The 287,500-nt window shown below is 31.2% G+C and overlaps 33 protein-coding genes and 1 pseudogene across 48 annotated transcripts; 18 read left to right on the top strand and 16 right to left on the bottom strand.

Annotated features, from left to right (window-relative positions):
* The first annotated feature begins 5,935 nt into the window (after positions 1 to 5,935).
* Positions 5,936 to 10,000, top strand: LOC115700934 (homeobox-leucine zipper protein HAT5). Its single transcript, XM_030628613.2, has 4 exons — positions 5,936 to 6,531; positions 7,339 to 7,484; positions 7,942 to 8,181; positions 9,270 to 10,000. Exons 1-4 carry the CDS (start codon positions 6,441 to 6,443, stop codon positions 9,777 to 9,779), a joined length of 987 nt encoding a protein of 328 aa, XP_030484473.1. The 5' UTR covers positions 5,936 to 6,440; the 3' UTR covers positions 9,780 to 10,000.
* A 2,035-nt stretch (positions 10,001 to 12,035) lies between these two features.
* Positions 12,036 to 25,239, bottom strand: LOC115700835 (methyl-CpG-binding domain-containing protein 9). 3 transcript variants are annotated; one of them, XR_009683927.1, is made up of 11 exons: positions 24,522 to 25,237; positions 22,082 to 22,802; positions 20,829 to 21,941; positions 20,070 to 20,714; positions 18,864 to 19,169; positions 18,319 to 18,660; positions 18,032 to 18,130; positions 16,791 to 17,222; positions 14,102 to 16,339; positions 13,197 to 13,695; positions 12,036 to 12,371 (listed from the first exon to the last, which is right to left on the bottom strand). XR_009683927.1 is itself a non-coding variant. In XM_030628499.2 (10 exons), exons 1-10 carry the CDS (start codon positions 25,034 to 25,036, stop codon positions 13,393 to 13,395), a joined length of 6,714 nt encoding a protein of 2,237 aa, XP_030484359.2. In that variant the 5' UTR covers positions 25,037 to 25,239; the 3' UTR covers positions 12,492 to 13,392. The 3 variants fall into 3 exon arrangements, 2 of the variants coding, with proteins under 2 accessions (XP_030484359.2, XP_060958152.1); XM_030628499.2 differs by lacking the exon at positions 12,036 to 12,371 and having other exon boundaries at positions 12,492 to 13,695; positions 24,522 to 25,239; XM_061102169.1 differs by lacking the exon at positions 12,036 to 12,371 and having other exon boundaries at positions 12,492 to 13,695; positions 22,082 to 22,525; positions 24,522 to 24,658.
* Positions 25,240 to 47,870: 22,631 nt separating this feature from the next.
* On the top strand, positions 47,871 to 51,809 carry LOC115700496 (uncharacterized). Its single transcript, XM_030628039.2, has 6 exons — positions 47,871 to 48,122; positions 49,452 to 49,799; positions 49,927 to 50,033; positions 50,160 to 50,292; positions 50,405 to 50,599; positions 51,125 to 51,809. The coding sequence occupies exons 2-6, from the start codon at positions 49,470 to 49,472 to the stop codon at positions 51,410 to 51,412; spliced, it is 1,053 nt and encodes a 350-aa protein (XP_030483899.2). The 5' UTR covers positions 47,871 to 48,122; positions 49,452 to 49,469; the 3' UTR covers positions 51,413 to 51,809.
* Positions 51,810 to 55,276: 3,467 nt separating this feature from the next.
* Positions 55,277 to 56,606, top strand: LOC115720775 (putative RING-H2 finger protein ATL50). Of its 2 annotated transcripts, XM_030649956.2 has the most exons (2): positions 55,277 to 55,812; positions 55,892 to 56,606. In XM_030649956.2, the coding sequence occupies exon 2, from the start codon at positions 55,978 to 55,980 to the stop codon at positions 56,500 to 56,502; it is 525 nt and encodes a 174-aa protein (XP_030505816.2). In that variant the 5' UTR covers positions 55,277 to 55,812; positions 55,892 to 55,977; the 3' UTR covers positions 56,503 to 56,606. The 2 variants fall into 2 exon arrangements, with proteins under 2 accessions (XP_030505816.2, XP_030505815.2); XM_030649955.2 differs by having other exon boundaries at positions 55,277 to 56,606.
* Positions 56,607 to 58,612: 2,006 nt separating this feature from the next.
* LOC133030660 (UDP-glycosyltransferase 90A1-like) lies at positions 58,613 to 60,273 on the top strand (annotated as a pseudogene).
* Positions 60,274 to 61,901: 1,628 nt separating this feature from the next.
* Positions 61,902 to 63,909, top strand: LOC133030006 (UDP-glycosyltransferase 90A1-like). The gene has a single exon (XM_061102167.1). The coding sequence runs from the start codon at positions 62,096 to 62,098 to the stop codon at positions 63,590 to 63,592; it is 1,497 nt and encodes a 498-aa protein (XP_060958150.1). The 5' UTR covers positions 61,902 to 62,095; the 3' UTR covers positions 63,593 to 63,909.
* Positions 63,910 to 65,371: 1,462 nt separating this feature from the next.
* On the bottom strand, positions 65,372 to 66,911 carry LOC133030007 (transcription termination factor MTEF1, chloroplastic). The gene has a single exon (XM_061102168.1). The coding sequence runs from the start codon at positions 66,338 to 66,340 to the stop codon at positions 65,489 to 65,491; it is 852 nt and encodes a 283-aa protein (XP_060958151.1). The 5' UTR covers positions 66,341 to 66,911; the 3' UTR covers positions 65,372 to 65,488.
* Positions 66,912 to 69,347: 2,436 nt separating this feature from the next.
* Positions 69,348 to 71,305, top strand: LOC133030005 (UDP-glycosyltransferase 90A1-like). The gene has a single exon (XM_061102166.1). It carries the CDS (start codon positions 69,685 to 69,687, stop codon positions 71,140 to 71,142), a length of 1,458 nt encoding a protein of 485 aa, XP_060958149.1. The 5' UTR covers positions 69,348 to 69,684; the 3' UTR covers positions 71,143 to 71,305.
* A 2,039-nt stretch (positions 71,306 to 73,344) lies between these two features.
* On the top strand, positions 73,345 to 75,401 carry LOC133030004 (UDP-glycosyltransferase 90A1-like). Its single transcript, XM_061102165.1, has one exon. It carries the CDS (start codon positions 73,618 to 73,620, stop codon positions 75,088 to 75,090), a length of 1,473 nt encoding a protein of 490 aa, XP_060958148.1. The 5' UTR covers positions 73,345 to 73,617; the 3' UTR covers positions 75,091 to 75,401.
* Positions 75,402 to 83,772: 8,371 nt separating this feature from the next.
* LOC115701005 (protein DSS1 HOMOLOG ON CHROMOSOME V) lies at positions 83,773 to 85,557 on the bottom strand. 2 transcript variants are annotated; one of them, XM_030628688.2, is made up of 3 exons: positions 85,425 to 85,557; positions 85,217 to 85,343; positions 83,773 to 84,135 (listed from the first exon to the last, which is right to left on the bottom strand). In XM_030628688.2, exons 2-3 carry the CDS (start codon positions 85,305 to 85,307, stop codon positions 84,005 to 84,007), a joined length of 222 nt encoding a protein of 73 aa, XP_030484548.1. In that variant the 5' UTR covers positions 85,308 to 85,343; positions 85,425 to 85,557; the 3' UTR covers positions 83,773 to 84,004. The 2 variants fall into 2 exon arrangements, with proteins under 2 accessions (XP_030484548.1, XP_030484549.1); XM_030628689.2 differs by having other exon boundaries at positions 85,217 to 85,319; positions 85,425 to 85,551.
* Positions 85,558 to 87,368: 1,811 nt separating this feature from the next.
* On the bottom strand, positions 87,369 to 92,554 carry LOC115700870 (cyclic nucleotide-gated ion channel 18). Its single transcript, XM_030628534.2, has 6 exons — positions 91,856 to 92,554; positions 90,627 to 90,839; positions 90,210 to 90,520; positions 89,502 to 89,613; positions 89,173 to 89,409; positions 87,369 to 88,392 (listed from the first exon to the last, which is right to left on the bottom strand). Exons 1-6 carry the CDS (start codon positions 92,330 to 92,332, stop codon positions 87,604 to 87,606), a joined length of 2,139 nt encoding a protein of 712 aa, XP_030484394.1. The 5' UTR covers positions 92,333 to 92,554; the 3' UTR covers positions 87,369 to 87,603.
* A 13,252-nt stretch (positions 92,555 to 105,806) lies between these two features.
* Positions 105,807 to 111,232, top strand: LOC115699908 (potassium transporter 8). The gene is made up of 8 exons (XM_030627452.2): positions 105,807 to 106,503; positions 106,593 to 107,088; positions 107,187 to 107,240; positions 108,892 to 109,152; positions 109,240 to 109,292; positions 109,413 to 109,536; positions 109,632 to 109,886; positions 109,981 to 111,232. The coding sequence occupies exons 1-8, from the start codon at positions 106,465 to 106,467 to the stop codon at positions 111,033 to 111,035; spliced, it is 2,337 nt and encodes a 778-aa protein (XP_030483312.1). The 5' UTR covers positions 105,807 to 106,464; the 3' UTR covers positions 111,036 to 111,232.
* Positions 111,233 to 113,348: 2,116 nt separating this feature from the next.
* LOC133030659 (uncharacterized) lies at positions 113,349 to 114,140 on the bottom strand. The gene has a single exon (XM_061103471.1). It carries the CDS (start codon positions 114,138 to 114,140, stop codon positions 113,349 to 113,351), a length of 792 nt encoding a protein of 263 aa, XP_060959454.1.
* An 808-nt stretch (positions 114,141 to 114,948) lies between these two features.
* Positions 114,949 to 118,531, top strand: LOC115699909 (uncharacterized). Of its 2 annotated transcripts, none has more exons than XM_030627454.2 (7): positions 114,949 to 115,477; positions 115,594 to 115,674; positions 115,768 to 115,944; positions 116,666 to 116,836; positions 116,937 to 117,149; positions 117,248 to 117,336; positions 117,521 to 118,531. In XM_030627454.2, exons 1-7 carry the CDS (start codon positions 115,393 to 115,395, stop codon positions 118,232 to 118,234), a joined length of 1,530 nt encoding a protein of 509 aa, XP_030483314.2. In that variant the 5' UTR covers positions 114,949 to 115,392; the 3' UTR covers positions 118,235 to 118,531. The 2 variants fall into 2 exon arrangements, with proteins under 2 accessions (XP_030483314.2, XP_030483313.2); XM_030627453.2 differs by having other exon boundaries at positions 117,248 to 117,417.
* Positions 118,532 to 125,044: 6,513 nt separating this feature from the next.
* On the top strand, positions 125,045 to 126,188 carry LOC115699910 (uncharacterized). The gene has a single exon (XM_030627455.2). The coding sequence runs from the start codon at positions 125,316 to 125,318 to the stop codon at positions 125,817 to 125,819; it is 504 nt and encodes a 167-aa protein (XP_030483315.2). The 5' UTR covers positions 125,045 to 125,315; the 3' UTR covers positions 125,820 to 126,188.
* A 5,244-nt stretch (positions 126,189 to 131,432) lies between these two features.
* Positions 131,433 to 134,784, top strand: LOC115699705 (uncharacterized). Its single transcript, XM_030627232.2, has 7 exons — positions 131,433 to 131,970; positions 133,234 to 133,371; positions 133,516 to 133,629; positions 133,743 to 133,953; positions 134,040 to 134,154; positions 134,246 to 134,413; positions 134,554 to 134,784. The coding sequence occupies exons 1-7, from the start codon at positions 131,872 to 131,874 to the stop codon at positions 134,588 to 134,590; spliced, it is 882 nt and encodes a 293-aa protein (XP_030483092.2). The 5' UTR covers positions 131,433 to 131,871; the 3' UTR covers positions 134,591 to 134,784.
* Positions 134,785 to 140,057: 5,273 nt separating this feature from the next.
* LOC115699540 (protein trichome birefringence-like 43) lies at positions 140,058 to 146,569 on the top strand. Its single transcript, XM_030627007.2, has 5 exons — positions 140,058 to 140,668; positions 143,964 to 144,135; positions 145,214 to 145,389; positions 145,478 to 145,636; positions 146,073 to 146,569. Exons 1-5 carry the CDS (start codon positions 140,310 to 140,312, stop codon positions 146,371 to 146,373), a joined length of 1,167 nt encoding a protein of 388 aa, XP_030482867.2. The 5' UTR covers positions 140,058 to 140,309; the 3' UTR covers positions 146,374 to 146,569.
* A 2,092-nt stretch (positions 146,570 to 148,661) lies between these two features.
* On the bottom strand, positions 148,662 to 149,423 carry LOC133030658 (uncharacterized). Its single transcript, XM_061103469.1, has one exon. It carries the CDS (start codon positions 149,421 to 149,423, stop codon positions 148,662 to 148,664), a length of 762 nt encoding a protein of 253 aa, XP_060959452.1.
* Positions 149,424 to 162,319: 12,896 nt separating this feature from the next.
* On the top strand, positions 162,320 to 172,894 carry LOC115699402 (probable LRR receptor-like serine/threonine-protein kinase At1g07650). The gene is made up of 24 exons (XM_061102159.1): positions 162,320 to 162,686; positions 162,927 to 163,101; positions 163,961 to 164,032; positions 164,169 to 164,237; positions 164,327 to 164,398; positions 164,778 to 164,849; positions 164,945 to 165,016; positions 165,139 to 165,210; positions 165,298 to 165,369; positions 165,458 to 165,529; positions 165,632 to 165,703; positions 165,848 to 165,919; positions 166,005 to 166,070; positions 166,290 to 166,355; positions 166,436 to 166,474; positions 166,598 to 166,650; positions 166,906 to 167,285; positions 167,384 to 167,579; positions 167,680 to 167,835; positions 168,089 to 168,207; positions 168,549 to 168,759; positions 168,845 to 169,085; positions 169,179 to 169,326; positions 169,428 to 172,894. The coding sequence occupies exons 1-24, from the start codon at positions 162,572 to 162,574 to the stop codon at positions 169,839 to 169,841; spliced, it is 3,096 nt and encodes a 1,031-aa protein (XP_060958142.1). The 5' UTR covers positions 162,320 to 162,571; the 3' UTR covers positions 169,842 to 172,894.
* LOC115699401 (pentatricopeptide repeat-containing protein At3g57430, chloroplastic) lies at positions 169,961 to 172,868 on the bottom strand. The gene has a single exon (XM_030626789.2). The coding sequence runs from the start codon at positions 172,866 to 172,868 to the stop codon at positions 170,214 to 170,216; it is 2,655 nt and encodes an 884-aa protein (XP_030482649.2). The 3' UTR covers positions 169,961 to 170,213.
* A 1,319-nt stretch (positions 172,895 to 174,213) lies between the features above and the next one.
* LOC115701146 (glutamyl-tRNA(Gln) amidotransferase subunit A, chloroplastic/mitochondrial) lies at positions 174,214 to 236,994 on the top strand. 3 transcript variants are annotated; one of them, XM_061102160.1, is made up of 12 exons: positions 174,318 to 174,679; positions 175,085 to 175,645; positions 175,893 to 176,204; positions 176,587 to 176,766; positions 176,932 to 177,026; positions 177,715 to 177,790; positions 177,933 to 178,010; positions 178,428 to 178,521; positions 178,608 to 178,657; positions 178,803 to 178,916; positions 179,007 to 179,100; positions 236,984 to 236,994. In XM_061102160.1, exons 2-11 carry the CDS (start codon positions 175,094 to 175,096, stop codon positions 179,088 to 179,090), a joined length of 1,635 nt encoding a protein of 544 aa, XP_060958143.1. In that variant the 5' UTR covers positions 174,318 to 174,679; positions 175,085 to 175,093; the 3' UTR covers positions 179,091 to 179,100; positions 236,984 to 236,994. The 3 variants fall into 3 exon arrangements, with proteins under 3 accessions (XP_060958145.1, XP_060958143.1, XP_060958144.1); XM_061102161.1 differs by lacking the exon at positions 236,984 to 236,994 and adding an exon at positions 193,868 to 193,877; XM_061102162.1 differs by lacking the exon at positions 236,984 to 236,994 and having other exon boundaries at positions 174,214 to 174,679; positions 179,007 to 179,289.
* LOC115701135 (uncharacterized) lies at positions 180,777 to 184,084 on the top strand. 2 transcript variants are annotated; one of them, XM_030628840.2, is made up of 8 exons: positions 180,777 to 181,042; positions 181,414 to 181,638; positions 181,741 to 181,878; positions 182,097 to 182,175; positions 182,998 to 183,066; positions 183,227 to 183,302; positions 183,583 to 183,639; positions 183,726 to 184,084. In XM_030628840.2, the coding sequence occupies exons 2-8, from the start codon at positions 181,468 to 181,470 to the stop codon at positions 183,805 to 183,807; spliced, it is 672 nt and encodes a 223-aa protein (XP_030484700.2). In that variant the 5' UTR covers positions 180,777 to 181,042; positions 181,414 to 181,467; the 3' UTR covers positions 183,808 to 184,084. The 2 variants fall into 2 exon arrangements, with proteins under 2 accessions (XP_030484700.2, XP_060958147.1); XM_061102164.1 differs by having other exon boundaries at positions 183,583 to 184,084.
* LOC115700349 (pectinesterase-like) lies at positions 187,244 to 190,016 on the bottom strand. Its single transcript, XM_030627917.2, has 2 exons — positions 188,988 to 190,016; positions 187,244 to 188,240 (listed from the first exon to the last, which is right to left on the bottom strand). The coding sequence occupies exons 1-2, from the start codon at positions 190,009 to 190,011 to the stop codon at positions 187,528 to 187,530; spliced, it is 1,737 nt and encodes a 578-aa protein (XP_030483777.2). The 5' UTR covers positions 190,012 to 190,016; the 3' UTR covers positions 187,244 to 187,527.
* Positions 193,935 to 195,942, bottom strand: LOC115698859 (mannose/glucose-specific lectin-like). The gene is made up of 6 exons (XM_030626067.2): positions 195,596 to 195,942; positions 195,258 to 195,482; positions 194,919 to 195,167; positions 194,607 to 194,816; positions 194,296 to 194,535; positions 193,935 to 194,174 (listed from the first exon to the last, which is right to left on the bottom strand). Exons 1-6 carry the CDS (start codon positions 195,596 to 195,598, stop codon positions 194,160 to 194,162), a joined length of 942 nt encoding a protein of 313 aa, XP_030481927.2. The 5' UTR covers positions 195,599 to 195,942; the 3' UTR covers positions 193,935 to 194,159.
* On the top strand, positions 199,830 to 201,485 carry LOC115700348 (uncharacterized). Its single transcript, XM_030627916.2, has one exon. It carries the CDS (start codon positions 199,830 to 199,832, stop codon positions 201,483 to 201,485), a length of 1,656 nt encoding a protein of 551 aa, XP_030483776.2.
* On the top strand, positions 203,959 to 206,454 carry LOC115701171 (putative pentatricopeptide repeat-containing protein At1g09680). 3 transcript variants are annotated; one of them, XM_030628883.2, is made up of 2 exons: positions 203,959 to 206,146; positions 206,248 to 206,454. In XM_030628883.2, exon 1 carries the CDS (start codon positions 204,067 to 204,069, stop codon positions 205,924 to 205,926), a length of 1,860 nt encoding a protein of 619 aa, XP_030484743.2. In that variant the 5' UTR covers positions 203,959 to 204,066; the 3' UTR covers positions 205,927 to 206,146; positions 206,248 to 206,454. The 3 variants fall into 3 exon arrangements, with proteins under 3 accessions (XP_030484743.2, XP_030484744.2, XP_030484745.2); XM_030628884.2 differs by having other exon boundaries at positions 203,971 to 206,150; XM_030628885.2 differs by having other exon boundaries at positions 204,065 to 204,619; positions 204,692 to 206,454.
* On the bottom strand, positions 206,710 to 209,700 carry LOC115699436 (V-type proton ATPase subunit D). 2 transcript variants are annotated; one of them, XM_030626846.2, is made up of 2 exons: positions 209,530 to 209,700; positions 206,710 to 207,889 (listed from the first exon to the last, which is right to left on the bottom strand). In XM_030626846.2, exon 2 carries the CDS (start codon positions 207,875 to 207,877, stop codon positions 207,098 to 207,100), a length of 780 nt encoding a protein of 259 aa, XP_030482706.1. In that variant the 5' UTR covers positions 207,878 to 207,889; positions 209,530 to 209,700; the 3' UTR covers positions 206,710 to 207,097. The 2 variants fall into 2 exon arrangements, with proteins under 2 accessions (XP_030482706.1, XP_030482707.1); XM_030626847.2 differs by having other exon boundaries at positions 209,410 to 209,684.
* On the bottom strand, positions 210,651 to 215,363 carry LOC115699414 (citrate synthase, glyoxysomal). Its single transcript, XM_030626806.2, has 13 exons — positions 214,916 to 215,363; positions 214,558 to 214,738; positions 213,417 to 213,502; positions 213,103 to 213,207; positions 212,885 to 212,947; positions 212,626 to 212,735; positions 212,262 to 212,381; positions 212,101 to 212,176; positions 211,884 to 211,957; positions 211,631 to 211,751; positions 211,440 to 211,537; positions 211,211 to 211,334; positions 210,651 to 211,079 (listed from the first exon to the last, which is right to left on the bottom strand). The coding sequence occupies exons 1-13, from the start codon at positions 215,171 to 215,173 to the stop codon at positions 210,945 to 210,947; spliced, it is 1,551 nt and encodes a 516-aa protein (XP_030482666.2). The 5' UTR covers positions 215,174 to 215,363; the 3' UTR covers positions 210,651 to 210,944.
* On the bottom strand, positions 218,071 to 222,042 carry LOC115698611 (ubiquinone biosynthesis O-methyltransferase, mitochondrial). Its single transcript, XM_061102163.1, has 10 exons — positions 221,863 to 222,042; positions 220,537 to 220,902; positions 220,313 to 220,402; positions 220,152 to 220,230; positions 219,852 to 219,929; positions 219,619 to 219,667; positions 219,238 to 219,287; positions 218,917 to 219,066; positions 218,545 to 218,625; positions 218,071 to 218,332 (listed from the first exon to the last, which is right to left on the bottom strand). Exons 2-10 carry the CDS (start codon positions 220,869 to 220,871, stop codon positions 218,222 to 218,224), a joined length of 1,023 nt encoding a protein of 340 aa, XP_060958146.1. The 5' UTR covers positions 220,872 to 220,902; positions 221,863 to 222,042; the 3' UTR covers positions 218,071 to 218,221.
* Positions 224,690 to 226,789, bottom strand: LOC115698765 (receptor like protein 29). The gene has a single exon (XM_030625938.2). The coding sequence runs from the start codon at positions 226,337 to 226,339 to the stop codon at positions 224,972 to 224,974; it is 1,368 nt and encodes a 455-aa protein (XP_030481798.2). The 5' UTR covers positions 226,340 to 226,789; the 3' UTR covers positions 224,690 to 224,971.
* Positions 230,773 to 234,925, bottom strand: LOC115700946 (protein MAIN-LIKE 2-like). Its single transcript, XM_030628626.2, has 6 exons — positions 234,476 to 234,925; positions 233,766 to 233,881; positions 233,023 to 233,667; positions 232,725 to 232,892; positions 232,247 to 232,636; positions 230,773 to 232,142 (listed from the first exon to the last, which is right to left on the bottom strand). Exons 2-6 carry the CDS (start codon positions 233,871 to 233,873, stop codon positions 231,102 to 231,104), a joined length of 2,352 nt encoding a protein of 783 aa, XP_030484486.2. The 5' UTR covers positions 233,874 to 233,881; positions 234,476 to 234,925; the 3' UTR covers positions 230,773 to 231,101.
* Positions 236,995 to 240,569: 3,575 nt separating the features above from the next.
* LOC115699450 (serine/threonine-protein phosphatase 5) lies at positions 240,570 to 249,128 on the bottom strand. 5 transcript variants are annotated; one of them, XM_061102157.1, is made up of 15 exons: positions 248,912 to 249,028; positions 248,188 to 248,268; positions 247,878 to 247,969; positions 247,293 to 247,462; positions 247,136 to 247,207; positions 246,602 to 246,752; positions 245,121 to 245,330; positions 243,796 to 243,904; positions 243,596 to 243,713; positions 242,960 to 243,107; positions 242,406 to 242,654; positions 242,149 to 242,274; positions 241,977 to 242,077; positions 241,136 to 241,210; positions 240,570 to 240,999 (listed from the first exon to the last, which is right to left on the bottom strand). In XM_061102157.1, exons 3-15 carry the CDS (start codon positions 247,945 to 247,947, stop codon positions 240,940 to 240,942), a joined length of 1,659 nt encoding a protein of 552 aa, XP_060958140.1. In that variant the 5' UTR covers positions 247,948 to 247,969; positions 248,188 to 248,268; positions 248,912 to 249,028; the 3' UTR covers positions 240,570 to 240,939. The 5 variants fall into 5 exon arrangements, with proteins under 5 accessions (XP_060958140.1, XP_060958139.1, XP_030482729.2 ...); XM_061102156.1 differs by lacking the exon at positions 248,188 to 248,268 and having other exon boundaries at positions 248,912 to 249,068; XM_030626869.2 differs by lacking the exon at positions 245,121 to 245,330 and having other exon boundaries at positions 248,912 to 249,024.
* A 4,420-nt stretch (positions 249,129 to 253,548) lies between these two features.
* Positions 253,549 to 259,019, top strand: LOC115700984 (integrin-linked protein kinase 1). Its single transcript, XM_030628666.2, has 12 exons — positions 253,549 to 254,221; positions 254,500 to 254,574; positions 254,657 to 254,752; positions 255,184 to 255,269; positions 255,386 to 255,506; positions 255,716 to 255,795; positions 256,829 to 256,891; positions 257,333 to 257,451; positions 257,849 to 257,934; positions 258,017 to 258,138; positions 258,336 to 258,447; positions 258,624 to 259,019. The coding sequence occupies exons 1-12, from the start codon at positions 253,877 to 253,879 to the stop codon at positions 258,723 to 258,725; spliced, it is 1,407 nt and encodes a 468-aa protein (XP_030484526.2). The 5' UTR covers positions 253,549 to 253,876; the 3' UTR covers positions 258,726 to 259,019.
* Positions 259,020 to 259,152: 133 nt separating this feature from the next.
* Positions 259,153 to 261,229, bottom strand: LOC115700982 (ATP-dependent DNA helicase pfh1). The gene is made up of 2 exons (XM_030628664.2): positions 261,040 to 261,229; positions 259,153 to 260,914 (listed from the first exon to the last, which is right to left on the bottom strand). The coding sequence occupies exon 2, from the start codon at positions 260,872 to 260,874 to the stop codon at positions 259,273 to 259,275; it is 1,602 nt and encodes a 533-aa protein (XP_030484524.2). The 5' UTR covers positions 260,875 to 260,914; positions 261,040 to 261,229; the 3' UTR covers positions 259,153 to 259,272.
* Between the last annotated feature and the right edge of the window lie 26,271 nt (positions 261,230 to 287,500).

Below are 287,500 nucleotides of genomic sequence, written 5' to 3'. Positions count from 1 at the left end.
AAATTTAAATTTACAACACATATTTTTCTCATTTTTCATGTTATTTTAAATATATATGGCTATATAATATAATATACTTTTTTAACATTACAATTTACAATTATTTTACATATATTTAAAAAATATATATATATTTCTATTATCATTTTTTTTACACCATTCACATAAAAAATGTCTTTCTAATATTTTTTTCTTTTTAAACACTATTGTGACGCTGTTATACCTAATGTAGTTACCGAACAAAATATTTTTATTATTAATTAAAAAATAAAAAAGTAAATAGTATTTCTAAAAAAAAATTAAATATTATTATATTTTTTTATAAATAGCAATTAAATTAAATATTTTTTATTAAAAAATGATATTGTACAACTTCAAAAAAAAAAAAAAATTAAACAACTAAAATATATACTAAATAAAAATTAAAATATATAATATATTTATGAGGAAGATTGCTTAATTGAATATAGTATTGTGATAAGGGTTTTGTTTTTCATGGTTAGCTCTCTTGCATTTTTTTTTAGAATTGTAAACTTCAAGAGGATTCATGATAAGCTATATATATGAGTGTGATAATGCCTTAAATAAAATGATGTAATTTTGAGTTGTTTCATAATTATTGTTGATCAATAATCTGATTTTAGATTTCATATATATGAAATTATTAACACAACAATGTTCGTCCGTGCGCATAATGTTTAGTAATTATTTATAGATAATACTCATTGAAAATTGTTATATATATATATATATGATGATGATGATGATGATGAGTTTTTGAAAGAAAAAATGAATGGTTGTGTAATGACCTAAAAAGGAAAAATAAGTAGAGAGTGAATAAGTAGTGTATGTATTGGTATAGTTTGTTTGTGCTACATTAGTGGGTGCATGGCACTAGCATTAGTATTAGTGGCATACACACCACACAATCTGAATCTCAAATCTATATATGCTTTGGTTGGAGCTTCCATCAGTCACCTATCATCACATAATATTAATTATATATTATTATTAAGTCAAAAATTATATATATATTGTGTCACAATAAGATAACAACACTAGTTCTCAAATTAAATTTTTGCCATACTATAACAAAAATCGACTAATTAATTAATTTATTTTTCTTATTAATTACATTACGTACGTGTATATAGAAATTAAACTGTTATATTAATTAATTAGTGCATGCGAATATATTCTTATTTTACGTATCTAATAAATTTGTGAGGTGAATATATATAAAAATATAATAAATATAGTTAAGATGGAAAAGGTATAAAGAGATGGGGATGAGGCTAGGGTTTTTGTTTTTGGGAAGAAAACAAATTAGAATATAATAAGATAAGATAATAATCTTTTTTATATAATATATACTAAAATAAAATTAATTGATATATATATATAGGGTAAATCTATAGTAGGTACGTTTGTTTTTACCCTATGCTATAGGGAACTAAATTTAACCAATAAAAATTTAAAAAAATAGGTTGCATTGATGTTATGTTAGAGCTAGGTTGTATGAGATTATTTATTACTTTATTAATTTAATTAATACTTTACTCATTTTTCTTTTATTTTTTTTTAACAAAATAATATTTTACTGTTGAGAATTTTTTTTTTGAAAATTTATTTGTTGAGTATTTCTTATTATTGAATATATGCAAATATACACAGTATGTTAAAGTTTTATTATTATTATTTATTTTTTATACCAAAGTTATTTTTAAATAATAAATTTGATGAGCACTGTGAACTGTTATAATTTCTAAAATTTTATTTTAACAAAAACATTGTGTTGAATGAAGCAAAAGTTTCACAACATTATCCCCTTACTAATACTGTAAACTAAACTAGTTAAGCTTCGTATATTAAAAAATCAAGCAAATGAGTATGTATCATGAAAACCTACACCATAATCGAAGCTTTTTTTTTTTTTTTGAGACCACTCACAATTTAGTTTCATACCCACTCTCTTGGGAAATGGCTGCCATGGCGAAATATACCACGAGGCAAATAGAAAAATTATTAACGAGATAGAGTTGTGAAATTTATGCTTCATTTACACAATATTTTTGTTAAAAATAAAATTTCAAAATTTATTCTTATGGGTTAGAAATGTATAAAAATTTAGACAATTAATTTATTTTTATATATATTGTCATATTTTAACCGGCATCAAAGATTTTTTGGAGACTTAGTAAAAATAATAACTATTTATGTAGGAGATAAAAAAAAATTGAGATCTTTACATAGCTAAAAAAAATTAATAGACAGTACCTATATAAAAATAATTTAAATGAACTCTTCTAATAAATAATAATAATTCAAATTAAAAATTAATAAAATTTTTAATTTTTAATTATTAATATTATTTTATTTTTTAAATAAATATAATTAAATATTATTATAATATGTATAAAGTTTTAATTGTATACATACAGTTCTATCATAAAAATATAAGCCTTACATCTTAATAACCACATGATCTAAAATCAATGGTCAAAAAAAGTTCCCTACCGGTAGGGAACTTATGCTAAGTCCTACCATAGTCTTGCCCTATATATATATATATATATGTGAATTAGATCTGACTATCTGAGGTGAGGAGAGAACCACCACGATTGATCGATCTGCAGTATGGGACCTTATATAAATATTATATATATATAAATATTAAAATCTGTCAGTCTCTCCTGATCTGCACTAGAACACTATGCATGCATGGTTCATCAATCTGTAAACTGTCATATTTTTTGTTTTTTGTTTTTTTTTTTAAGTTTTAAGAAAAAAGAAATTTAATTAACCAAATATAGAGTTCATAGATAACAAAGTTGAACTATTTTTACAAAGTAAGTTAAGATAATCGGTGTAGATATTTTACTAAGTTGTTTACAATTCAAAAAATTATTAATCCCAATATAATAGCTTATTATTAATTACCATATGACTCCACAAAATTTTATTTCTATGGACACGAATATTGACACAACATAATCTAGTACTCCTACCAAAGAAGATATAGCATGAAAAATAACTCAAATTAATTTCTAAAATGCACGATTTTAGGGAACTACTATTTTTACACCTTCGGTTTCTCACTGAAGAGGGTTCCTACCCTTAGTTTAGATTTTAATATTGCAAATAAGTGTCGTCTCCCTCTTTACACTTTAGGATTCTGTTTTTCCTTTTGTTTGACATATACTGATATCTTGTTTTTCGCATCTGTTAGACTGCCTTTTCCAGTCGCCTCTGATTCAGGAGCTGGAAGAGAGGGTAACTTTCTACAAGTGATCATTTTTATCCAAGGAGTTGCAAGTAGAGAGAAGCTTGTGACCAAGAAGTAGGTCTCATTGCCCCACACCAGGACGTGGCTCACCTTTCCGTGAAGGACATAGTCTAGGACACTCTATGAGGGGACCCAAACGAGGTTAGGGAGGTCATCGCAATTATTACTGCTGAAGAACACTACAAAAAAAGACTGCTTTTAGTGACAACCTTTTAGTCACAACAGAAAAATTTTGTGACAAAATGTGACTTTTAGTCACAACAAAAAAATTTCTTGTGACTAAACATATAGTATTTAGATACAAGTTCTCACTAATTTAGCTTTGGTCACAACAAGTATTGTGACTAAAAACACATTTAGTCACAACAAAGTAATTTTTTGACTAATACTTTTAGCCACGAACTTTTTAGTCACAATGTAGGAGAAAAATTTATAATTAGTCACAACTTTTTTACATTTAGTCACAAGTTTTGTTGTGACTAAAAGTAAAAAAAATTTGTAGTGGAAGCTTTGAAGGCAATGAAGGTCGATGAGCAATGGTTGGTAGATTGGAGGAGACAATTCCCAAAAAGCCTAAGCAAGGCTGAAGAACTTACTATCTGATTCAAGGAGGTAGTGTGTAATGAGGGTGCTCTGGGAGCGAGCACCTCCAGTAGTAGTGAACACCCTTCCATATAATTAGGGCTCCCACTATAATTGATTTTGAAACTGTCATATTCAATGTGGATTTAATACATATTTCTTAAACTTAGACCAGTGTAGATATCCATACAGTAAGTATATAGATAGAGTAGATTGCATCATATAAGAGTCCTAACCACTTGTGTACCATCATGTCAGAGTAGATGTGTTTAGTACAATTTACTTTCCAAGCTTCTTTCAATACGAGAATAACTCAGGTTAAGAAGATATCGCTCTTTTTGTTAGGAAAAAAATTAATTATACTAAAGTTAATAGTTTAGATCTTCTTAATGTCTTGCATGATGATGTATTGTAAAGATCATATCTTTTATTGTAGTCTTGTTTGATGGATATTTTGTTCATTTTATGCAAATCAACCAGCCACTCTACAAATGAGATTGTTGAATAGGTTCCTGGAGAAAATCAAATCTTGATCTAACGAGGTTTGGGAAATTGCCCAGGGGAGTAGAGATAAAGGAAAGAAGGACTAGGGTTCTGGGAGCAGATCTCAGCAGCCAGCACCTCTGGCTTCGAATCTGAAAGCTGCTTCTAAGGCTCCAGGCACGGAGGCCATGTCCACTTCCATCATTGACCTAACAAAACCTATCCTGGTCGTGGAACCGTTAAAGCGGGTTCTTATGGAAAACACTTAGAGGGAATAGTTCTGATTATGATGGGCCAGTCGCGATCAACAAAAAGCAAGCTGACTCTTCTGAAGGTGGCGCCAGCAAGAAGATGAAGGTGGAGACCAAGGAGAAGGTAGACCTCAGAAACTCAGTCCCAAAAGGGATCTGATACATCTAATGGCGGATGGCTGCCTAGGCGAAGCACCAGAACATCCAGGGACACCCTAAATAGCTAAGGGAGCCACCATTTTAAAAAATATATATAATTTATTTAATTTATATGTATTGTAAGATTTTTAATTTAATAAAAATTATATTATTGGTACCCTCAAGTTTTTTTAATTATTTAAAAAATTGTTATGATTTTTCTTTCCCTTAAAAATAAATTAATTAAATTTAACTCTTACATTTGTGAAGTTATTTTAGGCAATGTAGCATAAATACAAAAATTTGCATATAAAAATATACGTATACATTTAACGGAAGTGGACTCATCAAAATAAGAATACTCTAGAGAGTCTAGATAGTGGATATTATTTGTATATATCCTTTTTTTTATATATATATATATAAAATAAAATTACAAAAATTATTTTATATTTCTCATAATATCTTGAAAGCATCTTTATTGTTTTAAAAATTAAAAATAAAACTAAAGAAGTACAAATAAAATAAGAAGAAAAACTATACACTTTATTATTTATTTATTTTTGCGACAAGGTTATATATTTCTCTTTTTTTAGAAGGAAAATCTATTGTATTTCTATTAAAGCTCTAGGGCTGCTACGATGCAATTAATGTTAAGAAAATAAATGATAATATATATTATGGTAAAATAAAGTTAAATATTAAGATATATTAAATCATATTTTTAAAAAGAAAAATAAAAAATAACTCTTAATTTTTTACGAATTATTGAGATTATTAAATTTAAATTTTTTTTATCTAATTTCATTCAATTTACTAATTAAAATATTCTTCTTAAATTTTGATCTACCATATTATATCACTCAAATTTTTACATGTACTAAATTATATCTTGAATTTTTTTATTTTAAATTTTCGAAAATTTTTAAATACAACAATCTCAATAGTTTAAGAAATTTTTAAAATCTTAAAAATTTAAAAGTAAAATTTAATATATTAAAAGTTGTGAGATAAAAACCTTAATTAACTTTATTTAAATAAATAATAATATAAGTAGCACACTTCACCTTCTAGGCTGCTATGATAATTATTACAAAAAAAAAAAATCCATAAATAAAATTAAAAAAGAAATAAATAAAGAAGGGCATTTAAGTCATTTCACAGAGCGAGAACCAGTATAAAAGACGCTCGACTCATCTCGTTAAACTTTAGCTGCGAAAAACACCTAACACCCCATCCAAATTTTCGCCAACTCTCGCCGGAGATCTTCTCCTTCTCAGTCTCCGACGTACTACACCACCGGCCGGAAATCCCAGCTGAGAAATTCTCTAACCTTTTCTATCTCCACATCCAAAAGGGTTCATCGTTAATTTGTGTCTTAGTTTTCATTTTTACCGGTATCGGAGATTGGTAGAAGTGGTGGTGGTATGATGGGATTTTGTATTTGTCCGTTGGAAACGCCGGCAAGGTTACTGTGGAGTACCAGCTTCTTCCGCCACAAGATTATGATCTTTTAATAATAATTATTATTATTATCTATCTTAAACTCCCGACCCCACCACCAATATATATACAAATATATATATATAACAGAAATAAAATCAAAACCACGTAAAATATTCGTGCTTTGAGTTGCCGGAATCTAAAGTTTGCCGGAGATCTTACGCAGAAATTCATAAAGAAGAAGAAATAATAGGAAAATGGAGGCCGGTCGTCTTTTCTTTGATCCCACGTCCGGTTGCCACGCTGGCAACATGTTGTTCCTCGGAAATGGAGATCCCGTTTTTCGAGGTAGTTATTATATATTATTATCATTTAATAAATTCTTGAGATTTATTATTCAGCAAATTAGAATTTTTATTTTTTGAGATAAGTACTTATATTCAATGCAGTTTAATTTTGCTAACTTAATAATTATTTATTTATCAAATTATGTTCCTTAATTTAAATATTTAGTCTTCAAATTTTAACATGAATTACATATTAAAATTTGAATAATAAAATTTTTAAAATAAATATTATTTTAGACTCTGTATTTTTATAAAAATTATTAATTAGATTTTTTATTTTATTAAATATTAGAATAGATCTTATATTTTCCAAAATAACAAAAATATGACACTGGTTCAATTTTAAAAAAAATTATTTTTAAACATAATAAACTTTTAAGACAATTTAATTTTGTCATAAGATTACTAGATTAGATTATTATTATATTTTATATTGACAAAAAATTAATTCAGTGTTCTATTTATATAATTTTAGAAAATACAAGGTCTATTTTGTTATTTAACAAAATAGATGGTCCAATTAGTAACTTTTAAAAAAAAAAAATCTAAAATAATATATACTCTTTTTAACTAATTATTATTGTTATTCTTTACCTTTTATGTTGGGAAATACAATAAATACATTGTTTTTTAATTACAGTGGTAAAAAAGTAAAATATAATCACGTTACACGTACTTAAATTTTTGTGTGTAATATTTAGTTTGGAATAATGAATAAGAAGTTGGGTTTAATATATACATAATTAATTAATAAGTTGAATTTTTGTATTAAGCAATATATGAAATGATTTGTATTGTATGATTATAGGGCCAACAAGATCATCAATGATGAGCATGGATATTAATGAAAGCTCCAAAAAGAGACCTTTCTTTAGCTCACCCGAAGATCTTTACGATGACGATTATTACGATGACCAGTTGCCGGAGAAGAAGCGCCGCCTCACTCCTGAGCAGGTATACATATATATATATATATAATAAACTATATATATAGCTCGTTAATTTCTATCCTAATCTCAAAAATAATATTCCTTTAATTAGATCATATATATATATATAGCTTGTCTTTTTATTCTTCACTTTTTTATATTTAATGTATCTGGTTTTTATAGGGAAAAAAGTAATTAACGGATCGAATATTAGAATAATATCTAGAGTTATATATTAATTAAGAGAATTGTTATTGTACACTAGACCAGTTTTAGTCACTTTAGACACATTTTGTTTATGTCCCATTTGTCCAAATACACACTACTACACTGTATGATTACTAAATAATGATTCGATTAATTATAGCTTTTCTTGATATATATAAAGTTTGACCCTTTTTTAGTTTTAAAAGTTATATATTTATGTATATATATATGGATTGGATTGGATATTGATAAAATTGATGATGATAATTAATTAGGTGCATCTGTTGGAGAAGAGCTTTGAGTCAGAGAACAAGCTGGAGCCTGATCGGAAAAGCCAGCTGGCAAAGAAGTTAGGTCTGCAGCCGAGACAGGTGGCGGTGTGGTTCCAGAACCGCCGGGCACGGTGGAAGACAAAGCAACTGGAAAGGGATTATGATCTTCTCAAATCCTCTTATGATTCCCTTTCTGCTAATTATGACTCCATTCTTAAACACAATGATAATCTCAAATCTCAGGTACATACACTTCACTTGTTATTATTACTTAATAAATTTAATTATATGATCACGTCCTAATTAATTAATTAAGGTGCCGTTTGATAACACTTTTGTTTTTTAATTTTTTAATCACAAAATGAAAGTAAAATTTTTGTTTTTTTAAAATTATTTTTTAAAAACAAAAATGCGTTCTATAACCACTTTTGTTTTTCAATTTTAAAAACAGAAAACAAAAGTGTGTTCTGTAAAGTTCATTTTTATTTTTATTTTTCGATTTTATTTAAGTCGGGTCTAGGTCCGGAGTCGGATTCAGGTTCAAGTCAAAAGCCGGGTTAGCGCCAGGGCCGTAGGGAGTGGATTTGGGTTCGGGTCTGGTCGTAATCTAAAAGATTGATTAAGAAAAAAAACTGTTTAAAAAAAATACTAAAAGTGATTTTTTTTGTTTTTAAAATTTTGATTTCTAATTATAAAATTGAAAAGTAAAAACAGGTTTATAGAACATGTTTTTGAAAAATATTTTCACTTTTCTACTTTTAAAAATAAAAAACTGATTAAAAAAGTGTTACCAAACGCCACCTAAATGTTTTTCAATTAATTAGTTAGTGGATTTATGTGTGAATAAGATCCAAATGCATTGTCATTAGATCTAATGATGATGAAATTAGAACTACAAGTTATTTGAGAATATATTGCTGACGGTATTAATTTTTTAATTATGATTTTTAATGTCTCATTCAAACTTTAATTTATATACCATAGGACATATATAGGCTAGTTGGTATACTTGATTTAATTAACCATTTTTGATTCATAATGTTGCTTGTGGTCCTTAATTTCTATATTAATTTATAACTAGGGTTAAATCTTATAAGCAAAAGACACATATATATACATATAATAACATGGGTTCTTAACCCCACCTTCATTTTCTTTTTTGAAAAAAAAAAAAACACTTTAAAAACTCTCCTTACGAATATACCTTTCTTTATTATCATCATCATTTCATCATTCCCAAAAAAAAAACACTCTTTATTTATTGAATTGAAATATTAGGTTCTTATATAATTTATTAAATTAAAATGTGTGAAATTCGATATTAATATTAGGTGGCTTCATTGATGGAGAAACTAAAAGGGAAGGAGGCGGCGGAGATCGCCGGAGGAGGAGTTGGGGTGGAAAATAATAAGTTGGGAGATGAAGAAGAGATAATGATGAGTGTGATGAAGGTTGAGGATAGGGTGAGCACCGGTAGCGGTGGTGGTGGTGGCGGTGGTGGCAGTGGTAGCGGAAGTGGGGTGGTGGATGATCATGACCAAAGTCCACACCTTCTCGACAGTGGCGACTCTTGCTACTTCCACCACACAACCACCACCACCACCACTACAACCACTCCTAATTCTGATCTCCAATACTCAACACCACCATGTAATAATACAATGTCTATGTCTTTGGCCACCGATGAAGAAGATGAGGCCACCCATTATGATCACAATCATGATCATGATCAACATGGTGGCCCAACTTACTTTTCTGATGATGTCTTCCCTGATCACCAACACAACAACCAGGTTGATGATGGTGATCAGCCTTTGTTGGGCTGGTGGGTCTGGTCTTAATATATAATTACTACTACTACTAGTAAATATAAATATAAATGTATTTATATTTATATATTATTATTATTATTAATGTAGTAGTAGTAGTAGCTAGTACATTTTGTTTTTTGTTTTTTCTTAAGATGTTTAATTATTTTCATGTGTCCTCTCTCTCTTAATAAGTAATTATCTATGTTAATAATATCAACATTGTTATTATTGGATAACATGTTACTTAGTAATTAGTTAGTGGTTTTTTATATTGTTTATTACATTAATTTGTGTAAGATCTAATATTGAAATGTACCAAGAACCATATGTCACCTTTTAAAATGCCACTTAGTATATATTTTCTAAATAATATGATGAAATATATATTTTTAGTACTTATATCTTATTTTATATTAAATGTTACTATTTAAAGGAAATTGTTATTCAACAGTTTTTTTTTTATATATTTTTATGTAAAAATTAACAATTAAAATTAATACTTTTAAATAAATTAATTAATTATTATTTTTTAATATTTAAATTGAATTTAAAAATATCAAAAAAAAATAATTAAATAGTTATTATTGTATAGAAATTTTAATTTAAATTTAAGTTAGACTATTAATTTAATTAATTAATTATACTTTATAATAAATTTAATTATATTATTTATAATATTTAAGTTTATTTGTTTATTTTTTTGTTTAATAAAATTACTTAGTTTTAATTTTCAATAAATAAATTTTAAATTAAATTGCATTTTATTATTATTAATTTACATTCATAATTAATTAATTAATTAATAGCTAACTCTAATAAAGCAAACAATAATACATTCAATATCTTGAATTGAAGGTGGATCTATTCCATACAGCTATAGTACTAAATAATAAAATTTGAAGGGGCTTGGTCAACTGTGTATTTTTTTAATAGAATATATATAATGAGAGAAGTTGATGACTCCCATTAAGGCACAAACTCTTAATCTTCTTATTTTATTATTTTGTCTCCATTGTGAGATAGATAGATATAGATACCCCATTTATATTATTCTCTAGCTAATTGAAAAGGAAAATAAAAATAAAAATAATAATATTAATTATTTAAACCCACACACCCACATGTAAGTGCAACCTAGAGGGAGGTCATATAATATTCCCTGTAAATTAATAAATAATAAGACGGCAGATTTCAGTATTAGTTGTCACAAGTGGGGGTGTTAGTATTTATTTGTACCCAAATTAATAACAACAATAATATTGACAAAATTAAGGATGATGCAATTTTCAAATATTGATCATTTTATATGCAAATCATACTTGCAATGAATGATCAAACATATATGAATTACTAGTATATGAAATTAATGAGGACATATATGGTAGGGTTAACCATTAAGTATTGATGATGATCAAATGGAATAGATAAGAAATGGCTTATGTAATATACATCATTATCATCATCATCAAGTTGTAGAATCAAGTAAGTTGTGTTGTGTAGAAAGATTTTGTAAAATTGATGGATCAAAATAGCTTAAGAAGGACATAAATGTTAAGTTATTCTTTCTTTCTTGTGCTGCAGTAGATGTGGATAGCCCCACCAATCAAATTTTCACAACATGGGATGAGAATAATCACTTTCAAAATTCGTCCCAACACATTACATTTTGACTTCGTCCGAAGTAGCTCAATTCCTTTTCAAACTAGTTAAATCTACACAGAAAAAGACTAACTCGTTTCTTCAAAAAAAAAAAAAAAAGACCAATAAATTAAAGGATACATGCCATGTTCAATTTCACATTATCAATTTCAAAAATTTATAAAAAAAATTATGTATTTTTTAAATACTTGTTTACTCAATTTTAAAAGCAAATTTGAAGCACTATATTTCCCAAATCTTTTTGCTCCGAACCACCAAACAAGTCCTTCACTTCAGCATTTTCTCTTTTCTTTATGTATTTATGAGATCCCTTATAGTTTATTTATGGGTGCAGTACTTTGAAGAGTGGACCAAGTCATCAAATCACTCATGTCTATATAAAAATATGTTGGCGTTTACCAGTTAATAGTTCCCCCCTTGAATTATATAAAACAAAATTAATAAAATCAATATCACGAAAGGATACCATTTTGATATACATATTCTTTAAACCAAGAGAACATCAAACTAAAGTTATATATATAGACTATTGGAAAAAGACTCGTTAGCCTATCGATCTACAAGTGTTATTCTTTTTGGGTTAGGCACTTGCGAAAAAGAAAAGTAGATAAAAGAAAAGAAAAACAAAAAACAAAAGTAGACCAAAAGCTTTTACTTAATCTACTGGATTTAAGTGTTGGTAGCTACTAGATAGTGATTAAACAATGGGTGCCCACCAACAACTACAGTAACATAAATGCAACTCAACAGTAAGAAATGTGGGGTATCAACATGCCGCCACTCGAAGAAGAAAAGACACTTTCATGTGCTTGGTTGTGACACCACGTCAAAAACCCACTTCCCATTTTCACTATTCAAACTTCTCAATCCCATTAGAATTTGTTCTTTCTTTCTTCCCACTCTGCTTTCCTCTGCCCCCACCTCTTTTTCCTGTCCTAAGTTGCAATGCCACACATCCTACTACTACAAAATTACAAACTAAAATTCCGAGCCCCACACAAAAGTTTAAAAGCCCAAACCAATTGGTATAATCGCTATGGTAAGAAATACTCACTACAAATCAAGTTACAAGTCTTGAAAATCTACTCTGAAAACAAAACTTTAAGATTTGTAAATAGTGACCTATAAATCATGAACTGGTTGCTGTTACTTTGTTACAAGTGGGAACAGTTTACACTCAAAAATATTTCTGAGCATAGACAATTCCTTCACACATTATTACGCATGGAAAGGAAGTACTGGACTCAAAGGACTAGTCAGTATTTCCAATAAACACCTAGACTGGTCAAAAACAAACCATTGTTAGAAACCCAATTAACGATAAAAAAAAAGATTCAGAGGGGCATGAACCAGTTCCGAAAACTCTTTCATGCCAGTTACAGATATCTCAGATAGATGGAACAGCATAACCTCTCAACTTTCCCTTTTAATCAGGCATTTGGGAAAAAAAATACAACTATGCCTAGTAAGAGAATGAGAGAGGGGGAGTGATGATGTATATAAAGAATGAAATATTGCCTAACCCTGATCAGCTTCGATACTTCCCTTGTACTTTTCTCTTTTTCTTTAGTTTTTTACACTACTATTCCGTATATGTATATGGATGTTTTTGCTATCATTCCATTGCATCTCTCTTTCCAAACAAACAATTATGGAAAGCAGAAATCAATCCAAAAATTGGATGTATCTGCATATACATATCGAAATTTTTCAGTGGCCCTCCCAACACTCCAAGCAGATAATATTAACCTCCCAAATTTGGCCGTCAAGTTAGCATGTCAGTTTTACCTCTATGTACACGAACATGATTCAGCAGCAGCAGCAGCGGCAGTTACTTCATACAGTCAAGCTTGTCTCGGGGAGTCATTTATGATTTAATTAAGCCATGTGTGGCTTGAGAGTTATTTTCCATTTCGGCAACATGGCCAAATGCTGCATTTAAGACACCCGCCCAGATGAGCTACATCTGGATTTGAATGTAAAATCAACCCTCTGGTTCCTTCCTCTTCTTGTTAGATCTTCTGGTTATCTTGGTTCTCTCTGTTGAATCCAATGTAGCCAGAAGCTTTGGTTCAGACAAGGTAACAGGCTCTAAATGATCAGTTGGATCGGAGTTGGATAAAGTCTTATCATACACAATAGCTGCATCAAGGGAGTATATCCGCAGGGCAAGAGCAGATAGCGTGGATGTTTTAGCAGCAGCAGAAAATGAGGACCAATACCACCATTCATTCCTTAGGTACTCTGTCTTAATCATATCTTCCAACACAAATGTGGCTTGAACCATCTGACACAAGTGGGAAATTAGCAATTTATCAAAATCATTTGTTTTGTGACACGATATTGGTTAAAGGAGGGAAGGGCACAAGCAATGAAGAACTAATTCTAATTAGAGTGTGAATATGAAACTAATTTTTAAGTGTGGACTCAACTTGGGAACCCAAAGCTTGTATGTGCCGAAGACACCACTGGTAATAGTTTCATAGTATAGACTGATTATTGGTTATGAGAAACCATCTCTACTCATAACATAACAAAAGGCAGAAAGCTACATACAAATATTTGAAAGCATGATCAAGATCCTAGTGAAAAATATGGCTCCAACTTCATGTTCTATGATATCAATGAAAGAAATATGCATGTAAAACTGTAGCACAAGAGTAAGACAAAATCAACAAAAATGAGACACAAACCTCATATATTGTTGTTGCAGATTTCACAAATGCACGCCAAGCCCATCTCCTTCCCAAATTCGACTTTGAAGGTCTTAAAGCTTCTTCAGGCAGAGCAGCCTCCATGTCAAGAAGATTCATCTTGAGTCGCCTTAAAATATGAGACACTTTACCCACCAATGGTGTCAGAGAAGACTGGGGAACCACACAGCAGCAAGTGAGCCCACTAATCGAGGAATGACTACCAGAAGACTGTACCCTGTCTCTTTGTTCTAGACATGCCAAGGCAGATTTCTGAGATTTCACAACCACATTAATGTCTGCTGATCTCTTAGGAGATCTGTCAGATTGACCGTCATGACAAGAAACAGTTGCATTAGCATTTCCTAGAGAATACAACCTTTCTGCAGTGTCGGAACCATCAACTTGTAAACCCACATCTTTCTTAGACATTAAAGCAAGGGAAGCATCAGTGAGATAAGGAGCCATTGATGGGACAAAAGAAGGAATCCCCTTTGAACCAAGAAGACCTATTTCCTCTATTGCATCCTTACAAGAGTCTTGTGTCACAAATGTAGAACGAATCTTTTGAAAGTCATATGGGCAACCAAATCCTTCATCGTGAAACTTAATCAGCTTAGCACTAAGCTCAGACAAAACAGTTTCAGGAATTGCAGCCCTGCTAATTTCCCCTGTGTGATCTTCACGACTACTCTCAGATTTTAAAGTGCCTTTAACTTTGGCAGCATCAGTTGGCTCCTTAACCTTCTCACGGGCTATAACAGCTGAATTACATTTACCTTCATTATGGCCTTCAAGTTCAATATCATTAAGAAAGGTTCGGTGACAAGAGAGGCAATGGGGTCTACAAGGCCAAATGATTTCTAAGCATTCACAACGGTACATCTTATCATCATTGTTTAACCTAGCCCTTTTCCCTCGTTTTTTCAAGATATCAGCACTTTCTAACTCAACACATGGTCCATATCTTTTCTCCATCCAACAGGAAGCTTTTGTTACCAAAGAGTCGGATAATACAGCCTTTTCATTTGCGGTCGCTGAGAATGCTGCAAAATCAAACTGACCCTTCTGAAATTCTTGGAACCTAAGCTTTTGCCAGTGCAAAATACTCTCTTTCAGCTCTTTTTCCTTAGAATCAGTATTCTTTAAGCACCTAATGAGCTCATTGATTTCCTCATCAGTTTTATAAGAAACCCAAGGTGAAACAGAAGCATTATTTTGTTGGTGTTGGTAAGGATAGAAACCGTTTGATCCCTCTGAAAGAATATCATTACTCACAAGTGGCTGAATATAATACTGCAAAGCTGAACTATTAACAGCTTTTCCTCGAAGACAGTTCATCATTCTTCCATTCTGCAATGCCACACTTCCATCAACAATAATCTGTGCATGTCCAGTTGGTGTGCCAGAAGCCCAGTACAAGCGACCCACAGAGTCACTACCCAAAAATTCCCTCCTCACAGATACCTTTAGAAGCTCTAATTCCACACTAGTGATTGAACCCTGCAAAAGTGCAATATCACTCTTAACAGAGTTCAACTCAGCATGGTAGGCCTGCAACTCATTCACAATAACAGGGGGAACTTGTTGAGCTACGCTAGTGCCCCTCGCATCTGAATGACCATGCTGATCTAAAGGCTGGTGGCTTGAACTAGTTCTGATTAATCCTTGTTGGTTACTTGTTGAACAGAGTTCTCTGCTGGAACCATCAACTTCCTGCGGCGAAGAATTGGATGCAGGCAACTCGTTTGACCCAAATGATTTCCCATTTTTCTGTGAATCCTTGTGGGTGATTGCAATGCTCTCCCCAGCAGAAGCATAGGCTTCTTTTAAATGAAGTTCACTATCTGAAATATCTCGGCAATTATACTCAGACTCGGTGGCAGATGAGCGTCTATCAGAACCGCTATTCCCAATTGCTTCTTGATCACCCGCTACAGCTGGAAGATCATCTGCTGATGACCTATCACCCGGCGCTTGTGATTGAGATTTGCTGTGGTTAGCAGGAGATGAATCCTTTATATCAACTGCTCCAAGGGCACTGAGTATATTAGGGTCAAGCTTTGTAGCTCTTGAAACTAAGCTTTCTTCCCTGGACTTGAGATTTTTCCATTCCACAAACAGAGAACGCAGTTTCTGCTGCAACTCAGTCGATGTCTCGACACACTGCTCAAGGTGTTGACGAATAATGGCTGAGTTAAGCAGCTCATCACAAAAAAACTTCAACATGAAGGTCCTCTGCAATCAAAAGTAGAGATAAACATAGTCAGACATAAAGACATTGTCTCAATTCTAAAATCTATAATGAGACAAATGATGCAATCAAATAAAGTCGTAAAGAGTAGCAGACTTGAGCTGGTAATCCAGCTCTGTCAGTTTCAAATCTCAGAACAATAACGTGAGTGCAGAATATTTTTTCTAAGTCAATAACAACAAATACAAGGCATGTATCTGAACATGTGTCCTTGAAAAAATTTCATATCAAAAATAACTATCAATAAGATTAGTATCTATTTCAAAAATCCATGTCTTTTGCCCATCTAAACAACTTCCATACACCATCCATTTATAACCTACTGCATTTGAAGGAAAGATGGGCTACTACATGTATAAGTACCAGCTCAGCACTGTGAAGCCAAATAAAGATCACAAAAGCCAGAATCAGCACAGTGCGAGTAAAAAGACAAACCTCGTCCACAGTGAATTCCCAATACTCTTTTTCTTCCATTTTGGAAGCCAATTGTGTGAGTGCCTCCAAATAAACACGGGTAACTTCTCCTTGATATTTTTTACCAGACCGCTGCTTAATCACCTGGATATTTTCTGGTACATCTTGAGCAACCCGTTTACCAACACAGGAAGGACAGTACCAATTTCCTTCTGGTATCCTTGCAAGAGGAGGATTCAAACAGTAAGTATGATACTCAGCATCACAAGTATCACACAACAGGACACTGTCATCATCTCTATCAATGCCACATACTTTGCACACGCCCTCATCCCAAGGGGCCTTGGGAATCAAAGTTGTGGATGAAAGTAAATCATCTATCTCCTTTTTTCTTTCAGAGTTCAAGCAATCCAACTTAGCAAACTCCGCAAATTTATCGACAAGAGAAACAACCTGTATAAGGTTTGGGGAAAAAAAAGTGACAACAATTAGATAATATGGCAGGTAAAAATAAAAATAAGTAAATTTATGAACATAAAATCAAGTACTTTAAAATTTCATACATCACCCTCATCAGAAAAATAGGCTGTGCAGAGAAGCTAGACGCTGAACTAATTCTTTTTTCTATAAGTTTGTTACTAACTGCTAGTTTCCTTCCCCAGGCACTAACACTATGTTTGGTAAGAAGGAAAGAAAATAAGCGGGATGAAAAAAATTTGAAGGTGAAGAAAATATGAAGGAAGAAAAGAAATTAATTTTCTTCCATGTTGTTTGGTAAACAAGGAGAGAAATTTTTCTTATATGAAAATTACTATTCTGTTTAATATAATTAAAATTTTAATAATTATTAGTGAAGGTAATTTAGTAATTTATATTTACATTTTTGTCCACATTGATTTTCTCTCTGGGTAGATAAATTTTGGTGCGCCCAATGCCTATATTTTTCTCTCATACCAAACACGCTCATTGATACATTCTCTCTACTTTTCACTCTTAAGTTTTCTTTCCTTCCATTTTTCCACCATACCAAACATAGGGTAAACTACAAGCAAAAATCCAATAAAACACATGTACATGGTACTAATACAAACTAGTTTCTCTCAAATCCTTTGCAAAACAGAAGCCTCATTAATGGGAAACAGATAGAATTTGTGCTGGATCAAGCCATCAATTTCATTGGGCACTCACAAGTCGCAACAACAGTTAAGAGTAAAACGACGAGTTGAAGAAAGATAAAGAAAAAGGTGATGAGAAACTCCTACCTCCTCATCATACAAGGTCTCAAAATTTTGCGACAATGTATCAGCCAATTCAACCAAATCAGGCTGATCCCCAAAAGCATTACGGACATTACTCCATAACTGCAAAGTCAGAGCAAAATGAAATAATCATCAGTTGTACAAGATTCACTGGAAAACTCTACAATAAATGGAAGGAAAAAAAAGTTCGGCCCACAAAAAGGAGATGGAAACAGTAGAATGCGAGAGAGAGAGAGAGAGAGAGAGAGAGAGACAAATTTCTAAGGAAATTTAGTGCAAAATGAACATACCTCCCTAACATCTTCAAGAAAAGCTTCATGCGAACTGCCATAAGCCCCAGCAGCCAATCTCAAATCGATAGTCCTGAAGTCCAATGGCCTGGATACCATTGCTGGCAATCCCAAAAGTCCCTCGTCATCATTATCGGTAGAGTTTATCAGCTTTCTTCCCAGCAAATTGCAGAAGAATTTTGAGTCATCTGCAGCAGCAGCACGACGTAATACAATGCGGCACTGTTTCATGACAACATCAGATATAGAGATGACAGTTTTCCTCTTCTTCCGTTTATCAGGTTTTGGTGGCAACCCTTCACCACCACCACATACATCTGCTAAAACTGACAGAACAGCTTTCTGTGTTCAATCAGCCACGAGAAACATTTAAACAGGTGCATAAAGAAATCAGTAGATAAAAGTTCAAAAACAGTTCTAAATTATCATAACCATACAGGAAAAACTAACAAGTCAATTTATAACTGCAATTTCCTGTCAATTATTGATAGTACCAAAAAATACACTAGTAGCCTACCAAAAGAAAAGATTAACGCAAATAGCACCTTTGTTGGTCCTGATGCATTGCCTTTATAGACTTCCTTACTGATGGAGTGTTCCAATATTTTCTTTGCCCACTCTGGTGGATCCTTCAACAAAGCCTCGTTGACGCACTTTCTAATTCTTGTTCCCACATTTGTGGGGAGCTTTCTGACAGGCTCTAGGACCTTGGCCCACTCTGGAATATTACCATCATTCAGCAAATTCTTCTCAGAAGCACTAGTTGCATCAGGCTCATCATCCTCAAAAGTAAGAACGTCATTTTCTCTGTCCACCGAACCAAAAATTTGTTTTGAAGCCTCAGCAAGCAACTGAAGAAAAATGGACACAATTACATTAATATGCATTTAATTACCTTTCTATTTTCACTACCCCTAATATAAGCAAGAAAACAGAGAGAAACAATAACAAAATCAACTCAGCACCCAGCGTTATCATCTGGAAAAACAACAGAGAAAACTACATAAAATGCAAACAAGAATCTGGTGCTGCAAAACTATAATCCTCTGATATAATTAAGAAATTATTATACCATAAGAATACATCAAGCTCTCAATAAGGTAAATTAGATCCCCAGTAGCAAAGCTAAAATGTCTAAGCATTATGATTTCAAAAGTAACTCAAACTTTGTCCAGGTAAGTAGAAAGTATAATAAGGCTACAAATGGATATTCATTCCAAAAAAGTCTTGGAATCCAACACAAAAGATGAGCATCTTGTTCAATCACTTAACAAGGCCACATTCCATACTGTATTATGCACAACTAGCCAATTTCCACTAAGAAGATATGTATACCAAAAAAGGAAAAAAAAAAAAAGTATATATATATATACATATTTGTAACAAAGGAAAAAGTCCATTAGAAAAACAAAATTAATAAATCAAAACATGAGATCGTTATAAATTATTTCTACAGCTCATTACTCATGAATCTAACACTAACGGTTTATCCAAGAAGACTGCCAAATCCCCTTTTAGTTGCAACTCTCTTAACACAGAATTAATACTATCTAATCACTCTCAGGCCAGGTGCCAAGTCAGATAGAATGGTTGGACATGGCTGTTGAATTTCAAGTAAACTACCTTCTACATATATATGGAGACTACGGAAAACCTTTTGTTGAATTTTAAGCACTTATACAATCTTTTGTTAAACATGTCAGTAAAGGATTAATCTATGGAAAACATAAAGAAGTAAGAACCAAACTTACAAGTGCATCTGCTTCCATCCCAGCAACACCAGTAAGTGAGCCACAAAGCACCCCACCATCACCTTGCAAACACCGAAACACCTTGCCACTTTCACGTGCGATAATCTCAGCAGAGTCAAGGTTACCATCCATGGATAAGACAGCCAAGATGTATCTACGAGCTAATTCTGGCCAAGTCAATTCATTAATTGGAAGTATGTTAAGCTTGGTCCTTTTGACAAAAAGTGAGCTATCAACATCTTTCTTCCTTCCCCTTTTTGATTTAGACTCTCCAGAATCAAAATTTGGATCTACAAGTGCTGCAACTTTGAACTGCAGCTCACCCACTAGTACTTGGAGGAGTGAATTGTGGGCTTTTGTTAAAACCACACCAGAACATCTACTGTATGTAATAGATGCATGTTTAGTCTGAGCTGCTTCCTTCATTGCTCCTGTTTCCATTTGAATAAAGGCAGGGGCATCTGTACAATCAGTGTCAGTTCTCTTAGAATTCAAATCTTGATTACCACGAATCTCCTGCTCAAACTTCTCTAAAAGTTCTGAGTTATCAAACCAAGGGTTACTAAGCTCTTGCTCAAGTTCTTCTAGAGACAAAGGCCCTTCCAAACCCAAAATATCATAAAAACGCCATAATGATTCCCAAACCTGAATACATAGTAAAAAAGGAATAAGACCCCAAATCCTTACTGAGAAAAAAGAAAAGGCATCTGAAATGATAACTATATAATTTTAAAACACAACTGGCAAGTACATGCATACCTGATAAACATCACCAACAAGTTCTTTAGGAACCTTTGAGCACAATTGTTTCCCAGGAGGACGACAATGATTATCCATCATATCATTTTCAATCAACTTGGCTTTCTTTGATCTTCTAAATAAGCCATTCAAAGTATCATTTTCCTTGCATTCTAAGCTACCTCTAATCTTCGGAACCAAAAGCCCATTCCCAATTGTTATTGATGAAGAATGAGAGCTCCTCTCACAAAGCATTTGATATTGTGAACAAGCTTGTACCCCAGGAAGCTGTTCTAATATATCTTGCACAAAATCCACATCTAATCCAAATCTGTCTTGATTAAGCCATTTTTCCACTATATTTTTAAGAGAGTCAATCTCTTTATCAGCGTGAATTACAGATGGGATGTCAAAACCTTGTGAACTAGAGAATTTCTCTAATGACAAGAAGTTCCCTTTGCTTGTGTCATTCTTCATAACATGACTGGGGATGTCACCATCTTTTGCAACATGCTTGCAGAAAAATCTAAATGAACCTCTCCGTTTGAGGATTTCAGAACAAGCATTAACAAGTTTTTCTGAAATCATTCTCCAGACCGAAGACAAGGATTTTTCTTCTGCTGAGAACTCGCCAATTTCATCTATGGAACCCATCTCGCATGAACCATTTTCAGAATTTTCACGGGTGGAACAACAAGCTTCTTGCTGCGATTCGATAGATGTTTGAAGATTGCTACCACCACCTGAGCAATTTCTAAGACAAGACAAGATATCATTTTCCATAGGTGGGCAAGGATCTGAAAGAATCATTCGAATACTCTCGATATTATCACAAGTTCCATCACTTTCATCATCCATTGGACTCAAAAACTGCCCAGAGCTCTGTCTAAAGAGGACAGTTGAACAATATGGCACAGGTACAGACGAGCATGAAAGCCTTTTGACTTTAAAACTAGGTCCACCTTCACCACCATCCAAAATTTCACATACAAAAAGAGAACCAGTAATCTTATCGTGCCAACAAGACTTAAACCCTACAGGCCAGAGAAATCTAGCATCATGATAAGAAGGTCTAGTGTCAATCTTTCCCGTAGAAAGAAGGAAAAAATCTTCAAACTGTAGAGGAAGTCCCTCCTGAAATGAAAAACAAACACAAATTTAAGAGAAAGCAGAAATAACTGAGGGAAAAGAATTTCAACATAACTACATTGCCCTCCTACCACAACTACGAGAAGCATAGTAAACAAAATAAAATTTAATAACCTATAACTTACATTATTTTTATCAGACTCCAAGCAACCAATTTCACCTGCTCCAACCTCCATAAATTGTGCATTACAGTCGAAAGTCATTGAACGAACTTCCATACTTGGACCATTGGATGGAAGATCCTTACAATAACCACCAACTGAGGTTCCCTTATTTTCAGAAAAGCCATTGGACATTGCAAATCTTCTTGCCTTTCTTTTTCTGGGTAAATTAGTTTTTTCAGATATAGAAAAACCACCCTCAATTCTTCTTTCAGGCTCCTTAGAATTGTACTTAGAGTTAGACATCAAGCCAAGGTAGCATGCAACTTCATAAACTGAATCAAATGTCTTCCCATCTGGGGAACAATAAACTGCACAAAATTCACAACTGCCTATAGATTGTTTAAGCTCCACACGCCAACCTTCCTCTAATTCACCATGCTTTTCAGAAACAAAATCCCTAAGAGCCTGCAAAAAAATATCACTTGTACTCGGAGATGATAATTTAAAACCTGTATTATTCCTACACCTTCCTAATGGAAAACTTAAATCTACTTCATCAAAGCTTTTCCCCATAACATTTGTATGATGCAATATATCCTCAAACCCCACTTTAACTGTGTGTGTTAGAAGCCCAGGAGCCTTCTGGAAGCCAAATCCATTTCCCGTGCACAAAAAGTTTGAATATGTCACTGGTGCATCAAATGGATTGCCGCCAAAAGAATCACCACCAAGAGTATGCTTTCTAAAACCAAAAATAAATGTCAACAGTAAGTAAAATGATGAAAAATGCAAGACTGGCAGGTTTATTACTAGCAACTAAGGTAAATTCATAGTTCATGATAGAGAAACCAAGATGCATTATATACACATCCTAGAAGCTTGAATATCTCTCAATATAAACAATTACTTTCAATGCAATCGCTTACTTATTTAACGATCTACAACGCATGCAGCCATTCATCTCAATAATCACATCTACAATTTCACTTCAATCACCTAGGGCAATGCCCGAAATTGAATTCTATAGGCAATGCCTCAAGAAGAACATTACAAAACAGGCAAAAGAGGTTTAAAAACAAATAGGTCCACCGGTGTGTGTATAGGTGACACTCCTATCCTATGACACTCTCCCTTCCATAACAATTACGAGAGGAACAGTATAATCACGTGTAACCAGGCTTAAGAGTGCAATATGCATTAAAATAATGCCTTGAAGAACCTTACTTTTTAAGATCTGGAACCACAATCTCCCCCTTTTTATAATACAAAGAATTAGTCTGAAATAAGTAATGCTCTTGCAACATACTATTGCAACGACATGTATAAAAAAACTATGTTGTTGTTTTCATTGTTTCTCTACATTAAGAAGATGGTAGATCCTTGGATATTTAGGTTTGTATTTGGCTACTAAACATGGGCAAGATGAGCACAAATGACACTAAAGCCAATATATGATCTATGTTCTTGATAAATATTGGTGTACAAGTTTGGCCTCTTCTCTGCCAAGATATTCTGCCATAAGAGAGTGGAATAAGATCGGAATCAAGAAGAAAGCAAAAGCTTCAGAACATATATGTAGTTGCAATACCGTGGACTCTTTGGTTAGAAAGAAACAATAACACTTTTCAAGATTGAAATTTGGATTGTAAACAAATTTAAAAACTTGGGAAAAGAATTGCCTAGTATATTGGATTTTCAACACTTGTGACTATAATGTTTTCATTTTCCGATATACTTGGTGTGTGGCCCACTTGGCTCCTATCTAATTTGAATATGATATCTTAACTTATAGACCCTTGTATCCAAATCATCGTAAGTCACTAAATAAGTGAAAGTGAATGCAGCTAAGAACAAATGTTGCCACAGCTTTAATGCAACTAAGTAAATTTGCAACAGTATATATAAATTTCCACGTTTTGGCACCATGGCCCAATGCAATATCGTATTATTCATCAAGCCCAACACCAGCATAAACTCATGGCAACGGCACATAGAAGTTATGCAATGCAATGAATCCAGTAGTTAATTTCACTAACTACCCCCATGGCATGGCTGTTAAAATTTTCATAAGTGAAAAACACACCACCAAGGCAATTTCCTAGCAGCATAGGTTTCATGACTAAAGGTTACTCCAGGCGCTGCCATTCTGTTATTCAAGTTTGAAAAAAGTTACCATCTAAAAAGTACACAGTAATGGGCTACTGGTAATTCAGGCAAGTGAAACCACGATGCATGCAGCATCGTCCCTAAACTAACGCATATCACTTCCATACACAATGCAAGTATTTTAAAGCTAAATAACAAAGCTACTACAACTTCATCTTTGTTCAGGAAAACCATACAACCATCTATACCAACAACGATTGGACTCAAGAAAGTTTTATTCTTTGCATATGTGATTATGTGAGTATCTACTATTCAATCTTCAAAATCAAATATCAGAATGACTGAAGTAACATACCTCGAATCCAACAAGTCCTCAGTTCCCTCGGCATCTCCGTCTACATCGCTCGGCGGCGAAGCATTCATATCCAAAATCCGCTTAGACTTGCCAAGAGGCCAACGTTTACTCTTCACTCCACTACACTCACACTCACCACAGACCCACTCCTCCATAATCGAAACCAGAGGGCCCCGCATTCTAACGCAGCCAAGATGGTACCCACGCTCGCAGGCGTCACACACGACGACGTAGTCGCGACCCTCCGGCTTGCCACATACGGAGCAATAAGAGCCAAAAGAAGCTACCGGAACACCAGCAGGACCGCCGGGAGGCGGCGAAGGGTTGTCGTGATAAGACCTTACAACGTCAATGGAATCAAGAGGAAGGGTTTCAGTCGGTGAAGGGATCTCATTAAGATCGATGCCAAGAAAGGAACGAGTCGGTTCGGCGTCACCGGCAGTAGAGGTAGAGGCAAGCTTAGGGTTGTTGTCTCTGAGTTCGTCGCTACTTGAATCGGCGGTGAGTTCCATCATCCGAGTCGGCGAGTTGTTGGCGAGTTCCGATGTAACGCTCGTACCATTGTTTTGGGGGTACCAAAACTTTGAGAAATGTATCGATCGGACGGCCAAGATTTAACGACGCCCCCAAAAAAAAAAAATAGAGCCAAAAAAGAGGTTTCCTTGCTTCTGGTTCGCGTTTTTGAGTTTGTTTGGCCGTTTGGGTTAAAAAAAAAAATTGGTTGGGTTAAGAAGAAGAGAATGGGACCAAAAGAGGACCAGTTTATTTTCCTTTTTTAATTAATTACTTTATCAGTAAAATAAAATATTTAATATTTATTATTAGGGCAAATTTAAATTAAAAAAAAAAAAAAAAGTTGGGTGGAGACGCCACGGGATTGTAGTTGAAATGGGCTGTTAAATGCCACGTGGCAGAAGTGTGTTAAGAGTCGAAACTGAAGATTGGTGTTGTTGTTTGTAAGGCAACTCCCAAAGTCCCAAAAGTACAAAATATCTTTACGTCAAAAAGCCGAAAAAATAACAACACCCAAACACAGCCTTAACTAAAGTGAATCATAATAATATTCTTAATAAATAAATAAAATCAAAATTAATTAATTAATTAATTTAAATAACTCTGACCTGTTATTTCTTCTTTTGTCATTGGCCAAAATCTTAATTTTCCTTTGTGATTATAATTATGGAAACATGTCAATGATATCACCCAACTTAGAATTATAATTCAAATTTTGGTCTAAAATAACCAAATAAGATTTTGCGGATTTTGGGGAACTTATAATATACTACCGTTAGTAAGAAAAATAATTTATAATTAATGCATTTGAAATTTATGTTTTGAATTATATTTGGTAAAATGGTATAAACAGAAAGAATGAGCAATGGATTAACATGGATAGATGCAATGGATATAGATGATAGTGATTTTTCTGTAATATTTTGTATATTTTATCTTCACTGTCACTAATAAATTGGGTATTATATCTATAGAGATGCATGTCATTAAAGATTTCAATAAATTTTTTAAAATTTTGATGAAAATAAAAGGTTATTTTATCAAATTAGATTGAAAAAGGAATTTGTTTAGTAGAATGTCTATACACTTAATCAGGTCTAAAAAATCTAGAAATTGTAGAAGTACTATATAGGAATTATGGTAAAACAAATACAAAAGAATTTGACTTGATTCAACATAAAATGTCTTTTTTATGGATTACTATGTTTATTGATCCAAAAGTATTACAAGACATAAACATTACATGAGACTTGTCACTTGTCTCAATTAACACGAGATTATATAGAATTTATCAATTAAACTCTTTGTTATAATTTTTCGCGAAAAACTTTTAACTTACAAATTACTTGAGGTCTTTAAAAATTCCTATATCAAAATAGCTTTACAAAGGGCTATGTATAGACAATAGTTTATAATTGACTTAACGGTAATGATAGTCAAGATACCACATAAATAATCTCTCTTAATTAAGTGGCTTAACTTGATTCACCATATAATGTGTTATGTTGTGGATTAATTTATTTGTTGATCAAAAGAGCGGACACAAATACCGATATGACTAGTCTCATTTAACACTAACTAACACATAATTAATCACTCAAACTCTTTATGGCGGTTTCTCGCAAAAGCCCATAACTTACAAATTGTTTGGAGTCTTTAAAAACTCCTACGTCAAAAATAACCTCACACATGGCTATATATGGACAATAGCCTATAATTGACTTAGCGGTAATGGTAGCTAAGATACTACATAAGCAAACTCTCTGAATTAAGTGGTTTAATTATAATCACTACTATATTTGTTCCGTGAAATTATTTATTTTACTTGTAAAAGAATTTTACTTGATTCAGTATAAAATGTTTTTTGTCGTAGATTAATTTATTTGTTGATCGAAAAAGCGTTACAAGACACAAATACCAATGAGACTTATCTCATTTAACACTAGATTACATAGAATCCATCACTCAAACTCTTTATTACAATTTCTCGCGAAAACTATCAACTTACAAACTATTTGGGATGTTTAAAAACTCATAGAAATAGTCTCATAACGGACTATACATAGACAATAGCATATAACTAACTTAATGATAATGACATCTAAGATGCCACATAAACAAACTCTCGTAATTAAGTAGTTCAATCATATAATTGCTCCCATGAAATTACTAATTTTACTTGATTCAACATAAATTGTATTTTGTTGTAGATTTAAATTAATTTATTTGTTAATCGAAAAGCGTTACAAGGCACAAATACCAATGAGACTTGTCTCATTTAATACTAGATTACACAGAATCCATCACTCAAACTCTTTATTACAATTTCTCGCGAAAACTCTCAACTTACAAACTATTTAGGATATTTAAAAACTCATAGATCAAAATAGCCTCATAATAGACTATACATAGACAATAGCATATAACTAACTTAAAAGTAATGACATCTAAGATACCACATAAACAAACTCTCGTAATTAAGTAGCTTAATTATAACCAATACTATAATTGCCCCGTGAACTTATTTATTTTACTTGATTCATCATAAAATGTGTTTTGTCGTGGATTAATTTATTATTGATCGGAAGAGTATTAAAGGACACAAATACCAATGGGACTTGTCTCATTTAACACTAGATTACACGAAATCCATCACTCAAACTCTTCATTACAATTTCCCGCGAAAACTCTCCAGTTACAAATTGTTTGGAGTGTTTAAAAACTCAGATCAAAATAGGGACTATATATAGACAATAGCCTATAACTTACTTAATGGTAATGACAACTAAAATGACACATAAGCAAACTTTCTTAATTAAGTGGCTTAATTATAACCACTACTATAATTGCACACGTGAAATTATTTATTTTACTTGCAAAAAAAATTTACTTAAATTAGCATAAAATATGTTTTGTTGTGGATTAATTTATTTATTGATCAACATAGTGTTACAAGACACGAATTTTACACCAATGAGACTTGCCTCAATTAACACCAGATTACACAGAATCCATTACTCAAACTCTTTGTTACAATTTCTCGTGAAAAACTCTCAACTTAAAAGCTGTCTGGGGAGTTTAACCTTGTATATCAAAGTAACCTCACAAAGGACTATATATAAATAATAGCCTATAACTAACTTAACGATAATGACAACTAAGATGACACATAAGCAAACAATCTTAATTAAGTGGCTTAATTATAACAACTTCTATAATTGCTCCCGTCAAATTATTTATTTTACTTGTAAAAGAATTTCACTTCATTCAGCATAAAATATGTTTTGTTGTGGATTAATTTATTTATTGATTGAAAGAGTGTTACAAGACACAAAAATTACACTAATGTGACTTGCCTCAGTTAACACCAAATTACACAAAATCTTTCACTCAAACTCTTTGTTACAATTTTTCGCAAAAACTCTCAACTTACAAAGTATTTGGAGAGTTTAAAAATTCATATTTCAAAATAGCCTCACAAAGGGCTATATATAGACAATAGCCTAAACTAACTTAACGGTAATGACATTTAAGATGTCACATAAACAAACTCTCTTAATTAAGTGGCTTAAGTATAACCACTACTAATTTGCTCCCAATAAATTATTTATTTTACTTGCAAAAGAATTTTACTTGATTCAGTATAAAACATATTTTGTTGTGGATTAATTTATTTATTGATCAAAAAAGTACTACAAGACACAAATAGTACACTAAGCGACTTGCCTCAATTAACACCAGATTACACAAAAATATTTTACTCAAACTCTTTGTTACAATTTTCTGCAAAAACTCTGAACTTACAAATTGTTTGGGGAGTTTAACTCATGTATCAAAATAGCCTCACAAAGAACTATATATAAACAATATCCTTAACTAAGATATCACATAAGCAAACCCTCTTAATTGATTTTTAATTATAACTACTATATTTGCTCCCGTAAAATTATATATTTTACTTATAAAAAAATTTTATTTAATTCAACATAAAACAATTTTTTTTTGGATTAATTTATTTATTGATCGAAAAAGTGCTATAAGACACGAATATTACACCAATGCGACTTGCCTCAATTAACACTAAATTGCACAAAAAAAATTTACTCAAACTCCTTGTTACAATTTCTTGTGAAAACTCTCGAACTTACAAACTCTTTGGGGAGTTTAAAAACTTGTATATAAAAATAGCCTCACAAAGCACTATATATAGATGATAGCCTATAACTAACTTAGCGGTAATGTCAGTTAAAATACTACATAAACAAATTCATTTAGTTAAGTAGCTTAAATGTAAATACAGTAGAACCTCTATTCAAGAATAGACTTGGGACCAAACAAATTATATTCTAATTGAGAGGTTATAACTAAATAGAGTTATACTAGAAAAAAAAAATTAAAATACTATAAAATATCAATGTAACAATAATAACAATAAATAATTATTAATACTATATTATAATAGAACTATTTTAAAGTAAATATAATGGTAATACATATGTTACAATTTGGAATAAAATTATTAATTTTATGTAAATAAATTTACAAAACATATGTATATATTTTATTAAGATGTAATTATTCTTATATAGAGGTATACTTTGTTAATACGGGACTTAGAAAATGTATAACTAATTACAATTTAGAGGTTATTCTTATTTATAATTGGCCCAAATGGGGACTTGATTTTTTTATAACAAATTAGAGATTATTCTTGAATAGAATATTCTTAAATAGAGGTTTTACTGTATAAAGATTTTCAATTTGAGAATACATACAAAAACTCTTAACAAAGTAGGCAGGGATGGAGCTATATTGTAGCTCATAAAGTTAGTAAGTCTCCCCCTCCAAAATTTTATTTTACAATTTTTAATGATAATTTTTATAATTATAATTTATTTTTCTTTCAAATTTATTTAAGGGTTAATTTCACAAATGCACAAAAACAACAAAAAAACAATAAAAATACAGTTTCACGGAATTTTAAACATTTTTACGATTTTTTTGATTTTATTTACATAAAATACGGTCTTTTTATGTTGAAATTTTGTTAATTTGTTGTTAATTTTTTGTTATATGTATGTTATTTTTTGTTGTTTTTTTGTTATTTTTTTGTTGTTTTTTCATGTTACTTTTATGTTGTTTTCTTGTTAATTTTTTGTTGTTTTTCGACTTATTTTTTAGAAAACCGTAAAAATGTAAAAAACATTCTTTGAACGTAAAAATGCAAATATTTTACAAAAAATAGTACCTTATGTAATTATTCCTTTATTTAATGGCCCCCTCAAGATTTTGTTTTTCATATATTGGTCCCCTCATAAAGTTTTTCTATCTTCGCTGAAAATAAGCTCTATGAAAAAAGATGGAAACATTGAGATATGAATAAGAAAAATCACTTTCTTTAAATATCAAGCCCTAGATTATATCATAATTATAACAGCACAAAAGAAAAAAAACAACCAAATTATATCATAATTATAATTAATGAATAGAGCTACCAATAATCAAAAAGGTAAACAAAATATTTAGTGTTAAATTGTTTTTGAAATTCATGTTTTAGACTATATTTTTTTTTTTTTTTTTTTTGAATAAAAGTGTTCTTTATTAAGAGGAGCTATCGCTCATGAGAATGGATAACAACTCTAGGGGAACACTATTAATTGAGAACATACATTCAGCGAGAGTAGTAGAGTGGCGGGCAACAAAGTGCGCGGCACGGTTCGCAGAACGCTTAACGAAAAACAAAGAAACATGTGACAGATTTTTTAGCAAATTTTTACAGTCCTCCACAACCAAACCGAAACCAGAATTGAAGCTTGCAGTATGACGAATGGCCTCAACGCAGACCAAGCTGTCCGTCTCTACTACAGCGTCCGTGAACCCGCGGTCCTTGAGCCAGCTGAGGACCTCTCTTATGCCAATAATTTCTGCTAGCTCAGGGGAGACTTTGCCGAGTTTCACACCAGCAAAAACCGAGAGCAGAACTCCACTCGAGTCCCTCACCACACAACCAAATCCATGTTTTGAATCCCGGTCGAATATAGCTGCATCTACGTTAAGCTTGATGCCTGATAACGGTTTTTTCCAAAGCTCCGAACCATCACCATCTTTGAGAGGTGACTGTGAAGGAATGTTTCCTTTACCTTGAGCTTTAACATATTGATCAAGACTTGAGGAAGCAAAAGCAACTACATTACTTACATTTCGAACACGAGCCTTCCAAATTAAATCATTTCTAGCCGACCATAGTGCCCAACAAAGCATGACTATTCGGCTGAGCTTTTCATTATCTTTACTGTGAGCATTGAAGGACATCCATTGCAGAAGGGTGTTATTGTTTCGGCTGGCATCTGCAACGGCAGCTTCTTCCCAGCAAGAGCTTGCGAATTGGCATGTCACAAATAGGTGGATTTCGGTTTCAGCATAAATACCACACAAGGGGCAAGCACTATCTGTCAACACCTTCTTGATGCAAAGATTGACCCTTGTAGCTAGACAATTAGAGACCGCCCTCCACATCAAATCTTTAGCTTTGGGAGGCACCTTAAGAGACCACAATTTCTTCCAAAAGGTGCTTTCGGTTAAGTTCAGGGGGGAAGCTTTTTTGTCTTGGATCAATTTATAAGCACTACTGACAGAATAAGACCCATCTTTTTCACCACACCAGTACCAATAATCATCTTCGGTTGATTGGTTGATTTGAATCCCCAAAATAATCGCAGCATCAACAGGAGAGAATACATCTCTAACCACTTCGACATCCCAGTTGCGACTATGTATTTGAAACAAGCTGTTAACACTAAAGTTTTCAAGACCAGGGACAACCGGTATAGGGGAGGCTCTATCAAGTGTTGGCAGCCACGGGTCAGAGGTGATTCCCACAGAAGTACCAGGTCCGATACCTTTCCTCAACCCCAGTTTAACAGTGTCTTTAGCAGCATGGATGCTACTCCAAATAAAGCTTGGGTTAGAACCCAATTCAGCAGATAAGAAGTCACTCTGGGAGTAGTATCTTGCTTTAAACACCTTGCTGACCAAAGAGTCTTGTCTAAACATGAGTCTCCAACCTTGTTTTCCTAACATGGCAAGGTTAAAATCTCTCAAATTCCTAAAACCCATGCCACCCTCGGCTTTATCCCTTGTCATTCTATCCCAATTCATCCACACAATCCCACTTCCATTGCTGTTGGACTTGTTTGATTTCCACCAGAAGCTAGCCATTAATCTCTCAAGCTCTTTACAAGTGCCGATCGGGAAAAGGAAAACATTCATGGCGTATGAAGGGAGAGATTGAACCACAGATTTAATGAGGACCTCCTTACCCGCCCGAGAAAGAAACTTGCCTTCCCAACTGGTAATTCTCTTTCTCATCTTTTCTTTTAGGAACCCCAAGACAGCATTTTTGTTCCTACCAACAATACTTGGGAGGCCCAAGTAGAGACTATCTGCCCCAGCTTCTTGAACTTGCATCAAGCTACAGATTCGTCTCCTCATGTCCGACCTTGTATTTGAGCTAAAGAAAGCAGATGATTTATGGAGATTGACCTTCTGCCCCGAAGCTTCTTCAAAGGTGCGCAAGAGAGTAAGAACACGATTTGCTTCCTCCTCAGAAGCTTTGCAGTACACATAGCTATCGTCGGCAAAAAGCAGATGAGATATTGGAGGTGCACTACGGGCAACCTTGCAACCCGTGATGAGTTTTGTAGCTTCAGCATGTTTGATGAGTGATGAAAGACCCTCAGCGCACACAATAAATAAGTATGGAGACAACGGACAGCCTTGACGAATACCTCTCGTGGGAAAGATAGGCCCCAGCTTCTGACCACTGTTGATTACATGATAACGGACAGACTTCACACATCCAAGAGTTAAACCAATCCAACGATCGCTAAAACCCATAGCGCGAAGAACCGCTTCCAAAAATCCCCACTCAACTCGATCGTAGGCTTTACTCATATCCAATTTTAAAGCCATATAACCTTGTCTTCCATTTGTTTTCCTTTTTAAGTAGTGCATAACTTCGAAGGCCACCATAACATTATCAGAAATCAATCTACCTGCTACAAATGCGCTCTGAGTTTCAGAGATTGCAATGTCAAGTATTCCCTTCATACGGTTTGCCACAACCTTGGAAGCTATTTTATAAAGCACATTACATAGGGAGATAGGCCGCATATCACTCATCTGGGTGGGACTTTTCTTCTTCGGTATCAAGACTATATGAGTATCATTAAGACCATCCGGTATCACCCCAGTATCAAAGAAAGCTCGAACAAATTCAATCACGTCGTGGCCCACAATATCCCAATGTTTCTGGTAGAAACCCGGTGTCATTCCATCTGGCCCTGGAGATTTGTCGGGATGCATTTGAAACAAAGCATGTCTAACTTCCTCTTCCGAAATAGGCATCAACAAGTCTTCATTTTGTTCTTGCGTGACAACAGGACGAACTCTACTCAGAATTGTACCAATGTCTATATTAGACGTTTGAAACAGATTTCGGAAATAATCTATGATAACCATATCCAATCCCGAGTCCCAATCAACCCAACGACCACCATCATCTTTGAGTTGAGAAATACTATTATTCCGCTTCCTTGAACTTGCCACAAAATGGAAATATTTAGTATTTTTGTCTCCCGAGTTGAGCCAGTATTGCTTAGATCGTTGTTTCCAAAACGCTTCCCTTTGAGCTAAGGCTTCGGTGAGATTGTCTTTCCCTTCTTGGTGTTGTTTTAGTGACATCGGATCTTTGCCCCACTTTGAGTTTCGAATCTGCCTCTTACAATGATCAATTCTCTTCCGAAAGTTACCAGTAATCTCTCTACCCCACTTTCCCAAAACCTCTCCACATCTGAGAACTTTTTCTTGAATACTAGTCAAACCCGATCCCTCCCAACAACCTTCCACCAATTGCTTGCATAGAGGCTCACGGAGCCATGCATTTTCAAAACGAAAGGAAATAAAAGAATAAGCAGGGGACACACCTTTAAGAATTAAAAGGATAGGACAATGGTCAGAGGTGGAGATCTCTAAGTTGTGAAGAATCGCTTGAGGGAACGTTGATATCCATTCGTGAGACACCAAGGCTTTATCAAGACGTTCTTCAATCCAGTTAGCGCTATTCCGACCTTTCTCCCAAGTAAAAGGATATCCCACAAGAGGTAAATCGATCAAGTTACAATCTGCCATAGCTTCAAGAAAGCCTTCAATGAGACGATCCGGATATTTCCTTCCTCCTCGTTTTTCAGATTGAGAGCCCAAGTTATTCCAATCCCCCATAAGGCACCACGGCAAGGTACTGTCGTTTTTAATGGAACGAAGGAGATCCCAAGTTCTGAATCGGAACTCACGGTTTGGTTCACCGTAAATCCCCGTGAAACGCCATTGAACACTAAGTTGAGCTTGAATAGTTGCATCAATATGGTTAAATGAGTACCCCTGTATAACCACATTAAACGTTTCCTTCCAAAAAAGAGCTAGGCCACCACTATGCCCTCGAGCCTCGACCACAAAACAATTATCAAAGCCCAGTTGGACTCTAATAAATTCCATACTATTTTTATTACACAAAGTTTCACAAAGAAATAACAAATTGGGCTTCTTTTGGAACACAAGGTCCGCTAAGAATTGTTTGGCCCGCGGGTTCCCAAGCCCACGGCAATTCCAACTTAAGCAACTCATGGCTCTTGGCGGGCCTGAGTACCAGAGCCCACCAAAGACCCATTTTTTGGGGTCCCAACATTGTCTTGATCCATTACCTCCATGATATCACTGTACTCGTTTGCTAGTGAATCCGTGAAGCCCATTTCAATACCAGGCCTCCTTCTTTTGGAATCATACACGGTAGTCAAAGTGGAGTTAAAAAAACTTCCTTTTTTAGTCACATTGAGAATCTGATCATTTTTGGAATTATTCTCATTGACCATATTGATATCCTCATTTTGTGCCTTTTTATTTGGTGTATCCGAAACATGAAGTCTGCCAACTAATTCCCCCATTAACTCCTGATTACCAGGGATTGCAATGTGATTCGAATTGATTGCTTGGAGATTCTGATCGGCTTCCTCCCTAGTCACCGCCCCTGATCGAAGCCATTGTGCCCCAAAGGTTGATTGCCGTCGTTGAGTTGATGCCTTCAGCTCCAAGCCGTAAGGCTTTTCTTGCAGGTGTAATGGTTTCAAGAAAAGTCTGGGGCAAAACCTTTCCGAATGCCCGATGATTCCGCAGATGAAGCAGAAAGTTGGTAATCTTTCATACTTGAAATTGACCCAGTACCAAGAGGAGTCGTCATTGCTGATTTTCATTCTTCTTTTAATCGGTTTCTCAACATTTATCGTAACTCGAACTCGCAAGTAGTCCCTCCAAACGCCCACAAAATTGTTCGGATCCGACTCGATGAAAGAACCAATGTAGTTTCCTAAGGCCTTAACAACACTTAGAGTCATATTTCCAGAACGAAGATCGTGGAGTTGAACCCACATATCGACATGTTTAATCTCAACCGACCTTGGATTCTCTCCCTCCTTCAGCCTAGTGAAGATGAACGGCTTCCTATCATACGTCCATGGACTTCCATCGATGACCCTCTGTATATCGATTTCATGATAAAATTGGAAAAGGAACAAATTAGGATTGAGTTCTTTAACATACATACCCATCCCCGGCTGCCAAAGAAAAGCCATCATGTTTTGGAATACATTAAAATCAGAGACTCGGCCTGTCAGGAGTTTTCCTACCAAACACCACCTTGTATCAATCGCCACATCTTCAGTCCTGTGTTCCATCACCCTGAGCACTTCTGCTTCCTCATCTTCTAGCACAACAGCATTACCTTGACCTTCCATGTCTCTGCCAATACTGCTACTCGACGCCATGGGAACAAGATTAACCAACAACAAAAACTTAACAACAAAACTCTCCAAACCAGAGAGACAGCCCACGTATCAAAGGATACGACATATATATTAAGCCAAAAAAATAATTAAAAAAACAAAATAGAGAAAGAAACAATGCTGACTTCTCTTATTGTTAGTTTTCATTTTCTGATTGTATGCTAACACTCTTTGTTAGCATGTCAGCAAGGTTTCTTCTGTGTTGATCTTCTTGGCTTGAATCTTTCCTTGTTGTTTTAGACTATATTTAGTAAGTGGTATAAACAGAAAGAATGAGCAGTGGATTAACAAGGATAGATGCAATGGATCAACAAGCATACATCATAGTGATTTTTCTCTAATATTTGTATATTTTATCTCACTATCACTAATAAATTTGGTATTATATCTATAGAGATGCATGTCATTAAAGCTCAATAATTTTTTTAAAAATTTTGAAAAAAACAAAAGGTTAATTTATCAAATTAAATTGAAAATGGATTTTTTCTTTTGAATCAAAAATGATTTTATTTAATAACTTTTAGCAAAAACAATAGTTTTTAAATCAAAATGAGCATCATACTCACTAAAAGTACAATATGATTTTAAATAAGACCCTCTAGCAACACAATGAGCGGCCTTGTTAACAGATCGTTTAACAAAAACTATAGAAACATTGCTTAATGAAGATAATAAACCTTGACAATCACGAACAAGCAATCCAAAATGGGAAGGCATTTCAATTGAACGTTTAATAGCTTGAACAACAATGAATGAATCATTTTCAACCACCACATTCAACCATTGCTTTTTCTTTATCCAACTTAAAGCCTCCTTAATGCCAATTATCTCCGCTACTTCTGGTTACACCAAGCCAAAACGGCTTCCCGAAATAGTTTCAATAAGATGACCATTGGAATCTCGGGCCACACAACCATAACCAAACTTGTTCTCTGGTTGAAAGATAGCGTCATCAACATTAACCTTAACCATATGTAACATTGGTTTCTTCCAGTGCTCTCTAACATTGTTAATATCATCTACTAACGATGCTTCTATTTTTTGTGATTGAGCACTAATCCATTGGTCAAGAGTAGTTCTAATTGATCGCATCACTTCTACAGCAGAAGAAGTTTTTCCATTCCACACAATATCATTTCGAACAGCCCAGATTTTCCAACTCACCATTGCAGCTTCTCGAATAACATCATTGGACTGCGAATCAAACAAGCTAAAAAACTACAAGTTAAGTCAATACCACTTATAGCAGCAGCATTGACACAAGAAAGGTTCCCGCATGCTCTACTAAAACCGCAGCCAATAAGTATATGGAAGATAGTCTCCTCGGCTAAGTTACACGATGGGCACATAATCTCAACATTAACATGTTTTGTGTTCAATTGAACCTTAGTTGAAAGACATCCCGAAGTAGCACGCCATAAAAAATGATGTACCTTAGGAGGAATATCAAGCTGCCACAACCTCTTATACCATCTCTGTCAGCTTCTAAAGTCACGGTGTTATTAGACTGCTGCAATGCATTGTAAGCAGTCTTAACCGAGTAAAAACCAGTTGAAGACTTATTCCAGAACCAAGAATCGATGACCACACTATCACTTAGCTGGATAGAGAATATGAGTTCTTTATCTCTATCATTAAAAAGATCATTCACCACTTCAGCATCCCACTGTTTCGACCCTACCGATAGCAGATTTGACACCAAATGCCCCTCCAATGCAGGATGATTAGAGCTAACATAAGGGTTCTGCATATCAGGCAACCAAGGATCCAACAAAATACTAACCGAATTCCCACAACCAATTGATCTTCTTGCACCAGCTTTCACTAACTCTTGGGCTTCAAAGATACTTCTCCAAATAAAGCTTGGGTTTTGTCCCAAAGTAGCAGTAATAAAGCTACATATAGAATAATACCTTGCCTTATAAATTGAAACAGGATTTTGTTTAATAGGATCTTTATACACTCAATCATGTCTAAAAACTAAATGGGAAATTTGAATTTATATGCTTAAATAATTAAAAAATTTTATTATTATACCAAAAATTTACACTATAAAAAAACTATACTTTTTTTTTTCAAAACCCCAAAAATACCCCCCTCACAAACATCATCTCTCTCTCTCTCTCTATCTCTCTCAGCCAACTCTCTCTCTCTCTCTCAACTCACAGTCGACCCCAACGCCACCCGAACCCAAACCCCATCCCCATCGGACAGAAACGCCACCCACTCTCGGACCCAAACGCCACCCACGAAACCTTCGGCTGTGGGACTTTTCATTTTTTTTTTTTTCTTCAGATTTCAGAGAGAGGAAGAAAGAGGTCCGATGGTCGGACCTTGGGGTCCGATGGGTCCGATTGGTCGGACCCCAAGGTCCGACCAGGCTGTGAAACTTTTTTTTTTTCTTTTCTTTCTGCGATTTGAGAGAGAGAGGAAGAGAAAGGTCCGACCATCGGACCTTGGGGTCCGATTGGTCGGACCCCATCGGACCCCAAGGTCCGACCAGCCGTGAATTTTTTCTTTTCTTTCTGCGATTTGAGAGAGAGAGGAAGAGAAAGGTCCGATGGTCGGACCTTGGGGTCCGACCATAGGCTCAAACTTTTTTTTTTTTTTTTTCTGCGATTTGAGAGAGAGAGAGGAAGAAAGAGTGGGTTTCGTGGGTGGCGTTTGGGTCCGAGAGTGGGTGGCGTTTGGGTCCGATGGGGATGGGGTTTGGGTTCGGGTGGCGTTGGGGTCGACTGTGAGTTGAGAGAGAGAGAGAGAGTTGGCTGAGAGAGATAGAGAGAGAGAGATGATGCAGAGAGAGAGAGAGAATTGTGAGGGGGTATTTTTGGGGTTTTTAAAAAAAAAGTATAGTTTTTTTATAGTGTAAATTTTTTGTATAATAATAAAATTTTTTAATTATTTAAGCATATAAATTCAAATTTCCCAACTAAATATATGATTAATTAATGTGAAAACCACAAACAGTAGAATAAAACTTTATTCATTTTTAATATAACACTAGCGAGAGTATACGTGCTCCGCACGTGTGAATTATTTGTAAACTTTCAAAGATTTAAACATACAATCTATTTTTCTCAAATAAAATAAAAACCTATAACAATATTTGAAGGTTGCTATTGTTACAAGAGCGAAACTCCATAATTGTGACCTATATCTATTCCTTTATTTTTATTAGTGATTGTATTCTCAAAAGTAAAAATATATTTACAAGCAATGATGTTTATCTTCATTCATTTTTAGGAAGTTCATAAAATTTTATGAAAATTCTATTACATCTAGCTATAAAATAACAATTATAAAAATCTATTAGTAACAAAATATACAAATAATAATGTAAACAACTAAACCAAATTTAATATTACACATCATAAAATATGAAAAAAAAAAAAAAGAAAGCATGAATTGACATAAATTAAAATATTTTAGCCATGAACAAATTTTATTGGACAGTAAAATAGTGTATTCAATATTTTTATTATTAATCAAATAAACACATGATCTTAACTTAAGATAAATACATTCATCAAACTATAACATTCTTTTCTTTAAAGTTAATAAATAAAATGTTATAGGCAACAAAATTTAAGCACATAATAATTTTGGGGCATTTACTTGTGTATCATCTCAATATAGGAAGATGACAAGATTTAAAAATAAAATATATAATAATTTGTCAATTTCTAAAAATAGGATACAGGCCTTAGATTTGGCATTCATCAACGATGTTGCATTGCAAAAAAGTAATAATTCAACAATTTTTTTAAATATCGTTGCAGTAAGTGCAGCTGGTGAATTCTGGTCTTGTATTTTGCATCTATTATAGACAATAATATTATAGTAAAGATATATTTTAAAAAAGAAAAGAAAAATAAAAAAAGTTACTCCATTAGATTGCACACTTGGCATGAGACTCGTGAGTAAGAAACACATGCAGAAAAACAAATTAACATTATATGCATTCAAATAAATTTATTTTAAAAAAGAAAATGTCAATATTGTAATTTAACTTTAGAAAGCCTAAATCATTCTCTAAAGAAAAGGTCAATATTGTAATTTAACTTTAAAAAGCCTAAATCATTCTCTTTTTTATAGTAGTTATAGACTAGGCTCCGAATCCCAAAATAAATTCTCAAGCAAGAGATCACTTATTTTGATTTCAAAAATAAATTATTAATTTTTATTTTTACTTATTTAAATAATGATATAATTATTGTCTTTTGTAAAAAAAATTTATATTATATTTTTACGGTATTTTATAAAATCAATACAAAAAATAACAAAAAAAAAAAAACTACATAAAAGTAACATGAAAATAATATCCAAACAGTATCAAATCAACAATAAAAAATAACATACAAATAACAAAATATTGACAACAAATTATCAAGGTTACAATATAAAAATATATCAAGAATAATGTATTTTATGTGAATAAAATCATAAAAATCGTAAAAATATTTAAAATTTCGTATAATTGTATTTTTTTAATTTTGTATTTTTCTAAAATAATTCTAATAATCTCAAATTTATGTAAATTTTATAGGGAGAAGTAGAAGAATACAGGAAAACCCTAACTCATCTCTTTATCCATCTCTTCTACCTATGACAGCCAAACCAGACAAGCCTCTGACAGTGCCGGTGGTCTAAACAGACCACACTTCCATTCTTGCAGCCTTGGAAAAAACTAGAAACTCTGATCTCTCTCTCTCTCTCTTGCTGGTTTCACCCTCGCTGGAACTCTCTTTCTCTCTGTCTCTCTCAGTTTTCTCGGTGGAGCCATCCTCGTTCGACGAAGGCCATGGCTGACCTCCACGAGCCACGAAATCCCAAGAACTCGTGTTCCCCGATCCCACTCTTGCTCTCAGACCCTTTCTCTCTCGTAACGTTAAGCTCGACCCAATGTTGTGATCCCTCTCTTGCATCAAGCTCGACCTTAACCCGTGATCCCGAGCCGTGTGCCCCTGGGGTTTTTTGGGCCTAAGGATGATGATGTGTGGTCCTGTCGGGGCGTGTGATCGGAGGACAGTGGTACCATCATTCTAGTGGCCGCCGCACAAATGTAGAGAGAAGAGAGAAAGGGTGGGTGTCGAGTGAGAAAGAAAGAGAATTAGGGTTTCCAATTAAGGTTTTATCATTTTTAATTTATATCCTCAAAATAATTTTATTTTTAAGTTTAATTATTTTTATTTTTTTTAAATATATATTTTTTATTTATATTTTTTTAATTTTAAATAATTTTTTAAGTGGACCAATAAAATTATATCATGTGTACACCGTGTCCACGTAGATGTACATATGGATAATCTAACATAGCACTTAACATATAAAGTAGATGACAATTGTAAATTGCTAACAATTTCCTAAATTTAGGGGTTTTACCGTCCAAATTTGAGTTTTTGAGATTAAATACAAGCAAAATGAAAATATTAAAAGTTTTACCGCAATTTACCCTTAATATATCAAAAGTTTGGTTAAGTTTCAACATTTCAATTGACAAGATAAGGTTTTTTCCTTTTCTGAATTTTAAGGATATTACTTTAGTGTCACTATTTTTTATAATTTCAGAAAAATTTCTACTAATCCCACAAATAAATTTTAGTTACTTTTAAATAGTTTTTCTTACCGAAAAAGATATTTACGTGTCATTTAATTCATTTTCAAACGGTTCTTTTATATCATTGAATTTTTTCAGTTTTTTGGGTACAGATGGGCCAAGTGTTCAGGTCCAAATGTGCAGCCCTATTCACAATAACTCATAATTTTTTTTTTTTTTTTTTTTTTTTTTTTTTTTTTTTTAAAAAAAAATTATACTATATACCTCTTTTAATTTGATACTTTTAATTTGATACTTTTAATTTTTACTTTTTTTTTTTTCAAAATTTCTTATATTTATCTTTTTTTTTTTAATCATTCTACCAATTTTACTTCTATCACTTCACGATATTTTTTATTTTTCTCTAATCAAAATTTTGTGCCAACTTTTCAACAAACCTACACACCTATCTACAAAGATACAAATCTATTATGTTTGAAATTATGTCTTAATTATATGAGTGTGTGAAGATAATTTAGTTACAATACTTTTAAAAAAAGTATATTTAAATTAAATTTTATTTAAAAATAAATTTAGTTAATATATATATAAAAAAAAGAGATATTCGTCATTTTTTATTCTTTTTCAAATAAAAATAGAGGTTTCCATATTAATTGGCAAATTAATCAGTCTTATAGCTTTATTTTGTTATCTCATAAATCCATATAGCTATAAGCTATCTAACATAACTGTTTTTTTTTTTTTTTTGAAAAGAAAAATAAAAAAAGTATTTTTTTATTATTATTAATTGCAAGTTAAATCCACAAAACCAAATTAATAAACGAACAATTTATTTGACAAATATTATGGATCTCAAAACCAATTATGAGGAGTGGAGTTTATGTCGTATTGTAAATGATCCAATTAGTTATTTTTGTTCACCAATCTTGAGTAATCAGATTACAAGTGGCTCCTAATTACTAGCTTATTTGTTTTTGTTCAACAATTTTAAATTATTGGATCACAAAGTGACTCTTTATCACTCGCTTATTTGGATGTGTTGATCAAATACCTATTAAGGATAGGGAAACTTACAAAAATACTGGAATATGGGTTAATTTTTACAAAAATACTGTCACACGGAAATCTTTTCAAAAATACTGTGTTTTTATAAAACACCAGTAAAACACAAAGCAGAACAACTCAAAACAACAGTAGAACACTAGTAGAACACCAGTGAAAACTTAACACAGTATACTGCAGTATGAAACTTATAAAAAAACAAAGTTAAAAAGTAAAAAATTCCGTCTGACAGTATTTTTGTAAAAAAATTACAAAAGTTAGTATATTATGTAAATTTCCCTAAGGATATGAAATATGATATGATAACAAAAAGTATAGAATTTCATCTAAAAAATTATCGATGATGAGCAGAGCCGACAAAGAGAATGTTTGGGCCTTTTAGGCACTTGTTATAAGGATATGTGGTATTTATAAAAATTGCCTAAAACATTGTGTATTTTCTAAAAGAATTTTTCTTGACCCTACCCTAGGTGGATCTTAGGCGCAAAAAACTTAGGCTAACTTAGAGCATCTTTAAGGACAACACTTTAAATAAGGGGATAAGTGAAAACTACCCCTTTTTATTACACATTAACTAAATATAACTCTAAAATAATTTTAATCGATAAATACCCTCTTCTATAATCAAAGTTGGGATAAAATAAAGAGTAGTAAAATGAAAGTAAAAATTAAAATATGAAACAAAAAGTGGGTATAGATTGTAATTTCTTCTTAATAAGAGCATTGCTATTGGACACCAGTGGTGCCCAGCACCTTCCATATGTGTCACCCTATAATTGGTTAGCGATATTTCTTAAGATTTATTTTCTTAAGTTATATGAGACTCGCTATTTAATTACACCAATAACGGTATGAGACTAAGGAGAGTGCTAGCTCCTTTAGCAATTCTCTTTAAATAATGCCTGATGAGTAAGAGAACTTAGGTGACAAAATATAAAGATATTATATTATTGGAGAAAAAATAATAATGTTTTTAAAATTTACATGATGTCACACAATAACATTAATACTATATTTTTTTATTTATTTTTTAAATAAAAAATTAAAGTGCAACATGTATATAATAATTTGATAAAGAAAAATATTTATGTATATTATGTTTTTTTATTTTTTTTTTGAATTTAATAAACGGTAACACATATATATTTATATACATAATTTAATTCTTTGATGTTAAAATATTATAATTTTTATATTTTTTTATTATAAATACTCACGAACGATCATTCATTTTCTCACACCAATGATTTTTTATATATTTTCACGCATTCTTTTTCTTACAATTCAATATTATAATTATTTAATTATAATTTTGCTATTTTAAAAGTTATTTTTAAATTTAGTGTAACCATTTTTTATTTTGTTAAAAAATTAAAATTTTATGTTATGCTTATTTATATTAATATATGATTTTTTCTTAATTTATAGTGATAATATTTATAATTAAATAATAATGTAAGATAATAATTATAGTATTTTTAAAAAATATTATATTATTAGAGGATTTTTAAAAGTAAGAGTGCTAAAAATAATGTGAAAGAAAGATAAAATAAAATATTATATTTTTAGATAAAGTGAAAATATTTAATATCTTTAAAAATTAATACTATTGTAAATGCTATTAAATAACACTCTACCCCGGTGATGAGTGTATCCAAATGGAATACTAATTCAAAAAATTCTTCAAAACCCCAAATGTCTCAAAATTCAAATCACAATTAAACACTACTCAAATTTCACAAACTCATCTAAAACATATTATTATTATTAACAAATTTGATGTTAATTATATGTAATAACCATTAAAGCACACATAAGTAACTAAATACGACAAACAATAACAATTTTTGCAAATCTAACCATTGTTAAACTGTCATGTGATCACATAAAACTGTACTCAACACTGATGTTAATTATATCAAAAGTTATTTGTTACTATATGAGTTAATTTATTAGACTTGCTTTATTTATTTTTGTCATTTGGTTATGGAAAAGTTAAACTAAAGTAAACTTAGCTCTAAATTTCACAATAGCCAGACCCACTTTGGATTCTAAACACTAGAAATCAAAAGATTAAAGATAAAATGTTGTTGTTGTTATTAGTGCTTTATTTGACATGACATGCTTCTAAATTTCATATTTATTTGCATTTATGTTGTTTTTGTCTTTATTATTAATTCTAACGATACACAACTAAAAAATAAAGAAAATTTCTACCTTAAGAGGCACAGTGGAGGATGATGGGTATCAGGGGCTTTAATACACAAATTCTTTTGCCTGCCTATTCTTGGTGTTCAAATATTTATTGGTCCATTTTTTTGTGATCTTTTCAGCAATAATGTGTTGATTGAATTTGTTTTTTTTTTTTAATTATTATTTTATATCTTGTATTCTGCAAAAATTACTAACTGAATTTTTTGTCTTATTAAATAATAAAATGTACCTTATATTTTATAAAAAGATAAAAATAAGACCCTAAACTTAATTATAAATAATTTTATTTTTTAATATAACTAATTTTAAGACAATTTATAACACGAACAAATACAGAAAATATAACTAGTTTTGTCATAATATCTTTAGATTAGATTAGTAGTAAATTTATTTTGACAAAAAATAAGTTCAGGGTGTTATTTACACAATTTTGAAAAATATAAAGTCCATTTTGTCATTTAACAAAACAAAATTGATAACTTTTGCAAAACACCGGATCTAAAAATAGTATTTACCTTTTTTTGGCGATAGATAATTATGTAACGTTGAACATTGTAAATCATTTAAAAAAATATATTTTTTTATTTGCAAAAATATATTTTTTTTCATAATGGATCGTGCAATTTGAATTGGATCGGCTATTTGACGAAGAACATTAAGCTACCGATGATGAATAATCTAACTTAAGGTTTTTTTGATACCAATGATTTATGCAATTTTAAGCTGAACTCGACCAACTCGACCAACATGACTAACAGTGAAAACGTCCAACACATATCCTAATAATCTCTCCCGCAATACACACTATCCTGAACTTAAAAATGAAAATAATAATTAATAGATAAATGGAACAAAATTAATTGCATAAAGACATAACTCATAAAATAGTCAAACTAAACTTAACAACCGTTTAAACAATAGAGAAAGAAAATATTAACAACAATCTCAACAAAAAAAAAAAAAAAGTTTAATAAACCACCAAAGGACCATCTAAACTATTTAATCCAAATAAAAACTATCAACTAATAATCTTTAAATAAAAATTGACAAATAACAACCAAATTATTCAAATACACTTAATATACCTTGTAGCCGATATTATTCAAAGATCTAAGTTGTGAAACATAACATAAGTTGTTGTTGGATTGATCCTTATGATAATTTCATATAAAATATCATATGTTAATATCTTAATAAAAAGAAGAAGAAGAAGAATAGGACTACAAATTGAAATGAACGTGGCAGTGAGTTTTAAAGGATGACAACTAATATAGTGTTACGATTAGTGTGTTGGGTATTTATCAATACTCAATAATACAAGGTCCCAGAAAGAAACCATTATATATACAATCATATTAATATTATCATTATTATTTTATAAAAGAAAAAAAGAACACCGACATTGGGTGGATTTTGTTTTTGGCAACCCATGTGGGTAACCAAAGGTTATAAATAGCCATGTATTGAACTTGTCAATAATCCAGTATAAAAACATTAAAGTAATAAAATTATTATTTTTTTATTTTTGGTCAATAAGATAAAAATGCATTAATTAAAAATTTGCCTATTGGGACCAAAATTGGAAAAAATAATCCAAAATTCCATCAAATCAGACAGCTGGGATTGATTTCATGGTAAGCCCTTAATTAATTTGTTCAAGTATTTGACCGAAACTAAACCATTCATAATAATCATTAATGAATGGCTTTTTTGTTTTGTAAATTGACGTGGCATCATTTTGATTCCACCCTTTAAAAAATAGAATTTTTTTTTTATTTTTGTTTTCCGAGGGAAAGTTAAGTTTCATTTTCTTATGTTGGCGCGTCACTACTCATCTCCTTCCAAATCTCAGTTTTTTTTTTTTTTTTTCAATTATATTTTAAGTACTATCAACTTATTATTATAATTTTTTAATCAACTTTTATGTTTAAAAATACATACCAAAATATCTTTTTTACAACGTTATAGTTACAATTAGGACCTCTTACAAAACTATTAATTAATACTTCGTAAATTTAATTTAAAAAAAATCATAAATTTTAAAATAAGTAAAATTGTTTAAAATTATATGTATTGAGAACCACCAGATTTTTTTTTAAATGCTAAGTGCATATTTATTTTTATAAACATTTATTAGGTATATTATATATTATACAAAAAAAAAAATTATTATATTATATAAAAATGGATGACAAAAAAAGAAACCTTCTAATCAATTGCCATATTTTTGGGCCGACCATTTATAACATGGATTTACTTTAAAATTTAGTGAAGCATAGAAAAAAATAATATTTTAAGTCTTTATTTAGATAAAAAATATGGTATTTTGTAAAAAAAATATAGAATTATGAAAGGGCAAATTTTTTTTTGGGTCCCTAGGTTGGGTGCAAGGTATTGGCGTAGCCAACTTATGTTCAGAGCCGAACTTAATAATATTATTTCTGTAAATTTTTAAATAGTTTATGGTACTAAAAATAAGTTTAAAATTTTTTAAACACGCATGGTACAGTAAATTTATTTTTAGTATTGTAAATTACTTAATTTTTTTAATTTTACAGATATAATATTCTAACTTCAATGAATACTACCATAAAATATTTGTGATCTTGGAAACTGACTGTCTTTCTGTGGTTCAAGCCATTCGTAGTTTTATTGTCATGATTTTCATGTTTGATCAAGTGGTAAATAATTGTAAGACTTTGCTATGTTTTTTGAGAAATGTGTTTGTTCATTTTTTAAAACGATCAGCTAGTATGATGACTCACTCATTTGCTAGAGCTGATTGTCAATTCAGTTTGGAAAATGTCCCAACTCAATTATTACCTCTCTTAATAATTAAGTTTAATGGTTAATAAAATGCTATTTTCTTGTTATAATTATCCCTTCTCTTGTATTTTTTAAAGGAAAATAAAGAGTTACCATTTTCATGTTTTTTATTTTTTGAACAGGTTATTTTTTTGTTTCTTATTATAGATTGGGGTAAATTTAGCGACTGACAAGTCAAGTCAGTGGCATTTTATGTAATTAAGTCGAAATCGATGGGGAAATTGAGATACAGATAAAAATTAAATGCGATTTTTATATAAAAAGCGATCACATGCAGTTATCCTGGACCTTTGCCGGCCCAAGTCGGGTTTTACCCATATTAAATATTTAAAACCCGAAATAAAAATCCATAAAACGACGCCGTTTGAGAACAAAGTATTGCCGGTTACCAAACAAGGCCTCTTCTCTCTTCTCCGTATAAATAGTAGGACTCCGGTCATTTACAGAGAGAGAGAGAGTGGACTAAGCCTTCGTCTTCGTTCTTGATCGTTTCTTCCTTTTTCCCTCGCTCTTTTATCGGCGCCATTATTCTTTCTGGTACACTTTTCTCTCTCTTCCTCTGTTTAAGTCTCTTTCGCTCTCTATGTATTTAGTATGAATTTGTAGTGTTGATTTTTTTTTTTTTTCTTTGTAAGTTACTTTGGTGAATCTGTGTTTAGAATGGTGGAATTGGATTCGAATGTGTAATTTTGAGGCAAAAGAGGGTTGCGATCTGTGATGGAGTCTCGTGTCGAGATCCTCTTTGTTTCTACCTTACATTTTTCATTGTTTTCTTTTTGTATTAATTTTAGTGGTTCGAGGGCTAGATCTTTCGGGGTACATTTATTTGCTGATTTGTTGTAGTTCGTTTTAAGCAAGACAAATTTGCTATGTGTATGTATTTAGTTTGAATTCTGTTCTTCATTTCTGAAATAATTAGGGATTTTCTTGTGTTGTAGTATTAGTATGTGCGAATTAGTGTGACTGCGTATCGTTTTGATATTTTGTGTTCGTCTTGATGCTCGCCACTAGATTCTGGTATTGGGTTCTTTATGTCGTATCCACAAATTATTCATGTGCGTTGTACCGTTTATAGGCCCACATTGTCATTATCCTGATCTGTTTACCACATGGTCCGTCGGATAGTCGGTAGGTTTTGGATTTTTATGATTTTTCCCGTGTTTATCGAATCGGAGTTCATAAGTTTAAGTAAGAGTTAAGAAATGAGATTTGGTTATTACTCGGCCTTAACAAAATCTTAGTCTAATGTATGTGATGATATCGTAGTCTACTTGCGATGTTTGCCTTGTAAAGGTTAACTTAGTTGAATATGGATGTGATGATATCGTAGTCTAATGTCATTTTGCAAAATCTTAGAAGAGTTTGTACTACTGAAGAAAATGATAAAGTTAGGAGGACAGCCTGATTTAGCTACTAGAAGAGAGCAAAGACCCGAAAATGTAATATGCTTTTGGCTTGAAATGAACAGTTTGAGAGACAGTTTGTTGCTCTAAGTGATTTAGCAGCTTTTTGCTAGGAACACATTTAGAAGCCATGTCAGTTGCATATTGTACTTGTGCTTAAGTGATCATGAAACATGATATTTCATCTTTTGTTGTGAAGTGGGAGTAATGTAACACCTGCTAATTCAAATAAGTTGATGTTTTATGAATACTTGATATTTGCTAAGGACAACTGATTAACACTGCCTTGAATGCTTTGGAACAGTGTTTGAGCATTTATTTGGCATAATTAAGCAACATCATCGTCATTGGAACTTTAGTTGGAAATGATTTGTTCTATTGGATTGTTGATCTTGGTGGAAAAATAATGACTATTATATTAGTCTAATTTTGGTTGTTTATGGTGTGATTTGTTTTGTTTCAGACTTTAACTATAGCAGTTATGTCAGAGAAAGCTCTAAAAGATCTTAATACTATACCAGGATCTGAGAGGAAGAATGAAAACTCTAGTAAAGTAAGTATTTCTAAGCCTGTAGTTAGCAATACCAATGGCAATACCAATGGGAACCTTGAAGAAGGACAAAAGAAAATCTCTGTAAATGGCAGTGAAGTTGTGAATCCTGTAAATGGGAACCTTGAAGAAGCACAAAAGAAAAACTCTGTAAATGGCGATGAAGTTGTGAATCCTGTAGTTGAGGTTGCAAGTGCAGAAGTAGAATACATTGACTCCGAGAATTTAAATGATGTAGAAGATGTTGATGCAAGCTTGAAGGTTAGCTTTAAGATTTTTGGATGGTTCTATTGTTATGGTGTTTGCTCTTAGCTTTGGATTTTTTTTTTTCTCAATGATGATTACATCTATAATTTCTCTTCTTGACATGACCTATTTGATTTATCAGATGCTTTTGTCTGGATTAGACTCTAAAGATTGGGTCTTACTGTGTAACTCACTAAACAATGTACGCCGGTTATCACTATATCACAAGGAGGCCATGTTCGATGTGTTGTAAGTCAAATTTTTTCTCACAAATATAGATTAAGCTACTACTGTATTTTGTTGGTTTTAATATTGGTTTTCACTGTTTCGTTTTTTTAATTAAATTTGAATCTGTATATCTTATATGATGAACAGGGCTGATGTTATCTCACTTGTTGCAAAGTCCTTGAAAAATCCAAGAAGTGCTGTTTGCAAAACTGCATGCATGACATCTGCAGACATTTTTAGTGCTTACAATGATCTTATGATTGAATCTTTGGACCTGCTGGTAACATTTCGATTACAATTTGACTATAACATTGTCTTACCATGTCCTAAATGAAGGTTTGTATTCTTATGCTTTGCTAATTTATAATTATATATTTCTATGATGGGTGCAGCTAGTTCAGCTTCTTCTCAAGTCTTCACAAGACAAACGATTTGTATGCGAGGCAGCTGAGAAAGCTTTGGTTTCAATGACTACTTGGGTTTCCCCAGTATTGTTGTTACCGAAGCTCCAACCGTGTCTCAAGCACAGAAATCCTAGAATTCGAGCAAAGGCATCTATGTGCTTTTGTAGAAGTGTTCCACGATTGGTAAGGAAAAGACACTAAATACATTCATTTACTCAGCTCTTTGTCTGGTGATCTTTATTATTATTTTCACCTGTTTCCAAGTCAATGTTTACTGGGATTCTCTTACGCAATTTATATATGGTTTCTATGTACTTGTGCAATTCTTGTATTATCAGTTGCTTTTGTGAACTAATGTTTTTACATACCAATAGTACCAGAGATTAGTCTAATACCATATATAGGCATATCTGCAATCTGTGTGCCTTCAAAATTTTCTTTAAGCGGTAGCATATTTGGATAAAAGTGTGCTATTTCAAAATTTATACTACTATGTGTTTTTAGCTTTATTCGCTGGGGTCTCTCTGGGCAGGATTGCTGTTTTACCATTTGCTTGAGATGATATAGTAGCTATAAATCATAATGCCAAACACAATTGTTTCTTGATTTTCAGTTAAACCATTTATCACTTACAGTTTATTAAATCGTGTCACTTGGTGCTGGTTATTTGTTTTGCTTTCAATTTATGTGTTGTTCGCATGTCAATAGGGTGTTGAAGGGATTAAAACATACGGTATCGACAAATTAATTCAGACAGCCGCATCCCAGCTTAGTGATCAGCTTCCTGAATCAAGGGAGGCTGCTCGGAGTCTTCTTTTGGAGCTGCAAACTGTTTATCAGAAATCTTTCGATATTTCATCCGTGGAAGAAGTATCTGAGCACCCCGAGACGAACTCTTGGGAGAGCTTTTGTCAATCGAAACTCTCTCCTCTCAGTGCACAGGCAGTCTTACGTGTTACAAATATCTCGCGGGAGGGCCTTGTGATTGGTTCTTGACACAGGCTTATGTAGAAACACGTACAAGCAATTTACTATTGTTACTCTCAATTTAAGAGATATAAATGAGTTTTAGTGAGCATAGTCTGTATCTGTTTTGCTTTGGTTTGCCTCTCCAAATTCCTTTTCTCTTTTGTACATACTATGGAGCATTGAGATGTCTTGTATTGCAGTCGAAGCACCTAGTTGAGCCAGAAATCTATGGTACCTCTTATCTGTAATTTTTTTTTTCTTTTTCCAAATCAAATTTACTCTCAGCCTCTTCTCCAAATTACACGTACTTGTCCTTTTTTGTCTTTGATATTTGGTATTTTGTAGCCATAGTTTGTTTAAAAAATGCCTTCCTCAAAAGTTGTAAGAAGTAAATTCGTTTCTATGAATTGTCTCAAATTTGTTCTTTTCTTTCTTCTTTGAATTGTTTTGGGTACTTTAATTAATGATTCCTCATCGATAGTACACAATTGTAATTTAAGAGAACACATGGTTACTGAAAATTCATAATCTAGTAAGTACTTCACAACCGATGACAGAATGCTTCAACTACCAATATTGGGTTTGATAATTGATATTTGGTGGGTGTAAATTGTAATTAAGTTGGATTCTTAAGAGCGTCATTTGAGTTTAAATGTCCTAATCATGGAGTCACATCTTTAATTAATAAACATTCAAATAGAAGCAAGTACATTCACAGACTCGTACATATTCTTTTCCAATCCATTTTGTTGATCTGCTTGTTTTTGGTTTATTTAATAATAATAATAATAATTAGTAGAAACCTTCTCCATCCACTAACCCCGTAAAGTCAATTTATGTAGTAGTAATAATGCCTCTCACGAGGCTCTTGTGGCATTTAATTGTAAGAGTTGTAACCTAATTATTACTTGCTATGATATTGTCCAAAGTAGTATTGTTATTTGATTTTAGTCCAAAAAAAGTCACATTCTATTAAAAATCCTTCAAATGATGTGGTAGTACGCTTACCTTTTTAGGCTTCACCCCTTATTTTGAAAACACCAAAACTCATAAATAAAGCTTGAATTAAAACTACTTTAATATTTCATAAGAAAGTTGAGACAAAAAAAAAAGTGTCACTGTGTAGCAAGTACATGATATTTTATCTTCTACTTTGGAATTGACCATTAATGGGTGATTATAACGATCTTTGGATCAATTTGAAATTATCTTTCATGTATATTTTAAGTTATTAGTTCAACAACTGAGCCTTTTTTTTATAAAAAAAAGTTCAACAACTCAGTTATACCATTGCCAATAAACATAAACATAATATTAATTATTTGCAATTCTATCAATTATATGAGCTGTTGCCAAAATCATCCAGAAGAGTGGGCGGTGTTATCAATTAATTTAATTGGGTGAGACACTTATCCTACTTTTATGTGGTTCACAAACTTATATAGACAACACATATGATTCTTACTTTGTAAGTCAAATATATACAAGTATAGCTATTATTTATTCGTAATGCTTATTAATATTATCATGAAGTGGTCTGATTAGCAGTTTATATAGTAATTATTAATTTAAAATGTGTAAAATTTGATGATTAATTATACCAATCGATAATACTTTGTGGTGATGTTAATCATATTTTAAATTTATCAGTATACATATATGTATGTATGAAACACTCCTTATTAATAGGTATTGTATCAATTAATTAAAAAAAAATAATAATAAATATAAATTTTAACAATATTAAACTATTAGATTTTAATTTAATGGTCAACAATAAAAAAAAATTAAATAATTAAATTAGGAGTTCTCCTTCCTAAATCTATAGCTACAGGAAGTTATTTTTTTTCTCGTCCAGATTCGCTGACCCTCCTTGAGCTTAGATACGGCTTAGTCAGGATTGTGTTTTGTTACTACGATTCAATTTTTACAATTGCGCTTAGTCTTGTCTCTGCAGTGACATAATTTTGATTGTTCTAATCTTGTCTCCGTGATATAAGTATTTTAGTCTTGTTTATATGACATGGTTTTGTTTTATTTTATTTCGTTGTTGGTTCTTATTTGTTCTTCCATGACTCACCATCAAATCGTTGTTAGTGGTTAGAATAACAAACTCTTTGCGACTGAAAGGATTGTTAGTAGTATAGTTACGCACCTTGCACAATAATTGAGTGCTCAAGCTACAAGGTTGAATGAACCTGCTAGAAAAGTTTATATTGTTGTGTCTTGTGAGTGGTGGATGAAACTGAATATAAATGTTCTTAAGGTTAAATTTTTTTTATCTGATTTTATTTTAGTTTTTTTTGTCAAATGATCTGGGAATCAGACGACTGATTTCTTAGCTCATTTTTCTAATTTTATTCCTAGTTGTGTCTTCAACGGAAGAGATGTCCCGATTGAATTGCATGCTATTATTTTAGATGATTGTTATTAATAAAATTACATGATTTATTAAAAAAAAAACAAAAGGTAATTTTAGTTTATATGCTTAATGTAGCTACTTAATAAAAAAATCTCTTTTTCTACACTATATAGAAAAACATATCTATGTAAAAAAATATCGAACTTAAACTATTAACTTTTTCTGTTATTTTTTATCTATTTCAACCAATAAAACAACCTCACTAATATAATTTTAAAGATGTAAGAGATTGTTATTAATCAAATAGTAAAATTAAAATTTTCTAATAATATTTATTCGTGAATAATACTCATTTAAAACGTACTTATTTAATATATATATATCTATCTATATATATAAAAAAAATTCTAACCCATAAAAAAAACTTTTTAACACTTATATGAAAAAAAAAATTGTTTATTTTCAAAAAAAAAAAAAAATTGTTTTATTTTATGCAACCAAAGAGAGATTTCTAACTCTTTTTTTTTTCAAACACATTAGACATTTTCTCTCATATATATATATGTTCACTACTCACATTCATCATAAAAATATATTACATGTTATAATAAAAAATCATAACAATTAATAAATGACTAATTTAATATTAGGTATCACATATAAAATGTTGACATGATGGAATTTTTAACATATGATATAAGTAGCTTCAGTTTATGTAATTTTTTTCGACTGGGGGGTCCAAATGCTACAATTGAAACTAATTATATTGTAACAATTTAGAGACTAATTAATTAAACCATGCATGTTAATTAATCTAATTAATTGAGTATCAAATTGATATGGACGGAGGACACTATATATATCATGAGCATATACATTACAACGCGGCAATAACTAGCTAGAAGAAGCTAACAAAAGTTGTTATAATATTACTGAAAAGTTGTTAACTCTACTAAGTTTATTAATTAATATATAAATATGTAATAACTGTTTGTTTTTTTTTCTTCTCAACAAGTACTAAACTAACAACTATATAAATCTATAAATCTCCCAAATGAAAACTAAACTAAAAAGATGAACTTATAGTGCTAGTTTGGAAGAGCTAAAAAAGAAGGCATATATATATAAGAAAATTTTATAATGCTAACCTTTTAAAAACGGTGCATTGAAATATAAGATATTCTTATATGTTACAATATATATGGGAGAAATTTTTTTAGTCTATTTTATTTTATAGTTATGTACATTATAATTATATAAGATATTTTTTTAAAATTATGAAAATTAAAAAAAATTAAAAGTAAGATTCATGTTATTTATTACATGCATAACTCTTTTATTTTATATATTGAATATTTTTTTTAAAATTTTTTAAAAATTTATAGAATATATATTTTAAACAACTATAACATATACTTGAATTAATTTTCTTTTAATAACAAAACAGATAAAATTACATCGCAAGAACACTGTAAAAACATACTATATATCAATTTATGAAATTATACTAACATATTAATAATGGGTTCTTATAATAAGAACAAATACAACAAAAGGTACATTAGTGTACAGGACAAGACAACAAGGAAGGCCATGCATGGAATAGTACAAACAGATAAAGTTCCAACTATCAATCTTGTTTGGCTTTCTTTAAATTATTTTTTTGTCTCCATTTATTTTATTTGTATTTGATTCTCAGCCCACCACCAACTCCATCATAGACAGTAGAGACTAACCCCCAATGCACATTTAATTAATATATATTTATGCTTTTATGTCATATACAGAGTTTTTTTAATTAATTTTAAGTCATCAACTAGCTATTTATTTTGTCCTCACTAATAATACTCAACTTCTTATTCCTTGTCTTTATACATAATAAAAGATTATTATATAAATATATATAGTAGAGAAAACCACCTTATAACCCTCTTTCTCTCGTTTTGGTGATCTGGGTTATGTTAAATGAGAGAAAAAGATCATTAATTTAATTTTATAATGGTGAGATTAGAGTTTTGATCATAATTATGATGATGAACCAAGTATGGCAGTTGGAAAGATTATGGTAATGGCAATAGTAATATCAATCATACTCTTATTTTTCGGAATAGCTATGTTGATCTTTGTCCACGTGTGCATCGTAGGCAGGGCTTTCAGGAGAGGTTTAGAAAACGTTCTGGTGCCGGAGAGAGGCGGCGCCACCCTCACCACCACCGCCGACAACACAAGCATGTCCAAAGACGACCTCGAAAAGCTTCCAAGTTTTCACTATAAAACTACAAGTGAGGATGATGATGATGTGGATGATGACGTGGAGTGTTCGGTTTGCTTAGAGAGTTTCCAGATGGGTGACAAGTGTCGTTTATTACCGACGTGTAACCACAGCTTCCATGCCGAGTGTGTTGACACGTGGCTTCTCCGTACACCGTTTTGTCCCATTTGTCGAACTGGAGCTGATTCTCGTAAAGGAGATGATTTGAGCCAAACGACAGAGAGTAGCAGTCGTTTTAGTGACACTAATAATATAAGGATTGATATTGGGGATGGTGATAGTGGTGGTGAGATGAGTCATCATAGAATTGAAGATGTTGGTGGTGGTGACAACAATCACATAAATATTGAATTTGGTATGAATGAGATTGTAGAAACTGAATGTGTGGAAAAATTAGGAGAGTTGAATGTTGGTACTTGTTCTAATAATTCTGGTTCAAAATCAGAAGAGAATTGCCAAGGTGATCATGAGGAGTTGAGTTGAGTGTTGTAGTTTCCTCTCTTTCTGTTAACACATCCAATCTAGTCCAACTAGATAGTAATTGTATCATTAATGGTATTTAATATTTTTATATATATTTTGGGTATTGTATTGTTTTGTATTTAATATTTTTATATTTATGTTTAAAGATTTCTTTTTTTACATTTTATATTATAGTGTACGTAAAAACAACACTTAAATAATAAAAAAAAATCACTTAAAAATAACAGATCAAAATAACATCTTAATAATAGTAAAAATCATACAAATTATAAAAAAATTAAATAAAATAATAAGAGTAAAACATAAAAATATATCAAAAGACCCTATTTTATATAAATAAATTACTTAAATATAAAGTTTTTAGGTTTGACCAATTTATATGATATTTTTTTGTTTTTAAGTCTTTTTATGGTATTTGATATGCTATATATATGTAAATTATGTTTTCAAAGCCCATATTTAATATTTTTATTTGTGTTTAGGCAGTTTTATTTGTCACTGGTGCTAGAAAAGTTATCGGAGTTTACTGTCGGTGTCGGGAAAGTCGCCGTAGTAGCTGCCGGTGTCAGAAAAGTTGCTAGAGTTGCCGCTGGCACCGAAAAAATTGTCAGAATTAGCATTGTCGTTTGAAAAACCAGTAAAAAACTAGTGTTTTCATCAAGAAACTGGTTCTGATGAGTAAAAAACCAGTTTCTTTATGAAAAATCCAATTTCTTAATGAGTGATTTTTGGTGATTGATTTTGATCTCATGAGAAACTAAGCAATTTGAATCGCAGGAGAGAGAAAAAAATCCTGTGTGACTAGAGAGAGTAGTTTGATTTTTGTGTTTTTTTTTCGAGCACCTCTACTTTACTGGGGTTGCTTCAAAACTGGATTTATATGATTTTTTATTATTATAAATTTTACTTTTATATAATCAAAACAAAACTAGTTTTTAATGAAGAAACTAGTTCTTTGATGAAGAAATAAGTTTTTTGGTGATTTTTCCGACAACAATGCCAATTTTGATGACTTTTCCGGCACTGGCAGTAACTCTAACGACTTTTTTGATACTAACAGCTACTCCGACGACTTTTCTGGCACTGACATCAAACTTCAGCGACTTTTTCGGTACCAATAATAATTGCGACGATCACTGTAATTTTATTTATTTTAAAAAACTATATAGAGTATTTTAATAATTTTTATGTTAATAATTTTTTATTTTAAATATCATATTTTTTATTTACGTAAATTAAATTTTTTATTATCATATTTATGTTGAATATCCCAAAATTTATAGCAGACCAATAATAACTATAAGTGAACCTATTAAACCGTACTCCACTATCACTAATATTATGGGGGCCCAATTGGCCCAACATGGGTAGTGTCTCTAGCATTTTTTAGATATCTTATTTTGTAATTTGCTAGTGATATTTTTAAAAATTATTACATTAAACTATATGTTAAATTATATGGGACTCTATATTTAGTTGGATCAATAAAGATATTGACACCTAAAAAGGTGAGGAAATTACACTGTATACCCACTTTACTTTACATGTTTTAATTTTTACTTTTATTTCTATATTTTTTGAGATATACCTACTTTTATAGATGATGTTCCCATTATACCCCTTAAGTTAATAAATAAAAATTAAGTGCTAAACTTAAGTAAAAGATGAGAGTATATTGCACAATCCACCCACAAAAATAAGTATATTTTAATAAAATATAATATAAAAGGAATCAAAAAAATATTTCTCAACTTATCACTATAAAAGTACCATTTTAAATTTCTCATTTAACAATACTCATATTTTTCAATAAAATCCAGGCGAAAAAAATTGGAGCACAAATTAATTAAATAAAAATTTTAATATGCCATATCAAGATTGATAGATTTTGAAGATATTTATTTCATTTCATACATAACGCAACACTTAAATTTTGAGCCATTGATTGGGTAGGTTGGAAATGTATGGACACACATTAATCTTCGTTTCCCGATTCCTTTTGGCACGTTCTAAAGGTTTTTGTGGTCTTTCTTTTCTTTTTTTGAGATAAATGGTGTGTATATATCAAAGCTCTAAAAATCACAATCTCATACACTTTCAGTACTTTTGAAAAGAATTGAGCAAAAAAGTAAAAAAAAAAAGAAAAGAACAAAGTGTGGTTATAATTATATCATCCAATTCCAATCACGATCATCACATTCACGCAGTTTTGTTTCCATTTATGGCAAAAGGCCACACTATTCCACTCCTTCACCTAGCTCATGTCCTCCTCAACCGCCATGTAACCGTCACCTTTCTCACCACTCCAGCTAACCGACCCTTCATCGCTCAATCTCTCTCCGGCACACCCGCTGCCATTCTCGAGCTTCCCATTCTCGGAAAACATACCGGGAGTCACTCAATTCTCTACCGTTTATTCCATGTGGGACATTGTCCACAATATTCCCCCTCAAGATGATCATGGGGTTCCATCTCAAAACCAATTGGCAATGAGTGGAGTAGTCCATGTTCTTATACATGGCTCAATTCTCTACCATTTATTCCATGTGGGACATTGTCCACAATATGCCTTCTGTGTCATTTTTCTTGATCCAAATCATCGTGTTGGGCACCCAACTCATGAAACCCGACTTAGAACGAGCTCTAAAGAATATTCAACCTCCAGTGAGCTTCATGGTCTCTGATGGGTTCCTCTGGTGGACCCTTGATTCGGCCTCCAAGCTGGGATTTCCACGGTTAGTTACTTACGGTATGTCACATTACTCCATGGCTGTGTTCCATTCTCTCTTTTTCGGTAAAAAATCTGTTCTTCACACGCATGAGGTAAAGGTTAATAATAATATGGAGACAAAGAGGACACAAGTGTTGAAAATGGTGAAGATGAGTCTCTTGCTCTTGAATTCATAACAAAAACTACTGAGGCGACACACAATAGCTTTGGTATTATTTTCAACAGCTTCTATGAGCTGGAGCCAGTGTTCGTCGACTACTGGAGCCGAGAAGCTGGACTCAAGTCATGGCCTGTTGGGCCTCTCTGTTTACATGCCATATCATCGTCGAAGCCCACGAAAGCAGAGGGCAGAGCCGTTGTTATTCATCAATGGCTCGACGAAAAGATCGAGAAGGAATCGAGTTCAGTTCTTTACGTGGCATTTGGGTCTCAAGCAACAGTTTCATCGGAACAACTTAGAGAAATCGCAAAAGGGTTGGAAGATTCAAACGTAAATTTCTTATGGGTGCTACGGAAATCACAAGCTGAAATGGCAGAGCCCAGTGAGGAGTACAAGTTCTTTGAAGGGTTCGAAAACAGAGTAAAAAACAGAGGAATGGTGGTGAGAGGTTGGGTTGACCAAATGGAGATATTGAACCACAAAAGCGTTAAAGGGTTTTTGAGTCATTGTGGTTGGAACTCTGTGATAGAGAGTATAAGTGCCGGAGTGCCGATTCTAGCTTGGCCGTTGGCGGCAGAGCAGCCTTTAAATGCGAAAATGGTGGCGGAAGAGATGAAGGTTGGGTTGAGAGTTAAGAGTTGTGATGGATCATTGAATGGGGTTGTGAAGAGTGAGGAGGTGAGTAAAATGGTGAAGGAATTAATGGAGGGTGAGATGGGGAAAGAGGTGAGGAAGAAGGCTGAGGAAGTTGCAGTTATGGGGCATAAGGCTGTGGAGGAAGGTGGGTCTTCGTGGCAGGCTTTAGAGTCGCTTCTCAAGGAGACATGCAATGCAAATACAATAGATATGAAACCACTAGTTGGTATCTAAATGAACGAAGATCCCATTTGTCCTGTTAAACTAATTTGAATTTTACATATTAATTTAATTTATATTAAATATGTTAAATGCTTTTGTTGAGTCGTTTAATTATTTAATAAATAAAAAATTAATTAATATGTCATTTAGATTGATTTAACACTAATTTTTAACCGAAGATGTTCATTCTTAATAAATAGGGAGGTTCGGCACCTCTGCCCAATTCAAGGTGAAGGTCAAGTTTAATTAAATGGACCAATCTACAGACTAGATTGCTGAAGAAGAAAAGAGCATTCTATACGATACCAACTAGCAACTTTACTAATAGTAACACTCCATATTAAAAAAAAAAAAACTTTTTATAAAATAATTTATATTAAAATAAAATAAGTAACACTCCATATTAAATTTTACTAATAGTAATATTATATTTTACAAAGATACTAAGTACCATAAGTATCCTTTCGTGTTTTTTAGAAAGAAAATGTGTGTTATTTTAATTAGTGGTGATTATTATTATTATTAAAGAATTTGTTTCATTTTAATATTTTTTTTGATAAATTTAAGAAAAAATAATATGATAGGCTAACATTTTTTTTAAAAAAATTACTAAAATACGTTAACGCAGAAATAAAATTATTTTTACTCTTTGATCTTTTTTATTTGTAAAAATACTTCTTTAGTAAAAATAATAAATTGTTTTTTTTATTATTTTATAATTTATTTATAATTGTATTATAGTTGTCACGATGTTATTTTTCAGATTAATTTTGGTTATTTTATAGTTAATTTATAGTTATCGTGAAGTTAATTTATTGTTATTTTTCAGTTATTTTTTAACTTTATGTTGAGCAAAATGTATTTTGTACTTTCAAAAAATAATCAAAGTTTAAAATATAGAAAACAAAAAAAAAGATTAAATAATTTTGATTAAACTTCTAACAACAAGTATCGCCAGAGAAGACATAGCTTAATAACATAACAATTTTAATATGCCACATGTATAGTTGTAAATATGGCACATTATGTCAGCTCAGTTCATATTTTGAAAAATCCGCAACCATATGAGCCGAGCCGTGCACCATAAAATATGAGTCGTGGTGTGTTATGCTAATATTTCAAAGAGTAAGCTCGATACTGTCTATAAGCTCACATTTTCATGTCACACTCAAACTCCTGTCGTGCTTTATTTAGACCTTATTTAGACCGACCAATTTTTCATAAATGTATCAACCCATTTTCTTATACGGGTTGATTTCAGGTATTACTTTTTTACTATTTCTTTTACAATTATTAAGTTAATAACTAAATTGTGTGTATTTTTATATAATTTTTCAATAATACTTAATACATTATTATATAAATATTAACTAAAATGATTAAAATTCAAATATTTATTTGTAAATACAAATATATAATTAAGATTAATATAAGAAGTTTTAACTTTTTATGTTTTGGCTTAGTTTATTTGATTCGTGTTTACTTGCCGTGTGATGTTAATTTGTAATATTTTTCGTGTCTTCATATTGTAACTCTAAGGTCGTGACTTGTAAAAAAGCCCAGCTCATGTATATATCAAGATCGTATACATCATTTACCTACATTTATATCATTTCATAAATAAGGCAATGGGTCAATTCTGAGACATTGATTGTGTTAGTTGGGCAGTGTATCCAGTACAAATTGGCACCTTCTATATAGGTTGTGTGGTTTCTCTCTCTCTGTATTTTCTTTTTGGAGATAAATTGTGTGTGTTTCTCTCTCTCTGTCCTTTCTATATTGAGATATATTGTTTGTGTCTCTCCAGCCCTAGAACACAATCTCATACATCAGAGTGTGAATATATGGGTTCAGATTGTAACAACACCAATAATATGACATCAACATTGTCATCTAATAATCACGATCATCACATTCACGCAGTTTTGTTTCCATTTATGGCAAAAGGCCACACTATTCCACTCCTTCACCTAGCTCATGTCCTCCTCAACCGCCATGTAACCGTCACCTTCCTCACTACTCCAGCCAACCGACCCTTCATAGCTCAATCTCTCTCCGGCACATCCGCTGCCATTCTCGAGCTTCCCTTTCCGGAAAACATGCCGGGAGTCCCCGCCGGCGTAGAGGGTACAGACGCTTTGCCTTCTGTGTCCATGCCCGTCCTCCATACCTTCGTTTTGGGCACCCAACTCATGAAACCCGACTTAGATCGAGCTCTGGAGAATATTCAACCTCCAGTGAGCTTCATGGTCTCTGATGGGTTCCTCTGGTGGACCCTTGATTCGGCCTCCAAGCTGGGATTCCCACGGTTGGTTTCTTACGGTATGTCACATTACTCCATGGCCGTCTTCCATTCTCTCTTTAATGGTAAAACGTCTGCTCTTCACGAACAGGAGCAAGATGATAATAATATGGAGACAGAGACAGGGACAGGAGTCCCTGATTTTCCTTGGATTAAACTCGCGCGAAACGAATTTTTCCCACGTGTTAAAAATGATGAAGAAGAGTCTATTGCTCTTGAGTTCCAGTCAAAAACTATTGAGGCCTCAAGTAATAGCTTTGGTATTATTTTCAACAGCTTTTATGAGCTGGAGCCAGTGTTCGTCGATTACTGGAACCGAAAAGTTGGGCCAAAATCATGGCCTGTTGGGCCTCTCTGCTTACATGCCATGCCATCCAACTCTACAAAAACAGAGAGCAGGGCTGATGATGTTCATCAATGGCTCGACGAAAAGATCGAGAAGGGATCGAGTTCAGTTCTTTACGTGGCATTTGGGTCTCAAGCAACAGTTTCATCGGAACAACTTAGAGAAATCGCAAAAGGGTTGGTAGATTCAAACGTAAATTTCTTATGGGTGGTACGGAAATCACAAGCTGAGGAGTGCATTAAGTTCTTTGAAGGGTTCGAAAACAGAGTGAAAAACAGAGGAATGGTGGTGAGAGGTTGGGTTGACCAAATGGAGATATTGAACCACAAAAGCGTTAAAGGGTTTTTGAGTCATTGTGGTTGGAACTCTGTGATGGAGAGTATAAGTGCGGGAGTGCCGATTCTAGCTTGGCCCATGGGGGCAGAGCAGCCTTTAAATGCGAAAATGGTGGCGGAAGAGATGAAGGTTGGGTTGAGAGTTAAGAGTTGTGATGGATCATTGAATGGGGTTGTGAAGAGTGAGGAGGTGAGTACAATGGTGAAGGAGTTAATGGAGGGAGAGAAGGGTAAAGAGGTGAGGAAGAATGTAGAGGAAATTGCAGTTATGGGGCATAAGGCTGTGGAGGAAGGTGGGTCTTCGTGGGAAGCGTTAGACTCGCTTCTCAAGGAGGCATGCAAAATGCAAATGCAATAATTGAAATTTGAAACCAAAATGTAATTCATATCTTATTTGAGATTCTCTGTCTTGTCTTTATCAATTTATTTGTGAGGTAGCATGTGATGCTTTAGCAAAATGGGCTAGAGAAAATAGTCAGTGTAATGGCTACATTTTTTCGAGGATTCCCAACTTTTTATTGCAATGAACCTCTCTTAGTTCTTTCTTAAAAAAAAAAAAAAAAAAAAACTATTTTAGCATGGGTATGTATTGGAGGTTGTGATTCGAATCCACTAATATATAAATGTTTAAATAAATAAAATCTTGCGTGCGCCAAGTAATAGAAGCATTCTTACTACTACTACTAGTGCCAATAGTAAGTATTCATGTGAATACAAAAGCATCTTTATCAATTTATATATAGAATATTGTCGGTTAAATGATTTAAATTTTAAATTTTTTTCATATTTAACCACAAAAATTAATTTTTTTTTAGCAAAACTTTATCAACTTTTATTGCGTTTTGCTTTGTACATTTTTATTTAAAAATTACAGTTAAATGTCATAATAAACTATCCACATATACACTTTTGTACATGTAGTAAATTTTTATTAATCTACTTAATATTAATTTTAAAAAATAAAAATAATTTTAAAATTTAAAATCTCTTCTTTTCTTCTCTTCTTCATTTGATATACCTTAATTACTTATCCTAATCACAACTATTATCACTGTCACCACCATTTCTATTAACACCACCACCCTTACACTACAATCACAACTATTATCACTCTCACCATTACCTTCACACCACAATCACTACCATTACCACCACAGGCCCGGCCCTGGCTTGTCTTTATCAATTTATTTGTGAGGGTAATATACATATTTTTATTTTTCCATTTTTTTTACAGTGGCAACTGCCTTCTCTCGCCTGTGGATCCGCCCATGATTAGTGTCTACATTTTTTGTGGAACTAGTCTTTAATTACTTAAGAGACTCTTATTATAATTCTCTCTAATATATAATAAATTGTTACATGTATTTATTGTTTTTTTTTTGAAGAGATTGATTGAAATCACAGTAGCCAAGAATTGATGGCATGTTTAGTTTGGTGTAATAGGAATGGTAATAGAATCAAATTATCCATTACAATGTTTGCTTTGCTTTTAAAAGTGATGTAATGAGATTACATTGTAATCATAATTACATTAAATAAGAGAATCTCCATTACATTAAAAAAAAACTATGTAATGAGAATTACATTACAAAAGCCTAAATAAAGTAAAGCTAAAATTTCTCTAAAAAAAAAAAAAAAAAGCTAAAATGACTTTAATATTCTTTTTTATATAAATATAAAAATTAAAGTAGCAAATAATTTTATCAATTTATCATTTATTTCCATATTCATTCCAATAATAAATCAAACATCTTAATCAATTCCTATTACTATTCTTATTCCATTACATTACTATTACCATTATCTTTACCTTTACCTTTAAATTCCACCAAACTAAAGAAATCACAATGTTGCTGCTATCAACCAATCGGAGTATGAATTAATTAATTTGATTAAAAATATGAAGAGGAGTGTGAGTGATGTGGATAATATACTTGCTGAAATTTCTGATCAGAGTTGTAATTTTGAGCTTGTGAGCTTTAGTTTTGAGTGTAATGATGCTAATCTTCTCGTTCATTATTTAGCAAAGATGACTTTAAATGTTAAAGCGTCTCTGAGATTGACTTGCCTATATATTCTTTCTTTGTAATCATTTGTTTAATGGATTTCCCATAGAAAAACTAATCGAAGCAAAAGAAGAGAACAAATTTGTGTTTTGATTAGTATATCACATAAATCAACAAACTTGTAAAATAGTGTGACACAAAAGGTGATAGTAATTTTATTTGATCTAAACTAATTATTGTTTTCATTATTATTTCCATTTTGCATAAAACTTACGGTCACCCCATAATAACATTCTATTGAGTGGAATGTGAACATTTCTTTGCTTCAAATGGATATGCCTTGGCCTTATTCTCTTATCCAAACTGAACCCAAAATACTGAGGAAACTTATTCACTTCCTCTAAGCTTCTCTCCATCTCCCAAACTAAATACTCACACTTGGGTCTCAAGTTATCCTCTATACTATAACCGAATATTGCCGGAACCCGAGCGCAAACCCGACCCGATTCTTCCTCCGAAAGCCCAATGCTAATCAGAAACCTCATCTTTTCATCGAGCTTCTCAACGCGCGTGTTGAGTAGATGCGCGTTCAGATTGGTCGGCGAGCTAAGCCCGCTCAAACCCAGCTTCCTCAGGTAAGTTAGCGTCGGGCGGAGGCAGTAGTCGACGTCGGAGAAGAGAATAGCGGGACACCGGAGGATAATTCCGCAGGATTCCTCAGGCGAGGCGGAGACTTCGGCGGCGAGGAAATCGAAGACGGGTTCGAGTTGGGCGAGGTCGAATTTGGGGGAGAAGAGTTGGGGGCGGAGGAAGGCGAGTCTGGAGAAATGGGAGTCGGTGAAGCCTTTGGATTTGAGGAAATTGAGTGTGGTGATGATTTGATGGAGGTGGTGAGGAAGGGGAAGGTTGTTGGGAGGTGTGTGGGGATGGATTATGCCGATGGTTTTGAGGTAGCGGAGATTTTCACGGTGGGATGTACGGAACTTGATGAAGGGGGTGGAGGGAGGAAGAGGAAGAGGAAGAGAGTATGGTTTGGATTTGGATTTGGATTTGGGATTGGGATTAAGATGAAGGCAGCACTGTGTGTGTAGGTGAAGCATATTGCATTTGCTTCTTCTCAATCTTAATTTCTAACTCAACTTGGTTGAATGGAGTGAGTGGTTCATATTTTTGTCTTTTGGATAAAATAATCCTCTCCAAAGCTTTTCTTTTTTAATTCACAAATTAAATAATTGGGATTTTTGACTTAAGAAATTAATAAGCAATCGAAAGGAGAAAGATAGAGAAAGAAAGAAGATAGGCTTGCTTGAAAGTTTAATATTATTATAAGTGTAATTGCCACAAAACTCCTCATATTTTTTGTCTCTTTAGCAATTAATCTAAAAATTTATTTGCTGGTCATAAAATTCCTAAAATTTGTGTTCTATTTTTTTTTTCTCTTTAGAAAATTTGTAATTTAATATTCTATTTATTTTTGGGTGTTAAGTGTTAAGTGTTATGTATGTCCACCTATATATGTATGTTGACATAGTGTATATAAAATGTAATTTTATTAAGGGTAAATACCATTTTGGACCCTGTGTTTTGCAAAAGTTACAGATTGGATCCTGTATTTTGTTAAATGGAAAAATGGACCTTGTATTTTCTAAAATAATAAAAATAGGACCCTGAGCTTAATTTTTGACAATTTTTTTTTAATACAACCAACTTGAAGACAATGCTTAATACGAACAGATACAAAAAATGTAAATAATTTTATCATAACACTTTTAGATCGGATTATAATTAAATTTTATTTTGACAAAAAATCAATTCAGGGTCCTATTTGTACTATTTTAGAAAATACAGGGTCCATTTTATCATTTAACAAAACACAGGGTCCAATTGGTAACTTTTGTAAAACAGAGGGTCCAAAATGGTATTTACCCTTTTATTAATTAACGTAAATAATTATTAAAAAAATAAAAAATAATTAAAATAATTAAAATTAAAAAATATATATAAATTTCAAAGAACAATTTTTTTACTTTCTTTTTTTTGTTCATTTATAACTCTCTCTCTCTTTTCCCTTATTAAAAGCACCACAACACGTGATATATTATTATTAATATATTTTAATATCAAATTTTATAAATTTTAATTTAATAAATTATATGCAAAATAGCAAAATAAAAGAGTTTTTTATATTCTTTATTAAATTAAAATATATAAAATTCTATATTGTATTACACTAATAATAACAACAATAGAGTAATGCTAGATACATACTTAAGTTGTACACAATAATGTGTATACATATAATTAGCTATTTATATCATCAAGTAAGGACAACATTACTTTAAATTATGGGATTAAAATTAATTAAGCATTATTGTATATAGTTGGAGAGTATTTCAATCATTATTCATAGCAATATGCTACTTTCTGTAATACTTGACATGGCCAAAAATCATTCTAAGTCCAACAAAATAGTCCAACGATCAAAGTATTGTCCAATCCCACTTATAAGTCAGTAAGAAGAAGATCGTAGGCCCAATGGCTCACATGGGCTACGCCCAAACCATACCTTTCGGGTCATACTCATATCTAAGCATCCAACCCACAATAAAGTATGATCCTAAATTATAACGTTAGGGTTGACACGTAGAAGAAGAATGATGATGAGTTTCTCAATTAACCTATAAAAGGAGCAATCTTTCCTGAAGTAATGAAGGGGGAAGACCAACACTCCAAGTGACACACTGAGGAGATATGTCCACCCTTTAACTATTCTAGAAATAGCGCTCATCCCTAAAAAAGTGGAGAAAGACCATTTCTGTAGAGATGGACTACGTTTGGGAACTAACCATTCTCTTCACACGATAAATAGGACCTTACTCGAACCGAGTAAGGCACAACTTTTTGAACTATCAAATTAGACACTAATATTCGATGACACTCTTTCTCTTGCTTTACGACCTAATTTATACTTTCTCTACGATCTGACGTACTCTTTTTTACTCCGGCCTATCACAAGTCAATTAGGAGCCTTGGGCCAAAAATCTAATTGGGCATTATATAAATATATTTGCATATGTAGTGGTAAAAATCTAAAATATAGTATTTTGAAAACATAATTGGGTCTTTTATCTTAATAAAATTTTAAATGTATTATCTTAAAAAATGAATTAGGTATTTTTTTTACTAAATAATAGTTAAAATATAAAATATGGTATTTTTTAAAAAATAAATTTGTGGCCTTTTTATTAAAAAGGCTTTTTGGGTTTGAGTAGGGGCCTTGGGCATGGGCCCATGCTACCCCATCCTTGAGTTGGCCTTGTCGGTGAGCAAGGTTTGACTGTCGATGATCGGACAACCATTAATCAAGAAGCATGTATTTACATTCTTATTTTGTTTTACTTTATACTATAGGTTTACAGTTTACTGATTTGATCGTCGGAGTACTTTCGGTCGACACTACCTCGATGTCCCAAAATTTTATGGTCATCCTTTGTCTTTATTTCGCAAATTATGAATGCCCACAAACATTCATTTTGATCATTGTAAATTTTAGGCTCTACAACACCTTATAAGTTATAACTAACGGAAAATAACATAATTGAAAAGCCATAAATTAATGCAGAATCTCAAGAGCTCGTGTGAACCTTATTCACAAGTGATATTTAAATATAACATAATTTGGGGTGATTTTACAGTATAAATTCCCCATAAAAAAAATTGTATAATTTTCCAAACTAAGACACTAAAAATATAATAACAATTATTTTCAAAAAAAAATATAATAACAATCTAATTTTTCTTTCAATAAAATAAAATTTTTATTCTATTTTATAAGATTTTTAGTAATTTGTAAATAGTGTAAAAATTTATAAATATATAATTGTGTAGCTATTATAGATAAAAAATGAAAAAATAAAACTTTAATTTAATTGGGAGATTAATATTTTCTCGAAGAATACATTTTAGAGATTTATCTTGTTTTGAAGAGGACCCGTTACCTAACTATTGGTGTTTTGGTGATTTCATTAAGAGCACCAATTAATTCAATATTAATTGTATCCACACACACTATTTGAGTCAGTAGTATCAAACTCCAAATGCACTTTTAAAGTAGTGTCAATCTTCAATTGAAGTTATATTTTCTCATTCCCTATCCTATAATAACTACACAATTATTGGGTTAGTAATAAGAGTATGATGTGTTATTAGTAGAGTAATAATAGGAATAGAGTGTTTGGTAAGTTACTTCCTAGTCTTAAGCTAATAACCGTTGGGTAGTGTGTGTTAAGCTAGTGTTTGGTTCTATTTTGTAGCATATATTAACTTTTTATTAAGAGCTCACACGCTGTAAAGTATCAATTATTAGTTGTTAATTTGTCTTACTCTTCTTCATGCTAATTATATATTCCTATCAGCCTTAACTTGACACACATAAAAAATATATATGGAGTCGTCTTTCGTAAACGGTGCCGTTTCACCACCGCCACGTCATCACGTCGTCTTATTCCCTTTCATGGCCAAAGGCCACACAATCCCACTTCTCCACCTGACACGTCTCTTCCTCCGCCGCAATATTCCCGTCACCTTCATCACCACTCCGGCCAACCGTTCATTCATAGCCAACTCTCTCTCCGACACCTCCGTCTCCATTATCGACCTCCCTTTCCCTGAAAGTGTCCCCGGAATCCCGGCCGGAGTAGAGAGTACGGATTCTCTTCCCTCAATGTCTCTGGTACCGTCCTTCGCCATGGCTACAGCTCTCATGAAACCTGATTTTGACCGAGCTTTGAGGAATCTGGATCCTTCTCCGAGCTTCATCGTCTCCGATGGATTCCTATGGTGGACCTTAGATTCGGCGTCCGAATTGGGTCTCCCACGACTCGTTTCTTACGGTATGTCCACTTACGCTCAGGTCCTGATTAGAGTTTCGATCCAGTACGGGCTATTCCACGGTGTTCGAAACGACGAACCAATCACTGTCCCTCCTTTCCCATGGATTAAAATACGAAAGGACGACCTTCCTATGTTTTCGGATCCTAATCCCGGGTCAGAATTCATTGGCAAAACAATGGAAGCCACGTCACGGAGTTTCGGCATGATTGTGAATAGTTTCTACAGCATTGAATCAACTTATGCTGACTATTTTAGTCGGAACTTTGGGCCGAGATCCTGGTGTATTGGGCCTCTATGTTTGGGAAGCCCATTAAGGAATACAGGCCCAGCAAACAACTCCATGATCATTAGATGGCTAGACCAGAAGCGAGATCAAGAAGGGGGCTCTGTTCTGTACTTGGCGTTTGGTTCTCAGGCTGAGATTTCTTCTGAACAAATCAAAGAAATCGCAATTGGGTTGGAAGAATCTGAGGTCAATTTTTTGTGGGTATTGAGAAAGAAGGAGAATGATGAGAGTAATAACATTGATGGGTTCGAAAAGAGAGTGAGAAAAACTAACAGGGGAATGGTGGTTAGGGATTGGGTTGAGCAAAGAGAGATATTGAATCACCAAAGTGTACAAGGGTTTTTAAGTCACTGTGGTTGGAATGCTGTGATGGAGAGCATATGCGCCCAAGTACCCATTCTGGCGTGGCCCCTTACGGCGGACCAGCCTTTGAATGCGAAAATGGTGGTGGAAGAGATCAAGGTTGGGCTGAGAATTGAGAGCTGTGATGGTTCAACAAAAGGGTTTGTGAAAAGCCAAGGGTTGAAGAAGAAAGTGAAGGAGTTAATGGAAGGAGAGACAGGGAAGGAGGTGAGGAGTAAGGTGAAGGAAGTTGGTGCCATTGCTAAGAAGGGTATGGAAGAAAGTGGTTCATCATGGCAAGCATTGGACTCTCTCATCAATGAAGCATTGTCCTCTAAGAGTAAGAATGATTTTCAATGCATGATGATGCCTAATTGCTGATTGTAAGTAACATGGGAAAATATGAACTATATATATATATATAGATATATTATATACCATGTTCTCATGCATGCATTATTTGTATACAGTATATCACTATCTCAGTACTTTTAAAATTATATGAATCTAATAAACACTCACGTCAGTGTTTCTAGCTTTTTAATTTTGATTATCTAATTAAATTATGCAATACATTATACAACAAATCTATTTATCAATAGACCACACAATATTTTCTTTCTTTCATAAGTAAATTTTGATCATAAAAAAATGTGCGTAGGTCATTCTTCATTTAGATTAAAAATATTTTCTAAATGTCAAAATAGATAAAGAAATCTATTAAAAAAACTTTTAAGGGGTCTACTCTTCCATAAAAACAATGTTTGCTTAGTTTCAACTCCATCTATCAGTGAACTATGCACATATAATAGAATCCTTTCATTACCTAGAAGCATGAATAAAGAAAAGGCTAATTAGCAATTTTTTTCCTTGAATTTTGACATCAAATGATGCTCCTGAACTTTTTTGGCTCCGTGAACTATTAAGATTGTTAGATTTAAGGATTTTTATCTAATTTTAGTAAGAAAATTCTAACCTAGATGACAGTTTAAGGGGCATGATTTAGTACGAATCAAATTTGAGGGGCATGATTTGGTAGATATCAAAGTCTGGGGAGCATGATTTAGTACATAAACAATCATTGAAACAATAAAATAGAATGAAATTAGACAAAAGTCCTTAAATCTAACAATCTCAATAGTTTAGGGGGAATTTTTAACGTCCAAAAAAGTTTGGAAGCATGATTTGGTACATGTCAAAGTTCAGAGGAAAAAATTCCTAATTAGCCTAAAGGAAATTAAACAAACGTGTTGCCTATTTTGCCAACAGAGACTGATTAAACAAGAACATATCTCGAAACCCCATACTACTATCTATTTTATGCAAGCTAGGGGTGCTAGCATAACTTCGACCAAGTGTACCAATACATTTTTTGTTTATTCGAGTCCCGCCCCGCACCAGAAATGAGCACAAAGACAGTAAATTTCATTCACAATACTGACAGGAAAGTGGAATAGCCCCATAGTATAAATTGGAATCGCCTAAATCACTGACTTTAAAAAAACCTCACGGCCGAAGAAAGGAGCTTCGACGTCCACCCATATAGGTTATGCCATATTCAATCAATAATAGATTAAAATAACCACTATTTACTCTATGTATAATATTTGATTTATTAAGTTTTTAATTATATTTATATGATATGTATTAGATATTTAAATTATTATTTTTTTACAATAAAAAATTAATTATATATATAATTTTTTTAAAAATATATATAAATATGTGTAAATTAAATTAAATCAGTTAGTTAATCAACATTCAATCTATACTTTATGGTTTAGATCAAGCGGATTGAATTCTATTGAATATTTTACAAACACTCTCAGCACTAAAAGCAAAATCTAAAACTGTTTCAACCCGAAAGCTTGTACCATAAACTTTTTGTCTCAATTGTAACATATGAAAAATTCTGAATACTCTTGAACTTTTAACAAGCCACTTTTAATTACAAAATTTATTCTAAGATTTTTTTTGAAACTTAACAGTGTGAAAACGATCATACCAAACTACATCAATAAATGATCTCGAGTTATTCAAAATGCTAAAACTAGAAACAAATCAAAAAAAAAAAAAAGTTTGGCATCTGATTTTAACTTAAAAAAAAAAAATTCAAAATTAAAAGCTTGCAGAATCGTTTGGTATGCGGTAGGATTTTATTGTATTAAATAATAAATAAAATTATATTTGGATAAAACAATGTATTGTACTAATTATTAGAATTAAAATTTTTAATACAATGTAACTTGTATTATTTAATATATAACAAAAGATTCGGGATCAACTCTAATCTCTGATCTGAACTCGAACCCAAAATTCAGATTTGGACTTAGACCTCAGACCTGAATCCGGACCTAGACCCTACTTGGGTCGAGTTTATTAAAAATATATTATAACTTTACACAATCTATTAAGTATTAATACAAGCCAATACCAAATATAATATTTTATTAAATAAGGAGTAAGACATCATACCAACCAAGTCTTGAGAGTGTTATTAGTTGTATCAATTTGATTTATGAATAAGGAGTAAGACATGGATTTTTTAGACAAACAATCCTAGATCAAAAACAAAAACAAAAAAAAATTAAAAGCTTGAGATTGTTATTAGTTGTATTGATTTGATTTATGAATAAGGATTAAGACATGGATTTTTTAGACAGAGAATCCTTATAGTCCATTCAATTGAAGAAAAAAATCAGAAACATTAAATATCATATCGTATGGTTTCCTGGTCATTACTTTATTTGTCTATATATGAAAAGCTCTAAACGTAATCTCATACACTCATAGATTCATAACTTACAAGAATCATTCAAAAGAGAGAAGAAGATAAAATAACAAGGCAATCTGAAAATGGGGTCAGAGTCTCAGAACACCAAAATTTCATCATCAAATCTCGATCATCATCATCACGTAGTTTTGTTCCCTTTCATGGCAAAAGGCCACACTATTCCACTCCTTCACCTAGCTCGTGTCCTCCTCAACCGCCATGTGACAATTACCATCTTCACCACTCCCGCCAACAGAACCTTCATCACCAAATTTCTCGCAGGCACCTCAGCTGCCATCGTTGAGCTTCCCTTCCCGAAAAACATACCGGGAGTCCCTACCGGGGTAGAGAGTACCGAGGCTTTCCCAACCATGTCCATGTCCATGTTCCACTCCTTCGTGTTGGGCACCCAACACATGAAACCCGACTTAGATCGAGCTCTGGAGAATGTTCAATCTCCAGTGAGCTTCATGGTCTCTGATGGGTTTCTCTGGTGGACCCTTGATTCGGCCTCCAAGCTGGGATTCCCACGGCTCGTTTTCTACGGTATGTCACATTATGCAATGGCTGTGTTCCATTCTCTTTTTAACACTAAAAAGTCTGAGCAAGATAATGATAATAACAATAAGCAGACAGAGACAGAGACAGAGACAGTGGTTCCTGATTTTCCTTGGATTAAACTCGCCCGAAGCGAATATGACCCAAGTGTTCACATGGATAAAGATGAGTCTCTTGCTCATGAATTCATGTCAAAAGCTACTGAGGCCACAAACAATAGTTTTGGTATGATTTACAACAGCTTCTATGAGCTGGAGCCAGTGTTCGCCGACTACTGGAACCAAAAGGCTCGGCCCAAATCATGGCCTGTTGGGCCTCTTAGCTTACATGACATGTCATCATCGAACTCCACGAAAACAGAGAACAGAGGCCTTGTTGTTCATCCATGGCTCGACAAGGAATCGAGTTCGGTTCTTTACGTGGCATTTGGGTCTCAAGCAACTGTTTCATCGGAACAACTTAGAGAAATCGCAAAAGGGTTGGAAGATTCAAACGTAAATTTCTTCTGGGCGCTACGAAAATCAGAGCCAGAGGAGAACAAGTTCTTAGAAGAGTTCGAAAACAGAGTGAAAAACAGAGGAATAGTGGTGAGAGGTTGGGTTGACCAAATGGAGATATTGAACCACAAAAGCGTTAAAGGGTTTTTCAGTCACTGTGGTTGGAACTCAGTGGTGGAGAGTTTAAGTGCTGGAGTGCCAATTCTAGGTTTTCCAATGATGGCGGAGCAGCCTATAAATGCGAAAATGGTGGCGGAAGAGATTAAGGTTGGGGTGAGAGTTAAGAGTTGTGATGGATCATTGAATGGGATTGTGAAGAGTGAAGAAGTGAGTAAAATGGTGAAGGAGTTAATGGAAGGAGAGGTGGGGAAAGAGGTGAGGAAGAAGGCAGAAGAATTTGCAGTTATGGCACATAAGGCGGTGGAAAAAGGTGGGTCATCGTGGGAAACCTTAGATTTGCTACTCTCATCAACAAAACAAAACAAACAACATCATCATTAATGACTTGAGTTGACTAATGTTCATGTTTTCATGAAGTTGCTTTTTTTTTTCTTACTGGTTTGTATCTCTTGTGTTTTTTTTCTTTTGAAAAGGTCTCTTGTGTTTGTTTACTTTTCAACGTATAACTCATTGTAGGATTCAAATCTATTTAATAGCTAAAATTTTGTAATGGGACAAGTGAAAAGTGAGAGCATGCATATGTTAAGAGAATTGTTAAAATTTACTATTAGTCTCTAGAAGTTATTAGTGTAATTATTAAAAAAAATATTAATAATTAAGAGCATTATTAATAAAGTGCTAAGTTAGTGATGTATTGTTATTTTTTTAGTATTTTTCAATAAAAATTTACTCTAATGGTAGTTGTGCCAAATTTAGCGCATACTAAAATTTAGACCAAATTTAGCACAAAATATAATATTGTGTAAAATTTGACACACAATAAATACTACTTTTTACATTACATTTTTTCATTAATCATTAATAAAATACTTTGATACATACATTTTATTTAGAATATTGTCATTAGTAATTTTTTAAATATTTAATTTATTGTTTGTCATTAATAATATTTTACTTTTTAGACCAATTTATTTCTTAAAATGTTATTGTGCATTGGAGCAACATAGTAAATATTATGCTAAATATAAAATTTGTTTATTTTTTGTGGGATAAATATCATTTTGGACCCTGTATTTTATAAAAGTTACCAATTAGACTTTTTGTTTTGTTAAATGACAAAATAGACCTTGTAATAGGATTCTGAACTGATTTTTTGTCAAAATAAAATTTAATAATAATTCGATCTAGAGATGTCATGACAAAATTGATTACATTTTCTGTATTTGTTCGTGTTAGAAATTATGTTAAAGTTGATTATATTAGAAAATAAAATTATTTAAAATTGATGTCAAAGTCCTATTTTTACTATTTTAAAAAATATAGGGTCTATTTTATCATTTAATAAAATAAAAAGTCTAATTTGTAACTTTTTCAAAATACAAAGTCTAAAATGATATTTATCATTTTTTTGTGTCAAATTTAATACAATATTTACATCTTGCATTGGAGATGATCTAATCATGAGACACTAGTATTGAGCACTACTAGTATTTAATAACAATGCTCATAGTATTATGTGCATGAGTTGCTTTAATTATCATACGTGATTAGAATTGGACTTTATATTACACCATCTTTAATTACAAGTTAACGAGAATATTGCTAATTTTCAACATATTAAAATTGATTAAAATATTCCATTTAACTTTGACAAAAACGTTATTATTATATAGGAATCCATTGGTGGAGGTTGTTTTGGATTTTGAATATTTAGCTTAAGTTTACGATAAAATCTTTAATTTAATAAATTATATAGGTTAATTCTATATTTCAAGAGTGAAAATTTAGTCTAATACATTTCTTATACGCGAACTTTAATTTTAGTCTGTAAACTATTTGATAAAATAATTTTAAGGTACACAATTATAAAAAAATAATTGGACTAAAATTGTACTTTAAATTTTTTTCAAAATATATTTATTAAACTCTGTTATTCATAAATTTGATTTTGGTTTCTCTCTAATTTTATACATGGGTTTTAACTTACAAAATATATAGATCTTCCCATGGATTCAAATTTTTAGTTTTATATTTTAAAATATTTTTCTCAATTTGAATTATAGTCACATTTCCAGAGTCATTTCTAGTTATATGGAGGTTTGGGCGAACTTCAAAAGAGTCTTTTCACAACTATTTTTTTTTATTACTTCTTATACGAACACCTAGTTAATGTATGTTAAAAAATTATATAGTATTTAAAAATTATATATACACATTAAACAAACTAATCTTATAATAGATAAATATAATTATTTTTAAAATAATAATGGAAACCTATTTTTTTAATACAAATAAAGAGCTTTTAGATATCTAGACTTAAGTTTGTCATATATAAATATACAAGTACTATATATATTAGTGGCTCTCAAGAAAAAATTTGCAAAAAAAACCAAACGATTTAACTAAAAGTTATTTGAATTTTATTATTATTTTATTTGACTAACATATTTTCATTAAAAAACATCAGAGTTTAATATATTATAAAGAAATAATAAAAAATTATCTATTTAAACTAGCTTGCCATCCATTTTGAATAGGGGTGGGCATCCGATCCAATCCAACCTTTTTTTTCTCATCCGATCCAATCCAATTAGTAATTGGATTTGGAAAATCATCATCCGATCCAATCCAATTAGACCTCAAAATCCAATCCAATCCAATCCAATTACTAATTGGATTGGATCGGTTTTTTAATTGGATATCCAATTACACATCTAAATTTCAATATTAACTTAAAAATATAAAGAAAAATACGTAAAAAAACTAAGTATCACTTTTTATTTAAGTTTAATACTTCATAAATATATTATTCTTACAAGTGTATTGTAGCTAAAAGTTTTAAATAATCAAAACAACAACATTTTTAAGTAATAAAATAGAACAAAACATCATGAAAATAAATACACTAAACAATTAAGTGTTACAAATTCAACATACAAAAAAAATTTAATAAAAATATAATAAATATTTATTATATTTTTTAATATTTGTTATTATATAAATATTTTTTTAATATATATAAATGTTATTGGATTGGATCGGTTTTTAATTGGATTTTGAGATTGACATCCAATAACCGATCCAATCCAATTAGAATCCAACTTTTAGCATCCAATCCAATCCAATTGTAATTGGATATCCAACTTTTTGTAATTGGATTGGATTGGATCGGTTCGGTTCAATTGGATTGGATTGGATGATGCCCACCCCTAATCTTGAATGCACAAACTACTAATTCATGTGCATCTTTATTAGTCGTACGACGAATATAAAATAGAGATGTCTCAAAAAAATTAAACAAAAAAACTAACAATATCATCAAGTAAAGAACCTAGCTCATTACAAAAAGAAGATCTCTTTGAAAAAACTAAAATCAATACTAAGCTGTCGAATTCAAAGGAACTAATAGGTAATCCAAGAGTAAGAGATTAATCCAACGCAAGTTATGTAACTATTAAAGCTACAATTTATGCCTGGATAACAACAAAAGTTTCAAATAATAACTTAAAGAAACAAGCAACCATTGTTCATTGAAAATATATAAAATAATTAATTTTATTTATTTATTTTTTTAATATTTTATAAATATAAAAATATTTTTAAATAATAAATATTATTAATGAGTGACAAAGAAGTAATTAAAAAAAAAACGTGTTTATTTTATTGTAAGTTAAAATTTGGCTTAATATTTTTTTTGTGTCAAATTTAATATAATGTTTAACTTACCCTAAATTTAACACATATTTTATATTTTAAATTTTAGTGTGAGTGTTGGAGGTCCTGGGTTCGAGTCCCAGTAAAACATGATTGTAATATATAAACGCTTAAATTAAAAGTTTAAATTTTAGCAAAACACGTGTAGCTCTCCATGGTGATGCTCTAATTAACATAAGGCAATTACGTGTACATATATTAATAATAAGGCTAATTATGATTTTTGGCCCTGAACTTTATATGTACCAAATCATGTCTCCTGAACTTTTAAGGTCATTGAAAATGCCCCCTGAAATATTGAGATTGTTGGATTTAAGGACTTTTCTCTAATTTTAGTAAAAAAAGTCTAACATGGATGAAAGTTTAGAGGCATAATTTAGTACATGTCAAAGTTCGAAGGGCATGATTTGGTAGATATCAAAGTCTGGGGAACATGGTTTAGTACATAAACAATCATTGAAATAGTAAAATTGAATAAAATTAGACAAAAGTCCTCAAATCCAACAATCTCAATAGTTCATGGGGCATTTTCAATAACCTTAAAAATTCAGGGGGCATAATTTGGTACATGGCAAAGTTGAGGGGGCAAAAATCCTAATTGGCTTAATAATAATGTCAAATATATATGCTTTTAATTATAACTTGGAAACAAATTAGAGGGCAGAAAAAACTTTGTTGGAACTTGGACACGAAATTTATATTATAACTTTTTTACTCTTTTTTTTTTTTTAGGAAAAAACTGCTATTATAAATTAAACCAAAGAGTCATTTATAATAACAGAATTTATAGGCGAAGGAATACAATCCGACCAAAAATGATCTTTATCTACCCCTAGTGCAAATTTTGCCAAACCGTCAGCAGCCATATTAGCTTTACGTTTGACATGAGAGACATTTACATTAAAAAAAAATAATAGAAGACTAGAAACATCCATGATAATATCGCTAAAAATAGAGGAAGCTACCGTTGGGATTATATATATATACCTATACATAAATAGTATGTGATTATGTAATTTTATATTAAGATCGCTTTGATGAATTTGGGACAAAGTGTGTATCACGCAAATAATTGGGATGTATGTACAAGTAGTTCTTTTTTTTTTCAGAACGAAGTTGTTCATCTTTAATAATTCTAATAAATTAAAGTTACCTATTAAGTTTATGATCATGACAAGTCTAGATCATTTAACAAAAAACAATATAGTGGGTGTAGATAATAATAGATATAAAGACTTCTACTTATGTCAGATCCGTACCACAGAACAATTTATAGTTTATCATTTTAACTTTCTTTAAAAATAAAAAAAAAAATTAATGAATGATCAATTTCAATTATACTTTATGTTTGGTATGTAAGTTTATGAAGCTCTTATATATCCACTTGAGTTAGAAACACGAATAAAAATAATACTAAATATAAACATATATAGTGTAAAAAAAAAATTAAATAATAAAATTAATCAAAGAAAACTCTATTCTTTCTTTTATTATCGGTGATTAAATTAAAATGTCATTTTTAGAAATTAAAATTTTTAAATTGATATTTAATTACAGTTTATTTTAATATTCTCATCAATATGTTATACCCATTGAAAACCAATTCATATATATATATATATATAGATTATAAATATTAGACACTAGTACTTACCACTATTTAAAGGTGGTACATCGTAAGAACATCTTCAATTATGCTCACACACCTTTAGTTAAAATAGGGTGTGAGATTAAATGAGCTTTAACTATAAAAAAAAAAAATAACTTTCTATTAATAGAGAATAAATAGAAAATTCTCTAAAAGTAAGGAACTCTTTATTTTTTGTTAAATTTTTTTAATAGTATCTTCATTAAAAATACTGTTACTTTTTATTATTTTATAAAATAAATTTATATTTAATAAATTTAAATTATAAAATACTAACTACAATAGAAAATATAGTTTAATATTTTAACTATTTTAATTAAAAAAAACAAAAATACTATTAAAAATACTCTAATTAAAAATATTTTATAATAATTATTTAATTAACATGTGTCAAATTTTTTTTTTTTATTGTAGCGTAATTGTATTTTACAATTATATATTAGCTTAATAGTTTAAAGGTGACCAAGACCTCTTCTTTTTTCCCATTTCTCTTTCACTATTAAGCTAATTTTTAGTGACTTATTAACATGTGTCAAATCGGAGTATAAATATATATCTGTATAAATAGGGAGAGATCACAGCATTTATTTTGGCTTTAGCAGTTAGCAGCCACCACCTACCCGAGAGAGACTTATCTGTGATTGTAGGACTCCCATGACTTGAATTAAGTGCCACTATCAACAATAACATTTATATTTATTGTTAGGAGACTGCAAAGCCCAAATTTGCTATGTTTGAAAGTTGAGCAATTTAACCACTTGAGGCTAGCTCAAGTGGCCATAGGAGGGTGTGTGTGTTGGAGGTCCTGGGTTCGAGTTCCAGGTTATGTATTGTGTAATATATAAACGCTTGAATCAAAAAAAAAAGAAAAAAAAAGAAAGTTGAGCAATTTGTGGCGAAACTTGTTTTAACTTTTATACATTTTTTTTTAAGTAAAATCCTTTTATGTTTTAATTTTTATACACTTAACTCCTTTATTTTTTTTTTAGCAAAACCCATTAATGTTTATTTTTCTTTACAAATTTAACACGTCAGTTAAATATCAACTGGATAACCACCGTATACACCTGTGTATACGTAACGGTAAAAGCTCAAAGTCAATACAGTAGTAATCCAGTTAGTATTTAATGGTAATATCTAACTAAAATTTTAAATTTGTAAAGAAAAGTAAACTTAATGGGATTTTGCCACCAAAATAAAATACAAAGAGATTAAGTATATAAAAATTAAAATATAAGGGGATTTTGCCACTAAAAAAAATAAGGGGGTTAAGTGTATTAAAACTTAAACATAAGAGAGTTTGCCACAAAAAAAAAAAAAAAGATAAGAGGATTAAGTGTAAAAAAATTAAAACATAAAAGAGTTTCACCGCAAATTGCTCTTGAAAGTTTTATTTTGGTAAGAAAAGGGGAAAAAAAAGGGTTAGAAAAATAATAAATAAAAGTTAATAAATTGAGATAATTTCAAAAAAAAAAACGAAAAATAACAAAAAGAAAAATACAAAAATACAGTTTGTATAGAATTTTTAATATTTTTTACAGACTTTTAGATTTTATTTATATAAAATAGGGTCTTTTTATGTATTTTTATGTTGTCTTATTATTTTATTATTAATTTTTTGTCATTTATATGTTATTTTTTATGTTGTTTTTATTGTTATTTTTTTATTACTTTCGAGTAATTTTCTTATTATTTTCTTATATTTTTATAGAATACCGTAAAAATATTAAAAAAAAAATTTAATTTTAAACGTAAATATGTAAATATTTTACGTAATTATCCATAAGAAATTCTCATATTTAGTATGTAAAAAAAAAATTAACAATAATTATCAATCTTTAATTATCGACCATGGATATGGGTGTGTATACGGTATTGACACGTCATTTATTAAAATTTTATTTTATGAGATACATTAAATTATGGGATATATGATAAAAAAATTCTTAAAAGAACAAACATATGCAAAATCTTAAAATTAAAACCACACAATACCTTTAAGATTAAAACCAGATCAAACAAAATTCTTAATTATCAAATCCCCCCCCCCCCCCCCCAAAAAAAAAAAAAACTTTAGAAACTGTAATTTTTAAAATTTTAACATCTAAAATTTTAAAATCTCACAAATAATAATAATTATGAAATATTTGATGAAATAATATAAATATTGTAGAATTCTAACTACAACTACAATAAATCTTTCTTAAAAACAACTAATCAAGAAAAAAAAAAAAAACCTAATTAATCTTTAGGAAATTGATAGTATAACAAGGATTGATACTTTGTCGTCACTGCCTAAATCTCCGTTATCATTACTCAAATTCGTTCACAAGGTTAATTCTGCCCAAATCTACTGGCATGGTCGTCGCCATTAGCGCATCGAGATCTCCTCCTCTCTCATTGCAATGTCGTTGCTACCAAGTCGGTACCCAAATTTCCATATATGGATAATTTTCGCATCTCAGATTTGAAGGAAATTAGAAGAGAGAGTAAAGAAAGAGGCTTGCTATAAATTTCTAAGGAAAAAACAAAATAAAAAAAAAGAAAGTTTTTTTAAAAAAAAAAAAAAAATAGGAAAAAAGAGATTATGTTTCAGTGTGTCACACTCTTCTAAAACTACTTTTACTTAATGTCTCCCAGATATTGACTCTGGGATGCCCCCACCGATAAATAAATATAGTAGGCTCCATATAAAAAAAATCCTATATGTATTTATTTTTGTAATTTTAAAATTTTAAAAGTGTATTTTATAAATAAAAACTTAACATTGTAAAATTATAAATGAAACATAGAAACAAATATTTTTGAAAATTCCCCTTATTTATATTTACTTTTATTATCTTTTACAATCTACAACATTTTTTAAAAACAAGTTAAGAAAAAAAAATCCAGAAAATAATAATGTTGGAAAAAACCAAGACTACAAATTCCCAAGAAACCTAATCAATTAGGAAGAAAAGCAGCTGCCACTTGAGAAAATTTCAACTAGGTGAGAGTAATGGAGACCCCCTAATTTATCTAAGAAACATAATCCAACCCAAACCAAAAGTAGAATCTACTACCCAAATTTTCCAAACAAAAGAACTGATTTCAAACATAAAACCAGTGATTGGGGTGACCGGTGAGCTTGTGAATAATACACGAAGCACGGCCATGAACCACAAAGGAGCTCAACCCCATAAAGTGAAGGAACGAAGGAAAGGATAGGTTGTGAACAATTCCCACTTCTCTTACTCGAGTTGGAGAGAGGAGCTCGGAGGTTAGCCTTGATCATTTTTCTATAATTAAGGAAAAACAAAAAGGATGATGAAAGGAGGGTCCTGCTTACACTACAGATTTGTCAATTGAAAGAGGAATAAGAACACCTACTGCACTTTGGCTTTTAATATGATCCTAGGGACGTAAAATGAGACTCACCGGCAGGGTAAACAAAGTAAAAGAGTGCCGACCAAAGAATCATCAGAGTTCTTGGTATGCTTGCTTAGTATTAAGTAAGTTGGGGCAGAGAGGGAGTCAGACAACAACATGCCAGGACCCACACAGCTTAATCTCAAACTTACAACTCTTTTGGGGGGAGAGAGAGAGAGAGAGAGAGAGAGAGAGAGAGAGAGAGAGAGAGAGAGGTAGTTCTTCGGCATTTTTATAGTCTGTTTATCACTCCAACATGGAGAGTTTTGACTAGCATAACAGAACAACAATCATTCTAAAGAAAGACTACTTAGAGCTGTCAATTATTTCAATACGAACTTACGAAACACCAACACAGAAATTCTGATAATTTGCTCTATCTAAAAATTAACATTCAAAGTTTGGGTAGATAGCTTCTCACTCTATAAAGGAGGCAATAGTATGATACATTTCAAGCTACCATCAAGGTGTGACTAATATCAAGGAAAAGGGAAAGTACCAAGGCAACATAAATTTTTCAAATGTTCAGCTCTTTGCAACATTGCTCTCCAACTCTTTCTTTAGCTGCTGTGAAAAGTCATCATTGACATCATCATCATCCCAGTCATCTTCCCATTGCTGTGTGGTTTCTTTTCCTTCTTCTTTCACATCCCACTCTGTCAACATATACATAAATAGGTAAAGAATATAATGAAGACATAAGAATGAACCATGAAGAAACACCAAGAAAGCAAACAGGGGAAGCACATTGATAACAATATGTAAAAACTACATACAAAAATTAGATTTGTAGGTATCTCTAATCAATATGTTTAGAATTAATATCTACTGGGAAAGAAGCCAATGCAGTCTTCAAGCTTAAATCTCATTAAAACCTAATTAATTACCCAGTCTAAGCATTTGTCAAAACTTGATCATCAAATTCTCCCAATAGTGTAGTTGTTCGAAGAGAAAAGTTAATGAATTAGTAGATCGGTTGATGAATTTGGGGTATGTTAGTTATTGGTAGGAACAACTTTAATAGGGTGAAATGGAATTCAAATCAGTAGTTTTGAGTCAAAAGTTTATCAATCCAAATCGTAGAGTTCAGGAGAGAAACATTATACTCAAGTAATAGAAAGGTCACTCTCCAAACAAAAACCCGTTTTTCCTCTTTATTTTCTTACATTATCAACTAATTTCAAGCCTTCTACTACCATACAACAAAAGAAAAGTTCGATTGTTCCTCTCCCTTTTCCATCCCCAACTAATGCAGATGTACCTCCTTTCATCCAGTCTTTCTTCCCACAGAACAAACATCAACAAATACTATCCTTTTCCCTGCCACAGAGTATCTACACCTAAATGATTAAACATCGAAACACCTTAAAAGAATCCCTCAAAACCTTCATGTTCCACTGGGACACTTCCTCATAAAATACTCTCTTTCTACCTTAGAAAGATTAAACCTGATACCATAACCAATCTCCATAAACAGATTCTTTCTAGAAATATAATAATCTGATATGAAAAACCTCACACGACCAATTAGCCCATGCCATGAAGAACCCATCCCTAAAATCAACTTAGGGAATAAAAAATCCCTAAAATCATCAATAATAAAATTCCATATCCATTTTTAGGCTACCGACGATAGCAATTTCTAGGTCACCTGACTAACACAACTAGAAGCACAAAAGTTTTAGCACGATTCTAACATGATCAGAAAATAAAAAGCACATAAGAGTGAAAGAATACCTTCGTTGATCTCAAATTCTTCAAACTCGTCATCATCTTCAAACAAATCGACCTTGGGGTCTTCCGATGCCACCTTTGGATCTTTCTCCATTGTTCACGAACCCTGCGATTGTTAACCGAGTAAACACTGAAGCAAACGAAATAGAATACAAATACTGTCAAACTGTAGGCAGTGTTTTCGAGAAGATTTCAAATTAAAAACCCTAACCTGTGTGTGTTGAGAGTAGTCTCTGCTGAAAAGTGCTCTGATTCTTTTCTTTCTCTCTTTTTCTCTTTCTATTATTTGAGATTCGTTGCTTGTTCGCGAAGACACGAAAGTTGTTGTCGTTGCCCTTTATGTCGTTTCCCTCATATAATGCACATGTTAACTGTCGTTGGTTTTTTATTTTATTTTATTGTGATATATGAGGGGTCAAAATAATTTTTTTTTTTTTTGCAATGAGGGGTCAAAATAATTTAATTAACTTGTTTCAAATAAAAAAAAAAAGAGTAATTTTGGCATAAATATCTAAATTTAACTTCCAGTTGTAAATAAATACTTAAGTTTAATTTTTTGCGGTAATAATATCTCGTTACAATTTTTCACTTTTACTGATTGGATTGGATAAGTTTTGAGCTTTTGTGCATATTGGATTGGATAAAAAAAAATAAAATCCACACAATTACAAATCGGTTGTACTATGAATAAAATAATACGGATTGAATTTACACCCCTACCTTAGAAGTTGGGTATAAGAGTTACTTTAATAACAATTTCATAATTATTCTGAAGTTTTGTTTGTTTTCCAAAAAAAAAAAAATATTTTACTCTCTCGTTGTGAGGGTGTGGGGTATTATTAATGTTAAATATAGCTTCTCTAATTTTTAAATTATCAAATACTGGTTAAGTTTGATCAAGTGTAATATATTAATGAGTAAGATTATGCTTTATATAATAGAGATGGTATGTAAGGAAAATGGAAGTTGGTTCAAGTGGTAGTTTTCATTGTACTTATACGGCAGGGTTCAGTTTCATTGTATTTTGTTAGTTTATATACTGAAATCTGTTTTAGCCATAGGGTTCAGTTTCATTATGAAGTAAAGTGTCATAAATAAGTTACTACTAGTCAAAGGGTAATTCTTTTGGCTAGTTCTAGTAATATTAAAGTTGGGTTATAGTTGCTTATTACTTGTTGTATTTGTAGATAATGGTTAATTTGAAAATTTTCTAATAAAAATTTCGTTTTTGGTTTGTGATGCATTGTTTCAAGTGATATTTCAGTTTTATAGGCTGAAATTTTAACCAACTAAACTTGAAACAACACAACATTGTTCTAGCTAACTTATTTGTCACTATGAGTAGTTAAACACAAATTTTTAAATCTTAAAACTAAACATTGTAAACTAATTATGATAAACCTGAATAATATAAAAAAGAAGAGAGAAAAAAAAGAAAAGAAAAGAGAACTGGATGATAGCTAAATCATGAACTCTTATACAAAACAATACAACATGCCACTTTTTTTATTAAAAGTGTTTATTCTTTTGTACCTGTTGGGGAAGTGTATGCTGCAACAAACAATCTTTGTGAATCAAAAGTAATTGGTCATGTTAAAACTTTGCCAAAAAAAGAAAAAGAAAAAATCTTTTCATTTTCTAAAAAATTCACATAAAGTCCATATCACCTTATCTAAGAGTATGTTTTTGGATTATCCATCATAGTAGCTCTTTCAAATGTTATTTTTATATCAAATGAGCAACCTGTGGCAATTAAGCACATATCAAACATCCAAACCTTGCAGATTTGAATGGTTTTGTCCAAATGGGAACCTCTCCAAATGGCTTTTTGGTATTTACTTACTGACACTTAATTATGTAAAAGTAATTATTCTATGTTTCTTATTAATGTTATCATGTTTGAATTGAAGCAAATGAAATGTTGAATTTTGAGTATGACAAACTAGGAAGGGATAATAAGGTCTTGTCAAGTCAATATTTTTAGTACATCATAAGAAATGATCAGACACTAAAACAAGATAGACAAAATTTAAACTTGACAACATCTAAGAAATCCATATCTGCGATAAGTTCTGGAATTTCTTTCCCTCTACTTAACCTGAACTTTGAGATGCAGAATTCATACTTGATTGAACCATATTATGAAAAAGAAAAGAAAGGAACTCAATATTGTATAAAAAAATGAACTCATTCTATTCTTTTAGTATCAGTCTTCCATGTTAGTTTTCATTTGTTTTTCTCTTTGTTTATATTGTTCAATTCTATTACTATTATTCCAACAAAGTCTCCTATAAAAACAAAATTAAATGCCACAAATTGAGATTTAAGTACTGGTATCACTAAACTATTGGTATTCATTTACATCACTCTTTCTAAACTGGTTAGTTTCACTACACATCATCCTCATGATATAAAGAGAAATCAGGCTCATCTGGCTTAAGAAACTTAGGCATCTTTAAGCTAGTGGAAGAAGCATTAGTAGAAGGGCCAGTGGCTTGAACTTTCTGGTTAACCCCTCTTCTGGTATTTGCAGCAAATTTAGAAGCCAGAATTGTGGCACCAAAATTCTGGGCATTGCTAGCTCTGCCAGTTAAAGGTGTTTCACTTTCACTCATCTCAAATATCCCACCCTCCTCCTCTTCACCCTCTTGTCCTGAATTTCGGTTATAGTAGTAAGAGCTCTCATGCATAGCTAGCTCCTTTGCCATCTTCCTTTTCTTATACCTTCTCCAAGCAGCTTGTATAAAGCAAGCACCCCATGTTCTCCAATTGTGAGAGTAATACCTGAAAGCATGTTGAAGTTTCTTGCTGTGCATTCGCTTGAACTGACCCGAAACAAACTTAAGATCCTCAGCTCTAAGCGCGAAAGCTTCAACCTCAGTCAATGCTCGAACTGTTCTAGTGGAAGAAGGTAAGTGCATACTAGAGCTTGGCATCAAGGCCCAAGTAAGTAACTCTTCACCACAAAAGTCTCCTGGTCTTAGAGTTATGGAATTGAAAAACCCGGATCTACCACCATTAGTAGTTGAGCTCTCGAGTTGTCCTCTGATAATAAACAACATCTCATTTACAGGATCATCTTCTTGAAGTATGTAAGTGCCTTGGATACTCAGTGATGACACTAAACGCTCACATATAGCATCGAGAAGTTGGTCATCCATTTGTGAAAAGAAGGGGACCTGTTAAATGATTGAGAAACCAAGAGCTCTGTTATCATAATGCAAACTATCAATCTCAGTTAGTATTATATTGTTAGGGAGCTTCTTAGCTTAGCTTGAGGCATCATTTTTGCCATTTATGTTTTCGGATCCAGAGAAATTAGTGCATGTTTGGCATCATAACTAAAAAACTGTTTTTTGTTTTTAAAAACTGAAAATTGTTTTTTGAAAACAATTTGGCTTGTTTGGCCTTGTTCTTTGAAAACAGTTTTCAGAAAACAAAGTTACAAAAAACAAGAATTTTGAAAACAACAATGTTGTATTCTGTTTTAAAAACCAATTCACTTTTGATCAATATTATTTTTAAAAAACACTAACCAAACATGACTTGTTTTTAAAAACTTCAAAAACTATTTTTTGTTTTCATTTCTAAAAACAATTTTTTAAAAACAAAAAATAAAAAATAATACCAAACATGCTTTATATTCTAATTTTTTTTATACCATCATAATAGTTTATAGTAGGTATATTTTTTTGAATAATTTATGACATCAAAATAAAATTCTGAATAATTAATCACATGTGTATAAAATAAAATAAGTACTCGTACAACTAATTACTTGAATCACATTTTTTAGAATATGGAGTTGTGTAATACCATCATGAGGTGGTGGTCTATAAATAACAATTTTGTTAAAGTATAATAAGTGAAATCTAATATTAAATTACATCAATAACAATATGATATCTACATTACTTACTATATGAATAGTGAGTTATTGGAGTATGAAAAAAACTTACTCGGCGAACAAGTGCAAGACACAAATGGCGTTGAATTTCACGACGAAGGTCCAAAGGTAAAGAACGGAGTATGAATTCCTCATTGACACCTCGTGTGGCAAGCCATTGATACTGCACGAATCGACGAACACGCTCTTGCAAATCTGGTGGTAACTGCCGATGCCTCATCCATTCCTCTGTATCTCTTCGCTTCACTCTCCATTCTTCAAGTCTCACCGTCATTGATTGTAAGTATGTCTTTTCAACCATTATTCAAAATACAACATTCATTAATATCATACATTAAAAAAAGTGAATTGTGAAAAGACAAATCAATTAAAATATAATACCTGCATGTTTCCAATCAAATGTGAGAACAAAATCAAACCAATCATGCATAAAAGAATGCAAAAGATTGTCTCCCCAATAAATCTACTTGTGTCCAAATTCGTTCCGTATGAACTACATATAGAAGTAACATTAGCATCAGAACAAAAAAAAAAGAAGTGGAAGCATTATTTTATTATGTTATTTTTGCAAATTCATTTCAGAAGTTGTGGAAAGGATAAACAAAATATTATTGTTAGTGACTAATATCAAACATTTCATATTTTATTTTTAAAATGAAAATAAGTAGAACCATATAGTAATTTACTAATTACATTAGTAGTTAGAACATATTAATAAAATTAACTATCGGATTTATATAACTTCATTTAATAATTACTATTAAATATTTTTTTTTTTATATTTTTACCCTTTTATTTTAAAAAATTCTATTTTACCCCTAATGTTTTCTTTTTTGCATCATGGCCCTCCTGCATGTGCTTAAGGTCAATTATGTCCAAGACTGGACAGGCGCCTATGGCTTACCTTTTGAGCAGCTTAATTTAAAAAAAAAAATGTCATTTTTCTATATACAGAAAAGTTATTTAATTTTTTCAAAAATATCACTTTATATAAAAAAAAAATGATAAATCTTGTATTGGACAACCATCTTCATGTTATTTAAGATACCAAATATCACAAAGCTCTCAAATTAAAGATGCGAATCATACCTTAAGTTTCTCAAACCCCACCAAAGACAATACAAGTACTTCTCAAGAAACCTTGAGGAGGCAACATCATTAACATAAGCATCTTCAAACATTCCAAACTTGAAGGCAGCATTATCATTTGATACATCACATTTGGTGGTTAGACGAGTAACGTTCAACCAGAATTTTCGATCAGGGTGTTGTAAGCTGTTACAATCTAGAAAAGAGGGGATACAAGGGACAAGTTTTGAGGTACTTTCCTTAGTACACTCTGTTTGCCAACATGAGAATTGTTTTCCTAAAGATAACAAGTACCACGAAGCTCCTAATACCTGTTCCAAAAACAACAAATAAAGTATTTTATTGGGATTTGAAATAAAAACATTGCAATGATTAAGTTAGTGAGTTGTGTAAATATATATATATATATATATGTACATGACTTGCTAGCATGTAAAGAACAAGATTGTATGCTGCGCCAGCCCAAGCTGTTTTGGTTACAACGCCAGTAGTTTTGATAATACGTTGGTTCAAAGGGAACATGAGAAAAAGTCTAGGAATGTATTGAATGAGAACGAACAGAGCTAGAGTGTTGTTTGCATGATCTGCTCTTGAGTTTCTTGTCCCCGGAATCACTAACCAAATAAATATCTACAAACAAAACAAAACAAACAAAGAATATATAAGAAAGGTGATCATAATATGTGTATATTGATCACTCATACAACTTGTTCCATCTTAAATACTCTGTATTGATGTGTGGTTTTTAGTTTTTATTAATTACAAAAGTGGGATCCTAAATAAATTTTATAAAAAAATTAATGATCAAAATATGCACTAAATTGTTGCCATAAATAAATGTTCACTTGAAAAATTTACTACATGATCACTTTGTATATATTTCGGAGCTTAATTTAATAATGAGAAATGTTAAATGATATAATACTCAACATTACAAATATCTATCATATCATTAATTGTTCAATTCAATATGAATCCTATATATATTTTTTCAAAAAGCAAAGTGAATAATTCATCAAAAAAAAAATAATGTTATTCAAGCTAGAAACTCTAAACATCCCAAAATAAATAAGGGAATCCATCTATTAATGAGCCCCTTTCAAAAGAAAATGCAATATTTTTGAGAAAGTTACTGAAAAATGTATGTATTTTTAAAATGATTTGTATGGGGCACCATTTCTAAGACTTGCCTAATTTGCCTCAGTCCAAACTGGACCAACAAATTGTTCATCTACTCATATATAATAAATAATTTATATAAAAATTAGGGTAAATATTATTTTGCATCTTGTATTTTGTAAAAGTTATTAATTAGACCTTCTATTTTGTTAAATAATAAATGGATCTTATATTTTTTAAAATTGTACAAATAGGACTTTAAATTAATTTTTTGTTAAAATAAAACTTAATAATAATTTGAATGATAAAACTAGTTACATTTTCTGTATTAGTTTGTATTAGAAATTGTCTTAAAATTGATGATATTAAAAAATAAAATTGTTGAAAAATTGAGTTCAAGCTCTTACTTTTACAATTTAACAGAATAGATGGTCCAATTAGTAACTTTTACAGAACATAGTATAGTAAAACAAAAAAGAGTGAAAGAAAGAAAATTTATAAAGGAAGATATAAATATAAATGCATGCCTGGGGCAATGGAATAGCGGCTGCAAGATCAATAAGAAAATCAGACTTCAAATAGCGCATGGCGATCTGTCTTGCGTCCATAACAAGCTCACCGCGGCCGAAAACTCTAGAGCTGGGAGCGACGAAGGCGGTGCGGAACTTCATGAGCATGTGGAGGAAGAAGAAGAGGTCGAAGACAGAGCGGAAGTAGGTGATGGTGATCCCCAAATCAACGTCTGTGGACAAGCAAGCTGGGCCTCCTATGTAAGGGAGGAAGAAATAGAGAGGGTCTATGAACAGAGCCACCAAACTGGTGAAGAGAAAGAGGTGGTTCCAAAGGCCAACAATGTCGCTGTCCGGTGCTAAGATTTGGTACCTCCATAGAATGTGTGTTGGGTGCTCGTCCACACTAGTCGCTTTCTCCGTCCCGGGTTTATTTCCCAGCTGGCGCCGAAAATGGCGGAATTTGGACGCCGGGGTTGAGATTATTCTATTCATCTGATTCCATTGCGGATTCCGGGCTTCTCGGATTCCGCAAATACCATAGATTACACAAGTAATAATGTGTATCAATGGAACCTAGCTACCTCCATTAATTAGTTTGTTGTTATTTTTGTTATAATTAATGAGATAATTATAATTATGATTATAATTATGATTTGAAGGAAGAAGAAGATGAGGAGGATGGTAATGGTAATGGTAATTAATTGTTTTGGTGATGAATGAGAGTTACAGACAGAGAAATGTGAAAAAGTTAGTTATTTTACAGTTAGAGATTTTTTAGGGGAAACTTAAGAAAGTGCACGAACCTCGGAATCCCTTTAGCTTCTCAATTTGAAACATGTTTGGCTCCCAACATTTTTTGTTCATTTTTAATTATAAATGAGTTTATTTTTTATTTTATGCGAGAATTTTATTACTTCTTTCTTTCTTTCTGTTGTTGTTTTTTTTTAAAGGTTCTTTCTGTTGTATTTCAAATGATTGAATTATGATTCTCTTTAAAAATAAATAAATTAAAGAATAAATAGGATTTTTTTTTTTTTGTAGAGTTTTACTAACCTTTTCTTTTTTTAAAAAAAAAAAAATCTTAAATTATACAAATTGTTGTAAATATCTCTTTTTTTTGTTATATTTTGTTTATTTGTAAATGTAACTATGTGTTACAGGTATTGTTGGAATACAAATACTTAACAAATTTTGGACCAACAAAAAAAAAAATTATAGAACAAAACTCAACAAGAGTCATAATTGTGCGAGACAAATATTGGTTGAATATTTTGACCAAATTTGACCCGAATCCCAGTCAACTCGTTCAGATTCGACCCGTGTAACCCAAATTTGTACAAAAACCTATTCATTGCGGGCAGATCGGGTTGAACCCAATCAGTACCAACAAGGAGTCTGGGTGTGTATTTTACACATACTCGGGCAACCCTTTCCTTTTTTTTTTTTCTAAAATATATATTTTATGTTTTTATTACAATACTTACACTAAAAACTAAAACCTAAAGCTAAACCCACCCTCCCCCGTGCTTGAAGAGTGAGAACCCCCGAGCCCGATCGAGTGATAGCCTAGCCCACGCCCATCCTCCCTCATTGATTGAAGCTCCCTTTGATCGAACCCCCCTCCCCTGACACTCCTTGACTCGACCAGACCCCCCTACCAGATTATCCAAACCCCCCTCAATCAGACCGTGTCTACAAACAACGCCAGAGACCAAATTTGGAGCCAAGGCATACCCTTAATTTTAGTGGGTCATAGAAAAAAAAAATAGGCCCTTATTTAAAAAAAATGTGGTGTTTTTAAAATCAGTAAAAACTGTGTGTATATTTAAAAAAGAGACATTCTTTTGGGCCCTTAGGCTAAGTGGGCCCTAAGCGTGAGCTTAGCCCGCCTATGCCTAATGCTAAGCATGTCTCGAGCTTCAACCCACCCCAGTCAGGCTTGCCTTGTGAGTTGCGACGCGGCCCCATATCACAAGCTCTTATTACTAAAAAACTAGGATTTTCTGAATGTTTTTAATAGTCGGGTATAGTATTCTTGTCGTTCTCTAAGACCGACGCTAATTCGACCGTCGTAAAACTGGATAAAATAAGCATCAGTGGAAAAATATCGAAAAATATTTTTCTCGACACTAGAAAACCGTCGACAATACTATTTATTGTGGGGTAGAATTTTAATTGTAATATTTTGTCATAGTAAACAATTATACCATATTATATAAGTTCAGTTATGCTTTTATGCTTTTCTTGTACATGTTAAGCTATTAATTATTTTGGTGTATTTATTGTGGGGTAATTTTTTTAAAAAAATACTGTGTAAATTTTATATTGTGTACTGTGTTGACTTGTTCCACGATTATTTTTTTAATTGTTTCACTGATATTTTAATTGTAAATTTATTTTTGTAAAAATCCCTATAATTATCTGAAATATAGATGTGGATTATGGTGGACTTCTCTCCTCACTTGCTACTAGAAAGTTAAGCAAAAGAACACGTAAGGCCCAGTTATACCCCATTTGACTTCTTTATTAGCTTAATTGAAGTGGGACGTAAGTTCATGGAAGAGATGCATATGGTTTGGGCCTATTCTTCGTATGATTTGTACTTTTCACACATTTTTTTAAGGGAACTTATAAAAATACTGAAATTTGGGTTAACTTTTACAAAAATACTGTCATACGGAAATCTTTTCAAAAATACCGTGTTTTTATAAAATACCAGTAAAACACAAAGCAGAACAATTTAAAACAACAGTAGAACACCAGTAAAACACCAGTAGAACACTAGTGAAAACTTAACACAGTATACTGCAGCATGAAACTTATAAAAAAATACAATAAAAATGTAAAAAAATACTACCTGACAGTATTTTTGTAAAAAAATAACAAAAGTTAGTATACCATGTAAATTTTTCTTTTTTTAATCACTTATAACCTGATCATTTGTACTCTAAATCTGAAATAATATAAAATCAAAATAAATTAAATATTTCCACCTATAATAATTTTATAATTCATAAAAATAATTAATTAAATTAATTTTATTGACACAATTAAATTCTTAAAGTGTATAAATTTGAGCTTTAATTTATGTTGCGTTGTTACAGAATAGAGAACAAATTTAAATTTTAGGCCATTTTTTCAATGCATTACTTGTACATTTGAGATTTTTACAATTTTATATAACAGCAACAATAGTTAATCTAACAGTGTTTGTAATTTAAAAATATTTGTATTATACAAATATATTTAACATGAAACTAATTACTCATAAAAAAAATATATATGATAAAGAAAAAAATGTAAATGGTAAGTTATATGAAACTAATTACTTGATGAAAAGTATAAACATGAATTGAAATATATACTCATAATTTTCTTATCATTTCATATTTGCTCTCACATATTCTACCCACTTATCACGTAAAACAGTAATCTTATCATTTGTGTACGGGTTCAAACCTATCTTGTAAAATTAAAGAAAAGAAATTAATATTTAGTGTAACATAAAAATTATTAAATGATAAATTTCTATCCATTTTGAAACCTCCAAAAATAAAAATAAAACTATATTCATTATTTGTTTGAATATGAAAAAGATAAAAGAAAAATGAAGTTTAACTTAAATATTTTTTATATAAATATATTTTAATATATAGTAAAAAAAATATATTTTTTGATATATATTTTTTTTTTCAATTAAGTAGCTACACGTGGATTCCATATAAAACTTTAAGGCCCATTAGTAGGCACAAAAAACATAAACTAGGTCGAGCCTAAAATCCATTCCGTCTTCCGAGAGAACAACAACATAACTCGTCTAGGCGAGATTCCGTCAAGCTTAGTTAGGATCCAAAAGGTCTATCTTTGTGTATCTAAAAGAAGTCATCACCGTGTATCCGAAAGCATTATAGTTTCTCGTTTTTTGCTTTGCACAAGATTAGGAATTATTTTCTCAAAATCTCGGACAGAGAATAATATCTTGTTAATAAAAAGGAAAATTGAATAATTAGAAATTAGGTAACTGAAATGTAATTAATTACCCACGAATATAGGACACAGTATGAACAACTAGTTTCGTGATAAGACCTCCACGTCAGCATACACAAGGTGCTTCATGGGTCGAGCTTCACTAGACATGTCCAAACTTAACGCATTATTTGTAAACTCCCCATTCAAAGGAAAAATGTAACTAGTATGACCTCTATAACATTATAAATATTCACTTAATTCTTCATGCAAAATGTTGGAAATTCTTAGCTTACTTGCTGAGGTAAAGAATAGAGTGCTCATACTCATTGTAATTCCTTAAGCTTTTTTAGCCAGCTTCATAATAATACTGACTCGTGGACTAAGACTCGTTAACACCCCAACTTATACGTAAAAAACTCTGAGTGTCTTCTTCAAGTCTTATATTTAATGATTAATTTTCTGAAAAATTCAATAAACATAATGGCCTAAATTTTTTAATTAAATTTATTTAATAACTAATGAATAATAATATATACATATAACACTTCTTAATATATTATTATTAATACTTACTGTACAATATGTTCATATTCTTCCTTTGAAAAAAAAACATGTTCATAATCAGGCAAAGTTCTAAATTCAATTTTTATGTATATATATAATTTAAAAAATAAGTGAATAAATTTTCTTTAGAAACTAAAAAACCCAATGATGATTTTATATTGTTTCTATTGGCTAAGCCTCTAAAATGCTAGGACGGCCCCCGTCCACTACTACACATAATTTTCATATTTTTTTTTTTTTATGTATATTAATGTTGTTTGTTTGGTCAAATGGCTTTGAAGTAATGTCCTTATTTCACAGCAAAGCAAAGCTGGGACTCGCTATTTATTTCCATTCCAATTCCATATTTCCATCGAAGCATATATCATTTTCATTCAATTTAATTATTTTGCCAATTTGCCATATGTTCTCCTTAAAAATACTCTTTCTTATTTTCTTCATCATTATGCCTTAGTAAAGGCAGTCCTTTTCTACCCAAAAATAAAATATATAATATTATAAATTTATAATAATATCATGAGAGTCAAACCCTATTATGTATGAATGAGATGATATCATTCGGATCTCGTATATATAAGTGATACAAATCTACATATATGGCATCATCATCATCATCATCATCATCTTATTAGCTCCCATTATTTTGATACTACCAATGTTGAATAACCTATATATAATTATATAGCTTGCATGTACTGTTTTCCTTATTGTCACATACTTAAACGAAGAATAATGTGTGTATGTACATATATAAAATATAAATTTTCACAATTAAATACCCATATGAGATAATTCCCATATTTATATATGAGCATATACTCAACAAAATCCAAAATTAACAATATACATTAACCCCTTCGTCCTTCAGTCCTTAAGGTGTTCTTTTTTGTCTTAGGCTTGGCTTTAGGTGGATGATCAATATATTTTTTAATTGTCTCGTTTGGTGTTAGCTATCTCAAGTAATAATAAGAAATTCATTGAGTTTGATACAAATTATGTATGACATTAAAAATAAATCTTTGTTTTCCTTAAATATTTCTTATCTCATGGTAATTAAACTCATAATGTTATGACTCAATTTTTTGATCAGACAAATGCTTTATCTTTTGATGTTTGTCAAGTTTAGTGGCCTAGTTTACATTCCGATCAAGGCTGATCATTTTGTATTGTATGTCATTCTTTTGTATTTGTGCCTTTTAATGAAATTATTTATTTTCTTAAAAAAAACAAAAATTGTAAAGTTATAAGCTTTTTATCAATGCTAAACAAAAAATTATTAAAAAACTCTTTAAAAATCAAGATGTGGATATTTATGCATTGTTTTCTCAAATCAATTAAGTGAATCACATTGGCCGGCTTATAAATATATGTGTATTAATTAATTTATATAATACAGTTATAGCCGGCTGGATATAAATATATATAATTATATTATAAGGTAATATTGATATATATGAAGTACTGCAGAGTAGCTCATCTTCCTAGCAATAAACATTTGTATAGTTGAATCTCAGACATGGGAAACATTATTAATTTTTTGAATATATAAATATATATATATATATATATATATATATATATATACCTGGGCACATGTATTTTGTCTGAAAGATTTTGATCAATATTTTCATGACATATATATCATTTTTATTAAGTGATATTTTTTTGGTACTGTTTATTAATTGATCTAGTATAATTAATTTTGTAGATCACCTAATAATTTTTACACGTCATTTTCAAACTTAAAATTTAAATTAAAAAAAATTGATTAGAATTAACAAATCACTTTAATTCTTATTCCACACATCAAGAAAGCATATTCAAGCATTAGATCCCACAAATAAGCTAGGGCTCTGCATTAAACCAGGTAGAGGAGTGTTTGTGAGGCTATTTATTATTTTTATATATATTATAATTATATGAGCCACATTATTCATTGCTGAGTATATATAAATTAATAATAATATTCATTTTATATAGGGTTAATAGTGTTTAATTTACAAAAAATTATTAACTAGATTCTCTGTTTTATTAAATGACAAAATAGAAACTGTATTTTTTAAAATTGTATAAATAGAATTTTGAACTAAGTAGTTTTTGACAATTTTCTTTTTAATAAAAACAACTTGAGGATAATTTTTGACACGAACAGATGCAAAAAATATAATCAATTTTGTAATAGTACTTCTATATTATGTTATATTAAGTTTTATTTTGATAAAAAATTAATTGATGAGAGTTTTATTTAGTACTATTTAAAAAAATATTTAAGATCTGATTTGTCACTTAGTAAAATAGAAAATTCAATTAATAATTTTTATAAAATACAAGATTTATTAAAATAGTATTAAGGGATGTATTTATTATATTATGCATTATTTATATCTTGACTTAATTGATGAAGGAACAGAATAAAACCCGGATTCCATGGACTCGCTTGATCTTCATGGAGTTGAGAAGAAAATTCAGAACTGTGTACTATATTCCCATTATTATGATTATATTCTATTCTATTCATACATATATATTATAAATTGAGTTATTAATTATATGATCATTATTTTATGTGGATAATGGCTTTGCACAATTGAAGATCCTCTTTCAGATTCTTTTATTGTGAAGGGACTGTTTTGTTGTGAGTAAATGTTTGACAACAACCCAAAAAAATGTTGTTGTTATTATATCATATATTTATGTACTAATCCCTTCATCATTTTTCATAATTAATTTAATGGTGATATTCATGGCAAAAAAATTACTTTTATTTTGTCTTTTTTGTGTGTGACCCCTATAAGAGCATTTGCAACAAGTCACTTATATTATATATTGATAAAATTAGAGATACACTCTTCAAAGGTTTTACAGAATGATAAATCAATTTGATATATATAGTCCTGTATAATTTACAACTTTAAATTCACTTTTTTTTTTTAATAATATTATATATTCATATAAAAAAATATATAATTTTATCTAATAATATAGATAATATATAATATAGTGCTAAGGTAATTGTTTTTAAAGGAATCAATACATGTTAAAATAATAATAAAAAAAAAGTAACAAAGTTACACAATTAATAAAAAAATTTCTTCCATCTATCTTATAAGAAAATTAGACAATAAAATTTTAATATCAGAAAAGAAAATTATTGATAGTTGTGGCTTTCACTCTCAATAAAATACCTACGAAATAATAATTTTATATAAATAATAAGAATTCTAAGATAATTTAATTAATTAGAAAGTGTATTACATATATTTTAAGAGAATATAAAAGTATTATTTATTATGTAGCTAGTGTAAAGTATTGTGTTGTAAATGATAATAATGATAGAGTAGGAATTAGTGTAAAAAGATAAAGTATTGATTGAAGATATATATGGTGAGCCTTGTTGTCTCTTCTCTATTCTTCTACAACTTTCCCCCCATGAAAAAGTTTCACTTGTCAGCAAACACATTTATTTTGTAAAATGAACTTTTCCTGTTAAACCTAATTTATTATGCTGTTTATTTTTCATATGGGGTTTGAATTTTCCAATTAATTATAACCCTAATTGAATATGACAATGACAAGAGTTTACTTATCACTCTTATATTGCCATATGTGTTTTTAACACCCACAAGTTATTCATTTGAGCTGGAAAGAGCAATAGGGACTAGTAAAAAATAATAATAACAATCAATATCAATTTCATTAATCTTTCTAAAATGAATGATATGTGAAAGAATTGACCATTCAAGTATGTGGGATCCATATAGAACATAGATATTTTTTATACACAATATATAATTAGATGCCAAAAAAGAAAGAAAAGAAGTGGTAAATGTACATTTGCCACTAGGGGAAGTGGTCACCCACTAAAAGAGAAAATAAATATATGACAAGTTTTTTGGGGTTGCATAAAGCTTATGGCTTCTTTTCTAATATTTTCATACACTTGTTTTATTTACTCTCATCTCCACATCGAGTTGATGTGAGTGGCTAACCTCACATCCGGTTTATCTTATCTTTTCAATTTTTTTGTTTTAATTAATAAGGCAAAAAGACTCTAATATTCGAAAGCATATCATCTTATACTTATCTAATCTTTGGCTGCTCTTATTTATTTATTTTTAATTAATATTAAGCTTCATATGTAATTATATATATATATATATATATATATATATATATAAAAGGTAGTCGGTTCAACCAAACCATTTAATTAATTAATTAATTATGTTTATATTGATATTGTTGGATATATAGTGAATCATTTTTATAAGAATTTTTAGTAATTTAATTATTTTTTAAATGAAAGATAATTATTATTAGGCTTATGTGACAGTCAGTAGTCCCGTGATCCGTAAGGGGAAACACCGGGTAAGCTGTGCAATCCCACACCGCCTGGGGAAGGTCAAGTGGGATGATTCTGAGACTGTGTAGGTATGAGACTACACAGTTGAAGAGAGCTTAAATGGATTGATTGGTACTACCTATATCAACAAGGTGCATCTTGTTTTTCGGTAGCCCATCTCGAAAGAACTCCACAGTTAAGCGTGCTTGGCTTGGGAGCAATTTCAAGGATGGGTGACCTCCGGAAGTTTTCCCGGGAAGCGTGTGAGTGAGGACAAAGCACGCTGGAAACACTCGTGTTGGTCTGTAGGGTCAGTCGTCAGTCCATGAAGCAGCCAAAGTGACGTACTCGTGTATAAGAGTCATTCATTCTGTGGGTGTAAGGGCCCAATGGAGGCTTGAAGCGAGGACGTTACAAATGGTATCAGAGCCTTGACCCAGCCGGAAGTGTGGTCGACGAGGACGTCGGACCCCGTAAGGGGGGGTGATTGTGACAGTCAGTAGTCCCGTGATCCGTAAGGGGAAACACCGGGTAAGCTGTGCAATCCCACACCGCCTGGGGAAGGTCAAGTGGGATGATTCTGAGACTGTGTAGGTATGAGACTACACAGTTGAAGAGAGCTTAAATGGATTGATTGGTACTACCTATATCAACAAGGTGCATCTTGTTTTTCGGTAGCCCATCTCGAAAGAACTCCACAGTTAAGCGTGCTTGGCTTGGGAGCAATTTCAAGGATGGGTGACCTCCTGGGAAGTTTTCCCAGGAAGCGTGTGAGTGAGGACAAAGCACGCTGGAAACACTCGTGTTGGTCTGTAGGGTCAGTCGTCAGTCCATGAAGCAGCCAAAGTGACGTACTCGTGTATAAGAGTCATTCATTCTGTGGGTGTAAGGGCCCAATGGAGGCTTGAAGCGAGGACGTTACAGCTTAAGACTAAAATAAGTTCAAAAACTTACAAAAATTCAAGTAACTCGGGTCACTAAATTCTTGCCTCAAAAGAAAGAGTAAATTTTGCAAAGTTATAATAAACTATTAAGTTTGTAGAACCATTACAAAACAAAATTTAATTAAGCTTATCCTAAATAAATTAATATTTTGTAAAACTAAAATATAATCCGTCAAACAAGATTTTTTTTTTTTTTGTTTACGAGTGTTGTAACAATTTAATAACCCGTCTCTTTTTAAATATTATGATATTTAAGATGAGAGCACAATTACAATCCAATTAATATAACTATAATTTCAGCGACAGATAAAACTAAAAGATTCACTGTCGAAGTCTTTGCAGACACAATATCTTATAAAGTTTAAAATAATCGCTCTGAAACCTATAAAATTACAACAGTCATAAAACCGCAACTCAACATCAATATTGAAAGAACAAATCGCAATTCAATTCTAATAATTTAGGATGATGAAATTGATGAGAGATTTTATGTAAGTATATTATGTATTGTTGTAAAATTGCAACTAGATATATATTAAAAATACTTAAAACAATCACGTACTATGGTACCCTTTATGTGTATATATTTATATATATAAATAATTGAAAATGTTAGGCCGTGGTGTGGTGGTTATAACTAGTCATCAATGATGAAAAATCGATGTATCTCAATGTATTTGTCTCAAATAAACAAGCACTACAATTATAAAAAGAAATATGGATTCGTGGGGTCCTATTCTTAATTCCCAATTTTATAAGCAAAGAAGATGAGAAAAAGGTTGGGTTTTTGGGTCACTTGGTCTATTTATTTATTCAAAGGACTTTATCACGTTTTTCACCATAATTTTTGTCATTTTTTGGGGGAAGAATGTTCAACTTTCTAAGGGCTGCCCTTATAAGACTATATTATTATTAAATGAATCTTATTATTAGTTTAACTATTTTAATTATTATTTGTTAAAAAGAAAAAAAAAATGAATAGCTCTCTGTCAAAGACAATGACTCTCTATCAACTTAATTCTCTGTTTTGGGGGTCTTATAAAATACTCAACTAATCTTGTTGAATTGATAAGAGCTAGATTTTCAAGATTAATCTAACTACAACAAGAATATGATTCTAATTCTAATTGGAGTTTCTATTGACACCCCCAAAAAAGAAAGTGTATTTTTCATTTAAGAAAATTCAAAGTAATGATTATATTCTTGATGTATTATAAATATGTTTATTTCAAAGATGTCTATACGTAAATAACTCAACTACCCCATCAGGTAGCTCAACTATAGACTAAAATTTATTTTGGTAATTACACGTGAGTGATATACATATAAGAATTTATTAAAAAAAAAAAAAAAAGAGAGAGAGAGAGAGATTGAGAGATATATATGAGGCATCTACACATCAAAAATATCAAAAATATAGGTGCCGTTTGTTAATAATTTTATTTTCTAATTTTTTAATCACAAAATAAAAGTAAATTTTTTGTTTTTAAAAAATAAAAATGCGTTTGGTAACCACTTTTTTGTTTTTTCAATTTCAAAAACTGAAAACAAAAATGTGTTCTGTAAAGTTTATTTTTATTTTTATTTTTTTATTTTAAAATTAGAAAAAAAAACTATTTAAAAAAATATTAAAAGTGATTTTTTTTTTGTTTTAAAATTTTGATTTTCAATTAAAAAATTGAAATGCAAAAACAGTTTTATAGAACATGTTTTTAAATAATATTTTCACTTTTCTATTTTTAAAACAAAAAACTGATTAAAAAGGTGTTACCAAACACCACCATAGTATTTTATAAAATTGTAGTATGTGTGCACACTTAAATTAATATATATGTACATTAATTGTGATAATACTTTTTCGATTATATGAGTCTATTATTAAAAACATTATCATAAATTATTGTTGAGGTATTAAGAATACACAAAAATTGTCAAGTGTTTCACTTAGTATGTAATGCTTTTTTAAGAAGGTGTTCAAAAACAAATTTGTTAGATCCAAAGTCAAGTTCGATGAATGGACCAAGCTGAGCTAGTATAGTATAATACTTTATATTGAAAAGTCTTGATATTTGATATTTGTGGTAGTTTCTCATTAGTAATTACTACCACTAGAGATATAGAGTCACACATTGAATATTTAGAATATATAAATGTTCTATTTATTTTATTAGTATGATGTATGATACTTTTTTTAAAAAAATATATAAGTTAAATTTAAAATAGAAATTATTATGTGAAAGTTAAATTAATAAAAATGCAACCCAACAAATTAAATACATAGGAATCCCAATAACTATGTATAGTATTTTGATCTATATTTTACGTGTACGTGTCATTATTCTTGGTATAATAATAATGGTATGGAAGAGGTGAGCCAAATTTCATTTTCATTAAGCACACGCGTTTGTATTTTATTTATATATTGACCTAACCCAACTAAGTATATATGTATTAAAATTTTATAAATATATACACATAAATCATATTTTAGAGGTAACAGATTATGACACATAAGAATTATTTGGTATATATAGCTTTTACTTATAAGTAGGTGAGATGATCGGTCTTTAACTTAAGGCTTATTGTCTCTTGTGAGTTAACAACGACAGACATTCATGAAAGATATCCTAATAATCATATTCTTAACCTCCTTAAAACCAAAAAAAATTTACTTTTTAATTTTTTATTTGAGTATTATTATTGGATATTAGTATTTTTAAAAATTATTTTTTAAATTATATATAACTCGATATTTAATTACACCAATAAATATATAATACCGATCTTTTAACAATTCTCTTCCTATTTATGTGTTTTATTAACTTTTGAGGCATTATAATGAAGAATTAGCTCAGATAATTAGTTTCAATAAGAAAACAAAACTCACAAAATTAATTAGTAAAAAAAGTAGAAAAAACAAATATGTGGATGCCAATCAACTAATCAAATCTCTTTCTATATTTAAGTAGACACTTCTGGCTACCCAAAATAATAGAGACATGGGTTGGAAACTTACTTAATAATTAATAAAACTTTTATATTATTGCATAGTAAGAGTAGTGGACATATTAAAAAGAATAAAAAATTATTTTATTACTAGAAAATCATGTCTTGTAAATATATGGGTATAAATAATATATCTCATAAACTTTAGTTATCAAAAATTAGTATTATGTTATCTTTTGTAAATTTTTTCAGTCATTTTATTAATGTGGCATAATATTGTCTAATTTAGTTTTTTATCCAAATAAATTATAATAAAAATTAATTTTACAAAATTTTATTTAAATTTCTTTAATATGTTATATGTTTTAACTTTTTTCTTTGGTAATAAAATTAGTTTATTTTTTAAAAAAAATTAGTTTATATATATAATTTTTTATGTTAAAATGAGATTTTTATTATAAATTAGTTCGAAATTAGTTTATTATAAAGTTTTATAAATTAGTATTGTTCACCATGTCATATCTTATCAGTCTAATTTATAAAAAGTTTTGACATAATTATTATTTTTTACTAATTAATAAAATTAAGGAACATTTTTAATAATGTTAATATTACAAAGGATACAATTATATAAGTAACAAAGTTTAGAGGTAAAAATAATTTTGTTCTTTAACAAAATCTTAATTTTTATTAATAAGGTTAAGAGAGTATTTTTGACAACAATTATATTACATGGGCACAATTATATAAGTGACAAAATTTGGGGACAAAATAATTTTATATTTTATTAAAAATAAGGTAAATAAATACTATTTTAGACTAATATTTTACAAAAGTTACTAATTAGACTTTATTAACTGATAAATTAGATATTGTATTTTTTAAAATAATACTAAATAATATTTTAAATTAATTTTTAATTAAAATAAAATTTAATAATAATTAAATATAAATATATTACGATAAAACTGTATATATTTTCCGTATCTGTTTGTCTTAAAAAATTATCTTTAAATTAATTATATTAAAAAAAATTACTAAAAATTAATTTTAAAGCCTTACTTATACTATTTTAAAAAATAAAAAATTTAAGCATTTGGTTATTAATAAAATAAAGTCAAATGAGTAAATTTTGATAATCCAAGTCAAAAATAGTATTAACCCTTCAAAATATATAATTTCTTTTAATTTTTATTAACAAGCGTGACTATATGATAAAAAGAGTCACTGTTTCATTTGAGTACTTATCAGGTAGAGTTGAAGTTGGATAATAATTGTGTCAGTCAGACCAAAAAGAAAAACAAGAAGAAGTAAAAGGTTGAGTTCAGAGATTAACGTAAGAAGTTAAAAGAATTTCAGCTGAGCATTTTCCACTCTATTTCCTATTTTGTTTTGTTCTTTTTCATTCTTCTTCTTCTTTCTTATTTCTCATATCGAAAAGAAAGAAAGAAAAAAAAAAACTAAGTGGATGTGATGAAGAAAGATAAACTTCTTTTTATATATTCTATTAAGAATCTTTACTAATCAAAACCCTCCATTATTTAAAAGATCAACAACACCAATTCAGAGTAATCTATTCTCTTACCTATATCAGAATAATCTATTCTCCAACTCCAATTCTAAACAGCTCTTTTTTCTGGTTCAAACACTATTTTCAGTATTGTGTTTGTCTGCATTGGTGGGTCGTGAACTACTTTTCTACTCATAAAAATAAGAATAAAAAAAATCATTCCTTTAAAAAATAAAGTTCAAGTCTTTATTTTTTCCTCAACACTTGATATAACTAGGGAGGGTGTTTCTTCATCTGGGTCTTCTTAAAACTCCTCAAAAATGGTTTTTCCTTGATTATTAGTAAGAAAGCCATGGATCTGGAGAGTGTGATAGGTATTCATCCAGTCAAGGTAAACACATGCACCACTCTCTTTCTCTGTTACAAGACCCTAATAAAGTTCACACCTTTCTTATGAATTTTCTTTCTTTGTATTTGCAGAAGAAGGATTCATGGAAAACAGTACTAACTTTGGCATATCAGAGCTTGGGAATTGTGTATGGAGATTTAAGCACATCCCCTTTATATGTTTACAAGAGCACTTTCGCTGAAGACATTCAACACTCAGATACTAATGAAGAGATTTATGGGGTTCTGTCTTTTGTGTTCTGGACACTAACTCTTATACCATTAGTTAAATATGTGTTTATTGTGCTTAGAGCTAATGACAATGGTGAAGGTGGGACTTTTGCTCTATACTCTTTGCTCTGCCGCCATGCCCGAGTTAGCTCCTTGCCCAATTGTCAAGTGGCTGACCAAGACCTTTCTGAGTATAACACCAAAGATGGGGTCGTCTCTCCCACTAAGACTACTGCTGGGTTGACTCTTAAATCGACATTGGAGAAGTATAGAGTGTTGCAGACAGTCTTACTGGTTTTAGCTCTGATTGGGACTTGTATGGTTATTGGGGATGGTGTTCTCACACCTGCAATATCAGGTATTGTTTAATTCAAGGTTTTGAATTATGAAATTTTGATATAAATAATTGTAATTGATTCAATTTGGCTCTGTTTTCTTTTCTTTTCTCTCCCCAAGTATTCTCTGCTGTTTCGGGTCTAGAGCTTTCCATGCATAAAGAACAGCATCGCTGTAAGTATATATTTTCTTGTTCTGCACTTTGAATTTCAACTTATATTTGCATATATTCGAATGGGTCAACATGAATTTCTTCCTTTCTTTCTTAAAAAATGAAAATGGTTTCTGGATTTTGTGATTTAGAGATGTAATAATACTGTAGATGTGTTTCAATTAAGAGGTTTTTAAGTCATAATTAGGATTAAGGTATGCTAATCTTGCTTTTACTGCCAAGAAGTTAGAGCTTAAATTTGTGATTGAAAAGATTAATAAAGAAATGAAAGATCTTTTCTTCTTTAATTTGATATTCACAGACGTGACCTTAGTGGATGAACAGGGATTATTACCTAAATTTTTAACAATTTTAAACAAGTGCATGCACTACTTGTGGGTCCCTTAACTAATATATAATTAAGATTTATTACCCACTCTAATCAATGTCTAATCATCATCAAGTCATATTTTGGATATTAGTTTTTGATAACATACAATTACACACTCCTTTATCGGTCATTATAATATAACGAAGATACAAAATGTAGCCTAAGAAATATAGATATAAAATTCATTGAGGGTGTTAACATAAAGTTAGTGTATTTTGTAAAGTTAATATCTTTGTTTTAAGTAAAGGAAAACGTCATTTAGTTTGGATAAGACTAATAATAAAACAATATTGCATATTTTTTATAGAATGATCTAGTACAAAACAGGCATATTTTTCATCCCATTTTAATGATGATCTAGTGGCCATACATATATGTATGTATAACCATCATAATCTTGGTCAATTTATAAGCTTAAGTTTCCAAAAATGCATACATTACATGATCATGATTTCATGTCATCTATGTTATTGGCCAAAACATCACTATCATCCTTGTCATATAATCAGTTTCACTATTACAAGACACAAGATTTTTTACCATTACAACAAACATGTTTTTGGCTTTAGTCCCAACTCTGAATAAATATAGCTTATAATTCTTATATTTCAATCAAAATGTTTGTCACAATTACTAGTGGGGAATATATACATCAGTACAATTTAGTTGCTGGCTTTTGCTATAGTGGGCAATCTGTTTTTCCACTGACTTATCATGGTGACAAAAATTTGTCTTATCAACTAGACTTTGGCAGCCATTATCAGATTACAGAGTTAAGAATAATAACAATTATGGCCATCAAAACAAAGAGATGATAAATTTCTATGTTTATGCTTTATCATGAACCTCATTTACTTTTAAAAGAGAAAAGCCTCAATTCTTACTGTTCAGTAAGCATATCAGTCATTTCTTCTGTCTTTTACTCTAGTGCCCAATGTGTTTGTTCTCCACTGATTCATCATGGTGACAAGAAATTTTTTTGGTATCAACTTGACTTGACTAACCATTGTAAGCTGTGAAAGTTTGGTTTATTTCATTGCTTATGATTCGTGAAGAAACCCTTTAACTGTTTTTAACTAATTAAACCAATAACTGAATTACAAGAAAATATTTAGGCTAGACTTTATATACTTTGCTTCTAATCTCAAAGCATATGACAAAATAACTGAATACATTTTTCTCTCATCAGTTTCTCCTATCGCCTAATAACACTGTCACGTCTCAAACCATATGCAAGGTGAATCGTATCAATTTCTTAATCTCGATTCGTTTATTTCTTACAGATGTTGAAGTCCCAGTTGCTTGTGCTGTGCTTATATTCTTGTTTGCCTTGCAACATTATGGGACACATAAAGTTGGATTTCTGTTTGCACCAATTGTAATTACATGGCTATTCTGCATCAGTGCCATTGGTGTGTATAATATCATTCATTGGAATCCTCATGTCTACCAAGCACTATCTCCATATTACATGTACAAATTCTTAAAGAAAACTCAAAGAGGAGGTTGGATGTCATTGGGTGGAATATTGTTGTGTATAACAGGTACTACACTATGTATTTGAACTTTATTTCCTATTCATTTTTACATAATGTATTTCTCTCCCTAATATCACTTCTTCTCTTTGGCAGGATCTGAAGCCATGTTTGCTGATCTGGGACACTTCTCACAACTTTCAATCCAGGTACATACACCATAGTAGAATTGAACTTGGCTCATTTCAAGAAAATATTGGTCTACGATTATCGATTTCCACTAGTAGATATTGCAGCAAATCCTCTGAACAAAAATATGCATTGTGCAGATTGCTTTCACGTTTGTGGTTTACCCTTCCTTGATTCTGGCATACATGGGACAAGCTGCTTATCTTTCCATGCATCACGATTTAGAAACTGATTACCGGATTGGTTTCTATGTATCCGTTCCAGGTAGGTGTCTAATGTTTATACTTATGTAAAACTTGTCTTAATGTCTTAACATCAAAATGGAATTTAGCTAAAGTAAAAACCTTCTGAAACCTCAGAGAAAATAAGGTGGCCTGTACTGGCTATAGCCATTCTGGCAGCAGTGGTGGGAAGCCAAGCTGTAATCACTGGGACTTTTTCGATAATAAAACAGTGTACAGCGTTGGGATGCTTTCCAAAGGTGAAAATCGTCCACACGTCATCTAAAGTACACGGCCAGATTTACATTCCTGAGATAAACTGGACTCTAATGCTGTTATGCTTGAGTGTGACTATTGGTTTTAGGGACACAAAACGCATGGGCAATGCATCAGGTAACTATATTTATGTCAAAAATATGGCTCTTTGCAATGCAAGACATCATTTTTTTTTACTTACTTGATGTCTTTTGTTTACCTTATCATACAGGCCTTGCAGTTATAACTGTCATGCTTGTAACCACTTGCCTAATGTCTCTAGTTATGGTATTGTGCTGGCACAAAAGTATCTTCCTAGCCATTTGTTTTATTTTCTTCTTTGGCTCCATTGAAGCACTCTACTTCTCAGCATCTTTGATCAAGTTCAGGGAAGGAGCTTGGGTCCCGGTTGCACTCTCATTCATCTTCCTCGTTGTCATGTATGTTTGGCACTATGGAACACAGAAGAAATATGAATCTGATGTTCAAAATAAGGTCTCTATCAATTGGCTTCTTGGTCTAGGCCCGAATTTAGGGATAGTTAGAGTAAGGGGAATAGGGCTAATACATACCGAGTTGGTTTCTGGTATCCCAGCAGTATTTTCTCACTTTGTAACCAACCTCCCAGCTTTCCACCAGGTTGTTGTTTTCCTCTGTGTCAAGTCTGTTCCGGTTCCTCATGTTAGACCTGAAGAAAGGTTCCTAGTGGGAAGAGTTGGTCCAAAGGAGTACCGACTTTACAGATGCATAGCGCGTTATGGTTACCATGACATACACAAGGATGACTTAGAATTCGAGAAGGATCTTGTTCGAAGCATTGCAGAATTTATCCGGTCAGAGAGACCAGAATGTGACATGAGATTAGAAGAGTCGGAAAGTGATGAGAAAATGACAGTTGTTGGAACTGCATCGTCTAACTTAAAAGGCATTAGACTTTCAGAAGATGGAGGAGATTGTTCCGAGAGAGCGGGGACATCAGCAGAGTTGCAGGAAATAAGGTCTCCGAAGAAAGTGAGGAAGAGAGTAAGGTTTGTGCTTCCAGAGAGTCCAAGAATTGATAGAGAAACTCAAAAAGAGTTGCAAGAATTAATGGAAGCTAGGGAAGCAGGAATGGCATTTATATTAGGACATTCCTATGTTAGAGCAAAGAGTGGATCAGGTTTCATGAAAAGATTAGTTATAAATATTGGTTATGACTTCTTGAGAAGAAATTTTAGGGGACCAAGCTATGCTTTGAGCTTCCCTCATGCTTCAACTCTTGAGGTGGGAATGGTCTACCATGTTTAAACTCTCTCAGTATGTATATAGCTTATATTTTTGTCTGTCTCTCTATCTCTTTGGGAAGTTTTGGTGCTGTAGTCATGTTGTTTTTATATAGTGAATATAAATATATGATAGATGAAAAGGCACTTTGTATAACTGTATGTATCTGTATGTTGCTCCCTTTGCAGAGTAAATCCATAGAAGAAGAGCTTATAGTTCTAGTTTTTGCTTCTTATTCTTAGAACTTAATAGACAAAATCGATAGACACGGCTAATGTAAGATTATCCCATCAAAAACTTCTCAATCTTTTATCCCAATAAAAAAATATTGTTGACTACATGGGCACACATTTTCAATATTAATTATAATCATTTAATTAATTGGTCTTAAAAACCAAACTCTTGACAGAAAATCACTAATCCTCTTATAGTGGTGCTGTTAAATTTTTTTATTTCAGCATAAGCCCCAAATAGTATAGAACTAATCTTAATTTCAGATAAGACAACCATCCTATTTGAATTTCGAGTAGCTTTGCCCATGATTATGAGCACTGTGGTAATGTATTATAGTACTGTCCAACACTTTAGAGAAATCTAATATTCATACATTATTAGTGGAATATTAAATGGCCATAAGGGTACGAGAGGGTATGTGTGGGGATGCTGGGATTGAATCCCAAATTATATAGTATGTATATATATTGTTGGAATAAATTAAACATCATTTTTCTCTACGATATTGTCTAGTTTAGACTTAAGCTCTTGCAATTTTATTTTTGAACACATTTTTAAAAGGTCTCAACAAATAATTCTTTTTTACAAATTCTATCGTGAGATTACCGGAACTCATTTCCTTTGTTTAAGATTCTAAGAATTAATTCACATGGCTATTTTGGGATCTGGCTAAGTCTTCACGATTTTGTTTCTGAACACTTTTCTAAAAAACCTCAATTAATAGAAATATTGTTTGTTGTTATAGACTTATCATCTTTCTCATTTTGACCTAATGTGGAATTTTAATTGCAAACTCAATTATTAGCGGGGTAAATAAGTAGCAATAATAACGAGCAGCCGTTTTCGTTATTTAAATTGTAAATATAACTATGTGGAAATATAAATTGAGGACCTAAGTTAAGGTGTTGTTGAGTATTTCTCTATTATTATATGTGCAAGTAGTTGGAGCCTAGGCCTAATAATACCCCATGAAATGAATGGTGATTAATAGTTTTGCATAGAGCATGAAAAGCAAAAGAAGCTATAAAAAGTGGACCAAGATGAGGAGAGGAATCCAGACAAGGGGTCCTAAGTCCGAGTCCAAGTCATAAGTAACTACTCTACTTACTCTACACCAACTGAAAAAGGCTGCAAACCCCAATACTAATGTTGTTGTACATAATGAAGTTGACACGATAAGCAATGTTTATGACTTTGGGGGGACACGTGGTGGAAGAGAAGCTTTTGCCCATAAATTGGTCATTTCCTTTCCAATCCATGTGGATTATAACTCATGATGTAGGATTCTGTTTTTCTTCTTTATTAATATTCTATTAGTATTAACTGTTAAGTTTTTTATTTTGTCATAGATAATTAAGTTACCAAAAATGAGAATGAGATAAACTAACTAATCAAAATCATGAAAGAAATTTCTGTAGAAATCTACATTACATCTCTCTCTCTCTCTCTACTTTTTTAAGACTTATTAGGCACCACTACCAGTAATGTTTAACACTAGTGCTATTTTTCAGTATTTCTCTTCAAAATTTACCATAAATCATGTAACATAAAACAACATTTAGTGAAGAAAAAGACCAAGTTCAACGATTCTAAATCAAAGGTAGTAAAGAGGTGGTCACAAGTGTAATGACCTGGGAAAAATCAAAGGTGATGACTGATGAGTATAATATTAAGATGGACCAATGTTACTTACTGATTCTCATCATCAATCCTAAGAGGCTGCGTAAATTTAACGTTGTTGACCACTGACCACCAAAACTCATAAAAACAAGTTCAAATCCGGAAAAATAAGGGCAAAATAAAAGATTAATTCTTTTTTAAAGAGAAAAATAAAGTACTAATCTTTTTAGTTCGTTCCTAGGTCATGAAAAACATTCATTCATTCCCCACATGGAGGATAATACCAAAGTACAAAGGTACTATAGTACTACTTTAATACCTTAGCAAAATGAGATCCAATCAAGGTTCACAAAATTAAAAGACTATTGTTATTGTATATTAGTAGTGTCCATGTGACGTCTTATAATTAATTAGCGATATTCTTAAAAATTATTTTATTATTTTTTTTTGAAGAAAAGCGTACTTGTATTAGATGAGAAACTGTTAGACCTCGCGGTCATTACAAAATATAATATCAGGCATAGAGGAAATTGGCAAAGAGCCAAACCTCTGATGGGAAAATGCCCAGTTAGCCACAATATGGGCTATAAAATTACACTGTCTACGAACAAATTGAAAAGTACAACCAATAAAAGAGGTGGAGGTATTTTTACAAAAAGAGACATAGTTATCAAGCTCCCAACAGGACTCCTTCCCATTAAGAGCGTTGATCACCACCCTCGAGTCACTCTCCACAATAAGGAACTCAATACCACGAGTTTTAGCCTCCTCTATAGCCAAACAGCAAGCCGCCGCTTCCCCACATAGAGCATTAGAAAAATCCAGTCTTTTTGTAGAAACCCAGATCACCTTGCCGACGTGATCCCTTGCAACCACAGCAGCGCACATGCTATCCATCCCCACTCTAACGTCGCAGTTGAGCTTCAACCAATCCTGTGGGGGTGGACTCCAAGATTCCGTCAGGCAGCGGGTTGGACAAGGGAGCAAGTAAGCATGATGATCTGCAAAAGAAAAACGAACAGAGTCTATACATTTAAAGATATCCACCGGACTACTATTGTGTACCTTTTCATTCCGGGTCCGCCAGATTGTGTCAATGATGAGCGAAGCATATAAAAAGGTCTCCTGCTCATTAATTCCTTTGTTTTTGAGATCCCATAAGAACTTAACCCAATCCCACATTCTTATACCAGCATCACAGATAGGGAAGATACCCCAAGGAGAGGACCGCCATAGGTGAAAGGCAACATTACAAGAGAGAAATAAATGCTCCATAGTTTCACTTTCTGTTCCGCACAGGGGGCAACTCTCATCCTCAATAGGAAACCTTCTACCTAACACCGATCGAACTGGGAGAGCCTTGGACAGAATACACCACCAAAGGACCTTGAGTCTCTCTGGAATTTTACTATTCCAAAGTAAAATTTATTAAGGTATATAAAATTTAATACTTAATTACACTAATAACATACATCGAGGAAGGTACTAAGTACGAATGTTCTTTAACAATTCTTAAATTGAAATACAAAAAAAGGAAGGTAAAATAAAGCAAAATAAGATTTATCGAAGCGCTTAAAGGCCTTCACTTTATTTGGAATATTGATAATTATGTTTCTTCATGTAATCAACTCTCTAAAAATTTTATTTCTTGTAATTATTCGTTTATTTTGCGTTGTTGTAATTTTGCTATTCATAACATGGCTAATTGAGTGTTCGTCTAGAACACCTCAGGTTTTGTGGAACCCTCCTCAATTCCTGATACTATCATTTGTAAGGACCGTGAAGTCTAATTTTATTATCTATCTAACGCTTTATTTCAAAAAAAAAAAAAAAAGTTTAAGTATTGATTCAATAATCAAAAGAAGCTACTATTCTTGAGATTTGTGAACTTAATATAACATTATTGCTAATGTTTTAAGAGTGAAGACCATAGCTGACAACAGACCATCCCCACATAGGACCACCGCCCGATTTGGAAACCCCATAATAATGTATTAAATTTGCTAATTTAAATTATGGAGGCATCCTAATGATGATTAAGAAAAGATAACCTTGTTTAACTAAGTACTTGTACTACTGTGATGATGACATGAACATGATTCAAAATATTCATGGAGGAGGAGGGTATCCCATTTATCAAGTTAAGTAACATTCGAAATCAACTTGGCAAAGTTAAGTAGTCATCTAACATCTTCATTAAGACAAAGTTTTAAGTAGCAAGAAAAAAAAAAGAGTACTTGATTCTCTCTACCTGCCATTGCAGACCACTTCTCTTTCTCTTTTTGCCTTTACTTTCTTTCCAACAACAGAGCTTTTCATTGTGAAACCTTCTTATTCACTCTGCGCTTCTTTCTTTTTTTTTTTTTCTCTTGAGAAAAACAAATGTACTCACTTACGTATAGAAAAGATGGCATAACAATGTCTGTGGGGTATCCTACTTAAGTGGGTTTCCTTCAAATTTGGTGCTTTGAGGAATCTCCATGTTTGAGCATTTTGTATCTTTGATGTTCTAATGTGAAGAACAACAATGGCGCGGAGTTTGACTGCTTTGCTTCTTATTTTGGTGATTTTTTCTTCTGGGTATGCTTCAGTTTCGGCCACACCTCCTGCAAGTGAGTGAAAAGAAAACCCCATGCATTTCTTTGCATTTTGATTTTGGTACTTTTTCTTTTAAAATATGTATATATATATATATATATATGGCTAACTAGTTTGATTAAAACTACAGAAATTGTTAGTGGGATTGTTTCAAATGTGGTATCTGCACTTGTCAAATGGCTTTGGTCATTAAAATCCACCCCCAAAACTGGTATAGATCTTCAAGTGACTCATCTTTGTGCCAATTTTTTTTTCTATATTGAAATGGGGTTTGATGGACTGATTTCATGATTAAAATATTCAGCAATTTCTAGCCGTTCGATGATGAAATTTGAGAGTGGGTATACTGTAGAAACTGTATTTGATGGAAGTAAACTGGGAATAGAACCTTACTCTGTTGAAGTATCCCCAAGTGGGCAGCTTCTGGTTTTGGATTCTGAGAATAGTAATATCTACAAGATCTCAACACCATTGTCTCGATGTAAGCTACTCCTACTTTTGTCCTTTTAGTTTTTGAAATGTGCTTCTTTGTTTCTTCTTTTTAAGGCTTAAATCTTTTGTTTTTTATTAATTTCAAATTTCCACATGTTAGATCATTTGTTGGTCATGCTTTTTCTCTCCTTTGTTTTGCTAGATTGATCTTGTTGTTTTGATGCAGATATATAATTAATCATTGTCATCATGGCTATGTATCCAAAGACTAAATTTGAAAAATAAACCATAAAATTTGTTCTGTACACATGGTATTGTGTTTAAGTCTAATTGTATTAGATTCCTTGCTTTCCTTGTCAGACTCTTACCAGAAATGAAAATTAGCTAGTTCAAAATGTCTTCAGTTGCTTTTCTTTAGTTGAAGACTCCACTTTTGGAAGTTCAATATAACAAATAAGCCTTTTTGGAGAAGTCTAACCCCACCAACTCCATCCTTTTAGAGATTTTCAGTCTTCTCCTTCCTTTTATTCTTAGTTTTTGTCCCCTCCTAATGATGTAAGGAAGATATCTAATGGCCAGTTAGTTTAGTTTAGTCATCCTATTGTCTTTTCTTTTCTTAACCAATACTTTAAATATTCCTATACTTTTGACTAAATGCCTTTTCAAAACAATTTTTTCATTCTCCATGAATTGCTGATGTGATTACTATTCAGATGATAAGTTTCCTAGTTTAGTACTTTGTGATGAACTGTTCTATGAATTTCTTTCAGATAGCCGGCCTAAGTTAGTTGCCGGGTCACCCGAAGGATATGCCGGGCATGTAGATGGAAAACCGAGAGAAGCAAGATTGAATCACCCTAAAGGACTTACTGCAGATGACAAGGGAAATATTTACATTGCTGATACAATGAACATGGCTATCAGGAAGATAAGTGATACAGGTAAACCTCTAAAGTTATTCACATTTGCTTTGTTAACATCTTTGACTGTGAAAATTTATGTTAGATGACTAAATGTGAAAGAAACTCTCTCATTCTTCAGGGGTTACAACAATTGCTGGTGGGAAATGGGGCCAAGGAGGTGATCATGTTGATGGTCCAAGTGAAGATGCAAAGTTTTCAGATGATTTTGATGTCATTTATATGGGAAGTAGCTGCTCTCTTTTGATTATAGACAGAGGAAACCAGGCAATTCGGGAAATTCAACTCAACGATGATGACTGTTCGTACCAATATGACAGCAGTTTCCATTTGGGTAACACTAAATTCAAAACGCAGAACCTTCATTCCTGTAAAAATGCTTTCATTGTTATGAATGTCTATAATAATGCCTTCGTTTCCTTCTCATTGCAGGAATAGCAATGCTGGTTGCAGCAGCATTCTTCGGTTACATGTTGGCACTGCTTCAGCGCAGGGTGCGGGCTATGTTTTCTTCACAAGAGGTGAGTAACGCACCTCAAATTCACGATAGAATTTTCCAAAATTATCCAAATTCCAGAAGTAGGATATATTGGTCATGTAAGGTAAATTTTGGACCACCAATTTTGAGAACAATTTGAATATTCTTGCCAATGTTTTCTTTTCCTTTTCGCTTTTTTGAATGTTTTTTACAACTTTTTTTCTCAGGATGTAAGAACTCCCATAAAGAGAACCATGCCAATGTCACCATATCAGAAGCCTCCTAAATCTGTCAGACCCCCTTTAATTCCAGCCGAGGATGAATATGAAAGATCAGAAGAGGGCATCTTCGGTTCATTTGGGAGGCTTGTCCTCAACACTGGCTCATCAATGGCTGAAATATTTGGGGGGTTGTTTTCAGGGTTCAGAAGCAAACCTCGTCATTATCAGATTCAGCATCAATTTCATCAACAAAGCAAATATTCAAATTCATGGCCCATGCAAGAAAGCTTTGTAATTCCAGATGAAGACGAGCCTCCTCCATCACTAGAAACGAGAACCCCAACACCAAAGAGAAACTATCCATTCATGACGAAAGAACTTGAAAAGAGTCACCATGTGAAGCAGAGCCGAGCTTATTACAACACGTGGGATGGTGAATATCGCCAACAGCAACAGCACCAACAACAGCAGCAGCAGCAGCAAGTGCAGCCACATCACCAGCATCAACAGCAACACCACCACAGACATTATTCAGCTAGTCCTGAAACTTACTACGAAAAGAGCTGTGAGACGAATGAGATAGTCTTTGGAGCAGTTCAAGAGCAGGATGGACGGCGTGAAGCTGTGGTTATAAAGGCTGTAGATTATGGGGATCCTGTTTATAATCATCACAACATCCGACCACGGCTCAATTACACGGGCTATTCCCATGTCTATTGATCTTGCTTCCATCTCTGCACAAAGGACTAAAAGAACACTTTCCATTGTTGTACTGAAAATGAGATGAGATTAAGCCAATGTAGGAAGTAGGCCCTTAATGTATGTTTTCTTGTAGTTTAGAGTTTATGTAAGAAAGTAATATACTAGCCTGAATTGTATCTTATTTTAACTAGCAGAAATCCCAATGAAACAAATTAGTATTCCGGGTTTCATAGCTTATTGAAACTCGGAAGTCCTTTGGCATCAACTTAGCAAGTTTTGTTTCAAATGAGTATCAAAAGCTTTGTTTCTTTCCAATCACAACTAGTAATGATATGAAGAAAAATGGTAAAGTGGGTCATTGTGTATACTAATACCAACCATAAGTTCAAAAAATGTAGATCTCAACCACTATGGTGGAGTATTATTTAGTTACATAAGAAAAATTAAGTTAAAATTTTTGAAGAGTAAATGAAAGACAGAATTTAAAATACAAACTTCCATTTACGAAATTTCGTCTCAACTTTATATTCCTTGAATGTAAAATTTCCCAAAACTCATATAATACTCGGAAAATTTTAAAAAATTGTTTTATAGCATGTGACTGGCAAAATGTTGATGAAGATGTTGCTATGCATCATTGTCATATAAGCGGTGCAAATTAAATTGTTTAACTTTGTATTAACTATTAATAAACAAAAGTAAACTAATTTGAAATTTTCTTATTAACTAATGTTAAGAAAGAGATTTCTTGAATTTTAAATTATTTTATATTAAATTATATCAGTGATATTAATATGGTAATGACACATTAGTTATATCAATATTTTGCTAGCAAAATCAGACAAAACTTAATAGACATTTTATATTTTAAGGAAATTTTATTGAAACATCTTTTATATACATGAATTACACAATCTGAGATTCGATCCCAAGATCCTCACACACATATGCACCCACCTACACCCTTTATGGCCACTATTTTAAAGAATTTTTAGCAACTAAATTTTTAGCGTACACAAATTAGTAATGAAAAAGTTTTGGTATAAAAATGCTAAATAGCCTATTAATATAGAATCAAAATTTAACTATATACTAATGTGTGACAAATAGACATGTCAAAAAGATTCATTTAATTGGAGCGGGTTGGAGTTTTGATCCGACGGATCACCTTTGATTCGAAACATTCAGATACTTATTGGATCTTGGATCAGACCCGCTCCGCCCCGCCTAATGTTTTTATGGGTCGGATCTGATCCGACCCGATTTCAATTTATTTAAAAAAAAAAACTTAATTCAAGATTCGGACCCCAAACTTGGATACTTTGGGACCTAGACCCGGATCCAGACCTGGGACCCGGGACCGGGACCCAGACCCGAGACCCGAACCCAAACCCGGGACCCAGACCCGGACCCGAACCCATACTTGGACCGGGACCCGAGACCCGAACCTAGTCCGGACACTGACCCTGGACCCGGACCGAGACCGGGACCCGAACTCGGACCCGGACCGGGACACGGCACTCGGGACCTAGACCTGAACCAGGGCCCGGGACTTGGGATCTTACTCGGACCCGGACCCAAGACTTTGACTCGGACCCAGACCCAAGCTTGGACCCGGACCCGACCTATTGTTGGTGTTGGGGTAGAGTTTATTAAAAATATATTATCTTTACACAATCTATTAATACATATCAATACTAAACATAATATTGTATTTAATAATACTAATACAAAATTAAAATAGATATAAAATTATAAGTTAATATTAAAATTCTTTAAAAAAAAAAGAGTTGGGTCAGATTTGATCCGATCCAAGTAGGGATGCACACGGGGCGGGGAATTGGCGGGGAGTGCTCCCCCCGTCCCCATCCCCGTTAAGAATTTTAATCCCCATCCCCGCTTATTCCCCATCGGGGATGGGGCGGGGAATCCCCTAATGGGGCGGGGACGGGGCGGGGAATCCCCTAATAATAAAATAAAGTTTATAATAAAATTTTTAATATACAAAAATATTAAACTACAAAAAAATTAAAATATTACACATTAATTATTATTCAATAAACTAATTATTATCCAAAATATAACTTAAAATTCATGAAAAAGATACTAATATACTAAAAAAATGCAAACATAAATTATAAATTATAAAATATTATTAAAAATATAAGATAAAATACTAAACGGGTCCCCGTCGGGGCGGGGAGTGTGATCCCCGTCCCCGCCCCGTTTAACATTCGGGGACAAAAAGTGATCCCCGTCCCCGCCCCGTTCCCCATTTAGACGGGGAATCCCCGCCCCATTAGGGGCGGGTCCCCGCGGGGCTCCATCCCCGTGGGAGAAATGTGCATCCCTAGATCCAAGTATTGATCTAATCTAGCGGGGCGGACGGGACAGATCCTTACATAATTTGGATCAGTTCGAATCATAGACGAATCAGATCCGACCCGACCCATTTACATTCTTAGTAACAAAGTAATGTTACAATAAGATAATGTACTTTATTGTTCCAAAAGTGAAGAGAATATATTAAACATGGAAACCATAGTAACCAACAAAAAAGAGACCTATAAAAGGATACCTAAATATGGACTTCAACCACTTCATATTCTATTGCATTTGTTGACTGAGTTTGAGGTAAATAGGATTTATGTCTCCCGAATTATTACTACCACATTATTGTGTCCCCAAATTTTTCATTAATGAACTGGCAACGATTAATTTGTGTATTAAACTAGAATTGAAACCCAAGACCCTTGTAACAAAAACTCTTATTTATGTATTAAGAAAAGAAAAACTACCAATCATGTGAACATGTTTTTATTATTGCAACAAAAATTATAATCATAAACACCAAAAATAATTAAAAGGTAATAATATAATAAGTTGAAGAAGTGTTCTAAATTCTAATAAGTTGAAGAATTGTTGTAAATTCTAATGGCCTCCTCCAGAAGAACTTGGACCACTAGATTTGATCCCCCAAAGATCAATAACGTTCTGCACAAAGTAGTGAGCAGTTGTAGTTGAGTCCACCATAGCTAGAGGAGGGCCACCACCACACAGACGCCGCCCTTGTACGACAGGAAACATCATCAAAACGACGCTTAAAACAAGAGCTGTTGCAACCAAAACGACATCCCTCACCACTAGTCTTGCCATGGCTTATAATAAATATATAAAGAAATAATAGATATTATATATATTATAAGCTTTTTCTTTTCACTTATATTTATGATATTGTGTATATATTTAGAGTGGCTTGGGGTATTTATAGCTAAAGATAGATGTAAAAATAATGAAGGAAGCATGAAAGAAATTCATGGGCATGGCTACATAAGAGTTAGGAGGACTAAATAACTTTGAATGAAAGAATTTTGTGAGTGAAATTGGGAAGAAGGAAGGAGATTACAAAGAATTTTTATATGATCAGTCCAAGAGTACTCCATAAGTTATTTAATTTGGTTGACCAGAAAAAATATAAATATAAATACATCATATGTATTTTTCTCAAAAAAAAAAAAAAATACATCATATTGCAAGAAAAAATTGTGTTGTTGGTAAAAATTTTGAGTTAGTAATTTGTTGTAGTATTATTTTTATAGGGATATGATTTTGTCCCGCAATGTACTTTCACGGAATGTATTTCGTGTTACATTAGATGAGTCTCAGAGTATATTTTTACTTTTTAAACTTAATTCCGCCTAGATCAATCTCAGCCGTCAAATCGAATAACTCTCTCATCTGACGATTATCGTACATCACGAATAACAATCCGTGAAAGTACAATAACGGGACAAAATCATATCCTTATTTTTATAATCTGTTGACATCATAACTTGGAAATAAATTGTTGGTTTAATTCTATCTGATAAGTACAGTGCTGCTGATGTATTGCATTATCCTTTTTGACTAATTTGGGTCAATATATTTATTTATTTATTTATTTTTATCGAAATTTGGGTCAATATTTGACAAGTTCTCTAATTTCTTTCTTCTTTCTGAAATTACAATATTTGACATGTTGCATATGTATTATATTTGAGGGAAAAATGATGTTTTATTAATTTTAAAACAACATTAAACTCCATTAAAAAAATAAAATGATGATGATTTTTAATAATACCTAAATATGTATAAACAAACTATATTATTGTTGTATGAGATCATTGTAATATGCTTTTTTTTTGGCATATAATATCTTTATAAATTGACATTTGGGCTCTTGTAAGAAAGATGTGCATCAATAGACATATACTCGTAACTGTCCAAAGACTTCTTTTAGAAATGGGATTTATCCTTGAAATTCACATACATTTTTTTATATAATTATGTAAGTTCTAAATCTTGTAAGACCTTCTCACCTCCTATAGCACACTTAAAATATCACCAGTCACCATGGTAAATTAGTATAAGGATTAAAAAAAATTATAGAGATTGAAAATATAATACCAGAAGTTTAGACAGATTTTTATGTTTTTGAGTTATTGCATTAGAGTTGTTCAAGTTTATAACAATAAATGTTGTCTCAAAATTTTAGTAGCTAACTGAAAGCCCAAAGATTTAAATTATGATTTGCCTTACTCATGGAGGGAGATGCAATTTTCATGTTTGACTCTGTGTTGATAGCCATAGTCACAGAAATTTTGTTTATTGTTAGTGTATCATTAATGCAGGCAATTAGTGTTGCCTGCTTCACCCCAATTAAATTTTTTTATCATTTTTTTTTAATTAAACCAGCTAATCAAGAGAGGTAATATATTTAAAAAATATTGAGCTACGGTGAATTCTCCAAGCCATAATTTTTGTCTATCTACTTAAAGGTATTATTTTTTTTACTGCATTTGGTCCTACTATTCTGACTAACAATCTCAATAGCAATACCATTAGTGATGCTCTTAGTACGAAGGGGACAAACTAAAATGCTTTGTTTTTTTTTTACCTGAACTAAACTCAGAAGTCAGACCCCAATCTATTTTCTCTCAATTTACTTTCTCACTTCTCATTTAAATAACAATATAAAAATATGATTTTTTTTTTTAAAGAAAACAAAAACAGTTATAAAACATATTTTTTTTTGTTTTTCAAAAATAAAAACAGAAAATTTTACTTTTATTTTATGAAAGAAAATATTCAAAAACAAAAATATTATAAAACATACTTTTTACTTTTATATAATATAGGCTGATTCCACAATGCACCCCCTTAAAAGGGATGTATTGATGCACCCGCTACTTGTTTCGGCATCTAAAAAAAATTTTAGTCTAATTTTTTTTTTATATCTATGTACGTTATAGCTATTTAAGATATTTTACAAAATTTTAAAAAATTCGGAATAATTTACCGTATAGAAAACAATATTCAAACAGTCTATTTTATACGCGTATAAAATAAAATAGTCACGTGTGTAACACACTGCTTGAACGCAATTTTCAGCGTGTTAAACTTTTCCGAATTTCTTAAAATTTTGCAGGATGTCTTAAATAACTATAATTTACATGACCATGAAAAAAAATTTGACTAAAAAATTATTTCGGATACTAAAACAGATAGAAATGTATCGATATACCCCTTTTAAGGGGGTGCATTATAGAATTTTCCTATAATATATTTATCAATGATAAAATCTTTAAATGAAATGTTATTCAAATAATAAAACTAGACAATATATCTTTTTTTTGAACAAATCACTTCGATAATATCATTAATTTTTATTCATTTTTTCCTAATCAACACTATAAACCACACATTTTTATACTAACAAAAACTTACATCGACAATGTATTTTTATGAACATTTTAGCATCAATTATGATAAAAACAAAGTTGGAAATTTTATAACTTAATTAGTACATAAGATTTTCTTTTGAGAAAAGACTAGTTGAGACCTTCTCTATATAAAATTGTAAGAAGACTATCAATTATTTAGGTTAGTACTTAGTTAGTAGCAATAATTATAATTTATATTCGCTTTCAAAAAAAATTATAATTTTATATTCTTTTTGATCTAGCTTTTGTCGATCACTTAATTAATTTAAATAATATTAATAAAAAGTAAACCAAATACTAAATAATTAAATCAAATAAAACAATCATATCAAATTTTATTTTCAGAATAAAGAAAGTAACATAAAAGCAAAAAATTGAATTATTAAATGAAAAATACTAAAAAGTTAGAGGTGACTAATTTCACGTCTAATATAATTTAATATAATAATTTTTATAGAATATTATTGATCAATTCAGTTCGTAAATAGAGTTGCTCATAGTATTATTCGTAGCTCTTATTTTTATTCAGTTTGTATTTTTACTGAGAGTTACGTTTCGACTCATTTTTTATCTATTATAATAGTTGAAGCATCTTATTAATAAAGTATCCATCTCCATTCAAAAAAAAAAATTGTAAATTGCTATCTTTGGATGGTACTCATATTATAGGTACTTAATAGTAATATTTTTATTATTTAAAAATATGCTAAATGGTACCACTGTTATCTAATACTCTCATACGAAGAATTGTTAAAAGTGTCACTCATACTATTAATATCATTTTCGGTATCATATAATTAGATTTTATATGACTTGAAAAATAACTTTTAAAAAATATCGTTAATTAATCAAACAGTACTGCCTATAAAAAAAACACTAACCACCCACAACAATTCTCAGAATTGTAAGTCATGTCATATTGTTGTTGATCCCATGTAATTTCACCTAATAATTTCGCACCTGTGTATTGTGTACAATATTTTTTTTTTGACAATGAACTTTTGTGTACAATATTAATGCTGTGTTTTTTATATAGTATCTTTGGAACTTTGATTAGAGATATGAGCTGGCCTTACAAAGCAAAGCACATTAGAGGTCCACGTCACTGACACCTGGCAACCAACAATTTTCAGGCTAACACTTCCACCCAACCCAACCCATGTTACCGTTACAAAAACCAAAGAAAAACGCTTCCTATTTTCTCTCCAATCTCTAACCCCCCAATTCAATTTCTCATTCTCCTCCCAAACCAAAGGATTGCGGAGAAGAGAAGAGAACAGAAGAACCATAATTCTGATTCTTCTCTTTTCTGCAAATTCCTCTATTGGGTCAACAATATGACGCCGGATCTAACCGTCGACGTCGTTTCGCCGCGAGAGATGGATCTCATGAACGACGACGTTTCGGAATTGTTGTACTCAAAGAGAGGCTGTTGTTTTTGGATCCCTTGCTTGAATAGAGATCGATCATCCTCCGATTCAGCCGGATCGGTTTGGTGGCAGCGGATTCGGCCCGTTGAGAACGAAGATCCATGGTGGAGCCGTAGCTGGAAGAGGGTACGTGAGTGGTCGGAACTCGTTGCAGGTCCGAAATGGAAGACCTTTATTCGCCGGTTCAACAAGAACCGTCCGTTTTGCCATAACAACCACAACAAGCATGGCGCGAAATTCAACTACGACGAGTTTGATTACGCTCTCAATTTCGACGATGGTCGGGGGCAGAACGGTCATTTCGATGATGAAGATCTCTTGCGTCGAGATTTCTCCAGCCGGTTCGCTTCGGTGCCGCCTTCCGCTAAGTCGTCGATGGATTTGGGGAGGGATGGACCGTCGTTCACGTGAGTCGCACGTGGTGTGGTTCAGTCAGTTATTGGGTTGGGCCTTCGATTGGGCCGCGGCGAGTTGAAGCGCCGAGTTTTACGGGAGAACGATTCGTAGCGCAGTAAGCGGCGATCGTTCGATCATTTAAGATTCTTTTTGTCTGACGACATGGGTGGATGGATGGTTTGACTGTTAGTGGGGACGACCTTAGGAAATTTTTTTCTTTGAATTTTTTTTTTTGGGGGAAATATATATATATTTTTTTCTGTTACAATAATGAAAATAAGTGGAAAAAAATAACAATGAAATTATAGATTATTGTATTTGTGGTTGTGTGATAAATTAAATTGATTGTAACTGTAAAATAATATAGAATAATTTGTGGCTAAACTTTTTTATATTTTTTATTTTAATACTGTTAATCTTTTAATTTTTTTTAGTTGTTTTATTTGTATTTTTTAAATTTGAATTAATTTTTAAAAAAATTACTTCTAATATATCTTTTACATTGTTTTTTGAGAAATGGTTAATAAGTTAGGTACTGGTTGTAAGTAGAGTCTAGTCATTCAATCACTTATCTAAGCAAATAAAATAACAGCCTCTAAACATATTGGTTTCACCAAATAAAAGCCTATATGGAATAAAAGCCTACATTTCCATTTCCAAGGTGACTCCTCATGGCTGGTCGACCCCTCCTGAAGATTGGATCAAAATTAACTGTGATGTGAAGGTTGGGGTTGAGTCCATGTGCATAGCTGCTTTGGGTAGAGATTATTTTATGGGGTGTTGCAAGCTTCCTCAACTTCACTGATCCCTTGATTGGAGAGGTAGCAGCATGTCAGCTTGCTTTGGAAACTGCTGCTTTCAGAAAACATGATTTCATCCTTATTGAGAGTGACTCAGAAGTGGTTATAAACGCTATTAAAGGTGTCCAATCCAATTGGAAGATTGTTAACTATTTGTCTGCGTGTAATCAACTTTCTAAAAAGTTTTTATCTTGTAATTTTTCTTTTATTTCTAGAAGTTGTAACTTTGCGGCTCATAATGTCGCTAGATGGGCTTATGCTCAGAATATTTCAGGTATTGTAGATCCCTCTGCTATACCTAACACTATCCTTTGTAATGACCGGGAGGTCTAAGTTTATGGTTTCAATCAACGTTTTCTTTTTCAAAAAAAAAAAAAGGTGAATGTGTTGGAATAAGATGTCATTAGAAGAAAGATATAGTGTGTCCACCATATATCAAAAATATTGTACCTTCAATATTTGCTTTCCCAACATATGTAGTAAATATACATAATTACTAATATTGTAGGAGGGGAAAGAAAGGGATAATACCACTTGGTTTAAAAGCATAATCAAAAATCAACCATTTAGTTTGTGGAAATTTGATATTTGAAAATCCCAAAAAACGAAAATATTTCTATGATTGGGTGTTTTTCTAATGAAAATTTCATTGTAAAATGAAAAAGTTTTAGTGTTACTGACTCTTGCTGAAAAATGTCAGAAAAAAATGAAGATATGTTAATTTCACTGTTGAATCTTGCTGCTTGATTAGCATGAAAGTTTATGCTTATTGAGGTTTCATTATTATTCAGTTCATATCAATAGTAGAATTAGTGGCTCATCCAGCAACAAAAAATTGCAAAAATCACATGAATTTGTGTGCTTATTCCTTGTGATTCTTGCATTTACAAGAACTAATTTGGTATTAATTAAAATGCAAGAAGGTGTTGAGAAAAGAGGAACTACTGACTATAGTTCTGCATTTTGTTTTGTATTAGACCAAAGAGCATCTTATCCCTCATAAGGTGATTTGTGCATTAGTGTTATCATGTCAATAAATGATACTAAAACTAATTGCTTGCAATGTTGGAGCAGATATCCTCATACTTGTATCATGTTTACTCTTATTCATTTTTCAATAAACTAGTGAATTTGCTTCTTTTTCATCTTAGTTTTCTGCTTCTTTTTATCTACAAACTGCTTCGGTGAACGTACGCCTATAACCTGTCCAACATTGTGTAACCAACTGCTCTAAAACAAGCAGAACACACCATTTTGAGTAAACATTTTGTTCCTCAAACCAAGTGCTCTAGCTTTGACACTCAGTTTAATCATACAGTCCAAATTCACAACAGAAATACAGCAATTTTCTGCAGCAGATCATGCTGAGTCCTACTTAACCAAGCTCGCCAATCCGCACAAAGGGCAGGCCACATAGCTGCTCCAAACCAAGCACACAGAGTTTTCTTTGAATAAATGCAATCAAAGAATAGATGTGAGAGACAGGCAGCCGAATCTAAATACAGATTACAGCGGAGAAGATTAGGTGATTGTTCACAGCTTCCCACACAATGAGGTGCCGTTTGGTAAAATTTTTTTAATCAGTTTTCTGTTTTTAAAATTAAAAAAGTGAAAATATTTTTCAAAAACATGTTCTATAAAACTATTTTTACTTTTCAATTTTTTAATTGAGAATCAAAATTTTAAAAACAAAAAAAAAAACACTTTTAATATTTTTTTAAACAGTTTTTTTTTTCTTAATCAATATCTTGGACTTCGATCAGACTCGGACTCAAATCCCCCACGGCCCTGGCGCTGAACGTGACTTCTGACTCGAATCCAAATCCGACCCCGGATCTAGACCCGACGTAAATAAAATCAAAAAATAAAAATGTTTACAGAACACACTTTTGTTTTCTGTTTTTAAAATTGAAAAACAAAAGTGGTTACAAAACACATTAAATTTTATTTTTTAAAATCATTTTGTGATTAAAAAATTAGAAAACAAAATTATTACCAAACGGCACCTGAATCTAAACTTTGAGACCAAGACATTGCATTGCACCACACTAAGAAATCCCAAACTCAGCTTCCCTTTAGTTTACTCTTTTTACAGTAAATTATATTTTGTCTATAATGGTTTGAAAGAAAATTTCTCATCAAGTACTAATACGGTAATTTGAACTAAAATTATATATGATTTATAAAACAAAAACTGGCCAAGTAATTACATTGCAATACAGGAAAAATACTTCCAATTGTATTATTCAAGAACATAAACATGAATTATAATTGATTACAAGGGAGAGGTGGGATATAATTGAGAGCGACAAACTGGACAAGAGGGATTCTTTCGAAGCCAATTGGCAATGCAATCCACGTGAAACAGATGTAAACAGTCAGGCATTCGTGCACCCTTTGTTCCAGCTTCAAATTCATCCAAACAAACAGAACAGTTCTCTCCCAATTTCTCATCATCCTCTCCAACTCTGTAAGCATCAAGATGCAAATCCACAATCCCCATATTATCCAGCCAAAAAAATTCATCTTTACCACCCATCCTACTACACGACTCACACTCCCATTGCTCTACCTCTTTCTCCATCTCCACAACTGCACAAACAATCATCGGACTCACATTAATAAACCTGTTGCAGAACTCGGTAACCTTCTCTGCCACGTCGGTTAAGGCACTCTGAGATTCGACTCCAATGCTTGACAAAATGGGTGAAAGAGCCTTGTAGGAGCCCTCCAAAGAACGAACTTGGTGAAGAGCTAAGGGTGGAGAGAAGACTTGCAATGTTGGGGTGTAATCAACGGCTGTTATGGTTTGATCGTAGGTGTAGTAGTGGCCGTCTTCTTCTTGTGAGACATGGCCGTAGCCGGTGGTGAGTTTGGTGCGGTAGGTGAAGCTGAAGTGGAATTGAACAGTGGTAATGTCCTTATAATTAACGTTAATGTTAGGGTTATTTAGGTTGATAATTTGGTCAACTCTTACTGAATTAGTAAAGCTACTAATTTGATGAATAATGGTGTTCTCACTCTCAGAATTCATATTAATGTTTAATACAAATACAATCTCTTTCTTTCTCTGTTAATTAATGGTTTAGGGTTAAAAAAAAGGGTTTATTAATCTATATTTATAGGCGCCACTCACCTATTTTCAAATTAACCGACATAAATTTAAATTCAAATTTAATGGAATTTTCTTGATCACGAAGTATCTCACGCGCGTACTCAAGTTTTTTTTTTTCGTCTAAAATGTATAGTTTCCCAAATTATTTTTTTTTATTTTTTTTTAGTTTCCCAAAATTGAGTTACTTAAATTTCAATTATTCTATTGATTTTTATATTTTCAAAGGTGTAAATTAATGTCATTTCATTCTGTGTCGCACCAGCATGGCTTGGCTCAGCAAGAAGCTTCAAATAATATTAGGAGGCCAACAAATGAGATACCATGTAAGGCACCTGATGTTAATATCCTTAAAATGAATGTAGATGTTGCAGCTAACTTTAAAGATAAGGTAGATGCAATAGTTTTAAAATTATTAATGGGACTTTTTATTTTCTTTAAATGACAAAAAATAGTACAAAATAATACTTAATTTTATTTTTTGTCAAAATAAAAGTTAATAATAACTCAATTTAGAATTGTTATGACAAAATTATTTATATTTTCTTCATGTGTTCGTGCTAAAAATTGTCTTTAAGTTAGTTATATATATATAAAATTATCGAAAATTGAGCTCATGATACTATTTTGTACAATTTTGAAAAATACATGATCGATCTAATTTATTATTTTATAAAAGTGAAGGTCCAATTAATAATTTTTACAAAACACAAAGTCCAAAATAATATCTTTACCTTAATTTATATGAAACTATTATATTCTCTATTTTACAAGTTAGTAAACACCATTCTAATCTAATTTATTTTTAATATGACCAAAATAATCATAATTTTAGAAGAAAATAAAGAATTATTATCAAATCTATAAAGCATCTCAAACTATATTCCCTAAACACATTCTTTAGCTAAAAAAATCAGAAGTTAGAATGGATAGGAAGCTTAGAGCTCGCTACTTTTTTTGCTAATTTTTTTTAATAATATTTTAATCAAAAATATTATTATTTTTTTAGCTGTTAAAAATTTTCCTTAAATTATTGAGATTGTTAGATTTCAGGACTTTTGTCCAATTTTAGTAAGAAAATTCTAATATTGATGAATGTTCAAGGGCATGATTTAGTAGATATCAAAGTTTGAGGGGTATGATTTGGTAGATATCAAAATCTAAGGAGCATGGTTTAGTACATAAACAATCACTGAAATAGTAAAATTGAATGAAATTAGACAAAAATAAATAGTTCAGGGGAATTTTTAATGGCAAAAAAAGTTCAGGGACATGATTTGGTATATGTCAAAGTTTAAGGAGAAAAAATCCTAATTAGCCAAAAAAAAATTATAGTGCGTAAAATTATTAAAAAAGATCATTTTTAATTAAAAATGTGAAGGAAAAAAAAGTGTCAAGATAAAAATCCTTAAAAATTATTAACTCCTCATTTAAATTAAGGTAAAAATTTGAGTCTTTTTTATTTTTACACTTTAAAATATATATTTTTTTTTGTATTCTTATAGAATTATACATAGAAATTCCTATTGCAACTAGCGCTGTAACTTAAATTGTAATAAAAAATCGTATAGAAATTCTTATTGCAACTAGCGCTGCAACTACTTTAGAAACCCAAATCGTAAATAAAAAAAAAAAAAAAAAAAGGTTAAAAATAGGGAGGTAATTCCCCACATTTATTGATAAAAAAAGGCAAAAAAAAAATAAATAAATAAAGGAAAGAAATCTTCCAAGGATCATGTACAAGAACCACAAACAAACCAAAAAAGAAAAAGTAGAAAAAAAATCTAAACTTTGATGTTAAAAGAGGTGATAGGTTTGTTTGTATAATGGAAATGAGCCACGTCTACATGTGAAATGAATGAATGAATGAATATTCATAGAGTTGAATCGGTGGATAAGAGATTTTTTCTCTCCTTTGTCTCTATCTATCTCCCTCTCTCTTACTTCCCAAATATTATTATTATTATTATTATTATTATTATTGCAATTGGTTTCCATTCAATGATTTATACAAATTCCATTCCACCACTCTCTCACTCCTACTACTAGTCACTAGTTACTAGTTACTACATCAAACTAAAGCTTGTGTTGTTTTTGGTTGATTTAATCAGTCATCACTTTGATCAGATCAGACTGATCCAAAACCCCATTGATTATGGAGGCTCAAGCTGTTGCCAGACGCAGAATCAGCACCATCGCTTCTCACTTTCCACTTGATGATCACTCCTTGTCTCCCACTCATGTCCTCCCCATGGTATTCTCTTTTTCTCTCTCTCTCTCTTGAACTAACCTCAAAGTAGTTTACTTTCTTGTAAAAATGAGATCTTTATTTTATTTCATCAATATTTAAATAGAGGGGTGACTAGGGTATTATTTTTCTATTGTTGTTGGTTCTTTATTCCCATATTTTTGTTGTGATGATGATTTTGTTTCAGATCTGATCCCTTTGTTTTAATCTTATGAGTTAGTTTAATTAACTGATGATTCTTTCACTACAAAAGGCACGAATAGAGTAGTGGAAACAGTTTTATGAGCAGCTTAAAATCTTGATCAATTCATTGAGGTTAATTAGGATTTTTTGCCCTATACCAAATCACACTTTTTGAATTTTTCAGATCGTTAAAAATTATTCTTAAATTATCGAAATTATTAGATTTAAAGATTTTTATTCTAATGTAGCGATTGTCTATAACTAAATTGTACTTCCAAATTTTAACTTTGATATCTACCAAATCATACATCCTAAACTTTAACATATACTAAATTGTGCTTCCAATTTTCTTTAGTAAAATTGAACAAAAATCTTAAATCTAACAATCTCAATAGTTCAAGGGGAATTTTAACAACTTATAAAGTTCAAGGGCATGAGTTAGTATGTTAAAGTTCAGGAAGTAAAAATCTAAATTAACCATTCATTGATTTCATATTTTAGTACTTTGCTAGAATCATTTCTTGTTAGGTTGAGCTTAATACTTATACTACAATTATTAAGCGGTCCATTAATATAATGGCTTATAGCTTTGTTAAAGTTGCTATTTTGTACTCCGGTTATCGTTTCAGTTTGGTGTCTATTCCAACTGAATTATTACCTTATTTGGTAACAGAGATATGGTTAATAAAGATGGTTTTCTATTCAAATAAAGTTTTTGAACCTTTTTTCTCTATGAAATTTAGTGAATGGATGTTTATTGTCCTAACATAGAATTCATTTTTCCAGACAGTCTTCACAGACTCCTGAATAGGAATAAGAGAAGAAACGCATTCCTTAGCATTTACAGTTGAAAATATTATGTGTGCACCACACTAATATCTGCTATGAGTTGTATTAGAGTTGATATATTTGTTCATTGGAGAGTGTTGAAGGGTGTACTGTGATTGTTGATTATTGCTGTTCTTTTGTGGTTTGCTCTTTAATATGTTCTCTGTTCTGTTGTGTATGTTTTGTGCTTGGTGATTGGTTTTAACACTCAAATTTATACTAATTAAATTAAATTAACTTTTTTTTTGGGTTTCTCAGAACTGTAGCAGCACTTTAAACTCTGTGATTCGAAGGTACGATAATAAAATGTACTTTGCCAGGCAAGGATCTGCTTATCTACCCAATTTCATGAGACAAGCTTCAAATGATGACGTGATTGAGGAGACTGCAAACCCAGTAAGTTTTGTTCTCAATACACATCAACTAACTAACTAGTAACTACTTTTTTAAAGTTGTAGATGCTAAATTTATTTACACGGGGTTATGAAAAATTATACTTGCAATTATATTTGTTAATCCGATTTGCCTATGTTGTCTTAGAACACCACCACCAGTTTAAACTCTGCCACCAGAAGATTTGACAGTAGGCTGTTTTTCGCACGCCAAGGATCTGCTTATCAAGCTAATTTCATGAGGCAGGGATCCAATGATGAGGTACTTGTCACTTGTGCTCTTTCTTTTCTTTTTGTTTTTTGATTCTTTTCTATTTTCCTTCTCACTCTCACTTTGTTCAATTAAGTCTCTTAAGACTCATTTTTAAATTGCAGGTACTTCCTCCTCCTCAATCAGACACTTGTCCTAAATCCTCTGATGTTAGAACTGAGGGTCTTTACTATGTTTCTCCAGAAAGACCCTCATTTTCTAGGCCTTCATTTCCAAAACAACCTGCTGAGCAATATCATGATGACCCTCCTAAGTTTGCTACACAAAGTGAAATACTCAGTCATCAAAGGGAGCAACACTCTTCCTGCTCTAATGGTTGGTAGTGTTTGATTGATGTTATATATACATAATGATGCTTTTACTCGTTATTCTCAATGTTTTCATTTTTAATATATTTGCAGTAATGGAATGGTCGCCAAGGATGGATGTTGCAGAATCTGGACAAAACTTTGTCATCACCGTTGAGATTCCAGGCGTTAGGGTCAAAGACATTAGGGTGGAAGTTGATGATAATAAGTAAGATTTGTGTCGATAAACTTTTATATAAGGTGTTATGTTTTTACACGTTATCAATGTGAGACTTACAAGTTTGCGATTTCTATGGCAGGTTATCTGTAGCGGGAAAACGCTCGACACAGCACTGGCAAATGTCAGGCTGTTCAAATGACTCTACTGCCTCTGCATATCTCAGAAGAGAGATTGTTGAAGGCCCATATGAGGTTGTGTGGCCACTTCCAGCTAATGTCAACAAAGACTCTGTCTCAGCTGAGTTTCTGTAAGTCATCACCACATTTCTATACTCATACACTTATGAATGATTATCTTTTGAATCTGCCTTAACTCTTCTCTTCCTAAAAATAATGTAAAACTGCATTAGCTCTTATTAGCTTACTTTTATTTGTTTCACTTGTGCAGAGATGGGTTTCTACGTGTGATTATTCCTAAACTTTGAGAATCTGTTAGTGACTAAGGCTATATAAATAAGACAATGTTCAACTATGATGAATAAAAGTGTTTAGAGCTGTAATATATTGTATCGAAGTACATAATGTTTAAAAGTGATTTGATATGTTGCCTCATAATGTATTTTGAGTACACTAGAGTTCCCTTATAATTACTTGTACTAATAAAGTTATAGGTTTGATATATTGGTTCTTAAATTTTAGTTTTTAGCAAATTGGTTGCCCATGATGTTAATTCAAGTTAACCATTTCTGTCCCTCTTTACACGTACACAGAAAGTTAAATGCTCAAACATTTGTGCTGACTTGTCTTGCTCATGATTAATGCTAAGTTAGCTTGATTCTCTAACATTGGCCAACCATGTTTTATCATATTTCCCAAGAACTAAGAACAATTCTTATTTAATAACCATCTTATACCTATTAAAAATAACAATTATATATTAATATGTTTTCAAATCTCAGCTATTTAACCCTTCATTAACACTCTTAGTCCGCTAAATATATAAAAATCTATATAAATATATGTATTGTGTAGTGCTACATCATAATCAGTCAATAATTTGAAGAAATTGTATATAAATATTGATACCTTTCTTGGATTACAACCACTTTATGATGATGAGATCGAGTTAGCCCATCATTATTTTTAGTTAAAGCTTATCTAATTAGCTTATCATGAATAGGACAAAGGATAGAATAGGTTAGTTTGTTAGTTTAACTAAGTTATATATATACTTATTATATATATCATTGCGTATAAGATATATGGCACATGAATAAGGGTCCCAACCTTAAACAGTCTAGACTTGTTGTTTCTTTTTCTTTCTTTCTTGCTGTTAGATCTGTTTATAAAGTTAAATTAATTTGGTTTACACCATCAAACTTTGACCTTTATATTCTGAAATTTATCTTTTGACATTCGAAGCAATAATCTTAATGTTGTTAAGTTGTTTTCTCATGTATATGGTGTCAGACCAATCCAGCATTCTACACCCACTTTTTTTATTTTATTTTATAGCAATTAATTATGAATATATAAAAGCTATACAAGACCGCCCAATTAAATCCTTCAAAAAAAAAAAAAAAATTCTTAATGAAGAATTTTCAAATTTTAGGATTTTTAAAGTATAAATTTGAAAAAAAATATAGTTCTTTCCCATACAGAAAATTTTAGAAAAAAATTAAAAAAATATGAAAAAGAGTACCTAATTACTTTTTTATGGTAATTGGTTGCTCTTCTAGTTACCATAAGAGTACTTAGTAACTCTTACTTAATTTTCTCGTCTTTTTTTTTTTTTTTTATCTTTTTCTTTAATTTTTTCATAAAATAACCATTTTTTTTTAAATAAAAACTATACTTCTGTAAAAAAAAAAAAAAAAAAAAAAAAAAAAACACTCATAAAATTTGTAATTAACTATATATATTAAAGGGGTTTTTACACTACATACTAAAATTTTTCAACTTTTTTACTTTTTTTATTGTGGGACGAATTTTTTTTCAAAAATATTGTATTTTTTTTTCTTCAAAAATAATGTATAAGTTTTATACTATGTACTGTGTTAATTTTTCACGGTCATTCTACAGTTATTTTTTAGTTGTTCCACTATTTTAATTGTTCTATTTTATTGTTTTACGGTTATTTTATATAAAAAAAGTATTTTTATAAAAAATTCTGTGTGAGTATAATTATAAACTTTTGCCCAAAATTTAATATTTTTGTAAAAACTCCATACTTGTTCATCCAAAAAGGAGAACACTTTGATCATATTATTCTTCCCAATAAACTATTATTTCTTCGTGATTAAGAGCATCTCTAATGGTCGAGTAAATAAGTGGTGAAAAACTAATAAGTGTGCTCCAATGGTGTGCCAAAAAATGATGTAAATTTGGCACATAGCAAATTTTGTACAAAATTTAGCACAACATTTGCTATGATGTAAAATTTACGCCACAATAAATGCACTACTTTTTCATTTACTTTTATGTTATTTCTATTATTTTATTAGTATATTAAACTATCACATTAAATTATGAAACATTTAGATTTTATTTTTTTAATAAATTATTAATTAGATATTAAATTTTACATCAAAAATTTGCAATTGTGCATTGGAGCACAAAGTTAAAATTTGATATAATTTTACCATAAAATTACTTTTTATGTCAAATATAGCACAATTTTACATCTCCATAGTCTAAAGTAACCACTTCAAATCACAAACAAACTAACCTATTCTATCCTTTGTCCTATATAGGCATATTATCACCCTTTCTTCATATATAATTATGAGTAATGATAATATGACACCTAAAATATATGCATTTTATCAAGAAAAATTATAATATCTTTTGCCAGTGATAAAATAAGGTTTAATGATATTTTTTAAATCATAACTTTTACTTTTAATAACAAATTTGTTGTGAGTAAATATGAGTTTTTTGGTAGAAACTTTTCATTTTTAATGAGTATTATCTTATAAATGAATATTTTGGCTTTCTATATTTAATTTAGTTATCTAATTAAGTATATATATATATATAAATTTACATTATATGGACTGAAATTGTTTTATCGATTAATAAAAAAAAAAGTACTTAGCCGAAAAAGAGATAAAAATTAAGTAGCTAAGTTTAGTATAAATACTTAAAATTTTCTTTTATTATTTATTATTGAATTAAAATCTAATAATTTAACATTTTTAAAATTAATATTTATAGTTAATTTATTTGAGTGCCATTTAAGTATATTACTCTGTTTTATATAAATATATATATATATATATTGCCCATTTTTTCTTTAATTTATATATATTATTATTAGTTTCCAAGTAATATATATATTAAAATAAAATTTTGCAACCTCTACTATATAGAGATCTAATTATGATGATAAACAATTATAATAATATATAGGTTAATTTGGAATTTTGCTAGCTCTCAATTTTGATATATGTACTAAATTATTTTTTTTGAATTTTTTAAGTCGTTAAAAGTTCTCTTAAAGTATTGTTGGATGTAAGTAATTCTGTCTAATTTAATTCAATTTTGCTAATGTGATCCATATACTAAATTGTGCCCCAAAACTTTGATATCTATTAAATGTGTCTTAAAATTTTAACCAAATTGTGTCCCTAAATTTTCATTTTTGTCAAATTTTTTTAGTAAAATTAAACAAAAATTCTTAAATTCAATAACATTTATAGTTAAAAGAAATTTTGAAGGACTGGAATAATTAATTAAAAGTGAATGATTTGGTATATCAAAATAAAGTTTAGTCTAATATATATATGTACGTACGCGTTTATTAATTAGGTGTTACTTGATGTGAATATGCATATATTATCATGTATTTGATTGGTGTTCTATAAATTGATGGGATACCAATATATGTGTATGTTAACATTATTAATTAATTAATTAATTAATTGAGGTTTGGACGTTTTCGATCAAAGAATACTTGTCAACTTTTTTTGGTTAATATGTAACAAGAATGAAGCTTTGGGTTGCTTGTCTTGATAACTAATATATACGAATAGTGTAGTACTTATCCATAACATACTCAATTATTTTAATTTTGAGGAACATAAAGTTATAATTAAGGTAATGTTATGACTGTGAAATTTTATATTAAATTATACTTACATCAAATATAATATTTTTGAGCTTGTTTGCCGTGTAGGATAGACTGATCTGTATGGATTGATATTTATAAGAATTTTACATTTCATATTTTAAGGAGTGTTAATTATAATTTTTTAGTCAACCTTCACGCCACTAATAAAAAAATAGTTTTTTCGGACGATTTTAAACCGTTGGATAAAGTATTCCCGTCGATTTCTATAACCGTCGCCTACTCGATGTCGCAAAACAGAAAAAATTGACGACAGTTCGAAACCGTCGCCATTTTTTCATTTCTAACGGTTTAAAACTGTCGATTTCTATAACCGTCGCCTATTCGATGTCGCAAAATAGAAAAAATTGACGACAGTTCGAAACCGTCGCCATTTTTTCATTTGTAACGGTTTAAAACTGTCGCATATGATAGGGTACGTATAGGCGACAATTTATATAACCGTGCCTAATACTATAGGCGACTAAATGTGACTTTTAGTCACAACAAAAAGTTACTTATAACTAAAATATAATATTTAGATACAAGTTGTCACTAATTTAATTTTAGTCATAACAAGTATTATGACTAAAAAAATATTTAGTCACAATAAATTATAATTTTGTAACTAATATATTTAGTCACATAGCTTTTAGTTACAACATAAGAATGTTGATTTATAATTAGTCATAATTTTCTTACTTTTAGTCACGAATTTTGTTGTGACAAAAAATATTTGGGAATTTGCACTTCCTCCAATAATAGTTGGAGAACTTATTCCCTTTCTAGCACAATGTTGATAGTCTGTTTGCACAATTCTGGACAGTGCTACTAACTTCTTAAAGAAAGCGACCTAATTCGCGACTCAACTTAGATTTTTCTGTGACAACTATTTCAACACAATCGCATGTCCCTAAAGCCCATATAGCATGTTGTTTGATAGAGTAGTCTTCTTCAGTGCAAACGGTTGGGGTACCTAGTCATCTTGAAGACAGATTATCTTAGAGTTTGTTATTCCATTAACAAGAAGGTGATGATACAATTCAATCCACTTTTGGGTTAATGTAGCTTATATGTACTGCAATAATTTGATTAACATATTTTCAATGAATTAGCTAACACCCAAGCCTATTTTCTTGCTAAGCTAGCTCTATATGTATATCTCTTAATTTATGAAAATAATGTGATCATACTATAATCAATATTCAAGAGAGTTAGATAGCTATGTTAATAAATATTTAATTCTTCTTCTTCTTTTTCTTTTAGTAGGAAAAAGCTAAATAATTATAGATATATTTAGTATAGTCCATCACATAATATAAACAAGCCACACACAACATTTTTATTTATTTATTTTGAGAGAATTAAAACATATTTTTGGATCTTTCCAAACAAACCAACCAAACCAACCAAACTAACACAATTATATATTTTTGTTTATTATTTTACTGGAAAATAATTAACATTACTATTTTATATATTTTGAATTATATTAATTGTAGAAAATATTCGTTAGGACCACCTGAAAAATAAGGGCCTTCGGTTTGGTGTCTTCAACACTCCACACCAAATATGTCCACCACCAACTGAAAGAGATTGGAGAGATTCTTTAAACGTGGCTCTAGCTAATCAATATTTAATTTTTCTCTAATATAATTAATTTCATAATTTATATATAATATTTATAAACATAATCTTATTTTTGGTGTAATAATTAAGTTAAATTGCATATATTTTAGAGGTTAAAGTTTAAATCCCACCAACAATATTTTTTTTTTTAAATCCTGAGTCCATCGCTATATAACTAATTATAAATAAAAATTATCTAATTGGATAAACATATAAACTTTGATAGAGTTATTTTCCTTTGATAGCCCATCACTTTCATCAACTCTTTCTCTCTGTTTAAAAAGTTTATTATAAGTGTATTTTATATTAATTTAACAAATAAAAAAACATCCCAATATTCTTATATATATAGCCTCCAAAATAAGTTCATTTATTTCCAATAGAGACTCAAAATTGAGTCATCACGCAAGTTTTAATTAACACCTACCAAAAAAAAAAAAAAACCTCTTTTTCTCTTCTTTCTCTCGATGATGGGTTCTATCATAATGATAAGGCAAATTTTAGCTGTGGTGGTGTTCCTCTTATTATTATTAGTTCTAAACGAAGCAAAAGGTAATAATAATAATAATAATAATATTGAGCATCATGATCATTTCAACAGGTTCGTAGTACATGGTAATAACGATATTATTAATAATACGAGAATAATTACGACGAAGGGGTGTGATTTCTGGGATGGTAATTGGGTATACGACACGTCGTATCCACTCTACGACACCTTAAAATGTCCTTTTGTAGAGAAGGAATTTGATTGTGTACAGAACGGTCGACCTGACAAGCTCTACCTTAAGCTCAGATGGCAGCCCACTTCCTGCAAATTACCAAGGTACCCTTCATCCCCTTCTCTTCTTTTTTACTTTAAAAATATCTTTTGGCTTTTAGTATGTTAGGGTATTTTTTTGGGTGATTATTTATAATTTGTATAATTGAATAGAAAGCTTACATTTTTGTTTGTGTTTTTTTATTAATTATTCTTTTTAAAAGATTGTCATGTATTTTTCCTTTAGTTAGTTGGGATTGGGAAAGTTCTGTTGGAACTGACGACTGATGAGTTAGATTATTACATAACAAAAAATAGTTGCTGGATAATATTGGAATGTTAATATTAATATAAATATGTGGGCTGGTTAATTATTAATAATAAATAATCTGAAGTAATGTATTTATTATTACAATTTACAAAAATATGTGTTATATATATACAGCTGTGAGTGCTGGATAAGTCCATTTCATGTGGTCATTCCCTTTGGCTGCATATGCAGATTAAAGTTATAGTTTTGAGTATTTTCTCTCTATGGTTTTTGGCCACTTAATTAATTAAATTAACCATATATACATAATTTAAATTTAATTTTCTCTTTCAATGCAGAGAATAGTTTTGATTGAGCATGTGTTAAAATATTGTGGTTGCTTTTCAACTTTTGATTGGAAATTAACCAATCCACCAAATTGATATTTTTGTAACTAAACATATCATATATATATACCAACCAAAACTTTTAAAAGTCACTCTCCAAGTTTTTAATTTTTCCTTAAATTTTACTCCAACTAATTAGTTACCACCACCCAACAAATATATAAATATTATTGTTTGGTAAATTTTTTTAGTCATTTCTAATTAAATAAGCTGTACAAATTAAAGTGTAGTTATATACAGTAGAACCTCTATCCAAGAATACACTTGGGATTAAGTAAATTATATTCTAATTGGGAGGTTATAACTAAATAGAGTTACACTAGAAAAAAAAAATTAAAAAACCAAAAAATATCAATGTAACAATAATAACAATAAATAATCATTAATAATATATCATAATAGAAATATTTTAGAGTAAATATAATTTCATACATGTATTATAATTTAAAATAAAATTATTAATTTTACATAAATAAATTTACAAAATACATGTATATATTTTATTAAGATGTAATTATTCTTATATAGAGGTATACTTTGTTAATACGGGACTTAGAAAATGTATAACAAATTACAATTTTGTGACAGTCAGTAGTCCCGTGATCCGTAAGGAGAAATACCGGGTAAGCTGTGCAATCCCACATCGCCTGGGGAAGGTCAAGTGGGATGATTCTAAGACTGTGTAGGTATGGGACTACACAGTTGAAGAGAGCTTAAATGGATTGATTGGTACTACCTATATCAACAAGGTGCATCTTGTTTTTCGGTAGCCCATCACGAAAGAACTCCACAGTTAAGCGTGCTTGACCTGGAGCAATTTTAGGATGGGTGACCTCCTGGGAAGTTTTCCCAGGATGCGTGTGAGTGAGGACAAATCACGCTGGAAACACTTGTGTTGGTCTGTAGGGTCAATCATCAATCCGGGAAGCAGCCAGAGAGACGTACTCGTGTATAAGAGCCATTTATTTCGTGGGTGTAAGGACCCAATGGAGGCTTGAAGCGGGGACGTTACAAATGGTATCAGAGCCTTGACCCAGCCGGAAGTGTGGTCGACGAGGACGTCGGACCCCTAAGGGGGGGTGATTGTGACAGTCAGTAGTCCCGTGATCCGTAAGGAGAAATACCGGGTAAGTTGTGCAATCCCACATCGCCTGGGGAAGGTCAAGTGGGATGATTCTAAGACTGTGTAGGTATGGGACTACACAGTTGAAGAGAGCTTAAATGGATTGATTGGTACTACCTATATCAACAAGGTGCATCTTGTTTTTCGGTAGCCCATCACGAAAGAACTCCACAGTTAAGCGTGCTTGACCTGGAGCAATTTTAGGATGGGTGACCTCCTGGGAAGTTTTCCCAGGATGCGTGTGAGTGAGGACAAAGCACGCTGGAAACACTTGTGTTGGTCTGTAGGGTCAGTCATCAATCCGGGAAGCAGCCAGAGAGACGTACTCGTGTATAAGAGCCATTTATTTCGTGGGTGTAAGGACCCAATGGAGGCTTGAAGCGGGGACGTTACAAATTTAGAGGTTATTCTTATTTATAACTGGCCCAAATCGGGACTTGATTTTTTTATAACAAATTAGAGGTTATTCTTGAATAGAGTATTCTTATATAGAGGTTCTACTGTATATCACTTAGATCGGTTTAATTCATGACTTATATATACAATGTTTACATATAAGTCAAGATTGTAGACATTAATGCATTTAATTATTAGCTAGGTTGAAATTAATATATCAAATAATAATAACAATAAGTTTCTTATATAAGTACAAAGCACATTAATGGTTGGCTAGCAATTAATTCATATATGAGCTTCTTTTCATGGAAGAGAGATTAGAGTTATCTTCAAATTTATAAAGCTCTAATCAATTATATATATATATATTGAGAGAATTTGCTTAAATCATCATCATGGTATTGGCATTATTTATTGGTGATGAAGACTGAAGAGGGGCTATTTTATATGCTTGTTTCCTATTTGTCTACGATTCTGATGAGCAGTCATATAAATATATATAGAACAATATGTTAATTAATATATTATAGGTACATAATGTACATATATGAGATGAGGGGGACCACAATCTCTTGTGGTTGAAAAACCAATGATATGTAGTTTTTCTTTTATTGATTACTTAATAGTTTTGTCAATGGAAGTAGACCCTAGTCCAGTAGTCCAATAGATCATTATGGCGGCTACATGGTCATTTAGGAAAAAGACATATTTGAGGGACCCAAATAAAGGCTGTTGGTGAATTTCCTCATCCTCACCTCACCATATCATAAGAGAAGAAATGCCCAAATTAATACACTATTATTATAATTAAATATCAAGTTTTATATAATTTTAAAAAATATTGCTAACCAATTGTAAAACGTATTGGGTAATACTGTGCCCATTGCCCAATAACAATGCTTATAATAAAAGCGCCGCTATTAGACACAGTAGGCACCATATTTAAAGGAAGCACTCTATATTGGTTAGTGTTATTATCTTAATTATAGTATTATGATATGAGATCCGGCCTAATTATACTAATAATATATAACACGGAAAATGATACTAGACATTATTGGTATCTTTTAGAATTTATTCTCTTATAATAATACATGGGGCTAATCCCTTTAATTTGTTGTATTGTATTATAATTAAATTGGATTGGACACCGTTGAATTAAATTATTGGTTGTTGATTTTATAGATTCGATGGGCGAGATTTCTTGACAAGGTTTAGAGGAAAAAGCATAATGTTTGTTGGGGACTCATTGAGCTTAAACCAATGGCAATCTCTTACTTGCATGCTTCATACAGCTAACCCATTGGTCCAATACAAATCGGTTAGGGTTGGAGACCTCTCTGTATTTTCATTTCCGGTACGTAAGATATATATACATATCTCTTCTATATATACGTATAAAGTCATCATGGCTGCCTCATTAATAGTTATATTTAATATAAATCATTAAAAGGCAACGTCAATAATATACATTATTTGATTTGAATATTGAAATATATGGGCATCGCTAATAATGACAATGAATAATTATGATGATTTGACAATAATTAACTCTACATATATACATCACCCTTAATGTTTTGTTACGTACTATATATCATAAAATATGAATATAATTAAAGTATTAATTAAGAACCACAAGCTTTTATTAATGATTTAATATATATATATATATGATGAAAACTTTGGTATATGTATTGCCTTAAAAGAAGCATTGTTATACTTAAAGAAATAGTTACTTTTGACAATTTTTTAGTCAATATAAATTTTTTTTAACTAAAAGTAATTTTTAGTTACCATACAATGTTACTTATGATTAAAATATAGTATTTAAATACAAGTGGTCACTAATTTAATTGTAGTCACAATAAATATTATTATTATTAAAAATATATTTATTAGTCACAACAAATTATAAATTTTATGACTAACTTTTATTCACATTATAAGAATGATAATTTATGATTAATTATAATTTTTTTACTTTTAATCACAAATTTTATTATTGTCAATAAAAGCAAGAGATTTCGTAGTTGATATATATAATGAGGTCATACTTTTTATAAAAATAATTATAAGATTTCTCTTTTAATTAAAAGTATGTTGTACTTGCTGGTAACTATAAATTAACTAGTGCATGTACTTATAGTGGGCAATCTCTTAATATTACCAAAAATTGTTGATTATTAATTAATTAAGTGTGCATGGTCCAAATTAATAAGTTGATTTTTTTGACTTTAATAGTAACTATATGAAGTATATATTTGACTCAGAGAACCCTAATTATTATATTCACTTTGTTATCCTTAGGTTAGGTGGTGATAATTAATCAGAAAACATTATAATAATATATTAACAACTCAAGTGCAACAATAAAATATACATATATATAAGTATATATGATAACAATTAATTAATAAATTAAATTTGTGCAGGCATACAATTTGAAGATAATGTTCTCTAGGAATGCATTTCTAGTGGATATTGTAGGCACAAGTGTGGGACGAGTTCTTCAACTCGACTCAGTTCGAGGTGCAACATTGTGGAAAAACGTCGACGTTTTGATCTTCAACACCTGGCACTGGTGGCTTCACACTGGCAGAAAACAGCCGTACGTATTTATTTATTTATATATAATACATATGTTTATATATATATACAATTAATTAATAGAAGTAAAAACTAATTTTTGAGTGCAGATGGGATTTGATTCAAGATGGGCAAGTCTTAGTGAAAGACATGAATAGATTGGTTGCGTACGAGAAAGCTTTGAACACATGGGCTAAGTGGGTCGACACCAATGTGGATCCAGCTAAAACTAGAGTCTTCTTTCAAGGGGTTTCCCCAGACCATAATAAGTAAGTCATAATCATAATTAAATTTCAATTAATTAATTATGCTAATTACAAGTCTTAATAATTTATTCCACACTATTTAACTATAAAGAATTGTTAAGAAATATTATTAGTGCTTAACACTGTCATACTATTATTAGTATAATATTTTTTTTTTGTTTCATACAACTATTTAATTTTGTTGCCGATAATGTAGTCATGGGATATTGGCGTCTAATTTTTGTGAGTTAATGGAAGTTTTGTAAAAAAAAAAATAAAACACCCAAACACTATAATAAACAGCATACTATTATTATTAGTATAATTCAAAGTGGGTATTATGTATTCTAATTTTTTCTTTTTCCTTTTATTTATCTATTAAAAACAAAAATGAAAATGCTTTTGTTTGTATATAATGCATGTAATTATATGTTTGAGCTTTTTAATGTACGTAAAACAGTGCAACGGAATGGGGAGACATGAGTGGGAGGAGCTGTAGTGGACAAGCAAAAGCACTAAGTGGGTTGAGCTACAAACCAGGCCCACACCCAGCAGAATTGGTAGTTGAGAGAGTGGTTCGCTCCATTTCAATGCCTGTCACTTTGCTTAACGTCACAGCCCTGTCACAGCTAAGAAAGGACGGTCACCCCTCCTTCTACGGCCACGGCGGCCACCGTGACATGGACTGCAGTCATTGGTGTCTCGCCGGAGTACCCGATACTTGGAATATTCTCTTATATGCTTCTCTTATACAAAATTAATTACTTAATACTAATTATAATTAGTTATATTGTTATTAATTCTTATCAATAATGTAACTACCAAAAAAATGAAAAGAGGAAAAAGAAAAAAGGTAGTGTGCTTATAAATTTTACATCTATACATGTATGTACTAGATTTTTTATATTGTTTATGGCTATAATGAATAAGTATATATATATCAAGTTAATATAGTAATTTGTTGATAATAATCAACCCATGTATAGATGCTAATTAACTTATACTAATTAATTTTGCTTTTAACCCCTAACCAATGACAAAATTGTTTGAAAGTTTCATATATAAACCCAAATCCAGAACCTTAATCTAATTGTTATATTTCTTGCCATTTTGACTTAACATGTGAAGCCAAACTAGAAGAAAATAGGATATTATATGAACTAGATAGTGGAATATAAAAGAATCCATTTTTATGCATTTCTAGACATAAACAGGCTAAGTCGGTGCCTGGAGCCACTTAGTTTAGAGGCTAAAAAAGTTTATTCTATTTTAAAATTATACATAAGGATGTTTATAAATCAATTCAATCTAATGACAACCGGCCAATCTAATTATAAGCAACCGCTAAAGATTGGATCCAGTTGTGATTGAAATGAATTGAATATTATTTTTAAATATCTAATTGGATTGGATCGAAATGTTGGATGGGTTGTCCAAAAATCAAATACATCCCACATCTAATAGAATTACTTAATATTTCATTTACTTTAGATGAGTAATTTGATTTTATATTGTTATACATAAAAATATATATATATATATATATTTATGTATATATGAAAATTAACATTAAAATTTTACTTTTCTTTTTAGATTGGATGGATCCAATCCAATCCATTAAATACTAGATCTAAAATATTAGATGGATCCGATCCGATTAAGAAAATAGTAGATCTAAAATATTGGATGGATCTGATCCGATTTAAAAAATATTAGGTCTAAAATATTTAATAAACCCAAATGACTGCAATAGATATACATGAAATACATTCAATGGATAGAACCGATCCGATCCAACATCCAATAGATGCTGATTAATTGGATGACTGAAATGAATTGGATCGGATGGTAAAATTTAACATCTAATATACAATTGGATTGGATCTGAATAGGACTAAAAACATTGGAGGTTTGGATGTGGTCTAGGGGTGTTCAATAAAATTTACAAACCGCCCAACCCGAGTAAACCGCCCAAACCAAACCGAATAAACCGACAAAAAATACAACTCGAAATAATACAATGAAAATCCAAACCGCCCAATGAATATATTGGGTGGTTTACAAATTATTCTAAACCGCCCAATTAACTCGAATAAACCGAATTAAACCGATTATATATTTTTTAATAAAATTCATATCTTATATTATATAAATTACATTTATTAGTTAAACTATTTTGTATTTAAAGTTTGGACATTTTAATTTTTAACTTAAAACTTAGATTTTATAGTTAATAAGGTTTAGTGTATTTGGATATTGAAGTTAAAGTTTAAAATCTATACTATATTATCACTTTTTTTTATTATTTTATTCAATTATTTTATGTTTACTCAATTATATTTATCTTATATTAAAGTTCTTAAAATTAATTTAAACTATAGCATTTTTTAGCTTAAAATATAAATAATATATTTTTATTTTTTTAAATTTAATTACTTGAATTCTAGAAACTAACAATAACAATTATAAAAAAAAATGGTTTGGACAGGTTAACCCGACCAAACCGACAAAATCATTGGGCAGGTTGAACTTTTTCTAAATTTTTATTGGGCGGGTTACGATTAAATATTTGCAACCGATATTTATATTGGGTTACTTGGGAAAATTTACAAAAATACTGGAATTTGGGTTAACTTTTACAAAAATACTGTCACACGAAAATCTTTTCAAAAATACTGTGTTTTTATAAAACACCAGTAAAACACAAAGCAAAACAACAGTAGAACGGTGAAAACTTAACACAGTATACTGAATATGAAACTTATAAAAAAAAATACAATAAAAAAATAAAAAATTACCGCCAAACAATATTTTTGTAAAAAAATAACAAAAGTTAGTGTAGCATATAAATTTCCCTCATAAAAATATACACCCCTAATGTGGTCTAATGAATACCGTTAATAAGTATATATATTTTTTTATTAATTTTGAAAATACTATATTTTTCGCTGGGCCTAAAAATATATAATTTTGTTTTTTCAATGTCTCACTAAATTTGAAGATGGCATTCAAGAACATATAATGGATCAGAAATAACCAAATTATAAAATTAAGTAGAGCTAATATCTAACTGAGATCGACAAACTGGACAAGATAAATTCTTTCGAAGCCAATTACAAATACAATTCACGTGAAACAAATGTAAACAGTGAGGCATCCTCGCACCCTTTGTTCCCACTCCAAATTCTTCCAAACACACTGCACAACTCTTTCCTAACTCATCATCATCATCATCCTCTCCAACTCTGTAACCATCAAGATGTAAATCCACAATCTCCATATTATCCATCCAATAAAATTCATCATTAATATCATCATCATCCATACTACGCTCCCATTGCTCTACCTGTCTCTCGATCGCCACTGCACCCACAACCAATCTTGAATACTTGTTTTTGGCATTAATAAACCATTTACAGAACTCAGTAACAGCCTGTGCCACGTCGGTTCTGGCACTGCGACGTTTGACTCCAATAGTTGATAAAATGGGTGAGAGAGCCTTGTAAGTTGCCTCAAAACTATGCATTTTGTCAACGCCTAATGGTTCTGACAAGGTTTCTGATGCTGGGTAGTAGACCACGTCCGGCGTGTTTCCGTCGGGGGTGTAGTCGCCGTCTTCGTTTGACACGTGGCCGTAGCAGCTGGTGACTATGGTGCGGTAGGTGATATTGAACTGGAATTGTGTAATGGGCTCCTCTTTTTGGTTTTGGTAATTGTTAATGTTAGGGTTATTTAGATGGATAATCTCTGTTAGGGTTACTGAATTTGTGTAGCTACTACTTTTATGAATGATTCTGTTGTTGTTATTCATATTTGATTAATAATTAATTTATAAAAGAGACTTAAAAGTTAGTAATTACGCTTTCAAAAACAAAAAGTTAGTAATGACAAGAAAAAAAGTAATGGATACCTAATATATATACATTGATCTAGGTTTCTATTTTCGAATCACCAAATATATATAGATCTTTCAAACTTAAATAAGATAAATCATATTTAAATTTTGATTATAAAAGATAAATTTAGGTACCTTTTAAACTTAACTTTATATAAAACCTTTAATTTTTAATTTTTTATATAAAAAAAAAGGTTTAATTTTAAGTTTAAGAAACAGATATTTATAATTTTTTTTGACGAAAAATATTTATAAATTTATTTAGGTTAAAATAAAAAACATAAGGTATCTTGATTCAAAAAAAAAAAAACAAACGTTGGATATCTAATTTTGAATATATTAAAAAAAAATCTATCCTTATTTTATTTTTATTTTTATAGTTTAAGATTTTACACAAAAACGTGGCCTCTCTCTATCTCTAGCCTATATGGGGTTTTAAGCAAAATTTAAAAAAGGGGAATTCTGTTTGAGAAATAAATGAAATTTAAATGAGTTTCTAAACTTTTTTTTTTTTTTTTAAAAAAAAACACAAATTATTAGATGTTGCCACGTGGTCAGGATCTATGTAATTAGTTAAACCTAAATATAATTAATCCATTGGAATTAATAATAAATTTGTTCATATTCTTTATTTTTTATTCAAAATTATTTTCAAATTTTGATATTTAGAATTAGTTAAATTTTAAATATTATTTTAAATTAAATTTGAATGTTTTGATAGTTTAACCTGAGCATTATCGTTAGTATGCTTTCAAATTTCAAAGATTATCACTACATTAATATTATTAATTTTAAAATTATGATATTAAAAAAACTAAAAACTAAAATAAAATTAACATACTTGACTTGACACGTAACATCTATTTAGTATCATGAAACATAAATTAATGTAGTATATATTTTTATTTTTAAGTTAGTATATATTAATTAATTATTTCTTACTTGCTCCTTGAACATGAAAAAGTTTATGGTTTTTTGATTACTTGTTAAATAATAAAAATTAATTTGACGTGAAGAGTGGGACATGGAGGAATATGGGTTGATGAAGATCTAAAATTTCATAATATCCTATATTATTATAAACTAGGAAACAAAAGCCGCGCGTTGCGCGGTCTTAAAAAAATCATAAGCTATAATTATTATTGAAAAAAGTTTATTTTTTAAATGTGAATTTTTTACAAAGTTATATCATAGAAAAAAACTGAAGTTTCTAAAAAATAATAAAAATGCATTGAAAAAATATGATTTATCTTATCATTCTTAGTCTTACATATATGAATTTTTTTAATTATTAACAATTAATTTATTAAAATATCTTTTGAGAAAAATTTTTAAGGTGTATTTTTTCTTAAAAATCGACGATCACTATATTTTAAAATAAAATTAATAGTCACTAATAACACACATATTTTTTCACTGATAAATTAATAAAAAAATATATAAAACATTAATTAAACTTTCAATTATAAATTACAATTATTAATATTAATTATTACTTAATTTTTTTAATAATAGGCATACAACAACTTAATTAATTAATTAGCATTATTCATAATTTGTAATAAATATTAAAATTACTACAAAAATAGAGAGATTAGCAAAAGAAGAATATACTGCCACCTCTTTAATTAGTTTTTTTTGTTGTGGGAAAATTATTATCATATTATTGTTGCATTTATTTTTAAATAAATATTATAAGTTGAATGATCATGTAACTTTACTTTTTACTTAATTAAATTATTATTATTATTATTTTAAGACAAATCAATTATTTAATTATATTATTTATGTGAAATTAAAAAATTGAAATTATCAAAAATTATGAAAAATAAGATATTTGAAAAATATAGTATCATCTCACCTCTCTATATTATCATGGTTTTTTTTTTTCACTTTTGAGAGTATTTTTTGTTTTTAACAATCCTATTAGAGATGAATTATTATTGTTCAATTAATTTTTTTAATGCTAAAAATGAGTATCATGATCACATAATCAATATTAAAATAATGTCAAGACATTTATTTTATTACAAATATAGAACCATTAGCATTTATTAACACAAAATATATTTTAAATAAATAAATTAAAAATAATATTCTTCATCATGTACTTGTTATAGTTGCCTCTATTTTTAGGTATGATCATTATTATTTTGTATCATCTACACTATTGAGAGTGGTATAACATTTTCTATGCACTAAAAAATCATCTCAATATTTAATGAGAAAAAATGTATTGTAAGACTAAAAAATTATACAAATAGTAGGAAAGAGAAAAAATGAGAAAGTATCTAATATTACACTATATATATGTAATATTTATACATGTGTATAAAAAATGGAGTAAAAAATGATAAAAAAAACACAAATATATTGTTAAAATATTTACATAGAGAAGTGAAAGGTAGGAATACTTGACATTATAAAATGATGATGAAAATAATAAAAAAAAAATTGAATAAATATAAAAAAAAAATAGAGAAAACAAATAATTAGAAAGAAACCTCATATATATAAAATGCTATTTTTTTTTAGCATATATGATCATCCATGGCAATTTGTTCCAATCTTTTTAATCCTCTTCTTAAAATTCTTTTCCCTTCCCATCTTCATATATGTGTCAAAGTGTTTGTATTTTTATATCTTCAACTCATCTATATATATTATATGGAAATATGAGAAGGTATAATCAAAGGTCTCTTAAAATAAATTTTGTAATTATAACATGAATTTATTGAATAGTTTTTTTTTTCTTTTGAAGAATGCCAAAAGCTTTATTTATGATAAAATCAATGTAAATATTAATGTAAATATGAATTAACAGATAATTAATTAAAATAATTAAAAAATGAATAAAAATTTGAGAAAAAAATGAGAGAATAGAAAAATTAGCTCTTTGAAAAGTTAAAGGATTACATTATCTATCCTAACATTAGAATTGTATAATTATATATATAAATATATAGATAGATATATAAATATAGCTATATGTATATACTTTTTTGCAATATAAATATGTATGCATATATTTTGAATTGTTAAAGATTAATCAATTATATAGGTTTACAAAATTACTATAAATATATATATCATATTTTTTGGGTGTAATAAAATATCTATATATATATAGATGAGAATACTAATAGTTTAAAAGAATACTAATAGATTATTAAAAAATTAAGAATGGGGAGGTTACATTATTTTTTTCTTATTATTCAATAGAAAAAAATTAGAAAACATAACAAAATAGAGAAAATAGAGAAATGGAAGGAAAAGATGCCACATCAATGCTCTTATGCTTTCCTTTATTTATATATATAGATATGAGCAAAATTGTAAAAAAATCATAAAGTACTCTCGACGATTTCAAGTAAATTTGCCAAAATAATATGGACGACAAGTATTGGGCCGGACCCAAGATCTAAAAACCCTTGGGCCTTTATATTAAAGGGAGAAGGAAACTTACAAAAAATACTGTAATTTGGGTTAACTTTTACAAAAATACTGTCACACGAATTTTTTTTTTAAAAATATTGTGTTTTTATAAAACAGAACACAAAACAGAACAACTAAAAACAACAGTGGAACCACTAAAAAACAACAGTGGAACCACTAAAAAACAACAGTAGAACAACAGTGAAAACTTAACACAGTACACAATATAAAACTTACACAATATTTTTGAAAAAAAATTATGCCACACAGTATAAAAATAAAACAATTAAAAATTTCAGTATGTGGTATAATTATCCCTTGGAGAAATACTCCAATAGTAAAATCAAATTGTAAAATAATATAATATACTATTTTTTCAATAAAATATAAAATAATTATAAAAATAACTTCACAAAACTCAATTACAATCCTTTCTTGCCACATCATAAAAAATTACCTTAATTTAAAGTTTATATGCATGAAATAAAATTGATTCAAAAATTTTATTTATTTATTCATTTATATTTTTGCGTTTCAAAAATAATTTTTTGATAACTTATGCTGATGGTAAGAAACTAATTAATTATTTTTTCATAAAAAATTAAAATATCATGTTTATATTAGAATAATTTGTTGTATAAATACCTAAGTTTAACTCCGGGTTATACATAAATTTAATTTTTTACGATAATAATACTTGAGTTATATTTTTAGAACTTCTATAAATACTTTGTCATTAAGTGTCAAGTCAATGGCCACATGGCAGTCATTGATTGGTCCATGTCATTAATTTTTTTATATATATTTTATTTAAAGAATAATTTAAATATACTAATAAAAAATAAATAAGAGTAAAATAGACAGAACAAAAAACTCTGTGAAAACACGTTCAACCCATAATCGAGAATGTTTAACAACATTATTTGACAAAATAGAGAAAGACACCTTATGAGAAAATGTAAATACTTTATTTTATTTGGATATGATATCTATTATCTAATGTATGTAATGTAAAATTAACTGTATATGTTAGTCTTATATTTGAAACTTTCTCAAGAATTTTGATTCAACATTATAAATATTTTGCTTTTACTAATAACGGTGGCACTTAAGAAACACTGATTATGAAAAAAAGCTAACCTTCACTAATCATATTAATATGTTTTATTTTCACCCACCAATATTATAATTTATAGTATGACAAATAAAATTGAGACAATTATTTACCACACTATAAAATAAAACAAATGAGGCATATAATAAAATATTTTAACTTATACTTAATATAGTTAGTCTATTCTTATTTCTTCTGGTCCAAATGATAAGACGTGAGAAGTGACAATAAAAGACAAAACAAAATGGAATATTAAAATGTGATGATTTGTTTGTGCAGACAAAAAATAATAAAAGATGAGAATATGATGGAAACCGCGTTCTTCACTTTTACCCAATCCAATTGCAATTAGGGCAATGGGCAGTCATATGCCGCCTCTAAAGCATTGCAACGTAGGGGTATTCGTAGTACGGTTAGTGCGTTTTTGACTATTTTTTAAATTGTTATGCTTTTGTTTTGTAGTGAGTAATTTGGTAATTTGGGGTCGTGGGGTCAGGGCTGAAGTGGGGTTAGGGCTGGTTGGAGTAAGCCGTCGGGATGTGGTTGTGGTTGGGGTCGTGGTGGTGCTCCGGTTACACTTTGTGTCTGGTTGGGGTTGAGTTGAAGAAGAAAAAAACGAAAAAGATGAAGAAGAAGAAGAAAAAAAAAAAAAAAAAAGAAAAAGAGAAAAGAAGTTTTTTTAAATTATTTATTTATTTATTATTTATTTTTTTAAAATTAAAATAATAACACCCACTAATAATATTTCGACACGTGGTATTTGAATTGGGTTTAACGGATCTGTTAACTTGGAGACCAACGGAAAAATAAAAAACATGACCTTGAGGACTATTGCCGCTATTTTTGGAAGTTGGAGACTTATCTGTATCAAACTGAACTTTTTGGGGACTTTTGCCGCAAATTTCCCTTTATTTTATTAATAATTATATTTTATTTTTTTTTTCTGAAATGGGCCTTGAGCGGTGGAAGCCTAAGGCGACCCGCCTCCTTCGTCTTAGCTCAAGGTCGGCCATGTATATAGGATGATTTTACAATGTACCCCTTGTAAAGGAGTGTATTGATGCACTATTTACTTACTTGAAAAAACTAATTTTTTTAATACTCATATATTGTAGCTATTTAAGATATCTTACAAATTTTTAAGAAATTTAAAATAATTTACAATATATAAAATAATATTCAAATAGTTTATTTTATACGGTATAAAATAAAATAATCACGCGTGCAAGATATTATTTGAATCTAGTTTTTAACGTGTTAAATTTTTTTTAATTTTTTAAAATTTTATAAACTATCTTAAATGACTATAATTTATATGGTAAAAAACTTAACTAAAAAGTTATTTTAGAACTAAAAGGGGTGCGTCTATTTTAAGGGGTCCATTATATGTACCAATAAAATTTATGTATGGCAAGTGGTGAGGCGATGTGACCTGTGTCGACGTTGACTATAATTACAACAAATTAACCCTACACTTCACTATGCCTTATAATAAAAAACGCGTAGAAGAATTTGTTGGATTAAAATAAATATTATGAACCAATAATAATAATAATAATAATAATAAATTATAAAGCAAAATTGACTTGTCCTTCCTTATATTAGCTGTCTTTTTTTTTTGTTATATTGTTAAAGTTTCCAGGACACTTTGACCAAACACTTACTTCATACTTGAGATTGATGTATGTACCCGTTCACATTATTAATTAAGATAATAAAAATAAAAATTCGAAACTGTTTATGATCTAAATCCTAATTTATGGCGTCCACATTATTATAATTTGAGTATTTTATAGTGTCCAATAGGACAATATTATATCGATGTGGCGTATTATAAGTAGTTAGAGATTAATTATAGTATTTATTAAATTAAAATGTATATGATTCGATATTGATTTGTACCAATAATTGTATGTCACCTCATCTGATATTTGGCACCATAAGGTATCCCTTAGCATTTATCTTATAATATTCTTATCTTGTTGAGTTTGGATTACCGATAAATATACTCTTTTATGTAATTTGAATTAAATGTAATTTAGAATAATTTTAATGTTTCTTGTATTTGCTCACTTAAGAAATTGTACGATAATTATATAATTGGAGGTATAATATTGTATATGTTGGATCAACTCTCACTAGAGCTAGTGCCACGTGTTCATCCAAGCTTTGTATTCGGTTGGTAGTTAGTTACACAGTTAGAATCTTTAGTTTGTTATAGTTATCATTTTTCAATTAGGTTTGTTACTCAACTTCTCAAGCCATGTTGGCTATATATATATTTGTACTTTCACTATATTCAATAAGTTTGAGAGATCAAGGGTAAGAAAGTAAAAAGCTAGAGAGCAATGAGTTGATCGGAAAATAAAGAACGATGGTCAGCTATAAAACTTTGAGGCTGTTCAGAGAGGTTTGGTACACTTTCTAAGGTGTTGCCTATTGATTTGTAATATATCTACTATTAAATATCAATGCATGAACTAAACCAATCTAAGGGAGTTCAGTAAAGAGGAATAGACTCTTCACAATTATGAGGGAAAGTTCGAACCTCTATATGCACTATGTCAATTTTTTATTCTGTTTTCTTTTATTATAGATTTTTAGTTTCTTTGCCATTTTTTGTTCTTGTTCAGTTTCTTTATGGTGTGTGTGGTTTGCAAAAATAGGATCAGTTGGTGTTGGTAAAATTCAATAGTGGTATCAGAGCTCCAGGCTGTGGGAGAAAGAACTTAATCAGTGAAGATCAAGAATAAGACCTCAGGAAGAATAAGAAATCGAAAGACAGAGTTGTAGGTGCATGGATTTCGAAAAATGACGAGTGTTAAGGTCAACATTGAAAAGTTTAGTGGTAAAAATGACTTTTGTCTTTGGCGTGGTCATCTTAGAAATCTTAGACTCGATGAAGCTCGATCAAAAGATGCTAAGAAACCAGATGGGGTCGATAAAAAAGATTGGGAAGATACACTCTAGAAGGCTCGGAATACAATCATTTTGTGTCTTAAAGATGAGATCCTCATGAATGTGGTTAAAGAAACCACTACATCTGCAATGTGGAGAAGCCATCATGAATGTTGCATATTTGATCAATCGATGTCCATCTTGAGTTATCAACCTTGAGACTCTAGAAGAGAAGTGGACAGGTAAGGAACCTAACTTATCTTATCTAAAAGTTTTTGGATGTACTGCTTTTGTACATCATAATGTTGGGAAGTTAGAACCTAGATCTATTAAATGTGTTTTCTTGGGATATTCACATGGGGTTGAAGGGTATAAGTTATGGGATAGATCAAGATGAGATTTCAAGGCCATTATTAGCAGAGATACAATATTTTAACGAGAATGAATTTTCTTGTAAGGATAACATGAGTGCAAGTCCTAGTAATGTTAGCAACATAAACATAGGAAAAGAGAGTTCAAGCATGAACCAAGGATCTATTCAGGTGGAAAAGATGGTTGAACCAGGTTCCAGCAACAATACTAGAGAAGCATAGGCTCAGGTGGAACCAATTATAGAGCTACTAGAAGAAGAATCAAGTGAACATAATAACCACGGAGAGCCAAAACTTGAGGACTACATGTTGACAAGAGGCAGACCAAGAAAAGAGCCAAAACTTGTTAACAAATTGAGTCTCAATATATGGGAAGATATCATAGCTTATGCTTTCTACTCAGTAATGGAATTAACCAAAAGGGAACTTGATGATGAAGCAATGAATAATATTGATGCAAAGAAATGGAATGATGCTATGGATGAAGAGATGGACTCCCTCGTCAGAAACAAAACCTGATACCTAGTTCCTAAACCTGAAGATGGTTTTGTAATATCAAGCAAATGGATCTATAGGATGAAGGATGGAGAGCTAGAAGGAGGAAAACTTAGATACAAGGCCAGGTTTGTGGCCAAAGGATTCACACAAAGAAAGGGGTTGATTTTAATGAAATATTCTCACCTGTTGTTAAGTATAAAACTATCAAAATCCTGCTTTCAATTGTAGTTTAGTTTGACATGAAACTTCAACAAATGGATGTCAAGACAATATTTTTGCATGGTGAGTTAGAGGAAGACATGTACATGGAACAACCAAGAGGCTATGAACAAGGATCTGCAACAAAGACAGTGTGCAAGCTCAAGAAAGCATTGTATGGTTTGAAACAAGCTCCAAAATAATGGAATAGAATATTTGACAACTTCATGGTGAAAAAAGGTTTTCAGAAGAGTCTACATGATATTTGTTTGTACTACAAAGGACCATATAGAGGAAAGTGAGTATCTGTTGCTGTATGTAGATGCCATGTTACTCATAAGCAAGAACAAGGCAAAGGTTGAAAATCTCAAGGAGATATTCAGTGCAAAATTTGACATGAAGGACCTGAGATGAGCAAAAAGGATATTAGGAATAAAACTAAAGAGGAAAAGAAGAAAATGAACTTTGGCAATCAATTAGAGAGGCTACATCAACAAGATCATTAAAAAATTTGTTATGAAAGGCTCTAAACCAACCAAGTAGCCTATGACAACATAGTATCAAGTCACAAGCAAACTGAGTTCTGAAACTATGAAAGAGAAGATACCCTATGCTATTGCAGTAGGATCAATCATATATTTGATGGTATGTTTAAGACCTGTTTTGGCTCATAGTATCAACCGCATTAATAGATATATGGCAAATCCAAGAAATGATTATTGGCAAGCAATGAAATGGTTAATGAGATATCTGCAGGTAGGAACAACAAATTAGGGACTGGTGTACAAACATCAAGATAGAGAAATCACTGTTGAAAGATTCAGTGATTCAGATTATGCAGGGGATAAGTATACTCGAAGATCAATATCTGCATATCAGTTTTTAGTATGTGGAAACTGTGTTAATTGAAAAATACAGTTATAACCCGTGGTTGCTCTTTCTACTACATGGAAGTTGAATTTATGGCAGCTATTGAGGCCATAAAATAAGAGAGTGTTTGGATTCAGGGATACTGAAAGAATTAAAAATATTTAAAGACAATGTAATCAATTAATTAGATAGCCAAAGTGCCATATACTTGTGCAAGAATCCCATATACCATGACAGATGCAAACACATAGATATCAAATACTTTTTCATAAGGGAAAAAGCATCTTAAGGGCAAGTCAAAGTAAAAAAAGGTGCATACAGATGACAATCCACCAAATATGGGAATCAAGGTTGTAACTCTAGGCAAGTTTGATCATTGCAAAGACTTGTTTAGAATTAGAATTGACTAATGCAACGTTAGATAACTCTGAACTCCCTAGTGGCATTTGAGCCTTGTTTTAGTTCTAGTAAGAACCGAGGTAAAATTTGTTGGATTAGCTCTCACTAGAACTAGTGCCACATATGTTCATCCAAACCTTATATTCAGTTGGTATTTAGTTAGACGTACAGTTAGATCTTTAGTTTATTAGCTGTATCATTTTGCACTTAAGTTTGTTACTAAGCTTCTCAAGCCATGTTGACTATATATATTTGTACTCTCTCCATATTTAGTAAGTTAGAGAGACCAAGATTGAGAAAGTAAAAAGCTAGAGAGAGAGGGAGTAGTAGATCAGAAGAGAAAGAAATAGGATTTGTTATAAAACTCTGAGTTTGTTCAAAGAGGTTTGGAACACTTTCTAAGGTATGGTCATTGATTTGTAACAGAGCTACTACCAAGTATCAAAATTAATAATGGATGAATTGAACCAATCCAAGGGAGTTCAGTAAAAGAGAAATAGGCTCTTCACAATTGTGAGGGAAATTATGCAATTTGAGGTATGTAATTCGTATCTAGCATTACTACTCTTTAATTGTTAAGTTGACACTTTTTTTTTTGTTATTTAAAACATACATGGATACAGGTATATATTACACAAATAATATTATATTCACTATTAACGACAATCTAGTAAGCTTTAATTGACAATTTGTAATTAATGTACATTATTAGATGTCTTGAACATAGTTTCTAATTAATTTATGGTGCCATTAATTCGACCACAATTATTGAAGCACAGCAAAACTGTGATTTATTGATAAGTCTTTGGATCGATAGAGCATACATAATGTAGTAATAAGTTACTATGTTCCCTTCTTTTAATATAATATTTGTTTTCAAAATACGAAACACAATAACATAACATATGCACTTATTACTTTGAAATGGAATACTATGATATTTTAAATGAGACACACTCACATAATAATTAATAAATTAAGGACACTCTTCACTGTTTGCTAATCATAATTTCATGTAAATATTAAGAAGAGAGAAAACTATATATAGTATCTACATATAATTATTTATGTACGTAAGTACCTATATATAGTAAACCTATAAGATATTATTATGTCACGTGGCAGACACATTGGTAGGTACTCGAAGAAAAAATACTTGAGCCGTATACCAAACCAAATACTGCAAAGAAAACAACAACTCCTTTGTTATACTACTTAATGCAAAGGAATAAAGATATCAATACATAGTACTATTAATCTATTTTTAGCATAAAAATTTTAACACAATGTGTACAACTCCCCCCCCCCCCCCCTTTAGAATCATTGTAAGAATAACAATGTGTACAACACTTGATTAGTCTTGAGATGTAAAGTGACTTAAGAACAAACGAAAATATAAGAATATAAATATGAATAAGAATAGAAATGAAATAAAATAAAATTTAAAATATATAAAAAATTATTAAATTTTTTCAAATCTAACTTGTATTGGAAAGTCTTTTTTTCTATTTCAAAATAAAATAGTCATTCCACAAAAATAGTTAAAGATCATTCTATTAGAATGATATTCTAATACTTTAATGCAACAAATTCAATTTCATTATTACCTCTAACCAAATACCACTTATTTTTTTTTTCTTTTCTTTAATAAGATTTAAATTAACTTAATATACATCGGTCTATACTGTGAACATTGTTAAAAAATTGAGATTTAAGTTAATATACATTGATCTGCTCCTATTGTGAACATTGGCAAAATAAAAACTCATAAGTTTTTCTACTTTATTCTAAAATACATTATCAAAACTTCACTTTCTCTATTTTTCTTTACACTTTTACATTACACTATACATCAACTTCTTTATTATTCTATACATCATATTTTTAAATATAATATTTTTATTATCTAAACATAAAAATTTAGCATAAAATTTGTTATGTGTACTAAATTTATTTCATTTTTTGGCACACTATTGAAGTATACTTTTTATTAAATGAATTATATTTTAACTTTTCACCACTTATTTTCACCTTTACTAGAGATAGCTCTTAATAATACAACATTGTTAAAAAAATTGCTTTCTTAGTCTATCAATGCAAAGAAATATACATAAATCATTATGTATAAATTAACATGTGAATGTAAAAAAAACGTCTAACATGTCTCTAATTGTCAATTGCCGTTATTCAAAGAAAAGAAAAATTGAATCATTTATCAATAAAGAGTATTATTAAGTAGTCGGTGAATTAAATTGTGTTAGTTAGTTACAATAAATTAAAATGGTCCCTTCTTTACTTGTGTTCTACCCTATATAGGAAAATTTAACTCATCCAATCCACTCACTAATCCTGTCACTTGAGATAGGCAATCCTGTCACTTGAGATAGGAAGCCTGAATTAAAATTAAAAATAAAATAAAATAAAATACCAGTTTTCTTACTTTTTTTTTTTGTTTTTTTGAAAAAGAACGTTCATTGATAATAAAATTAAACTTCTCGGTCATTACAAAATAAATTGAAATACAAATACACTAAACTACCAAGTTACCAAATTATTTGTGGGTAAAAACCCACTTGGCCAACATTGTGGTCACATTTCTTACTCTTCATTATGACTCTGGTTGACCCAAAAATGACATTATCTGAGACTTGAAAGTGGACCAATCAAACCATCTCAGTCAAAAAAACTTTTTGTTCTAATTTTACCATTACTAATCTTTTAAGCATAAACTTTTATTTCTTGCCTTTGAAAGACCATGTTATGTAAAAAAGAACATTAAGCAAACTATACATCTCCAAGTACAACCCTTTCACACTAATTAAATTTGAACCAACTCCCAATACTTAGTTTCTACAAAAACTTTGGTTGGTTTCTAAAGTTGCTTTGCAAATTACATTTTCTAATATTATTACTCATATTTTTCACAAGCTTTATATATATTTTAATGAATGGAGAGAGAAGAATAAGAGCCACAAGTATCTATATAAAGACAAATACTTTACACAGTAGATGGAATTGTGGTTTAATAACTTTATTAAAAATCCATTATAAAGTCTCCTCACATACCAAAACAAAGAGAGGTTTATTAATTGTATTTGTATTGATTTGTATGTGCCAGTGCCACTGTCCCACTTAATAGTTTCTTTCTTTGTATTGATATAATAATAGTAAAAGACAATATTTTTTTCTAGTCTCCAAAGCTGAATGTGAGGTATTTGATTCTATACACAGTGCATTCATTTTCATTGGAGGAAACTAAAAAGGAAGAATTTAGCCAAAAAATGGGAGCTGGTTTCTTAGTACTGCAGAATCATCTGCTTCTCTTTTTCATTACTTTATTTTGCATATTTGCAAGTTTTGAATTGGCAGCCTCAGCTAAACTTCACAACCAAGAAGGTACTTTGACTACTTTCCCTTAAACTTCATTCAATTCCCATTTAGTTTCTGAGTAAAATGATAAGAAAATGGTTCATGGGTAATGTTCAATTTGTGCTTATTTAAGCTAAAGCTTTGAGCTTTTCAATCAGAGAATGCTTTTTTGGGTATTTCAAAATTGCCCATTTGGTTTTTTCTCCAAAAGATTGTGTTTTCCTTCATTTAAATCATTATTGGTTCTGGGTTTTATTAAATGAACAGTGATGGTTCTGAAAGAAATAGGAAGAAAGCTGGGGGAGAAAGATTGGAACTTTGAGAAAGATCCATGTAGTGAAGAAGGAAGCTGGAATCAATTAGTTGGTGGGAAAGGTTCAGGGAGATCAGTGATCTGCAATTGCACTTTCAATAACAATTCTACTTGCCACATCGTAAGCATGTACTAATACTTTAACTCTAAATCTCTTTCACTTCTCTTCTCACAGATCATACTATTTTGTTCAATATTTTATTTGGAGTGAATTTGTATTGGTTCTTGGTCAACCCAAGCTTTTTTTAATCTTATATTTCTGCAACTTTTTACCATGGATTTGTGCAAATGGGCATGTCCGTGAACAGAGAAGAGGCAAAATGAGTTGTCTTTTGAGACTTTTTTTCTGAGAATTTAGTAAAAGCACGTGGGGTTATACTGTTGAGAATTTGAGATGTTCATTTGTTTAAGATAAAATTATATATATATATATCTATTAAATTAGTATCATAATTATAAATAATATCTTAATGAGTAGATGTGAGTGAGTGTGATTTCACTTCTTTCATTTCTAGTACGACATCAATTTAGTTGTAGTTATTGGCTCCTCATGTTATTAACTGTTTTTTTTATCCTTTTGAAAAGCTTTGGGTGCTCTTGGTGGTGGGCCCACCCAAATAAAAGTCTACCCTCTTGGCTCTTAGTTTACTCCAATGGAATGGAAAGTTGACCCAGTTCATAAGAAATTGACTGGTGTTATTCTAGTCACTGCAAGTCAACTGTCTCACAGTCTAATTTTTCATGTTAGAATGAAAACATATCTATCAAATATGAAAATGGTCACTAATGCACAATGATCTGCTTCACTTAAATTGACTGGTGTTATTATAGATAGTTGTGTTAGTAGTATTTTCTGTTGATTTGGACTAATTAAGAACAAAGTATGATTAAATAAGCTATAAATGAGCAACTTCAGGCCAAAAAATATGCATTTTATGTAGATATAAATAATCTTATAAAGGTCTTTTAATTGAAAATGACATTGCAGAGCTTTGAAGGGAATGAATTTATCAGCTCCGGTTCCAGCAGAGTTCGCCAAGTTTCCTCATCTTAAATCATTGTGAGTGAAACCAGTGATCCAATTCCTATCTGATATGAACTGATTTAAACTTATTCCATTTTATGCTACTTTATCTGTTAATCAATTCACAGTCCTCACCAGTTTTGCTAATTGCTTGCTTCCTCTCCTCTTACAGGGATTTGAGCCGAAACTTCCTCAATGGATCTGTTCCTCGAGCATGGTCTTCCATGCGCTTGACTGACCTGTAAACAACCACACTTTATCTCTTTTTCAATGTTTTATCTTATTATAAGGAAGTTAACTAATTTCTTGTTTTGTTGAATTTGTATGCAGTTCTTTTATGGGGAACAGATTGTCTGGTCCATTTCCAAAAGTTCTAACCAATATTACCACTCTCTTGAACCTGTATGTTGAGTCCTTATGTCAAAATTTTATGTTGTTGTTAATAGTGTATTTTATTATAAAGAGTTGGTTGGTTTCATTTCGATTTTAATATTATCTGAGATACACACTCCTTTCCAACTGTGTATCACTGATCATAAAACTTATCCAACCTTTTCATCCCAATAGAAATTTACAAATGAGAATAATTTTTTGTAGAAAGGAAAATCCAAGCCTTTTATTGGAACTATGTGATTTTTCAAAGAAGCTTTCTACAACTAACTTGTTCTTTGTTTTGTGATACTGTCCAACTAAACTGATGTACATATACATATACATATATATTCCTGTAGAAATTATTGCTGAAAAGAAAAACTAATAGATGATACATGTGAAACTACAGGAGCATTGAGGGAAACCTATTTTCAGGATCTATTCCTCCAGAAATCGGAAAATTGGTCCATCTGCAGAAACTGTAATTTATTATATGCCTCAAATCGTTTTCTTTTTCGTTCATTACTATTTTCCAACTGTTGTTTTTAACCAAAAATTGTCATTGCCTTTCTTCAGTGTTATATCTTCAAATGGTTTCACTGGAGTGTTGCCAGTAGAATTGGCCAAGTTGATCAACCTAACTGATTTGTAAGTTTGTCTACTTTATGGCCACAAATATATGTTTTTGTTTTGTTAGAATTTGATAATTTAGTTTTGTAAATAATGATGTTCAAGGATCCATGTTGAACTATTTTTTGTGTAAATTTTAGGAGGATTTGTGACAATAATTTCTCAGGCCGGATACCTGATTTTATTGGAAAGTTGACAAAGATTGAAAAACTGTAAGTTTCTGATTGTTTATTTTCATTTCAATTTACAGTGAAGTTTTTTTTTTTTGCTGATCCAAAAGTTTTTACTGTATGTTGCAGACATATACAGGGTTCCTCCTTTGAGGGGCCTATTCCTTCTAGCATATCCGCCTTGACAAAACTAACCGATCTGTATGCAACTCTCACTATTTACTGTTCTCTTCTTTCAAGTTATATGAGCATATGGATATATATGACTTAGCTTTTTCTCTAATGTTAGGAGGATAAGTGACTTGAAACGAAAAGGGTCGCCTTTTCCACCGTTGATTAAGATGGAATCAATGAAAACACTGTGAGTTGGACTCTCCTTACCAAAGCTTTTTGTAATGTTTTAGTTCTCTCAATTTAGCCTTATTGTATCTGATAGAATGAAAACGTTGATTTTGTGACACAGGACACTGAGGAATTGCTTAATTCATGATAAGATCCCTGACTATATTGGACAAATGACAAACTTGAAAAGCCTGTAAGTACTCAAAGAAGTATATAGGACAGTGTGGTATTACCTATAGAAACTGATTTGGGCTATTACACTTTGAATCTGTATCCCATTCCATTTCATGTTCCATTGTTTCTGGATATTGATTCGTGCTTTGTCATATCGTTATAGTGATCTCAGCTATAATGAGTTTACTGGGGAAATCCCTGCCTCTTTTGCCCAACTGACAAAAATAGATTACATGTAAGCCAGAAGAATGATCTAAACTTTCATATCACCCCATTCTTATTAATGTGACCCGACATAATATTTATTTTCTTTTGTTTAGATATTTGACAGGGAACAAGCTTACTGGAAGTTTACCAAACTGGGTGCTTTCTAAGAATGACAATGTGTATGATTTCTTCTTCGGTTCATTTTTCAATTCATATATCGCCTTATGTTCTAGGATTTCTGGCTCCAGTTACATAACTTTAGTAGTTTCTAGGATGAAATTCTCATAACTTACAACATGATTTTTTTTTTCATGTTTAAAATACTAATTCAGCATCACTCTACTGATTTTCTAATTTAGTTATCTATTTATTTTACTTCTTTTTTCATTCTTTTGCAGGGATATGTCTTCCAACAATTTCACCTGGCATAACTCAAGTCCTAATGAATGTCCCCGAGGAAGTGTGTAAGTAACGAATAGCGATATCTATTATCTACTTAATTTCATTCTGTCTATTGTTACTAATACATTCTGTGTTTATTCAGAAACCTTGTAGAAGGCTACTCCTCATCAGCTAATAAACTGTAAGGACTTTTTTCTACATAGTTTAATGTCCTTCTCAATCTGTATTTATCATTACTTTTGTTTTAGTAAGTCTTATCAAAAGTCTGTTTACCTCCAAGTCATAAGAAGTGTGTGTTCTGCAGAAAAATCCATTCATGCCTCAAGCAGAATTTTCCATGTTCTTCGGGGAAACATGGTAAGTGCATAACTTTGTGTCGGTACTGCCAATCATGGTTGTGGGATTTGGACATTATAGCATGATAAATTTAGCCTTGTCATTTGAAGATTTACTTTTGTTTCAAAGTTGCATTTTGGTATAGCATTTCATGGAAATAAAGAATTGGTAAATGAATGAAAAGTACTCTTGTCTAATACATTAAGCTTTATAATGGGATGTTTAAAACCTTGCAAATCTTGGGCCATTGATGTTATTTTTTTTGGATTGAAACAGATCGTTTTTCTTTGCACATTAATTGTGGCGGAAATGAAGTAACTATCAATGGAACGACTTATGAAGCTGATAGGGAACAAAGAGGTGCTGCAATGTATTACTCAGGCCAGGACTGGGCGTTGAGCAGCACAGGGAACTTCGTCGACAATGACATGGATGACGATACCTATATTTTGACCAACACTACTGCTCTCAACGTCTCAAGGCCCATTTCTGAGTTATACACAACAGCACGCGTCTCTCCTCTCTCTGCCACTTACTATGGACTCTGTCTTATTAATGGAAACTACACTGTAAAGCTTCACTTTGCTGAGATCATATTCACTAATGACAAGTCATTCATCAGTCTTGGAAAGCGTATTTTCGATGTCTATATCCAGGTAACTAAAATCCCACAAATACAATATGGTAGAGACTAGAGAGTTCACTGTTTGTAATTGTGAGTAGTAAGTTATTCACTTAACTCTTTTGCATATAGGAAAAGTTAGTCCTGAAAGATTTCAATATAGAAAAGGAAGCTGGTGATGTTGGTAAACCCATTGTGAAGAATTTTACAGTATTTGTCACAAGTAATACACTAAAGATTCGGTTTTACTGGGCTGGAAAAGGAACAACTGGAATCCCAGAGAGAGGGTTTTATGGTCCTCTAATTTCAGCCATTTCAGTAGATCCTAGTAAGTGCTGTTTTGGAGAAAAGACTTGTGGCACTGTCAAACTTACATATGCTTATGTATATGTATATGATCTTTAACATTATTATTCATTCTTTTGCAGACTTCAAACCCCCTTCACCCCCTTCAGCTATAAGTAAAAAGATTAATGTCCTGTTAATTGTGGGGATATTGGTTAGCTCTTTATTTCTTTGCTTGCTAATCACAGTCATTCTGAGGAGGAAGGGTTGGCTTGGAGGAAAAGATTCCACAGACAAAGGTATGAACTTCAAACTCTATAATTACTCAGCTCATGATTTCAAAAGAAGTTTCTTCTAGTCCAACTGTTACTAACACCAAGTGATGTGGAGAATTTGTCCATGTTGTATAAATAACATGATCACAAATCAATCTTTAAATTTTATCTAAGAAAAAACATACAAGACTGAAATGCTTTCTCCTTCCTTGGTATTGTTAGAGACGAATTTTATCCTTTTCGAATCTCAATTATTTCTCTTCCACATTTGTAACAGAATTCAGAAATATGGATCTGCAAACTGGGATATTTACTTTGAGACAGATAAAGACTGCAACAACAAACTTTGATCCTGCAAATAAACTTGGGGAGGGTGGTTTTGGTGCAGTGTACAAGGTAATTATAAGTTACTGCTTCTGCAAATGAATGTTGGTTAGATTATTTGGAAGTGTAGGAGTAAATGCTATGGAAGATTTTGTATCTTGCTGCAGAAACTACTGATTAAACTATATTGAATTCATTGGAAGGTTTTGAGAAAGTAAATCCATATGATCATCCATCAGTATCTCTTGGATGTACATCAACATCTTTGTACCAAATGTCTTAATTCTTACTGGGTTTTGTGTGTGAAACTTTGTGCTTTGTAGATGTCGTAATTCACCGCTTATTATGTAACTCGCATGTAATTTTTTTTGGCGAAACTTACCGTCAATGTGAACTCTATTTTTTCAATGCAGGGTGAATTATCAGATGGCACCATAATTGCAGTAAAGCAGCTCTCATCAAAATCAAAGCAAGGAAATCGCGAATTTGTGAATGAGATAGGGATGATTTCCGCCCTGCAACATCAAAATCTTGTGAAGCTACACGGCTGCTGTGTTGAAGGAAACCAGCTGATGCTGATTTATGAGTATATGGAAAACAATTGTCTATCCCGAGCACTTTTCGGTAAGTTCTTTAGCTGTATTGCTGTTTAAATAGAAACAATTTATAGTAGAAAGTTTAATGATGAACTTTTTCTAATCATATGCAGGGAAGGACCCATCTCATAGATTGAAATTAGACTGGTCTACCAGGAAGAAAATTTGCATGGGTATTGCTAGAGGTTTGGTATATCTCCATGAAGAATCTACAATAAAAATTGTGCATAGGGACATCAAGACAAGCAATGTGTTACTCGACAAGGATTTCAATGCTAAAATTTCTGATTTCGGCTTGGCAAAGCTCAATGAAGATGACAACACCCACATCAGCACTCGGATTGCTGGGACTATGTATGTTTTTCTCTACATAAAAAGAACCAACTGTGCAAAATTAGTTTATATTTAATCATACTAAAACCTCTTTTTCGACTGTTGATCCTGCAGCGGTTATATGGCTCCAGAGTATGCAATGCGTGGCTACTTGACCGACAAAGCTGATGTTTATAGCTTTGGAGTTGTGGCATTGGAGATAGTCAGTGGAAAGAGCAACTCGAACTATCGACCAGATGATTTCGTTTACCTTCTTGACTGGGTAATAATCAGCAAATTGTTTCACAAATTCAAATAAGTATTGTTGATGAAGTATGCTCATCATGACATTGACATAACCAATGTTTTCTTTTTTCATGTTAGGCCTATGTGTTGCAAGAGAGAGGGAATCTATTGGAAATGGTTGATCCATCTTTGGGATCAGAATTCTCATCAGAGGAAGCAATTCTAATGCTTAATGTTGCTCTCTTGTGCACCAATGCCTCCCCAACTCTTCGACCAACAATGTCACAAGTGGTAAGCATTCTTGAAGGCCGAACAGCGGTGCAAGAGCTACTGTCTGATCCCGGGTTTTCTTCCACTAACTCCAAGCAAAGAAGCTCTGGGAATCATTTCTGGCAGAACCCAAGCCCTTCCCTAAGCATGTCAACTTATGGCCCTTGTAGTGATAGTTCTAGCTCTTTGTACATTGAAACTGAAGACAATAGCCAGCTATTAAGAATTGAAACTGGAGAAAACAGCCAGCTATTAAGTGTTAGTTCTGAAAAGTGTAGCTAGCCTATTCACACATTTATATATAAATATATATATGTAAGGGAAAAGTAATCATTTGTACATGATCTATATGTAGACTTTAGTTCATATTATATAGAGATATAATATAATGAGGCTTTATACAAATCAATCCTTTTTTTTTTTTTATAACGTTATAGTTTTATTCAGGAACTTAATATAAAAGAAATTTAGGAGAATATTACTGCTTTAGATTGTGATCTTTTTTTTTTTTGATATAGTCCTATTTTCTTTTTTCTCTTTTCAATTTAGTTGTACAACCATAAACAACAAATCCAAGAATGACAAAGCAAGCTAAGCAAAATCGTTAGAAAAAAATGAGGTTATCAATCACCTCTTCCCACCTTTATATAATATTTACCAATAATCCCCACAAGAACAAGTTCCATTCTTGAAATGATGGAATCTCCTTACATCCCTTAAAATGATTTCCCTGTTAACTATCTTAGAGATGACCTTACTTGCAGCATGGCAGTCATTACAAACTCTAAGGTTCTTGGTAACTCTAATGGTAGTTCCAGGAGGAGTATTCAGAATCCCGAAAGCTATCGCTAGTTTCTCACTGTGCCCACAAAGCAAAGTTTCTTTTGCTTCTTCTTCAACATCATGAAGCACACAAGAAGTATCAGGCACATATCCTTCCTTTTTCATCCTAACAGAAAGGGTCTCAAGAAATTCATGGAGTTGCTCACTTTGTGGATGGGATCCATCTCCAGCCAAAAACTTATGCACTTTGTCACCGAATTCGATCCAGCTACAGCCAGGTTCTTTTTTCACCCCCATTTCCTTCATCATTCTCCGAATATTCATTGCCTTGTCCCAAAGCCCAGCAGATGCGTAGATGTTAGAGAGAAGAACATAGTGACTAGCTACATTGGGCTCCAACTGCAAGAGATTCTCAGCTGCAATCTCCCCAATCTCTACATTCTGATGAATTCGACAAGCACCAAGAAGGCTACTCCAAGCACCTGCTTTGTCAAAGTTAGAAGGCATTGTGTTGATGAGTTGAAATGCCTCCTCCACCTTACCAGCTCGGCCAAGCAAATCTACAACACACGCATAATGATCTGGTATAGGCTCGACCCCATAGTCCTCTTTCATTCTATGGAACAATTTCAATCCTTCAGAAACCATCCCAGAGTGACTACATGCTGCAAAAACTGCTATAAATGTAACTTCACTAGGCCTCACTTCTTTATTATTGACTCTTTCAACCATCATGTTGTCAAATAGTTCCAAGGCTTCTTTAGCTCTCCCATGCATTCCGTAGGCCATAATGAGTACATTCCATGTGATCACATTTCGAATGGGCATTTCATTAAATACAGCACTAGCTACATTCAAGGAACCACATTTTGCATACATATCAACTAGTGCACTACCAACTGCCACATCAGATGCCAACAAATGTCTAATAGCATAAGCATGAATTTCTTTACCCTTAGCAAGTGCTGACAATGCAGCACAACCAGGAAGGATTGTCATGAGCGTTACTGAATTCGGTTTGAGACGAATGCCTTTCTCATCTTTCAGTTCACCAGAGCCTAGTTGCATCTCATGTAGCAAATTAAGTGCTTCATCATGATATCCACAAATAACATAACCAGTAATCATAGTGTTCCAAGATACTATATCTCTTTCTTTCATGCTTTCAAATATTTTCTTAGATATTTCTATCTTCCCCATCCTGGAGTACATGTCCATTAACGCGTTTTGCACATAACGGTCACTTGCAAAACCCATTTTTACTACATAGCCATGGATACTTTCTTTATCAGAGAAATCTTCACAGCGAACACAAGCAGGAACAATACTTGACATAGTGGTAGCATTGGGAGAAATCCCAGAAACAGCATACATTTCAAGAAACAAGCTCAATGCCTCCTCATCATGCTCATTTTGTGCATAACCAGTAATCATAGCATTCCAGAGAGCAATCCTTCGCTCCAAGATAGAATCGAAAACTCGTCGACCACTCTCTACTAATCTACAATTGCAGTACATGTCAACTAAAGCACTTCCCACATAAGAATTTCTTACCAAATTATCATTGCGCATTGCATAAGCATGAATTTCCTTCCCCAAGTCTAGCATCTCAAGATGAGAGCAGGCAGGAAGAACACTTGCAATGGTGACACCATCTAGTTTAAATCCTGCAAGAACCATCTTGTGCAAGAACACTAAGGCTTCTACAAACCGGTCATTTTGTGATAATGAACTTATCATGGTGTTCCACGAAACCAAATCACGGTCCTCAAATAACTGAAATAAAGCTATGGAATCATCAACTCGTCTAAGCTTAGCATACATAGCAATCAAAGCATTGATTGTAAAAGTCTTCCTATCTCCATTCCTAAGACTATATCCATGAACTTGCTTACCAAGCCACAAACCACGATGCTTGTCCAAATTCGAACAAGCATGTGCCACGCTCACCAGAGTAAAAGAGCTAGGCACCACGTTTTCTTCCCTTAGCATAGACCGAAACGCCTCCAAAGCAAGTTCCCACTCTTGAAAACGACAGAAAGCCGCAATCATCGAGTTCCAAGAAACTTGGTCTCTTTCAGTGATTCTCTCAAACACCTTACATGCATCGTCAATATCACCGCATTTTCCGTACACGTTGACAAGGGTATTAGCCACGGCGACCGAAGACGATTGGTAGCCGAATTTCACTACGTGGGAATGAATCTGCTTCCCCAAATCCAAGTCGTGAAGAGCCGTAGCAGCCTTTAGAATTGCGGGGAAAGCGAAATTGTCCGGTGGAATACCGGTGCTTGTGATGTGAATGTAGGTCGAAATGGCTTCCCGGAAAAGATTGGAACGGACCTGAAATCGCAGTGATTCGATCCATGGTTGGGAAGAGGAAGAGGGTGAGTGAATTATGGGTTTAGTAGCGGTGGAGTGGTTTAGTATACGAGCTCGTTTTGGAGGTGTTTGCGTAGAACTAGAGATGGGTAGCCATGGGAGTGGATAGAGTACGTGAGTATAACTATGGCTATGGGTTGACATCACAATTCGGTTTGGATGTTGTTACTTACTATATTTATTTCTTTATTTACTTACTTTCTTATCCTTTATACATTAATTAATTGAGAAATGATATACCTATTTTGTTTTTTATTTGCTAAAAGCTATTAATCATATGGTATTATAATGCTAGTTAAGTATTGAGTTCATGTAACTTAAAAAATAATTTTTAAAAAATATCGTTAATTAATCGTGAGATGCAACTTATTTAGAAAGGCACGGTTGGTGCCTAATATTATTATACTCATTTAATAAACATTATAACAAATCGCTAACTAATTATAAGATATCACCTTATAGTGGTGCTGCTACGACACTTTGGTGTCCCACAACAATGCTCTAATAAATTTTATGAGTAAGTTTATAGTTGGGGTATTTCGATCGACCTCTTATCTATTTCAGCATCTATAAGAATCTTTTAATTTATTTTTTTCATGATCTTGTAGGTAATGGTTATTCACAACCGTCTGTAAAATTTTAGAATATTCTAAATAGTTTGTTTATAATACCAAAAATAAATTATTGTTTTTTTTTATACATGTGGTAAATAATTATTTGAATCTTAATTTCAACACTCTAAAATATTTAAAATTTTCCAAAAATTTATAAGTGGTCTTATATAATTACAATATACCTAATGATAAAATTTAATATTTGAATGCTAAAACAGATAAAAATCTACCATACCAAAAGAGGAGTGTTCAACAGAAATTTCCAATATTTATTATCTGTCTACTTACTTGTCCTCCTCAGATTGTGATCATTTTTAAATCCACAAGTTATTAGTAAGTTGGTGATAATTCCATTCACGTTGAGTTTTGATACATTTGCTTCTAGCTATGATAATCCATGGTCACAAGTTAATTAGAAAATTAGTACAGCTTATGTTCTGTAGGGCTGGTCATGTGGCTATGACAGACCTATCTTTTTAGAGGAAACTAATTATTCTTGTTGTTTCTATACAATGATTCTGAAATATGATTCTCAGGTATTGGGATTATAATTTAAAACAGATACAAAAAGTTTCACTATATTTATATACTGTTGAGAATTTGAGATATTCATTTGTTCTTTTGTAGGGAACAGATTGTCTGGTTCATTTCTAAAAGTTCTAACCAATATTACCACTCTCTTGAGTCCTTATGTTAAAATTTTATGTTGTTAATAGTTTATAAAGAGTTGTTGATTTACAATTTACAAATGATGTCAAAAAGAAAGAAAAAAGAAACATCCAATTCAATAGGAAGTGAGAACTTAAATTGAACAGGAAAAAGATATCTCACAGATTCTATTACTTGGTTTTGGTTACAACAAGGATGCACCCAATTAACAGTTAACACATGAAAATACACATTAGTTGAACAGTACAAAAATGAAAAATCTCTAAAAACATTATATTAGTATTGACCTAAAGGAAAATCTAAAACTTCACTATATTTGAAGAAGAAGAAGAAAAGGAACAAGAAAAGGGGCTGTACCTGTATGTAACCAGCCCAGTTAGACACTTTCGTTTGCTGAGTTAAAGAGGACGAGAATCAAACGACACTGCCTAACATGTCGTTTTAAAACTTTTACAAAGGAAGAAAAAGGTCAGGTTGAGTTCAAAGTTAAAAATACCTAAATTACAAGATTAAAACTATTTCTCTTATCTTCTTCTTCTCCTCATTCTCACAATCTTGAGTTGCAACAACACTGTCCCTTTTTCCCGCTACAAATCAGTTCTCGCGAAAACCCTAACTTCATTTTGTCTTTTCTTCATCTTCAGTGCCAGTGTACCGCATTCGTAACTCACGGTAGGTTATTTCTTCTCTCTCTTTATGTATTTATTTATTTTTATGAAGAATTGTTGTAATTTCAGTGAAAATTGGTCCAAATAATATATAAGAGAAGTTGAACTAATGACTTTTAGGTGTAGTTGTTAACTGAATACACAATTCGACCATTCAATTAAAAATCACAATTCTTTCAGGTGTAGATTATACACACACATGTATATACACATTGTATTGTTGTTGGTTTTAAGAAGTGAGATAACTATTGACATATCTGTATAGTTGAGACTTAAGACTTGAGTTATCTATGGAGCAAGTGCATCACAATTTGCCGCCATTTTGAATTTTTTTTTTTTGAGTTTGAACTGAAGAAGTATGGTGTAAAAGTTTAATACTTTCAGCTGTGTTTTCATTTTTTTTTTTCAGTGTTTGAAAATGTTATCCACTATGCACCCTCCTCGCTCTCTCTCTTGCTTCCCCTCCAGCCCAATCTCCCTCCTCCGCCACCACACCTCCTTCAACTTCAAAGCCCTCTCTTCCCTATCCACGCAGCCTCTCACCCCCACTGACACTCAAGCATCTCAGTCCTCCCAAATCCTCAACCTTCGCCACTCCCTCCTCTCCCGAAAGCTCACTGCTACTCAACTTGTCAACTCCTTCCTCACTCGCCTTCGTCTCACTGAGCCCTCTCTCAAGTCCTTTCTCCACGTATCTGACTCCCTCTTGCGCCAGGCACAAGAGCTTGATGACAAAATCAATAGGAATGAGGAGCTGGGTCCCTTGGCTGGGGTCCTCGTTGGTGTTAAGGACAATATTTGTACCTCTGACATGCCTTCCACTGGTGGCTCTCGCGTTCTGGATGGTTATAGGCCACCGTTTGATGCCACTGCGGTGAGGAAGATCAAGGAGCAAGGTGGAATCATTGTGGGCAAGACTAATTTGGATGAGTTCGGTATGGGTAGCACTACTGAAGCCTCTGCTTATCAGGTTTTTCATTTTTTTTATTTCTTTTAAATTATAACTATATTTTGAAGGAATGGATGCAATGTGAGTAGAAAGTGAAGGAAGTTACTTAAGATTTAGAGTGTAGAAAAATCATATCTTTGGATGTTGTAATGGTAATGGGAGATGGTGACACAATAGCTCATCTCTCCTTTTTCTCATGTTTTGCACTGGAGAGTTGAGTGGTGACTTGGGTTGATTTACTCAGGTGGTGCATCTGTTCATTCATTAGGTGACTGCAAACCCGTGGGATGTTTCTAGGGTTCCTGGAGGATCGTCTGGAGGCTCTGCGGCTGCTGTTTCTGCTAGACAGTGTATGGTCTCCCTGGGAAGTGATACTGGTGGAAGTGTAAGACAGCCAGCTTCATTCTGTGGTGTTGTTGGGTTGAAGCCCACGTATGGACGGGTTTCAAGGTTTGGACTAATGGCATATGCATCCTCACTTGATGTCATTGGCTGCTTTGGTTCATCTGTTGCAGATGCTGGTATTCTTCTCCATGCAATTTCTGGTCATGATAGACTTGATGCTACTAGTAGCAAACAAGTAAGCAATTTCCCATATTTTCTAGACGTACTATTTTTTTGCCTTAAAAAATAATATCTAAATATTGTTCAATGGCTAATATAGCAAATTTGTCCAAACAAATTAATATCTGTTTCCAACTATTCGTGCAAATTCTGAGCAAAATAGCTTAATTTATTTTAAGATTCTGGTGTTTGTGGGTAAAATATGTCAATTTTTGTATTTGGACAAATGCCAAAATGCTTGGTTTAAGCATCTTGTTTACATTCCACAATCCCACTTTAGTCTAAAGACTAATGCAAGGGGGTAGTAAGATTTTATTGAACTTTCCTGCAGTACTTTGTAATGCTAGTACATTATTGTTATACATTGTGTTTTTAAATTTTGTCTATGATCTTTTCAGGAGGTTCCCGACTTCACTTCTCTTATTTCTTCAATTAATTTTTCGGAATCTAAGCCTTTGAAGGGGTTGAGAGTTGGCCTTATCCGTGAAACTATTGATGAAGGTGTTGATCATGGAGTAACTACTGTTATCCGTGGTGCTGCTTCACATCTTGAAGAATTAGGATGCTCTGTGTCAGAGGTTTACTTTCTATGTTATTAATTTTCCATTTCAACTTTTTGTGGGATTTTTAAACTTCTATATTCTTTACTATCTGAGCGATTTCTCTTTGAATGTTCAGTTGTAGCCTTGTAGGTTTAGTTGCTGTCTCTGTATCCCTTAATATCTATGAATGTTCACTTGCAGGTTTCTTTACCATCTTTCTCCCTTGGGTTGCCATCCTACTATATTCTTGCTTCCTCTGAATCATCTTCTAACCTATCACGTTATGATGGCGTGAGGTAATTTTTCATTCCTTTTTATTGATGAAAGGTGTGCGAAAAAATGGTAGTTTGTAGCACTTTTCCGACATGATTAAGGTGTAAATATTAGATTTGTTATTTTTAAAACTCGAGAACAATGTTTCCAATTAGTTGCGAAGTAAAAAGTAAAAAAGGGGGCTAAGGTGTAACAAAATCATTAGTGCAACATTGTTTTCGTCCTAAATTGCACAACAACTAACAAAGAACCAGAGAAACAAAGTGCATAAACTTCAATAAAAATAAAAGAACACGAGAATTTATACTGGTTCGGACCAGATTGTCCCGCATCCAGTTTTAGAGCTTCCCCACTATCAAAAATCAGTCACAGTACAGCAAGTATAATACAAAAAGAAATATACAGGATTACCCTCAACACAGCTCTGAGATTCACTCTTCAATTGCACCATAAACCCCTTGGATTTTAGATCATCTTATGCCATAGCAATTGAGGGAAGGGACATTCCAAAACTAAATTGGAATCAGTCTCCCATTTTTCTTGCAATAAACACACCACTCTGGAGACAACACCTGATAAAGGCCTCTACTTCTCATGAACATTCAGCTTCTCTAATGCTAATGGGCATCCAAACACTTTGACTTTAGTTGGTACACAACTTTTCGAAACTGAATGTTTTCTCTTGACTTTTACTTAAAAAAATGTATACAGGTATGGAAATCAAGCTGCTGCTGATGAATTAAACTCTCTATATGGGGATTCCCGAGCCAAGGGATTTGGTAATGAGGTAAAAAGTAGTTAATTGGCTAGTCTGAATCTTTTTTGCAATTTGTTTGTTTGGTTACGAGTGTTCTGTGAATGGAGATAATCTGTCAGTTATTTATCTAGACTTTGGTGGTGACTTGAGTAACTTGATAAATAATTTGCAGGTCAAAATGAGGATTTTAATGGGAACATATGCACTTTCTGCTGGTTATTATGATGCATATTACAAGCGTGCCCAGCAGGTAGCCTGATCATTATGCCAAGTTTTGCAATATTACATTAACTAATTTATTAACATGTGAAAGCATGATTTGGTAGGAGTCCCCTAAATTAGTACATGCATTCCAACACCATAGTACTGAAATAGATTTGTATCAACAGGCTTGTTACCACTCACCAGAAGATAAATTGTTCTTGATACATATGACCTACTTATACTCTCATTGCCTTGATTATAAATTTAGGGGTAGTTTTATTAGTGCTATGGCGGCAGTGTGTAATTTAATTGAACATGTTATTGATAAACATGAAAATTAGTACTAAATTTCAAAACTTATAGTCTTGCTTGTTTCTTTTTTGGTTATCATATTTTACTGGGTGACTCTTTACATATCCTTTGTTGGCTTAAGAGGAAGTTAATGCTTGTATTAGTGTTGCAGGTAAGAACCATTATACGGAAAAGCTTTAAGACTGCTCTTGATGAACACGACATTTTGATTTCACCTGCTTCCCCATCTGCTGCTTATAAGATTGGTATGCTGCTTACAAAGTTTTGCTTTTGGATTAATCTTAAAAGTTTTTCTATCTCTCAATCTTTCAAATGCTTGTTATTTCTACAGGTGAAAAGAAAAACGACCCGTTGGCAATGTATGCAGGCGATATAATGACAGTGAGCATCTGAGTCCTACTTATGCTCCAATTTGATATTTGTATTTGTTTTCGGCTTAAAAAGGAAGCAACTTGCCTCTAATTTGTTTGAATTTGAGGAAGAGATGAAGTGAGTACATGTGATACTAACATATCGTATATGGCAGGTCAATGTTAACTTAGCTGGTCTACCGGCATTGGTTTTGCCTTGTGGATTTGTGGAAGGAGGGTCAGCAGGCCTTCCTGTTGGTCTTCAAATGATTGGTGCTGCATTTGATGAGGTATTACACTTATGCTGTTTCTTTCTACACATTCCTTCTGGTAATTGGTGTCAAATATGACTTGGGATATTTTAATTTTACCTTTCACAGGGAAAATTGCTGAAAGTGGGTCATATTTTCGAGCAGACCCTTAAAAATAGCAGATTCGTTCCTCCGCTAATAGCAGATGAATGATGTTGCAAGCACCATTGATCTTTCCTTTGCTCAAGATAATTAGAAAGCACGGCTAATTTGTCATTGCATAGTCATGAGAAACTTTTCTAAATTAAAATTTGTATAATTGTTTCGTTTAATCTTTTCTAAAAATAAAATTCATTTTACTTGTGAATCAATAGTTATTTTCTCATTAATTTGATTCGATTTCTTTTTCTAACAGAATGTTAAAGTTTGATAGAAAATTGCGCATAATACTTTAAAACAATAGAAGAAATAAAAATTACACATTTATTACTATAAGGGTTCGTTTGGTACATAGGATTTGACTAGACTATATGGATAATATGACAAGATTAGATTGGATAGGAATTATGCTTATTAGTACACCTAATCCAGCTCCTTTTCCAAACGGGCCATAAGAACTAATTAGATTACCAAAGTTGATGCTGCATATACAAAAGCAAAACTAGGCAGATGTATATTTTTTGTGGGGATACTAAAGGCATTTGCTAAAACATGCCTTATCATCGAATGAGTATTTGACTATTTGTTTATTTGAATTCCAAGCAATTATAGTCCTTCATACATCCTTCCAATTTTAACGAGGGATGCAATTATCATGCTACAACTTATTATAATAAATATTAATTTTTTTATCTTCCACTAATAAAATATATATTAAGATTTTTCCCAAAACTATGAAGAAAATAATCAAATTTATATATTATATAAAAAATATTGAAAAATATATATTTTGACTTCGTCATCTACTTTAAGTGCATGAACTCTTAACTTATGTGTAAGATGAAGTTAGAGGACATAGAAATTAAATCTACAATCAAACTCAAAAAAAGTTAGGGGCTTTTTCATTTTTACACTTTAAAATAGTTTTTTTTTTTTTTTGTATTTTTACGAAATTCTAAATAAAAATTTATATTGCAACTAGCGCTGCAACTTAAATTGCAACAAAAAATCGTATAAAAACTCCTATTGCAATTAGAGCTGCAACCACTTTAGAAACTCAAACCGTAAATTTGAAAAAAAAAAAAAAAGTTAAAAAACTAGTATATGAGATAATTAGGCAGTCAAAATGCAAAAAGTCAATCTAATGCGACCACTATGGCTAAAAGAAAATATTACTTTAATGAGATTTTTACAGAAATATTAGATTTTGGGCAAAAATTTACAATCTTACACGAAATTTTTTATAAAAATACTATTTTTTTTATATAAAATAACCGTAAATTGACAAAACAGAACAATTAAAAACAACAGTGAAACAACTAAAAAACAACCGTAGAACAACTAGTGAAAACTTAACAATTAAAAAACAACTGTAGAACAACAGTAAAAACTTAACACAGTACACAGTATAAAAAATACATAGTATTTTTGAAAAAAATTTTACCCTACAGTAAAAAAGAAAAAAAGTTAAAAATTTGAGTATGTAGTGTAAAAATGCTACTTTAATTGCACGGTTATATTTATAAATTTATCATAAATAACTTTCTCTCTCTCAATAATAATAATGTTAAGACTAATTAAGATTTTTGTTCCTAAATTTTGACATGTATTAAATCATGTCTCGTAAACTATATTAAATTTTTTTTTACTAAAATTAGACAAAATTTTTTAAATTCAACCATTTTAATGATTTAGAGAAATTTTCAATGACAAAGTACAAGAACTATGATTTGATATATATAAAAGTTTGTAAAAATCATAGGCTAATAATAATAAATAAAAATAATTAAGAAACAGCGCAAGATAGCATAGCCGGAAGACCTTTTTTTTATGATAAAAAACACACGTCGCCTAAGTTGTTTCGTAACCGTGAAGAAGGGAAGCTGAGGTAAGCGCACGCCTCCTCACACCGGCGCACGTTAGCAACTTCATTCATTTGCCTTTTGTCTCCGATTATTTCCCTATCGCTTACGCTCTCTTCTCCGTCTCCGATCGCCAATTCCCTGGTGAGTCCTCTTACCTATTATATATATACATTTCTTTATTTATGGAAATATAATAAAAATAATAATTTGTGTATGCGTTGTTCTTTCATTATTGAATTTGGATCCTGTCGATTCTGATTTTGATATCACCAATATTTTTATTTGATTTGATCTTATTTATTTTATGTTTATCCAAGATGCGGTTGCTGTTTCAGTTTATTAGAATTTATTTAACGATCTGTTTTGATTAATTTTGGCTACTTTTTAATTTGTATTGTGTTTACTACATTTTGTGTGGTTCTTAGCCTTAATTTCATGTTCAACCATTGAAAGTTTTGATTTTTGTTGAGTTGAGCTAAGTTAATTTGCTTTCTTTTAACTTAACTTTTCAGGGTGTAACCCAGAAGAGAATTGTTTAGGGGGATACAGCTGAGGATAGTAAAACCATGGTCATTGGGAAAAGACAACCTACTTCTTTGGTCGATCTGTGTGTTTATACAGCTATAGATAATGTGAGGTACCTTGGAGATGTTGGTGAAACAGATTTGGATCTCCTTGATCGAATTCTACCTCATTGTACAGTTGATCAATTGGAGCATGTAGAGAAGAGTACAGAAGTAAGAATGGCTATGGTGTTTTAAAAAATATAAAAGCTATGATGTTTAAGTTAGGCTTTTGTAAAGAGTATGTTGACATGGGGTGTCTGACTATTCTTGCAGGGAAGAGATTTGAGTTCAGTAACTGATAAGTTGTGGAAGAAATTCTATGAAATAAAGTTTGGTGTTGAGAACACTAAGCTTGTTATGGAGAGGATGAGGCAGAAAAAAGTGGTATTTAAATGGATGCAATTGTATGAGGTGGGTCTCCTTCCTGGTATTTTATAAAATCATTTTTAGCACTCTTCCATGTAAAGTGTTCATTTTTGCCAATTTTGTAATTGATTGGGATTTTTCTGTTGTTTCATGCACATGTTTGCATATTTATACACTTACTCAATATAGCTTTAAGTGTGGGGATGTTATATGGAGTATCCACTTTGCTCTGAAGTACCTATTTAACTTGGTTGTATTTCCAGGCAAAAATGAAGGATGCAGCTGAGGCGCAAAATAAAGCCTGTGATCGAATTGCACAACTATATAAGAAAGAAAATGCCAGTATGTTATACATTCTCTATTGATCTATATCCATTCCAGGCACTTTTTTATATAAATAAAGGCCCAAATTTATGTCCCTTTGGATGAAATCCCTCTGACTTCCTCAGGCTCATGTACCTTCTGTTAAAGGTTACTTGGAGTCTATCACCAAAGTCTTATTTGTTAGCTTGGACCCATACCCTGCTAAAACCTCTAAAAAAAGATTAGTTGTTTCTTTGTCTCAACCTATTGGAGATCTATCATATTTCAACAATTTAGCTTAAACAAGAGGAGACTAATTTTGTAGCAAGATATATATCCAGCTCTAGTTTCCACTCAATTCTAATTTGATGCTTTATTTAACAATATTTAAGAGGAGAAAACAGTGCCTTTGGTTTAACTATAACATTTTGTGATTTTGAACTAATACTAATCCACTCTTGTATAATTAGCACTAACCAGACCCAAATAATAGAAAGGGGGAGTTGGAGGACATCTCAAACTGTTTCTCTTTACCACTTATTTCTCAGTGTTTGCTGACTGAATAATGAAACCCACTAGTCTGTGACTATAAGTTAACCTAGTGCTCATATTTTTGTACTATAGCTATCAAAATTTGATATGTTCTATTGATGGAGTCTGTGCTAGTTAGCCTGGGAAGAGCCAGAGGTATATGGATTGAATGGTTTGTGATGTGATTGATTTCTTATATTACCTACATAGGTGCTATGGGATTAATGAGGAATGTGTTATTTTTCTTCCAACAGCCACTCATATGTACTCTGATTGAGAATATTGTTCAAAATTTCTCTGGTTTACACTTCTATTCTTTTAATTTTGTAGGAAAACAAAGTCGGCAAGTTCAACTCTGTACAAAGGTTCCTCCTTCAAGCAAAAGAAGTTTTTTTGGAGGTAAATATGTTTTCTTACAGTTGTTTCTCATAGTTCTACTAGTTGTTTTCATAAGCCTTGGTTTACGAGAACCTTTTTCAAGCTGTTGGCCTAACATTTACATGAGGATTGAATAAATTTTGTATGTTATTAACATTAACATATGATATTTCTTTTATAGGTAGTGGACCTAGCTATAACGTTTCCAATGTGAAGAGCAACATTATGAAGAAAGCAAAATTAGATTTTCTCAAGTGGTATGCCTGTGTACTCTATTTTCTTAGATAAATTTTGTGCTGAGCTAAAACAGAGTTATTTGAGTCTGTTTCATTTCGCGAAATTGATTTCTCTCTTCTCTGGCTTGATCCAATATGTACTTCCCAATACTAAAAAGTTTACTTTTCTTTTTCTTGGCTTTCATTTCTAATGCTGTACTTCATTTTCATTATCGTATTTCCTGCGGGAACATTATTTCACCATCAAACTCATTAGATTTCCGTTGATTTTTGGGTTTTGACTGTTGACCTTTTTGAACAGTAATGAGGTGAAAAATCTTGCAGCTATGAAGAGAAATGCTGTACAGACAAATCATGGGTATGAAATGAATCCTCAGTTGCTATTGTTTTCTCAGTACATTCATCATTGTTTAATTTCTATGCTTCATTCCATTGTACAAACAGTGCCTCTCCCAGTAAGAAGCCAGGTGGATTTTCTGGGAAAAGTGTAGCTTCAACTTCCAGACCTATACCAAGAAGATTTTAGAAGCATATTTTCTAAATTTATGGCTTTATTATGAATAGAGCATTGTTTTATTCCACAAATTGTATTGTGCAATAAATTATGGAATAAAATATTGCTCTTCCTTCAAAGAAACTTTGGGCAAATTCACTGTAGTGACTGTTCTGTTATGTCTCATTGCCCTTCTTAGAAGTGGAAATTAATGTTATCCTTGCTTACTGGTCAAAATTCCAGTTGTAACATTTCAGTTTGTAATATAGAATAATTCAGTTTTTTAATCCGTTTCACATTCAAATCCAAACACTATCTGAAGTCTTATTATACTGTAAATAAAACTATTATTTATTAAATCATAATAATCAACCACAACTAAATCAGTGGTTCCTTCCTAATTTAAAACTAAAATAAAGTTGGGGTATCTTGTGAATCCACCCAATATTCTTTACTAAAATAAAATAAGATGTGAGTCTTAACTATACCAAAAAACAGAAAAATAGATCTATAGAATGGATTGGGAGTTTTACTTTGTAGTAATTTTTTTTAGAAAATTTGCAATCAAAAATACTATTATGTTTTATTATTTTATTAAGTTAATTTATATATAAAATATTATTTGCACCCGAAAATGCTTAATAACCCATGTTCTAACACAAGTCAACAAAGTCGAATCTTCATTCACAATACATAAATACTTTCCATAATAGCCATTAAGGTATGTGTGATATATCAGTAGTAAACACAGCTGGGACACAAACAATAAGTAGTGGCTTTACAAAACAGTGTTGACTGCTCCACATTCTCCAGTTGCAACTTTGAAGAGTATCAAGACACATTTTACATACACTCTCACTGCCAATTTTATAGAGAATGTGATTTTTACGGAGTAATAGATTTCATATTTAGTAATGCTACAACTGTAATTCAAAATTACAATATCTATGTCCGAAAGTCTCTTCTAAGTCTATTCACTGTTATCATTGTCGAACCCAACCAAGTCAACAAAGCAGAATCTACATTATTCACAATAGCAACATTTTACCAACACCAGACTTGACACAAAACTTATTTTATTTTGAATGATTGATGCGTATATGGGAGAGTATAATAATTGGGGTCCCAAATTGCATACTGAAAAACGACCCAAATAGTCAGCTTTCCATCTACTCAACACTACAGAGGCTCAGGATTTTATAGCGTCCAATTTTATAGATGGTGATTCGTGGTTGCCGCAGATGGGAGTGAGCATCTTAAATATTATGGACAGTAAAATTGGACAATCAAGAATCACCATGAATCTCGTCTATTAAGTTGGGTCGTTTGTTAGTATGCGATGCTATAAGCCAATTATTATACTCTCCCATACGCATCATTCAAACCAAAATGAGTAGGATTGCATAAAAACAATTCATGAGTAATGCTTCCACGACCTTTCTAAAAAATGTCTTGGTTCTTCCACGTCTTCAGGGTTTAGCATTAGAGGTTGTGCGGGTAAAATGTTGCAATGGAGATTCCACTTTGTTGACTTGGTTGAGTTCGACCATGATTTGTGATGATGGTGAATTGATCTAGGAAAATTTTTAGAGATAGATATTGCAATTTTGAATTACAGCTGCAGCATTACTAAATATGTAATCTATTGTTCCTTAAATGTCAATCTCTGTAAGAATAAAATTGGTGGCTACAATGTATGTATAATGTGTCTTGAAAAATATGAACTAGGGTGAATTAAAGAAAGGAAGAAGTGTAATGAAAGAGTGAAAAAGAGATCACTAGTTTATATAAGAACTAGTTGAAAGGAAAAGCCTATACCAAGCCTTAATCACCTTTTGCTTAACTACTTATAACAAGATAGAGATTATATTGAAGTAGGTACTTAATACGTAGGAAATTAAGTGTAGTAAAACTTTTAAAAACTCGAGATCTTTAGTTTAATCATTCATAACAACACATTAAATGTTTTTTTTAAAAAAAAATAAAAAAGTAGAGTTTGAGATCATTATAAGAAAACCCTACAGAAGTTTCTGTAAAATATTATTCACTAAATCAAAATTTGAAATAAGACCAAATAATAAAATACACCAATAATAGTATGCCATCATTTATGGTATTTAATTAGCACTTCCCTTAGCATTTTCTTACCATCTCGAATAGATTGTGTATAATTTGAGCTAAAAAAATGAGTCAAATTATATTGAGAAAACTTTAACCCAAATAGAGGTGGTAGATTAGCTATGACAGTGAATAATAGGGTCCAATGTCAGCTTTGCCTGAGGTTTGGATTCACTGTCCATGATTACTTTTATCGTTTTGACAAGTCTTTCACAGGTCAAAATTTGGGGCCAACCAGCAGTTGATACACACACCACAGCAGGCTCAACCAAATCAAGCTAATCTCACCACTTCAGGCAGATTCAGGAGCAACAAACCATTGCACTCCACAAGCCCAAAATCTTGCTAACTGTTTTGATTATGTTGATCAAGACCAAATGTATGTAGGTGATGCTTAAACATATTGGTCAATCTTTTATTCTTCCTAAACACTCATCTCAACATCTTGTCTTAAATAATCTTCTCCATGTCCTAAAATAACAAAGAACTTGATTAGTGTTTCTAAGTTTGCTAGGGATAACAATGTTTTGTTCGAAATGCCTCATCCTAAAACTTGAGAGGTAATGAAGCTTGAGCTAAAAGGGTAAAGCCATTTTCAACAATGTGCATATGCTTCCTATTAGCCAAGCCATTCTGCCGATGTGTGGTGGGACAGGAATGTCTGTGGTGAATTCCTTGCTCAATATTAAGAACTTTGTGAATGATCTAAATTTCTCACCCCAGTCTTTTTGCAAAACTTTAATAGATTTCCCAATTTATAATTTAGCTTCAACTTTGAAGTGTAAGAAAATTTTGAAAGCATCAAAAATCTATTGTAGCAAATAAAGTCAAGTGAAACCATGATTTACTATCCTCAGCTGTATCTCCCTAAAATTAGACAAAAGTCCTTAAATCTAACAATCTCAATAGTTCAGGAGAATTTTTAACGGCCAAAAAAGTTCAGGGGGCATGATTTGATACATGTCAAAATTTGAGGAGAAAATTACTAATTAGCCTAAAATTAACAACGTCAGCTTAATTAATTAAAAAGCCACACCTTCTTGTAACAGATTTAATTTTTTAGCATTTCCGTTGTCCAGATCTCTACAACTTTCTCCCTTTTACCTACACATTACATTACATACCCTTCTCTTTTCTCCCTTTTACCTACTCACTACCTTCACCGATAAATATATATGAGAAGCAGATCTCCATATATCTCCAACTTGATTTCTTACTAGGGTATACTGTTCATATCTTCTTATTTTTCTTAGAACCGTTTTAATGGAATTGGTATATATAATTATATAATTATATATATGCCTATAATTGAAACAGGTTATAAAAAATCTAGTAATTAAGAAAAGTTAATTATATATGCACGTGCATGTGCATGCCTTCCAATGCATGTGTATGGTAAATCCCAATTTGGTGTGCTATAACTTTATATCAAAAATAAATTTCAAATACTAGTTGCACTAATTAATTTTTTTTTTTTATTTTCCAATTTATACTAAAAGAATTAAAATAGTTTAAAAATAAAATAAAAGTAGGGGTAGCTTACGATTCCACCCAACTAAAAATACATTAACTAAACATGTATGCTAATAAAATGTTAATCTATGCATATATCATTATATGCATAATAAATTTAAGCTAAATCAATCCACCAGTGTAAGGTACACCCGTCTGTGGCAACCACGAATCACCATCTATAAAATTAGACACAGTAAAATCCTGAGCATCAGTGGTGTTGAGAATATGAAAAGCTGACCACTTGGGTCGTTTTTCAGTATGCGATCCAGGACCCCAATTATTATATTCTCCCATATAAGCATCATTCAAACCAAAATCAGTTTGATCCCATCTGTGCCACCCAGCTGAGTCAATAACTCCATCCATGTAAGATTGCATATACACAACACGTGCACAATCCCTCCACGGCCTCCCCAGAAAAGCCTTGGTTCTTCTACGTCTTTCGAGTCTAGCATTAGAGGTTGTCAAGTCTGTTGTGGGTAGAATGTTGCTATTGTGAATTGAGATTCCACTTTGTTGAGTTGGGTGGGTTCGACCGTGGGCTGTGATCACTGCAGATTGACCTAAAAGAGGCTTTCGGACATAGATATTGGAATTTTGAATTATAGCTGTAGCATTACCAAATATGAAATCTACTGTTCCGTAAATATCACAGTCTCTATAAAATTGACGGTGTGAATGAATATAAAGTGTGTCTTGATACCCTTCGAAGCTGCAGCTATAAAATGTGGAGTGGTCGGCAGTGTTTCGTAAAGCCACTGCTTGTTCTTTGTGTAGTCCAGCTGCGTTTACTACTGATAGATTTGCACCCATAAAACCATCACCTGACACAGCTATCACACCATATATATACCACCATAACAAGTTAGTTTATACTTCAATTAATATATGAAAACTTATCTATAATAATATATTAACGAATATTTATGTATTATATTAAGGAATATATTTAGATTTTTTATATTTTCGTATTCAAAATTTTTTTTAGTTATTTAATTTTGAAAAAATTACACTACAATGTACACTCTTTTTAAAAGGTGTATTATAGACTTACCTTAATATTTATAATTAAGCAGTAACTATAACATAAGTGTTAATTTTGTACACTTATATCAATTGAAAAAATATATATATATATATATAGTTTAAATTACAGAAATATAGTATGTTCAAAAAAAAAAAAAAAATTACAGAAATATAGTATTATAACATTAAAATTTAAGAAATTTACCCTATCACTTAATAATAACAACTTAAAAAATATATACGGCTGTGTGACGATTTCAGCAAATATATAAAATATAGGAAAATTAAATAGTTAATGAAATTTTATAAATTAACAAATATGTCTATTAGTTTTTCCAATATGAATAGCTAGTATACTCTTATATATATTAATTTCAACTAGAATCATACGTAGTAATATTATCTTACATGATGCAATGCATGAATTTAACAGCATAATTAATAATAATCCTTAAACACAACCAACATAACGACGCTAGAGTGTGTTAGAAGTATTGAATTCGAGTCCCAAATTATACATTATAATATATAAACACATTATTTATATTACTTACAGAGAGTTGCTGAACTTGAAATAGAAAATCCATCAGCATTATTTCGGTTTCCAGTGATAACAGTCTTGTGAATACCTTCACCGAGTAAAAACAAATTAGTCTTTTCGGCGCCTACATTGACGTACTCTGAATAAACACCGGCGGTGACATAGATTAAAAAGTAACCATCATTATAACTACGACTAGGTGCTGCGTTGATAGCGTCGTTGATACTTGTAAAGTCCCAACTACCATCTTTGCTCACAACAACAAAATCGTTTATAATGACAAAACCTTGCTGATTCTCGTCTTCACTATGATGGTGATGATCCACATTCACTTTTACCCCTTTCAAAATCGACTCCAAAATCGCTTTCTTATTCGCCTTATCTGATGCTAACTTGAATTTACTTAGCAGAGGAGGAGATTGTTGACCATTATTATTATTATTATTAATGTTTTTCTTATCCTTGGACACCCAACCTTCGGTGCAAAGAGTGAGAGAGATCATATGAACCTTAACATCGTCGTCTATCATCTGCGATAAGTCGTTTCTAATGTTCTCAGATGTAGGAGTGGTTTCTAATAAATCTAAGCAAGTGTAGAGATTAGGCAAAAGGGCAGTGAGCTTGTCTTGTAAGGTGTTGGCTTGTGAGAATGGAAGGACTTGGTTAGTGTTGTTTATCATTGCTATGATATTATCAAGCATATATACATTAGAAGAAGCAAAATCTTTGCAACCCTTTAAAGCTAGGGTTTGTGTGGGGCCATCTCCTGAGTTTTTGGTGTTGTTGTCGATATTGTATGAATATTGTAAATAATTCTGAACTGAGTTTACAAACCTTTCTGATCTGACTAAGGATGTTTGTACTGCAAGTCGTCCATAATAATAAATATCATTATCCTCTGCCGATGATGAAGAATTGAATATGTTTTGACAATAGGAGGGATATTCAGTTTGGTTACATATTTTCTGTGTAGAAATAGACATGGAAGTTGGAAAAAAAAGAAGAATAATAATGAGAACAATGAAATTAGTAGCCATGATTGAGTATCGAAAGAGAAGAGTATGTGTGTTTTAGTAGATAAAATTTCACGGTTCGTTAGGGGTTTAATTAGGTGTTGGATTATATATATTTATATATATAATTTTATAGATATATTTAAAATTTAAAATTTAAAATCAATAGATATATATTTTTAAATAAATATCATTGTTCTTTGTATAAATATCAAAATATTAACTTTTTTGAATTTAAAATATAGATTTTTTTGACGTAATAAAATATATCTTTTTAATTTATGAATTTGTTTTAAAACTTTTAAAAGAAGTTCAGAATCAGATTATTATTTTCTTAAAAAAAAAATTAAATAATTTATGATTTTAATATATTGATTAAATATAAAAATGAATTTAATTAATTAGTTTTTTTTTTAAAAAAATATTAAAACTTAATTATGATGTATATATTTATAGGGTACTCCTTAGGTGAGAGCATCATTTTTGCTCTCACCCATGAAAGCATTGTATTCTAATTGGTTAAGTAATGAAGGTGCATGAAATTATGGGTTAGTGAACATACAAATATAATATGTATTGGTAGTTATTTTTTTAAAAAAAAAAACTGCTATTTATTTATTTATTTATTATTTTTGAAAAAACTAAATTTAATTATAGTAAAATTATTTAATTTTAGCCTGTACGATAATATTTAATTTTTAATGATTTTGGTCATTGCTTTCAAAAAAAATATTATTTTAATTTTTAAAAAAAATTAAATTGACTACCATACACATATGAAGTGGTATTGTATAAAAAAAAAAAAAAAAAAAAAAAAAGACAAACGAGTTAGTCATCATTATTGAAAATAATTTAAATAGGGAGTCAAGTTGAAATAATTTGAATAGGGAGTCGGTAGAAATAATTTTTGTTGGAAATATATTTTTTTTTGTAGGAAATAATATGAATAGAGAGTCAGGTAGAATATTAATTTAAATAATTTTTTTATAAAGATTTTAATGAAATAATAAAAAAAAATAGCTACATTCTTATATATTAAAGTACTAAAACCGTGTGTATATCATCATTAAAATGGGTTGTAGTAATAAAAAAAAAAACAAACAAAGTATATCATTTTTTAGGAAAAAAAAAAGATCATGCTTAAAATATAGGAGAATTAAAAATAAATAATAAAAATTTTATATGTGATACCTCTAGATAATCAAATAAACTACAATAAATTATTATTATGATCTGATTAAAAATCAAAGAGAAATTTGCGTCCAACCCCATATGTTTTAATTGTTAAACACTTAATCCCTAATATTTTTTTTTTTGTGGTAATACTTCCTTATCTTTGATTCTGTTTGAAAAGTTGATATATGTGTTAAGTTTGGGTGTTAAGTGTCAACTAGGAATGCCACCACGGTGTACACATACGTACACATGGCATGTTTTAATTGGTCCAAATAATTTTAATAACTTAAATACTTTAAAAAATATTTTAAAATTAAACATAAATAAAAATAATTTTTTTTCACTTATTTATCAGATTTTTTAAAATAAATAAATAAACAAAAAAAAAAAAACCCAATTTTATCATCTATCCCACATTTTTTTTGACGTGGTGAACAAAGTCACACATGATTAACAATGCAGCACACCACAATCGGCGGTGGAGCCCCTCGAACCAGGATAGCTCATTGTCTAACCGAAGGGCATGTTTTGTCAAACCATGAGCTGCGGAAAACAAAACGCAAGCCACATAGGACAAAACTGCCCCCGGAAATATAGACAATAAAGTTATAATGTATTTGAACAATACCCCACCACCTTAAAAAACACCTTCCCTTTAATAATAGTTATCGCCAGAGCTAGCGAGACTGAAAAAAACATCACAACACCGAACCAAAAAATACAGTTATATTAGAATGACAATCTTCAAAATAAAATCTAAAAAATGTTGGTGCAAGTGCTATGTTAACAGTAAGAACCTGAATATCTCCGTTTGCCCATCAGTAGTTACAAATGTTGTATTAACAGGCTGCATACTGCCAACAACTTGTTCAGAGAGATTATGCTGCAACTCAACAGTTCTGTTAGCATGAGAAGTTGAACATGTGGGATATGCTTGTGGTTCATTTGGATCATATGTAGTTGGATTTATTGGTACAAGAGAAGATGAGAACATGGGAATGTGAGCAGAGGAAAATGTTTCAAGCACATGACTGTGACAGTCAGTAGTCCCGTGATCCGTAAGGGGAAACACCGGGTAAGCTGTGCAATCCCACACCGCCTGGGGAAGGTCAAATGGGATGATTCTGAGACTGTGTAGGTATGGGACTACACAGTTGAAGAGAGCTTAAATGGATTGATTGGTACTACCTATGTCAACAAGGTGCATCTTGTTTTTCGGTAGCCCATCTCGAAAGAACTCCACAGTTAAGCGTCCTTGACTTGGGGCAATTTCAGGATGGGTGACCTCCTGGGAAGTTTTCCCAGGAAGCGTGCGAGTGAGGACAAAGCACGCTGGAAACACTCGTGTTGGTCTGTAGGGTCAGTCATCAGTCCATGAAGCAGCCAGAGTGACGTACTCGTGTATAAGAGCCATTCATTCCGTGGGTGTAAGGGCCCAATGGAGGCTTGAAGCGGGGACGTTACAATGACAATTTTTAGAGATGTTAGAACTATTTGATTAAGCATAGGGAAATTGATCGCTCATCATAGATAACATCTCTAGAGATGTAGAGTCTACCATTTGAACTAAGATACTTGTAGCCTTTGTGATTAAGGCTATACCCTAGAAAACTGCAGGGTGTGGATCTGATTGGAGCTTGTACTTATTGTAGGGTCTTATGTTAGGATAATAAGTGCAGCCAAAGGTTTTCAACCAGCTATAGTCAGGCTTGAAGAACTTCTAGAGGAGATTTATTTCCTAATACTAGTGTTGGAAGTCTATGATGAAGGTAGACAGAAGTTCTAAAGGCCTCATCCCAAAACTTAAAGGGTAAGTGTGCTTAAGCAAGTAAAGCAAGACCATTTTCAATAATGTGTCTATGCTTTCTTTCAGCAATGTCATTCTGCTCATAAATAGTTGGACAAGGGTGTATATGAGTTATTCCCATTTCTTGTACGTGACTAATGAATGACCTATATTCTCCTCCCTAATCTGTTAAAGACATTTCACTTTAAATCCTAGTTTTAACTCAGCCTCACAATTAAAGTTAAGAAAGACCTTTAAAGCCTTAAATTTATTCTTTAACATGTATATCCTAGTGAACTTAGAGTATATATCAACAAAATGAACATAATATCTGTATCGATTTAAGGAGTCAGTGTGTGAAGGTCAAAAATAGAATACTAACACGTCTTTTTAGGGGCGACTTTTAGGAGTATTAGGGGCGACAAATGTTGCCCTTAATTTGAGGCAACTTTATTGTTACCCCTAATAGTATTTTCAGGCGCGAATTATTAGAGGTAACTTTTTAAGGGCGATATTTTATGAGTCGGCCCTAATACTCATACTTGTTGTGGTGAAACTCTGTTGAAATAATACCACATGTAATCGAAAGTGATGAATACTTGAGAAACTCAATTGGCAAAGCTCCATTTGTTTTCAGGTGTTCATAAGTGAAATACAACTTGTTAAATTGATTGTAAATATATTTTGTTAACTTTTTCTGGATTCAAGGCCGATTTTGAGTAATGATGGGCCTAAGAATTTTTTTTGTGTGTAGTGAAGTGTGAGTATTATTGGACTTTTTTTTACAAAATTTTACAAAAAATATACCATTATTTTCAATGCAAATAAGTATTTATACTACATAAAAAAAAAATTAGGTCCTAAACATGGGCATAGCATGCCTGGACCTCTAGGGATCCCGAGTCTCTTGAATGTAAATAAAGTTAAAGTTTGGATGTTTATCGTAAGAAAGTTTTGGTTTTATCTTTCAATAAAATTTTAAATCGATCATCAAGAGAGAAAATTTACTAAATATAATAACAAAACATTACATATATTATTGTGACAATCTTAAACAGAAAGAGTCTTCAAGATCAAGACTGGATGGCCAAAATGTATGGTAGTAATTAATTAAGCATGATTGTAAACAACGATATATCCAAATCCAACGAAACATTATGTGATAAACGCACGTTGAATATTTCCTCAGCCAGTCCATTATATATTTTGATCAGCCGACCGTTCTCTATATCAAACATTTAATATAAGCATTATTAGAAAAACGTGTATAATAATAACTAAATTATTATTTGTGATGACTATTATATATTAATTAGGGCAAAAAATAAAAAAAAAGAATTACGGACCGGTCTGACATAGATGCCAATTGAATCAATGTAAATGTTTGATTTTCCATGAAATCCAACAACGACGGCACCTCGCATAATTGGAAGGGAGAAAGTAGTACCTATTTCTCTTCCGAATGGCCCATATGTATTCAGGTTTGTTTCGAATAATAATGACGTGATCACCGACGCGTAGTTTACATAACTTCCATTTGTCCCACTTATAGATGTTAAAAACTCAGATCTCCCATCAAACTCAATCTATTACAAAGTCTCACATTGTTAACGTGTAAAAAATATAAATGAGTATTAATTAATTATTAATTACTTACTATGGTTTCTCTACCAAGATCATTAGGATTCTTGCCACCAAAAATTCCATAGTTGTGGTCATTCCCATCCTTGAAAGAGAGAGCCTTGATATTGGAATCGTGTCGAACAATTATCTGTTTAATCCAACTAGTAGTCCCCACCACGAAACCAAAAGGGTCTCCCTCCGGACCACCCCATGTCCCAAGTGAAATGCTTCCTCTTGGATTTAACTACAATTAATTAATAATAAGTACCCAAATCCAATATCATAATTATTTAATTAATTAATAATTGTACACATACAAATATAGTTGACTATACATACTACTTACTGGTTTTACATAGATACCAATAGCATCGAGGTAAAACCCAGCTCGTCCATGAAATCCAACTAGGACACTGTCTTCCATTGGGATGGTGAAAGGCGTTCCAGGATTAGAGCCAGAGGGACGACCAAACGGTCCATATGTACTCAGATTTGTGTGAAAAGATAGTGAAAGTATAACATCAGCTGCCCGATTGTACAGACCATACGTTCCACTTATGGATTTCAAATACTCTGACGGCGTTCGCAAAGTAATCTATATATATATATATTTAGTATAAACAACATTATAAGTATGGAAAATGATGAGAGAAAGAATTAAATGTATATATAAGAGATTAATTACCCTCCTCTCTGTACCCCTGTCCCTAGGATCTCTGCCACCGAATGCCCCAGAGATAAATCTATCTTGGTGTCTGAAGAAAATAGACTTGATATTACCACCTTCATGGAAGAGTATCTCTCTTATTGGAGAGGAAGTGTTAGGTTTGTAGCTCCATGGATCGCCGCCTGAACGACTCCCCCATGCTCCAATCGAAATCACTCCTTCTAATTCTGACGACGTCGACCCCTGTACATATGTATATATTTACACATATAATATATTATTATTTGAGATAGACATAATTAATTATTCTCCATAGATTAATTATTAATTATTAATTATATGTGTGTGTGTCATACCATTTGCTTCGATAGATAGATCTATTTACTTGTTGAATATATAGGTTGATGACATAAACTAATTATATATGCTGGATCTGTATATATACAAACAATGATACATCGCTTTGTGGCTGTGGTATTAATTATATATATAAAATCCTAACGGAAAACAAAAAAAAATTATATTATATATATGGTCACAAAGAAAAGAGAAGAAAAAATCTACCAAAGCAGCCAAATGCAACAAGTAAAATCCAAACTAGTTCAACTATCTCGTAAACAATATAAAGTTTAAATTATAAACGTGATAATTATTCCCAACAACTACATAGTACACACTGTCTATATTTTCTATTGTGGATGTGTCTCTACATTCCACCTTATCAAATTGGCAACACATATATAGCACAGAATAAAAATTCTTTCATATTTCAATAATTTTTATATATTTGACTCTCTTATTTGTTTTAGTGTCTTTTATATTTATTTTTCTTTATAAATTTAAAGTGTTAGTTTGAAATATTACCGTTAAATACTAATTAAATTATTATTATATTAACTTCGAAATTTTACTTTTATGTATATATATGTACACTAATCATATTTAACAATGATATTTAATGTATGCATCAAATTCACAAAAAAAAAATAAACATAAAAGAATTTTGTAAAAAAAAAAAATAAAAAATTAAATATATAAAAATTAAAATATAAGAGTTTTACCATCAATTATTCCAACAATATTCCATTTACATTAATTAACATCTTTCTCCTTTTTATTTTCCAAACTACTCTCTCTCCAATTGAATATCTCTCACATTCTCAAAGTATATATCTATATATATCTATATAATTTATAATAAATGTAAGGCTAATTAGCAATTTTTTTCCATGAACTCTGACATATATTAAATTATGCCCCTGAACTTTTTTGGCCGTTAAAAACTCTCCCTGAACTATTGAGATTGTTAGATTTAAGGACTTTTTTCTAATTTCATTCAATTTTACTGTTTCAGTGATTATTTATGTACTAAACCATGCTCCTCAAACTTTGATATCTACCAAATGGTGCCCCTCAAATTTTGATATGTACTAAATAATGCCCCCTGAACTTTCATCCATGTTAGAATTTTTCTACTAAAATTAAACAAAAATCCTTCAATCTAACAATCTTAATAGTTCAGAGGGAATTTTTAACGGCCAAAAAAGTTCAGTGAGCATGATTTAGTACATGTCAAAGTTCGGGGGGAAATATTGCTAATTAGCCTAAATGTAAATACTAAGGTGATGACATGTTTAGAGTTTTTCTTTTTATTTTATCATTTTAAAATATTAGCGGCAAAACTACTTAAATTTTATATCACTTAATTCTATAAATTAATTTTTTGACGGTAAAACTTACTGAACTTTTATTCTATTTTACTATATATTTACAATTCTGTTGGAACGCTGCTGTTAAATCCCAATATGTATTGTTAATGTATACACAAATATACGCATAGCATGTAGAGCCGACTTTGAGTAATAATAGGCTCAAAATATTTGTGTATGTTATATATAAATTAAAGTATGTATTATTGGGCCTCTTTTCACAAAATTTTACAAAAATTAATACTATTTTTTTCAATACAAAAATATTAAATTAAAAGTTTGGGCCCTGGGTTTGGGTGGGCCTTAGGCATGGGCCTAGCCCGCCTTAGCCCAAAGTCGGGCCTAATGGCATGTTTTTATTGATGCACGTGTTAATATTTGGAAAATAAATTATAGAGGCACTTAGCGTCATCACTTACTCTTATCACTTGCATTATCTGGTTGTATTTGGATAGGTGGGTCTTAGGGTCCGTTCGGCCATTATACAAACTCTATTTGTGGCTTTTTGAAGTTTTCAGATTGTGGGGCTTCAATGATCCGTTTGTCGCACGACTCCAGATATTTGTCTTCCGAGTTTGAAAGGGCCCCACCTTATTTTCGGACCAACTTGGTAAGAGCAACAATCTATTCGTCTAGTCTTTTGGTGTCCCTTTTCGGAAGATCGCATCCACAAACCTTATCGTTAGATGATTTCTCAGGTCGTTCTCTCGGGTCTCACCTTTTCTCTTTTAGTTTTTTCATATTCGGCATCAAGACGCCTCTGGAGGTCTACAGTAGACCAACTATCTTCGGGGAAAATTCATCCACCCTATCGCCCTGGTTAAAAGAATCACTAAGGTAGTTTTTCTTTCCCTTAGGTTTTGGTACTTTTGTACTAGGCCTTTGTGTGCAACCTTACCTTGTGGAGCAGAAGGACATCTCAGTCTAGAGGCATTGGTGGCCTTCTGCGTCTGTAAGGGCTGGTTGGTCGTGTTCATAATTTTCTTAAGAGACAACGTGTAATGTCCCTGTTTCAAGTTTTGATTGAGTTTTTCTCTACAGATTTATAGTTCTTATACACGAGTACGTTACTCTGGCTGCTTTTTAGACTGACGACTAGTTTTATAGACCAATACAAGTATTTTTCACGTGTTTGTTCTTACTCACACGTTTTTTAAGAGGTCACCTATCCTAAAATTATCTCAAGTCAAGCATGATTTAATCTAATAATTATTAAAATTTAATTTTGATCATCCAATCTAGTAATTAAATTAAATTAAATCGCGAATCGATTTAACTAAATTGAATTAAATTAGAAGTTGTCTATTCTTACTCAAAATACAAATAAATTCAAGGTTGTAACTTGAAATTTGCTCTTGGGTTGAGATAAGTTGGGCGTCAGTGTAGATGATGACACATTGGACATAAAGATATAAATGAGACTGGAAATTTGGGTCCACAGGAATCCTTAAAATATCTTATGGAGAATGTATATGTGGTAATTATTGGGTTGGGAGTTAGAGACAACGTAATTAAATTTTAAAATAAATAGAATTTATTCACAAATTATTATTATTATTATTAGTCACATGTCTCTCAAATTTTCTTATTTGGCAGTTTGTTTGTTAATGCTATTGCTTACTTACATCAACATAGTGTGCCAAGTCATATCATCATCAACAAAAAATATCAAGCATTTTGTTTGTGGCATAACTTGAAAGTAATAATAGGACATAAATTCTATTATTCAATAATAGAGCGTGGATGTGATATGTGATTATGATAGATATATTTTAGTAATTTTATATTTTTTTCACATAACAAAGAATCCCACGCTTAACTCTCTCTTCCCAATATTAAAAAGAAGTGTGAATGTTATATTATATATTAATTTTTGTAATTGTTTCATTATGAATTCTTTCTTATTTATATTTATAATGTAAATGTAACAAGAAGAATTAACTAACTAGTTATTGCTATTTGAATTTATTTTTCTTTTTTTAATAACAAAGTTATTTGAATTTATTGATATTTTAAATTAACAAAAAGTTTTTTTTGCACTATATTAAAATTATATTTATATAAAAAATATTTAAATTAAATTTATTTATATATAAAATAAGTTATTGTTACGAATGTACGTATAGTTATATTTTAATATTTAACTTTATGTAATTTTTTTAAAATTTCATAAATTACAAGAAACTACTTATTAATTTTTTTAATTTTTTTTTAACAAAATAATATTTAAAGTTTTAAAAATTTAAACAAAGTAAATATAAATTTTAAGAATATTAAAATTTAATATACCCCAATATTGAAAATACAATAAAAGAATAATATAATACAAATAATATATTCATATTTATATATATAAGCTAATTTAAAATTAATATAAATTTAATTAATTTAAAATAAATAATATTAATATTTATATATATTTAAATTAATATACAATAAATAATATTAATATTTTTACATATTTATACTTTAATAATATAGTTTAATTTAATCAAATATTTTTATATTCTTAAAATATTTTATTAAACTAACAAAAATCGTTTCATAACCATATCTTATATATAAATTTAATAAAATATTCTGTTAAACTAATGAAAATTATTAAATAACTATAATATTATATAAAAAAATACCTAATATATTATATGATTTTATTAGATTTTATATAATTTAAAGTAATAATTTTTTGTTGAATATTGTTAACCAATAATAATAAAGTAATACGTAAAATACTTTATAATTTTTAACTAATCATATCAAGCAGCCACCTGCACAGGTATTCAATAATAATAATCTCTCTATATATATAATTTAGGAGAAGATGATGATGATCACTTCCAATTAATAATAAAGTGGTAAAAATAAATAATTATAGATTATTATGGGGGTGGAATTTGAAGTGGTGTTCAATCTTGACACGGCGACCAGGACACTTTACAGGAATTTGATTGCCGATCTGCGTCGGCGATTGTCAGAGAGAATTACACACGGTCGTCCCACACTGCCGCCTCAAGCAGAGCCACCCACAAGATTCTTCGATTTGGTTCTTCGAACTTCTGATCACTCCGTCAGGTTCAGGTTTCGCATTGACAATCTCTACTTGATTGGGTACCAGATGGAAACTGGAGAATGGCTCGAGTTTCAAAACGATTCCAATCCCCTTACTCATTTCATTCCAAATTCCACCTTCCTTAATTTCAATGGCAGTTACAGAAGTTTAGCAAAGGCATCTAAAAGGAATACCAGAGAAACCAGGGTTGGCTTTTACAACATTGGAATTGCCACAAACCGACTCGCTACGAGTACGGTGGGTGAAGTACGGGCAGCTTGTCTGGTGGTCGTGATCATCATGATCTCCGAGTCCATCAGACTGCTGCCCGTACAGGACTACGTGTCCGATCAGAATTTCGAGAACCGTCCTCGAATTCCTCCTGTTGATTACATCAGAGGAGGAAATGCAGACCGAGAAGGAGTAGTTGAAGAATGGCTTTTGAGTCTTATTCGCAACTGGGGTTCCTTATCTGAAGCCGTGTTTCAAAGCGATAACAATCCCGAGACCCCGCTGCCCGTACTTCGGACTAACGAGATAAGAATTCCACCCAATAACAGTGAAATAAGGATGATTGCCCACATTATTGAAATAATGGGGATCTTGTTGAGGTTTTGTATTGATAAGCAAAGCGGCCCCGGCCCCCGAGATGGTGGCAAGTGCTTTGTAGAAGGAGTACCACTATTGGAAGTGTTCTCAGTGCGTATAGACAACATTGATGGAGAGGATCCAGGTGAGCTTTACGGCACAATCATAGCGGACGATGGGCTAAACACGCAGCACATCTACAACCGCACCAGAAGCAGACCCGAAACAGTTAGGCCTTACGGGAATGCTGCGCTTACCGGACCAGGTGAAGCCATTTTAGCCACTGGGAGTGTTAATATCAAGCTGCTTCTCACGGACAAGGACATTATTTCTCCGGATGATGAAATAGTTAATGGTGAAATCTCATGGGATTATTATACTAATACTAATAAGTATGACAAGCTCATATCTGAAAAAGTAGGTGGAAAATACGGTGGGGCAACTGTGAATTATGCTGTGTTGAGAAATGCAGTGGCTGCTAGAATCACAATTAATCTTGAAGAAAAACAAGCATCAGGTAAAGTGTTACTTCATGGGCGAGTTTCTGCTTTTTATGGTGGCCAAAATTGGGATATGTTAAGTAATGTTGCTGAGAGTTTGTTGTTTAGCAAATCAAAAGATGAGTACGTGTATGAGTTGCCTTGGCAGGACATTAAATTGATGAGATCTGTGGTAGCAGTGCCGATGGAAAACTCTCTCAATATTAAGGCAACATTGTATGATTATGACTCATCCTGTGAAGATTTGAGATGCCATGGGCGACCCCAAGATCTTGTCATTGCCGATGGCACCGTAAACTTCGCAGCTCAAACCTCGGGTACATCCTCCAACTACATCAATGGACAACAGGGGAATCGGGTCAAGGTCACAGTCTCTTGGTCATCTGGTATATTCGAATGATTAATTAATTAATCAATAATTGGAGTTCGATATCGTACTTGTTTGTAGTAATGCATTAATGCATAAATTAATTAATGGTTATAATATATGTATGGCTTTTATTATTAGAGCCAGCTAATTACTGTATAATATTTAATGTTTTTGTTGCTAAGGTATGTTTTGTTTGTTCCAATAATATTTAATCCTATATTATTAGAGCAATCTTACTTATTTTATTTTAATAAATATTATAAAAAAGCTAACTAATAATAGGATATCACTTTATAATAATAGTAAACACCTTAATGCCCGTAGCAACGCAAAATATAGAAAACAATAAACTCAAAATCTCTAAAAAAAAAAAAAAAAAAAATAGGATATATACTCCCGAGCTATTACCATATGCAATTCTTACCTCTAAAGTGTTTCCCTACGTTAAAAGTAAAATCATTTTGAAATAAAATAAAAATCAAAATAAGGGCAGTTTTGCTTCAGCAAAATAAAGTCATTTGAAATTTATATTTCATGTAGTTGTGATTTATTTATTTTGAAATAAAATAATACTATATACTATAGTTACTACTGCATTGTATAGTAACTGGTATTAATGCTGAAAATTAGCTTAACAATAAATTAAAATTACGATATACAATTCTTTATACCATATATAATCTAATTGAATAATAATTTTTGTTAGTTTACACAATCTCCTTTCTACATCAATGGTCATTCTCTTGTTCTACTTTTTTTTCTTTTTAAGTGAGTCAGTACATTTAATTATTATTCATGCCATATCACTTTATCATTTTTTTCAATCAACTTATAATAAATGAAATTACCTTTTTATCCCTAAGATATTTTTATCACTTACAATGTTCTCTCGATTCTCAGTTTTTGGGCTTGTGAGTGATTTCGTTCAGTTCAGATGTTGTTGAACCGGTTATCCAAAATAATTCTCATACGTGTCATTAATAAGTCGTAATTGATTTAATGGGCATGTCATTTCAAATTTTTGGGAAATTGCCTATACCCTTTCTTATTATCCTGATATTTTCATTTAAGTTTGTTATTTGTGTTTTCAGATAGAGAACACGTGGAATTCTAAGACGGTTTCAGTTCAATTGTTCCAGGTGGATCCATTATTAGGGAAGTCAAGTCTTTCGGATGCAATGCTAGACAAACGACTCATCTAGACGAGATACATCTTCATATAGTGTATCTCTGGATAGCGTTGAATAAATTTTTCAGATATTAATTGGCATCTAAATATCTAGTTCTGTATCATAGTAATTTATTGCCAAATTCCATAAAACCAAGACTTTATTTCTAGGATCACATCCAGAATTTTTATCTTCCAAATAATGAAATAAAGTAATTGACAATCATGCATTAATGTGTCTTTATTATCTGTAAAAGTAGGACACAGGTTGACAATTATCAAAGTGATGTAGCCTCCATGTCAGTAGAAGATCGGAACCTCACGGCTGGGCCTCACCAAATCGACCCAAATATCATTAGGGCTAACATATTGACTGGGTTTGAAACGGACCCGGCCAACCCGCGCGGACCTGACCTGGTCAACCCAAAAAATTAAAAAAAAAAATCCATTTTATTTGGGCGGGTCGAGTTCACCCCGTTACACTTTCAGGCAGGTTTGCGGGTTGGTTTTTTATGGTCACCGAGTTTCGGGTTAAACTCGAACCCACCCGCCAACCCGGTCACTTCTTATTTTTTTTTTATTTTTTATTTTTCTTACATATATAATATATTAAAAATTAAAAAATTCCTAAAATCTAATCATTTTATTTTTACTACATAAATAATATATTAAAAATAATAATGTATAATAAATTATATATAATTTGTAACTTTGTATTTTAAATTTAAAATTAATGCATTTTTTATTTTATTTTAATCTAACGAATATAGATTACAGTGTTATAAGTTTATAACTTATATGCTTATATAGAAAAAATCACGTAAATTTAATTTTTTTAAAAAAAAAAATTGATGAGTTGTCGGGTCAACTCGGTCAATCCGAACTCGCAGATCTGCAAACCCGAACCATTTCACGGGTCGGGTCCAAGTATAATTTTTTGAACCCAAAACCCACAAATGCGTAAATCCGGTCAACCCGCCCGATGTTCAATCCTAAATGTAATCATATTATTTGTAAATTCTAGGGTTCAAAATACTACAAAAACACTAATCCATAAATATTTTCTAGTTTTATCATAATAATATGGATTCGTGAACTAACACTCGTTAACGCCGCAACTTCGTAAAAATTTTATGTTATTATTCTTTCTATAATTGATTTCTTTAAGTTTTATTATATTCTATTAGTTTTCAAAAATCTCAATAAATATTTTTGTATTTTTATTAAGAGTTGAAGAAACAAGTGATAATAACAACAAAGTTATATACTGCAATCATGATAACCACCTGAACGACCATTGGCAAATCTAGTATTCGTGATGGGATGGTAAAGTAATTTTTAGTTGCTATTAAATTACACCAATAATAATAATAATAATAAAAGACAAATAAAGCATTTCCTTTTATACTTAAGAAAAAAAAAAAAAAACAAACATTTCCTTTTATGAGTACTAATTTGGAAAAGAAAGAAAGAAACAAAGCAGTAATGAAAATGGCGGTAATCCTGAAAATCAATAATAAGAAAAACCACTTTCTTCTTCTACTCTCTCTCTCTTTCTCTCGTAGCTCTAGCTCTACCTCCTCCTCCACCCCCGCCTGGTACGCCTGCAACTCCTCCCCTCCTACTCTCTCTCACTCTCACCATCCCAATCCCGATCCCATACTCCTCTCTCTCTCCCAAGCTATCAACAGCACCCAAACAAAGTCTCTTGACTCATCACTCAACTCTCTTCTCCCTTCTCTCACTGCTTCTCACTTTATCGACCTCATCACCTTCAACCCCTGCTCTCTCTCCCCACACTCTCTCCTCTCCTTCTTCAATTGGCTGTCTTCCCGCTCAACTTTTCGCCATACCCTCCATTCTTATGGCGCCATGGCTGGGTTCCTCTGCGCCAATCGTATGGTTCCAGAAGCTCAATCTCTGCTGCGCTTCGTTGTCTCTCGCAAGGGGAAGGATTCCGCTTCCTCCGTTTTCGCTGCTATTGTTGAGAGTAAAGGTATCTGTTTTCAACAGAGTGGTGTGTTTGATTCTTTGATTAAGTTTTATATCGATTGTGGGTTTGTGTCAGATGCAATTCAGTGCTTTAGATTGGTTATGAAGCATAAATTTCGTATCCCATTTCGTGGTTGTGAGTATTTGCTTGGTAAAGTGATGAGGTCAAATTCAGCTGAGTCTGCTTGGTTGTTTTACTCTGAGATTTTGGACTGTGGTTATCCTCCTAAGGTATGTAGTTTCAACATTTTATTGCATAAATTTTGTAGAGAATGTAAAATTATGAAAGCCCAGTTACTGTTTGATGAAATTACCAAACGGGGTTTGCACCCAACTGTTGTTAGCTTCAATACTTTGATCAATGGATACTGTAAATCAGGGAATTTAGAGGAGGGATTTAAGCTGAAGAGAGTTATGGAGGATAGTGGTGTATCTCCTGATGTTTTTACTTACAGTGTTTTGATTGGTGGGTTGTGTAAAGAGAGCAAGTTAGATGGTGCATGTGAGTTGTTTGAAGAAATGTCTAAGAGTGGTTTGGTTCCAAATAATGTAACTTTTACTACCTTGATTAATGGGCACTGCAGAAATGGAAGAATTGATTTGGCTATGGAGGTTTATAAGAAGATGCTGGGCAAAGGTGTCAAGCCTGATTTGATTATGTACAATGTGCTCATAAATGGTTTTTGCAAAGATGGAAATGTGGGTGAAGCTAGAAAGCTCTTACATGAGATGAAAATGAGAGGTTTGAAGCCTGATAAGATCACTTACACTACGATAATTGATGGGTGTTTCAAAGAGGGTGATCTAGAAACTGCCGTGGAGATTAGGAAGGAAATGGTAAAGGAAGGAATCGAGCTTGATAATGTAGCTTTCACCGCCCTTATTTCGGGATTATGCAGAGAGGGAAGAATCATAGATGCAGAAATTACACTGAGGGAGATGTTGAATGCTGGCATGAAACCTGATGATGCTACATATACCATGGTCATTGATGAGTTTTGTAAGTTGGGGGATGTGAAAATGGGATTCAAATTGCTGAAGGAAATGCAGAGAAATGGCCGTGTACCAGGAGTTGTAACGTATAATGTTCTTATGAATGGTTTGTGCAAGAAAGGTCAGATGAAAAATGCTCATATGCTCTTAGATGCTATGCTTAATTTGGAAGTGGTTCCTGATGACATAACATACAATATTCTTTTACAAGGGCATTGCAAGCTTCGAAATCCAGAGGATGTTGATAAACTACGAAGTCAGATGGGGCTTGTTTCAGATTATGCTTCATATACTTCACTTGTTGGTAAAATTAAATAATCATTTAAACTGTAACTTGGGACTCACTAACAAAATCGAAGGTGGTTCCCTTTTTGCTTTTTCTCTCTTTGTATGATCAAGTGATAAAAGCTGAAGTTCTTTTCATTGTGGAGAACTGTTAGTTTAAATTAGGTATGGGCTTGAGAACAAGAAAACAGAATGAACAATTAGCTGGTCTTGGCTACACCCCTATACTTTCCATTTGTGTAGCTCTAGACAGGTAGGTAGGTATCAATTAGCTATTTGGTCACTCCAAAATTATGGGTCTGACTAAATTCAAAAGCAATCTTCTTTTAAACTTTTCTTGTTTTTTTGGTACAGGTGCGTATTTCAAACTCTTTTGCTGGGATGAAATTTAGCTCCCAAAAATAGCATACCCAAATTATATGAAAGCCTATGGAGGCTACAATTACAGAATTTACACTTTCAGAAATTTTATTTGCATTAATATGTAAATAAATCTTATTTCTTATTCTGGACAAATTGTTTGAAATAAATATGTATTGATTATAGTTTACTCTAGCTTAATAATGTATCTTATGTGTGAAGATGAGCTTCTCACCGGAGTAAGCTATATGTTATTTTATATTCTACTAAGTTTTCATGTTTGAAATTTTGTGAGAGATAAGCTGTAAATTATGTTAGTCCGGTCTATATTTTTTGTTGTATTTTTTAAAATACGGGTTATGTCATCATAAAAAAAAAAATATGAGTTGTGTCATGTGAAACTCGTTTGCAACTTCCCACTTTCTCAGAAGTATTCATTCATTGCTCATTTGCTTCTTTCTAACCCAACATAAGTAAATAATTTATTAAATGAACTTGTGTTTGTCAAACTTTCCAAGCACAATGCTAAAACATGGAAGCTAGGACATTATGTTTGAAACTATAAAAATGGGAACTATTACAATGGACACTATCTTCGAATTTGGTTTATGAGGCATAACGCAAGAACCAATAAATAAATAAACCTTGCATAATTCAAAACCCTGAAATGATTATGAAAATTGGTCATAAATAATACACAATAAATAGAAGCAGCATACAGGGAGCTTTATTATTCAGATCTCAGAAGATTGTCCATAGTCGAAACTTTCCACCTCTGAACTGGAACCAGAGAAAGATCCACACACCCTAAGAAAGAATATAACAATATAAACTTGTACCCATATCAGAAAATTATATCTTCATCCTTCTCCGAAGACAATATGTCTTGAGCTGAATGAAGAGAAATTCCTCTCTTAAGCGACAAGTGCTCCGCAGCCTGCTCCTCGGCAAAGTTCTTGGCAGCTGCCATCTGTCTCTCAATTTCCCTTTTCTTGTAGCCCTGAATCTTCTTTAGCCTGAAGAAATCTTCCCTTTCCAGCTCATCCAACTCTCCCTTGATGTAAGTTATGGTATTCTCTATTCTCGGTTTCACAACATTCTCCAAGGCATTAACACGACGATTTGTTGTCTTGATTGCTTCGTCGAGAGTTAAAAATGATGTTTGAAGTGAGGCGAGCTCAACAAGAACCTCGATTGCTTTCACATAAGCAGCACGGCAGAGTTGGATCTGTTGTCCACCACGAGCCAATCCAGTGAGGTCATTCTTGGTTTCACCCTCAGTAAAATAATCAAACTTCGGAAGCTTCACACCAGCAATGTTCTCTTGCCTTGAACGAACTTTAAGAGTTGCAGTTTGAACATTCTCCAGGACAATGTGCTTGATGTTTTCACCAGCAACATATTTGGCCTCAGTTAGCGCAAATGATGAAGCTTTCATCACATCTCCCATTGATTCCTTCGTTGACACTATCTTTTTCAGAATCTGACGGAACTGCACAGTTAAAGCATCACTCTTTTTCTTGAGAAGAGCATGGCCTCTTGTTGCACCAACAAGACGTGCTTTCATAACTCCCAGCATAGTAACAGTGGGAACTACATTTAATCGCTGATTTTGCCCAGACATCTTTTAAAAAATCTACACCAAAACAGAAAAACCAATTAATAGCAGAAAAACAAATTCTAATAATGTAACTAAAGGAAATTTAAAGAGAAATTAAAGCTTCATAAGAAATAAAACATTACAACAGTACACAAAAAACATTAGATATTAACTCTTGAATACTAAAGAAGCAAAACTTCTAAAATAAATGACAGTTGAAAACGTAGGTAAGTGTTCTTAAACAAGCAAAACTCTTTCGGTACGTAGAAATCTACCGAAAATAGATAAAAGCAGCACAAATAATGTTCAACAGGACTTAAACAAGGAGTATGTGAACATGAAAAGCCATGGAAAGAAAACCAGCTTCTAACAGGCGGAATAACAATCCTATCCACGAAGGTTTGGAATTATACAGCATAATCTGCCTGAAATTGTTTAAAGTAATGCAAAGGACACCGGTGATGCCAAATTCCACATAAAGTATCATTCCGTTATCAGTGTAATTCAATACCTGATGCTACATATTTTAATTTAATAAGTAATATTGGAAATCGCTGACCACTAACAAGTTACCACCTCAAGTGGTGTTGGACACCAAAGGTATCACAATGTTCAACTGTTTAAATTGACATTTTGAAAGTGTTAAATAGCAAAATTTGATAAACAAACTGAAATTGATCATGTGAAGAAGTATACTATCCAAAAAAGATAAAAAAAAAAAAACTAATCAAAGGTTGTTCACTATTTATTTTCCTTTTTTGATAAAAAAAAAGTTGGTCATCAGTCGAATGGTGTTTTTGGTACCTAACAGATATATCTCTACTCTATCCTCTCCCTACAAGGACATATTCCTCAATGTCAATGCTCCATCGACCAATACTTACACACGCTATTTCAATTTAAATAAACTTTTCTTGTTTCACATAATGAATATCAAACAAATGAGCAGTAATATATGAATAAGTATCTGTTCTTCAAACATTATTATCAACAATCACTATTAAATTTAGGATATAAGTTCAATCAAGAATATCATATCAAGCTTAGTATTAGCATATGGGTGAGAGTGACAGAATAATCATACTCATAGATCAAAGCAAATAAGTATCAGGAAAGTGAAATCTTTAAGGTTTTTTAATAAAAGTTTCACAAAATTAAAATAAATAAAAAACGTGAATTTGCACAAAATTACAATCAGTGGGTCCTAATTAAGCTCCCACAATGGTAAAATCAGTACCGAATACACAATCAATCAAGCCATTACTCTCTCTCAATCCACCCAAAGACTACGACTTTAGGTACGATCTTATCCCTACTTCACAAAATACCCAGTTGTAAATTCCCTCAGATCTCACTACTCAGCTATACCCATTTTCAAACTCGTCAAGCATATGAACTGAAACACAAAAACACTTTCTAACCCCACAAAACAATCAAATCATATATTCGTGTGGGTCCTTAGTAAGATGTTACAGATCAAGATCAAATTCAAAGCAATCAAAAAAAAAAAAACATTGTGAGATTTATAAATTGTAATTGAAATCCAATTCAACTACCTAATGTTCTTCTCGCCCCCAAATAAAAAGAAAGAAAACACTGAATTCCATGTGAATTCGAAAAGAGTCGAAATCTCAAAAGTGAAATAGAAGCATTAGAAGAAGTTGGGAGATAAATACCTGAGAAAAGGTTGAGTTAATGGAGGAAATCGGATGAGAGTGATCGCAGAGACACTCTCTGTGTAAACAAATGAATCAAAATTTCGCAGAAAGTGAGGGGTTTGTCTGGTTTTGGGCTCTCTCTTTCTTCTCAAGTTTCTGTATAATAATTTAAATACGACACCACATTATATTTATATATTCACTCAATTTAGATTTAAAATTAAAATTAAATGATAATAATTGATATTCATTCTAATAATAATAATAATAATAATAATTTTTTTTTAATTATTTTGTTTAATTATCTAATCTTTTTTTACTAGATATTTTTTCTAATTCAATCTAATTTTTATTTAATACCGTTCTATTCAAATAACTCGATATTAAAATGTAAATTTGAGTTTATATATTATCTTCCAATTTTATTTATTTTATAATTAAAAAAATAAAAAATAAAAGGGTTACCAACCTAAATAAATTAGATTGGAAGATAATATTCAAACTCAATTTTTTTTGTTTTCTTCTAGAATTTTTTTTGGCTTTTGAAGTATTATTAGATTTTACATATTTTTGATAGAGTGAAATCATATTTGATTTTAATATCCTATTTAAATTTAAAATACAAAATTTTGTATGTATTATTTGTTGAATATTTTTTTTAATGAAAAGCAAACTTTATTAACAAATATTGTCTAAAATCAAATCAAAAACGATAAACTACTAAAGCATGAATAATTTTATTCGCAAACCGTTTAACAATGTAATATTTCGTATTGCATTTTACATGTAATATTTCAATCTAATTATTTACAATCCAATCCAAATAACTAGACTCCACTAACACTAACCTTAGCTAAGTTTTAATAAAATAAAACTAATTACAATTTTAAACCTAATTTTCATGTATATATATACAACATAAATTAAAAATGTAAGTCATAATAATTAAATTTGTATATATAGAATTTCTAAAAATTACATCGTATCCAACTTAATGTTTTCTTTATAATAACATTTTCTTATTATGGTACTGTAACAATCAATCAATCATGTTACAAAGAATGTCATAATAGTCTTTTGATTTCAAAATTTGGTATAACTTTCTTAATTTATATATAAGATAAATTAGAGAAGAAACATGCCTAAACAATTTTGCATTTAAATGGGGAACCACCATTAATATGACATTACATGATACAAGCAGTGAAGAAAGTTCCACTTATTTGAGGTATAAATACATTCCTCTCCAAACATACTACTGCTAATATAGGCATTTTTTTATCCATAAACCTGTAAATGTTTGTGTGTATACCAAAACCAAATAAGAATACTACTAATAATTGTAAACATTTATGTTTCTCCCTGCAAATTTTCATGAAATTTATTTTTCTTCCCTTTTTGATGTTTTAATTTAAACGGACCACGGTAACGGATTAAATTTTAGAACCAGCTAGTCGTCGCTTAGAAGCATTCGAAACAGAGACCTGTCCAAGATTATCTGCCTTTTCCTCGGTTGCCAACCGTTCTTTTAGTGGCATATAGTGCCTCAACCAAACCCCAGTGTATACCTGAAACGGAGCATAGAGATTACCATTCAGCAGTAGAAAATATCAGAAACATGTAAGCAAGAATTGCTTGTAATGATTCGAATGAGAATTGTCATTTAATGATCCAAGCAGTGAAAGGTGTAAAGGAGTACCTCTTGTGGTCTCATTATCTTTGTATCAGGATCATCCAGGGACTCCTTCCAGTGAGCCAGGTACCCAGCCATTCGAGGGATTGCAAACAACACTGGGAAGAATTCGGTTGGAAATCCCATTGCCCTGATTCATGGAAATTCAGTAATTTGTTCACCCAGTTGTATGCTTCTTCTAGAAGAGAAGTTCATAAAATTTTACTCGAGTGATAAATGTGTTATTTGTAGTTACCTATATATTAAACCAGAGTAGAAATCCACATTTGGATATAGCCTTCTCTTGACAAAATACTCATCTGACAGTGCAGCCTTCTCCAGAGAAACAGCCACCTGCAAATGGCATGATATAGATGCATGAGAACTACTCACTAAGAGTGATTGACTATCTAAGGTGAATATAAGAGTGGGGTATTGTGGAACTACCTCGATGAGGGGATCACGACCAACAATTGAAAATACTTCCTCTGCCAGTTTTTTAATAACCTTCGCTCTGGGATCATAGTTTTTGTACACACGATGCCCAAAACCTGACATCTTTCGCTTCCTGAAAATGAAGAATTGTCAGAATAGAGATGAAAAGAATTCGAACATATTTTCATTTCATAAGATTTAAATTAAATAAAAAAAAAAAGGTTTATCAATCAGGAAAACAAACAACTGAATAAGTGCAACATACCTGTTCTTCACACCCTCGATGAACTCTGGTATGTTCTCAACAGATCCAATCTCATTTAACATCTTAAGCACAGCCTATCAAAAATCAGACAAACAAACAAAAAAATTATTGTACCTTTAGAGGCAAACTAAATCTAATATACCATGGTAATGTGAGAAAGCACAAGCCTTATTCTGTTATGCACAATAGACTACTAATTTATCGAGGCTATGCGTACCTCATTTGCGCCACCATGAAGGGGGCCATACAGTGCTCCAACAGCACCAGAAAGAGCAGTGTAAACATCAACACCACTGTGAATACAAGGCAAATGAAGATATTTATCGAATAAGAAAATTATAATCATTATATTTATTTCATTGGTGCGAAGTTGCTTACCTTGATGCAAGATGCCGGGCAGCCGCTGTGGAGCAGTTCATTTCATGCTCTGCATGCAGTATAAAGAGAATGTCTAGAACTCTAGCTAGTCGTGGATTGGGTTTATAAGACCTATTGCCTCTGCAAAATTTTGTAAAAGAAAATCAAGGTAAATCAGACCCCAGATTTCATCTTTCCCAAAATGGATAAATTTCACAATGATGAACTGATATTTATACATATATATATTATCCCTCATAAATTTTCTGGAACAGATTTACTTAAGACCATATATATCAAACAAGTATGCCATTTTAGAAAGAAACACCTGTGTCCAATAAAAAAAATCCTACAAAGACAAAGAAAATCGTTTCTATAAACATACAATGAATCTAGCATGTATAAGAAATTCTCCGAGTAAGAGAGAGTGCTAGAAGGTAGAACTGGAGGTCTTCCTGCCAGCCTCAAATAAGCAGCTGCTGCAATTGTTGGTGCCTGAAAATAAAGATGCAACTTGTATTTTATTGATGATTCCAAAAATATATTTGCTGAGCATAGAGAAACTAGCTGCAAATGCTAGAAACTGATAAAACCACTTTGACAAGGCTCAGAGCTAAAAGAAAGAAAAGAATTAAAAAGATAACCTTTCCAATAATACGTGCTATTTGTTTGTCTCTGACTTGTTTCGACTGATAAAGATCTTGGCCCTACATCCACATAGCATATATGATTATGATGACAGAAAAAATCAATTTTCTATACAAAAAAGCTGAGAGAATTATTCAATGTACCATGTATTGGAAATGTTACAAGACACTTGTATTGCACAAGATCTAATAGAAAATTATATTATCCAACTTACTTTAAGAGCAGGGTTGGCATCAGGGTGAAAAACCGAAAGAGCACTCATTGCACTGACAACCACACCCATAGGATGTGCATCATGAGGCATTGCATGTATGATATCCTACATATAAATAAATAAAGAACAGAGAATAAAATCAGACTATAAAGTATAGTCTTGCTGAAACAAAATTAATGAATGAAACCTTGCAGCCAACATTAACTTTTGGATATGAAACTGTTTCCATGCTTCCATGCCATGATAATAATAAGCATCAAATACTGTAGTAGAAAGATTTTTAGTACAAAGAAGAAGAAGAAAAAGAATCACACCAATACTCCTTGTGGTAGGGCTGAATGCTGAGAAATAGCAAATTCCCAATTTGCTAACTGACTTTGAGAAGGCAAATTCCCATACACTGAAAAGAGAAAACATATTAATTAACAATTATGACCGACTTATAGCCTTATGCCTAACATATGTTGTATCTAAATGTATCGATAGCTAATAATGCAAGAAAAATATAATTTTTCAGTAATACCATTAAAGTGTGACTAAAAGAACAGAAGAGATCTAATTAACTCATAAGGAAATAGCTTATTCATATACCAGATCTATCCTACAGAGTCACAGTCCATGCAAAAATTTCAAGCGTACCACATCAGATGGATATAAACCAACTAAATGTCATTCTGCTAATGCTTACAAGTTGTATAATGTAATGCTAGTAAAGGAGTGCCAAGAGTATATAGGCGCTAAATATTAACGGAACAAGTAGGCCAAGGAAGTAGTTTGTAAGATTTGAAAGACAAGATTGCACTGTCTCCAATTATGCGGAGGAAAGAATTTTATTAATTCAATTGACAAGATTACATCATCCCAGCATTGGATGATATCTCGGCTTGATGAGTTAACTAATTAAAGTGACTAACTTAGCTTTAAAAAAAGTTCAGGAATCAATAATCAAATAAATAAGGCTATCTGGATAAATTTTTATTGTATTAAGGTTCACCCACACTGCCACACACACCAGGAAATAAGAAAAGGGGGCTCATCATAGGTTTTAAAGCTCACAGTAAACATAAAGAGAAGAAAGAGCACCAAATCTTTTCCTTAATTCAATGTAAGCTACAGCTTCTAATTTTTTCTTCCTATTTTCCATAAAGATTTCAACCATTTGTGGGCAATACTCATTCAACTTACACTCTTAGTCCCCAAAAATTCAATGAAAATGAATTTGCTTGAGTGTTTCACATTTTTTATTGCAGCAATACATGTTTAAAATGGTCACTATACCACATCCAATATGTTTGTAAATTGTGATAAATACTACTACATTTTTGTCAAAACTCTATGTATATTCTTAGTCATGCAAATGCAACTTAGTTTTTTCTCTATGGCAACAAACTATCGTGGTTTTCTTTGACATTCTTCTTAAGTAATTTCATAATTTTAGAAACTACAAATACTTACTTAAGCAATAGGCCACTTCCAAATAGGTACTGCTCTCAGCCAATTCCTCAATTGGGTAGCCCCTGTATCTAAGGATCCCTTCATCACCATCAATATAACATATCGATGATCGAACAGGGGCTGTGTTTAGATATCCAGGGTCATATAATTTCAGCCCCTTGTCATTTCCTCCTGTCGTTATCTGAAAAACTCACAAAGCTCAAGTTAATTTTCTACAAATTCCAAAGATCCGAAACAATAAAAGTCCTTTTAATACAAAACAAAATTGAGATTAAGAAAAATGAAAATTCAACAAACCCAAATCAAAGCAAAACCGTATATGATCATCAAAACATACTCCGTAGAGGACATGACATACCTTCTTGAGATCAGTAGCTTTGATGGTCCCTTCTTCAGAGACCTGGACCTGGTACTTCTTACCGGTTCTCTCGTCAACGATGGACAAGGAACCCTTGAGGTTCCCAGGCGGTTGAATTGGGGTCCGAGAGGAGACGCAGTGTGGCTCGAGAGATGAGGAGAGGTCATTGGGTTCGAAGGAAACAGCAGCTAGATGAGCTGAGAGTACGGCTAAGCGGCTCCGAGCGGTGACCGGCGACTCGGTTGTGACTCTTGACATTTTTTGGTTCTCTGTGTTTTTTGGTTCACAAATGAAATCAAATTAAGAGAAGGAAAGCTTTTTAAGCATGTTCCACATTCCAATATATATACACACGTTGAAAGAAGGAACTCAAAATAATGGGATAAGCCACTTTTTTCTTTTTTTTCTTAACTTCTTTTTTGTTTTGTTTTTTACTAAAAAAAACAATGGGATAAACTATTTTAACCACTTGCTTTCCTATTTAGGTTAAGAGCGTTCTTATTAGGCCCCAGTAGTGTCTAGCACCTTCTCGACATGTCGTGTTGTAATTGGCTGGTGATACTTCTTAAAAGTTATTATATTAAATTAAGTGGGACCTGATACTTAGTTGAACCAATAGCGATGTTGACACATAGAAAAGTATTAGGTACTACTGGTGCCCTTTAGCATTTCTCCTAAGTTAAATAGCATTGATATCCAGTATTTTTTTTAGAGGTGTCACTTTAATATTGGTTAGTAATATTCCCTAACACTATGTTTGGTAGGGAGGAGAGATGGGTGGAGGAAGAGAGTTAGAAGGGATTGGTAGAATCTATTGTTTGGTAGAAGGAGAAAAGGAGGGAGAAGAGAGTTGGAGGAAGAACTTTTCCCTCCAAATCCCGAAAATGTAATCCTTCCACTTTTGGACTGATTTAAGAAAAAGATAAAATGAATAGAGGAGTTATATTGACATCCCATAAAATGATAAGTACATCTCATTATTATAAAAATAAAAAAAAAAACTTAAATAATTTTTAAAAGTTACTCTTAATATTTTTTTAATTTTTTTCTCACATTATTTTATGTTAATTTCAACACTTATTTTGATTTTATTTTCATATATTTTTTTTAGATCATGTATATTTTTTTTTTATTTTTTTAAGAAAATTTCATATAATTTTTAATTTTATTTTTTTTTGTCATAATATTTAAAATATAAATTATTTTTGTTTGATAGGTATATATTTTAAAAATATGAATTGGAAGAAAAAAGTTTTGAAAACTTAGTACAATTAAAGATATAAATTTTATATATACTTAAAATGGAGTGTCTTTACAAATTTTGGAGATGTAAGTAAAATTTTCCAATGAATATACCAAATATCAAACGATACAAAGGAGAGATATTATCCTTTGCATCTTTCCTAAATTCTCCCTCCATCATACTCTCCATCCATCCTTCTTCTCTTCTTTCCCACCAAATATAGCCTAAAAACTATTACATTAAATTATATGGTAACTAATATTTAATTGCATCAATAACAATATGATATTTAAGATAGTGATAGGCACTAATTGTACTTTTCATATTTCTCCAAGTTAAATTATGAATTATTTTTTTTATCTCCATTTTATTATTTTTAATTAGATAATTTTGTTAAAAAAAATCCAAATATACTATAAGAAAAAATGTTATCAAGTATTATTAACACTATTTTATAAATATATAGGTGTGTATCAAATATAAAAGAGCTAATACTATTTTGGATTATGTATTTTGCAAAAATTACCGATTGGATTATCTATTTTGTTAAATGACAAAGTAGATTATGTAAAATGATATAAATAGGACTTTGAGCTCGGTTTTTAATAATTTTTTATTTTAATATAACTAATTTGAAAAAAATTATTGACACGAACAAATGCAGAAAATGTAACTATTTTTGTTATAATCCATCTACATCAAGTTATTATTAAGTTTTATTTTAATAAAAAAAAATCAATTTAAGGTATTATTTAGTACTATTTCAAAAAATACACGGTCTAATTTGTCATTTAATAAAATAAATGGTCCACTTAATAATTTTTGCATAATATAAAGTTTAAAATAGTATTTACTCAATATAATCTTAGTAATTAGCTACCAAGCTTTTAACCTAATTTTGGTAATTGGGTAATTTAGAATAATTTAAAAACTATATTTTTTGTATTATAATTAATCAAAATTTACAAGATCCTATTATAAAGACTATCGAAAGTATATAAAGTGTACATCAACACATCTAATTTTATATAAAATTTCCCAACTATATATATTACACATATTTTATATGTCTAATTTTATATTATTGAGTTAAATGGGGTGATAGAGTATATTTGAATTAAACTTTATTAATAAGATTAGTTACTACTACTATATCCAAAATGTGGAGGGATTGTTGGTGTTGGATTGGAGCGATGAAACGTGACGTGTCTGTCTTTCTCTTTAATCAAAAATAAATAAATACAAAAAATGGAAGGAAAGAACGGGACCCGCCAAAATGCGGCGATTTCCTCATCTCTCTCTCGGGAAGCTCAATCCTAATTACTATTATTATTATTATTATTATCCATTTTCCACCTCACAAGATAACGATGACGTCATTTCAAAATTTCAACAAGCTTTTTCTATTCTGACTCTCTAGTAATTATTTCTCAAAAAAGGAAAAACTCTCCACAATAAAATAAAATAACCAGAATAAATAAATAAATAACTACATAACAATTTTCTTCGTTACCAATACAAACATTAATTGCATATCTTTCTTTCTTTATTCATGGCTGTACACTGCATTTGTCTATCATAGTATAGTAGTTCTTAATTAACAATGACATACATTGTGATTTTTAAGGAGAAAAAGAAAAGGCAATAATACCATGAATATTGAAAAAAAAATAAATATTAAAAATACTATTTTATCATTTTTAATACAATTATCTATATATTTTTTAAAAGGTTAAAACGACATTTGATATGACTTTTTTGTTTTTTTTTGCTTTTCTGAATTACTGCATTTTTGTACAAATAGAAAATTGTGTATTTGGAAAGAGACTTGTTTAACAAAAGATATCATCAATCCCTCTATAACTCTCTTCCCTCCCTCCTTCTCTCCCCTCTACCAAACATGGTGTAAAAGTAGGACAATGATGTATTCATTTTTTTAAGGAATGATATGTATTAAAATTTAATACATTCAATGTATAGAGAAAAAATAAAATAAATAAAGAAATTGCCAATTTATTGTAAGCTTTATTCTATTTCATATGACCAAAGTTCATTTGTATATTTTATTGAGAGGCCGTTTTGGTACCATAAAGGATGTAATTTACACTAATGTCATCAGATAGAGACCATTTTCCAGTCAATGGGTTGAAAACAAAACCAGCCATCTCTTTGACCTGAAAAAAAAAAATTATATCAACCAATCAACATAGCTTTTAGAGTGTTGGACACTACCAGTAGAGTAATTTTCTATAATAATTATTAAATTAAAATATATGGTACGCGAAAGATAGTGAATTGGTATGACACCTCATGTTGTTTTTTTGGGCACTAAAAACATAATTCTCAAATTTAATAGGTTGTAAATGCTAAACATGTGTTGGCTTACCGAAACTGATGAACGCTGTAGAAGCAGGGTCAATTCTTCAGGAGTTACAAAGCTTGACCATTGGTGTGTACCTATGGGAAGCTGTGAAAGAAAACTGGTATTATTAACTACATGGGTCTTTTTTCTCTCTTTCAAAATAGCCTCGAGGTGAGGCAAGGATTATAATTTAATTCCATGTCTCCAAAAGTAAAGAAATTTTCACTTTTTAGCATGGCAAACCAAAGTTTCCTGGAACATTGCGAAGAGAAAAAACATGTATAATGATGTACAAGGAAATAAGTTCTAATGAAGCTCATCTTGCATGGGAAATGAGATTCTCGATAGCTAAGAAACAATATATAATGAGCTGCAGTAGAACACGAGTAATAATACCCAATGAAGAAGATACTCTGCTGCAACGATGGTTGTAGCATATGCCCTCATAGTTCGGTTAATAGTTGACATCACCATAGCTCCATCTGGAACAGTTAATGCTGCTAGAGACTTGGTGAATTCAGCAGGGTTTGCTACGTGCTCAATTACCTAAAGTAAAATGTGCACACCATAGAACAAATTGGATGTGAGCTTAAGACCGCGCGAAGAAACTAAAAAAATGGTATAAAACCCAAAATTCTAGAATCCCAGTTAGCCATTTCACAAGCAGACTGAGATTTTGGTGAACATTAGGGACAGAAGATTTGGTATGAGACACACCTCTAATGAAATCACAGCATCAAAACTTTTCTGTTCTTCAACCATCTTTTCTGTCCACAATATTAGTAACATAACATAAGCTTCTAAATTGAAAAAAAAAAAAACAAGCACAACCCGTATACAACGAGAAGACAAAATTTACAGCCAGTTGATTACTAGCTCAATGAAATACGTCACTGAAATGGCACCACAAAAAGTAAATAAATAACAAAAACATCATTACCATGAAAATGTTGTACATGTCTGAAAGAATTAGCCATCAATTAAAATTTACAAAAACATTTAGCAATGAAAAATAACATGTTAGCATAGTGATGCATCAAAGCCTCTTCCCTTGTAGACATAGTTTAGACGGATTAAAAAACAAAGTTCATAACATACCGGCTGTTGTGCAGCAATAATTGATTGTTGAAGTCACCGGATCCAAACCCTGTTTTCATTAAGTAATGTCTTATTAAAATACTAATCCTGCAAAGTATAGAAAACATTGTAATTAACTGGAAAGATAACTGAAAGCCTCTTTTCCCACTGTACGCTGTCTTCTTCAACTCCACAACAATAGATCCTTGAAGGAATAAGACAAAGGTTTAAAACAAAACTTGTCATGTACTTACACCATGAAGGCGTGCAATTTTGATATTCTTATCCCCAGCATCAACTCCAGTTACAGAAGCTCCCATTCGAGCTAGAGGCTGAGATATGAAAGAAATTAACAAATTAGAACTGGCAATATTTCAAGCACTAAAGAAAAATACCCATTCCAATTTAGCACTGTTTGTACATAAAATCAAGGATTGGAATGATTGCATGATGAGCACATTTGCCACAAAAAAAAAAAAAGGCAAAAAGTAAACTAAAAGACAATCTAATTAACAATAATGTATTGTATGAAATATAAACGAAAAGAACAGTACCTCAGAAAGAATTCCACCACCACAACCAATATCAGCAAATTTCAGTCCTTCAAAAGGCCTAGCAGAGTTTGAATCCCTCCTGAAACAAGAATGTTTGCATAAATTATAAAATTAATATTAAGCTCACGATCGTAATGGTAAAGCTATTGAAAGTAATGTACCTGAAATGTCGACAAAGAGTGGAGCGGATGAAGGCGAGTCTAGTAGGATTGATCGCATGCAATGGTTTGAACGGGCCTTCAGAATCCCACCTAATTACACCATAATAAATTCATAAATCAGATAAACACAAGACTTCATATATTTTAACCCTAAACAGATTATCAGTTATAAGGAATGGGTAAGAAATTTTAAAGTGATGAGTGAGAAGATAAGCTAATCAGACCAGGTTTCAGCAATGGAAGCGAACTTGGCGAGTTCAGACTGATCCACCGACGAACTAGTCGAAGAATTGGCGCCGGACTGAGAAAGTCGAGGCAGTGGAGTAGAAGGTTGGGGTAAAGACGGGACATCGGAGTAGAGTCTAGCTCCGGCACTGCGAATGAGGATTAGCGGTGCTTCTCCGCAGCTCAGGTACCGACGAGCAAGGGTGTGGTGGCCATTCGTGGCTGTGGACAGAGATCGGAGTTTGATCAGGAGGTTGGAAGCCATGGCCGTCGTTTGAACAAGAAAATGAGAAAGAATAGCCCATCTACAAAAATGGTCAAAGTTTGACCCCATAATAGATTTGGGCTTAAATTCTGATCAAGGCCTAATCATCAGGCCCAATAAAGTAAAACAAGTTGGGAAACTTACAAAAATACTGGATTTTTGGTTAACTTTTACAAAAATACTGTCACACGGAATTTTTTTCAAAAATACTGTGTTTTTATAAAACACCAGTAAAACACAAAGCAGTATAACTCAAAACAACAGTAGAACACTAGTAAAACACCAGTAGAACACCAGTGAAACTTAACACAGTATACTGCAGAATGAAACTTATAAAAAAATACAGTAAAAAAATAAAAAATACCGCCTGGCAGTATTTTTATAAAAAAATAGTAAAAATTAGTATACGATGTAAATTTCCCAACAAGTTTAGTTTTAAAAGGTAAAAATAACAAAAACAAAAAAGGATCAATAAGAAACTAATCATAAAATAATTATTAGTAAGAATATATAGGATCTGCATTTTTTATTATCTTTTTAATCAGTACACCATAGGGTTCTTTCAATATACTCTATTTATTTTGGTCTCCAAACAAATTTTTTAGTTCTATTTTTTTTTATAATTATCCAAATTATACTTATTTAAGACTGTTTGTAAATTTTTAATTTTTTTTAAATAATTTAAAATATTAAAAATAAAATTTAAATATTTTATTGTATGCGCTATTATTTTTTCTTATATTCCTGGTAAATAATTAATTGAACTTAATTTCAGTATTGTATACTAATCAAAAAATTTAAAAATTTACAAGTAATTTTATATAATTATAATATAAGGGATCATAAAAAAAAAAACTGAATAAAAATCTTTTTTATATGCTAAAATAAATAAAAAATCTACTAAAACACGAATATAGTATACTACACAAATTTTCAATAGTATCATAAACCTATGAGTTATTGAAATGAACTCTGTAAAACACAAGTATGTATTGTTTGTTTGTAGTTTGCTCAATTATATTGGAAGAAAAAATAATGAAAATACAATATAAGAACTGACCGTCTGGTCTAAGCTGCATTATTGTCTGAGTGTGATTCCGGTGGTTGTGTGGTGGTTTGCCGTAGTAGAGAGAGACCGGGGGGATAGGTTCGAGAGAGACGATTTAGGAGAGAGTTACGGATTATTTTGAATTTTTTTAAGGGTCTGTTTGGAAACTTAAGAGAAAATTGAAATTTGGTATAATTGAAAGTAATTATAAAATTTTGTATATTTATTTGATCTGTAATTATTCAAAATTTTCCATAAGTACAAAAATTATTATTTTCATGTATAATTACTATGTCATTAGAAATTCATAAATAATTACTATTTAAAGTGATGTAATTACAGTGTAATAATTATACCATTACTTCTAAATACACTCTAAAAGTATTACCAACTGCCTGTCAAATCGGGGCTCCGACCCATCCGGAAAGGCATCATTTTGCCATACCTAAATTAAGGTGATAAATAATAATATTAAGATTTGAGTAAGGGTAAAATTATTTTTTTTCTTACTGATTGTTGACACTTCGTTAAGTTACATCTCTACTGAAATTTATTAATGAGTTCAATTCAAAGATTCTTTTTTCAACTGTGGTTTTCAACCTGAGACAGAGAGACCATGTTATGTCTTGTCTTTTAGTTTTAACCACAACAACAATTTCAAATTTATTACAAACATGTTTAATTGTAAACCACGTTAATGTCTTAAGAACAAGTTAAACCCATCCCAAATAGTGTTTAGAAACTTGTATTTACTACTGAATCCCCATGTGATCTCTGAATTTCTTATTATTATATTATTTTTATCATAACCCAGAACCTGTATAAAATGTAGCCCAAATTTGTACTAAGAAACACTTTTTTAAAATTTTGTTCACTACCCATTTTCATAGATGTGTTTTTAGCTCTGCCCAAGTACTTTTGCATGGAGAAAAACCAATATGGACACAGTAATTTCCCTATACTAAATGACACATATTTCAGAGAACCAAACATGAAAAAATGATAAATGTAGGCTGGTGTGACTTGTGACAATAGATAAACCATTAATTTCTCTATTTCTTTATTAGGCTATAAGTTGAGACACCTTAGCTTTAGCTACATATAAATATATATATGTTTATATATTTATATTATAATAGAAAAACCCTTTGGTGGTCCTTTTTGGATTTTACTTGTTTGTTGTGTTACTTGAAACAGGAACTAAGGATTTGATTCTTATTTCAGAATATTTTTCCCTCATTGTAAGGGGGGGATCAATTAGTTTCAGGTGAACATAATAATAATAATATGCAATTAATTGTACTATATATAAAATGTTTATATATTTGTAATTAATTTCTCCCAACAACTTATATATACATAAGGTAACTTTAAATAAATAATTGTTTGATGATATGACACACAACCTGACTTTTTCTCCTGAAGATGATTACTTTCTGAGCTGAATTTTATAAGGGTTAGTGGGTAAACAGTAAAAGAGAGCAGTTAAAATTGTACCATTAAACTGTTTATAAATAGTAAAATAATTTTATAAATTAGTCTGGTCTGTGTAGTAAGTTATTAGTAATAATGGGATCCAGCTCTTTCAAAATTTCATAATTCTTCCTCAGGTAGGTACTCTTTTAATTTCAATTTCAATTTCAAATGGACAAATATTTTGACCAAATTGAAAATGTTTCCATTTCACCAAACAAAATTTATGAGCTTATATTGATGAATAATGGCCCATCTTTTATATCATAAAATGGGTTAATTGTACATTTTGTATTGGGTTAATTTTTCTTTCACAATTTGATGTGTGGTTGCTTTCCATTCATATAATAAAATTCTTCTTATTATAATCATTATTATTTTTCTTTTTTTTTTTTGATTATTTATTGATTAAAATATTTATGTATGGTCGTTTCTACTTTCTAGGGTCCCCCCAGGGCCCCAACCCAACTCCACAATGAGCAATTGCACTACCTCTTCCTTTGCAGAGTCTATTGATTGGACAAAAATGAGTTATTAAAAAACATGCAAAGAGAAATAACTCTGATAAAGCAACTTTAAATGTTCCTAAAAAATAAATATATATAACTAAGGAACCCTCTAAATAATAAAAGTAGTCAAAGGAAAAATAATTGCAGAAGGCTCTCCATCCATTTCAACCAAAAATATTGAATATGATTGTGAATATTTTTGCTTTGATACAAAAATACTAAATGGAAAATTTAAATTGAAATCTCTTAAACTATTATACATGATGTTTCCAATCTCTAAAAAACTTTTCTCTAGATATAGCTATAGTAAATAGGTAAACATATTTTATATTTTTCTTCTCTTTTTTGTTTTTTTAATCTTTTTACTCATTTGTGTATTTTTTTTTTTACTTTTATTAATAAAATATATGTGATGTGAAAGATATAATATTTAAATGATATAAAGAAAAATATTATGAAAAACTAAGTTTTAACAAAGTATTTTAAAAGATCAAATAGGAAAACTGTTGGAAATGCTCTTAGTTAAGAGGTAAAAAATATTGTTTTATCAAATGAGCTATTAAAATTCAAAAATTTATCTCATGATTCAAATATTTATCTTATGAAAAGTATTTAACTATACGTGCAAAAGAACTATTTATTAAGCTATAAATATTATATTATTTTTTCAAATGTTTTAGGAATGTGTGTGTAATATTAATATATTTATTTTTTTAATTTTTAAAATGAATAAAATATATAATGAAAATATAAAAAAAAAAATTGATATATGGTGTAATATGAATGAGTTAGATAAAATAAAATTAAAAAAAGAAGTGAGGTTTATAATAAAAGATTGAGTAGACAAAGGATGTGAGTGCTCCAAAAATAGTAACCAGTTACAACTTTTGCATATTGAAAGTTGATCATAGAAAACATATCAGTCATACTACATAATAATTAAACTGTCAAAAGACAAAACAATCACACCAATGTCACTAAAATTGTAGCCTGAAAATTTAAACAAACCAGAAATGATTTTATACCTACTTTCCTGCTAATTTTCTTTCTTGGATTCTTATGTATCTACATCTCATCATAAAGAAAAAAACAGCTAATAATACAATAACTTAGAATATTAAGCTATGTAACAAAATTTATTACATGAACAATAATAAGAGACCAAGCAGAAACAATGGTTGATGAGATAAAGCATGAGAGTTCATCAATGGCTGATTGGCATTGGCAGATCCATTCTTCATTTTTCCACATATATTGACTACTCCAACTTTGACACTATATGCTTCAGAGGGACTCAAACAGAGACTTGGGTTCCCACTAAGGTCCAAGTTTTTACCAAGCCTATTTAAAAAACTTGAATTGAAAGGCACAGTACCACCTAAGAGATTTTTACTGAGATTCAAGTGGTAAATATGTGAGAGACCACTAAACCCAACTGGGATTTGACCTGTCAAATGGTTGTTTGGTAATGACAAAGTGGTTAAGCTTTTTAGCTGAGACAAAGTTTCTGGTATGGTACCTGAATATCCAGAATCAGCAAGCCTTAACTCTTCAAGTTTCACAAGCTTACCAAGTCCTAATGGTAATTGTACTGACATGGGATTTTCATCCATAATTAAGTACTGCAAACTCTGCAACTTTTCTATTCCTTCTGGAAACTGTTTATTCAGTTTATTGTTACTCAAAGCCATGAAGACCAATACACTCAGTTCCCCAATATCATCAGGAATTCCACCAGTAAGCAAATTAGAGCTTAAATCAAGTTTTTGAAGCTGACCCAGTTGGCCAATTGTGTTGGGGATTGTCCCTGAAAGTTTATTGTAGCTTAAATCAACACCCACTAGGCTTTTAAGATTGCCCAATTGATTTGGGATAGAACCAGTGAGCAAGTTATAGCTCAAATCAAGGTGAACTAAAGAAGTTAAGCTAAAAATCTCAACTGGGATTTTCCCAGAGAGATTGTTTTGTGATAAAGTTAGGATCTTTAAGGACTTAAGTTTAGAAATCTGAGGTGGGATTGAACCAATTAAAGCTGGGTTGGACCTTAGACTGAGCTGTTGAAGTGAGGAGTTGAAGACATTATTATCTTCTGGAACAGATAGAGTTGTTTTCGTATGAGTGAAACAATCAAAGAAGAAAACAGATTGGAGAAAAGGCAGAGCAAAGATTTGAGAAGGGAAAGAAGCTGTTTTCTTGCAAGTTGGGTAAGGAAAAGTACCAAAGTCAAGCCTTGAGACATGAAAAGTATTGTCATTTCCAAGTTTGCATTCTATACCAGGCCAAGATGAGTCTTGTTGACAAGGGTGAGGATAAGAGGTCTTCCATGTTTGGTCAGAAGACATTGATTCCATGATGTTGAGCAGAGTTTCAGCTTCAGATGGTGGAAGTGTCTGTTTGTTTGCATGGCTTAGATTGTTGAGGAGTACAGATAGAGCAGAGTAAGGAAGAGAAAGAAAATGAAGAAGAAAGAAGAGGAAGAAGAAGAGTGAGAATGAGCAGAAGAACATTGTGTTTGTGAGAGAATATGGTCAGCTTTGCTTAGCTTTGCTCACACTGATTTAGATGACTTCTGTTTTTGTGTTCATGACTGTTCTGTCACTAACTCTCTCATCACACTTGTATGTATATATCTGAGAGTTTTGTTGCATGGTGCAAAAATAAAAGAAATTAATTAGCATTAATTAATGACCAGATAATGCATAAGTTCATAATTAGTAGATATATATGAGTGAGTGAGTGAGTGAGTGAGTGAAATGATATGATAGTGTTAAATGCATGCGTGTGTTGAGACGTGAGAGAGAGAAAGAGAGAGAGAGAGAGATGATGTGATTGAAGTGATTGTGAGAAGAGGGAGTAGTAGTAGTGGTAGTGGTGGTGGTAGTATTAACTTGTCTGTCTTCTGTCTGTCTGTCACACAACTTTGTTACAAAATTTGATTATTTTGTAATCAATTAAGCTATGTCTATGGCAAGCTAAGGTAAGGTAAGGTAGGGTCAAGAGATTGATAGACATAAAGAGAGAGAGAGAGAGAGAGAGAGAGAGAGAGAGAGAGAGAGAGAGAGCTGTTATTTTGTTATAGTTTTCATCTCTTCTTTATTTTGAAATCTCTTTGTGATATTTTATAAATTTCACCTTAAATGATCTTTTGTTTCATGCATTATGTTTCTTGATAGTTTTTGGACATGTTCTATTCCTGGTTAATTTCTATACACTTCATTTAAACATACAATAATTAATATGTGAAATGTTACAGTTTTATATAGTTTATTATAATAATTTTTAAAAAATATCACTAACCAATCGCAAAGTAACACGTCTAGAAAGTGCTAGGCACCAATATGCCTAATAGCAATGCTTAAGTACCAGTGAAACATAATACTTAATTGCAATATTACATCTTGGAGGTCTTTTTGCATTTTTCTTATTTTTTTAATCAAATTTTAGCTAAAATGGCTAAAAAGATAGTTATTTTTTTATTATTCTTACTTCAACCATGCTTCCTATTTTAGTTAGTATTAGATTATTTTAATAATATTTAATAATTTAAATTTGTTAATATAAATTAATTTAATAAAATAATAATGCTTTTGATTAAAATATTATTAAAAATATATTAACAAAAAAATAGGGAGCTCTATACATCTAGGGCTAGTTTGGTAAGGTCCATGGGTCCGGGTCTCGGGTCTGGGTCTTGGTTTGGGTTTGGGGTTCGGGGTCCGAGTCCGGGTCCAAGGTTTGGGGTCGGTCCAGGTTCAGGTCCGGAGCATGCTCTTGATTTAAGGTTTGGGTCCGAGTCCGAGTCCAGGCCATAGTCGAGGTTGGGATCGAGGTCGAATTTATTGTAAAGAATTTATAATTTTACATAATCTATTAGTACACCTCAATATCAAACATAATATTGTACTAAATAATAGTAATACATTAATACCATACAATCCAAAACAATACTATACAATACAATGCATCGTGGTATACCAAACGAGCCCTTAAAAAACTATGGGGAGTCATTATTTGTATGGTTGAAGCTTATTTTTTTTAAACTTTAGATAGTATGATTAGAGATGCTTTAACACTACTACAAGAGTTGAATGTTTTAAGTAATTAGCAATTTTTTATATTATTTATAAAATAATAATACGTTAGATAAATAAATAGTATTTGTATCTTATTTATGTATTTATTTAGTGTAATAATAAATTTTAAATTATCTTATGAACTCATAATTATTAGTATATTCAATACTCATATATTTAAATTGTATCAACCCCACATTGGAAATACATCAGCTGAAAAAGAAAGAAAATAAAAGGTGATTGTTGTAGCTAATCAATGTCTGGTCTAAACCTCAGATTTAGGTAAACAAAGAAAAAAGACAAAAATGATGTGGAGTTCAATTCAATAATAACTAAAAATTATGTTTATTTTAAGCATTTTATTTTATTTTAGAGTGAAATAACACTATGGATTGCAATATTGAATTATTATCATTATGCATCACTGAAAATCATGTCATCAAGTCAAGCTTGGATTTGAGGAGCCCATAGAATAGAATAGAATAGAATCACTCTCATCTCAACTGTTAGTCTCTGCATTGCACATCACCTACTCCCCCCACTGCTTATTTTCCCTAGATTTCCATATTTTTCTTTTCACTTTTCACCAAATCACTTTGTTATATTATATATTTCATTATTGAAAAATTATTTGGTAGTCTCCCTAAAAAAAACACTCTGTATCAATGTATTCTTTTTTTTTTTTTTGTCTTCTAAAAAGTTATATTTTTTTTGGTAAATAGTAACATAACTATTCAAAATTTTAAATTTGTAAGCGGCATAAATCTAATATTTATTTTTAGCAATATAAGTACTCATGTTTGTAAAACTATAATTTTTTTCAGTTTCGACAATACAAACTTTGTTTTAAATTTATTAAAAAAATATTTAGAAGATAGTGATACTCATGTCTCTATCTAGATCCAATGATCTAGAATCTGAACTTTATATGTGTACTGTTTAAGACAATAACAGAGTCTGTATTGACGAAATTATAAAAAAATTATAATTTTACAAACATTAAGTACTTATAACGCTAAAAATAAATATTAAATTTGTCACTTATAAACTTAAAATTTTGAGTAATTATATCACTAAAATTATGATATGTATATTAGTTCATTAATTTTCTAAAATTTTTAAATACCTTATGGCATGAAAATCATGATTCAAAATAGTTTGTTTCACACATTTAAAAAATTAATAAATTGTAAAAATTATTAAGATAATTCTTTAACGAAATATTTTAATAGTAGTCTTTTCACTTTTTTTATTTGTATGAAATTTTTTTGGGGTGAATACTATTTTAGACTCTGTATTTTGTAAAAGTTGTCAACTGGACTCACTGTGTTTTGTTAAATGACAAAATAAACCCTATATTTTCCAAAATGGTAAAAATAAAACTCTGAGCCCAATTTTTAATAATTTTATTTTTAATATAACCAACTCTAAGACAATTTCTAACACGAGCAGATATAGAAAATGTAACCAGTTTTATCATAACATTTCTAGATCAGATTATTATTATTAAGTTTTATTTTGACAAAAAATCTGTTCAGGGTCCTATTTGTACAATTTTGAAAAATATATGATTCATTTTATCATTTAACAAAATAAAAAGTCTAATTAGTAACTTTTATAAAACACAGAATCCAAAATGATATTGACCCAAATTTTTATCTCAATTTTTTATTCTAATTTGGAAATCTTGGTAAATCATATTTTATTTTTGCCACTTTTTTTTTTTCCTTTCTTACCAAACAACTCATTTTTTTTTTTTATTATTTTTCATCTTTTTCTCCCCTAAATTATTTCTTCTCACTTTTTTTTCTCCTTACCTGTAAAAACCCAAAGGCCAAAGCAGCCTAATCTTATAATGAAGCTATGAGTCTTAAATTGAGTGCTTATTAGGTAAGTGAGAATAGTACCACCTTATTTTAGATGAAAAATTGCCTCTCACAAATATATTTTTTGATGTAAAACAAGGAAAGTGAGTTTTATTGATTTATTTTGAAAATTTGAGTAAAAAACTTATGAGAGTGCTCTTATATTCTTAGTATGATTTTGCATACTTTTATTGCCATTACTTTACCAAAATATTTTTGCTATAAATTTTTATGGAATAGTACATGTTTTACAAATATTGGTAACTAATTCATCATTATTTGTACTTTGGTTCTCTTTCAATCTCACTAACAATCACATTATTCCTTACAAAAATAAAATAAAATAAAAAATAATATGAGTTAATGTAAAACTAAGATGAATAATAGTATGATTTATATTTTCATTTCTATAATTTTACTTAAATTGGATCACCTCAACAGTAACTATTTGTATTAATATGTTAAAAATTTCTGGATTAGTCATCTTTTAGTAATTTTTGGAAAGATCCCAATTTAAAATTCATCAAAATTTTAGACTAAGATTGTCTCCAAACCTTCTGGGGGGGCAATGTTGTAACAACAAAACAAAGGTGTGATGAAATGAACAATAAACACAACAGTTTTTTCATCAGTAAATGTCAGCAGACAAATTCAATTACTCCTCCAACTCCAACCTGTTGGATATATTAACAGAAGAACAGTAATAGATTTAATGGAGTAGCAGAAAACTCACTGTTGAAGACTATTACAATAGCACTCAAGTGTAAAAGGAAATCTATTTATGTTACTTTTTAACTTTTACCTCTTGTCCTAATGTTTTTACAACTTCATATGCATGCAACAAAATAGTCATAATGGAAATAAATGAAGTAATCCAACCAAATATATATATATATAGACACACATATATATATAAAAATGTGTCCTCAATTGGATCCAAAAGTGACCATCTAAGTAACTACATACGAATACTAATTAATAATATCATAATAAGCTACTCTCTTTTCTCTTTGTCAGCTCAAAATATAGCAACATTTCATTCCAACTGAGAAACTATGTGACATTCTATTGGTGTTGGGATCTTATTATGGAGCCATTTCTTGCTCCAAAATAGAATCCAGCACCATGTTGCTTAGTGTTGGAAAACAATAAGCAATGAAGGACAAAAAAACAATTCAATAAATAGGTAAGGGCAGAGGATATCATTGTATAATGCCTCTCTTCAAAAGTAATAGATGCTATACCAAGTAGAAAAACCTACCTAAGATTTGACTGTTCTGGAAGAATTAATTACCATGAAAATGTTGCATGATAACACCTTTGTGTTTGTGCTATGATGCTACAGCATTCTGTTGTTGTACCATATCTATGGAAGGCTCGAGAGACGATTGTTGAACAACCTCTGCGGCTGTTAAAGTTTCTTTACCTGTCTCCTGATCACTCTCGCTAATTGCATGAGAAATTTGTGATTCGCTAGCATTGTTAAAAGCATCAGGAAGTTGTGAATCCATAACTTCCCTTGCATCAATTAACTGTGAGTCGATAACCTCAGCTGTATCACTCAGCTGTGAGTTGACAACCTCCTCGGTTGTATCATGAAGCTGCGAGTTAGGGACTTCCTTCGTGGGATCATTAGCCTGAGAATCAGCGACCTTAATTGCATCAGGGTGCTGCAAGACAACCTCCTTAGGCGGATCACAAAACTGCGAATCAACGTCCTTAGGTACACCTGTTAGCTGTGAATCAACCTCAAGAGTTGCAACGGAAAGGTGGGAGTCTTTGATCTCCTGCATTGCACTACAAGGCTGAGTGTCAATGTTATTTTCTGTATCATTAAGAAACTCTGTTTCATCATCTTTGGTCAATGCATGGCTCATTTCAGCATCAGCTACTTCATCAGTTGCATGGTTTAGCTCTGACTGATTGATCCCAATATCAGCATCATTACATAGCTGCATGTGGTCAACCACACCTTCAGCATGTATAATCCCTAAAGGGTGTTCCTCGCTATCTAAAGCGCACAAGTGCGAATGGTTCTCTTCTCTATCTGCTTGATGTAGTTTATAATGATCAATAGCAACAGTAACACCAAAATGAGAATGGTCATCCTCGCCAACTGTGTTATATTGCGTCAGCTCATCCTTACGAATACGTTTTGATGTACTTTTTCTTCTTACTCTCTCCTTTCCTCTAACCCTTTTTCCGGTTTCAACTTGTTGAGTAGCAGTCACGATGGCTGGACCTCCAACTTGGTCCCTAAGACATTCATGGGCAATATATCTGATTCTAGAAATCAATTCAATTTGTTGAGAATCCAACCCTTTTGTGGAGAATGTGTCCGCTATGTGTGCAATATCCCTCAACCCGGCATTCTGCAAAATTCAACATTAAACAAAATTGTATTAGATCGACAGATGATAAGCTTTCTAACAGCAGCAGATACTATTCTTCAAATTCACAATTATCTCAGCCTTACTGTTCTTTGAAACTCTGATGAGAGAGATATCGGTCTTCCTACAAATTTACGAGTAATTTTCAGGTACCACTGCAAGTAGTCATTTTCATCTGTACTATCATCACCTTCCACTATATGATATCGACGTTCTGACCATTCATTAAGTTCAGATTCCATCTTCCCTGACAAGTCAACTCCGCCGTCAACCCCACGACTTTTTCTCTCCCATCTCTGTACATCTTCTGGAATTGACTGAAGCATACCGTACTGCCTAAGACAACGATTAGGGAGATGCCTTTCTGCCTTGTCAAAACAAATCAACATTGTCGTTGACCTTCCTAAAATCAGATTATTCTTTATATCTTCTGGAATTAATGTACTATCCATGTTTCTATAAGGAAGCCACTCCACCTACATATGAAAAGGCAGACTATTTGTACTATAATTTCCATAATAACCAAAAATTGAACATTATCCAAACAGTTGAAATATAACTTACATCACATGGCTTCAGTGAATCCAATGCTTTACGGTAGAATACTACATCACGATTAGCAGTGGGGCCACTTTGTTTCCCCTTCCATCGAAGCACAAATGGAAACCGATCGTGTGTTAAGTCATGATTGAGCTTTGGTCGACCAATGTTCAAGTGAAAGTAACTCCAGCACTGGAAAAACAAAAGCAGATTAACGAAGTGTTGAGAGCAGATATTATTCATGCATTAAAAAAAGCTTTTGAATGAAAACCCAAAGGCAGTACTAAAATAAAGGAAGTAAGAGTTTGAGACCAAATATTACCTGTAAAAGTGTTAAGCAACCACTAATCGTACTCTGAGATCTCAATGAGGCATTACCTAGGGCCCTATACAAAAATGACAATGCAGCAGCCCCCCAAGCATACCTTCCACACTGCTCAAAATTCTCAAATAAGGGAAGGTACATAACAGGGACTTTGTTTCCAGTAGTAGTGGAAAATATTGTGCTGCCTACAAGGTATAAGAGGTAAGCACGAGTATGACGTTCAATAATCTCAAGTGGCGCATCCTCAGGGCACCGAGAAAAAAACTCTTTCAACCAGCTTAGCTTCACCATTCCACCACTGGTATAACCAGATTCTGGCGCTTTTCCAAGATATTTTTCACACACAAATTGGCAGGTGGTGTAAGTTGTCCCGATTACTGGTTCTCCATCTATAGCTAGTCCAAGCAATAATGCAACATCCTTGAGGGTTACAGTCATTTCTCCAACATTCAAGTGGAAGGTGTTTGTTTCTCTCCTCCACCTCTCAACTAAGGCAGAAATAAGAGGATTATCAAGACTTATCGCAGGGATCAGTTTTAAATAACCAAACCCAGCCTTCTCTACAAACTCAAGTTGTTTTCGCGTAAGTGCCCATTGATCTAACTTTGAAGTGTGTTCATGACATCTAAGCGCACCACGCTCCTGTAATCGAAATTCAAAACATTACCAAACAGTAAATAAAGGCACTACAAAAAAAATATAAAAGAGAGAAATCTTAGACCCTATTGAGTAAACCCCACCTGCCCATCCCAAACTGCTGAGGAAACATGCTTCTCTTGATCATAAAGTACTGAACAATCAATTGGTCCTGGATTCGTTCCATAAGGGTCTGCCACTGTTACCTCCATTAGCCACGCTGGAGAAAGAAAATAAACACATTAATTACATAAAGTTGATCAAGAATTAGCATCCTAAAGTTCATAATCATATAATGCAGCAATAGATTGAAACAAAAAGTGAAAGACTTGATTTGCATTGGATATTTAACTCATTATCACATCAAATATAAACAAGCATCCATTTCAAATAAAACTATTTATCATAACATGTCTCCCCAATTCCCCATTTAGCAGAGCTCATTCTTTTCATTGTGAAATTTTTCATAAACAAGCTTTTGTAAAAATGATCATGTATCTAAATCAATAATAACACAACACACAATAATGAAAATTCAAAATGACATATCTATCTTCAAGTCTTGTCCCATACATGAAAAAGGCCTCAAATTTCTACTACAACTAAGTAAACAGTTAATTAATCCACAAACCCAATTCATATCCCACATTTACTAGTTCATTACACAACTATACATCATATCTCAACCAAAACAAGCTTGATACACTCCCATTGAAGCCAATCAAAATTCTCATATTTCCCATGTCATACCAATCAAACCCATTGAAGTCAGCCTTTCAATAATAAAATAAAAATATATAAGAAAAACAAATACCTTAAATAGGTCACCGGAAACAGCGAAGGATTGGAAGAAGAAACCCTAAATAGGTCACCGGAATAGTTCCGGCAACGGAAGACCGGCGAGAAATCAGAGGAGGGAAAATACAATTTTGTAAATGGCCGCAACGACGCCGTTTTCTCAGATTGTAGTCCAAGAATTGGTGTGTGTATTTTTGTTGAAGAATAATTATACCCTATTTCCGCTTCTAAGAGAAAACCGACACCGTTTAGGATAAAAATTAAAGAACACTAAATAATAAAAATTAGATTTATTAGGGACCAAAAAGGAAAAAAAAAAACTGTTTTAAGACGAGATTACGATGCTCAAAACGACGACGGATTGAGCCCTAAACGAAAACGATAGAGGAAAGCGGCGAAGAAGGGCTGAAATAATCTTGTTTGGTTTTGTGATGATATTACTGAAAAATAAAAATAAAAATAATATTTAGCAAAATTTATAGAATTTCAAAAGAAATAAAAATATACAATTTTTCTTTTCATAGACCAAATTTCATTTATGATGGTTGTTAAAAAAAAAAAGATTTATGCAAGAAAATATATATTTAATTCTAACATTATATTGGGAAAAAAAAAATAAGTCAATCATATCTACACTCAAAACGTTTACTTATATCTTTTCATAAATTAAAAAAAAAATAGCATGTAACTCATATCTATTATATATATATAAAAGATTAATTTAATTATTTTTAAAAAATATAATCTCCAATATTTTTTTTAGTCTTTTATGTTAATTTTTAAAAAAAAATGTATGATTTTTAAAAAAATTCTTTAATTTTTTATTTTTATTTTTGTGCTTAATATTTAAATATATTTTTATATTTATTTTGTGTAGTATATGAAAAAAATTAAATATACATAAAATATAAAATATTTATTAGTAACATGTTATATAAAGTTGTTATTACTTAATTATTAATTTAAATAATAATAATTATATTTTTTAAATATATAAAATTTAGGGAAAAAAAACAAAAAAAATACAAAAAAGGAAAAAAAATTACAAAAATACTTTGGGCCGGCCCATTAAACATTTATACAGTCCACATACAAATATTTACAAAAATACCACATGCACTAAGCCTTCAGCTGTACAGAGCGAACCATGAAGATGAAAATACGCGCTCGTTTCAAAACCGCAAAACAAAGAAAATAAAACCAAAACGAGAAAAATACAACTATTAATTCTGGCAAAATCAACTGGAAAAGAATACCTGCAATGATCTAAACTGAAAATGACGAAAAAAAAATCAGAAAAACTGTGAAGAAACTGAAATTACACATTTGTTTTCTATTTTATTCGATCAAAATAACTCCCCCTAATATCGAAATCTATATTCATGAAATGTAGATCTGTAACAAACAGATCTGGAGCTCCCACTAAATCCAAACAATGTATGATGTGAAAATTTTTAAAAAAAACCTCATGAATAATACATCTACGTTATATACAGTTGCATTTTGATTTATTTTTTGTTTTGCTTGCCTTATAGTTGCATTATCGTTTTGTGATAGTTTATATATTATGCAAGAATTTAATTTGATGGGGACTAAGAAATAGTAGTTATACATAGTAAGTTTTGTGCAAATAGTTGCATATTAATTTTATAGTGAAATAACATATGCAAGTAGCAAAACTATAACAAAACTACAAAACAACTGTATGCAAGTGCAAATAGTTGCCTTATAGTTGCATTATCGTTTTATGATAGTTTATATATTATGCAAGAATTTAATTTGATGGGGACTAAGAAATAGTAGTTATACATAGTAAGTTTTGTGCAAATAGTTGCATATTAATTTTATAGTGAAATAACATATGCAAGTAGCAAAACTATAATAAAACTACAAAACAACTGTATGCAAGTGCAAATAGTTGCCTTATAGCTGCATTATCGTTTTATGATAGTTTATATATTATGCAAGAATTTAATTTGATGGGGACTAAGAAATAGTAGTTATACATAGTAAGTTTTGTGCAAATAGTTGCATATTAATTTTATAGTGAAATAACATATGCAAGTAGCAAAACTATAATAAAACTACAAAACAACTGTATACAAACTAAAATACAGGAAAAACTCTTTGAACATCAGCATCCATGATAAATCTCATTGTTACCCATTGATGATATAAAAATGGGACTGACCAGGTTAATCTAATCTATTAGCTTTGCCACCTTTACTCATAAATCTTAATCATGTTTGTCCTAATACTTTTCTAATATTAATTTTATAACTCTACTCACGTCAATACTACTATAAGCATGAATTAGATCGTTTTCTTTTCAAGTATAGAATATCATCGGTAATTGTTTCTTATTATTTTATTTTGTTATCTAATTATTTCGACGTGGCTTTGAGCTAGTCCAGCGAGAATGAAAATGACATTAAAATTGTACGAATTTATTTGTACATGCTTATATCAGTTGAATGGCCTAGTCAAAGTCTTCTCTTTTGTCATGAAAGTATTTCAGAAGTTGTAAAGTTAAACTAATAAGTTAAAAAGATTTAATTAAAAACTGAAATAAAATTAAAAATAAAAAGAAAAGAAGAAAAAAAGAGAGTAAAATGATGGATTGATTGATAGAAGTCAATCCTAGACCTAAGCAACAATATATAAGAAACTAGCTTTACAATTAAAAATTAAAAATAAAAAGAAAAGAAGAATTGTTATGGAAAAAAAATTAAAAATTAAAAACTGAAAATAAAAATAAAAATAAAAATTAAAAACTGAAATAAAATTAAAAATAAAAAATTAAAAACTCGAAATAAAATTAAAAATAAAAAGAAAAGACGAAAAAAAGAAAGTGAAATGATAGATTGATTGATAGAAAATGAAAAAAGAGAGGGAAGAGAGTAGGATTTGATAGATGATGGATGGAATGATGACTAAGTGGTATTTGTGTAATAAAACCAACTTTGTAAGTAAAAATGTAGACATAGGCGTGTAGAGGTATTTAGGTAATAAATTGTGCAAAATGGATTTTTCATGTAAAAATTTCTAAATTTTAATCTATAAGAAAATATATCTAACTAATTTTTATTTTGAGTAACCTCTTTTATTGATTTTCCTTATAAATAGTGAAGTTATTTAATAGTTTAGGGGCTGAAATATTTCATCTTTTATAGAGAGCTCTTATGCTGTCAAAATATTTGTACACTTTTATCGAGATTGTTAAGAAATTCACTTGACTAGATCCTTGTGATCTTGGCAATTCATCAAAATAATACAACAAAAAGGCGAGTAAGCTATTACCACTATCACGGGACTAAACCTTTATAAAAATTCTTGTGTTCTTATTGCTATTTCATTATTATTATTATTTATAATCTCATCGCTTTAAAGACTAAACGTTATTGGTTAAAAGCGAGATGGACAGAACAATTCAATACACTCAAATGAAGCTTCGCTATTTCATTATTATTCAGTTACAAGAATTCTCACTATGGGGGATTAGATTGAACATTCTAATCTCTCCTTTACAACACTCATTGATTCTCTTTTCTCTTTCTTTCTCTCTCAACTTTGGTTTTCTCTCCTTTCTCTTTTGATTTTGGTCTTGAATTCTTGTCTTGCTCGAGTAGAATAAAGGCGTATATAGACATAGGCAAGGGTAGAGTGACATAACTGTCATAACAAAATATTAAGTGATTTTGTTATGACATGGCACTTAAGAGCTTTAACCGAGTTAGAGATAGACTTCGATATCAAAGGTGTTGTCGAAATGTGTAGCCAAACATAACAATCATTCACTTTTTATTTTACATTTGAGTAATAGGGACTCAGTTGAGTAAAGAGTTATTTTGGTCTTGGTGAACATAGTAGTTAAGTATGTTTAGCAAGTTCAAATAAAGTCTAAATTTTGCTAGAGGAACATACTTGGTTAACATATCTGTTGGGTTTCTTTGGTTTTAATCTTCTTCACTTACCTAAGAATCTTCTTTATCTATAGAAAAGTCTTCATATAGAACTCAAATCCAATCTCTCTTTTTTCTGGACCTCTCTCTCTACCTCTCAATCTCTCTCTCTCAAACACAGTCTCATCTTAAAACTCGTCAATCCAACGTACTTTAAATAATAAGTGTTAGTGGTGTTTATAGGTTCTGAATGAAGATTCTAAGTCGGTGGTTGCACCTGATAAGTTATTAAATTAGTTACGCAAATAATAAACTTAACACCCTCCACGTAACAAAATCATCACCTCAGCATAAGACAATGTGCTTTCAGATGAGACATACGTTTCTTGGACAAAAGACTGAAGTGAATGTTTAAGGGACTTCCGGATAGAAAAAGAGCTAGCTGGAGTTGACTTATCTAGAACTCCCTTCCAGAATGAACTATTAGCCATTCGGAACTCCTTTCTGAAGGAGGACTAGTTTTCCTGAAGACAACACTCGAAGTGGACATGATAGCCATCCGAAAACGCCCTTCCGAATGGGAACTATCATTTCACGAGACTCCTCTTAAATGGACAAGTTAACTATCTGAGAACCTACTTCCAAGAGACAGTCTTATGGAAATCCTTTCCTTTGGAGAAAGTCAGTACCATCACCTTGCTGCTTTTTATGATCACTCCAGCAAAATCAAATAAACAGTTTGTCTTGGTTTATGCTTTGGGTTTGTGATACACCAATTTATATTATCAAGGCTGTAAAGTAACCATACCTCATATTAAATAATTTATACATAACAAATAGACATTATTTACTCTTGATTTGTAACCTCCTTATATCAATGACAACGAGAATGCACTTCTTGCGATTGTCAACTAAGTATTATACTTCAGATAATAATTTCTACTCATAATACTAAATGTTCAAATCTAACCTGATCAATACAATGTTTTTTTTATATAATTGTTATATTAATCTAGTAAAGACGTTACTATATACCAAGACAAATCTCAACAATATTAATAATGTATGCTTATCCTTATTATTCTGTCATCCAATACTGTCTTCCCTCGAAAGAGCTTACACCAGAACATATTCTTTCAATCATGTCTGGTGTCTTTTAGACCACTCAGATTATCTATCTCACTGTAGCATTTATGGGACACATAAATGGGGCCATGCCATGGTCCCAAGTCTCTCTTAGCTCAGTCATTACATATATGTGTATACTATATTAGTCCTGTGGCCACCAATGATTGTATTGACACTCGTGGCCATATTTGTGATGATTGTTCAATTCTATTGTCTATTGGCCATGAGAAAAGTATTCATAAATCTCAGACGAGATGATCTAACACCTTACTAGATTATCTCAGTAAAGTAATGTCCACAAGTTAGTTCCTAAAATGAGTATGAAATAATTATCAGATTGTCACCGATGCCCAAATAAAATCAACTTCAATTATGAATAAATAAGATTGGTTCCCACACTCGAGGTTGAGGAAATTACACTCTATACCATTTTAATATTGTCCTCTTTTATTTTTACCATTTTTTTTAAAATCTATCATTTTTACTTCTTTTTTAAAATAATGTACCAATTTTGCCCCTGTCATTTCAAGATACTCTCTATGTGAATCTCTTATGTCAGGATATTTTAAGTACAATACATATAAAAAGAGGTATGTTTCAATTAAATATAAAATTAAAGGTAAATTTGATCAATTAATTAATAAAAATAGTATTTTTCAACTTACCCCCGAAAGGTTGGTATTATTAAAGAAAACGGTAGATATAATCCTCGTAAATATCTTATGACTCAAGCATTTACCTCTCAAAAAAATACCATGAACACATACATACAGCATACAATACAACAAATCAAGTTAAATTATGCTCTCAAGTCCAATCAAGAAACTTCAAACAACATAAATATATATATATATATCTATTTATATCTATATATTTATATATTTAGAACAGATCAATTAGTACATTCACATGCAAGGTAAGTAAAGCACTCTTGCCTTGTAAGACCATAAATGTTAAAACATTTAACACATGAGTTGAGTTGCCAATGTCATTGGAAATTACATGTAGTAGTAGTAATCATAAAAGTAGGAGGAGATGGAGGATTATAGTATAAATAAAACTACATGGGATTAAAAGAGAGAAGAAAAAAGAGGGAAAACAATCAATAAATAAATACAGATTTGAGCAGTCTATTTCAACAAAGCAGATTCATGTGTCTTTCTCTTTCCATCTAACCTGACTTCCATTCCAGGTCAGAAGTAAAGTAAAAAAAGAAAAATAACAGGGAAAACGGGTATCAAACAAAATGCAATAAATATTCTTCAAAGGTGCAAGTGACTACAAAATATTAAATAAACGAATTGTGTGGTGTTTTCTCTAGCAGATCATCATCACATCACAAACACGTCATTACTGTATTTGGGCTATCTCCATTTTCTTTTGTAATTTTGCAGACAATCTACTGTGCACAAAATGCAATTTGTTCGTCTTTCCCCTTCCGGGAAGGGAACTATTGAAACATTCGCAGGAAGTTATTTGCATATGCCATTGGCTTCACATCAGGGTGTGGCTGTAAGGAGATTAAAATTACTCAAAATATTAATATTTACTTTAACTAGAACTGTTTAGGGGAGGGAAAGGTAAATGGATGAATAAGCATTAAATATGAAAGCATTGTTTTGTAGCAGAAGGCAGAAACAACTTACCACTGCTGAGAATGTAACAATGTTTGGTTTTAGTTCAGGTGCTTCGAATCTTATAAAAGCACCTTTATTGCCCATCTGCAAAAAAGCCATCAAATGTAAACTAAGCAGGCAAGGCATTTCAAGCCCACAATGTACTTGAATTACTGAATAGATTTCATTGCTCTAATTCTAGAATACAAGACATCAAAAACACCAAAATGATCATATATTTGATCTTCAATATATCGATTAATTTTGGCCACAGTCCACCTTTCATATCACAAGGAATAAACCGATGCATGATAGACAGAATCATGAAATATTTCAGATTCAGAGCACATCCAAATACCAATCAGAAAACGCAATATATATAGCAATGCAGGTTGATATGCAATGTAAGGAAGCTATGACCCTGCATATGGCATTAAAGCAGGACATGGCCATCTTAACAGAGCTATTATGTAAAGGAGAATACTATTAAATCATCTTTACTATACAAATATTATGTGGTGCATTGTATCAATTAGCAAAATAAATAAAAAAGATTCATGCACAAACTGTTAGCATCTACAATCAAGAAAACAAAGCAGAAAAACCAGTACAAGATTTCCTGATTTTTAACAAAGATTCAACAACTGGTGACTCATCCTGATTGAATGAGCCAGCCTATGTAATGTTCAGAAATAATTTGGGTATGTCATGTCAAAGTGAAGATTCATCGAGTCATTGACAAAAGCAAAACAGTACATACTGCAAAGGTTCAAAAATGCTTAACCACTCGTTTATTTTTAAAAAAAAAAATGCTTAACCACTCCTTGGGACATTATAGTGGAATCTAAAACACTTGACAAAATAGCATTACCTGATCACAGTAGTTTGGTGCAGAAAATACAGTAATTAGTTTACCGTCATGCTCAATCTCATACCCTTCATCCTTTACTTCATGAGAGCGCACAACTAAATCTGTCATTGGATCAAGCATGTGAGTTTACTGACTATGGAGCAAGACTATAAGGAAACAGCATGAAACATACCTAGATTGTTTTCCTGCAAAAATCTTTTCGTCACATCACCACCAAAAGAAAGGCCAACACCACGTTTGCTAGGTCCTCTTCCCAGTGAAGGTTGTGGATCACTCCACAGCAATTCACACATCAACCCTATCAAAAGGAAAATAAGTAAATGAAAATGAACAAGCATAAATCCATAGAGCAATTCACAGAATGTCTACTGCATCATATTTGGATGTGTAGCTTGCCAATGATGACATGACAAAAGTTATAATTTAAACCTTCCTCGGGAGGTTCACAGAAGCGGTCAATAGCTCTAATGTCAGAAAGTTTCACTCCATCAACACTAAAAAGACCCCCATGAACAATAAAGACCTTCTGATTGATTACATGAGCCAGAGGTAAGCAGCAAAAAACTTCTGCAAATAGTTCCACAAATGTTTCATTCAACTTGGAGCGAACTTCTCCTTCAAAACCATATATCTTGTTCATGCTTTTGCTCTCATGATTTCCCCTTGCAAGGTACATGGCTGAAAATATACAAATATGTTAATAAAACAGCTAATTAGACATGAATAGTGCACAAACAATCTATTAAAATTTACAAGTACATAACTTCTTTTTGAAATAAATAAACAAAACCAAAAGAAAAGTTACTAATATGAATTCATAAATTAAAAAAAGCAAGAAGCTCCTGAAACACTCGCGAGCTTTTTATTTGCTACTTGCTACCACAATCAGCCCATGATAGCACAACATCAAGACACAGATGATACTCCTAAATAAAACTAAACAAAAATGGCAGTAAACCAATTGCAAATTACAGATGGTTTACCTGATGGAGACATGCACTTGAATGCAAACAGTGTGAGGATGACCTCCAAAGAAAACGATCCTCTATCCACAAAATCACCATTGAATAAATAGGGATTATCATCTGAAGGAAGCCCGTTAAGCTCAAAAATATTTAAGAGGTCATAGAACTGCATCACAGGGAAAATAAAAGAAAATTAAGAAATTGTAACCCAATAACGACGTGGCTACAAGATGCGGTCATGGACATGAACAGAAAATTTTGAAAGCATTATTAGTATATGAATTGAAACCATCATTCAGGATATGAAATACAGAAGGGAGAAAAACTAATCAAAGGCCATCAAAGTGCTGTCTTTTAGACAAGTAATAGAAGACAGTCAAACATTGAAAACAAGGGATAATGGTTATATGACAAGGTATGAACTGAAATGAAAGTCATACAATTTTAGACCATTAACATTGACTGATTTGATATAGACCATACTAAACAACCACCATTTAATCTCACTATGAAAGTTCAACCATACCTCCATCACTATTAATTTACTAGGCTTGTGTTTAATAAACTTCATTTGTTCTCTCAACTTCATTCGTTCAGTGTTGGGTCTAATATGTCATATTGTGTAGTACCAGTGAGAAGAGACAAACAAGTTACCTGACCATGCACATCACCACAAACAGTAAAGTGATTGCCCTCTGGAACAGTTACATCAACTAAAGAAGGCAGGGCCTGCAACATTTCTCTTGTTTGTAATACGATTTGGAATGCATATCTGCAATATGAAAACCAAATTAGACAACAATGATGATGTCAAGTTATGAATAAGACACTCTGAATGATGTCTATCATTGTACCGTTTGTGTAAACACTTTTGATTCTTAAAATCCTCCATCATTTTCTTTACAAATTCCATCGTAATAGTATCTCCTTCTATCCGTGCGCCTGAATACTGTGGCTCCACATCTGGATGTTAAAACAAAAAGCAACTTAATGAATACCTAGAGGGTTAGCACATATCATTAAGTTCCTTTAGTACAAGAAAGATACAGAAACTTAGCTGAGATACAAATTGGTATACAGACAAAAGACTAAGCAACTCGGCAATTAATGTAAGAGCCTCATGCCTAAAAGTAAACCCTAAACCATAGGAAAAGCGTATCCTTCTATGCCCTATTTCATTTTGAAAAAATCTCAAAGAAAGCCAATGTTTATCTTGACAAAAAAATATTATTCCTAGTCCAACCAAAATTAACAAAAAAAAAAAACAAGTGTGAGTTTCAAAGCAACGTTGAGGTAGAGTTGCCCATTTATAAAGGTAATAAATCACAGAATGCTCATTTTCCCCCAAATGGAAAAATTGCAATTTGCAGGATTTTATCATCCCAGAGGATACCAGCAACCATTTATATCAACAGCTAATCTTAAAATACAAGAGAGACCTTTCAAAATCACAAATCAGTACAAGATGAATAGTAAGTTTCAACAAAGTTGTGGTTACAGATAAAGCTAGTACAACTGCACAGTCATCAACTTTAACTTACCAATAAGAGCTTTACTTACAATTCTAATTGCATTGAAGATTCGCTAATTTGGATATTGCACATTATAATCCATATCTCAAAACATTTGAATCTAAATTTGGACCACAGGGAAATTCTCTGGTTTGTTTTTAATAGTTTCATAAGTAATCTTAAACCAGTCTCCCATCAACCTGATGAGAGAGAATGGAAAGAGATTAAACTCCTACAACTTAGTTAGCTAGCAAAATTATCTCACACTGTTGAACTCTATCATGGCTATGTACTTCAGTAAACCACTCCCTCTCAATTACTAAAAAATATCAAAAGAATGTCATGACTACATATGATACCATTAAGAAATAACGCAAATCATGCAATGTTTGACCTGTCAACTTAGGCTATCATACCCAACATATTGTCATACCATTTGACTCCCTACATCAGGCACATGACCAGAGCTCACAATAAAGATTCCCTCCAGAACATTTCTTTTCTACCCATTACACTGAAAAATTGTACTCCCAAAGAAATGTATGATGCAATCTTTAATAGCAGATCTATGAATTTGCCATTAGTGAATGAATATAATCAATCATTCAGTTCCTACATTTTTAAAGCTTATTAAAATTGTTGTGGTACGACTTATTGTGAACTCAAACCTAGGTCATTAACTCGATTTTTGACACGAACACCACCAATGCAGCCAGACCACCAATATGCCCCAAGAACAATCAGCAGCACCCCCAATATTGTGGCTACCACTATGCCTGTTGTTGTTCCCACTCTCATCACCATCGCTGCCGCAATTGCTACTGTCACAGCTGCTACAGCCACTTGAGTGGAAACTGATGGTGAACTGGGGGTTGCTCCTATAATGATAAATTATACAAGAATACTATAAATAAACTAGTTAATTTTTTGTTTTTGTTTGAAAAATAAACTAGTTAATTGTCAATATATAACAGTAAACATAACAGTGATCATCAATATGATCAATGAATTAACCAAGCTTCTACATGAAACCTACGCTACAGAAGGTCACTGATTCCATATGGGAATGGCAAAACTAGAATAACTTTCTATTCAGTACTTAGAGTCAACACTGGAAATCTGTCCAACCACAGTGACACTGAACAAAGCTGGATACATTGGTAAATAAAGCCCTAACTAATCACTTAAAACAGGTTCCCCATGAACAGTTAATTACTCCATTTAGTTACTTGGGTCCAAGGTAATTTACCTAATGTCTGGTCACCTTTCAAATTTTTCCATATTGAAACCCCAAGATCAGAGCCACAGGTTCTGGTTTGTCAACTACATTGAGACCCGCTTTAACAAGTACATTTGTCTATATGACATAACCTCAAAGACCAGTAGGACTGCACCATTTTTCACAGTTACGTAGCTCCACAAAGGTTTGAGATTTTTTAAAAGCAAATTAAATATTGAAAATGATAGGTACTTGTACAAATCAGAGGTTGAAATGTGGCTAGGATGACAAGTCTGACATTAAAATAAAAAATGCATCATACGAATGGCATAGAGACTTTAGTTAAAAAATGCTCAAGAATCACTGTCAATTTGGAAAGACATATCAAGGGAAGATTGTTAGTACCAAATGGGATCAATGATGTGTCTAGCCTCTTACATGTAGACACAAGAAACGTTTGTGGTCTGTGGAGTATGGAGCTAACCATATACCCCGTGTAAGAGACACTACAGCCCTGCCAAATGATGAGGGTAATGACTCAAGTCAAGTGCCTGAAATCGGTCATTCACTAAGTACGACTCAATTACAAATCATATAGAGCTTTTAGTGAATGGCCTGAATTTCTACACGTTTTCCGCCTCAAATAATAATTTTATTAACGAACCCAAACAATCACTGGAATATTAATTAGGTAGGTATATATATCAGCAAAACTAATGAATCCAGAAACAAACAAACAAAAAAAAAACCAGAAATATTGCTTGAAAACAAAAGTCACTTGAAAGAAAAAAGAAAAGCAAAGCAAGTAAAATTGATGAATGATGAAGACAATAAACCAAATAACTCAACAAAACTGCTTCAAAAATTTGTAACAATATCTAAACTCAATAATAACAAAAAGAAACAACATGATATTAATAATATGGATACCTATAGTATGGAAATCAATAGATTCTGCAACAGATCTCTTTTCAGATTGTGGTGCAGCAATTGCTTCTTCAAATTTAATCTTCATCACTGCTTTCTCACACTCTTTCAACTTCTTGGTAGCATCAGGATCATTGGGACATATTCTCTTCACCTGTTTCAAATAGGAAATTGAACTAGTTAACAATAGAGACGCTACAAAATGAATAGCATCTAAATAAAAGGTGGCCTGCAAAGTGGTTATTAACTAATCAGAAACAAAGGAAGAACTGAAAATAACACAACAAAAGGTCAACTGAAGCTTTACGAAAAACATATACATTGCACTAATTACAAGCACCGCCTTTTATAGAACCTAACTGCACTTAGGTATTAAAATTAGGTAGAAAGAAATCAATACACATGAGATGATATCATGAAACTACTAAGTCTACAAGATGAATAACCTTCAAGTATTATCAGTGAAATCCTAGCATTGAAAAATGTGCCTTTGAAAGAAAAAACTTGAGACACACGGGGACAAAAAGAGAAATTAACCTGCTGAAAATCTTTGAGTGCTTCTTTGAATTTTCCCATGGCAAGATAAGCTGCACCTCTCCTGTAATAACCCTGTAACAGCAGAGAATTATCAAAACATGATTAAAAAATATTAGGATGATGAGAACCTATAGAAAGTTAGGCCACAAAAGCATGCCTTGGAATATTTAGGATCAACTTCAATAGCTGTAGAAGCATCCTGTATAGCACTGCCATATTCCTCCAGTTTGAGATGAGCAAATGACCGGTTAGCCCAATATACAGCATTTTGACTGTCTATTTCAATTGCTTGTGTGTACAAATCAATAGCTTGAGCATATTTGCGGACTGAAATCAAAGCATTGCCATCAGCACAACAAAGACGTAGAAATATAGCACAATTCCCGTAATAGTTCTAAAGTATTTGACAAAAAAAGATTTAAAATAATTAAAAGGATTCTTAGTTGAGGTAAAATTGGTAACAAATAACATTTGCCTTGTATGCTCACCTTATACATTCTAATTTCTACTTCTTTACTGCAGCGACAATTTAGTTTCTAATTTCTAATTAAGAACTCAAACCATTAATAAACTAAATTTAATCTAATACAATACATGGAGTAGAAAGTCAAGTTAGATGATATGGATTCAAGTCAGACTTTCAATCAAGGTCAAAATCTTGGTCCAATACCTTGATAATAAGTATTTTATTAAAAAAAAAGTAATAACCTTAGAAGCAGATTCCAGAAGAATGTTTTATGACCTTTAAATGCTTCATTTGCCTGGACTTTGAATTCCTCGGCTCGTGAAACATCAGATTTTTCAGCTTCCATACTGGGGCAACAGATTTGTTGTCTGCAGCAAGTGTGAAGAAAACACTTGGCAAATAAGGTTACAACAATCAAGTAAACAATCAAAAATTAACGATCATAGACATGTGTGTGTGCAGGTAGCAACCATAATCAAGCAAACAATTGAGAATCAATAAAACAATCTTATGTCCATTCATTAACCAGAATAGTCTTTTAACCAGTAAATATTCACATAATTAGCCAAAAAAATTAACACCATACTGTTATCCCCTGCCTCCCCCGATTAAAGGACCTCTTCCAACTAGTGCAAGTAAGCCTATGTCAACATTCAAATGCAGAGTACTGAAAAAAAAATATATTTAACATTTTAAACAATAATCTCCACTTATTTGTCTCCAAAATAATACTGCTCAAACACAAAACCTCTCCATATAAAAAATATAAAAAAAAATTAAAAAAAAAAAACTTAGTGAACATAAACTTATAGTTCAAAAATGCAAGTAAAAACTCAACTCTAAGCTCACCACTCTGGCAGAAACTTCAGAAATTAAATCCATACATCTTATCACTTTGAGACAAGTGCTTATTGATACAGCAAAGCTCTTAACATGCAAGGACCAATCCTTACCCATGCTTTCTACATTAACTTATTATTCATTATTTAGAAAGAAAAAAAAATTGATTTCTTTACACCCTTTGGCGTCTTACAAACACAAACCCCGTTACAAAAAGGGAGCTAACAGAATCATTGAAAGAGCCAAAAAAAATTACTATGCTCCCTTTCACTCAATCCCAGAAGCCAAATGGAGTTCATTCATGGCTCTGTTCGTGCAACCGACATTATTTTTCATGCTATATGAATATATACAAAAATGGATTGTAAATACACAATATTTTCCCAGGAAACAAACAGAGTATAAATTAATAGCGTGAAATGGTAATTTAAAGAGAGAATAAGAAAGAGGAATGACATAATGAAGTTTACCTTGTGCAAGCAAAGTCGATCCTTCAGAGACCGGAGTTTGGAGGGAAGCGAAAAACCCTAGTCTGAGTCTGAGACAGAAATTTGAGAGCCCCCGCTCACACTTTTTATTTATAATAATGGTAAATAAATAATAATAAATATTATTAACTTCACCAAACTATATATAGAGAAAGATAGTTCTCAACCTTCTTCTTTTGTTTTGTTTTTTCCCTAACTAACCACAAAAGTAAAACTAAAAGAGATAAAATGTATAAGAGCATTGTACTAGTGGTGTTTAGTATTGTCTAGATATATCGTTTTGCGATTCGTTAGTGATACTTCATAAAAATTATTATGTTAAACTATATGAGACCCGATACTTAATTACACCAATAGCAATATTGACACGTAAGAGGGTGCTAGGCATCTTTTTAGCATTTCTTAATGTATAAAGGCTCCATCTTTTAAAGAGAAATGCTAAAAGACATTCATGATAAAGTATAATATTGTTATTAGTAGAATTTAATATCGTATCTTACTTGTTTTATTTTAATAAAAATATAAAAAATCACTAATTAGTTATAAGGCAACACTTTATCGTAGTATTAGGCACCATAAATACCTGATGCTCTTTTTGAAAGCCACCCTCTAGTTAGATTTGGAAGACATTTGATATAATTAGTTAGGACGCATTTGAGAGGCTAAGAAATAATTAGAATTGAAGATAATTAAAGACAATTACACGATTTTTACTACTAAATTGTGTAATAACTAAAAAAAATATATTTTAAATATTAAGCACTAAAAATTGTTATTTTTTTATGTAATTACTAGCTATTTTACTAAATAAGACATTAAGGGTTCGTTTAGTACGTCACATTGTATTATATTATATTGTATTGTGTTGGATTATATTGTATTGTACTAGTATTATTTAATACAATTTGTATGTTTGATATTGATTTGTATTAAAGCTATAATATATTTTAAATACACTCGACCCCAACACCAACTACGGGTCGGGTCCTAAGTCCAGGTCCGAGTTAGGGTCTAGATCTGAATCCGGGTCCCAATTCGGGGTCACCTCTATACAACACTGAACATGAAAAAAAATTATTTGACGAATGAATTTGAGTGAGAATTAATTTTTATGAAAAATAAATTTTTTAAGGGCAAAATAGTCAATTATAAAATTATTGTTTTGATTAATTATGACAATTATGAATTGTATAATTAATAGTATTTAACTATTTAATTTAATTAGAAAAAACTATATTAATATTAAATAAACAAATACATTATTTTAGAGAAAATAATATTTATTTTAATCATTATGAAATAAGATATTAATGAGAATTATTCAACTATTAGTTTTAAAAAAAATTATTCAATTATTATTTATTAGTAAAATAAATAATGAATCTTATTTATGGCAAAATTCATAAATTAATTTTGGATCTTAAAATATGATCCCTAGCCCACACGTGTAGGGTGACATATAAAGACTCGTGATTAATTTAGTTTAATTATTTTATTAGTTAAGATAATTCAAAATAAATTAACTAATTATCTTTTAAATAATGAATTAAATAAATATATGACAATTATTTAATTAAAAAATGATAATAAAATAAAAATATCTAACTGATATTTTGTAATATCTTGAAAAATATAATTAAGTTTAATTTGTCATATTTTATTAAATATGTAGTTATATGAATAATAGAGTAAGATTATAATCCTACTTAAGTCAGTTATGAGATAATTAGTGACTTTTGAGAAAATAATTAATTGAGTGTAATTTATTAATTATAGAGATTTTATTGAAACATGTGAGTATTATTTATACTATTTTTGAAATAAAATATTTTTGGATTCAAGGACCGAGAAAACTCGATATAATGGCCAATAATGTCACGACATTAATAGAATGAGTTTTATTGGAATTATATCGAAATGGTTTAGTATGTTTGACTAAAATACCCCTAAATTGTAAAGATGCTTAAGTGTTGTACCAGGAGTAAAATAATAATTTTACTAAAATGCACATAACTTATATTTGAGGTCTTAAATACAATAAATTTCAAATAATTTTACATAATTAGTCATATAATAATATAATTATTTAATTATAATTAATCTATTTTAATATTAATATATTTATTAATTTCAAAATATTATTGTTTCTTTAATTAATATTTATCTTACATTAATTTAGAATAAAATATTTTTTTTAGACTTTTAAAAAGAAGTAAGGGAAATAAAATGCCATCATTTTTTATTTTAATGAAAAAAATGCCATCATTTTAAGTAGGTGTATTTAAAATTTTGAAGTGGATTGCTGGACTTGAAGTTGACTAATACCAAAATTAAAAGCCAGCAGTCGAAGCACGTTGTGAACAATGACTATCACATTATTAATATTCATACTTAACACAACTTACAACACACATTCTTCTCAATCTCATCCACTAGCCAATTAAAATTACTTTTCTACCCCAATAACTCTGATTTAATAAATATTATATTTTTTTAAAAAATATAGCATATACTCTGATCTGATCTGGCTAAGGAGACAAGTTCCCACTTTTACAATTTTGTCTTAGAAAAGTCTTCTGTTCCTTATTTTGAAAAAAAAAAAAGAAAACCTTATTGAAACCCACAACTCCACAAGTGGTAGATTCTACCATCAATTTATTTTCAGACCAAATTTATACAGCTATGAGTTTCATTCAGCACTGCATATGTTCTTTACTTTTATTGTTTCTCATTTCCTTTTCCTTTTTTATTTTAATAAATTTGTAACTTTCATTAAAAAGTAAAATCTTTCAAAACAATAAATCACACTTTAGAGAACTAGTCCTCTAACTAGAGTACGTGATCTATAGAGAAACAAGAACTCCTTGCAAGATAATAAACTACTTTATTTGTAAATCGTTTAACAAAACACAAATTAATATAATTGTAAGATAAAAATAAAGTACGAACATATTGTATTGAAAGACCAAATCGACATGGATACATTACTTATAGCTTGGACACAAACTAAACTATCAGTTTCAATAAGAACTTGCCCCCAAGAGTGTCGAGCAATCTAACTTAAAGTTTCTTTAATGCTAATGACCTCTGCAATCTCAGGTGTAACACAACCAAACTTACCAATGGTATAGGTTTCAACCATCCTTCCACAATAATCCCGAGCCACACAACCAACCCCAAAGTAAAAATGAAACAAAATAAATAATTATGTTTACACTTATATTTTTATTGTTGTTGCTTCATTATTTTACTTTAATTAGTATTTGATTATTTTAATAATATTTTATATTTTGAATTTGTTAAATATAAATTAGTTTTATGAAATAATGAAAATGTAATAGTAATTTTGTTAAAATATTATTAAGAGAGTTTATTAAAAAAATAAAATAAATAAGAGCTCCCTACCCATCAAGTCCTTATTTGTATGATTAGACCATTTTTAATGGTAAAATTTATATTTAGTGTTAAATTTATATCAAAAGGGTACTATTTTAGAACTTTTTTTTTAATTTCAACTACAATACTAAAAATTATACTAAAAAATATATTTTTAATTATTATATTATTTTATTAATATAATAAGATATTTTAATATTAAATATTTATCAAATCCAATAAATTATATTAGTATATATTAAAATGGATTATTTAATTATTTTAAAAAATATACAGTACTCACTATTATAAGTGGGACATTGTAGACAGTGACGAAGCCAGAAATTTAGTTGAGTGAGGGTTTGAATAAATATTAAGTCAAAACTAATAAAAATAATGATAAATGTATCTTTCAAATTTTTATCTTCAACAAAATAAAATAATACTGTTGACAAAAATAAAATAAAATATTGTCAATGGTATTATTTTATTTTTTAATAAAGTATTATTTTTTTTATTATTTGTATTGGACTACTTTTAAAATGGGCTTGATTAGAATAAGAGTAGGCTCATGAATCATGATTAAGATATTGAGTGAGGGCTTTTGTGAATTGGACTTTAATAAATTGAGCAAAGTAAATTAATATATGTATATATCTACATATAAAAAATTTGATGTATATATTTGAGTGAGGGCTTTAGCCCACACATGGGCTAAAGTCCCTCCGTGCCTGATTGTAGAGCTCCATAAAAAATAAAAATAGGTTGATTTTTGTAGTGTAGTTAGAGTATTTTGAGAGAAAAATAACAACATATATGAGTTTTTGTTGTCCCATTGAAAATGAACTTAGAAATTATCTTTTTAAGTCTCAATCTTTATTTTAATTAATAAGTGTGTTTTAGAGAATATAATTTATTGAAGATGGCAATTTTGAGATCTAATCTAATCTAAGTGTAACCAACAAATGATATTATCCTCTTTGTTAAAAAAAATATATATTATCCTCAACAAGTAATTTTATTGTTTAAAAAACAAGTAATTTTATTCAATGCAAGAGAACCAACATTTTCTTATTTTTAGTCCCAATCAATAATCATATCCAAAATAAGATTTGGAAATGTTAATTTTGACTTCAAAACAAAAATACCCACTTGCTTATTTATTAAAAAAAAACCACTTGTTTATTACAAGCAAAGACCATAGGTCCTACACTAGGGCTAATTGTTTTTTTTTTTTTTTCTCATCTAACAATTTTTCTAAAAATAGAATGATTTAAGTTGTCGGTTATTACTCTTTATCTTTTTTTTTTTTTAATTTATTTTTTCAAAAAAGACATAAAACAAAACACTCCATAATATATAGCAATGTTCTTGCTTGAGTTATGGGATTGTAAAAAGTCAAGAATCAGAATCTTTAATAATATTAAGAACTACTCAAACTCTTTCACTTTACTCTTATCTCATTCCAACCATTTTTCTTTTTAATTTATAATTTCATCACTTTCTTTTTTCTTACTTATAATTTCTATAAATTTTGTTTATTTTTGAAAAATAATAATAATTTCATTATCCATGGATGATGCTAAGGCTAAACCCCAACACCAAGAACCGCCGAGGTTCACTCTCGGTAAGCAGTCATCGATGAAACCCGAAAGGGACGAATCGGCGGCGGCGGAGGAGGAGGAGGAGCTGGTTGAGGCCGCCATTGACCAGAGAGTCAGACTAATGTACTTGGCTAACGAAGGAGATATAGATAGTATTAACGAGCTGCTTGATGAAGGTACTGATGTTAATTTCAAGGACATCGATGGCCGTACGGCTCTTCATGTCGCCGCTTGTCAGGGTCGACCGGATGTTGTTCAGGCTTTGCTCGGAAGAGGCGCCGTGGTCGATTCTAAGGATCGGTGGGGAAGCACGGTAAAACCCTTTTTTTTTTTCTTATGTCTATTTGAACTGAAGAGAAGCTGCATTTTTCGTTGAACTATATTGTAATTCTTGTTTTGGAGTTGTGTTTACTTGAAATTGAACTTATTGTGCTAAGAAAGAAGTTGATTGGGTTTGTAATTGAAAATATGAAGATTGTAGTTCTTGCACCATTATAGACAAAGAAAGAAGCTTGGAAGTCTAATTAGAAAGATTTTGAGTATTGGGTCATTATCATATAGTGTGTATTGATTTTAGGTTTTGTTCAATAGCCTCTTGCAGATGCTGTTCATTACAAGAATGAAGATGTGATCAAACTTTTAGAGGAACATGGTGCAAAGCCTCCGGTATGTCTAGTGTTGTTGTTCTTTACGTTTGACAAAATAAAAGCTTGTTGCAAATGTTTAATTTTGAACTTTACTGTGTTAGATGGCTCATGACATGCACGTTAAAAATGCTCGCGAAGTCCCTGAGTATGAGATTGATCCCAAGGAGCTTGATTTGTCTCAGAAACCCATAACCAAGGTAGTTTACTATTCATTGCCTTCAACTTTGTATTTCTTGAATCACTGAGTCTGCCAGGTATTTGTTTGACACTGTTTCTAGTAGTGTTTTATTATCCTTATTTAGTGTCATACTTCTTACAATCCCAGTCTGCAAGTTTAGAGATCTTGGGTTATACAACCTATTTGCAAGATCTTGTGAAATTTGAAATAATGACTAAGTACCACAGTAAGATGCATGGTGGTTAAAAAAGGAGAAAATTTGACATATGCCATAATATTAAAATATGAATTTTGGAGCATCATGAACTAATACATTTTACTTGTGAAAGAGTCTTGGCATGGTGACAGCGCATATTTATACTTAAAAGTCTCATGTTAGCACTTATTTGCTAATTCCAAACTATCCCTTTCAATAACTTGTACTCAATCATATTTTTCTTTGATGGTCAGGGAACATTTCAATTAGCATCGTGGCGTGGAATTCAAGTTGCTGTCAAAACACTTGAGGAGGAAGTACTTACTGATGATAATAAAGTGTGAGTTAGCTTTCCTCTATTTCTTTTAAACCCTATAATTTCATCTGGTGTAACTTAAATATGAAATTTGGTGTTGAATATTATTTTTGACTGAAACTATTCCCTATGAAATGTAGAAATGCATTCAGGGATGAACTCGCATTACTTCAAAAGTTGCGTCATCCAAATGTTGTTCAATTTTTGGGTGCTGTAACACAAAGCAGTCCAATGATGATTGTCACGGAATATCTACCAAAGGTTTATCCCATTTTTCTCTTAAAACAATACCATTTCTATCACTGTCTTCTGCAATATAGTTTATTGTGGCTTGATCTTGCCTGTCATGATATAAGACTGATTAATAAAGTGAAAAAAAATGCTGGTTGAAAAATTTTCCTTTTAGGAGAGGACAAAATCAGTTCCAATATAATTGTTACATGTTTTCCTTGGATTTTACTAAACTGCAGGGAGACTTTTGTGAATATCTAAGAAGAAAAGGTGCATTAAAGCCAATTGGTGCAGTGAAGTTTGCACTAGACATTGCTAGGTCAGTTAACCGGCTTAATCTATTTCAAAATTTTCTTTCATTGTGAATTATTATAACCATTGCCGTTCTGGCTGTAATTTATGGTCTTCATGCAATATGAGTTTGAGGTGCATTTTCCCCCTTTGTTAGTGATGACATAGGTAATAATTTTATCTTGTAATCTTTTTTATTATTTGAAAAAAAAAAACTAGGATCCCTGCTTAACCCTACAATATTTGGAGACTAGGAAACTATAACAATTGCTAATGTAGGTACCCAGAGGGACTCGAACCTCAAACCTGGTGGGAGCAAACCACTTGCCACATGCCACATGCTTGACCATTTGAGCTTCCCCTCTTGGGTGTAATCTAACTTATGGTTATCTTAAGAGGGTTCAACGTTAGTAGTATGATTGTAATTTTTTATTTTAGCTTTATACTATCTTGGGTGGAACTAACTAATATTTAAATTTTTAAAAATGACATTGTGGAGCATTTACTTATGTTGGAAACCCTTCATCTTCTTGGTTACTGCTTGCTCTTTGAGCTGCCAATATTATTTGCGATTTTGTTGATTCGATATCAAAAGAGTTGAGTTTTTAGTGGTGGAGCTTAGTGATAGACCCCCAATTACTTACACCTACACTTGCAAGCACCCTAAACAATATGAAGCCATGCCAGCCGTATGACAGGGACTTCTCAGTAGGAATATACCTAGATTTCTGCAATAGTTTTGAGCCACTCACAGGGTATTCTGTTATGGGAGGTTTTTGGGTTAATGGAAACTCCATCAGTGAGGATAAGATTAGGCTGTTAGGGGGTGTAGTTGAGCTGGAAAGATTTTGTTTTTGGGAGAGGCCTGGCTCTTGAACTACCAGGGTCTTATTAATAAAACAAATCCAGTTTCTTTTTTTCCCCTGCGTTAATTTAGCACCAGCTAGTAAATTCTGTCACTAAGGTGTATATTAACTTTAGCTAATGTGTATTTGAATATAGGCTTTATCTTAGTTGTTTATATTTTGTGAGCTCATCCCTAAGCTGTTTTTAATTTGCAGGGGAATGAATTATTTGCACGAACATAAACCTGAGGCAATCATTCACCGGGATCTTGAGCCTTCGTATGTTCTCTCTCTTCCTCTTTTTGGTCACACCATGTTTTTTAGGTAGAGAGATAACGGTGACTGCAGACTTGCATACAGTTCCAAATCAGCAATTTTCCCTTTTAAGTTCTAAGCTAACTTTCATAATTATTTTGACAATAATTTGTTAAAAAAGTCTTTCATACTTAGTTTGGGAATTGCAACCAAATCTCTTTCCTAATAGATAAATGGACACAGTTCAATTTAAATCGTATAGATTACTGCTGGGTTTAGTTTGTATGGATGTATGTACATTTATTCTCTTTTACTCTATCACTGTTGTATTTTGTTTTTTCAAGATATGTTTATAACAGTATAACATCTTTTTTCCCCCTTGGTTCAGAGCATGCTTATTGTCATCATATCTGAATCATTGAAGCTTTTTGACAGTTTCTTAATTGTTCATGAGTAAGATAACAGAAATTTATTGCGGGATGATTCCGGGCATCTAAAAGTTGCAGACTTCGGGTTGAGTAAGCTACTGAAAGTTGCAAATACAATTAAAGAAGACAAACCTGTGACTTGTCAAAATTTCTCTTGTAAGTTACCTGTTCTATTATGGTATCATTATCTGTAACATTAACATCTTTTTGGGAAATTTAGTGGTCATCTTTACATTTTTGGCCTTTATTAGAAAAATAGACCAAACGAGTTTAGATTTCACTCTTTGAATGAAATAGTTATGATATAGCTCTAGTTCTTTTCGTAAGCTTCTTTGGAACGTTAAAATCCAAACAGGCTCTTATTGCACCAGCCACTGAGTGTTGTACAACCAAAGCTTTTTAATTAAGTTTTATTGGGTCCTAATGTGGATTTGATTGGTCTTAGGTTCATTTAATGAATGCAATACATGTTAGTTTCTCTACTCTTGATTGGATTTGGTCTTTCTATCAACGCATATATGCCTTGCTGACTTTACCAATTCCTCGTGAACAGGTCGATATGTCGCTCCTGAGGTTTTTAAAAATGAAGAATACGATACCAAAGTGGATGTTTTCTCATTTGCTTTGATTTTGCAAGAGGTAAATGGTAATTGTGCTTTCTCTGTGGCATGTGCACATCTTCTTCAACAATAATGAATTTTAATTTTTTGGGCTACTTTAGATGATTGAAGGTTGTCCACCATTTTCTACCAAGCCAGAAACGGATGTTCCAAAAGCATATGCTGCAAATGAGCGCCCACCATTTAGGGCTCCACCAAAGCATTATGCTCATGGATTGAAAGAGTAAGTTCTATAACAATCTTCTTTAAAGTAAGAAGTGACAGTTGCCTTGATTTTTTTGGCTATTTTTTTCATTGTTCTATGGTCATGTATTTATTTGTTTTATGCATAGAACTTAGTTTGGTGTAAACCTCATTGTTCATTATAAAAACTCTCCTCCTCAATGATAACTTCTGAAGAAGCTCATGCAATTTTCACAGGTTAATTGAGCAATGTTGGAGTGAGGAACCATTCCACAGACCAACGTTCAAACAAATAATAAACAGATTGGAGAACATCTATGATCAATTTGCTCGGAACAGGGGGTGGAAGGTATCCTGTCTCTCTTTCTCTATATATATTTTATATAATCATTTGGCTAAAATTTATATTTCAACTTGATATATGCTAGTCAAGATTACTGATTTCCTACCCTGTATTATATGACCCCGTCACTGACTCTGATTATTATTTACAATGTTTCTTTCTGGAATCTTACTTTTATACAGGTAAGGCCACTTAAGTGCTTTCATAACCTTGGGGCTATTCTGAGAAGGAATCGTACGAGTCCAAGCAGTAGATCGCACTCTCGTTCTGGTCCTACCAGGTGACCGTTGGGGTTGGAGTCAATGTGTGTAGATGTTGTGCTTCTTTTTGCTTGGAACGATATTTTCTTTGGGTTATTTTAGCAGTAGGAACCAAAATGTATCGACTCTTGACCCTGTTTTTCATTTCAGTGGTAGCCATGCCAATCTGTTATTCATGGCATGTTAACTAAGTGGAAGCAAAAAAGCATGTGAATAGAAAATTTGATGTGTGAACTTTCAATCCTATTTCCTTTGTTTATTAGACTGGTTTCAGTTGGCCTTGTGATATAGCAGCTGATATGTCATTTTTTTCAAAAATCTGTGACTGTAAGTTCAAATGGGGCAGCTTAACAAAAAATGCATGATCCTTTGTAGATTGCCATGAAAACAAAATAAAGAAAAAAAAAACCAGGTTGGGCACACAGAAGTCACAGAACAAAAAGGGCCCCACTTTGAAAGAAATAAAGAAATTCATTTTGTTCTGTATTTACTATTTACAGATTTGAAAAAGGGAAACAAGTAAAATATTTACAAAGAAGATTAAGTGTTCTAAGGCCTGTTCTGTAGAAACTCAGAGAGAGAAATGGAATTTTGTATGTGACACAGCAAGTGGTGCAGTTGTGCTATCTTCCTCAGATTTCTCATTCTTTTCAGAAGCAAGCTTCTTCTCATGGAAGCGCAGTACCTTCGGATGTGCCTTAATCTTGGCGGGATCCAAACCAGTTACAAAAAGTCCTTCGGGGCTTTTGGCACGAGACATGACTACATAATGCATACCGTACTCAAAAGCATTAGACAAATCGGCCTTAATGAAGTCAATAGTCTTCCCTTGACACTTGTGAATGCTTGTAGCCCATGCCAAAGTGAGAGGCAGCTGCTTTCTTTCTGCAACAATATTATCTCCATCTTTAACCTGCCATGTTACTGGTTCAATCACCTTCGTTTTCCCCGAGTCGAACTTCACTACCGGTAGTAGCCCATCCTGACATATTGTAGCAATGTCTTTCTCCTCAGTATTTGGGTCAGTATCTATATCTTCATCTTCATCCTTATCCTCATCACCCACACCAACAACATCAATCCTTGAAAAATCCACAATCTCACCAGTGGCACCATTCACAAAATTACGCCAAGTGTTTAAATTCTTGGTCAGCATTACCCTGGCACCTAAACACAAACTAAGCTCAGAAGGGGTTGCCTGATCAAGTTGTTTCCTGCAACGTTTGATGTCACTGCCACTATCAATGGCTTTAAAAACAAAAGCTTCATCACCTAAACTTTTCATTCTCTCTTCATTCACTCTACTTACATCTTTATTCATGGGATAGACCTGCACAGCTAGCATTGCTTTAGAATCCATTGCGGCCGAAGATTGCAACCGTTTAAAGTACTCTTCCTCTTCTTCACCAAGCTTACCAATCCTTATATTCTGAAGGAACTTGATGAACTGAGGATCTGATTGCCTATAAACCTTGGTAAGTTCAACTTGTAAAGCAAAACTTGAGTCCCAACAATCTGCTTCAAAAGCAAATTGTTTATCATCATCATCATCACCAATCCTTTTGCTTTTAACTGGTGGAAGCTGAAAGAAATCACCACTAACAACAAGCTGAATTCCACCCCAACTCGAATCATCCCCTCGAATTTTTCGAGCAACGAATTCAAGATTCTCAAACAGTTGAGCATCAACCATGCTAATCTCATCTATAACCAATGCCTTCGCTGTCCTAAACCTTGAACTAGCCTTCCTATTTAATAAGACACACCTAAGCATATCTTCTTTATCACACTTTTGGCTATGAATACCTGCAAAAGAATGAAGAGTCTGTCCTCTAATAGCACAAGCAACAACACCAGTAGAGCCAGTGACAAAAACTTGTGATGGCTTATATTGCTTTCTCAATAACTTAATAATATGATTTAGCAAGAATGTCTTTCCAGTCCCAGCAGAGCCAGTGATGAACACTGATTTATGCCTTTTAACAGCATCTATAATCTTCTCTTGTTGATCAGTCCATTTGGGTTTATTATTATTATTATTATCATCATAACTCTTCTTCTTTCTACTTTTGTACACCTTTTTGGGAGACTCATAACTGATTTTCCCAATACTTTTGGTACTGAATTTTCTATACACAATGATTGCAGCCGCAAACAGCCTGATACCCATCATTTTTTTTTTGGAAATTCCTTTCTGGGTCTTCAAAATTTATCTTTAAGATTTCACATTCATCCGAGAATTACGAATTTTTTAACATTCAAGATTGTGAATTAATAGCAGAAATTAGAAAGGAAAAAAAGGCAAAAGAACAGAAAAGCAACGAGTTTGTGTTCTTACTTTAGATAAACTGGGGTTTGAATACTCGTAAATTCCAGGCCAAACTGCTTTGCTCAGGCAATTAAGAGAGAAGAAGAAGTCTTCTCTCTGGTACTGAACTTTTGATTCTTCGTCGATTTCTCTTTATTTTTCGCCAGTACTCAACTCATGCCACTATACGTGGTTTGTAACTGAACCCGATCATGGGGAGTGGCTAAAACATGGGCTTATGAGCTTTTGGGCTGTTCAATTGGGCTTGAGCCTGATTTTGGGCTTGTGTAGAAATCATAGATAATTTCAAGGGATTATTTTACAAATACACAAAAATAATAAAAAAATTACAAAAATAGGGTTTTACGGAATTTTAAATATTTTATGATTTTTTTGATTGTATTTACAGAAAATACGGTCTTTTTATGTTGTACTCTTGTTAATTTGTTGTTAATTTTTTGTTATTTGTATATTATTTTGATTTTATTTTCTTATTATTTTTATGTAATTTTCTTATTGTTTCTATGGAAAACTATAAAAGTATAAAAAAATTCTTTAAACGTAAAAATATAATAAAAAAAATACTCCCTTATATAATTATCCCTAATTTCAAGCTCTCAAATGTTCTACTTGAAAATTCTAAAAACAATTCAAGAGAGGGGCAATAATGCAACTTTGTAATATTTCATTTTATTTTTTCTTCTACTTGAGATACCTATATAGCTCATTCTCAAAAAGAAGAAGAAAAAAAGAGAGAGATATGTATAGTTAACCTATTTTTTTTCTTCACTCCCTTTATTATAATTGTTTGTTATGTGAGTTTAGTTGGAGGTAGTAAATTTGAAGAGAATATGAAATTGAAAGTGATTAACATTATTACTATTTTAATTTAAAAAGTGAGACACACTTAAAAATACAATTTTTTTTATCATTAAAATTTAATTTACCAAATATAGATTAAATTTAAAGTACCCCACACCTAACACTTTATTTTAGAGTTTTGTTAGGAGTGATGTGAATGAGAGAGAATTTGTACCATTGACTAATAAAGTTTATTAATTAACTTTTTTATCTATTTTCTTCATTCCTTCTAAAAGATGATTATAAAAATGAAGTCCCTAATTCCTCTTGTAAACCAATTCTTTATTTATGTTTGAAAAATTAATTATTGAATTAAAATGACCAAAACACAAAAATTAGGTTTGAATTTAGTGAACAAAAAGTAGTATTTTCGTTTATAATTAAATAGTCCTAGATGTAATATTAAGAGTATTAATTACAATCTCTCGTTAATTTTTCTGCTCGAAATCATCATATGTTAACATATTTCATTTATTTATTTAAAAAGAGCTCTTTAGAGAGCCTCTTATTAATAATGTGAACGTTAGTATATATAAAAGAGAGAATGAAAAAAAAAAACTGATAAATATACATATGTATTATGTACAAATATTATGCAACATGTGAAATGATTTATTATTTGTAATTATATGCATATGATTTGAAAGAGCTGTACGTATACATACAACCAAGAGTGATGATATTAAAATTAATACATTAATTCAAGAATAATATACATTAATATTTATATATATATATTGAGGTATACGTATATTCACATTATATTGTCATGTGCTGGAACAACAAGCATGCATGTGATGTGGTCAACTATATAGCTAATTATAATTTGAAATGAATATAGTGTGAGAGATATAAATTGTATATATATTGTTAAGCTTAGCACATGATATATATTAAACATTAAACATATTAATAATCCGAATGATTAGTTTGTGTTAGAATATATATGTGACGAAATAAGTATCTTTGAAATATAATTTTCTACTAACTTTTTAGTTAGCACATATCGTATATATACGTCACAATTATTTCAAATTTTTAACATGTGCAATGTTTACTTAAAAAAATATTAATTTCTAATCTAAAAAAAAGACTAGAAAAGTAAAAAAGAAAAGGATACTCATATGGACATTATTAGAGTTAGTCTTATATTGTTAATGTGTAGAAATAAAATATCTAATAAATTGACTACTTCTCTCATTGTCAATTAGTTTTAATTAAGATAAAATCTCATGTATCTTATTCCAAAGTCTTAGAACTCTGAAAAAATGAAACAATTTAGACCAATTAATCTATGCAACTTTCTCTATAAGGTGGTGGCAACAAAGATCATCTCTAATAGGTTACACTCTATAATGGATGTTTTGGTTTCCCCTTTGTCAGAGGCTTTCATTCCAGGAAGATGGATTAAATAATCTACTATCTTAACCCAAGAAATTATTCACAAGATTCAAAAGAAGAAAGCTAGGGAAAGGAAATCTTAATGGCGATGAAGTTAGATATGTTCAAGACCTTATGGTAAGATAGAATGACCTTTTAGCCATAGAGTTTTCTTAGCTAATAGGTTTGATGAGAGAAGTTTCAACCTTATTATAGCTTGTATAAGGAGTGCCTCTTATTTGGTTTTACTCAATGGGAGTCTGCTTAAGCAAATAGTCCAGGGGATCCACTATCTCCTATATTATCTATTCCTTTTATGTTAGGAAGTTCTTTCTAAGCTCATTCAAAGAGCTGAAATGAGTGGGACGATACATGGAGTTAAAATAGCGCACTCAACCCCCTATTTCTCATCTTATATTTGCCGACAACACTATATTGTTTGGCCGAGCCAATGAAGGGGAAGCTAAAGCATTCATTCAATGCTTATCTCTTTACGAGAAGTGGTTTGTGCAGGAGTGTAGCAAGTCAAAATCCAGCGTTCTCTTTTTAGTAATCTGAGTAATTGTCAAAAGCAATCTTTATTGAAATGCTTGGAAATCAAACAATCCACTGGAGAAGAACAACATTTGGGCAATCCGTTTGTTTTTAAAAGGAGGAAAAAACACAACTATCAAAAACTCAAGGATAACATGTATAAACGTCTGGAAGGATGGAAATTGAAGTTGTTGTCTTATGCTGGTAGACTCACTCTTATAAAATCAGTGGTGTCTTCTCTGCCGATTTATGTTATGTCTACCAATATGATCCCTCTTTTAATTTGTCACAACTTGGATGCCATGATTAGAAAATTTTGGTCGACAGGAAACATGGACAAGGGTAGGTTCATGTCTTTTAAATCTTGGGATTGTATATTGTCAACCAAAAACTCATGGGGGTTTGGGCTTAAGGAGGTTTGAAGTGGAGCATAAGTCTAATGATTTTGGTATTTGGAAGGGCATTCTTAACTCTATAGATATTATTCTCAAATGGTCAATTTCCTTGGATGCCGGTGGAAATTGCATTGACTTTTAGAAACAACCTTAATTGGATCCCTTGGTTGAAGATTAAGGACTTTCAAGAGTTAATGAGGGGTTTAAGAGGTAGTAGTTTTACAACAAAAACAGTGGTAGATATCTCAATTAACAATTGTTGGAATAAGGAGATGGTCATACAGATCTTTGAACCTTCCATGGCCAACAAAGTCTTGGAAATTCTAAGAATCCTAACTCCTTTCGGTGATCAGCTGGTTTGGAAGCATAGGAAAAATGGACAGTTTACCGTCAAGGATGCTTATTACGTGGATCAAGTTTTGAGATTCAAGTCGAAGCAAGAGATTTGGAAATGGTTATGGAACCTTTTAATTCATCCTAAGGTGACTGTTATGTTGTGGAGGATCCTGAATGAAGCTCTTCCTACCAGGTTCAGACTTCCTTTTTTAGAAGAAAAAGAGTGTCTTTTGTGTGGCAATATGGAGAAAAGTTGTGTTCACCTTTTCAAAGAATGTAGTTTTGTGAAAGTTGTCTGGTTTTCTGGCCCATTCCTAAGTCGGTTAGATGTTATTCCAAGAGATTCTTTGTCTCAGGTGTTAGAACCTCTTATACTCATTTTTCCAAACACCAGTGGATATATGGTGTTGCTGTATGTTGGTTGTGTTGCTTTAGAAGTTTGACAGCAAAGGAACACTCTCAGACTGAGGGGGGGGGGACTGCTGATCTAAGTCTGGTATCTTTTAAAATTGGAGTCTCTTTTACTGAATTTAGTGCGTTGCTTCAATCCTCGACTCCAAGATTAGATAAAAATTCAGAGAGTATAGTCGGGCCTAGCAGGGAGGGTGTTGATATTGTTATTTGCACTGATGCATCGTGGAAGGCCGGAGTTCTGACATCGCAGCAGCAATGACCAATCTTGCTGATGGCAGTTGGGCGCACTTTTTAGCTCCAATAAAAGCTTCTTCTGGGCTGGAGGCTGAAACCCGAGCAATTCAAATGGCTCTCTCTTGGGCGCTCCATTCTTCTTGGAAGGAAATTCACATCTTCTCCGATTCTCAAGTACTGATCAATTTTCTGGCTCAAAACAGAGAAGTCCTCTGAGCTGGAGCTTCCTGAATGTGTCTTTATCGGTTTTAGATTTAGTTAAGAAGTTTAATGTCTGTAAGTTTTCTTTCTTATTATATCGTAATAATTTAAACTTTTTTTGCGGATGACCTTGCTAGAAGAGCTAGAATCTCTAGCCTAGAAGTAGATGCGGGTTTGTTTCAAGGGGAGAAAATTTCTCCTATAATTCTCATTATCCTTCGTTCTTAGTTTTAATGAACTTTCGTTCTTTCAAAAAAAAAAAAAAAATAATAAAAGAAAGAAGATAAAACCATAATTTGTTTAAGGAAATGAGAATTAATACTTACTCCATATACCATGATAAAAAGTAACAATTAATTATACAATTATTACTTTTTTGAAAAAATTACATGTGATCCAAAACAACAAGCTATATATCATCTACAAAGAGATTTATACATGCAATCTTTTAATTTACTAAAGCCTTTTTTCTTTATGAAATTAATATAAAATACATAATTATATGAGTGCACGCAGTGTGTAATTGTATTCATTTCCAAAAAGTTAATGACATCTATTATTTGAAAGAAGAACATTTGAGAATTTCGACTACCTAATCCTAAATTAATAATTATATTTTCCTGAACTAAAATTTAATTATCTTTTAAAGCACTGACCTTCATCATCATCTTGAAACGGCCACCACATATTTATTAATTATTTAAAACAAAAAATATATATAGTTGGATTAGTACGTACGTAGTTCAACAACCTCAACTAATCACTTTTAATCAACCAATTAGCAGCTAAGCTTGATTTAATAATAAAAACTACTTTTGGAGACTTATATATGCTTTCATTATGTTTATATACATTAATATATCAAGAAATATATGGTCTACTCTTAATAATATTTCAGTTTCTCTGTATTAATAATTAATCGATCTTTTAATAAACTGATTAAATTATACCTAATAATATAAGAAATTAATCAAAACTATAATAATTAAAACAATTATAGTTTATTGGCGGGTACATATTATATTAACATAATATACAATTAATATATATAAATATATATTGTATGGATTTTTTGGTTGTGCGGATGTTTTGCTACAAACCCTAGTATAATTTATATATAGGGGATCCCTATAAATATAGTTATAAATATAGTTGTATTTCTCGAACACTATAAATAAAATTCAGTCACAAAAACCACCATCTAAAGATAGATACTAAGATTGATAATCTCATGATTTGGGAAATTAACCAAAACAACACTCAATCGAGCTTAATGCTATATTAGACACTAAAAATGTCTAGTACGTACTACTTAAAGATGATACCTTATAATTAATTAATATTCCTTAAAAGTTATTATTTAAGTTATATTTAACTTGATACTAACACTGCAAAAATATTTTTATGAGTAAAGTACTATAATGAAATCTTATGGAACTAAATATACATATGATTTATATAGTTGTAAAGAACATCAGAAGAGTTGTTATTGATAGATTTTCTGAGGGAAAAAAAAATAGAAAATAAGTGTTGTTGATAGAGATTGGTTATGCCAATAGGGATGAATTGTAAATAGGCGTGATGTTTATAATTGTTTTGATGTGCAATAAAATCTTCTCACTTACAAAGAAAAAGAATACTTTTAATCGCAATAAAATTTGTGACTAAAAACGAAAAAAATATAATTAATTATAAATCACCATTCTTATATTATAACTAAAAGATCCGTAATTGAAGATATTCATCACAAGATCACAATTTGTTGTGACTAAATGTATTTTTAGTCACAATACATGTTGTCACACTAAAACTAATTTAGTAACAACTTGTATCTAAATACTATGTTTTAATTACAAGTAACTTTTTTGTATTAATTGTACCAATAATAATATATCAGGGATATTTGCGGCGAAATCTCTTTAATATTTGCAATTGTGACGGCAAAAGTACCTTATATATCTTACGATTTTGTTGGAGTCATATCCTTTTTTAATTGTTAAGTGTCAACTCAAAAATACGTGGCGACATATTTTTTTAGCTTATTTTATACATAATCTAATAATATCTTATCACATGATTCTTAATTGATATTTAATAGCCGAAAATAGGTATAGCAAAATTATAAAATAATGTATTTTTGTTGCCACTTTTTTTTATTAGAATTATTTATGTAATAATTACAAAAGTTTTACTGCAAATATTCTATAATATAATACCTAAAAAAATACTAAGCATTTAATGCCTTTTAACCATTCTCTTTTTTAGTAGATATTATAAGACAATTGGCTTTGATTATGACTACAAATTTCTTCTCAATTAGGAACAAGTAAATGAATAAATAGAGATATGGTTTAATAATTTGAATTCATAAAAAAGAGTGTACTTAATAATTTCACGTCAATTTGGTAAATTGTATAATTGTCGTCCAATATTATTGAAACTCTCACGCCGTACAACTTAACGAACCAAACGTCCTTGATTATATAAAACAAAACCCTATTGTCTTTTCTAATGTATAATTAATAATGCACATATAAGAATAATTGATTATTTAAATAAGCATATAATATAACATATTATAATGTCTTATATATTCTTTGTAAAATATATACACAATTGTCGTTATTGGAAAACTATAGGCACTCAAAATAGGGGACAAAACGTTGTTTTCAATTCCCTAAGAAATGACTATTTTTCTTAATTTTAACATAAAATATTAAACATACAGAAAGAAACCACATACTTACTTTGGATTGGACCAAATAATTATATAAAACTTCTCTTCTCTCTTTAATATTAATATTAATATTAATATGCATATACTTATAATAGAAATGATTCATTTAATTAATGAGCTTAATTTGTACATTTGGTTTGATTCTAAGGGCCTGTTCCCACCGTTGTAGTGTGAGGAAAAACAATTGTAGCTGTGCTGTAAGAAAAAATAGCTGTAGTAAAATTGTAAAAAAAAAACTGAATTAAGTGTTTAATAAATTATAAATTTTAAAGTGCTCCGAGTTGTTAAAATTCTATAATAATAATAATATTTTAATCTATTTCACTAAAATCATAAATATATATATAAAAATATGTTATATAAAATTTTTATTTTTTATATATTCTTAATTTTTTTTCTATAGTATAAATTTATATGTATTTAATAAAAATAATTTTTAATATTATTAAATTATATTTTTATCAATTGTAAAAAATTGTAATTTATAAGAAACTTAGGTTGATATTGTTTGTTAATAATATAAATATAAATATAAATATAAAATATTTTTTAAAAAACAATAAAAATTAAAAATTTAAATATTATATATTTTAAATATTTTTTCCATCAATTTTTTTTTTTTGTAATATATAATAAATAATTAAATAAATTTTTAGTAAAAAAAAATAATTTATTATAGTCTTTAGATCAAAATAGCTTTTTTTAAAAATTGGGTTGTACTAGCTTTAGCTTTTAACTGTAGCTTTTCCATAAATTTTTCAATAAGCTGTTTTTTAACTGCTTACCAGACACCTTTTTGTCACAGTTTTTTTGAGAAGCAGCTTTTAGCTTTTCCAAAAGTCATTCCAAATTGGCCCTAAGTAATTAATTAGTTTTTTTATTATTGCAGCTAGTTTTCATATTTATTATTTCTTTAAACACACACATATATATATACTAGATTATTGTTACGTGCATTACACTTATACTTAGTTATATTTTTAGTTTTTATTTTTATTATGTGTATTTTTAAAATTTTATAAATTAAAGAAAACTATTTATTATTTTTTTTAATTTTTTTAAAAACTAATATTTAAAGTTTTAAAATTTTTTAAAAAATAAATATAAAATTTAAGAATATTAAAATTGAACATGCTCCCAATATTAAAAATAAGTATAATAACAAAATAATAATATTACAAATAATATATTAATATTTATATATTTAAATTAATTTAAAATAAATAATATCAGTATTTATATATATATTTATAAAATAAACACTATTTATAATACCGTTAAATTTAATAGAATATTCTTATATTTTTAAAATGTTTAGTTAAACCAATAAAAAAAATATTTAATAACCACATGTTATATTTAAAAAATATATAAATATATGGGATAGAAAGGCCAGCACTACAAACAATGTTACTTTTAGTCACAATAAAATTTGTTACTAAAAGTGAAAAAGTTATGACTAATTATAAATTATAATTTCTATATGCTGTGACTAAAAGGTTTGTAGCTAAAAGTATTAGTCACAAAAATTATAATTTATTGTTACTATATGTATTTTTAGTCACAATATTTATTGTGACTAAAACTAAATTAGTGACAACTTGTAACCAAATACTATGTTTTAGTCGCAAGTAACATTTTATTGTGACTAAAAGTCACATTTAGTCAAAAAAAAATTATATTGTGACTAAAAAATTGTAACTAAAAGTAGTAGTTTTTTGTATTACAGATCAAATTTTACTCACCTCGTCAAAAATTAATTATTATTATTTTTTTGAAAATAAAAATTAATTATTAATCATTTGAAACTTAATTATATTACATTAAATTTTAATGTAACTAATACGTAATAAAACAAATCCATTCATACATATACTCATTCCATTTTGGACATAATTAAAATTTGACAAAAAAAAAATGATAGAGTCATAGATATATGTAAATATAACATTTAAATTTTAAATATATAACTTAAGTATTATTGTCAAAAATTAAATTTAAATATTTATAATTTATAATTAAAAATTAAATTAAATCTTTATATTGTAAATTATTCTATATTATAACTATATATATTAAAAAACGTCGACCGACAAAATAAAAAACATACATATGCTTTTTTTTTTTTTTGGTGCATTATATTATATATATATATATATATTTATAGATATAGCAGGTTGTATATAAATAGAAGTGAGGAGAGGGTTATATTTTTCTATCTTGTTTTTCTCAAAAAGAAAAAAAAAAGATATATATACTATCTTGCCTTATATTATATATGGGTATATAAAGGTACACTGAAACTTTTATTTGATGTTTTTGTATTCTTCTTATTTATCATATACGATACAGTAGAACAAAACAAGATAAAAGATTATGATCAAATCCACACAATATAAAAAAGTGAGAACTAAAATTGACTAAACACATGCTCACCAATTTAAAACATGCATGTTCTATAATAATATATATATACTTATCGAAAGTACGTACCTACTTTACTTTTTCATAAAATAAAATAATTAATAATACAAATGATAACATGAAAACCCATTTCGAAACTGAGAGATCACATAATTTATATATAATAACTCACAAGTAAATTCATGATATCTATTTCCTTCAAAAAAAAATTCATATTATATAATATATTATACTAGGGTTTGTAAAATAGTAAAAATTGATTTTATTTGACTAGTAATATAAATATGCTTGATTCGACCAATAAGTTAATGCGTCCGTCTATCTATTTGTTAGGCTGAGTTTTTAGACCAATAACTTGCTAATATAATATGAGAATTAGTCTAGTACTCAAAGCTCATAACCATACTAGCTAAATCTATAATCAAACTAAACATTAACATAATAAACATATAAAATAAAAGAAAATGAGAAGAAAACTAATTTGATATTGTCACGGATCGCCAACTTCTTGCTCCAATCTTCTTTTTCTTCTTTCCTAAGGTTTAGTTTCTATCTCTAGCTAGCTACCCCTTATTTTCGAAGTACCTCTCTCTCTTTTAAAACAAAAGTTTCAGCCAAAAACACGCGAAAAGACAAAAAAAGTCTCACTTTGCACAATGGTGGCGCCGCGGTGATACCAAGCCTCCCCACGGCGACTGGTGCTTCTCGAAAATTCATTTTGGCTCTATAAATTTCCGTCGCGGCGACTGTGGCACAAAAACATATTGCATGCATAAATTTTTTCAGTTTTTGATCTCGCATTGTCCTGTTGATATTTGACCAAATTTTAAATCCAAAGTGTTGGAACCTAAAACCAAAGAAATTGGCTAAAAATAACTCAGTAGTGCAATTACCTCATTTAATTTAATTTGAGCTATATATTCCCATATATATGATACACACCACAACAATATTCACCTCTCTTTTGAATATAATATATATATATATATATATATATATATATATATATATGCTTACTCCTCTTGATAAAATTCATAGTTGCAGTGGCAATAATATTATACCAATTTACCTGATAGCCAAAACTCCTTGATCACTATTTCTCGACTGTACCAGCACAGCACCTATGAGTATATATATAGGGAAATTTGATTTTCTATACTTAGAAAATCAAAATTTTTTTTCCCTAAACCAAAAATTTAAAACCTAAAAAAACTAGACTTTTTTTTTTCAAAACCCCAAAAATACCCCCCTCACAATATTCTCTCTCTCTCTGCATCATCTCTCTCTCCCTCTATCTCACACCCGAACCCCAACCCCTCCGACCCCAACGCCGATCACCACCCGAACCCCAACCCCTCCGACCCCAACGCCGATCACCACCCGAACCCCAACCCCTCCGACTCCAACCCCAACCCGAAAGAGCAACCCCAGTCCGACCCCAACCCCTCCGACCGTCTGTGAAACTTTTTTTTTTTCCTGCGATTTGAGAGAGAGAGGAAGAGAGAGGTCCGATGGTCGGACCTTGGGGTCCGATGGGTCCGATTGGTCGGACCCCATCGGACCCCAAGGTCCGACCATCGGTGTGAATTTTTTTTTTTCTGCGATTTGAGAGAGAGAGGAAGAAAGAGGTCCGATGGTCGGACCTTGGGGTCCGATGGGTCCGACCAATCGGACCCATCGGACCCAAAGGTCCGACCGTCTGTGAATTTTTTTTTTCCTGCGATTTGAGAGAGAGAGGGGAAGAGAGAGGTCCGATGGTCGGACCTTGGGGTCCAATGGGTCCGATTGGTCGGACCCCATCGGACCCTATGGTCCGACCATCGGACCTGGGGTGTGGGATTCTTGGGACCGGCCGAGATAGAGAGAGAAAGAGAGATGCTGTGAGAGTTTGGGGGTATTTTTGGGGTTTTAAAAAAAAAGTATAGTTTTTTTAGGGTTTAAATTATTGGATTAGGAATCAAATTTTTTTATTTTCTAAGTATAGAAAATCAAATTTCTCTATATATATAATACAAACACACAGACCTATATCATCATTTATTACTCCATATATATACATACAAATACAACATATATATCTATCCACTCTCGAGTTTGTAATACTGCAGTAACTTTATTTAATAAAATTTATTAGGTAGTACAGTACATTTCTTGAAGAAATAATGTTTCGGTAGATCTTTTATCTGTTTCAGCATTTAGAGAACTTTTTATCACAATATTTTTTTTTTTTCTATAATCGTGTATTTTATATTTATTAAGGATTAGTATTTATAAATTTTTAGAAAATTCTAAATACTTTATAGTGCCGATAATAAAGTTTATCAACATTATAAACTATATATGCATGGAAAAATATATATTAATTGTACATGAACTTTATTTTCAACACAGTAACTATTAAGATTTTTCTAAAAATTTATAGGTGGTTTTAAATAGTTATAATGTATGTAATTCTGAATGTCAAACAGATAGAGAACATTCCTTTATTTTTAAAAAATAAAAATAAATAGACATATCAGGCAATAATTCATTACATGATCACTCAAATAGGAGAATCATGTTGTTACAACAAAGACTTTTTATAAAAATACTAGATTTTGGATAAAAATTTATAATTTTACAATCACATAGAATTTTTTTACAAAAATACTGTATTTTTATAAAACAATCGTAAAACAACTAATTATAACAATTAAAATAATAGTGGAACAACTAAAAAATAATCGTGAAACAACTGTAAAAATTTAACACAGTATATATTATAAAACTTATATATTACTTTTGAAAAAAAATTCCGCCCCACAATAATTTTTTTTTTTTTAATATATAATGTAAAAATCCCTTACAAAAATAAAAATGAAAACACTAATAATACCATCAGCTTCAGACTTCAACTATAAAATATCAATAAACCATTAGCATTGAAACATCAAACAAGCCCGAAAAAAAAATACTAAGAGCATATTTGGTATTGTTTTTTGTTTTTTGTTTTCAAAAAATTGTTTTTAAAAATGAGAACAAAAAATAGTTTTTGAAGTTTTTAAAAACAAGTCATGTTTGGTTAGTGTTTTTTAAAAACAATATTGACTAAAGTGAATTGGTTTTTAAAACAGAAAACAACATTTTGTTGTTTTTAAAATTCTTATTTTTTGTAACTTTATTTTTTGAAAACTGTTTTAAAAAAACAAGGCCACACATGCCAAATTGTTTTCAAAAAACAATTTTCTATTTTTAAAAACAAAATATAATTTTTAAGTTATGACGCCAAACATGCACTAAATTTTCCAATGTTATAGAATACTTAGCAAATTATTATAGTCAAAATGTTGTTTGTCACATAACACAATCTAAATTATTATAATACACCACGCACCGGCCCACCATACCACTCATACATATATGATCACTTTCGTTAATTCTTGTTTGTCACACGCTTGAGCAGGCGCGTGATTCCACGGCTTACTGGAATAATGTAATGTAATTGAATTATGAGGTCATTATTATTAAATGATGGATGATATATATATATATAATGGTTACGTAACTAAACTGTAGTTTCAAAAAGAAAAAAGAAAAACTGTAATTTGATTTTTCGTTTGTTGTCGTTGCATTACTATGCTAACTTAACTTTAATTATGCCTATTTTTTATTTATTGTTTTCCATATTTATTTGATGAGCTATGCTTAATTGATTCTCCTTATAACTTTTGATTCGAATAATATTCTGTTCTACTTCTCTCGTAACACCTTTAGAAAAAAAAAAAAAAAAAAGAATAAGTGCATGTTTGGCATCATAACTAAAAAACTGTTTTTTGTTTTTAAAAACAGAAAATTGTTTTTAAAAACAATTTGGCTTGTTTGGCCTTGTTTTTTAAAAACAGTTTTCAGAAAACAAAGTTACAAAAAACAAGAATTTTGAAAACAACAAAATGTTGTTTTCTGTTTTAAAAACCAATTCACTTTAGGTCAATATTGTTTTTAAAAATCACTAACCAAACGTGACTTGTGTTTTAAAAACTTCAAAAACTATTTTTTGTTCTTATTTCTAAAAACAATTTTTTAAAACAAAAAACAGAAAACAATACCAAACATGCTCTAATGTTCTCTTTTGATATGATGGATAATGCATAGGTACACATAAAGAAAGAAAAAGGTTGTTAATGGATATAACTTTTCTACAAGTATTTTGTAAAGAAAGAAAAAGGTTGTTAATGGATATAACTTTTAAATACAAATTTTAAAAACACATGCATTTATGTTTAATTTAAGTTAGCTATATTAAAAATTAATAGGAGTGTGTTTGACCAAAATTTTTAAAATAATAATCTGAAATCTAAGTTAAAAAACCTAAAAATCATAAACCACCAATATGCTGTTTTATATTTTCAAACAAATAATTTTTTATTCTTTTATCTAATATATATATATATATATTTTTTTTACATTTTTTCAAACATATTTGATTTTGGGGTCGGGGCCAAATCTGGGTTTGGATCTTAGAATCGAACCTGGGACTGGTGTCAGACCTAAGACTGGGTTCGGTTCTGAGCTCCAGGTCCTAGTCTGGGTTTTTTGTCGTGGTTTTGTGTTCGGGTTCTGAAGTCCAAGTCCCAGCCGGGATCGAGGTGAGGCCAACTAGCCTGTGTCCGGGGCTGGCTGGGACCGGGGTTGAGTTTGGATATGGGTTTGGATTTGGGTCCCAATTTGGGGTCCTAAGTACAAGCAACTGGGCTAGGTTACGGTCAGCACCAAGTCCAAGTTTGGGATCAAAAGTTCGCGTCTGGGTCCAAAGGTGGGGTCTAGGTTCGTATCGTGGTGTGGTATGGGATATTAAGAGCATGTTTGGTATTGTTTTCTGTTTTTTTGTTTTCAAAAAATTATTTTTAGAAATGAGAACAAAAAACAGTTTTTGAAATTTTTAAAACACAAGTCATGTTTGGTTAGTGTTTTTTAAAAATAATATTGACCAAAAGTGAATTGATTTTTAAAACAGAAAACAACATTTTGTTGTTTTCAAAATTCTTGTTTTTTGTAACTTTGTTTTCTGAAAACTATTTTCAAAAAAATAAGGTCAAACAAGTCAAATTATTTTTAAAAAATAATTTTCTGTTTTTAAAAATAAAAAGCAATTTTTTAGTTATGATGTCAAACATGTACTAAAGTATTTTTTTTATAAAAAAAAAAAAAAAACTAAAAAACAGCTTTTACAAAATATTGGCTAATAGTAATACTATTGAATTTTTAAATTAATAAAAAAATAAAAAAAATATTTACTATTCTCAATTTTGAAAAGACCATTATGATTATTTTTATTATTATTACTTGTTCTTGTATTTTTAGTTGTAAGTCTCTCCATCTACATTGAATCTATCATAGAGTTATTTATAATTATAAATCCACAAATCACTCATGTGTGGGACAAAATATACATATTTTTTTTCTTTCTTTTTTTTAATAGATTTAATCACACAAAATTAATATTTATCCATTAATTACCAAAATCTAACCTAGTAATATAAATCATTGTAATTTCTTGAGAGTTGTAGCTTTTTGATTTTATATTTATTGAAACATATTTAAATAGCAAGGATAATATACCTGTATTACGTACACACGCAACTATATACTATATTTGACAATATTTACTGTAGTATAGTTCTTTTTTTAAGCTGAAATAAAAGAGAATAGTGAAATTTGGATAAGACCCAAGCAGAAGATTCAATATATAATCGTAAAACATGGTGAAAAAACTCCACTGCCACAGTTTATTCATTCTGGTTAATAGTAAAGAAAATTGCTAAAATCAATAATATTCATGTTATTAAAAATCAATAATAGTAAAATTTGTATGAGTGAGCAAGCAAAATTTCAATAATATTCATGCATGTTATTGAAAAAAAATAAAAATAGTTGTTAAAAAATATTAGTAGTGTTTAATATCTTTTATATGTATTAATATTATAATTAAATATTAAACTTTATATAATTTAATATAATAATTTTTAAAAAATATTAGTTATATATGTAGTAGCAATGCTTTAAACAAATCACAAAAAGCTTAAATAATAATAATATAGGAAAGGGTGGTGGCTTCCCACGACGTAGGACGTGCGTCATAAATTTAATATTAAAGAAAATGAATAATAGAAAAGAATGAATTAATAGATGAAAAATAAATAAGTAAATAAAATAAAAGAGAGAGGTGAAAAAGGTGCTTCTACAATTATTATCCAGAAGGCGGGAAGAAAAGAAAACCCTTCATTGTCTCTAGGATATTATTTCTCATTAATCTCCCAGAATTATTAACCGATACTATTAGAATTAATAACTTTGCTCTTTTTATATTGTTATTGATGTAATTAAGCATTCAGTCACATATAATTAATAATTAGTCATAATTTTTTTATTTTTAATCACAAATTTTATTATGATTAAAGTAAAATTTTTTATAGTGTATAAAAATTACTATTAGCTAATATCTAGCACATTATACTCTTATTGATGTAATTAAATTTTATCTTATATAATTTTTTTAAATATATGACTGACCAATCATACCAAAGTGGTAGAAACTATTAATATCAAATAACAAACTCTATACATATATATTCGAAAATCGAAATTGTTGTCTCAAGGATATTACTTCTCATAAATATCAACGACCCCTTTATCTATATAACCCAATTACATCTCCTTATCTCTTTTATTTATTATTATTTTTTTTTTTTTTGAGAAAATACATCCCCTTATCTTTTTGGTCAACTAAGAAAGTATCATATTACTTCAAATTTTTTAAGTGATTTTTTTTCTTAAAAAAGTTAATTAAGATTTTTTTTTCTGAACTTGTACTAAATCATATTTTTTAAATTTTTTTGGCTATTAAAAATTCCTCTTGAACTATTGAGATTGTTAGATTTAAGGACTTTTGTCAAATTTCATTTAATTTTACTGTTTCAGTGATTGTTTATGTACTAAACCATGCTCCCCAGACTTTGATATCTACCAAATCATACCCCTCAAACTTTGATATGTACTAAATCATGTCACCTGAACTTTCATCCATATTAGATTTTTTTTACAGAAATTAGAAAAAAAATCCTTAAATCTAACAATCTCGATAGTTCAGGGAATTTTTAACGGCCAAAAAAATTCATGGGCATGATTTGGTACATGTTAAAGTTCGGGAAAAAAAAAATCCTAATTAACCTTTTTAAAATTATTTGTAAATTTTTAAAAAATTTCAAATAATTTTTAGTACTAAAATTATAATTAAAATATTTTGTAGTATATATAATTTTTTATTTTTATACACGTGGTAAATAATTATTTAAAGTTTATTTTTAACATTATAAACTATTCAGAAAAAATTTAAAAACTTATAAGTGATCTAATTAAGTAACTACAATGAACTCGAACAAATAGAAAATATACCAAAATAACCTTTTAGGGGCAAACCTCAAATTTTTCCTAGATCTTTTTGTAATTTTTTTCTTAGATGTTTCTTTCTTTTTTTTAAAAAAAATGTTTCTTATTTTCACCATAAAAATTAACAATAAACTTATTCTATTTATTTCTAATTTTTACTATTTTTCTTAAAAAAAATACTTTTAAAACAAGAACTCTTAATAAAAGTTAGACCAAGAGGTTAATTAGAGAAGATAGTATATATATATATATATAGAGTCAATCTCAATTCAGCCCTCCACATAATTAGATGCCAATTACATTATGGACTAAGAAATCAATTAAAGTGATCATAAGAAATCCAATCAAAATTAAAACTATCTTGGAGTCACTCTCCACAATGACATAATTGTGCATAATATGCACAATATAGCAGTATGATGAGCTAAACAACATTCGACCATCAAATCATTTGTAATATCCAGATTAAAATAGTATTTAATTTTTTTTTCTCTCCTTGGGATATTAATTGTGTGAGGATAATTATCTTATATATTTGTGTTGTTAGTGAGTTGAGATTGTTGCTTAGATTATTGTACCAATTTTCTAGAGAGAGTTAAAGTTATATTAACTACGAAAGTAAAATATTATGGTATTTTTACAAGGTAGGTAATCATTTAATTAAAGCCCAATATGAAAGTTTATTAGGGTTTTATAAATTATTTAGTGAATTTTAATTAATGGTATAAGTGATATCAAATAACATTATTATAGAATTAATGTTAAAAATTCGTAGGTTTGGATAAATTCGCACGATTAAAAACTGTTTTACTAAAACGATCATATCTGGAGTTCTAGAGCTCGGATTGAGGTGATTTCAGTGGCGTTGGAAAGATAATTCAAAGATCTATCAATTATGTAGAAATAGATTTATTCAAAATTAGGTTACAAAGTGACGACCTGTTAAGTTTAGTATAGAAACCCTAAGTTTTAAAATTTAAATTTAAAACTTATATCTAACAAATAAGATTTTTATTTAATTATTCTATTTAGAGTTAAATTAGCATCAGATTATAGGGGTTATTTTATTATTTTCTTTTATAGATTTAATTAGATTATAAAACCTAAATCTATCACATTCTTGATACGTAATATGCAGGGTCTCTAACCCTAAGAAAAATAAAACTCAATCTCAATCTCTTTCTTTCAGCCTGAACACAATTCTTAGAGAAGACACTCATAAAATCCTATATCCTACAAGTTATCCATCTCGCTACCTATCAAAGATTTATAATTTTCCTTCTTGTTTCATTCTCTTCGCCAAACAACACTCATGATTTTCATCAACATAACATTGAGATCATCATCACCATTCTAATAATTTGAGATTTCAAGATCTAAGAAGAGTCATCAAGAGGTAAGAGAGTTCTTCCACTTATTGTTGTGAACTTTTAGGTTAAACTATGAAATCTCGTTTTTTTATTTTTTTTTCTGAAAATTATTGTCTTAGTAAAATAGTCATATCTCTCTCAATATTGATCCGTTTCCAGAGATTTTTTTATCGTTAGAAAGCTTATTCGATGATCTAAAATTTTTATGAAGAAACTATTCACCATTTCGGTGATATTCTATGTAGAAAATTATTATCTTTCTGAAGTTGTTGTAAATCGTTTTTGTCATATTCCCAGAAAAAGTACTTTCACTTAAAATACCATAACTCTCTCAATTCTTATCCATCTTTAATGATCTATATATGGTTTCAAAGCTTATTAAATTTGCCATAAGTTTCATGAAGAAACATTTCGTGAATTCGGAGTTATACTATGTCAAAAAGTTAGTTTCCTTCTGTATCATGTAATTCGTTTCTTGAATCTTGTTCTTCCAAAACTGTTTTGGTAAAATTATAATATCTCTTTGAATATAATTCCAATTTCAGAGATTTTGGTATCATTGGAAAGGGAATTTAATTTCCTAAAACTTTCATGAAGATGTTATCTTCTAGTTCTGAACCTTTCAATGCAAAAAGTTTGTATTTTTGCTAAGTCGTATAATTCGTTACTCCATATTCCTTCTCAGAAATAGTTTCAGTAAAATAATCATAACTCTCTCAGTTTTAATCCATTTTTAATGATCTTTATATTATTGGAAAGATAATGGAATTTTCTATAATTTTTATGAAGACAACTTTTACTGAATTAGTGTAGTTGTTGGTCAAAAATAGTAATCTTTCTGCTGTATTGTAAGAGTACGAATTTTAATATTAGGGCCTTGACCCATGTCTTATTATAGGTAGTAGTGACGAGATAACAACTCTTAAGCAGCGGGATTTGAGGTAAGGAAATTAGATAGTTTTGTATGTGTTTATCTGCATAAATTTAAATTCTTTATGTATTGAAATATGACTTATGATTTGTTTTTATGAATATGTATATGGTACTGAGTATGTGTGGTATGGACACAATATGAGTTTGTGAATTGATACATAGATTATGGTTGTATGACTTGTATATGTTGTATGTTGTATTTGTATGTTTCAGGTTGTGTGTTGTATGATGTATTTGTATGTTGCATGTTATAAGTTGTATGTTGTATGCTAACGTCTCAGGTAAAGTGGGGGACCATGGTGGGGTATGATACGGGATAAGGCCGTTGAATGTAGAGATACCCTACCCTGCATTTTACTGAGTCGTTTATGAGATTGTTATGGTGGGTATGATACAGTGATGTTACTGTTGAATATAGAGATACCCTATCCTATAACAATGGTAGGGCTGCATAGGCCCATGTTATTATATGGGCAGATTAGGCCCAGGATATTGTAGGGTCAGGCTAGGCCCAAGTTATGTAAGTAATGGCTATGATATGCCAATGTTGTGATAATGACATTATTATTTATAGTATTGATATGATTATGTTATGAGTATGATATTGGAGTTATGATCTCTGTATATGTGTACGGTGTGAACAAATAGTATAGACTTGTATGATAAAGGTTTCCATATGTACAGTTATTTGGTTATAGTTATAAAAGAGCATGTATGATATTGCTAAAACTTAATAAATACATTAATGGTATGTGTGATATTATATGGTATTGTTTGATAAGCATTTCCTTACTGAGCTTTTAGCTCACCCCCCTTACTTTCCTACAGTATTAGACAGGGAAGTATGTATAGTGAGCAGGGTCAGTTCTGGTATGTATACTGTGAGCGGCTACGGGCGGACAAACGATCTTGAACGCCGGTGGTGCCTTAGTTTTATTTTAAGCAGTTGATAAATCTAACACAGTGGAAATGCATTATTTAAAATTATTTACTTACTGTATCTTGTTTTACAAATGAAGGATCCTTCTCTGTTGCATTTTGATTTTTTTTTTAAAAAATCCACTGTTGTATTTTAATTATTTTTTTTTATCTTTTCAAATTATGCATGAAAATAGTATTTTTGTAAAATAAGGCAAAATATCGGGGCGTTACATCATTATTAATGGAAGTGTAGCTAACTCTTAGCTTCAACCCAAACAATTTTATCAGCAACATGATGCCTTGCAACCGCTACAATCAACATCCTCTCCCGACTAACAATCACATCACAATTGATTTTCATCCAATTAAATTGGAGGGGGAGTCCAATAATCAAGAACAAGGCTGTTATAGGAACCTGAAACACAGAAGAGACAAGTATAATAAAAGTATTTCTTTAAATAGTATTGTTGTGAACTTTATCGTTACGAGCTCTCTAAATAGTATCTACAATGGTAAGCATAACTCCTAAACATTTATTGTTTAGGCTCCAAATAAATTAATTAATCTATGCCAATACCGTTAATGATCACCATTTTCTCTTATAGGGTATGAGACCCATGGGGCAAAATTATAGTAAAAAAATGGTTACTGTATCGGCCTCACCCCACAAAGAGGACATGCAAAAAGTATCTTTCGAATGACACTACTACAAAATACATTTTTAATGTCGGTTAAAACGTAGGTCAACATAAATAATTAACACTTTTGATCACTCCAATTTTTAAGTGTCGATTAACCGACGCCTATAAGTCGTCATTAGTGTCGGTTCATACACCAAGACTCATACAAATATAACACCGACAGTTAAATAAATTAGTTGAGTCTTAATAGCGTCAGCTTAGAACCGATAATATGTTACCTTATTATGACTCTCCCAGATTTTGAAGTTCCAAAATTTTTATTCTGAAGAATAGAGTAGTAACATCATATATAATTGGGGGCTCTCTTTACATCCTGAATTATGTAGGCAAATTTGGTAGAAAACTTCTCATTATTGTCCTTTATCTATTTCCACTCATGATCAGCAGCACCACAACCCCTAGTGTTCCTTTCATACAAAAGGTAACAGTCCCAATATAAATACATCCATAGACCATAGTTTCAGTAATTATTATTACTTTTGTCAAAAAATGCACAAAATGTATTTACCGGATTGTGTATATATTTAGTTGAGATATTAATTTGTATATTAAACATTTTATTACATGCATTTGTAGTTGTAACGTCCCCGCTTCAAGCCTCCATTGGGTCCTTACACCCACGGAATGAATGGCTCTTATACACGAGTACGTCACTCTGGCTGCTTCATGGACTGATGACTGACCCTACAGACCAACACGAGTGTTTCCAGCGTGCTTTGTCCTCACTCACATGCATCCTGGGAAAACTTCCCAGGAGGTCACCCATCCTTAAATTACCCCAAGCCAAGCACGCTTAACTGTGGAGTTCTTTCGAGATGGGCTACCGAAAAACAAGATGCACCTTGTTGATATAGGTAGTACCAATCAATCCATTTAAGCTCTCTTCAACTGTGCAGTCCCATACCTACACAGTCTCAGAATCATCCCACTTGACCTTCCCCAGGCGATGTGGGATTGTACAGCTTACCCGGTATTTCCCCTTACGGATCACGGGACTACTGGCTGTCACAATCACCCCCCCTTACGAGGTCCGACGTCCTCGTCGACCACACTTCCGGCTGGGTCAAGGCTCTGATACCATTTGTAACGCCCCCGCTTCAAGCCTCCATTGGGTCCTTACACCCACGGAATGAATGGCTCTTATACACGAGTACGTCACTCTGGCTGCTTCATGGACTGATGACTGACCCTACAGACCAACACGAGTGTTTCCAGCGTGCTTTGTCCTCACTCACACGCATCCTGGGAAAACTTCCCAGGAGGTCACCCATCCTTAAATTACCCCAAGCCAAGCACGCTTAACTGTGGAGTTCTTTCGAGATGGGCTACCGAAAAACAAGATGCACCTTGTTGATATAGGTAGTACCAATCAATCCATTTAAGCTCTTCAATCGTGCAGCCCCATACCTACACGGTCTCGGAATCATCCCACTCGACCTTCCCTGTGCGATGTGGGATTGTACAGCTTACCCGGTATTTCCCCTTACGGATCACGGGACTACTGGCTGTCACAATCACCCCCCCTTACGAGGTCCGACGTCCTCGTCGACCACACTTCCGGCTGGGTCAAGGCTCTGATACCAACTGTAACGCCCCAGTATTTTGCCTTATTTTACAAAAATACTATTTTCATGCATAATTTGAAAAGATAAAAAAAAAATAATTTAAATACAACAGTGGATTTTAAAAAAAATCAAAATGCAACAGAGAAGGATCCTTCATTTGTAAAACAAGATACAGTAAGTAAATAATTTTAAATAATACATTTCCACTGTGTTAGATTTATCAACTGCTTAAAATAAAACTAAGGCACCACCGGCGTTCTAGATCGTTTGTCCGCCCGTAGCCGCTCACAGTATACGTACCAGAACTGACCCTGCTCACTATACATACTTCCATGTCTAATACCTGTAGGGGGAAAGTAAGGGGGTGAGCTAAAAGCTCGCAAGGAAATGCTTATCAAACAATACCATATAATATCACACATACCATTAATGTATTTATTAAGTTTTAGCAATATCATACATGCTCTTTTATAACTATAACCAAATAACTGTACATATGGAAACCTTTACCATACAAGTCTATACTATTTGTTCACACCGTACACATGTACAGAGATCATAACTCCAATATCATACTCATAACATAATCATATCAATACTATAAATAATAATAACATTATCACAATATTGGCATATCATAGCCATTACTTACATAACCCGGGCCTAGCCTGACCCTACAATATCCTGGGCCTAATCTGCCCATATAATAACATGGGCCTATGCAGCCCTACCATTGTTATAGGATAGGGTATCTCTATATTCAACAGTAACATCACTGTATCATACCCACCATAACAATCTCATACACGACTCAGTAAAATGCAGGGTAGGGTATCTCTACATTCAACAGTAACATCACTGTATCACACCCACCATAACAATCTCATACACGACTCAGTAAAATGCAGGGTAGGGTATCTCTACATTCAACGGCCTTATCCCGTATCATACCCCACCATGGTCCCCCACTTTACCTGAGACGTTAGCATACAACATACAACATACAACATGCAACATACAAATATATCATACAACATACAACCTGAAACATACAAATACAACATACAACATATACAAGTCATACAACCATAATCTATGTATCAATTCACAAACTCATATTGTGTCCATTCCACACATTCTCAGTACCATATACATATTCATAATAACAAATCATAAATCATATTTCAATATATAAAGAATTTAAATTTATGTAGATAAACACATACAAAACTATCTAATTTCCTTACCTCAAATCCCGCTGCTTAAACTTGTTATCTCGTCACTACTACCTATAATAACACATGGGTCAAGGCCCTAACATTAAAATTCACACTCTTACAGTACAGCAGAAAGAATACCAAATGGTATCAGAGCCTTGACCCAGCCGGAAGTGTGGTCGACGAGGACGTCGGACCTCGTAAGGGGGGGTGATTGTGACAGCCAGTAGTCCCGTGATCCGTAAGGGGAAATACCGGGTAAGCTGTACAATCCCACATCGCCTGGGGAAGGTCAAGTGGGATGATTCTGAGACTGTGTAGGTATGGGACTGCACAGTTGAAGAGAGCTTAAATGGATTGATTGGTACTACCTATATCAACAAGGTGCATCTTGTTTTTCGGTAGCCCATCTCGAAAGAACTCCACAGTTAAGCGTGCTTGGCTTGGGGTAATTTAAGGATGGGTGACCTCCTGGGAAGTTTTCCCAGGATGCGTGTGAGTGAGGACAAAGCACGCTGGAAACACTCGTGTTGGTCTGTAGGGTCAGTCATCAGTCCATGAAGCAGCCAGAGTGACGTACTCGTGTATAAGAGCCATTCATTCCGTGGGTGTAAGGACCCAATGGAGGCTTGAAGCGGGGACGTTACAGTAGTGTTCGTTTGTTTCAATGTTAAATTTACTCGTAATTTAATTACTTTTTGTTGCAAATAAAAGTTGCACATACGTACGTCGCAACAGTGAAAAACAAACTGTACTTATTAGAGACCAAAATATTGGTACGGACAAAACCAGAAATAAAACTTAAATGAGATTATATGCTTAAAAAACATTTAATAAAAATTATTGAGTAGATATATATAATTATCTCAAAATAACTTTCAGTATAATACATTCTATCTCTTTATAAATTATTATTTTTATATTTTGATTAAAACATTTATGGCTAAAAATATTAATCACACAAATCATAATTTATTGTGAATAAATATATATGTTTTCACAACACTATTGTGATTAATTATACTAAGTTAGTCACAATTTGTATCTATATACAATATTTTTAGCTATAAATAATTTTTTATTATGACTAAAAATCACATTTAATTACAAAAAAAAAATTATATTGTGATTAAAAAGTTATTACTAAAAGTATCTATTTTTTTTATAGTGTCTATAGTTAAAATATATACATTGTACTGCCCTAGCTAGATCTATTTTCTCAGCCAAAAATCGTTATTCGGTTTAATTAGTACTATTAATTAATTTGGTCATTTAGTTATTTATATGTATTTATTAATCTCATAAGAATTTGAGGTTCATTATTATAATTGTTATACATTTCTTTCAGATCATTTATTAATTTTATTTTGCTGAAAGAGTTTGAAAGTGATCACACACAGATTATACCATAAATATATATATGTAAACTTCTTCCATCTGTTCAAATATGAGTTCTAGAGGAGTGACTATGTAATAATATTGGGTTAAGAACACTTAAAAATAATTAATTAATTTTGTTTGTCCAATTAAATCTAGTGACTATAGTAACTTTTGTACACGATTTGAGGGAAAAGAGAAAAAAAAAGGTTTTGTTCTTTTCGAATAATGTTGGGATAGTGCGCACCCATATGTCTGTACTACAACCATATACATATAAATATATATAGATATATATTTACAATCAATAATTCAAAATAATAAGACAGGTAGCCCTTTTCAAGATCACACCAATAATCACACATAAAAATAATTATATATATAATATATATGACATAAAGTTGAGAGAAGAAACCATAAATGATAAATAATGTTCATTCGATAGCCTATACAGTCTAAAAACACCCATTGGATTTTTAATAATATATATAGTCTATTAATTATTAAGTAAATTATTATGATTTGTACGTAACATTAAATTCGATTTTATGATCTCATATATTAATATATATATAGCCATTATAATAATTTAATTTCTGAGACGTTATTAGATATTTTCTATCAAAATAACATAATTATTCATACATATATATATAGGGACAAAGGCTTTTACTCCACAACAATAAATATCACGTATTATTATTGTAAAAGTACGTACGTATATGGTTTTGAATTCCCACTGTCTTTTTTTAGAGATATACATTTTGATCTTAGTTCATTGTACGTATATATATATATATATAATGTATATACTTTAACACCAAAAATTTCTTTAAGCATAACAAAACTTATTTAACTTGAATATATATAACATAAATTATGTAAAATATATAAGTTGTCTTAAATTAATTAAAAAAATTAGCCAAATAATAATTTTTTTTTATAAGTTTTTTCTTATATGTCTCCATAAAATATTAATTTCCCATTTATTGATGGGCAAACGACTGAGATTGTTTATTTGGCTACATTTTCGTTTATCTTTGTTTTTTGTTTTGAAGTCTCTAATTATGATAGGTATTTTCTCAAACCTTCTCAAAGATAAATTTTTTCTTATACTATAGAAAGTCTTTAGTTGTGTTTGTTTGGTAAAATTTTTACTTTTATATTTCTAATCAACTGAAGAAAATTTTCTCATGTCTTCATTGTTTTTAATTAAATATACCCATGCATATATTATATTCTTTCTTTTGTCAATTTATTTATAACAAAATTCACAACCTTTGTTTATAATTAGAATAAAAAAATCTCACTCTCTTCAAATACATCTCCTTTATCAATATTATGTATTACCCTATATATTCATGATCCATATATATATATTATTCCCTCATCTGATGAGATCAGTAATATTATTTTTCAAATTTGAAATGCTACCAATTTTTTATTTTTTTTTTGTTTATTATTGA

This window comes from Cannabis sativa, chromosome 8, assembly GCF_029168945.1.
Source record: "Cannabis sativa cultivar Pink pepper isolate KNU-18-1 chromosome 8, ASM2916894v1, whole genome shotgun sequence".
In the NCBI taxonomy this organism is placed as follows: Eukaryota; Viridiplantae; Streptophyta; class Magnoliopsida; order Rosales; family Cannabaceae; genus Cannabis; species Cannabis sativa.
This window is presented reverse-complemented; position numbering and strand designations above follow the sequence as displayed.

Excerpts from the sequence above, each read along its gene's own strand:
- LOC133030004 (XM_061102165.1), top strand. The coding sequence starts at position 73,618 with ATGGGGTCAGAGTCTCAGAACACCAAAATTTCATCATCAAATCTCGAT.
- LOC115701146 (XM_061102160.1), top strand. The coding sequence starts at position 175,094 with ATGTTATCCACTATGCACCCTCCTCGCTCTCTCTCTTGCTTCCCCTCC. Across the intron at positions 176,767-176,931 it reads TAGGATGCTCTGTGTCAGAG|GTTTCTTTACCATCTTTCTC; the intron begins GTTTACTTTCTA and ends GTTCACTTGCAG. Across the intron at positions 178,658-178,802 it reads ATGCAGGCGATATAATGACA|GTCAATGTTAACTTAGCTGG; the intron begins GTGAGCATCTGA and ends CGTATATGGCAG.
- LOC115699705 (XM_030627232.2), top strand. The coding sequence starts at position 131,872 with ATGGAGGCTCAAGCTGTTGCCAGACGCAGAATCAGCACCATCGCTTCT. Across the intron at positions 134,155-134,245 it reads GTGGAAGTTGATGATAATAA|GTTATCTGTAGCGGGAAAAC; the intron begins GTAAGATTTGTG and ends TTTCTATGGCAG. Across the intron at positions 134,414-134,553 it reads TCTGTCTCAGCTGAGTTTCT|AGATGGGTTTCTACGTGTGA; the intron begins GTAAGTCATCAC and ends TCACTTGTGCAG.
- LOC115699450 (XM_061102156.1), bottom strand. The coding sequence starts at position 247,947 with ATGGAAGCTGAAAAATCTGATGTTTCACGAGCCGAGGAATTCAAAGTC. Across the intron at positions 245,331-246,601 it reads TATTGATTTCCATACTATAG|GAGCAACCCCCAGTTCACCA; the intron begins GTATCCATATTA and ends TTATCATTATAG. Across the intron at positions 242,078-242,148 it reads TTTGCAGGAAAACAATCTAG|ATTTAGTTGTGCGCTCTCAT; the intron begins GTATGTTTCATG and ends ATCCAATGACAG.
- LOC115698611 (XM_061102163.1), bottom strand. The coding sequence starts at position 220,871 with ATGGGGTCAAACTTTGACCATTTTTGTAGATGGGCTATTCTTTCTCAT. Across the intron at positions 219,930-220,151 it reads GTGGTGGAATTCTTTCTGAG|CCTCTAGCTCGAATGGGAGC; the intron begins GTACTGTTCTTT and ends TTCATATCTCAG. Across the intron at positions 219,067-219,237 it reads ATGCTGTGATTTCATTAGAG|GTAATTGAGCACGTAGCAAA; the intron begins GTGTGTCTCATA and ends ATTTTACTTTAG.
- LOC115699540 (XM_030627007.2), top strand. The coding sequence starts at position 140,310 with ATGATGGGTTCTATCATAATGATAAGGCAAATTTTAGCTGTGGTGGTG. Across the intron at positions 140,669-143,963 it reads ACTTCCTGCAAATTACCAAG|ATTCGATGGGCGAGATTTCT; the intron begins GTACCCTTCATC and ends TTGATTTTATAG. Across the intron at positions 144,136-145,213 it reads TCTCTGTATTTTCATTTCCG|GCATACAATTTGAAGATAAT; the intron begins GTACGTAAGATA and ends AAATTTGTGCAG.
- LOC133030659 (XM_061103471.1), bottom strand. The coding sequence starts at position 114,140 with ATGGAGCATTTATTTCTCTCTTGTAATGTTGCCTTTCACCTATGGCGG.
- LOC133030005 (XM_061102166.1), top strand. The coding sequence starts at position 69,685 with ATGGAGTCGTCTTTCGTAAACGGTGCCGTTTCACCACCGCCACGTCAT.
- LOC115701171 (XM_030628883.2), top strand. The coding sequence starts at position 204,067 with ATGAGTACTAATTTGGAAAAGAAAGAAAGAAACAAAGCAGTAATGAAA.
- LOC115700946 (XM_030628626.2), bottom strand. The coding sequence starts at position 233,873 with ATGGAGGTAACAGTGGCAGACCCTTATGGAACGAATCCAGGACCAATT. Across the intron at positions 232,637-232,724 it reads ATTCACTGAAGCCATGTGAT|GTGGAGTGGCTTCCTTATAG; the intron begins GTAAGTTATATT and ends TTTCATATGTAG. Across the intron at positions 232,143-232,246 it reads CATCAGAGTTTCAAAGAACA|AATGCCGGGTTGAGGGATAT; the intron begins GTAAGGCTGAGA and ends TGAATTTTGCAG.
- LOC115700349 (XM_030627917.2), bottom strand. The coding sequence starts at position 190,011 with ATGGCTACTAATTTCATTGTTCTCATTATTATTCTTCTTTTTTTTCCA. Across the intron at positions 188,241-188,987 it reads TTCAAGTTCAGCAACTCTCT|CTGTGTCAGGTGATGGTTTT; the intron begins GTAAGTAATATA and ends ATGGTGTGATAG.
- LOC115699436 (XM_030626846.2), bottom strand. The coding sequence starts at position 207,877 with ATGTCTGGGCAAAATCAGCGATTAAATGTAGTTCCCACTGTTACTATG.
- LOC115720775 (XM_030649955.2), top strand. The coding sequence starts at position 55,792 with ATGGCAGTTGGAAAGATTATGGTAATGGCAATAGTAATATCAATCATA.
- LOC115700835 (XM_030628499.2), bottom strand. The coding sequence starts at position 25,036 with ATGATGGAACTCACCGCCGATTCAAGTAGCGACGAACTCAGAGACAAC. Across the intron at positions 20,715-20,828 it reads TTGTTGGTGATGTTTATCAG|GTTTGGGAATCATTATGGCG; the intron begins GTATGCATGTAC and ends CTATGTATTCAG. Across the intron at positions 17,223-18,031 it reads AGACCTTGTATGATGAGGAG|GTTGTTTCTCTTGTCGATAA; the intron begins GTAGGAGTTTCT and ends AACCTTATACAG.
- LOC115701135 (XM_061102164.1), top strand. The coding sequence starts at position 181,468 with ATGGTCATTGGGAAAAGACAACCTACTTCTTTGGTCGATCTGTGTGTT. Across the intron at positions 181,639-181,740 it reads ATGTAGAGAAGAGTACAGAA|GGAAGAGATTTGAGTTCAGT; the intron begins GTAAGAATGGCT and ends CTATTCTTGCAG. Across the intron at positions 183,067-183,226 it reads CAAAAGAAGTTTTTTTGGAG|GTAGTGGACCTAGCTATAAC; the intron begins GTAAATATGTTT and ends TTTCTTTTATAG.
- LOC115698859 (XM_030626067.2), bottom strand. Across the intron at positions 194,817-194,918 it reads TTGGTATCTATGTAAAACCA|TTAAATCCAAGAGGAAGCAT; the intron begins GTAAGTAGTATG and ends AATTAATTGTAG. Across the intron at positions 194,536-194,606 it reads ATCTTGGTAGAGAAACCATA|ATTGAGTTTGATGGGAGATC; the intron begins GTAAGTAATTAA and ends ACTTTGTAATAG.
- LOC115699908 (XM_030627452.2), top strand. The coding sequence starts at position 106,465 with ATGGATCTGGAGAGTGTGATAGGTATTCATCCAGTCAAG. Across the intron at positions 109,293-109,412 it reads TCTCACAACTTTCAATCCAG|ATTGCTTTCACGTTTGTGGT; the intron begins GTACATACACCA and ends TGCATTGTGCAG. Across the intron at positions 109,537-109,631 it reads TTTCTATGTATCCGTTCCAG|AGAAAATAAGGTGGCCTGTA; the intron begins GTAGGTGTCTAA and ends CTGAAACCTCAG.
- LOC115699910 (XM_030627455.2), top strand. The coding sequence starts at position 125,316 with ATGACGCCGGATCTAACCGTCGACGTCGTTTCGCCGCGAGAGATGGAT.
- LOC133030006 (XM_061102167.1), top strand. The coding sequence starts at position 62,096 with ATGGGTTCAGATTGTAACAACACCAATAATATGACATCAACATTGTCA.
- LOC115699414 (XM_030626806.2), bottom strand. The coding sequence starts at position 215,173 with ATGTCAAGAGTCACAACCGAGTCGCCGGTCACCGCTCGGAGCCGCTTA. Across the intron at positions 212,177-212,261 it reads GCCCGGCATCTTGCATCAAG|TGGTGTTGATGTTTACACTG; the intron begins GTAAGCAACTTC and ends TTGTATTCACAG. Across the intron at positions 211,958-212,100 it reads TTCATGGTGGCGCAAATGAG|GCTGTGCTTAAGATGTTAAA; the intron begins GTACGCATAGCC and ends GATTTTTGATAG.
- LOC133030007 (XM_061102168.1), bottom strand. The coding sequence starts at position 66,340 with ATGCTTCACCTACACACACAGTGCTGCCTTCATCTTAATCCCAATCCC.
- LOC115700496 (XM_030628039.2), top strand. The coding sequence starts at position 49,470 with ATGTCAGAGAAAGCTCTAAAAGATCTTAATACTATACCAGGATCTGAG. Across the intron at positions 50,034-50,159 it reads GAGGCCATGTTCGATGTGTT|GGCTGATGTTATCTCACTTG; the intron begins GTAAGTCAAATT and ends TATGATGAACAG. Across the intron at positions 50,600-51,124 it reads GTAGAAGTGTTCCACGATTG|GGTGTTGAAGGGATTAAAAC; the intron begins GTAAGGAAAAGA and ends GCATGTCAATAG.
- LOC133030658 (XM_061103469.1), bottom strand. The coding sequence starts at position 149,423 with ATGAATAACAACAACAGAATCATTCATAAAAGTAGTAGCTACACAAAT.
- LOC115699909 (XM_030627453.2), top strand. The coding sequence starts at position 115,393 with ATGGCGCGGAGTTTGACTGCTTTGCTTCTTATTTTGGTGATTTTTTCT. Across the intron at positions 116,837-116,936 it reads CAGGAAGATAAGTGATACAG|GGGTTACAACAATTGCTGGT; the intron begins GTAAACCTCTAA and ends CTCATTCTTCAG. Across the intron at positions 117,418-117,520 it reads GGATATATTGGTCATGTAAG|GATGTAAGAACTCCCATAAA; the intron begins GTAAATTTTGGA and ends TTTTTTTCTCAG.
- LOC115700348 (XM_030627916.2), top strand. The coding sequence starts at position 199,830 with ATGGGGGTGGAATTTGAAGTGGTGTTCAATCTTGACACGGCGACCAGG.
- LOC115699401 (XM_030626789.2), bottom strand. The coding sequence starts at position 172,868 with ATGTCAACCCATAGCCATAGTTATACTCACGTACTCTATCCACTCCCA.
- LOC115701005 (XM_030628688.2), bottom strand. The coding sequence starts at position 85,307 with ATGGAGAAAGATCCAAAGGTGGCATCGGAAGACCCCAAGGTCGATTTG. Across the intron at positions 84,136-85,216 it reads AGAATTTGAGATCAACGAAG|AGTGGGATGTGAAAGAAGAA; the intron begins GTATTCTTTCAC and ends ATATGTTGACAG.
- LOC115699402 (XM_061102159.1), top strand. The coding sequence starts at position 162,572 with ATGGGAGCTGGTTTCTTAGTACTGCAGAATCATCTGCTTCTCTTTTTC. Across the intron at positions 166,356-166,435 it reads GAATGTCCCCGAGGAAGTGT|AAACCTTGTAGAAGGCTACT; the intron begins GTAAGTAACGAA and ends GTGTTTATTCAG. Across the intron at positions 166,475-166,597 it reads TCCTCATCAGCTAATAAACT|AAAAATCCATTCATGCCTCA; the intron begins GTAAGGACTTTT and ends TGTGTTCTGCAG.
- LOC115700870 (XM_030628534.2), bottom strand. The coding sequence starts at position 92,332 with ATGAATAGAATAATCTCAACCCCGGCGTCCAAATTCCGCCATTTTCGG. Across the intron at positions 90,840-91,855 it reads CCGCTATTCCATTGCCCCAG|ATATTTATTTGGTTAGTGAT; the intron begins GCATGCATTTAT and ends TTTTGTTTGTAG. Across the intron at positions 89,614-90,209 it reads TGGGGTTTGAGAAACTTAAG|TTCATACGGAACGAATTTGG; the intron begins GTATGATTCGCA and ends TTCTATATGTAG.
- LOC115700984 (XM_030628666.2), top strand. The coding sequence starts at position 253,877 with ATGGATGATGCTAAGGCTAAACCCCAACACCAAGAACCGCCGAGGTTC. Across the intron at positions 255,796-256,828 it reads TTTGCACTAGACATTGCTAG|GGGAATGAATTATTTGCACG; the intron begins GTCAGTTAACCG and ends TTTAATTTGCAG. Across the intron at positions 258,139-258,335 it reads TATGCTCATGGATTGAAAGA|GTTAATTGAGCAATGTTGGA; the intron begins GTAAGTTCTATA and ends CAATTTTCACAG.
- LOC115700982 (XM_030628664.2), bottom strand. The coding sequence starts at position 260,874 with ATGATGGGTATCAGGCTGTTTGCGGCTGCAATCATTGTGTATAGAAAA.
- LOC115700934 (XM_030628613.2), top strand. The coding sequence starts at position 6,441 with ATGGAGGCCGGTCGTCTTTTCTTTGATCCCACGTCCGGTTGCCACGCT. Across the intron at positions 6,532-7,338 it reads TGGAGATCCCGTTTTTCGAG|GGCCAACAAGATCATCAATG; the intron begins GTAGTTATTATA and ends GTATGATTATAG. Across the intron at positions 7,485-7,941 it reads GCCGCCTCACTCCTGAGCAG|GTGCATCTGTTGGAGAAGAG; the intron begins GTATACATATAT and ends ATAATTAATTAG.
- LOC115698765 (XM_030625938.2), bottom strand. The coding sequence starts at position 226,339 with ATGTTCTTCTGCTCATTCTCACTCTTCTTCTTCCTCTTCTTTCTTCTT.